At 41.3% G+C, this 288,358-nt stretch overlaps 3 protein-coding genes and 1 long non-coding RNA gene across 15 annotated transcripts; 3 read left to right on the plus strand and 1 right to left on the minus strand.

Annotated features, from left to right (window-relative positions):
- The first annotated feature begins 177 nt into the window (after positions 1-177).
- Positions 178-3,647, plus strand: LOC140705754 (uncharacterized). Of its 3 annotated transcripts, none has more exons than XR_012085245.2 (3): positions 178-312; positions 2,642-2,701; positions 3,072-3,647. It is a non-coding gene; the product is annotated as an uncharacterized LOC140705754 (long non-coding RNA). The 3 variants fall into 3 exon arrangements; XR_012085244.2 differs by lacking the exon at positions 178-312 and adding an exon at positions 374-661; XR_013543503.1 differs by lacking the exon at positions 178-312 and adding an exon at positions 689-2,525.
- A 3,862-nt stretch (positions 3,648-7,509) lies between these two features.
- VWA3B (von Willebrand factor A domain containing 3B) lies at positions 7,510-89,460 on the plus strand. Of its 5 annotated transcripts, none has more exons than XM_072994449.2 (29): positions 7,510-7,653; positions 11,623-11,697; positions 13,427-13,654; positions 13,831-13,925; positions 15,756-16,006; positions 21,661-21,820; positions 25,885-26,054; positions 28,334-28,455; positions 47,585-47,701; positions 49,651-49,847; positions 51,116-51,270; positions 53,377-53,515; positions 55,935-56,066; positions 58,459-58,557; positions 60,405-60,587; positions 62,869-62,996; positions 64,593-64,768; positions 66,440-66,532; positions 68,116-68,155; positions 68,266-68,422; positions 70,428-70,546; positions 73,885-73,935; positions 74,536-74,755; positions 79,006-79,117; positions 81,119-81,243; positions 82,749-82,886; positions 84,036-84,133; positions 84,762-85,012; positions 89,071-89,460. In XM_072994449.2, exons 1-29 carry the CDS (start codon positions 7,626-7,628, stop codon positions 89,361-89,363), a joined length of 4,152 nt encoding a protein of 1,383 aa, XP_072850550.2. In that variant the 5' UTR covers positions 7,510-7,625; the 3' UTR covers positions 89,364-89,460. The 5 variants fall into 5 exon arrangements, with proteins under 5 accessions (XP_072850550.2, XP_072850551.2, XP_072850554.2 ...); XM_072994450.2 differs by having other exon boundaries at positions 79,021-79,117; XM_072994453.2 differs by having other exon boundaries at positions 64,659-64,768.
- A 13,752-nt stretch (positions 89,461-103,212) lies between these two features.
- CNGA3 (cyclic nucleotide gated channel subunit alpha 3) lies at positions 103,213-160,958 on the plus strand. Of its 2 annotated transcripts, XM_020809552.3 has the most exons (9): positions 103,213-103,333; positions 146,969-147,100; positions 148,218-148,337; positions 149,252-149,422; positions 151,599-151,652; positions 153,223-153,384; positions 155,751-155,858; positions 156,925-157,031; positions 158,655-160,958. In XM_020809552.3, the coding sequence occupies exons 2-9, from the start codon at positions 147,000-147,002 to the stop codon at positions 160,061-160,063; spliced, it is 2,232 nt and encodes a 743-aa protein (XP_020665211.3). In that variant the 5' UTR covers positions 103,213-103,333; positions 146,969-146,999; the 3' UTR covers positions 160,064-160,958. The 2 variants fall into 2 exon arrangements, with proteins under 2 accessions (XP_020665211.3, XP_072850549.2); XM_072994448.2 differs by lacking the exon at positions 151,599-151,652.
- A 26,878-nt stretch (positions 160,959-187,836) lies between these two features.
- On the minus strand, positions 187,837-246,632 carry UBE3A (ubiquitin protein ligase E3A). Of its 5 annotated transcripts, XM_078390339.1 has the most exons (15): positions 246,494-246,632; positions 229,074-229,138; positions 224,631-224,787; positions 223,077-223,191; positions 222,453-222,518; positions 216,159-216,203; positions 212,018-212,328; positions 209,070-210,316; positions 202,615-202,759; positions 196,855-197,060; positions 194,834-194,998; positions 193,585-193,740; positions 193,419-193,492; positions 190,274-190,417; positions 187,837-189,534 (listed from the first exon to the last, which is right to left on the minus strand). In XM_078390339.1, coding segments are annotated over exons 6-15 (2,571 nt in total). In that variant the 5' UTR covers positions 216,161-216,203; positions 222,453-222,518; positions 223,077-223,191; positions 224,631-224,787; positions 229,074-229,138; positions 246,494-246,632; the 3' UTR covers positions 187,837-189,413. The 5 variants fall into 5 exon arrangements, with proteins under 5 accessions (XP_078246465.1, XP_020665220.1, XP_020665217.1 ...); XM_020809561.3 differs by lacking the exon at positions 224,631-224,787; XM_020809558.3 differs by lacking the exon at positions 222,453-222,518.
- Positions 246,633-288,358: the final 41,726 nt, after the last annotated feature.

The following is a 288,358-nucleotide window of genomic DNA, read 5'->3' on the forward strand; positions in this document are numbered from 1 at the left end:
TTTAAATTCTTTGTTTTATATGTGACTACAAAGACAGGTGAGGAGGCAATATAACAGGAAATGGCATGGATATTCAGGTTAAAATCTCTTACTCTGAATGGTTTGAAATAGAAATAATATTGACTATACATGCTTTTTATGCATTCGGAATAAGGAATGTTTGTACCTTTTGAACCGCATATTTTTTTTTATTTATTTTATTTATATCCCGCCTATCTGGTACTGCTTCTTTAAAATCTTCTGCTGAAGTTGTTCAATAGCTGCAATGAAGTGCTCTGAGGGTATTTGAGAGTAGGTGTGAACTGCTATCAGGTGAGAGGTTTTTTTTTTCTCCCGGGAAATCTGTGTTGATGGGAACAGTGAGTATGTGATGGCAAGGTTGTAATAAAGGGATCCTGTTTGGGGTTTTCTGGAAGTCTGTATTTTTATGTTTTAGATCCTTGACTAATAAGACTCATGTCTCAAGCTTTGATAAAGGAAGTGAAACCGGTTTTCATGTCATGCAAGCAGCCTGGTTAGCTGGGACTCTCTAAAATTTCAGCAAAGGAACTGAAGCCATTTTCCAAGGAAATTTTCTTACAAAAGAAAGTGTAGGACTTAAAATCTTGATTGGAATCTCTTAAAGCCTAAGAATTGGATCATACAAGCTGGACATGATAGAGTAAGATCTCTTGGCTTCCTGATGGATATGAGTGTTTGCATCTACTGTATTGACTGAAATTTTGTCAATATTTAAAGTGAATATGGTACTTTAAGTATATGTAGTGACTGTAAATAATCCACATTTAGTCAGTCTGCAGGGGTTTTTCTTTGGTTACCTGAGTAAGCACAATGTTTCTCTTGCTTTGGGTGATCACTATTAATGCCGGCAAAAGTGGGGGGAATGCAACTAGAAGGGCAGAGGTGATTCGTGCCACATGCTTCTGAAATTGTGACTTCGAGAGTCCCCGTAGTCTTCTCCTGTTTCTTTCATTCTTCAAACTGCTACTCCAAGATTATGCTCACTCACTTGACTGTGCTGTGCCCCATGATGTCAGCAAAGTTCCCACCCACCAGAGGCTATTTGCTGCTCCAGTCTGCTTGTTAGTGCTGCCTTGAGTATTTGCCAGCTCCCTGCTATGATCTGGTCTCTGTTTCCCCAGTGCTGCTGACATTTTCTGCTGGTATTCCCACAGTTCAAGGTTTGATCAATAGGCCCATTACATTCATTTCCTAATACCTAGGCACTGCTGGCTGTTTCTGTTTCGCACAATCACTGGGAAAGTGTCAGAGCACACAAGGAAATCCTTTAAAATGGATTTGCATGTTTGTAATTTTTTAAAAGGGGAAATAATGATTATATAATATTATTTAGGATGAGTACTGATGCTTTTAAAAGAGGAAAAAGATGACTGTATAGTATTAATTATGGATTTCTGGATACCTGGAAATTCCAGATTTTTAAAATTCTGATTTCTCAATCTGATGGGCTGTAATTCTGAATTCCAATTCCAAATCCTGAATCATAATTTTGGTTTTAGTACACATCCCTATTTGTAAACAACTTCTGAATATACATAGAAAACCCTGGAATGGGTCACCATAGATCAGAATCAACTTATTATTTCTCTAGCTTGTAGGTGGAATGAATGAAAATGCTCATCACAGACTTCTTGGGAAACAATATTAATGGAAATCATCATAATCAATAATAATAATAGTTTTCAGAACCAGGGTGGCATCCATGTGTCCCCTCCTTCTATCTTCACTGCCACCAACTGAGATATATTAAACTGGGGACTCATGGCTAGCCTGGATTCCCCAGTTAAGTCCATCCCCAGTTAAGTCCAGCATTCTATCCAGTATGTACTGTCAAAGACTAATTTGAAAAACATGTTCTGGGGTGGATGTGTAATAGCCAATGAAGATTTGAGCTATGGAAAAGTACTCTTCCAAGCTCCCATCCAGATGCTGCGCAACGTTTAAATAAAACCTCCAAATGCCTGTTTTTGTCTTCAACCCCCCCCCCCCCCCCAGTATTTGGAACAAAATGACAAATACAAATATTGGTGTATTTTTCCCCTCTCTAAATTATTTTTCAATGTACCTGCAATTTACACCTTGTAGTTCGGCATTTTCAAGATTATAAATAATCTCTATAATAAAATGGCCTCTCCCTCTTCCCGTATTTTGGGCTGTGTTGCAGCTAATTTTATGCCTCCAGGAGGACGCTGAACATTCAGTTCTTGCTTTTAAAATGATATAATGGGGAACTATTTCATGGCTGAGTATTAGATGCCTTTTCTTTCCCTCTAGGGAAGGCCTGTGTAATCAAGGAAGACTTATTATGTCTAGGCTAGCCTCTAAAAGCTACACCGTTTGAAAATGTATGGGAGGCGGGAAGAGTGATTAGCAATAGTTGTCAAATAAGAAAGAAGCACTGCATATATTTAAGCTCTTACAAGGAGATTTTATCCAGACTGTAGCCGTGGCACAGCAGTGGATTCTGTGGGCCATTTCTCAGGATACCTCCACAATCCCAAAAGGTTTGATGCCTCTTCTCCGTTCAGTTTAATTAATGCCGTGAATTTATGTTGTCATGATTTAGAAACAGCAGTTTGACCCTGTGGATGATTTCTGCATTTCTGTTCCCTATTGACAGAACTGGAAAGGCTGCTGCCAGCTGCTGATGACATATGCTGACAGAACTACATTTAAAACCGTATGTGGCAAGAGATGAGGCAATTCCTGCATGCTTTAATGGAAAGTGAGGGAAATGAGTATTGGATGGGAAGGGGAAGGTTATCTCTGTTATGGAATCATTCTGATCTGTGAATTTTGATGTATTTTGCAAAATTATTGTTCAAACTTTTGACTATTGGAATGTGAAGAATCTTTCCATGTTATTTTTCTATTGAAACATTTTTGAAAAATGTAGTCATCTGAAGCTTTGAATTAGAAAGCAGCTTCACTGCAAGCTATTAAAGGACCATTTGAGGTGGGAGGGAGGGGGGCTGTGGGCTGGAATGAGACTTGCATCACAAACAAGAATGAAGATGAACTTCCAATTTAATTTCTGATTTAATCCACAGGCCCTGTGTGAGCACTCATTGTTATTGCAGGTATAATACAGGGTGCAAATCAAATAGCAGCAAAGCCGAATCGTTCCAATTCCGTTCTCCAATGCAGCTGCACCCTCAGGCCAGGCCTTTGTCTATAGAAAAAGAAATGACTGTAAATTGATACTTGTGACTCCTCTGTCCTATATACCATATGCAAACTCCTTTGAGTTCAAGAGCAATGATACTTAATCCAAGTTTTGGACTATTTATTTTAACCTCAAATTGTATGTACTGTATTTTCTTTGCCTGATGGAGAACACAACAGCTTGCCTTGTTTAGGACTTTTTAATGATCCAGTCAAGATGTTAGCCAACACAGACTTTTGTTATCTTCCATTTCTATGAACTGATATCAGAATTACTATCAAATTCTATGTTATCTGTTCCTAAAAGAGGTGGGACAACTTTGAGCTGAAGGCAAGGTTGAAGCTGTATGAGGTTCAGAGTTACCTCTTTCCCATCATGGGTTTTACTGATTAATCCTTTTTGTACCTTAACTTCTACCCCAAATACAGTATACACAAGAGGTGAACTTGATGAAAACAGTTATTTACATGGACTATGTAAGGACTTAGTCCATGTAAACAAGACTTTTTCTCTCAGATACAGATTGAATGGACTAGTAAAGGCTGTGTAACTGAGCACATGAGTGCATTGCAGATCTGCTATTTGCAGATATTAATTAAGCTGCTATTTCATTTCAGCTTTTCCATAAACAATGTGCTATACTGACAGTGTTGTGGCTAGCAGGATAATGTTGTAGTGTAGTGTACACTTGGGGTGAATAGAAATATAAGAAAGATTTATCTGCTCATGTACTGAGTGGGGGGAATTTTAAATATTTGGGAATTCTCTGCTTTTTGGAACATAGGAACACATAAACATTACTGTGTATGTGTATGGTATATGTACAGAGCTGATATATACTGAATAGTTTCAGGGCAAGAGAAAAATCTGTAGAAGCCGTCTTATAAACATACAGGAGACAATCCACCCCAACAAAGCACTTTGGATCATCAGCATCTTCCAGACAGCTAGATTTCTACAGAACTCACACCTGCTCATAAAGGAGGGAGAGCTGTCATTTATGTCTCTCTCCTAAAGAGGTTCTGCAGGCTACAGTGGAAGTGCCACTCAAAATTTCCCTCCAGTAAACTTATTCTTGGGCTTGGCACGTTCTCCCAAAAGCTAGTCCTACTGGCAGGGATGGGGTGGAGTTAGGGTAGGTGAATAAAGTCACACCTTTTACCCCACAATTGCCACTCCCAACTGTTTTCTTGGATTAAAAAAAAAAAACATAAATTGAGATTGCAAGCTTTAAGAAAGTGGCAGGATCTAATGGTAGAATTGCAGTCTCTGTGAATAACAGCCTTAACAAAAATGTTGCCTCAATGCAAAGCACAGTGTTTACCATTCTTTTATGTGAAGGAGTGTGAAGGAGCAGAGAATGGCAGTGTGCCGTCCCTGACAATAGAGAACATAGGGGAAGAAAAGACAAACACAGGGGTACCAAAAATAAATGAGGTGACAGTTGACGAAAAGGCGGGAGGATTGGAAATAAAAGAAAGAGCAGGAAAGACGGAGGTTTGCTTAGCCGAAGGGTTGATAGAGGGAGACTGGGCGGAGGAAGAGGTGTCAGTGTGGGAAGAGGATATAAATGAGGAAGGGGCGAGATGGTTCAGTTCGGTTGTGGCAGAGTACAAGGAGAAACGGAAAGAAGCGCGAAGAAAGGCATTCGAGAGAATAAGAACCCAGAGCCTTATAAAGGACTTTCCTAATCTCCAAGTGGGAGGACTCTTGCCAGATCCCGGGACAGAGGAGGAAAAACCCCAACGGTACATGACCTGAGAGTGGACCATGATTGTGGCGCCGCGTGAGTTCGAGTTGCAGCGGGAGTTAAAGATCGCCCACAACCAGTTCTACAACAAACCGGGTGCAACATGCATGTTGTGGGACGATCTGTGCCTACAGAGTACTCCCTCCCAAGACCCGAATACAAGGAATGGCGTTGAGTCCCTGGGACTATGAGAAAAGTTTTTTTCCAGACAGTTGTGGCTTGTTGCCAGAGTTGAAAGGTTTTGACCCAATAAGTGATGTGCTGGTGGATGTAGGCGTGAATAAAGAAGAAAGTTTAAAAAGTTATTAAAATGACTCCATTGTCATTTCCCGCTGAGACTGAGGGGTTGCCCCAAAAGGTAGATGAACCCAATCACAAGGAGATGACATGGAAGCCTCTCATCAACCATTACTACGGGGTGGCTAAAGCCATGAGATCGTTTTTTAAAATGGCCTTATATCACCCTTAAAATGGTAAGGATAACACAGACACAAGCTTTTCTCCACATCCACCTGACTGAACGATACATACGTAGAGGTCTCTAAGGCCAGCATCCAATTATTTTTCCCATGCATGGTAACACAGTTTTAGTTCCACAGCTGTGGGCACTGTACCTATGTGTATAAACCTGTGATCTGAGTATTGTACTCCAAGGGTTTGTGTCGATTGTAACACAAAAGTTCACACTGAAAGAAATCTGTTTTAATTTTTTAAATGCCGCACTTGTTAAATTGATGGGTCAGAGACCGCAAAATAAAGATTGGTTGATTATATATGATATTAATATAAAAAACAACATATGGATAATCTATCTTGTTTACACTGTTTTAACTGTCTTGGAATGTTTAATTGTTTCCATTTATTTTAAATATTACATGTATGTATTTTAATGGGTCGGAGACTGCAAATAAAGATTGATTGAATTCTTTGCTTTGTTTCATTTGGCTCACAGAGAAACAGACAAATAAAACATTTTCCACTCTGACATTTTCCAGGCAATATTTGTGTGAATAGCTCCTAAACGTTTCATAATATATCCATTCTGGGGATGGAGGAAAGATGTGCTGACAAAATGTCCATCATTAAGCACAGAAAGGCCAGTCTTTCAGAGAAGAGTTTCCTTGTGACGCTGTCTGTGTGCAGGGCTGGCCCTACCATTAGGAAGAGGGGACCACTCAGGCAGCAGATTTAGGATGTAATGAATAGACAGCAAAATGTTTAGTTTTTTTATTGTTGCATTTTTTTTTCATACTGCAACAGGAGGGGATGTCCGGCCTCCAGAGCCGCATTAACCCATGGCTGGGACCCTAGGCTTTCAGATATTTCAGCTCCCCTCCCAAAGTGCCTTTAACCATTGGAGGGAGCCCTAGGGTGTCTCAGCAAAACCAAAACCTGACAGGTCCCTAGTTCCTGCAGGGCCCCTGGGCTTCAGCATAGTCAACTTTATGAATAACACAGCCTTGCCCACCTCCCTTGATTTGGATGGGCGGTGGGAACAGTATGTTGCTCTGCCTCAAGCAGCAAAATGTTTTGGGATGGTGGTGTGCATGGGTGCACAACTAGATAGAAACTGGGCTTTGATCAATTGCACTCTTAAGCAACAGACTATTCAAAGCTTTTCCCAACTCCTGTGCCTCCACGAATTTAATGCATTAGTGCAGGGGACAACATTTGTGAAACCTCGCAAAACCCCATGCGGAACCCCCATCTTCATTCCAATTAAGACAGCACCTTTTGGAAGTTTTCCTTTTACCACGTTGCTGTTGGCCATAAAATCCACACAGCACTAACACAGAACCCTGCTTTAGATGCTTGTGACATCTTAAAGGCTGAATATCATGGGGCTGATATTTTCTTTCTTTCCTGGTAGGGTTTCCCATTTAAGGAGAGGCAAAAATGCATCGGGTGCCATGCCACTCCCCTCTCCAGGAGCGATGGGGTGTCCTGAGGAGCGAATGAGTCACAATTAAGCGGCGCACCGCCCGAGGCGAACAGGCTCCCGGGGGTGGGGTGGGGGGGCTGGCGGACTCTCCTTGGGCTGGAGGGCCGGCAAACAGACGCGTTGAATAGCCATCGGTCGGGAGCGCTTTAGCTGTGAGAGTCCTGCATCAGCAGGGGGTTAATGACTAAATGGCTCTTGGATCCTGTTGCAAATCTACATACAAATTCTATGAGTCTAACTTTAGCATCTGGACCAAACTCAAGAGACTATCATCCCGTCTAAAAATAAAGGAGAAATCTGTTGCCAACGCTGAGTATTTTCGTAGCCCACGAAGGGATTAAATAGGGGCAATGCACTTTGCACACGATCGGTGCGTCTGTCATAACATATCCCCCCGTCCAGGGACGACTTTACCAGCCAAATGCTAAAAAAGTAAGCCCGCAGGGAAACATCATGGAAGAGAGTCTGCTCTCTCTCTCTCTCTCTCTCTCTCCCCGTCCCCTCCTCGACCCCCCCCCCCCCGCGCCCGTCTGGCTTTCCAGAAACCCTTGCTGGCCAAAACGGCTCCTCCCTTCGGGGCGGTCCTGGGCAACCTCTGCCCTCGCCGCCAGCCCAGGCTTAGCAACCGAGCCGTCTCCAGCGTCAACAAAAGCGGAGGTGGCAGGAGTTGCAGCAGCCGGAGCAGCCGCCGCGACCCGATCCGGAACAGGTCCGTCGAACTCGCTGGCCCTGCCCGTCACAATGGGATGGAAGCGGCCGGGCGGCTCCAACCAGGTGAGACGGGCAAACCTGTAGGGGGCGCACTGGAGGGCCAACAACTTGCACGGAGGATTCCCGTCCTCGCGAGAGGAAGGCGACTCGCCCTGGGCAGTTAATTCTGCGCCCCCCACCCCAACCCCCCGGGAGACTGACTTTCCCTTTACTGCTGCTGGCATCTGTGCACCGCTGCAAGCTACGTCGAAAATGAGTGAGATCCCTGTCGTACTTGCTATTATTAGTATTATTAGTGTTAGCGGTAGTAGTAACAGTTTCCCCACTAGTTATACTTCATCGCCTTTAAAAAAAAGGATATGCAGGCGCTCCGCACGCGGGGCTTTACAATCAAAGAACAAGGCCAAGGCATGGTAAAAGCAATCCATCTGCCACCCGTGCAAACGCTAGTGTGCCACAGAGAGAGAACAGGTGCGCGACCAAGCAGTTCAACAGTTAATGCCCCCCCCCTCGCCCGCCTTGGACTTAAAGTGCCAGACATGGAAGGGATCTGCAGCTTTAAGCATTGCACGAAGGGGGAAAAAAAACTTGGGGGAGCTGCGGGTTTCGTCCCGTGTAGTTCTGAGATCCCAGAACAGAGGCTTTGATAGGAAAACTTTTCCAGTTGCATAGAAATTTATGTTGTTGTTGTTGTTGTTGTTGTTGTTGTTGTTGTTGTTGTTGTTGTTGTTGTTGTTGTTGTTGTTGTTGTTATTATAATTAATTAATTAATTAATTAATTAATTAATTAATTAATTAATTAATTAATTTATATCCCGCCTATCTAGTCGTGGTGGACTACTCTTGTTTGCCTGTAGCAGGAATGGGCAACCTGTGGGGTTCTTAAGGTCTTGGCTTACAACTCCCATCATTCCCATATAGCCAGTGGTGAAATGTACTGGGAACTCCAGTCCAACATCATCTGGGGGGGGGGGGTCATAGGTCAGAGCGTTTGTGGTCCTCCCAATGTTTTTTAATGTAATCATCCTTTATCCTTGTCTCTGCATTTGCCCCCATGTCCTTGTTCTAGATGAGAAGGATTCCTGGAGAAACTTCCATGCCATGTTATTTTCAGTTTCTTAGGAAACAAATCCAGTTAAAGAGCAGGATCCTTTCAGTTTAATGCATTGTCTTGTCACATCATCACTGTGCAATTTACAAAACTGTTGCTGCTTTATGAGTTAAAGCAGCAGTCGGTGGAAAGTTTGCTACTAATGTGGGCACATCTAAGTGATTATGTGGGAATCCGTGGAATCATGACTTCCCATATAGTTCTTTCTGATGAGCAAGTAGTACCTAGGTTAAAATCCAACGTAGAACTTTTCATACATATGATCATTAATATTTCTTACATTTTTTTACAATTGCATCTATAAAATCACTCATCTAATTTCAGCCTCTTTTTCTGTGATTGTTGCTGTTCAGATCTTAAAATCTCAAAAGCATATGGTGGTCACTACAGTGGTGCCTCACTAGACAGTTACCCCGCATGACAGTTTTTTCGCTAGACGTTGACTTTTTGCGATCGCTATAGCGATTCGCAAAACAGTGATTCCTATGGGGGAATTTCGCTGGACAATGTTTGGTCCCTGCTTCGCAAACTGATTTTCACTAGACAACGATTTTGACAGCTTCCTTCGCGCTCGCAAAACAGGTGTTTTCGGGACCTAAGCTTCGCAAGACAGCGATTTAAACAGCTGATTGGCGGTTCGCAAAGTGGCTTTCCTATGGCTGATCTTCGCTAGACAACGACGATTCTTCCCCATTGGAACTCATTAAGCAGGTTTCAATGCATTCCAATGGGGAAATGCTTTTTGCTAGACAACAATTTCGCTAAACAGTGATTTCAGTGGAACGGATTATCATCGTCTAGCGAGGCACCACTGTATACAGAAATGATACTCCAAGTTATGAGTATGTTGTAGTTCTTAGGGATGCTTAGTTCAGAGTAGCCTGCACCGAAAGTGTAGTATTATATGTGTCTATTTAGAAGTGAATTCTGTGAGGCTCAACCCAGTTCTCACATTCTGAAGACCCGACATTCAGAGTATGAGGGAGAATCTGTGCACTTGTGGAACATTTTTGTTCTATTTTGGTTTTCTTCTGGCCTGTAGGTCGATTCTCTGGCTGCAAGTTGAACCTAAATTTTGCGGCCAGAGAAGTCTGTAACTCGAAAAGTCTGTAAGTCGAGCCGTCTGTAAGTCAAGGGTCCACTGTACAAAGAACATAGCCATACTTACATAGCACTTGATAGCAGTGAAAACATTTCATGCATATTATGGGAGATGCGTGGAAATTATTCTGAAGAACTAAGTTTTGTGTTGAGATTTTATAATGTTGGTTGTAACCAGGGTGGATTTGATTTAAATCAAATCAATTTAAACTTGCTTTTTATAGTTTAAATAACAAATCAATTAATTGTTTTAAAAAAAATCATTGATTTTTATCCACTCTGTTCCCAACCCGCCACTGTGCTCAGTGATTGACAATGGTTCATATTATGTGTTATCAGTATTTAGAGATAAACTTCTGTCTCCTAAGAAGCACAATACACAACTTGTTACTGTTTACTGCAGTCAAAAGGCAAGTATTTGCACAAACTCTCCAGTGTGTGCATACATTTAGATCATTTAAAAGTGTTTACAGTTGCCCAAGTAACTATTATGATAATGAATTAATGATTTACTATATAACTAAAAAGATAGGACATCAGTGGAATGTTTCTCAGGCTGAGTGAATCAGAAAAACAAAATAAAACAAAGCCAACCTAAAATTCTAAGATAAAACTGCTGAAGGGAAGGCTCTTAGTATCTGTTCTCTTGATTGTGGTCAACGTACTTCTGGAAGACTTCCCTAGACGGTGATATAGGCAGCTTGAGGCAGGACAGGTGTTGATTCCCCTTGAAATTTGGGGTTGTGGTGGGCAGGAGGTGCTTGCCACCTCAGTCCATGAGCTGGTCTGAGGTAGAGTCTGAGGTAGAGGTGGGGTAGAGTCTGTGATTCCCAAAGAAAGAATGGGGGAAATTTCGGATGTGGCTGTTTCTGTTGAGGAACAGGGGGATCTCCTCAAATCATGCAGAGCTGAAACTCTTTCCTTAAGCTAAACTCATACTACAACATTTAGTTTATCATGAGCTACATAAACAACTCTTTGGCCTCTCAGGCTGGGTATCTCTCTGTCATGAGCACGATTCTCCAAGGTAAGAGAAATACTTGATTGATTGATTTTTACCCCACCTTTCTCCTTAAAAAGACCCAAGGTGGCTTACAACAATTAAACGACAATATTTAAAAGCTAAGACAGTAAGTGTACAAATATTAAAAAGAATTAAACAAGTTTTATATTTAAAATGGTCAATAAAATCAAGAGAATAGCTTAGAAATGTATATTATGAGTCTATATTTCCTCACAAACTAACATACAGAACTCTAGCTAAGTTGAAATGCACAGGATTGGCCTGGAATGGTAGCATCTGCCTTTCTCCTGTGAAGACACCCTCCCTGCAAATCTCATTTTTTTGTACACTGCACCTATGGTACATGCCTGGAGTTTTTGTCTGCTCCTTGTTTTTTATGTCTCCTTGAGAGAAAGTTGAAGTGGGGGTTGGGGGACACAGTGTCAGACAGCAGAGAAAAAAAGGACAGAAAAGTCTGTTAATGGGTAAGAGAAAATTTTATTACTATTCACATATACTGACGCTTTACGGATAACTTTCTTTCTTCACAAGCTGAAAGTACAGGATGCACAGCATCTGCTAGAGATCCAGTAGCAATTACTACCAGCTGTTTATAGGCATAATTCTAACCCAGCTTTCTGAAGGATGGTTGTTTTTTAAAAAAGTAAGAAGCTATATGAATTTCTTTAGAGCACTAAGGTTCTAATAAAAAACATTGTTGGAGCTAATATACGTATTTGTCCTGTTTCTGAATTATAGGGTCCACCCTCATTGGATGGTAGTAATATAACAAAAATGTTTTTATTTATGTTTTAAGGGGAACACCAAAGGAAGCAAAAAGTCAGCATTAGAATGACTGGCACCATGGGTAAACGGCTTATGTGGAGTGCACGTGAGTATTTTAAGATGACATTTCTCTAAATAATTTGCAGCTGAAAGGTCTCCTGAATATATTTCAATAGAAAATTCATAATTTTGACAAGGGAGATAGTTTTGTCTGGAAAAAAATAGTTGTCTCTGGTATTTAGTGAGTACATATCTCGCATTATTCTCTGGGGTATCCAAATAAAAAGGAAGAGATAGCAGCTTTAATAAACAGCAAAAAAAATCTGTGCTTTGTGTTGGTAAGAATGAAACTGAACTGATATTAGGTATGATGCCATGGATTGTTCATGAACATTCCACTTAGTCCTTGAGTGAAGCTTGATGCAACATGATTTTTTGCAATCCAATCTATGTGAAGGAGGGGAAGATTGTCTATTCGTCTGAGATTAAAAGTTCATGTCATCCTGAAGGACAGAGTGAATTCTGTGGAGACAGGTTAAAGAAAGACAAGTCAAATAGAGGGTCCCACATGATAGGAAAGAACCAGCATGTCCAGAGATGGTATGGCTGACAGAAATGAGCAGGTAAGGTGGTATTCTAGAGCAGTGGTTCTTAACCTTTGTTACTCGGATGCTTTTGAACTGCAACTCCCAGAAACCCCAGTCAGGACAGCTGGTGGTGAAGGCTTCTGGGAGTTGCAGTCCAAAACTCCTGAGTAACCCAAGGTTAAGAGCCAGTGTTCTAGAGCCAGAAGCTAATGGAAGAGAAAACAGAAAAGGAGAATTGGATATATATGGGCAGAAGAAACAGTTGTGGGAAAGAGACAATAAAAATGTCTCCTCAAAACATCTCATCTTACTCATAGTATGGGAGATAAAGAGAGATGTTGTGAGTTAGTGTGAAAGACAAAAATACAGCAGAATTGAGGGGTTAAAAAAGTAGTACAGAATGGACAGTGGGACTAGAGGAAAGAAGGAAAGAAGGGTGGACTGTGGGCTGGAATGTGAATCACATCACATCCAGTGTGGACAGTGAAATCCCAAATCAGTCTGCAGCCCCTGTGTAAGCACTGACTGTGATTTCAAACGTAATATAGGCCACAAATCAGTGTAATCACACCCTCGCTGAACCACACTGAAATCTGCTCAAGTACATCATATGTTTATATCATTCCCATAGCTATTGCTAGGTAGAAATTACTTCTGATAGGAACATTCTCCTCAATTCATGTTAGGGCTTCAAAGAGTAATACAGCAGCCTCTATAGTTTAGTGAGCCTTTGAATCATAAGTTTTGGAGGGCATCTTGTAGGTCACCTAGTTTGCTGAACAGTTTGATTCAGGAAACCCAGAGGTTCTACAAACACACCTCAAGTAGCTGCCCAGCCTCAGTCTGAAGGCCCACCACTGAAGAACCACCAGCCCACTCCTTCAATAGAAAGTATGAAAGAAAAGGTCAATGGTTTTCTGACACTCCTGGTGTTTCTGTATTGGAAGAGGTGGATGAAAAGTTTGTGGCCTAACTCTAAACCCAGCTTTTACTTTTCCTATTTTGCCTGAGTTGCTTGTGTTGTTGTAACTTGTAAATGCCATTAAAGGTTTCAGAACAGAACCCAGCTTTCTTTTTTGAGGACACAAAAAAACACTAAATCTGCCCTCTGAAGAAATGCCCTCATTAGCATGCCTAAAAATTAGGAGTTGTAAGAACACAGTAAAATAACTTCAAAATGTAATAGTTGGGGACAGTAAGCTGAGTTAATTGCTATGAACCTAACTTATGATTTTTCCCTCTTAACAGAACTTACAAGTGAGGAAAAGCCTTCAAAAGATCATGAAAAACCCAAGTCCCTTGTTGCCTTCAGTCAAAACTTGGAAGCAAAAGAAAGGAGAGATCTTGGCATTCAGTGGGATTTAGATGTGCAGCCTCTCCTTTCTTCTGCTAAATGGCTTCAGATACATGGGCTCAAGAGAAACAACTTGACTTATTCTCAGATTTTGTCCCAGATCGGATTTCAGCAGAAAGAAGGTAATCACAAATCAAATCACAGTGGTGGACTTTTTTTTTTTGCCCAGTATGCAGCCTGATCCTTTAGGTGTGGGGTTCCTGTGTCTTGCATCATTCCTAATCTGGCAAATGGTTGTACTGGAACAGGGACTTAATGTTCCAAAACGTGATACATGTAAAACATCTTTCTGTTCTAGATTATGTGCCTGTTTTGGGGAAGTTTGTAGCTTCCAGATATGCGAATGAGTTGTATCGTCAATTCAAGACAGGACCAAATGGCAAGGTGTATAAAGTAAGTGTGACAGATTTGTATTGAGCTGGAGTAATAACTTATTTTCTTTTTGAAAAATAATATTACATTGTCAGAAAGAGATCGTTGGAGTACAAGAATTCTCTGCTGTCAGCCCTTAAAGGGGGAAAAAATGATTTTACTTGATATTCTTTGCAGCTTGAGCCACAGAATTTAGATTTGACCAGTCTGTTGATACGGGACATAGGAAGGACCTTTTGTAAACTAGGAATGGAAAGTAACAATAGATATGGATTTGGGAGAGCAGAGATACCAGGTGACAGGCACTGAAGGCATTTGACAGAAAAGCACTATCCAAGGGCTTTCTTTGCATGTGCAGTATATGCCACAGGCAAGAAGGGCAGGGCTCTGGCTCCGCCTTCCTGTTGTTGCTCTTTCCACACTAAAGCACTGTGTCTGAAGAGAAAGCACTGTTGTCGCCATGGAGGCTCCACGCACGAACAGGAATGAGGGGGAAAAAATCAGAGTTCTGGTACATGTGCAGAGCCTTGAGCAATAGAACCAGGTCTTCTTTTCAGACACAGCAGTTTTGTGTGAGGAAAGTGACAGTGGGGAAGGGGAGGACTACAGTGTCCCCCCCTCCCTTTGTATGTGAAAGATCACGCCTGTATGAGACTATGTTGTTTTCCAAATCAGGACTACCTCTTTGACTCCCACAAAATACTGATAAAGGAAAAAAAAAACATCCCCTCCCCTCACTCCCACATATCCTAACTCCAGACAGAACTTGGTAAGGCAGTGCTTGGATTTCTGTACTTCCTATATTGTTCTCTCTCTCTCTCTCTCTGATGTGCCATCAAGTTGCACCGACATACGATTAGTGCTTTTACCATTGCCACCCTCCAGTGAGTTTCTGCAGCTAAGGAGGAATGTGAATCCCGCTCTCTAGTCTATCACTGTATCCACTACACCATACTGGCTCTTGTGTGTAGTATGTAGTAGAGTGTAGTCCACACTAGTGTTGGATTACAACTTCCGGAATCCTCCAGCCAGACTACAGCTCCTGGAATTCTTTACCTAGCATGTTGAATGTTCAAATCTCTCTCTTGTTTTTACTGAATTCAGTGCAGAATAATAGCTTCTGATTTGCCCTCTGATGTAATGGAAGACAAAACCCAGCTAATTTGGACAAATGTTAACAAAATGATACATGTCTGTGTTTTACTCAGAGTGGTGAGCCCTTAGGTCAAGTGTCCCCAACCTCCAGTCTGTGGCCCAGTACTGGGCCATGGCCTTAGCAGGACCAGGCCACAGAGACAGATCTCCGGCGCCCCCGCACGCACACACCCACACCCAGGCACGTCTGGCCTCCCACATACATGGACACCCTGCCCATGGACGTACAGATACATGCACACCCTGCCCACGCATGTACGGACACAAGCACAGGCCCCCCACATGCACACACGGACACCCCACACATGCATGGACACCCCACCCCTGCATGCACGCATGGATGGCCTGCCTACGCATGCATGGATCCCCCTCATGAACTGGTCCATGGTTCGAAAAAGGTTGGGGATCACTGCCTTCGGGAACCTGTTTCTGGAATGAAATCTTCCAGGATCCCAATCTTTTGACCTTTCTAGCTAAGCTGGATGGGAGTTGTAGTTCATCAATATTTGGAAGCCCAACATGCTGCTTTTAGTAATCTGTTAAGTAGATGTGTCAGATTTTCAGAGTGGTCTGAGTGCTTTGAGGCTCCTAAAGATGGGACAGCGTCTGTACTGTCCAAAATGTTGCACAGTGTTTTAATATTTATTTCTTTGTATTTATTTAATATTTATTTCTCTCAATCTAATTTAAATATAGCTGACAGCCAATAAAGATCTGCTTTATCATTTTGTGGATTGCCTTACTGGAGCTATTGAACTATACAAACAAAGAATGGAATGGCTAACCACAGAAAGTCGGCAAATATTTGGAGTGATTCAGGAACAAAGTATCACCATAGTTCTGGATTTTGGTGCTGCTTCTCAAGCGGAGTTTGCTCTGTGCCGAGAAGCACTTTCTATGGTCTTCAAACAGCAGGTGGCCCAAATAGCCAAATTTAACCTCATTTGGTAAGTTCTTTTACACATTAATGATGAGATTTGCTTTTATTCCTGAATCTGTAACCATGGCAGCAGATAATGTGGGAATGCATTAAAAATACTTGGCTACTGAAAATAATTGTACTTTGCTTGCAGGAACTTTTATGCCATTTCTGATTTGAATCTATGCATAGGAAGTCTCCTGTTCACATCCATGTAGCAGGAATAGAGAGCTTCGAGTGGATGAAGTCTAATGGGCATAAAGGTAAAGCTTCCCCTTGACATTTTTAGTCCAGTCGTGTCCGACTCCAGGGGGGGGCGGTGCTCATCCCATTTTCAAGCCGTAGAGACAGCGCTTGTCCAAAGACAGTTTCCGTTGTCATGTGGCCAGCGTAACTAGGGAACACCGTTTTTACCTTCCCACCCAGGTGGTACCTATTTATCTACTCGTATTTGCATGCTTTTGAACTGCTAGGTTGGCGAGGACCTGGGACAAAGCGACGGGAGCTGACTCCATTGTTTGGATTTGATCTTACGACTGCGGGTCTTCTGACCCTGCAGCAAAGGCTTCTGTGGTTTAGCCTGCAGCGCCACCACGTCCCTTAAATGGACATAGACAGAGGCAAAAGTGGGTGACCACTGAGGCATTGTGTAGCTCTTTCTCTCCCTGTACTATTCCATCTTTACCTCTCATGTGCACACAAATGCACAAAGAAGAGGATTCCCAGAAGAATTAGATCACACTGAGGGCTGCGTAGATCTGCATCAAAAATTTTAGGTTCCGCACCTAAGGAGGGAAGAGTGCCGTCGGAGTTCTGTTAGTGTAGATCTACACTCTACAGTTTGTCTCAGGTTGATACCTTTTTAATTGCCGTGCCTCTTTCCTAAGGAATCCTGTAGCTTGGTGAATGTAGTTGAAATGATTTGCTGTACTTCAGAGGACTGGTCTCAGAGGTAGCACCACACTAAATTTAAAACACAGCGTTACGCAAAGTGAGGCTGTGAAAGCTACAGTGGTGTCAGGCTGCTATAACAGTGCATCATAGATACACTCCTAGCTTTTTGTCAATGGCAAAGAGTGGATTTTGCACCATTTATCTTCCCTCACTCCAAGTATTACATGCCATTTTATTTATTTATTTATCTATTTATTTATTTATTTATTTATTTATTTATTTATTTATTTATTTATTTATTTATTTATTTATTTATTTATTTATTTATTTATTAGATTTTTACCCCGCCCCCTTAGACAGCGTCTACTCGGGGCGGCTTACAAATATAAAAAAATCATAAAATATAAAAAAAAATCACAATCATCCACTGATGTTTTGCATTCAGAAATCCCTCCATCACAAATCTTGGTTGGCTAAGCGGACTCCTCCTGTTTGTTCAGAAAATCCAGGCAATACTGTGAGAATGCTTTCCCTGAGTGTAGATGATATTTTCTGTGACTAGTCTGACTTATTCCCAGTTTGGGATTTATATGCCCTGTGAGAAGTCACAGAGGAATGTTTCTTGGGCTATGCTGATGCCTAAGAACTTGGGCTAATGAACCAAAATGGTCATTAGCAGCCATGCTCAGCTCTTGCAAACTACAGGCTGTAGTTTATTTCCCTGAATCAACCCATCTCATAATATTTGGATTTCCTCTTTTCAAATTTTCCGAGCATTATTGTTTTTCTCATCTCTCATGGTGTGCCTAATGTACGGTTGCCTCTGTTGAGCCAATTTGTTTGGCTTCTAGAGGGAATCCCGACTTGATTTGCTTTAGTCTTTTGCCTAGTCACTGATTTTAGTGGGACGGGGCTGAGCAACTGAAAAGACTTGCATAGTGCCATCTGTCGTAAACAGAGTCTTAAATGGCTGGGTTTTCTATAAAACAAACTTGGCTTTCTGTCAGTTTCCATGTATGTGGCAAGAATTCATCCATTTACACGTGCACGTGTCATTTAAACATGCCTGCGCTTAACCAATTTCAAATGGCAACATCACTATATTTTACGTATCTGAATTTCAAAATGAAAGTGTGAATTTGCTCTGACTTCATATGACCAGGGGGACGTGGTGGCACTGCAGGTTAAACCGCAGAAGCCTCTGTGTTGCAAGGTCAGAAGACCAGCAGCCGTAAGATCGAATCCACGCAACGGAGTGAGCTCCCGTCGCTTGTCCCAGCTCCTGCCGACCTAGCAGTTCGAAAGAATGTAAATGCGAGTAGATAAATAGGGACCACTTCGGTGGGAAGGTAACGACATTCCGTGTCTAGTCGCGCTGGCCACGTGACCACGGAAACTGTCTATGGACAAACCCTGGCTCTATGGCTTGGAAATGGGGATGAGCACCACACCCTAGAGTCGGACACGACTGGACTAAATGTCAAGGGCAACCTTTACCTTTACCATATGACCAGAGAAATGATTGCTATATATGTTCTTCAGTGTAATAATATTTTTTAGAAAAAATGTCTCTTTATCTCCTTCTTGCTATTTGTTGTGCATTATTTCTTATTTTTTCTTCCTGAAGTATGTGCAATTGGACATATGACTTTCGTACATCTCCATTTGCATGCATTAAGTTGTACTAGACCAATGAAATTATACTGCCTGCCTAATTGTTGTCATGGAATCTATGACAATAATTAGACAATCAATATTGTTATGTAACATGACAGCTAGCATTCAGTCACTGGGACTTTTGAAGCTGTTTGTTCAAACTGATATCGTATTTTGAAGCATTAGAGGCGCAGGCCAAAGAAGGATGATGAAATTTATGTGCAATATAATGTACATGTCATAAGTTAGTTGCTTGCGAGATTGCTAGTGCTGTGGCCAAAAGGCTGTTTTGTAATTTATGCTAGCCTAAGTGGGATGTTGTCAGTGGTGTGGGAGATTATTGGTGATTTAAGAGCTCCTGCTTTGATCCTGGAGCTCACATGACTTGTGAACAATTAGTCATATTGGATGCAAGTTGGGGAAGCTCTGGGCTTGAGTCAGGACTCTTTACCTACCAACAGTGTTCCTTTGCCAGTGACATCCGAACTCTTTGGCTTGCATACAGTGGTGCCTCGATTTGCAACCGCCATGACTTGCAACCAATTTGAGTTACAGCCAGCTCCGGTTGCAACATTTTGCTTTCACTTGCAATCAGCGCTTTGAGATACAACAGGAAAAAATGCCTTTTTTCCCCATTGTTCCCTCCCTCCATCTTTTCCTGCCCTTTTTTTAACCTTAGAGGTCATCTTTGGTTAAAAAAAGTATCCCCCTAGTGGACGGATTAACCGTTTTTGCATTACAGTGGTGCCTCGACTTACAACCGTCCTGACTTGCAACCAAATCGGGTTATGACCAGCTCTGGTCACAAAATTTTGGTTTGACTTGCGACTGGAGTTTTGAGATACAATCAGAGAAAAGGTGGGGGAAAAGGCGGGGAATTTAAACTGCTAACTATTGGTTGGTGAAAAGGCTGCTTCTTTGTAGCTCCTTTGCCCCAGTGGTTAGAGAGTGTGCATTCAGAGGAGGTTTGGGACTGCCTGCTACTGCTGGAATGGGTTTGTTTGATTCTGGGGTGTGTGTGTTATGTTTCTGTGCTTTGATGGGTCTTGCAGTGTAGCATTTTTAGTCCCTGCTGGAATGGGTTTTGTTTGTTTGTTTTAGACTCCAAACTCTCCCCCCAGCATTATATTCTCTCTCTCTCTGTCTTCTCTCTTTTTGTGCCTACAAGCACAAACCTTTGTCTGAGGGGTCTGTGTACCCAAGTGATGATCTTCTTTCTTTCATTTTTTTTCCCCATTGTTCCCTCCCACCCTCCTTTCCTGCCCTTTTATTAACCTTTACAAATATCCGGAATGGATTAATCGCGTTTCATTGTATTCCTGTGGGAAATCGTGCTTTGAGTTACAACCAACTTGAGTTAGAACCATCATCCCGGAACAAATTAAGTTCACAACTCAAGGCACCACTGTAATTTACATAACCGGATTTGACCAGTAATATTTCCCTTCATCTGCCCTCTCAGTAGTTAATACAACTGTTGAACTCTGATCCAAATCAAACTAATTTTTCCTAATGCACTGAAATAGGACTCTTTTGTCCTCCAGATGCACTTTTTGTGGCAAAGTTTGCAAAGAAGTAAACCTGGAATAAAATATAGTCCTTCTAGGGTAGATCCAGGCAGCTTCACTGCACCCAGGGACCAATTTTCTATACCTGGAATGCTTCCAGATTGCACAGAGTACCGAACATGTAAAAACAAGAAAAAATGAAACTGAAACTCACCAGTAATCCACTTCGGGTTTAAAAATAATAATAGGGGTAATAGGTTGAACAATGCAAAGGTGCTATAGCATCTGTTTAAAAGGTGAATTGCTGCTCCTGGATGCTTCCGTACATTCATATCAGGCAAAAACAAAAGAAAAAAATTGAAAGGTAAAAATGTTGTGGCACCTTAAAGACTAACATATGTTTTTAATGTGAGGTTTTGTGGATCAAATTCACTTCATCAGACACAACAGTGAGATTACATGAGATCTCCACTGTTTCTGGTATGTTGTTTTTCTGGGAAAAATATTTCTGGAGGGTGGGGAGGACTAGTCTCATGGGGCTGAGCCCCCCAAAAGAACTTTGGAGGGTTATGTACAGCTATATTTTGCCCATCCATGTTCTAGGATATCACTTGGAACAGCTAAATAATAATTTGCTAAATAAGAGTCAACACTTTTGTAGCTTCCATTGATTCAATGGATCTACTCTAGCTAGAAGCTAACAATTGAATTCAGGCCAGTATCTTAGAAAAAACAAGCAAACAGATGCCTGGGGCAGAAAAATTCCCCAAACATTATAAATTTTTGCCATTATCATGTTTTTGGGACAAAACTTTTGGGGGAGAATCATGATGCAGAAAAGCTGAATGGAAGTGTGGTCGGTACAAACAGTGATGTTTCACTGGAATAGGAGACTCTTGAATATACTTGGTGAGGAAAAAACAAAACAGAACACGAAGAATAATTCTTATTTTTCACCTCATGTTTTCTGGCTTTGGGTGTACTGTGTTATAGCCAGAAATTTTCAGCAGGTAGATGAAAAATCAGTGATGTAAGGTTTTTAATGGAGTTAGATATAAAATTATTTAGTTTTCTTTATGGCAGGGTGGCTCTTCATGTCAAATCTGACCCTTTGAGGAATACATGGCCTTTGAGGGCAAAAGAAGGATGTGGAAAGTATGACATTTTGGCTAGGAGGCCACTATGTGTAGACTATGGGTCTTGGCAGTCCATCTTGGGTCCATAAGAACTCTGAGGTGACCCCATTTTGACAGCTGCCTGAGAACAAGGTCTTTAGCCCAAAGTTCTTTGATCTGCGTGGAGCCTTAAATCCCTCTTCCTTTCTCACAGACAGCTGCCAGACGGGAAAAAGGAACAGGACGTTGTCACTTACTGTGTATCAAAGTGAATTGGTGTGAGAAAGTGCACAGACATCTCCTAGACATTTGGCCTTTAGATCGTATGTCTGTCTAGATACTGGATAAGGTTCCTTTCTCCTCTGATCTTAAGAATTCCCAAAGCTGAAATTCAGATGGGGGTGGGGGCCGGAGGCTAAAAGTGCATGACTTCCTCTTAATTCACAAGTGTTGCATTGTGAGAGGATATAGCATTACCTCTGAGGATTTGAACTCCCTTTCCATTACAGGGGAGCTCAAGATCTCGTGAAGTGGCAGGAGAAAGCTGTTCCTGTGACGGAGGACTCCATAGAAGCTGCCATCGAGTGGCTGTGGGGGATGGACCATGGGTCAGCTGTTTGCCACACTGGCCCCACAGAAGCTATCTTGGAGGCCTTGTTTGATGAGACGGTAATCGCACACATATTTCCAAGAGTCTTCACTTAGTACTAAGGATATCCTTAGTCACTTGATGGATTGCCAAGTGTTACAGGGATGAATTATGAAGGGGCTAAAGGCTAATAAAAGAACATGGGAGGTCTCTGGGAGGAATTTTGTTCAAGCTGAGCTAGAGGCTGGTGCTTTCCAGTATCATATGTACACGACAGAATTGTGCTCTGAAAGCAGAAGCTTTGTTTCTGACTTCCCACAGAGCAAGAGGGAAATAAAAGGTTTCATGGCTCTGGGGAAGGCAGCATATCTTGGTTCATTAAGGAGGGATATGTGTGATCCTCTTCCCTGCAGAGGCACCTTCTTCAGGCAAACAAACAGTGAAATCAGAAAGTCATTATTAAAATCTCTTTTGCCCAGGCAAATCATGAAGCCATAATTCCCTGCTTTGGCAGCAGGGAGCGGGGCAGGATATTAAACCTAGTTTGATTTACTGGCTTTAGTATTATGGTTAATTATAGACTTCCTTGTGAGATCATTGTGTACCATGAAAGAAGAAACAAAAGGGGTTGTTTGTATAAGCCAAAGACAATGACTTCATCATCATCTTGCAACTGCAGAGCAAGAAGGGACCCTATGGATCATCGGGTCCAGCCCCTGTCAAGGAGACCCAGTGGAGGAATCAAAGTGCCAACCTCTGGCTTAGCAGCCAGAGATCTAAGCCACTGAACTATTTAGCAGTTTACTTGTGCAGACTTGACTGAATAAGCCAGGATAGGATTGTTCAAACATGGCCAGTTGGTTTGATTTCCCTCTAAAGTATATGTCTCATGTTATATATATATTGAGAAAGGAGCCTTGTACAACATGCTCAGGTACATCTGAGAAAAACCACACAAATATATAAACTATACTTTTAATGTTGCATTTGGAGGCATCAGTGCTTAGCCAGTTGGTGGTTATAAGGCGAGAGCTGTGCCAGAGCTGAAGGATACACACACAGACATGGCAGGAAGCTCTTGTTGCCCAAATAAAATCACAGGTCAGATAGAAAGGTCGTCATTGCCCTTCCGGTTTGGAAATTTCAGTGGCTAGGCTGGGCTGTCAGGGCCAGTACAGAGAACTATGAGCATTCTGTCAAGATTTTCTGAGATGAAGTTCCGTAGCTCAGCGTATGAGATGGATGTATGCAGTTCACTATTATACCCATGGAACTTCTTGCCATGGGTAACATGGCCAACCATAAAGCAAAGCTTTATGGGGATATCATGGGTTTCATATTACCTGTATAATTCCAAGTTTGAACTCAACCTGCTGAGGGGCTAAAGAGGACCATGGAACTTTCAGTCCTCTGACATCAGTTCTCAGAAACTCCCAACAATCATGGCCAGTGGTTAAGAACTATAGAAATTGAAGCCCCAAACATGTAGAGGGCTAAACTTTCCCCCTTGCTGTTACAGGAGGTGACAGGCAATTAAATGTATGGTGTAATATTAGAGGAGCTGAGTAAGGACAAAGGTTGGGATCTGTAGGGATATAAAAATGTTGGGTAGAAAATGTTCTAGCCGCCGCTGACATTAAGCCCACCAGTCTTCCAAGTGATGAATCTAAAGGCTCTTAAGCTTAGTAGCTGCATTGCGTCAGACTACAGGTAGGATGTTGCCAGACTGAATGTACCTCCCTCCATCCCAAATAATTTTCTGCATGTGGACAATGGCCAGAATCCTATTGGGATTTTACTCTGGAGTAAGAGAAATAGCACCAGTTATAGCAACAAATTGCAGCTAATTAACAAGAGGCTGGTTGCACGATTGACCATGTGACTAGCAGATACCCAACAGGCACCCAACACCTTGCTAATTAGCTGTAATTTGTTGCTGTGACTGATGGGATTTCACCTTCTCCAGAATAAAATTCCAATAGATTTTTGGCTGATAAATCACTGTGAGAACATGTAATTAAGCTGTTGTCGTCAATGGAATATTAATAACTGAATACATCTTCTACAGTTTCCATTTATTGATGGAGGGACGTCCTGACTTGAGTGAAGTGAAATTATTTCCCCATTTTTAAAAATGTTTTCTCCTCTGCCCTGCCATGTTTAATGTCCTGTTATGGGTAAGCATTGTGGTTGTGTAACGCTGAAGACTGAGTAAAAATACATGAGCTGTGCAGATGGTCAGGAATAGTAGAGAGAAATGCCTACGGAAAGTGAAATAGGCTGAGAATTGGAAAAAGGTGGAAGTGATTAGCTTTCGGATCAAACATTCCTTAGAAGATATGTGCACACGGTGCACGTCAGCTTGTGTTCTTCAGAAGATTTTGTTCCAGCTTGGAAATAGCTAGAGGTCACAGCACTAGCATATGTGATGTGAATTGCTGTTGGCACAGCACCACAAATGTCAAAGGGAATGGCGTCTTATTCATTACAAAATAGAACTAGCCATTCTTAGTTTGATAGGTACTAGGTTCTTCCCTAATGTGACACATCCAGAGACCCTTATTAAGGTGAATCCCAAAGGATGACTGGCAAGCACTGATGATACTGATACAGAGCCCCTGTTTGGGGTGGGAAGGACTGAATGTATTTGCTATAAGGGATCTGTTCCTTGCAAACCAAGCAATGTTTTCATGAGGCCTGTGCTGAATCTCCTCCTCTGCTGATGAATGGAGTGAGATCACATGGTATGGGCCACACAGGAAAGAGCAACAATGTCAGGCAGCATGGCTAACCTTGTCCTGTATTGACAATTTACTACATCCTGCAGTGCTTGAGTAAGAAGGTGAGACGAAAAGCCCCGCACCTCGTCTTGCACCCTGGTTGACACATACCCATCAAAGGGCAAAGCTGAGATCTATGTGGACTCCTCAGTTGTTGCTTCGTTGCATCTCCCATCAATCCTGCCTTATGTTGGCAATTGTGAGGGATGGAGGGAGTCCCAGTCCAACAACATATGGAGGGTCCCCATTCTTGACATAAGGGTGTTTGTCGTCGTTGTTTAGTCGTGTCCGACTCTTCGTGACCCCATGGACCAGAGCACGCCAGGCATGCCAGGCCCTCCTAACTTCCACTGCCTCCCGGAGTTGTGTCAAATTCATGTTGGTTGCTTCGCAGACACTGTCCAGCCATCTCATCCTCGGTCGTCCCCTTCTCCTCTTGCCTCCACACTTTCCCAACATCAAGGTCTTTTCCAGGGAGTCTTCTCTTCTCATGAGATGGCCAAAGTACTGGAGCCTCAGCTCCAGGATCTGTCCTTCCAGTGAACACTCAGGGTTGATTTCCTTTAGAATTGATAGGTTTGTTCTCCTTGCAGTCCAGGGGACTCTCAAGAGCCTCCTCCAGCACCACAATTCAAAGGCATCAATTCTTCGGCGGTCTGCTTTCTTTATGGTCCAGCTCTTACTTCCATACACCCAATATGGGTGTTCGCCCTCTCCCAATGATGCATCCTGCCTCTAAATCTGGAGACAGGCAGCATGTACATAACGTTTACTATTAAAATAGGTGCATTGCTTAGCGGTAGAGCAGAAGCTTTGCATACAAAAAGTCCCAGATTCAATCCCTGGCATCTTCATGAGGAGCTTCAACAAATATCTTGTACTGAAAACCTTGCCAGTCTGCATTGAGGGTCTTGGGCTAGATGACATGAGGGTGTGACAAGGAGACTTTTTATTTCTTCTCTGGCATCTTAGCAGCAGACCCAGGCAGAATGGAGCTGATATATAAATGTGTGTTTAGGATGACCTGAAGCACCACATAAAGCGATGATAGCTGGTTTGGTAGAATATGAACAGGGCTTGGGGTGTTGCTATCCCGCAGGCCAAAGTGGTGCTTTAAACTGGTACCTTTAGCTTTTGCTTAGGTGTTGTGATAGCAAGCTTGTGCATGTCTTGTCTCAGAAATTGCTGACAGAGTTTTGCCTTGTCAGCATCTTCCAACCAGCATGATTCTCTCTCTCTCTCTCTCTCTGTTTTCTGTGAGGGAAAGGGAGGTATCCCCAAATCCCTGATATGGAGCTCATTGTGTACCCTGCTGGGCTGGGGGCTTAATTCTGATTTCTCTCCTTATGATTTGTCCATTATAGACAGAAGCTGTGTACTATTTTGTTGTGGGTGACATGCCAGAATGCTTGAAGCACTTGCTCCTACAGAAGATCTCAAGAAGCCCATGCCCTGTCCACTCTGTCTCTTTTAATGCTAGGGAAGAAGAAACAATAAATTTCTTAAAGGAACTGAGCCAAGTGACCAGTGGCAGGTATGAGGTAAATGATTTCAGTACTACAAACTGATTTTGAGAATGGGTTTATCCGTCCTTGTGATGGCTTTCTTCTTTGTCCATGCTTTGTCCACATTTTGTTCATACAGATATATTTTGATAGCATTAGATCAAGGGGAAGGGTCCCTCATCCCAAACTACTGATGACAAGGAACAGCTTGGTAGAAGAGCTTGGAAACATTTCTATTTTAACCAACAACTCCCAGAATTCACCAGCCAGGGTAGCCAGTGATCCTGCTTGCTGGGGGATTCTGAAAGTTTTTGTCCCAAATGGAAATATTTCCTAGTTGTACTCAGTAGTCTTGTGTTCGTGGAAGCCATAATGGTGCTTAAAATGCTGAGGCCTCAGATTCTATTTGGCTTGCACTTAAAACAATAACCAATAACCAGAAAAAAGTATAGCCCTAAAGCACCAATTTGTGGTTGGTGTAACATCCCACCCTCCGGTGATGGTAGGGGGCACCTGTGCTCCCGACTTAGACCAATTTAGCAATTATTCCTTCTTTTTTAGTTAGCTCTTGTAACAGTTTTCCCAAATCGACTCCCTTCTGGATGTGTTAGAGTCAGACTATAACTCCCATCATTCCCAGCTGGTGGTGAAGGAAGTGGTAGCCCAACCTATGTAGAAGGCAATAGAGCAGAGAGGGCTTCATCAGAACTGTAGATTGAGAAGGTCATCCTAGAAATATCTGGAGAATTCTCAACATCTTGTTAAAAAGGACTGTTCCAATATTATAATTTGGCATATAGGAAGAGCAGATGATCCCATTATGACCTTTAAAGTATATTTTGCTATAATGCTTCCTAGGATGTCCTCCCAATATACACAAGATACAAGAAATAAAATAAAAATGCATCTTCATATGTGGCATTCTGAATGACCACTGTTTTGACATTCTTATTTTGAAAACATTGCACCCCACATTATGTCATGACTTTTATAAGGTCATAATAGGGCTTGTGTCTGAAAATCAACTGAAATGATTGGAATTATTCATTACATTTTAATCCTTCCAAGAGTATCAGCTCATAGTGGAATTAGACATGGTTCTTCTTCCCCAAGCCTGTAAGGAAGGCTCAGTCTGTAAGATGACGGGCGGAGAGTGGTTCACCCAAGGTGATTCAGAGGACTTCACTGCTAAATGGGGCTGTGAATTAGTATGGCATTTGTTTTTATCCTTTTCAGTACAGTGGTGCCTCGCACAACGAGTGCCTCACACAACGATACATTCACACAACGATGGCTTTTTCTGAAAAATTTGCCGCCTCACACAACGATGTTTCCTATGGGGAATTTTCGCACAACGATGTCTCTTTTCACTCATTTAAAAGTGCCTTAAATTGTTTGAAACCTGTTTTAAAAGCTTGGCATCGATAGTCCAGCTTGTAAAACGTAAGCAAACTTAATTTGGTGTTGTTCTGAGGCGTCGTTAATTTTTGGTGAATTTTTCTCTCTCTCATTGAGAAGCATTGGACAGACCGTTCAATGGCTTTCAATGGAGAATAAAAAAAATCACCAAAATTTAACGAAAACTCAGAACAACACCAAATTAAGTTTGCATAGGTATCAGGAGGTGGGCTAACGACTGCAAGCATTTAAAACAGGTTTCAACCAGTTTAAGACACTTTTACAGGAGCGGAAAGGGACTTCGCAAACCCATTCAAATGCATTGAGTCGGCTTCAATGCATTTCAATTGGGGAACCGCGTTTCCCTCAACGATGTTTCCTATGCCGATTTTCACTTAAGGATGGCAATCCGTTCCAATTGGAACGGATTAACCGGTTTTCAATGCATTCCTATGGGAAATGGTGTTTCACAGAACGATGTTTTCACAGAACGTTTTTTTAAAACCAATTAACATTGTTGTGCGAGGCACCACTGTATTTGTATGCTCACTGTTGTTAGCTTTAATATTGTATTTTCATGATGTAAATTGTCTTGAGTCCTTTTTGAGGAGAAAGGTGGGGTAAAAATATTTCAAACAAACAAACAAACAAACAAACAAACAAACAAACAAACAAACAAACAAAGAAAGAAAGAAAGAAAGAAAGAAAGAAAGAAAGAAAGAAAGAAAGAAAGAAAGAAAGAAAGAAAGAAAGAAAGAAAGAAAGAAAGAAAGAAAGAAAGAAAGAAAGAAAGAAAGAAAGAAAGTTGTTCTCCTTGGCTCTAGCCTTACACTCTTTAACCATGACACTGCTCTGGATACATCTTTATAACCTCAATTTACAGATTAACGTAACATTCTTTATCCTTCAGATTCCATGCGTTTGCTGAGAGAACTGACTATGTAGACATGGTGGATCCTTCAGTAACTGATGAAGAGGAGAAACATTTACCTACCCAGAACTCAAGAAAACTGAAAGGAAATCTGCCTTTAGGTAAAACACAAAAGAATGCCAGTTTTGTTTGTTCGTGTTAAAATTTTCAATACATAATTTTTACTTGAAGAGAAATTGCAAAGGGATGAGCAGATGGAATACTTCCTTAAAAAGTCAAGAGTGGATGCTAAGTTATTCTAGAAAGGTGAGCTTCCAAATAGTTGAATGCTTTTCATCGGCCTGGACATTGCAGAGCTTGAGGTCTGTTTGATGGGGGTGGGGGTGGGGGACTGAAAAACATCCTAGTTAGGTGTTGAAAGCTGGCTGGATAGCTCTGCTGGTGGCTGGCAGTTTGACTCCCCATTGTTTGTGCCTCCTTGTTTTCTTTTATATGGTGCAGAGCAACATCCCTACATGTCTGTCTTCGGAGAGCAGAAAACAGAGGAGGGATGAAAGGTGGTTAACAGAGAAACAATAGGAAAGAAGGCGAGTCTCAGGAGTCTGAGACATGGAGAAAATAAACTCTGTAGTTAAGATAGTAGCAAGTATTTGTTTGTTTGTTTGTTTAATTTAAATATTTTTACCCCATCTTTTTCCTTAAAAGGACCCAAGGTGGCTTACAACAATTAAAATACAATATTTAAAACCTAAAAACAGTGAGTATATAAATATTAAAAAGGATTAAACATGTATTAAATTTAAAAATCTTTTAGCCTTTTGTTTCTGTCCATGGATTTTTCTTGGCAAAGAAACTGGAGTGGCTTGCCAGTTCCTGCTCCAGGTGGATCGTGTTTAGTCAGAACTCTCCACTGTGAGCTGTCCATCTTGGGTGTCCTTGCACGGCATAGCCCATAGCTTATCTGAATTACTCAAGCCCCTTTGCCACGCCAAGGCAGCAATCCGTGAAGGGAATTCCATTCTGAAGGAAATCAACCCTGAGTGCTCACTGGAAGGACAGATCCTAAAGCTGAGGCTCCAATACTTTGGCCATCTCATGAGAAGAGAAGGCTCTCTGGAAAAGACCCTGATGTTGGGAAAGTGTGAAGGCAAGAGGATTAGGGAATGACAGAGGATGAGATGGTTGGACAGTGTCATTGAAGCAACCAACATGAATTTAACCAAACTCTGGGAGGCAGTGGAAGACAGGAGGGCCTGGTGTGCTAGGGTCCATGGGGTCACGAAGAGTCAAACACGACTTAACGACTAAACAACAATATATTTTAAAATGGTCAATAAAACCAATAATAAAAACACATTTAAAAACACAGTAAAAAAGAACAACCCATTTAAAAAACCCTCTCAGTCTGCCAGTCACTATGGAAAGCCGTGCCTGAAGAGAAAGGTCTTTGCCTGATACAGAAGGACAGCAAAGATGAGGCCAGCTTAGCTTCTCATGGGAGGGAGTTCCAGAGTCTGGGAGCAGCAACAGAGAAGACCCTCTCCCATGTCTCCACCAAGTACACCTGTGACGAGTGGTAGGACCGAGAAAAAGCACCCCCCCCCCCCCGTTGATCTGAATTCCTGGATAGTCTTACAGAGGGAGAGGTGCTCTTTTAGATAGCTTGGGCCCAAACCGTTTAGGGCTGCATAGTTTAAACCAGCAGTTTGAATTATGCCCAGAAATGGATCGGCAGCCAGTGGAGCTGCTGTAACAGGGGCGTTATATGTTCCCTGTTACCAACCCCCATTAGCAGTCTGGCTGCAGCATTATGGACCCACTGAAGTTCCCGAACATTTTCCAAAGGCATCCCCACATGCCGTGTGTTACAGTAATCGAGCTGAGATGTAACTAGGGCAAGTGTTACCGTGGCCAGATCAGACCTCTCAAGAAATGGGCATGCTCCCCACTGACACCCAGTGTTAAAGAAGATGCTTGCAGAGTTGTATTTCCTCCCCCCCCCCGCCTCCCCCAACAGAAGTCTCATGAAATTCTGAGGAGCATTTTGGAAAAAGGACAGATCAGTGATCCAAGGAAGGAAGAAGTAAAGCCTGTTTTTCACAAGATATGAAAAGGGAAGAATGGGGGGGAGGGACTGCTTCGTGGAAGTGGGTTTTTAGTGAATCACATGTAAGGGTGTTGTGGGGTAGAGGAGGACTAGAGTTCCTCTCATCTCTGTCCAGTTTGGAGGGATAAGATTTGTCCCCATCTCAGCAATATTGAGACTGCATGAGAAGCAATAGAATAAAGTTGGGAGAAAAAGTTACCGTACTGATGTTTCTGGAAAAGCAGATAATCATGAGTGCTGATCCTTAAAAAAAGAGAAACAGGTTACCAGGGCGGGTTTGATTTTAATCAAATTGAGTTTAATCTGACAAATTGATTTAAATCATGATTCAAACCACAATTTAAATTTTAAAAAATCTGATTTTTTTGACCGTTTAAAATAAATGAAAATAGATTTTAAAAATTTAAATCATTATTTAAATCTATTTGATTTTTTAAAAGCAAATTGGTTTTTACCCGCTCTGCAGTAAGCCTTAGTTTGCGGTTTTTGCTGTACATAGTGAAACTGTTGTGACAAACAATGCCTGCCTCAATTCTGAAATGAAATTTAGAAGTGCTCTAATTTAATCTAGAAGGCAAGCAGAGCAGAAGACAGTATACGACCAGCCTATGCAATAATAATGTGATGGAGGACAGTTGTACACGGTGTTGAACACTCTTATTTTGTAGGAGGAAAATATTACTTTGTGTTATTTCAGAACCACTTTCAGTTTATTTGCACTGGACTCTGCCCCCCATTTCCTGTATTTTAGAGAACAGTGAAACAGTGGTTTTTCTATTTGAATTTTTTTAACTAAATTTAAGTATGAGAGAAAGTGAAAGTGGTGGTGGGAGCAAACAGAGCATGTGTTTCAGAACCATGCATTTTTGTTTATTGTGGCAGGTGTGTTCTAAAGCAGCATACAAATATCTCAGAAGAGTTTGGTAGTTTACAAAGGATAATCAGACAAATTGTATATTTTAATAGAAAAAGAATGAATTGCTGAGCAGGAGGGCAGCTTGTGACTGAGAAAGGGCAATATCACCCACTGACATTGTGGAATATGGTACACAACCCCATCCGCATCCTGATTTATGCGCTGCCCTTTGTTGGGAGGAAGGAAAAGAGAATGAAACACGACTCCCTATTGCAATGTACTGTTAGTTGGCAATTTGCAAATGTTGATTACCTAGGAGCAACTCAAACAACTGATCATACATGGTCATATGTGACAGAATTTGCTCCACTGATAAAATGAGTGTATCCGTGGCCTTGCCAGGACTGTGCCGCGGAGACAACTCTCCTGCCCCCCCATGTGCAGATGCATGCACGGCCCCTCCCACGCATGCACACCCCCTCCCATGCACGCACAGGCACCCCCCCTGCGCCCGCATGCTAAACTGGTCCGTGGAGGCAAAAAGGTTGGGGACCACTGCTCGAGAGGGCTTCAACTTCTTCATGACAGGAAGATTTTATTGCGTTTTTCCTCCTGCAGATGTTCCTGTGAAGAAGGGGCATGTCTTTGGGTAGCAGTTGGGGTGTCCCACTATAAGGGAAAACAGTTGGAGCTTTGAAATCCATGTGGGTGCATAGGACACATACAACACACTGGGTTCCCCTGCTCCACAAACTTCCAAATGCTTTGACAGGAGTTCAGATGGAAAGACAGAGCGAAGGCATTCAGCCTGCAAATAGGGAGGAGGGGGAATCCCAGTGTGTGTTTCTGTGTGTTTGTGTCCCAGCTGTTTTCCTTTGCGGGACATTTTCTGACATTATTTGAAATGTGTGCACACACACACACCCCGCATTGGGATTCCCCCACCCTCATAATTCACATCATGGAATAGGTCAATAACAGGATGATCATCAGTCACTACCTCCCCTCACTTTCCCAGCTCTAGTTTTCTCACACACAACCATTAAAGGATTGTAGAGGCTGGACCAGAGGAAGGAAGGGAAGAAAAGGGTGGCGGTGGCTGTGAGTTGGAATGCTACTCCCATCACAACAAGTATGAACGGTGAACTCTCATATCAATCTGTGTGAGCCCTTATTGTGGTTTCAGATACAATACATGCTATGAATCAAATTACAGCAAAGAGGAAATGTTCCGATTGAGCTCCCCAGTGTAGTCACAGCCTGAGTTACAGAACGGAGATGCAGAAGCATGAGACTGCACCCAGTCTCATCTGATTCTGGAAGCTAAGCAGGGCAGGGCCTGGTTAGTACAGTGGCACCTTATGAACTTGGAACGGTGTTCATACATCATAAAGCTCATAAGTCGAGGCAAGATTTCCCATAGGAATGGGAATGAGAACCATTCAATCTTATAGGATGTCATGGAGAGGAAACAAAGAGAGAGCCCCCACACTTGTGGAATCCCATCTCCAAGGGAGCTCTGCTTGTTTTCTTCTGGCCTTTTATATGGGGGCTAAATAATTTCGTCAAGTTGTTTATAAAATGATTAATCTTATTGCTTTATATATGTGTGTGTGTTTTTGCCATAACTGGATGGTACTTGTTTGTTACGTATATGCAGTTGTTTTGGTTTTTAATGCTTTCATTGCTAACTTGCCTTAAAAGGCAGTGTCAAAATGTTTTGTTTTTGGACTACAGTTCTCCAAATCCTGCAACCATCATTGCCACTCACCATGCTAGCCAGGGAATTCAGGAAGCTGTAGTCACCAGAAGAACCTTTTCCAGGATCTGAATCCTAGAAAGTAGACGTACTATTTTAAAATATATAAAACATGGACATTAAAAGACGTTGCAGTATTTCCCCATTTTCTTGGAAGGATTCCTTAGTCCATTACTCAAAGGTCATTTAGAACTGCGAAATTTCTAAGAAGGATGACTTTCTGATTCCTTTTTAATTAATTCTGATTCAGCAGCTATTTCATGGTTGTGCTTGTCTTTCACATAGCCTCACTGCAAAGTTACATTGTGAGAGGGAACCTTTCTTTTCCCTCTCCGTACACATCCTGTTTATATTTCAATAGATGGACTCGGAGCTGCTGCTCTTAAAATTATGCCAATGCCTTTCTTGAAGTGATTGACCTGCAGGGTGATTTTAATCAGCCCAGGAAGTGCTATAATCTCCTAAAAATTTCTGTGTAGGCTGCATGTAATTGCTTGTTCAGAACAGCATTTGCACATTTAAATGGGAACAGAATTATTCTTGGACATTTGCCTAGTGTTATCATAGGGATTATGGCATCATACTCAGACTGTTAGAAGGCTCCAGGGTGGTTTCTGATAGAGAGAGTCGTTTTAGCAACAGAAAACATACTGGCGTAATTGATCTGCTTTGTTTATTTCTAAGTCAGTTCACAAGGACTATACATTCTATACACCCTAATCCAAAACCTGCTGGGGAAACTTAAAGCACAAGGGCAGATGTGCGGTCATACTCTCCTCTTTGACAGGTAGGGCTGCATGCACCTGGTCATGCACTGGTTGCAAAATTGGGTGCATGACCTGCTGTGCGAAGGACAGCCTGTCAGAGAGATGAAAAAGTTCCACAACTGCCCTGATGTGTGTGTTCTTTTGCAACAGGATTAGAGCCTCAGGGAATTGGAATCCAGTCTTGGTCTGCTGAGTCTTTCTGGGCTTTACTCATCATATTCATTTGAACATATATTGGGGTGATGGGGTGAGTAACTGAAGTGAAGATGCTGGAATGAAAAAGGCTGATGCCACACTGCAGCATTACTTGGAATTAAGAGAGATAGCAGGGACATGGTGGCGCTGTGGGCTAAACTGCAGAAGCCTGTGCTGCAGGGTCAGAACACCAAGCAGTCGTAAGATCGAATCCACGCGACGGAGTGAGCTCCTGTTGCTTGTCCCAGCTCTTGCCAACCTAGCGGTTCGAAAGCATGCAAATGCAAGTAGATCAATAGGGACCAGGGAAGGTAACAGGGTTCCGTGTCTAAGTCGCACTGGTCATGTGACCACGGAAGATTGTCTTCGGACAAAACGCTGGCTCTATGGCTTGGAAACGGGGATGAGCACCGCCCCCTAGAGTCGAACACGACTGGACAAAAATTGTCAAGGGGAACCTTTACCTTTACCTTAAGAGAGATAGCAGTGGAAAGAGATTTGCAAGCTGACCACTTCTTGCCTGCTTGCTTCCCTGCCTCACTCCCCCAATAATACACAGGCTGGTTCTAGAGTAAGATAGGCAACCTAGGGACCTTTAGATGTTTTGGACTGCAACTCCTGTATCATTGCCCTGTTAGCGGGGGCATATCAGAGAAACAATCCAAAGCAGTTTACGGGTACCAGGTTGACTGTCTCTCCGTTTGCATTGTTGGAATAGTGTTGTCATGGTGTTGGTCTTGGAGATGCAGGGGGCTATGCAGAGCCAATTTAAATGCAATATACAGGTGGGCAGGTTAGAGGTAGATGTGTGCAGGACAAATTTATATTGAATGCACAATCCCAGGTCATATGCAAGGCATGTAGTATTTAAATTTTTTGTGTCATGTATGTGATTTCCATTTTGTACAGGTTGAGAGTTACTCCCCCACTCCTTTAACATGAGGGTAAAGTGCTTTTCAAAAGCCTCTTCCTGATTTTATCAGCATGAAAGGAGATTGCCTCTGCCCCGTGTACATGATCCGTAATACCTCCCTCTTCCCTCCAGTAGTCACAAACCAACACCCTTTCCTTCTCACCATTCCTCCTCCCAACTGTACATCTGGAAGCTACTTTGATGCTGCGGGTTCCTTGGCAGATATATTTTGTGCCAGAACCTCATCACAGGAACCCCGTGTGAAGTGCGGGCACACACTTTGAACAGCCTTGCAGAACTAGTTGTCTGCTAAGCTGAATGCCTCTCTTTGCTGCCTGCCTGGAGTTCCTAAAACCCCCAGTAGAACTAAGTTCGGGTGTTGGAGACCTTATAAACCACAGCTGATGTTTACTGTAGTACGTCTGTATGGACGGATCTTGGGGTGGAAAGAGGGCCATTCACTCAGTAATACGTTCCTTTCAGAAGATCCCCGGTTCCATTTCTGTCATCTTTAGAGAGGCAGGAAAGTTTGCTGTCTGAAACCCATGGAGAGCTGCTACGTAGACGGGCCAGTGTTCTGACTTAGATGAGGGGAACTTGCTGGGAGACTTTTCTGACAGGAACCGTCAGCTCTGTTGTTGACCTTGCCCTGCTCACATATGTATGGCAAGGAAGCGAGGTTCTTGACAAGTGCTGGTTTTGCCTCCATTTGCTACTGCCTCAAAGTGTCCCTTCCCATCCTCTTCAGAAAGGCCTTCAAGTGTATGCTTTTCTTTCCAATCCGTTTCGGCAAAAACCAGCCCAAATGTAACTGAACTGATGTCCACCAAGGATGTGCAGTAAAATGTAAGTCTAGTGTTGCACACGGCATGTTCTGCATCGTTTGGCGATTGAGCAGTTTATTATGTCAGCAGCGGAGAGGTTAAACCATTGTTTTGTATGCACAGTTTATTTTGAGCAGTGGTTTGGTGTGCTTATTGCTGGTGGGAATTTCCAGATGTCTTCTTTTTCTCACTCTACAGGTGGTTCTGTGCTGTATTTATCACATTTATTTCCGAGTTCTGATGACATTTAGCTTAGCTCATGGTTTTCCCCATCTTTCCCTATGTTTCAGCTCCATTGCTTCTTAGGCATCTGCGGGCTGGACTTATTTGCTTTTTGTTTTACAGTTGGATGCGTCTTTGGTAATCATTCTGCCAACATATGCTTAGGCAGGTGTCCTGTGGGTGTGATTTCCCCCCTCGCTTTCCTCAGAATCTTCTCATGTATCTTGTATCAATTTCCAATTGCCTGAGCGCTCCCTCTCTGATGAAGAAATTTCAAAAGTTACCGTACATGGTAACATGAAGGAGAACAATTCTTTCTTGGTCGCTAACCTTTCAATTGTTCATCTAGCCCTATAACACCTTCCAGTGAAGGAGTATGGAGGTTGTTGTTGTTGCTGCTTACTTACAACTAATTTCACATGGAAAACTGATGCTTCTGGAGTGTGTATCCTGGAGTACTTTTAAAGCCACAGTAGGAGTTTAGAGTAGGCTTGCTGGGAGCAGTGATCTTCTAACTGCCAGTGTAACACTAGATAGTAAATGTGTAAAATAACAATTACAATCTAAGGTCTGTGCAACCCCTCATTTGGCAGAGAAGGCTTAGGACTGTGGAATGGTAAAAACTTCTTCCCCCCCCCCCACTCCTAAGACATTTTTAAATTGCAAAATGGAGCTGAGCAGAAATTAAAAGTGAATAGTCAGAGCTGGATGTTAAGAAGGGAGGAAATTTGAGTGTGGAAAAGCCAGGACAGCTGTCATCATTTATTTCTATTCTGAAGGGATTCGGTAGAATCCCTTCTATTCTGAAGGGATTCGGTAGCAGAAAAGGGACTATTGGGTTCAGACACAGTAACCATCCTAAAGTGGGAGAAGGTGATGCATTCACACATGCCAAAAGAGTGGGGGGGGAGGCTAAAACCCGCTCCTCTTATAAAACCTCTAAGTTACAAAGGTCCAAAGGAAATATGTTTTTTCCCTTTTTGTCTTTGAGCCTGATCACACAGACCATTTGAATTGTTACCTTTTCCTCCTTTTTTATATTGATATTGTGACAAACCCAGACCTACTGGGATATGTCACACAGTTACACTAAGCTGCCACCAACCATTCCCTTTAAGAAGTCACACAGACCAGGGATGGATTTTTAAACAATAAAAAGAATAAGGTTTATTTTAAATACAAACAGGGTAAATAAAACAATCAGGTGAATAAAATAAAGTAACGTGGCTTATTCTCACACACACAAGCATACAGTTTGGTTCACCTAGAACCTTTAACTTAAAGCACAGACCCTGAACCCATCAGTTCTGGCTAACCCACAGACACCTGAACTTATCAGGTTGGTACTCTGACACACAGTAGTACCCTGTCAGACACCCAGACTCCCACAACAGCTTCTTCTTCCCCAGCTGCTGCTTCGTCCCAACCCAGTGTCTCACAGTCTGTCTCAGCATCTACTCTTCACCACACAGGCATCACATATTTATACAGTACAGCCCCTCCTCCTGATGTCCCGCCTTCCACTCCCCATAGGATGGAACTTTCCCTCCAAACCCATGACAGACAGGTAACATCAGTGCTGTATGTAACACCTCCCCTCTTTAAAAGTTGTTTTGTAGGGGGAAAGCTAAAAGTGCTTTTCACCAAAAAACAACCTGTATAAAATACACAACAACAGTTATACATACCATATAATACTTACTCATACTTACATCCTAAGTTAAACATTACAATTAAGCATTTAAACATTTACCATATACCTTACATTAATTTACCTTTATTCATACAAACCAATTCAAAACCAGGTACATTTAACCTTTTTTGTTCACCATTATATACACATAGAGTCCATGTTTCTTTCGCCGTCTTCATTCTTCAGGTCTTCTCGATAAGGCGTCAGCAACACAGTTCACTGACCCTCTGACCACCTTCACTTCAAAGTCATAGTCCTGTAAGTTCAAAGCCCACCTCATAAGTTTGCTATTGTGGGTTTTCATTGTCTTTAACCATTGCAATGGTGAATGGTCAGTACACAGAATAAAATGTCTTCCCCAGATGTAAGGCTTGGCCTTCTGGATCGCGTAGACTATGGCCAAACACTCCTTCTCCACGGTTGCCAAATGTCTCTCACCTTTTTGAAGTTTCCTACTCAGGTAGGACACTGGATGCTGGTCACCATTCTCATCCTCCTGGCACAGAACTGCTCCTACCCCGCTGTTAGACGCATCAGTGTAGATGATGAACTCCCGGTCGAAGTCTGGAGCACGCAGGACTGGATAGTTGATGAGCGCCTCCTTCAACCTCTGGAACGCCGCCTCACAGTCGCTGGTCCACGGGATGCGGTCATCAGCCGTCTTCCTCATCAGATCGGTCAGCGGAGCCGCAATCTCGCTAAACCTCGGGATGAACTTTCTGTAGTAGCCCACCAACCCAAGAAATGATTTGACTTTTTTCTTGGTGTTGGGTCTGGGCCAATCACGAACAGCTTCTATTTTGGCCTCCAGGGGTTTTATCACTCCTCCCCCTACCTTGTGACCCAAGTATTTTCTTTCTGGGATACCCAGCTGCAGTTTGCTCTCTCTGCAGAGCCTAGGCCAAAGCACTTCCTCCCCTGGGTTAAAGCGCCTCTCCCTGCCTTCCTGGTCATCCCAAGCTTTCTTTCTGACCTTTTGAGCTGGCAGGGTCTCTGCTGCTAGCTCTAGGTTTCTCCTTAGGTCATTCATCAAGGTGTCTATGTAAGTCACAACGTCTTGTGGGTCACCCTGGGCGATCTGCCCCCAACCCTGCTCGATCAAATCAAGGGGCCCCTTCACCCCTTTCCCAAATAAAAGTTCAAATGGACTGAACCCGGTACTGGCTTGTGGCACTGATCGATAAGCAACCAAAAGGGATTGCAGCTTCTGGTCCCAATTGTTTGGATTCTCTGCCAAGAAAGCCCTAATCATGCGCATTAGAGTCCCATTGAACTTCTCAGTTACCCCATCACTTTCAGGATGATAGGCAGTGGCTTCCCTGAGCTTAATTCCACAGATTTGCCATAAGCGTTTCATGAGCTTTGACGTGAACGATGTGCCCAAATCTGTGATTATCTCTGAGGCAAATCCCATCCTGGACATGTACCCCACCAAAGCATCGGCCACTGTGTTAGTTTCGATGTTTGTCAAGGGTATGGCTTCAGGATACCTTGTGGCATGGTCCACAATTGTTAGAATGAACCTATTCCCCCTCTTTGTGGCCTTGGGCAAAGGTCCCACAATATCCACCCCTATGCATTTGAACGGAGTGTCAACCACAGGCAAAGGGCACAACTTTGCTTTGGTCCTGTCGCGGTTATTCCCCTGCCTTTGACACACATCACATTGTTTACAGAACTCCCTGATCTGCTTCCCTATGTCAGGCCAGTAGAAATTCTGTGTGATTCTCTGCTGTGTTTTGTTTACTCCTAAGTGTGCAGCAAACATGTCAGAGTGCCCCCTTTGTAAGATCATGGGGCGATACTTTTCAGGTACCACCAGCTGACTTCTGGTCCCATCTCCCCCTTTTGAGATATTCCTCAGGGTTTCTCTATATAAAATCCCCTTTTTCTCCAGGAATCTCACTGGGGTTTCAGGTGTTAGCTGGGCGTCAGTCACCTGTTCAAAACACTTTTGGAGAGTGGCGTCTGCCTTTTGCTCCTGTCCAAATCTGCTGTCTGTGGTTAAGGTTTCCACCACAGCTTCTGAACTCCCCTCTGCTACCGTCTCTGGCTCATCATTACCCCCCTGAACTGTCCCCGTGGTGGCTTGTGAGCGTGTAATCACTAGCACCCGTTTCACATGTTCAGCCAGGTCATTTCCCACGAGCACGGCTGCTGGCAGAGTCGATGAAATCGCTATCCGCCAATCTCCCCTCCAGCCTTGAAAGTTGACAGGTACCTCTGCTACTGGCAGAGAGATTACCTGCCCCTCAATCCCTGCCACCTTCATGCTCTCATTTGGGATTATAAACTCCCTGGGAATAACATCTGGATGGCACAGGGTTACCTGGGAACAAGTGTCCCGCAGCCCCCTATACTGACGGTCAAGTATTCCTACGTCCACCCCTGCTGTCTCAAACAACTGAGAATCTGTTTTTATCAGCAAGCAGCGCTTCACCTCCATAAGAGGACCATTTTCCTCAGCCTGATCAGCAGAGGTAGCTGTTCCAGACTGAGTAGTCATGGCAACAGGCTCCCTCTGTGACAATGAGCTTTGCTCTTTCTGGACACAGAACACAGCTTTTGGCTTGGTCCCACTAGAATTCTGAGGCACCATTCCTTTTAGCTGCTTTAATTTCTCACACTCTGAGATTAGATGACCCTTTCCCTGACAGAAATAACATTTTCTGGTGTATTTTGATTCTCTTTCATCTTGTTTTGGTTTTCCCTCCAAAATCTGAGGTCTTAGTTTCATGTCTGAGGGCTTCCCTTCACCATGGGCCCCTCCCCCTTGCTGGCTTTTCCCTTTTATTCTCAAATCCAGCTCCTTTTGCTTGGCCTCAAACTCAGCCCTGATCTGTAAAATTTCTTCCTCAGCCCTAGCTTTTATCTCTTTTACTTTTTCTTCAGTCTTATCTCTGATTTCTTTTAATTTAATGTCTTTTTGCTGAGTATATTTTTCAAGATCTTGCTCACTTTGTCTGACCTGAGCCTCATACTTTTCCTTCTTTGACATTTCTTCCCCTGATAAATTGTTAATAAACTTATTTAGGAACTTCAATTCCAATTGTACCAGTCTAATTTGGTGTTTCAGTTCCATCTCTTTTATCCTCATGGCCATTCCCCTTTTCTTGGCATCTGCCTCTGCCTGACAGATTTCAGCTCTTTCTTTTCTTCTGATTTCCATTTCCCTCACCCTCAGTTCATGCTGTTGGGCTAGGAGTATTTTTCTGAGTTCTGGGTTCTGCTCTCCTGTGCTATCACCTTGCACTGAGCCAAATTCCTCCTCAGAACCTTGGTCAATTTGGGGGTCTTTCACTTCACTCATTTCGGCCATCTGGCTTCGAGTCAAGGGCATAATCCCCCCCCTCAGAACAGGCTGCTTTAAAAAGTCAAACCTCAAAATAAAACGACCACTTTTTTCCTTCTTGCCTCAGAACCAGCTCTCCTAGAGATTGCTGCTGTTCTTCAGCACTAAATTTGCAACAGTATCGAGTCAGAGCCTACCCCCCTCTGCTGGGCCTCTCAGCTGGCAAGCTAGCTCACTGTTGCTACGCAGTTTTGCCTCAGCGTTTTCCCGCCAAAATCAGGCTGCCTCAGAGCACCTTAATCTAAGTCTCCCCAGTTGGCACGTTCTTCTACTAGTGCACCTCCCCGTGAGGTACACCTAGAAGATTACCTACGCGCCTCAGACTGTCCCTGACTAGACCCCCCTTGCTCTGGGCACACTTGCCAAGGCTTTGCTGGACCGCTGGACAACTGGACCAGTCGTATCCCACACGCTGGACACCAATCAATGTGACAAACCCAGACCTACTGGGATATGTCACACAGTTACACTAAGCTGCCACCAACCATTCCCTTTAAGAAGTCACACAGACCAGGGATGGATTTTTAAACAATAAAAAGAATAAGGTTTATTTTAAATACAAACAGGGTAAATAAAACAATCAGGTGAATAAAATAAAGTAACGTGGCTTATTCTCACACACACAAGCATACAGTTTGGTTCACCTAGAACCTTTAACTTAAAGCACAGACCCTGAACCCATCAGTTCTGGCTAACCCACAGACACCTGAACTTATCAGGTTGGTACTCTGACACACAGTAGTACCCTGTCAGACACCCAGACTCCCACAACAGCTTCTTCTTCCCCAGCTGCTGCTTCGTCCCAACCCAGTGTCTCACAGTCTGTCTCAGCATCTACTCTTCACCACACAGGCATCACATATTTATACAGTACAGCCCCTCCTCCTGATGTCCCGCCTTCCACTCCCCATAGGATGGAACTTTCCCTCCAAACCCATGACAGACAGGTAACATCAGTGCTGTATGTAACAGATATGTTTGTATATGTAGTCATATAGTATATATACTGCTGGACCTGTTCACATGGCTGTCAGTTCAGTTGGCATATTTCTTGCTATTTGTATCACTTTTGTAGGCTACACATGCCATCTCATATAGATCATTTCATTTCTTATCCTGTTTCTAGGTCCTCCCTGCCCTAAAATTTTCTTTTTTCTAATAATTTGTAAGTATATCACTATTTTCCTGTCACTTCCAGCTGTTAGGTGATGCATATCCTGGTGGTATATGTCACCTGGAGCCCTTCCTTCCTTACCTTTAAAATGTTCACTTCCCAGTTCCTTTTTCCATTTTTCTTCCCTCTTTCCTTTTCTCCTCCTCCCCCTTTCCCTTCCTTCCTTTACTCATTTTGTACCCTTTTCCTTATTTTCATGCATATCTCTTCCTCTCAGTTCTTGACTTTTATTTTTCTTTTCCTCTTTTAACAGTGTCAGGAGGAGGAAGTGGGTTTTAAATGACTTGCAAAGTATTGTGAAGAGCAGGTTTTTTTTAAAAAAAGAGAGATTAATGCAACACCCATTTTTCTCTCTCTCCAAACAATTTCAAGCAAGAAATAGCCCTTTCTTTGCTCAAGACCTCTTTCTCCTTTCCTTCCTTAAATTTGCAAGGCGGGTGGGGGAACAGGCTGTCTCCTTTTGAACAATATATCTGTGTTGCTGATGCTGCTGCAAAAACTTTCCATGGATAGTAAGTGATTTATTGATAAGGATTAATTTTTTTAAAGGGTAGAAGTGCAGTGGCCATGTAGCTGCCATGGTGTTAAAAAAACACATGTTCTCAAAGTAAATAAATCAAGAACAATGTTCACATGCATTGAAATGATAAGGATTGACGCAATACAAGGATTGGTACATTTTAAAACAACCATGCCAGTGAGGTGGGAAAAACCAATTGGCTAGCCACATGAATCGATGTTACCCATGTGTCATGTCAACTGATATTTATAAAACAATTTAAATAACAGCAGAATGAATGTAACTGGAGTTCTTTTGGCAAGTATGATGAAGCCAACTCTCTCTTTGTCCCTTCTCTCTCTCTCTCTCTCTCTCTCTCTCTCTCTCTCTCTCTCTCTCTCTCTCTCTCTCTCTCTCTCTCTCAGAGAGTTAAAGCTCTAATATACACGCTGTAGTTTTCAGAGATCCTGCAGTGGGTAGTCACAGGAAGAGCCAGTTCTGGGCATTTTAACAGCCATGGGTTGAGTTTGGTTTAGTTCAGTGTGGGAAATTAGAACTGACATTTGTGTGACTGCACCCTCAGGCAAAAATGTAGCAAGCATTCTGCTTGTAAAGCACACCCTTAAGCATCCTTCTGAGGAAATGTGCTTCTGAGAAAATACACTTGGACTGGAAAGCCCATGAGTTGGTAGGTGTTCTTCCAAAACCAGGATAACAAACATTGTGGGTTTCCACCTCTTCTTGGAAGTAAGGTGGTGGCATATGCATGTTCAGTAGTTTGATATCCAATATGTCAGAAGCTTGCTGTTTCTGCCTTGGTTCACATTGCTGGCTAGATGGCCTGGTGTGATTAAGCTTGTTGATGGATGAAGCACAATGTAAGATTATTAGTAACATTACAGCTGACTATTTTCAGTCATATTATCTGTTTCCAAATAATAAATGGCTTATTTTAAATACTTGTTGAGGGACAGCCATAATGTCCATCAATGGCATAGTCTTTATCAACTCACTTCAGCAAGTGTACACTCTTAGCCAAAAGACTGAGAAAGAATGAAGTAACTTTAGTTAGTTGTTGTGGGATTTTTGGGCTGTTTAGCTGTGTTCTGGAGGTTTATTTTCCTAACATTTCACTAGTCTCTGTGGCTGGCATCTTCAGAGAACAGGAGCTAGAACTCTATCTGTGTTCTTGTGCAGTATGTGGGATTGTTGAGTATTTGTAGCTGTGGGATCAGGTTTTTGTTCTTTTCAGGAGATTGGGTGTTTCCTGTGATCAGTGTGTTTTTGTTATGGGTGTATTGTTGTGATAAGGGGGAGAGATGACCTGTCACTGTGATTGATGGGTGTCATTAGCTAGTCTTCTGTGTGCAGTGCTCATCTGATCCCACAGCTACAAATACTCAAAAATCCCACACACTACATCAGAACACAGAGTTCTAGCTCCTGTCCTCTGAAGATGCCGACGACAGAGACACAGGTTATCTCATGCCACTAGCCATGCTGGCTACAGCTGAGAGGAATTAGAGTCCCAACAGCATTTGGTTGGGTATTAGGTTTGCAAGTGTTTAGCTGGGTAATGAGCTCATCAATCCTAAAGGAGGTAAGTGAAGTGGCTGATGATTAACCATTTCCAAAGCACTACCAGATCACATTGATCACAGGGTGGTATGTTCCAGAGAGGTATTTGATTAGTCTTCCCTTAGTAGTTTCATTGTGGAAGAAATTATGCATATTGTCTTAGACTGTTATAGGGAATGGACCCATTCCTGAAACCCCACAAAGGCAAAGAGGGCGTTTAGATTGAGGTTGTCATTGACCTACACTTGGAAATCCATGAGCAGGTGCTGTTCCCACCAGAAACTCCACTGGCTATAGATTTATACCCATAGAGCTTTCCCTTTGTATTCTGTGGGGCACTACACAAGATTTTCCTCCCTGCCCTCACATGAGAGCTCTTCTTCACTGGCTGAAGGGACTTCTGTTCCACCCTACCCTCCTTCAAACAGGCACATCTGTTTTGCTGTTGTTTTGGAGAAGTCAGAATCAGGGAGTTGTTGTCCACAACAATAACTATCCAAAATCAGATTAGAGTTGCTTCCTGTGGATGTTGCTTTGACACTGTGGAGGTGACAGATAAACTGAAGTGCTTATCTGACCCCTTCAGCAGCAGGTGTGCTGTTCATGGCTTTTACAATTCCTTGAAAAACTATTACTTTTTTATTTCTAAAACTCATTTTACTTTATACTTCCTCCAGAAGATTAAAGTGAGTATAGATCTCTCTGTCCAAAAATTATATGAAGCCAACTCCATTAGGAAATCATAATACAGAACATTTTTGCAATATATTTTTAGGGTACTACTAAAGCTCCAGTAATCCCAAAATGGTGTTATTTGGGAGCCATTTGATGAGAATTTTTTTTCTCATTCCAGAGGTGAAAGCTGAAATTATGGTGTTTAAAGCAAGTTTTTTTTTAAAGGGCAAAAATACATTACATTTTCATATACTTCAGCGTTTAAAATGCTTTACCCACAGATTCTTAATACAGTGCAGTAAATGAAATAATTACATGGGCTTAGCCGGTCAGCTCACAATGGATATCTTCTCATTTCCTCTGTTTTAGTATTTGTGGGTTAGATGTTCACTGATTCTAATTTGGAGGTTTCCTTTTATTATCACACCTCCTTTTAAACTCATGGGCTTAGCATGGCCATAAAAGGAGGGAATAAAAAACAAGACAGGTTTGCCATACCTCAGATAATTCCTTAGAAGGGAAAGTTTCAGCAGGTGGAAGCAACACCTGCTGAAATTTTTTCCTCCACACAACAGTTAAAAGATAGAGGAACCAGGATAAGCCGAGAAACTATGAGGACTTTGGTTCATTAAGACAAAAACAGAGTGTGGGTACCTGCTCCCTGGTCACCCTGGCTTATAATGGAATACATAAACAAACCAGGTTTAGTCTGCAAGTCATATCCAGCCCACCCCAACTAGTCAGAGGAATAAACCATAGAACACATCTTAGATGCTTGGCTTGGCTTGGCTTGTTAAGTTAAATAGTTACTAGCTTGCTTTTCTCCTTATATAAAAGGAAAAAAAAGTCCCAGGAGGTGGCAGTATACAATAACACATTACAATGGTACAATAACAGGACAGCCACAGAGATTGTTAAGTGGCGTCATTGTTTCTAGTAGAACTGTACTGGAGTCTATGCAAAATACTGTTGAAAAATGTGTGCAAAAATTGTTTGAGATGCATCCTTCTTTAAATTATGGTTGGAGCCCTTTCCTATCAGATTTATGGCACATGGCTCTTTTGCTGCATGGGAAAGGGGGTGGGAAGGGAATGCTTAAAAGTTGTTCACAGCAACTGTGGAGTTACTGCAGGGAGGCATGTACATGTTTTATATTCTAGAGGGGTTGCTGCACTGGTTGGTTGCTGCAGAACCTATAAGGAGCCTGGTGGCAGCACAAAGACAATCAGATTTGCTATGAAATATGGGTCTGCGGTGGATGGTTCACTCTTCATACGCTACTGACTGCAAGCCTCCTTAGGGACAGTATGTACTTCTGCCTGCTCTCTGTGTGCAGACACCGTGTGCTTCTCTGTAGAATGCCTGTTGATGAGGCCTCAGCGATCCAGTCTCTTTTCCTTGTGACAACATCTCTAGGTGCAAATAGGAATGAGTGGCAATTCTTCACTTATGTAAAAAAGAACGAAGGTACATTTAAGAGACTCATTGGAAGAAAGAGGGTCTAAGCATGTTCTTTCTTTCTGATAGTCCTAGTCCCTAAAAACAATTTGTGTTTTTAACTGGTGCACTTTTCTTACTCTACTCACAACCTTGCAAGTTAGATTGAAAAAGTAAAGTAATGAATGTCACTTACAATTCCGCAGCCCCTGATTTAGCTAGTTGCCGTTGTAGTTAATTAAAAATAAATAAATCTTGGTTTCCTGTTTCTCCAAAGCAGTTACATTTGCTTTTAGTTACTTTTCAAAAGTAACTAAAATTACTTTTGTGCTGGCAGAAATCGCCATGCTACAATTATATTCTGTGCTGGCAGAAATCGCCGTGCTACAATTATACTACAAGCTATTTTTGTGAAACAAAACACATGCCTTTCCTGTCCACTTAATTGTTGGTTCATTACTCTGAACAAGCCATGAGGTAGAAGCAGAAGGTATAGCATGAATCCAGACATTTATAATGACAACAGTAACAGAAAGCTACAATTATATGATAAAAGGATGTGGCTTCTCACTGGGTTATAGCTGTAATGTAATGTCATTCTGGAGAAGAGAAATTAACTCTAAGTAACTAGTTATGTACTACTAGTTACTCCTAGCTCTGATTTTACCTCAGCATGTCACTCTTTTAGTTTATGCTTTTTGTCAGAGCATGGTGGTCGGTGGAACATCTGTAAGTGGAAGAACTTGTTCATTCACAGAAGAGAAAGCAATACAGTGGAGGTTCCTGCCATAGGAAGCGGTGGAGGAGGTGGCATTTTTATTGCTGTTTCCCCCTTCAACCCATATCACATCTTACATTAGACGATTCCTCAGTGCCACAGAGCCTGTTTTCATGGATAAAATGGGCTGCTGGGAAAATTCATATTTTTTAAAAAACAGAAGACTTTGGGTCTGATTTGCAGAAACATGGTGTGCTAAAATCTGTTTGAAATAGCTTTATTTACCTTCGGCAGTATAAAAGTAGTTGCTTCCCCAGCAATTTAATAGCCATGTTTGTGGAATATGAAAGCATTTCATGAAGGAAAATTCTTGGAGGAAAATAAGTGTAGTGATTGCTCTTAACTACTCTGTGATTATCAAATGCAAAAGCATTCAGCGAGCATGAGTGCCCGAATACATTTTGCCAGGGTAGCAAAATCTCACCTCTAGTTGTGTACCTCTCATGTTTCTCCCAATATAGGAACAGGCGTCAGAGAAGATGTCTACCTGATTTGGAAGGAGCTAGAGGAAGCCAGGAACACATTGATACAAGTTCAGAGAATTCTGATAGAGTTTGAACAATCTGAATCTGTTCCAGGTATTTATAAACATGTATTTAATTACTCTGACATCTTTCCAGTAGCTTGCTCATATTTTTGTAGAGTTTTTGGATGTTCTGTTTCATTGGAGACTCTCCTGAATAAGGATCACCATAAGGAGGAGTTTCTAGGAAGGCAATCCATTACTTGACACTGTCAATTATGAATTTCATTTTCAGTTATCCATGTAGCACCATTTGACCCAGAAGATTTGGGTTCAAGTACAAGGTCAGTCCTTCCTGGCAGTGACAAATAAGCATGGTATTTTTGGACTACAGATCCCACAGTTCTCCTTTCTGGAAGTTCCACTTGAGAGACCCACACATTTATAGATGTCTGAATATAACTCACCTGGAGAAAAAGCCCAGCAGGGAAAGCTCTGAGGCCTAGCTTTTCCCTAGCTTCTTATGCAGAAAGGAAGCTCCCAGATAACAGTGGGGCTTCCTTTCTGCATAAGATGTTAGGGCAGAGCTAGGCCTATGCCAGGCTACAAAGCCTTCCCAGCTAGGCCTTTTTTCCAGGTGAGCCACACTTAGGTGTCTGTAGGTGTAGATCTGTTAGGTAGAATTCCCAGAGTGGAGAATTATGGAATTTGTAGTCCAAAAATTCCATAGCCAGTGATAAATTTAAAGTTAATATATTATAGCAGACTCATTTTCTGTTGGCAAAGCACTATATCACCAATTACCAGAATGTCTAAAGGCAATGTACCCTGAAAAAAGAGATTCTGGTAGCAGGACATTACATTTTTCCAAGATGGAGTTCTTCAAAGAGCTCTAGACAGTGCTGGCCTTCCCTTAGATATTTTGATTCATAGGTCTGAGGTGCTCATAAATCCACCAGGATTCCTTGAGGTCCAGTTGTCTGTAGTCCTTGGTGATTATTTGCCACTCAACAGTGCCTTCCTAATCAGTGATGTACTGTCTATAGAAGGTTAGAAATGGAATGAAGCCTTGTGTGCTGGCAGAAATCGCCGTGCAGTAGCAGGACACCTTTCAGCTAGCTGAGGGATCTGCAGTCATAACTGTTCTACTGGCTAAGGTCTGCCAGCAGAAGAGGAAGGAGCAAGGAAAAACAAGCTTATGCTAGATCCAAAACTTCTCCATACAGTCTTATGGTTACTATGTGAGCACAAAGTTAGGGTGTGATGATGGTGGTCCTACCGCGTTTCCCCGAAAATAAGACAGGATCTTATATTAAATTTTCTGTTGGCCCTCACCCACTCCAGTACCATAGCCAGGTAGCGCTCAAGGGATGGAACAGCATCCATTAAGGAGAGACAGAGCTGTGTGTCATCAGCATATTCGTGACACGCCACTCTGAATCTCCAGATGACTTCCCCTGGTGGCCTCATATAGATATTAAACAACGGGGAGATGATTGACTGCTGAGGGACTCTGCAATCGAGAGTCCAAGGGATGGAGACCATCTCCCGAATATGCACTCTCTTGGGGTGGCCCTCCAGGAAGGATTGGAGCCAGGACAAAGCCAAGCCACCTATCCCTAGTCCAGAGAGCATCCCCAGGAGGATACCATGGTCGATAGTATTGAAGGCAGCAGAGAAGTCAAGAATGACACCCAGGGACATTTTACCTGTTGGCCTTCCTCTGAAGGTCATTATGCAGGGTGACCAATGCCGTCTCCATACCATGGCATGGCCTAAACCCAGACTGGAATGGATTGAGGGCATTTTAACATGTTTCCCTGAAAATAAGACAGGGTCTCATATTAATTTTTGCTCCAAAAAACCCATAAGGGCTTATTTTCAGGAGATGTTTTACTTTTTCCATGTACAACAATCTACATTTATTCAAATACATGTCATATCATCTTCTGGCGGCTGCACAATGGCGGAGGGTGGAGTTTCACTTAACTAGGGCTTATTTTTTGGGTAGGGCTTATATTACAAGCATCCTGAAAAATCATATTGTTTACATTTTTGCATCAGCCACCAAAACCAACTATTCGGGATGTGTGGCAAATACAAAGGATTATGTGAATTCCAAGGAATGGCTGCAGAAGAACGGATTAAAAGCACAGAAGCTGACCATCTCTAAAGCATTTGGTGATTGCTCGTTTCGTCACGCAGATGGGATTGTGGATATAAAAACCAAGCCACAGGATGAATCTTTCCAAACTGATGCTGTAGGTAACTCGCGCATTGTATTGTCTGTGTATTTTCTTTTATCCACAGTTTTAGACAGGTGCTGATCATGCACTAAATTACACATCAGTTTTACGTGTGTATGAATGAGTGAATGTTGTAGTGTGATTGGCCTCTGACCTCTTGCTAGATTTGTTTGTTTTGTTTGTTTATTATAATGGGCAAAGTATTCTATAGCACTCAGCTGAGCTTAGGCAAGGTAATACAACCCAACCCCCAAACCCTAAAGCTTTCTGAGTGGATCAGGAAATACTGTTTGAATATCTCTGAGGAAATATCGTCTCCCCAAAAGAAGGCATTGAATTGTATCCAGACAGAAGTTAGTTGAACTGAATTCATATTTAAATCAATGGCATTTAAGTCATGATTCACTTGTCCTATCGATTCAGCTGGTTCCACTTAGTCTGGACCCAGCCCATTTTGTTGGCATCCCTTGGGGGATCGGTATGGACTTAATAGATCTTCCTTCAGGTTGAGGGTTTCTTGTCATTGTGTTATGCATTCGAGGATGCATCCTCTTTTGGTCTGGTTTTGTTGAATATAGGCAACTCCGTCTTGGATTTGCCCTGCCTCCTTTAGATCTTATGCTCAAAAGGTATCAAATTTATAAGAATAAAAGGTTAATTACACTCTTCAGGAAGAGTCTTTTGGGTCAGAATGTGAGACTGAATGCAAGGAGCAAATAGCTCATTCCAGGTTCCAGCAGGAGGAATACAAAGAACATGGCTCATTCAGTGACCTACGTTGTGACTCTCTTCTCTTCAGCAATGCCTCTTGTTGTTTTTCCATATTACTCAATTGAGTTTATGGAAGAGGTGATATATCCTTCAAATTTAGGATGATTGGGAAGCAGTGGCCCAAACAGGATGGCAGGCCAAAAGCATTGTGAAGACTTTCCCTGGAGGCATAAGATCAGAGCTTGGAAATGTTACTGGCCATGCTGCCTGAGAGGTTCTGGGATGTCTGAGCTCAAAAACTATTTTCTCCAAGATCAGAATAAGAAGTTTCATAGGTTCTCACCCTACTAGGTCCAACTGGGAAAGCTTGGGTATTGAACGGAACACAAGTCCCTCTGTTGTGTGTGTTCGTTTCTAACCATGCGAGACCCTAGAAAAGTATGAAAATGTCATTCTCCAGACAGCTAATAGACTGGATAAACAGAATGTCCAAACATTATTTCTACACTGGTTCCTCCATATAAATTCAGTTTAATGTGTGAATTCTTCATGACAATTTTTTGATCTTTTAGGAATCCAACAAGAAGATAATCCATGCTAAATACTGTGACAGATTTTTACATACAGTTTTGGAAGATGGGTCTATAATCCACATATATTTGGAAGATGGTAGATGCAAGCAGTATGAAGAGCGAATGAAGAGTGCTCTTGACCAAATGGAAAGAAGGTTAACTTTCTTGATAATGAAATATTTTTTTGAAATCCAGTCCCTTGTAATCAGAAAAAAATATCCTGTGTATTAATGTGTAACAGGCATTGCTTAGGGGTTCAAATATTGTCCAAAATCTTGTTGCATCGTTATCCTGGTGGAAATGGTGTAACTTGTAGAGGCAAATTGCAGGGGGCCACTGCTGGCATCCAGAGCTGCCCATCTGCCCTCACCCCACAGTCCTTTGGGAGACCAAGAAGGATGACCGCTTCCAGGCACCTGGAAGGCATTGGGGAGGGAAGACATGGGTTTGCTGAGGAGCTTGGTAATGGGATATTCCCTGGGGAAGATGAAGGAGAAGCTGCCAGAGGGAATAAAGGAGGAAGGAGGGAAGGAGAAAAGGGAAGAGAAAGAAGAAAATTTGACATCCTCTGGAGTGCTCAGGACCTGTGAGTAAACATCATCAGTGATTTGGAGGGAAGCAGTGAAAGATTTTATGCCTCTGTCTTGAGAGGTGAAGTTCAGCTGGAAGGAAGACCTTTGGCAAGAAGCCCAAAAGGGAGTCCCAGTAATTAAGGAAAGGGACCATGGGAGAGGGCCCCATCTTTGTCCTGCTGGGGAGAGACTAGTGGTGCCCATGTTGACCAACTGAGGCAGTCGTGGTGCCAATGGTACACATGCCAGGGTGAGAGGCAGCAAAGGCTCTGGGAAGAGCAAAGGAGCTCACCCAGATTCATCTCACCCAGCTATACAGGCCATCCCTAAAGGGTCTGTGACCAGCCCCTGGACGGATGGATACTCCCAACCTGTTTCTCCATGCTGGGACTGCAGAGGTCCCCAGAGAGTGTAATTGGGGTCCAGACTGAAAAGACAGTACCTGTGCGGCTAGCGCAGAGTCTGTGGGTGATAGCAGTGTTGGTTAAAGCAATACAACCTGTTTCTAGTTATACCTGCAGTCTGGAGCCAAAAGAATTCCTGGGGACACTGCAGCGGCCATTATGGGGGGGGGGAGCACTCAGATTAATGAGCACTGGCTTAGATTTCTCTTTGTGCGCCAGTCAGATGGTATGGTGTGTGACCAGGAATCTGCCTGAAGACTCATTCCTTAGTAGCAGTTTGCCACTTAAAGTTATGCCCTTATCCTTTTGCCATTGGATTGTAGCCATTGTCGTACACAAATCGTTTGATTAGTACCAGAGAAAATGTTATAGAAATAATGGTAAATGCAGCATTAAACTGGGTGTTCTAGTTGAGATGTTGACCAGCTATACTTATTCCTTCATAAAGAGCATAAAATTTCATTTAAATTCACGTGAAGTTCATATAAGTGATCTTTAAATATGTGCCTTAAAATTATCACTGAACCCACTGTGCATTCATAACTGGATCCAAGTGTATATAGATCCCACCTTCCATTTGAGCTGCTCCAGACTGTCTTGGATCTTTAACAGACTGTGCCTGCAAGCTGGCCAAGATGTTGGTGTTAACAACCTGTGTGTTGTGACAAGTCTCATTTTAATACAATTGGCATGGTCCAGGGCTGCTGGAATGATGCACGCCAGAGGAACTGGACAGGGAGAAAATCCCCTCAGCTGCTGTCCATGGGCTCTAAAACCTGCCCATTTTGGGAGGTGCAGAGGGTTCCCCAAACCTATGTCATTCATATGATATATGATATATTTTTTGACATAAATAAGGCTGAGAAATTGTAACCAGCTCACACTGAATCAGTGAGTTTAATGCCTGTGTGAAAATTTAGCATGTCTTGTGTGTCCCCAGTCCAAGTCCAGTACTCAAATCAATGTGCCACATTGATTCTACTATTACAGTGGGAGGAAGGCAACAGACACCCTACAATTCTGATATGGGACGGAGGTCATAAGCCCCATCATGTTGGAGTTTTTACTTCCAGTACTCCCAAACAACAACCTTTTGTATTTAAAGGTGGTTTTTCATAGTAGCCCGTTGTTCTCAAACTGTGACTTAACTATTGCCTACTTGCTTGCTGTAGTAGACGAGTGAAGTTCTTTCTACAAGCCCAGGGGAGTGAAGAAACAGCTGAGTGAACATTTCACACAGTTCTTTTTGTGCCTTTCATTTCATGTTAGAAGTGTTTTTGTGTAGACTTCAGGAACTGAAGAAAGGCAGCCGAGCGCTCTTTGGGGAAATCACAGAAGACTGTATCTATATTCTCATTGATACCTCTCAGTCTATGAAAGACAAACTGCCTGTGGTAAAACAGAAAATACTTCAGCTCTTGCGAGTGAGTGATATTTATGATTCCTGACAGAAACAGTTGTGACCCAAGAGAAACACACAGACTGATATTATGTGTTTTCCCTGCTCGAAACAGAGCGTATGGCCTCAAACCAAGGCCAAGCTAGGGTTCTTATACCTGGGCACTGCCCGCAGTGATTGGCAGCAGGTTTCAAGAGTTTAAGAGTGGTGTTTCAACTCACCTGGAAGTGCCAGGGGTGCAAAGCGTGTGCTCTACTGATCCCTTGCTACCATTGAGCCACACCCCGCCCCCGCCCCAAATACAGATGCTTTCTCCAAGTTTTGGGGTGGTGGCTGTATTATGAAGTGGATAATATATCTAGTAATTTATACAGGGGCATGAGGCAGAACGATGGTCTCCACAATTAAACACTTCAAACACTTCAGCCTCCTTATTATGACCGTAGCTTAGCTGTGCAGTCCCCACAATCTGGTTCTTCCTGTGACCTCTGGAACCAGGGGTGGGGAAATTTTCCACACACCACATTTAATATATATATTTGTTTGGCTTTCACAGTCCCTTTTGTGCCCTCTAGATGGGTATGGGAGGCATGTTTACCGTAGCTGGCCCCTAACACCTCTGTCTCACAAATACTGTGAATTTTTAAAAATTGGGCATCAGGGGGCTCTTTTAAAAACACTTTTCAAAATAAAAATATCTCAGGGTGGGCAGGATGTGGAAGTAAGAATGGCCCTCCAAAGTGTAAGGAGAGACGTGTGTGACCCTTGGATCTCTGGAAATTTCTGATGGAGAAACTTTGGCCCTCCAGATTTTTTTGTCTACCATCTCCACCAGCTGACAGTGAGTTTAGGTGGGAGTTGTGGTGCCAAAAATCCAGAGGCCAAAGATTCTCCACTGGTATTTTAGAAGAAATGGAATGTATTCCTGTAGTGACTGCTTTTGAAAGAGAGATATACAGTGGTGCCTCGCATTGCGATGTTAATTCGTTCCAGCGAAATCGCTGCTAAACGAAAACGTCGCAATGCGAAAATAAGAAGCCCATAGAAACGCATTAAAACGCGATTAATGCATTCCTATGGGCTTGAAACTCACCGTTCAGCAAAGATCCTCCATAGCGCGGCCATTTTCGCTGCCTGTTAAGCAAGGAATCCGTCCCAGAAAACAGCAGGTGGCCATTTTGAAACCGCCGATCAGCTGTTAAAAAAGCATTGCTTCGCGATGATCGGTTCCCCAAGCAGGGAACTGATCATGGCAAAGCACCGCCAGCCAGCCAGCCAGCCCCGGACGACGCCTGGCCTCCTTGGCAGGGGTGTCCTGGGGCGCAGACGGGAGGGCCGGAGGGTCTTTCTCCAGCGAGCGAGGGCTTGCAGGCAGCTGCCCGGGGAGGGAAGAGGCGCGCCACCCACCCACCGACCGCCAGCCAGCCATCCTGGGAGACACCCGGCCTCCTTGGACGGCAAGCGGCGGGAGGAGGGCGCGGAGGCAGGCAGCTGCCCAGGGTGGCAAGGGACGCGTCACCCACCCACGGACCGCCAGCCAGCCAGCCTGGGAGACGCCCGGCCTCCTTGGACGGCAAGCGGCGGGAGGAGGGCTCGGAGGCAGGCAGCCGCCCGAGGCGGCAAGGGGCGCGTCACCCACCCACCCACCGCCAGCCAGCCAGCCAGCCTGGGAGACGCCCGGCCTCCTTGGATGGCAAGCGGCGGGAGGAGGGCTCGGAGGCAGGCAGCCGCCCGGGGCGGCAAGGGGCGCGTCACCCACCCACCTACCGCCAGCCAGCCAGCCAGCCTGGGAGACGCCCCGCCTCCTTGGACGGCAAGCGGCAGGAGGAGGGTGCGGAGGCAGGCAGCCGCCTGGGGTGGCAAGGGGTGCGCCACCCACCGCCAGCCAGCCAACCCCAGACGCCCGGTCTCCTTGGCGGGGCGCAGACGGGGCGAGGAGGGGATCTCTGGCACACCGCCCCCCCGGTCCAGCCGCTGCCACCCTGATCCCGGTCCCGGGCGAGCGCCTTCTCCTTTGCAGCGCCTCCCGCCACAATGGCTCTCTGGCTCGGCACCCCAGGGGTGCACGCGGGGATCGCGGCCAGGCCCTTCACCCCTCCTTCCCTCCCTCCTCCTGAGGTACCAATCTGGAGCGCCCCCGCTCCCCCCTCCCGCTGTCCCCTATTTATGCAGGAGCTCTGGGGGGGTAGCGTGTGGCGCCGATCAGCTGTTTAAAAAGCATTGCTTTGCCATGATTGGTTCCCCAAGCAGGGAACTGATCATCGCAAAGTGAAATTCCCCCATAGGGAACATCGCAAAGCGATCGCAGAATCTTCATCGCAAAGCGATTTCATCATTAAACGGGGCGCCCGTTAAGCAAGGCACCACTGTATATACATTTATATATATAAATGAAAAAAAGTGGAACATTACAGGAATTCAGTGGAACATTTTTTTTTTTGCAGGAACAACTACAGCATAAGGCCAAATTTAATCTTGTCAGATTTGACGGTGAGGTGGTATCTTGGAAAGAGAAACTTGCTAAAGTTAATGAATGTAATTTGGAGGACGCCTTAATTTGGGTAAATGAACTGGAGGTAAGTATAGAAAAGAACTTAAAGGTAGCTTTGCTCGATTGTTTCTGGAACTCCTGTGTAATGATTTGTTATACCAGAGCACTGTATTACAGGTGTCCTTGAAAGTAATGAGAGGCAGTTTAGAGTTTTTGCATATATATCAGTATTTGCATATTCTGTGATTGTTATTGGAATGTAGTACTCATGCTTGCTAGTATGCATGACTGAATCTCTTCAAGTTTCTAGCCCATAGTCACATTCACGTGCACATGCAAGTTACCTGGGAAAGGAGTGTTTTGGATGACACATTCCTATTCCAACAAATGGTAGTCTTCTAGACATTCTGTCTCCTTCAGCATGCATTCTCATTGCCTCTTGTGAGTGCCACATTACAAGGCTCATGGGTTGCTGCTGTTAATTGCATTTTAATTCTGCCCTTCTTCCAAGGAGTTCAGGATGGTGTGCATGGGATCTCTCCATTTTATCTTTCCCATATTGAGGTGAAGTAGATTATAGGGCTTGACTGCTTGGCTCAATTGGAATGGGCTGGAGTGGGCTAAACAGGGTTGCTTAAGTTTGCAGAGAGGTCCAGTGTGATCTTTGCATCTACATGGCATATGCAGCTCAAATAACCCTATTTGGCCCACTGCCCTTAAGAAAACAATGAAAAGAAACCTCCCTTCTCTTTCCTCATTCTAGGAGGAAGCTTTCAGTTTTTTTTTCTTCTGAAAGGTATGGCACATCAGTGCTGTCCTAGTAGTTTCATTTTTTAAACTTTTTCTTCCTCTCCTTTGCCCCTCTATGGAGAAACAGATGAACTCTTTAATTTCCCAACATCGTGAAGTGGCTAAGCTGTCTTCTTAAGCCACTTCATGATATTGGGAAATTGAAAGTAGAAGGGAAATTTAAAGCAGCAAGCTCCAATTTAGTTCAGTCCTATTGGTTGCATGTGTAGGAAACAAATCAAATTAGAGCGATTATATCTGCACCTAAAACACAGTCCCTGAATGGCACTTACATCATCTGGTCTCTGGCAAAAGGAATGGACCAACCTGTCTCTACAGTGGGACGAATGCCCATGTATTCATCCCCATAGTGGAAGACAGAGACTGGTCCAAGATCATCTAGGGGCCTTTGTGGCTGAACCCAAGGTCCCCCAAACCCTGCACAGGCACTGCAGCCATGGTACCATGGCTGGATCACCTGTCTCTTTTCCTCACAAGTCCAATTTAACATAAAACTTCTTAGATAGTGGAAACTAGAGGTGTGAAGATTTCTGTTTTTGAACTACACCTTCCAGACTTCTCCTGGGACCATCATGTGGAAATTGTAATCTAAAACCAGAAATCTCTCAAATCAGAATAAAGTTTCTTGGAATCAGGAAACTAGTTGGAGTGCAAACTGTGTTCTGATCCTGGTTAGTAGAACAGTCAAATCACAATTACTAATTCATGTGTAATAGAAAACTGTGGCTTAAATAAGCTAAAATGTCTTGTATTAATTCAGCTTCATGGAGCGAGGACTGTCATGCCTTGTTGGACCAAGAATGTGGAGGCTGAATTGGACTTCTGAGCCACTGAAACCTTGTAGTGTTTTGTGTGAAAATGCTTTTAGCTTTAGCCAAAGTATGGAAAAGTTCCTTTTTGGACTACCAGAATCCCCTAATGAACACAACCATTGACCATATTGATTAGGGGACTTGGGCTTGTTGTAAAAAAAAAAAAGGTAACTTCTGCAAGCTTTGCTTTAGCCTGTTTCCTAAGGCTTAAAACAGGGGTCTATTAGAAACACTGGAACCTTTCTGGGAATGTCTTTGAATCAAGAATGCACCTTTTCCTTTAGCATTCCATGGGAGAGGCCTGTGGATGTCACCCTGCCAGGCATTGTAGTGGAGAAATACTGCAGGCCAGAGTAAATAGTATTTAGTGGTGAGAGAAGCTATGAGCTGGGAGAATCTGGAAGTCTGGACTGAGAGGCCTGGCGTTTGGAGTTTGTCTCATGGGGTATATGTTCTCAAGTCCTGTTGTAGAAGAAAAGGAGGTACTTAGGAGTATATTTAGCCAGTTCCTCTGTGGCAAAGTGGCATTTGTACCTGGTGCCAATGGAGTTCTATGCCAATGTGCTCCACTTTAATCCAAACAACTAGCAGCCTTCCTTTAAAACTCATCTAGATGAATCTTAGTTTTAATTAAAGAATCACTGAATCCTAAACTCCGGTTAACTTCTGTTTCACCTCTGTTCATCTTGTGATTTAGACTAAACAAAGTCTGGACTAGCCATTATGTGGAATAAGTTGCTTGGTTCTTCGCACCAGTATACTTGACAAATAAATTTGACAACCCATTCTGTAAATTTAGCAGCACTAACGTTTCAATTTCCCCCCCCCCCTATTGCTTTCCCACCGACTGATTAGGTTGGAAGTTCCACAGACACTCTGAAAGCACTTCAGATTGCCTTTTCTGATACTGAGACTCAAGCCATTTACCTTCTTACTGATGGGAGGCCTGATCAGGTATCTATGGAATAAGTAAAGCATGTCAGGGTGGCATGATGATGTAACACTGGCCATATGACAAAGCAGAGCCTTGAGACAAGAGGCTCCAGCAGGGATGACCCAACTCAGCTGACAGTTCAAGGAAGTCACACGGAAGTGCCTTTGTCTCCTCCCCATCTTTTGTTCCAGTCACACACAGGGACCATGAGAGATTGGGAGGAGGACAGGGTGGTGGTGGAGTAACAGAAGGAAGCATGGTCTTTCCAACCCCGAAGTAGGAATTTCCGAATACTGGTGGGTGGGGCATGGGAGAAGTATGGCTGTGGGCAAATAGTGGACAAATATTATCTTGGACAAATAGTGATGAGTGATCACAATAGTAGGGTGGTGGTAACGAATATGGGTCAGAAACCACAATGGATTTTGGTTGGTTAAGGGTGGGAGTGGGAAGCCTCAAAGATTAAGTTCCTGGAGGAGATTTAGAGAGGAAGAAGCAGGGGCAGCTTTGTGGTAGGTGCTGGAGGAGAAATAGCCAGGAGAGCTTAAATGGAGGTCACTTGGGCAGTGTGAAGAAGATGCAATACAGAAATAGCACTGGGGAATACATGGAAGGGAGAGGGTAGCTCCTCCTAACCAGTATTACCTGAGGGCTTGTCTAAATGGTGGTTTGCTAATCTCTTTGTTTAGCACCTTGTGGTACACAACCAATTGTTCAGGTAATTAACTGTCCTGGAGTCAGAGGGGAATATTTTCCTCTGGGAAACCACCGTAAATGGGTGTGGAAAACCAACCATCATACTGTTAGCCAGACAGACCAGACAGGACCAGGTCAGTCTGAAGTGTCTTGGATGCCTGGGCTATTGGCAAGGGTATCGAAATAGGAATGAGACCCTTTGATGCCTGGAATTGTATTGCTAAATGTCTGCAAAAGGAAATTCAGCTCCTTCTATTTTTAAGTGGGCTTCAGCAGTCCCAGGCATTAATGGGTAACAACAGTCATTACTAGATGTTTTTATGCCTCTTGAGTTCTGTGTGACATTAGATAATATAGTTTGAAGGCACAGGGAAGCATGCCTTAGTTACATCCTATTTAGATTATTGTTAACATTATACATGAGACTTGCCTTTGGAAAATTTTGCAGAACATCAGCAGGTCCTAGATGCTGTGGCCAGATCTGGTCTCAGGGATGACCAAGATTCCTTTGCATGACCACTTCATTGCCTACCAGCCTGTTTCCAGATACTAATCAAAGTGCTGTTTTTGACCTATAAAGCCCAGCACAACTTGAGTCTAGGCTTTGTGAGGAATTGCATCTCCTCAAATGAGCCTTCTTGGATTGTGAGGTCTTTGCAGGAAGCTGTTCTCTTTGTCCAGTCATCTGCATGGTAGGAACTGGTGATGATGACATAAGAGAGGACTTTTTCAATAGCTGCTCCCAGGTGATGGCATTTCCTTCCAAGGGAGGCCAGATTGGACGTGTTTCTATTGTCCTTCCACCAGCAGGCAAAGGTCTTTTTTGGGGGAGGGCAGGTTTTCCAAAACCAATTGGCTGCCAGAGAAGGAGCATTAATAGATAGGGCTATACTTCTGCATCTTTTTCTGATGTGCTCTTAAAAACCTTTACATTCTTTATGTTTTTAATTCAGGGGAAGTTTTAATATGAGAATATATTTAATTGTTTTTTTAATATGGTAATTTATTGGATTTTTAGCTGCATTTGTCAGCCATAAAAGCCCCTTTATTGGAGGAAAAATAAATTAAAACTTAATAAATGATTGAAAGTAATCAATATTTTCTGCAGTATTTAGTTGCTAACTATCTTTATATTAACACACTTTGTTTTCTCTTTTCTGTGTCTTTGCAGCCCCCCAATAGAATTTTAGCCCAGCTTGATTTTCAGCAGAATATTCCAATTCACACTATTTCCTTTAACTGTGATGATACCGGAGCGAATAAATTCTTACATGAGCTGGCCAGTAAGACAGGTGGACGGTTTCATTACTACCACATTTGTCTGAGAGAGCCTGATGCTCCAAAACCTTTTGAGGCAAGTCTTTAAAAGTTATTCTCAAAATATTAAGTGTGTTCCTCGTTTACACCAAGAGGTCTTAGAATCTAACATCAGATGAAGGCAGTCCATGCACAATATTCTTTAGAAGGTGTAAATTGAGGGCTCAAAACCATTCCTGCATGCAAAGCAAAATGGACACCAGTTAGAACAGTGATCCCAAACCTTGAGCCGCCAGATGTTCCTGGACTACAACTCCCAGAAGCCTTCACCACCACCTCTGCTGGCCAGGATTTCTGGGAGTTGAAGTCCAAGTACATCTGCTTGGGGAACACTGTGTTAGAGCAGTGGTTCTTAACCTTGGGTTACTCAGGTGTTTTTGAACTGCAACTCCCAGAAACCCGAGCCAGCACAGCTGGTGGTGAAGGCTTCTGGGAGTTGCAGTCCAAAAACTCCTGAGTAACCCAAGGTTAAGAACCACTGTGTTAGATGGTGAGATGGAAGATGAACTGACTGAGTACTTCTGCCATGTTTTAGACACTGTGGGATAACCTTTTAAGTCCTCATTACTAACATCTGGATGTCAGGGTAAGAACTTCCTTTTTTAGGAGATTTTGACTTCTTAATTTTTATTTTTGCCCTTACTCTTACTGTTTAAGCTTTGTTATTGCCTCCTAACATTCTAATGTTTGACATGATTTCAGCTGATTTATTTGTTTGGTTATTGAAAGGAAACCTTGCAATTTGTGTTGTTTTAGTTTCATGCACTTGTAAACTGCCCTAGGACATTTACTAGTTGTGTTGTACATAATAGACAAGTAAATCAGTCTTCCTTTGTGTACAGTAGTGTGATGTAGTGTTGGTTCCAGATTTTGAGCAGAATGCTTTTGGTGGGGTTGCTGTCTCCGTTTTGGCCCAGCCAGCACCCCTGTTGAGGAGAGGTATGGGTGAAAGTGAGTGGAGGTTGCTGCTGTTCTTTTCCTTGCTTTTGTCACACAACTCACATGCTTGCAGAGGGAAGATGGAAGGGGTAGAAGGAGCAGGGGAAGAGGTCCGAGGGGCTTTAAAGCCAACAATGATCTCCTTTTTGTGGTGTGAATCTTGGAAAGCCCCTAACAATGCCAACTCTTCATGATCCTGTGTAATATCTAGCCAGTGTATACCAAATGGTGAAAGGAGAAGCAGCTTTGCATTAATTAAGTAGCCTTGATATATTATGGGTTTGCATATGTTTTTGTCCTGCTAGACAAATTGACCCTAGCTAGCAATGAAAAGCAGCGCACCTCTTGTATCTTTTGCTCTCTGTGGATATTTCTCATGGGAGACACTGATGTTTGTACCTTCATAACATTTACAAGGCAGATAACAGTGCAGTAAAAGCCTCATTTGCAAGTGCTGTGCACATACATACGTACAGATTTTAATAACTGTGTGTTCTGATTTCAATCTGCAAAGAGAATACTTGCTTGTGAAGCAAATGAACTTATATCCAAATCAAATTTGCAAAACTGATGAGCTTTATTTAAACTCTTGAGTCAAGTTTGATTGCTTAGTGTGACATTTAAAAGGACATTTTCCATATTTCATTTCACCTCTCTTAGTATTATGAATAATGAACCGTGCTGCAGTAACAGATTTATGTTTTTCCCTTTAAATTCTTTGGCCTATGACTAACGTGGTCCAACTGGAAGGGGGTGCCTCATTTCACCGTCATGCCCTCTTGGCCAAACCGTGGATTGCTGGTGTTTCTTGAAGACTATTAGCCATAGAAAATGGAGGGACTGTGTGTCAGAAATAGGTGCATTCTCATAGAAAGCTTTGAACTATGTATTAGTAAAAGAAAGAGGCATAAAGAATAGTGAATAATGAATAAGCAGACATCAATGCTATCACTGCCAAATTTAGCAGAAAATGTAGTTCCAAGATTTGTCACCGCATTGGGTTGTTAAATCAGTTGTTTCATTAACAGTTAAAAGTCATCCATTTTCAACTAAGGACTTTCCAATTTGGCATGTTTGTTTCAGTGAACTCTTAAGTTGATCCAAACTGCATTTGGATGAGGTGCTTCAGTGTTGATACCAAGATGCAGAATTAGATGTAAAAATTTAATGAACAGCAAAAAATAGCTTAAGATGAAATAAACACCAAAAATACAAAAATAAGATTTAGGAAGCACTTCAACGAACCAAGGTTTGACACGCTCTGAAAATAAACCCCTTTCTTTCAAAAATATTAGCTCAAGTTTATTATCTGGTTTACAACCGGTTTATTTCAGTTGTAAAATTTTATTTAAGTGACCGATTATTTTTCATTTTGACAGTGTGAGGATATATATCTGCTTAGAAAAGAGATTGAAAAAGGAGAAAGGGAGCTGAAGAAAATACAGACATTTCGCACTGACAATGTATTGACGGACTTGTTTGATGGAGCAAAAGAACTTCACGATAAGTATGTATACAGACAGGCTTCCCTTTTTACATCACACTTTGCCTATTACATGTTTTGTCTTGAGTGAACGTGAGGATGAAAACGTCTGACATACGAACAGAGGTGTTTTATTTTGAATGGAAAAGGTTTGGGGAAAATATTAATGCTACTGAAATACAATTCCTCCTTTTTTATTAAGGGGAATAAAATCAGAAAGACTGTTGCTTCTGTCCCTGTTATCATCTGTTACTTATTCAGTATCCAAAAGGGACGTGGTGGCGTTGCGGGTTAAACCGCAGAAGCCTCTGTGCTGCAAGGTCAGAAGACCAGCAGTCGTAAGATCGAATCCATGCATCGGAGTGAGCTCCCGTCGCTTGTCCCAGGTCCCGCCAACCTAACGGTTCAAAAGCATGCAAAATGCGAGTAGATAAATAGCTACCACCACAGTGGGAAGGTAACAGTGTTCCGTGTCTAGTCGTGGTGGCCACATAACCATGGAAGATTGTCTTCGGACAAAACACTAGCTCTGTGGGTTGGAAACGGAGATGAGCACCCCCTAGAGTCAGACACGACTGGACAAATTGTCAAGGGGAAACTTTACCTTTATTCAGTATCCACATTGTAAAACAGTAAAGAATAAAAAAGTCGTGTAGCAAAATACGAAGAAGTCTTCAATTTAGAGCTCAATTTGATGTTCCTGTCTATAAATACATTATTGTTAAGTTCATATTCTTATTCCCTCCAGTTTTCTACGTTTTTCCCCCCTTGATGTATTCTGTGAGACCGTCTGCTACTTGGTTAATTTTTCACGGGCTGCTATTTTCCAGGGCACCACATATATTAATATGTAGCTTGAGGAGTGGTACAAAAAGGTTTTCTTGTTCAACCAGTCAAAGGATTCTGCTGCCAAAAAGCAGAAAGCCCCATGTCCAAATAATAAAAATGTGCATGTGTATCTGCCCTCAGTTGTCCTGTTCACTGAGGCATTTTGGTTCATGTGCACATGTGCGCATGTACCCCACTGTTTTGTTAACGTTTGGTGTGTTCCAAGTTGGAACTGCCTCAAGACTGATGGCCAAAGCACACATTCAGAGAAATCTGTTTCTGGGAATGTTTCCTAAGGAAGCAAAAGAGGCATAATTGTGAAAACACATTGAAAGGAGTAGCACATGTGTCATTGGGATTATACCTGGAATGTAAACAACAACTTTTTCATGTATAACAAAGCAAATCAAATTGCTTAAGAGAGAACCATGTGAGAACAGGAAAAATGCATTTCTCTGACCATATATTTGACCCTGAAATACATGGAAAGACAATGCCAGGAAGGATGCTCCCACCAGAACATAGTAAAGTCAGATTCCTTGGGCTCCAAAGGGGTTTATTTGTGTTCACTTATTATGTGCTTTCTCTGAAGCCGATAATTCTTCTTGTGATGTTAATTCACATAGATTTTTTCGCCTTTTTCTGAGCATCATGTACATTTTCCCACCAAAATCATACCAAATACAAACATGAGCTGTGTGTGTTGGGATTTCACACTTCTCAGAATATTTTCTCCCCGATGTGGGTGGGTGCACTTTTGCACAGATGGTGACTTGTCTGTTTCTTAAACAGACATCGCAGACAGGCTTTCATTGTAGTCCCACAAGTTGAGGGGCTGAATCCCCCATCTCCCGATAGGCCATACTGTGCCTCTGAAGAACCTGCATCAGCTTCACCACAGCTTGGTATGGATGGATGTCAGGCACGATCTGAAAGCCCAACCAGAAAGAAGACAGTTTTATATGCAGGTAAAAGTGATTATGAAAACTACTGAGTAAAAATGTCCCATTTCTAATACGTACTGGACCCAAGTTGCTTCCTATATCACTATATTTAACACCAATGATGCACTAGATTTAAGTCCTGTGAATTTCAGTCTACCATGGCAAGAGAAGAAAAACAGAGGGGGGGATTTTGTTTAAAAGGCCTGGATCAATGTAACTTAATCATGGCTAAACAGTTTCTCATGTTCCTCTGATTATTGTGGTGGTTCCTTTTCCTTAATGAGTATAATTCTGCTTAAAATGCTTGATCCTTCCTCCCTCAAATTAAGCTGCTACCTGGAGAATGTTATATACACTTTGCTTTCTCTTAGCTGGGACTTTTATGCTTGCTTGGACTAAACTATAAAAGAGGTCTTTCTTAGCTGGAAATTTCCTGTTGATGGACACTTGGAAGTAGATCCCACTGAATTCAATGGGGCTTATTCCTAGATAAATCTTTGTTAAGAGTTCACCTGAAATCCAGACTTTCTGATTTTTAACAATTGATTCAAAATAAATGTATATAAAATTTGTGGGGTACAGCCAGAGCCCTATCCAGACAGTGATTGGACTACCTGAATTCAATATGCCAAGTGGGGATGTTCATCATACTTCGTCCATTATTGTTTTCCTCAAGGCGATGAGTCTGAAGAGTAATGGTCCCTCTTCCTGTGGAGTATCTCCACATGAGCAAATAATCTTTGGACACAAGGTCTTCCTTGTGGGGAGAGCCTTCATGTGAACAGGGACCTCTTTTCTTTAGAAGTATCATTTTCTATATAGGAAAGGCAAGGCAAGGAAAAAGGGCTGTGAAGAGAACGGAGCTGATCACTTTCCACGCTTCATGTTGAATCTAACTATATAAGTAATGTAGGAACAGCTCTCAGATGAGATTGCTATCGTGCCATTGGCAATTGCTTTGCCAAAATAATGTAGAAAAAAAATTTCCTTTCTGTTTTCATTGGTAACCTTCCTGCTATTTCTTCCACCATTTTATTTCCGCAAAAATGGCATTGGGGAAGTAATAATGGAAACCCTGCGCAATGCCTTGTGAAAGCGAGTGGTGGGGGTCATCCCTTCCGAAGATCCCTTTCACTTTGTGTCTCAAGATCAGTCGTCCTTTTGTCATATGATTCAGTTCCAAAAAGCTAGAGTTCTCTTATCCTGGAGCGCAAATGTTGTAACAAACAGTTTGAGGTACAAATTCAAAGCTTTTGAGTGCTATCCCTGCTCTACTCTGAAACTTGTAACATCTTTAACTGAGAATTATAATATATAGCTAACGTGCTTGAAAAATATATAAAGCCCAAAGGAAAATACTAATCCAGAACTGCTAGCTGCAACTAGAAAATACCCATCGCATCAGTTGCTCAGTGCTATGTCAAAGGATAGAATAAACCCCATTGGTTCAGTGGATCTACTCCAGTTGGGACTAGGAGCTGGATTTAAGCCAGTGCATTTGGAAGACTATAGAAACTGAATTCTGGAAACTGTATGTTTTCCCATGGAATCAGACTGAGGTCCCTTTCTGCTTAGAAGGCTGTAAGTATTAAAAGCAACTTGACATCTTGAAAATCTGAGCATTTTTTTCAATTTACCACCATTCATTTGGATTTCACTCACTCTCTCTCTCTGTGTGTGAAAATCTTTCTACAGAACAAACAAAGAGTAGCATGCTTAGAACTTTACGGTATGCAGCAAAACCTTCTGAACAAAGTCAAAATGGAAGAGGTTCACCTGAAAGAAAAGGTAAGCTGTGTAGGGAGGATAATAATTTTTTTCTATACTCTTGCATTTTAAACTACTTTTTACTGACTCTTAGGCTATCATTCTCCTTTGCACACATGATCCTCTCTGTTCTCAAAGAACATGAGAGACATTGCAGACTAAAACGACCGGAAAAATTGGCAGTAGCTGAACATACCCTAAAACAAACTGGACATGAAATTCTATTTCAAAACACAGAAGTACTGGACAATACCAGCAATCATTATGTTAGACTGCACAGGGAAGCCATTGAAATCCACAAAAAACAGCATAGCTTCAACAAAAGAGAAGAAAATCAAAAACTCAACAAAGCCTGGCTCCCAGCACTGAAAAATACAGCCTGCAAAAGATCAACGAACTCTACTCAACCACAAGGACCAGTGATCACTGCTCATAAAAGACCAGCTAACGACACCCATCAATCACAGTGACAGATCATCTCTCCCCCCTTATCACAACAATACACCCACAACAAAAACACTCTGGTCACCATAATCACCCGGTCTCCTGAAAAGGACAAAAGGTGATCCCACAGCTATAAATACTCAACTATTCAACAAACTGCAACAGAGTACAGACAGAGTTCTGACTCCTGTCCTCTGAAGATGCTGGCCACAGAGACTGGTGAAAAAAAACCTTAAGAACACATCCAAAAAAGCCTGGAAAACCCACAACAACCATTGGATCTTTACTGTGAAAGCCTTCGAGAAAACAAATTAACAACAACATTATACATTATATAAGCTTCGTGGCGCAGTGGTTAAACCGCTGTACTGCAGCCAAAACTGTGCTCATGACCTGGGGTTCAATCCCAGGTAGTTGGCTCAAGGTTGACTCAGCCTTCTATCCTTCCGAGATTGGTAAAATAAGTACCCAGCTCATTGGGGGGGGCAATGTGTAGTGTGCATAATTAACTTGTAAACCGCCCAGAGAGTGCTTGAAGCACTATGGGGCGGTATATAAGCAGCACACTTTGCTTTGCTTTTGCTTTATATTATTATTATTATTATTATTATTATTATTATTATTATTATTATTATTATTATTATTATTATTATTATTATTATTATTATTATTATTATTATTATTATTCCCACAATCCATCACTATTATGCTAGATGGAATAAAACATTTTTTCTCATTGACACAGTTGCCCTTCCCTGGTTTACAGTATATGGCCATGCCAAAATCTCTCTTTCTGTCTCTTCCTCTCTCTCCCTTTCTGCTCATTTATATTCTGTTGCCCTTTGTCAGGAGTTACTCAATATAGCAAAGAGATAAGGCTGAACAAGGTGTGTAATATCCTCCCAAGGTTCCAATATAGTCTCCCCAACCCAGCAGCCCACTTGTTCTGCCTCTCATGGTTTTGGCCTTGTCGTCTCAGGCTGTCCACATGCCTTCCTGTCTGCTTATTTTCAGTTTTTGACTAATTTTTATGCTGGTTCTCTTTCTGGTTCCATTCTGCTGAGATATGCCCGCAGTACGATGTGTTCTGAGTGCTGTCTTTCACTACTGCCATGTGCAAAACTCTATAATAACCTTGTTTCTTTTAATTTCCCTCACAGAGCAGAAGACACAAAAAGATGACAAAAAGATCGATAAATGGTAAGTATATATAAGATGAGAGACACCCTGGTTGATATAAATATATATACACATGCATAATTGAGTTGATCAATGTGTCTCATTGTCTTACCCTCTTTCTTTTAAAAAAGCCTTTTAGATATCTCTTCAGCTCATTGGCTAAAGACTTATGGATTAGTTGCTAGGCGACTCACTATAATGGATGCCTTAGCTCCAACAGCTGTTCCGCGCACAACGAAATACATTCCAATTCTAGACAAGCATGTTGTCTCAAAAGTATTTGATGATGTAAGTCTCTTTTATACTGTTTCTGGGCAAACTCTGGCTTTACAACTGTTCCTGGATTCAAGTGTTTCAACTAATTGTATTCTCAATTGTTCCAGTCATAATACACACTTAGAGCTCTATTGAATAACTCCTTGATTTTGGGGTCAAAAGCAACCACGGGAGGTTCTAAACAAAAATTATTCATGAGAATATTCTTCCAAACATATCATATCAGGTTGCCACTATTTTCGCCATCTGCTTTTGCTTTGTTGTGATTTGTTTTCTCAACTGTCTGTAACCTCAGACAGTTAAGGATCACATAATGTTGTTGTTCCTTGTTGTTTCAACTTATATACCGCCCCATAGTCCTAGAGCACTCTCTGGTGGTTTACAACATAATTCTGCAAACAACAACTCCCCCCCCCCCCAGCAACCTGGGTATTCATTTTACCAGACTTGGAAGGATGGAAGACTGATTCAGCCTTGAGGCAGCTACCTGAACCTGTCAAGATCGAATTCAGGTGATGAATAGAGTCTTGACTGCAGTACTGCAATTTAACCACTGTGCCACGGGGCTTATAGTGAATAAGATGATGCCAAGATGCTACATAGCCAGTGATATTTGACTATATGATGAGGGCTGATAAAAGACAGTGGGGAGAGTACATGGACCTTTCTAACTTAACATTTTCATTTTTGAAAATTTCTCTAAATGTTGTGTGTGTGTATGTGTTTCGATGCTGCCAAAATTAAACATTTAATAGGAGTTTCAGTTTAATTATACAGAACATATGGCAGTCCTGATACTGTCATTATTCTCTGAAAAATCAAGTACTTGTAGCTGCTTGAAGGACTGATAAAATAAATTCTGGGCTGATATTTTCCTCCATTGCATAGCCCCATCTGCAGGTAAACAGTTGAGAGCATGGTGTATAGGCAGACATACTAAATCTTCTTCTGATTTATCTGTGCTGGTAGATGCCATTTTGCTTTCCTTGGAATAACACAATGTCAGTCCAAGGGGACATTTTGGCTATGAGAGAGAATATAATGTCACTGCCTTGAAAATGCTTAAGAAAGAAGACTGTTTTTTCTTACCTCAGGTTTTTATAGTAAGGATTGGGAACAATTGCAGTCACTCAGGAGGCAAATAAATAAATGTGTGATGTTTACTTGACTTTAGAACCTCAGTGTATTAATTAAATTTAATTAATTATTATTAGCTAAATATCAAGCATACAGACCACACAGAAATAATTCTAATTTAATTACAAATATCATGCAGCTGTGGATTAGAAGGTGGCAATCACTTTCATAGTTCTGGAAGCTGGTTTTGCTGTCCTCTGTTGCCAAATCTCAATTAAACCTTACTGGCTAAAGCCTATTTTTCCTTGTCTCGTCCGCTTTCTGTTCACCACTCTGCTACTTTCCTCAATGTTCCTTCTCAGAACAATGTTAGAATACAACAGAGCTGTTATCTACTGCCCACGGTTTTTACACAAATCAAAGCTATATCTGGCAACATTCTAAGACATGGTGGTACTTTAAGTTATTCAGTGGAGGGACTTCTGTAGGTACTCCAATCTTTTGCAGTTTGGCAGGTGGCTACCAAGGCCTTGGTGGTGGTGATTACCAAAGTTTACTTTCCCAGAGAGGCTCAAATGGTGACCACTTTATAGTCATGTTAGCGTTAGGTAATTATTTTTATTTTCTGATTTTTTAAGATCTTCTAGGACATTGTTATTGTTTTGTGGTGCTTGGTTTTATTGTCTTTAATGTACAATTATTTCTAGTTACATGGCGTTTTTTACTGATTTTTTTGAAGTTGAAAACCATTCTATGAATTTTATGAAAGGACAGCATATACTGTACTACATTTATGCTACATTTGTGTGTGTGTGTGAGTTGTGATGGTAGTGAAGGTTATAATGTTTTGCTATTTTATTGCTCAGCCTACTTTGATTCTGTCACTGTATGTATTTGGAATATTATGTTTTGAATATTTCCTTCTTTTCTTATGCTGCAGGTTCTCCCTTTTGCTCATGTGAGCAATGATAAGAAATTTGTCACGCTGATTAATCCTCAGGCAGTGGATCTCGATGCCTATAAGAAGAAGCTGAAAGAAGCAATAAAAATATATGAAAGGCAAGTCTGGTCAGCGGGGAAAAAAACACCCACCCCCATTTAGAGAGGCAGCCCTGCTCTGTGCCAAAGAAAACACCTCGACATCACACCTTATGTCAGGGCAAGTTTTGGTTGTTCAGTCTGCCCACTGACACTGGGCTGTTCAAGAGGAAGGAACAGATGCAAGAAACAGAACTAGAAAAATCCAGGGAAAGAGAAGTAGGTGGAATTGAGTTGAGACTCTAGTAATGTCATGTGGATGTGCTGAACTGATCTCAATCAATGGGCAACAGAATCCCCTCTTAAGCAAAAACAAATGGTATGTGTGAACAGGCCCAAAGAGTGATGGGATGAATTATTTGTGGGAAAACTCCATCGTCCATAGGAAATAGTATGGCAGGACACACTGAGAGGAGAGTGGAGGGAGAAAAAGGGGAGGGGAGGAGTAATTGAACAGCCAGTATCTCCCAGCTGTGGTCCCATTTCATGGAATAAGCCAATCAGAATACAGTGGTGCCTCGCTTAGCGATCGCTCCGCATAGTGAAGAAATTGCTTAGCGAAGGGATTTAAGCGATTGCAAAAGCGATGGTCCCTATGGGGAAAATTCGCTTTGCGATGATCGCAGGGAATCGATCATCGCAAAGCCCCCATTTTCGGCCAGCTGATCGGCAGTTTCAAAATGGCTGCTGGAAAAACAAAATGGCCGCCCGCTGTGCTGCCTCACTTTAGAGGCACCGAAAATGGCCGCCCCTATGGAGAATTTTCGCTTAGGGTTAGTTTTTAAGCCCATAGGAATGCATTAATGGTGTTTTAATGCGTTTCTATGGGCTTTTTAAAATCCGTTTAGCGATGAAATCACTTAGCAACGTTTTTTCCTGCATGGATTCATGGCGCTAAGTGAGGCACCACTGTATATTTTTTTCAGTGACAGTGCTCTCATTGAACTTGGCTAAAACCAGAATGTGATATAAGCATGCAAGTGAAATGCTTTGTTAAAAGGCATTTGCAAGGTCAGGACATTAATAGACATTGTATGAGATTAATTTACTGTTTATAAATAGTAATACCTATTCATTATTCATATATGACTTCCTCCCTTAGTTTTGAAATCTCAGTTTCACAGTGAGAAATGTTTTTTCTTTCATTGCAAAGTCTGCATCTCACAATAATAAGGTCAAATAGATTTCTATTAACTGAACAGAGCCAGTATCCCTTTTAGGAGATTATTCAAATTACCTTGTGGGGTAGTTTTATAGATTAGCTCATCTTCCTGCCCTAAAATTGCATATTTTTGAAACAGTTGCAATTTTCCCTACTGAGATCTCAAGATGATGAAATATGAAGACGCCAAGTCTCAGTATGGAGTAGTTTATGAATGACCAAGCAATAACTCTGAATTTCAATGCTACATTTGTTCAGACTTGTCTGCTATGCCATGTTTGGTGTGTTCTATTTCTGGGAATCAAATTTACACGGGTAGCAGCACAAGTTTCTGAAGTGGGATTGGTTAAAAACCCATTTGGCACCTGCTAAATTGTGCAATTTTTATTTACCCACAAAAGCTTTATAACACACACACACATACACACACAGTGCATGACATAAACTTCTGCTTTCCTGATTGATAATCTAAATGGTGTTAGCATAAAACGCAGCAGAAGCAAAATACAGTGATCACAATGATTTCTAAAAGGAAAATAAGTTTCTGTTGGGTGATAAATGACCCCTCCCCACAAAAAAAGAGATCTTGAAACTGGAAATAATTATTATGTGGAGTAATTACAGGCATAGGAATACGAGGAGGTGCTTAACCGACAGTCTGTGCCTATCAGAAACAAAGAACCCAGCATTCTCAAATTTTTATGCTTGTGAATAAATTAAGGGTTTTGAGTATGTGAGACACAAATTATCCTGAAGTGTTTATGCCCCTGAATGCATAAGAGCCTCTGGCATGTTTTGGTAACTCTAGCTGCGCCCTGCCAAAGGGGCACATCTGTGGTTCAAAGAGAGATGGGTTTAGTCCAGAGCTTCTGCCAAATTCCATCAGGGGAAGTGTTACTGCATCTGTGGGCTTTGGCACCTAACCAGAATTTCTGTGCAGAAACAAACCACCAGAAAGCTTTTATTCTGCAGGTTGTGATTCTTCATATCCCTTCCTTGGAATTCCTATTGAATGACTAGAACTTGCTAATTAACCTGTTGCATGGCTGTATTTGCTCAGCAGCTGTTAAAGTTAAGGCAATCTCTGTTAGTAGACACCAATTTGCTGTCAGCAAGATGGATTCGGAGGAGGAAGGCTGGAGGCAGAATATGTGTCTTCTGTGCAAGGGGTCCCAATTTCCATTCTGGTGTATCTGGCTGAGTATTCAGCAGGCAATTCAAAAATCTCTCCCTGCAGGATTGGAGAGCAGGAACTTTGCCACTCAGAATGGATAATATTAGGACTCAAGAATCGTAGCCTTCCTCAGTATAAGGCAGCCTCAAAAGTTAATTCCGTTAAGTATTCTGCATGTTAGCATGTCTTGTTTATTTGGAAGGTATTCTGGGTGCCATAGCCAGGATCCTATCTGGAACAAACCACTCACACAGTGTAGGTTTGACCTTTAGAGAGGTTCAATAATTTGTGTGTGGTATCACACACAACCCTCATGGAGAGGAAAGAACTTGAATAGGAGTGCCCGTGCTGCTTGATCCATTTATTTCCATGTGAGCCTTTATATAACATGAAATGAGTTATTGATGTATTTTAGTGGCTATAGCTACAAAATGCTATGTTTCAAATGTCTTTGTCAGCCTTATCCAATCTGGTATCTTCCAGAAATGCTAGGCTAGTACTCCCATGTCTTCCAGTTGCGTTGACTTGGGATAATGGGAGTAGAAGCCCAATCCATTCAGAGGGCACCAAGTTGGATGAGATTTTTAGGAACTACTGGCTGCAATTCAAGGACCTTCCTAGGCAAGTGGGAGACTCATCTGTTGTTGTTTTGCAGAGGCGGAGTGGTTGATGGCCCCACTTCCAGTTGAAACACTGGTGTAAAGCATGAATGGATCCTCTAGAACAGTGTATAAATCAGATGGGGAATCAGTTCCCTCTGCTTGCTCATTTTTCATGCCTTATCAAGCTTCAGTGTTTCAGAAATTAATATGCTGTTACTTTGGAAGATGAGTGACCTTTGTTTTCAGGAAGTAGCTTTGTACTTCATGGTGGGCAGACAAAGACAGCTTCACACTTGTATCCTCTCAGAATGTCAATTGTTTCAGTTTCCTTTTAGTTCAGGGCCTCTCATTTTATTCAGTATCATGTTAATATGATGGGCGCTGACTTCACTCTTGGAAATGTTTGTGCTTCCATTTACAGGCGCCTGGATCAAATTATTTGGAGAGCATTACCTGAAGAGGATAAAGAGAAGTAAGAGGTGGCCTTCTTAGCTTTCCAACTCAAGGTTTTCACTTTATAAAAATGCTGACAGAAAGAGAGCCATAATGCTGAACTCCTTGGGAAATACTGTATTTTCTGTGTATAAGACGCCCCCATGTATAAGATGCCTCCCACTTTTCTAACCCAAAATTAAAAAATCTGGAACATGTTGGCATAATTGGTATTCAGTGGTATATCAGTTCTGAATGGGCAGGTTCTGTTGTGGCTAATTCGGTGACTTCCATTAATCAGTCTAATCTGTTTTAAAGATGCTGTGAAGTTTGGGATATATATATATATTGCATCACAGGACCTTTTTTGGACTACAGCTCCCAGAATCCCAATGCCAGAACAGCACTGGCTCTCCCAGCTGTAGGATTCTAGTAGCTGCAGTCCAAAAGAGCTGTGTCTTCCACCGATTGCTGTTTAAAGGAGGCTGCTTTTTGCTTTTCCAGTGGCCCCAAAATTGCAGTGATGTAGGTGCCCTATACTTACTGCAAACCTTTTTGAGTGCTGGATCTGGGAGCCCATAGCGCATGTAGTTGACATGATATGGGGATCAGAAGCCAAATGCAATAACTTTGTTCTTAGATTTGGACAGGATCAGCCAGTATCATATGTGGAACATAAGGAATCTTTGCTAGAAGTTTTAGAAAATGCAGGTTGGCCCGTTGCCTACGAGGATGTGATGTTATTGGAAGATGAGATTTTGATGGGACTAACATACCTACAACAAGCCATTGAACTTCAGCAAGCCTCTAGAGAGGAACCCCAGAGAATCTGCCCACTTCGGATCAGTCCCCCTAAAGAGGTAGGTGCTGATAACCACCGCCACCGCCTATGAAACTGGTGACCTCTGTATATATTGGACTGCATGATTGATTGGGGGCTTAGTTGTAGCCCAACGTATCTGAAGGTCCCCAAGTTGTGGAAGGGCATCCTGAGACTATGCTGGGATTTTATAATAAAAACAGGTTGCGAGAAAGTTTAAACTCCATCCTGGTGAGTGATGGCCCTGGTCCAGATAACAGTGAGGGTTTATATGTATGTTTTAAAAAAGAAAGGGATTTCAAAATGTATTTAACAGATTGTAACTTAAAATCAGCCAGCAATTGGATTGACTTTAAATGCCATTCAATCAAAGGAAATGGGCACCTTTTATTTTGAGAGGAAATGATGCTGTGTGCATTGATTGACTGATGTAATCTGTAATTGAAATGGACAGTTGATAAATGAAAACTTCTGCCAAGTAGGATTATGCTAAATCAACCATTCAGTCAGAGAAACAAAAAATTATTGAGAAGAGTATTATTAAAATGCTAATAGGGTTTCTCCTCCTCCTTTTCCTCCTCCTCCTCCTTTTTTGTTTAATGAGGTGTTTGGCAAGTAGGCAAAGCTGGCTGGATGGTTCAGTGGTTTAGGAATCTGAGTACTCTCTACCTGGAAAACCCTGGAAAAGGGTTGCCATAAGTCAAAATGGACTAGATGGCATGCAATTATTACTATTGGGAAGTAGAATATTGGCATATTTCAGTGATGTTGGACAGGATGCCTGTCATCCGTGTGATTTCTAACAAGGTATGTCTTCAGATATCTCACACACACACACACACACACACACACACACACACACACACACACACACACACACACACACACACACACACACACACACACACACACACACACACACACACACACACACACACACACACACACACACACACACAAAATAAAGCTCTTGTTTTTGCTACTCTTGAACAGGGAATTGTTTATATTCAAATGGGAAAGGCTTTAAACACACGTACTATCCTGAACACATTTACTTAGTTGTGGAATTTACTCCAAAATTCTGCACACATTTAATTGAATGGAATTTATTTCCCAGTAAGCATTCAATGTATTACCTAGGAATTATCATTGAAAGTGTGAAGAAATGTATGAATAGGACACAAGAGCTTAACTGATTGAGTTCATTTGAGCAAAATTCTGCCTGTCAGGTTAAAAGGAATCAGCCATCTTCCTCCATTTCTCCCTCCTCCAGATGTGTTGGCTTAAAACTTCCTTAGGGATTATGGGGGGACATACTGTATCTGAAAGGCACTAAACTGTGGAAGGTTGGTGTCTTATTCATAAAGGCATGGGACTGCTGAGTCTGCCTGTGATCCTCCTGAAAGCACTCTTGCTCTTCTGAATAGTAGGGTCAGATTTGAATAGGGAGCTCCCCTTCTCCCACAATGTAGGTCGACATAATCACTACCTGTGTGTTGCTTCAGAGAACAAGGATTTCACACTGGAACTGATCACTCCAGACATTAAGTCTCACAAACTCTGGAGCTCAAGGGTCCTGAAAATGTCATCTCTCTTCAGTTCTGTTACCTGAAAAATGCCAATTTTACATTAGTGTCTGTCTTCAGAAATAGTCCTTATGAGCTCTATATGCTAATTCATATACTGTATAGTGAATGAGGACCTAACAGGTACAGTACATTTCTTCTTCGACAGAATTAAATGAAAAAGGCTGCTGAGAACAACTGTCTTCCTCTGACATTAGTTTGTACTTTCTCTGAGTAGCAGCCGAAATACTGGCATGTTTACTGGCTCCTTCCGGGTATCTTCCTCCCCGCCCTGTTGTCCTGACATACCAACATATGCTAGGCACCATGATGTGATTAACACTGTGCAATCACTTATCCTGAGACAACCTGCTTTAGCAGTCTAATCAGAGCACCATCTTCAGTAATTGCTAATCTGCAGCTGTAAAGATTTATGAGCAAGTGGCAGCAATGCAGGCAGTGTTCAAAACTGTGTTGGACCCCATGTAGAAATAAAATGTTTCAAAACAGGAATAGCGCTCCTCAATAAATGGGCAGATAACATGTCTTTTCCTTGACATCTTAATGCGAAGAAAAGGAGTTGTTTAAACAGATGATTAGTATTATTAATAATCATATGCCATCAAGTCAACTCTGACTTTTGGCAATCCTTTTCAGGGATTTCCAGATACAAAATACTCAGAAGTGGTTTTCTATTCCCTTCTTCTGGAGGGGCCCTGGGACTGTGCAGCTTGCCCAAGGCCACATCGGTTGGCTGTACTTGCAGGAGGCACAATGGGGGAATCAAACTCCCAACCTCCAGCTCCACAGCTAAATACTAACCCACTGAGCTTTGTCCAGTCAGCTAAACAGATCATTAGAAGTCAGTAATTTCTTTTGCATTATAGGGGATGGATATGATATATTCTTGATAGTAATATATTTTTAAGAAAAGCAATTTCTAAAAAAACTGGTCATTTTTTACCCCTTCAATGGAAACATTAGTCCTTATTTTTTTATTGATATTTTGTTGTTCAAATCTGATGACAAATTAATGAAGATAGCAAATATTTCTAGGAGCAGCTTTATTGGGTCTGTTCATTCTGTGTACAAATAGCTGTGAACATCTAGTACGCATTTACAAAGCGCTCTGGAGGCTTTAAAATATTCTTTTCAGGCTGCCCAGTGTGGTGTAGTCAGTGGATAGAGTGATGGACTAGGATTTAGGAGGCCTGGGTTCTAATCCCCACCCAGATATGTAAAACAACTCCAATATCACCTTGAAATCCTATTAGAGTCACTATAAGTCTGTTCTGATTTGATGGCACAGAACACCAGCAAGTACAGTGGACCCTCTACTTAAGGAATTAATCCGTATTGGAATGGTGGCTGCAAGTCGAAAAGTCTGTAAGTCGAATCTCCATTGACCTACAATGCACTGAAAACCGTTTAATCCCATAACCAGTGGTTTTTATTCTATTTTTATTCCATTTTGGTTTTTTTCTGGTCTGTAAGTCGATTCTCTGGCTGCAAGTCGAATCTAAATTTTGCAGCCAGAGAAGTCTGTAACTCGAAAAGTCTGTAAGTCGAGCCGTCTGTAAGTCGAGGGTCCACTGTAAACAGAAAGGTATAGGGCCATTACTGATATGAAGAAAACGAAAAGTACAGCTCATGTTTTAGACAACGGAAATTGTCTAATATGTGTTTGCTTTTACTTGGAAAATGAAATATTTTCATAACTATAAAATTCTAGGAACTGTAGGAAGAAAAATAATGAGCATATACAGATCATGTTTTTGAGCATCCAATGCAGTTTACCTATATTGGCTGAAATCCTGTTGCTTAGTGTAGTAAGTCACAACAGGAGTAGGCCCATTGCATCAATGGAACTTATGGAGGAGCTGACTCACCAAATCCCTGCTGATTCAGTGGGGCTGTGCTAGCTGTGATTTACTACACAGCTCAGTGGCTGAGGTCTCTGGGTGTGGAGCCAGAGGTTGGGAGTTCCATTCCCCATTGTGCCTCCTCGAGAGGGGCTAGACTCAATTATCCATAGGGTCCCTTCCAGCTCTGCAGTTCAAAGGTTATTATTGTTACATTAAGCAACAGGATTCCAGGCATTATCTCAGAGATGAGCAGGCTGCACTGATAAGAAAGCTGCATAGGTTGCAGGCTCTTGTTCCAGTACTGTATCTGATAATCTTGAATGAGGATCCAAGTATTTCCTGCTTCTCTGCAAGGATCAATGTCCTGTTTAAGCTACATAAGCCTGCTCATGCCCAGAGTGGAAAATACTTGAAAGTGTGATTCAGAGTGTATGAAGGTAGGAAACCACTACCCAACCCTTAGCAAAATTCCTTGATGCCTCCACTTATGGTCCTTCTCAGATCTTTGTGAGCAATTTGTTATTAAAGATGATGGAGATTTGCCACTGAAAAATCTACACATACCTATTCAGATATATCTTCCATTGAGTTGGTGACGTTTGCTCCCAGGGAAGTGGACATAGGATTGTAGTATGAGCCAGGTGTTTCATACATGCAAAGCACCACTGAGAAGAATTCATGTTTAAGGCTGGAATTTATTTTTTTTTTGTTATCTAGGAGCAAAAATCTCCTTAAGTACTTGGTTTCATACATATTGCCCTGCGGTTGGTCCTTTGTTTTTTTCCTGATACTTCCATCAATGATAGCTATCTCAACATATGGCTAAAATAAAACCTACTTTTTGTGTGTGTATAACCTAGAAATGTCCATCGAAGTTGCAGGCAAAGAAACAGCAGAAAGGAAAAACATTTGATGCTCTCAAAGGCCGAAAGGTCATTGCAAGATCGGAAAGCACTGGATTTTACTACCCAGGTAAATACCTGCATGGTGGTTGTTTTGTAGTTCTGCATGGATTCTTTTTGTCTAAAGTTCTAGTAGAGAATGATAAATCGCTTAAGAAGCCCATTTTCAAAGATCTTATGTGTGCCTGTTTGATTAGGAGGAACCAAACAGAGGCCAGCCCCATCACCAAATATAAAATGTAACCAGATTTCTGAAAATTCACATACTGTACACATTTACATTGAGACTAGATGCGACACCCAGGCTCCTTTCCAAATATTAGAACTGTTGGTACATTTTCAAGTTTTTCTCTTCAGGTAACAGCTGAAGTCTTATAGGTTATGGTAGATTTACCTTGCTCTACCATCATCTGCCCCCACAAAGTAGAGAAAACAGTTCACTTTTAGATTAAGTCTTAATATGCTTCTTTCATACTGCTGTCAGAAGAAGAATAAATAATCACGGGATTCTGTACAGTGTTCCTTTCCAAAATTTCTTGTTCCCCACCACTAATATAAAAATATGGGACAATCTTAATAACTATAGGTCCTTACTGAATTAATCGGAACATAGATTAATGGGGGTGTTCAGGAGAACACATTGATTGATTGATTGATTGATTGATTGATTGATTGATTGATTGATTGATTGATTGATTGATTGATTGATTGATTGATTGATTGATAGCCCACCCTATACAGTGGTGCCTCGCTTAACGGGCGCCCCATTTTACGAAGAAATTGCATAGCGATGAAGATTTTGCGATCGCAAAAGCGATAGTATTGCAATGTTTTAAATGGGGAAAAATCACTTTGCGATGATCGGTACCCTGTTTCGCTTACCGATCATCGCAAAGCGATGATTTTTTAAAGCTGATTGGTGGTTCCGCCGGGTAAAAAATGGCCGCCGGGTAAAAAAAAAAGATCGCCCGCTGTTTTCTGGGACGGATTCCTCACTTACCAAGCAGCGAAAATGGCCGCTGTATGGAGGATTTTCATTTAAAGGTGAGTCTGAAGCCCATAGGAACGCATTGAAGGGGTTTCAATGCATTCCTATGGGCTTTTTAATATCGCATAGCGACGAAATAGCTTTGCAGCGATTTTTGCTGCACCGATTATCATCGCTATGCGAGGCACCACTGTATTGCAGGACCTCAAGATGGGTTACAAAGCTGTATAAAATAATTTAAAAACCTAACATATTTAAAACAATTTAAAATCAAACAACACAATATCAAAATATTCAAACATTAAAACAATTGCACTAAAAACTGCATAGGCCACAATCCTTAACCCCAAACGTGCCAATAAATAAGTATCTCTTGATTTGGTGCTGAAATGATTCCAGTATTGGTGCCAATTGAGTCTTCAAGAGGAGGGGGCTACATCAGGAAGTAAACCCTCCCCTCTGTGTCCACGTAAAGTGTTCTCAATGGTGAGGCACAGACGAGGGCCTCCCCAGCACATCTTCGCGATCAGGTCTCAAGCTGTTCAATCACCACTGGCTGCAGTCCTAGTTCCTGTGCACATGGTGAGCATGAGGAACGGTTTTTGGTGCATTCCAGTGTATGGAGCAATGAGCTGTTCCCACTTTGCTGTCTGCAATGGTGTTTTCTATATGCACATTGGTATGTGTGCAGGGCCCATTTTCATACTGGCCATACATGTAGCTTTCCACCACTCCCTCAGAAATTGGCATGTGAAAGGACCTTCAAGTTGTGATCAATGATAAGGCCCAAAATAATGAATGCATGACTCTTTCACTGAGTCAGGCCATTTGCCCATGTACCCCAGTATAGTCCACTTTTGAGGGACAGCAGTTTTCTGGCACATTTGTCTGATGTATAGGCCTTTTTCAGTTCCAATTTGTAAAGTAGAGATGTTGATAACTTTATTCATAGCATGTGCTTTCCCATAGAATCTCCTTACCAACTGCATGTTAAAGGACATAGGGATTCCCTCCTCCCCCCCGTGAACTGTATAATAATCTGGATCATGGAATTTCTCTCTCCATCTAATGTCTTTGTTTTAGGAACAGTAATAAGAAGCATCACTCCTTTTTATGCCCTTGTGGATTTTGTAAATGGACACTCGGAAATTGTACCCTTGAAGTTCCTTATGCCTGTGGGGGGTGCAATGCCTTGTCCGTCTTTGCAGGTAATTAATTCACTGTTTCTTAAGATCGTTTCCATTCTCTTTGACATCTAGTCAGGTATCTGTAAGGTGTTTCTTAATGGGACATATTCCTTATTTTGGCACATCTGATGTGTTTGGTGCATTTGGATGTAAAAAGGACCGCAGCTGGCTAACATTGAGGTCCTGTGTTGGTGCATATATTTCCTGTTGAGTATCTAATGGTGAAAGTGAATGTGTGACATCCTGTAGAATCTAGCTGTAAGATTCTGCCATGGTGGATGCATATCACTGTGGATTGTAGCCATGATTTTTTTCCAGGAATTTTTTTCCCTGTGAAGTAGAGAGGGGCTGAGGTCCTTGCATTCTTGAGGTCCCTGCTGTTTGTCCTGGAAGGAAGCACTGCTGTATTTGTTATTCCAGTATGTACTCAGAGAGACTGAACTTGCAAAGTAGTGTGAGATGGGGATGTTGTATATACTCAGAGGTGCCTTTCAATTATGACATAATGGCTGAAATCCTGTTATTAATATAGTAAGTCACACTAGGCCCGCTGAATCAGTGAGGATTTGGTGAGACAAATCTATTGTAAGTTTCCATTAATTTAAATGAACCTATTGTGGTTGCAACTTACTACATTAAAGTAGATCTGCTAAGTGACAGGATTCCAGCCTATTTCGAGAACCCATATCTTTACAAACAGCCTGTTTAATGAAGGGGAAGACATGTTAAGGTCCAAATTAATTGCTACATGAAGTTATATTTGAGTGCAATTTACAAATCTGTTTTATTTTAGCTGAAATAGCAACCATGGAAAAGTGGTTGATCAGGGTTTGGTCCATAGTGCCCAATGAGAAAAGATTTAGAACTGCAGGCACTACCCACAATCCCCCCCCCCCAAAGTGAGCCTGTGTGGATGTTAATGCCAGCGTTCTTCCCAGGGCCAGTAGTAGCAGGGACGGAGGTAGAGAACTTCACATTGAACATGGTGGAGAGAGAGAGAGGGAGAGGGAGAGAGAATGAGGCATAACCTCTCTTTGTTGCATGATGTAGTTCCAGAGCTGATCCCCTCTCCTCACATTCCTGCAGCCGCTACTGCAACAAACAAGGACAGCAACTGTGTTTTTGCATTTTGAATTTCATCTAGTTTGGCCCTAAATGACAATTTCTGAAAATATAGACAGCCTGTTGCTTCTAAATACAAGGATACTCAATTTTAAACAAATTTTGGGATTGGCAGTCACCTGGTTCAGTCCATAAACCACCCACGATTAAGGGAAGCAGGGAGCAGGCTGAAAGACCAAGCATCTTTGCAAATGATTTCATTTTCCATCATCCACCATTGGCCTCACTGCATTGTTTTTGGGAAACATTTTTGCATTTATGGCAGTGAAGCAGTGAAATGCATTTATGAGATCAAATGGTAAAATTTACATTGTCCTCTCTATTTCTTTTAAGATGGCAAGACCTTGTGAAAGTTAAATTTGAAATGGATGCTCTCAACCAAACTTCTTTTTCTGCTTCTGCAGGTTGGAGACTATGTATTTGTCAGAATTAGGAAACAGTTTGGGGAAGAATATTATGTGCCTGGTATTGTCGTAGCAACACCACATAAAACTGATTTAGATGATAAACTCTACACCATTTTGAAATACAACAACAAAAAGGTAGGCGGACATTCAGTAGATTAGCCTGTAAAACAGCCACACGTTTTTCACACTTCATACCAGTAACTTTTTGGGGGAGAGGAAGAGAACAGCTAGAAAGGGACATTTTGTCCCTATTCTGGTCTATGTAACAGGGAAAAAAACCTAACAGTCTAAAAACATATATGATTAATCATATGAAGTAATTGCTGTCATTTATGGGCCCTGCAAAAGTTTTGTCACTACTGAGGACTAGACACTGTCACTAATGCTTCTCAGCATCTGGAAAATAGCATGAGATATTTTTACTCCCAGTACCTTAAAAGAAGGCTGACCTCCAAAGAATTGATGCTTTTGAATTGCGTTGCTAGAGAAGACTCTTGAGAGTCTCCTGGATTGCAAGGAGAACAAACCTATCCATTCTGAAGGAAATCAACCCTGAGTGCTCCCTGGAAGGACAGATCCTGAAGCTGAGGCTCCAATACTTTGGCCATCTCATGAGAAGACTCCCTGGAAAAGATGCTGATGTTGGGAAAGTGTGAAGGCAGGAGGAGAAGGGGACGACAGAGGATGAGATGGTTGGACAGTGTCACCGAAGCGACCAACATGAATTTGACCAAATGCCGAGAGGCAGTGGAAGACAGGAGGGCCTGGCATGGTCTGGTCCATGGGGTCACGAAGAGTCGGGCACAACTTAACAACTAAACAACAACAACAGCCTTAAATCGGCTGTTTCTTTTAAAAGGATCCAAATGACAAAAACCAGTAAGATTTTTGGGATAATTCTAGTCCTAGACAGGTTGTTATCTGTTAAAAAGAAATCACTCATGTTGTACATGGACAGTGGCTGAAACACAGGGACATCTCATACATTCCAGTGACAATGTAATAGAATGCCTTACAAAGTAAATTTAATTCTGTCTAGATCTGGCAATACAGTATGACTTGTAGAAGGCTAAAATGTCCTGTCCTGGTTGATGAGAGTTAAGCTTTACCCTTCACAAACTATCAATCTACATTCCTTTGAGCTGTTTCTTCAAAATATTCTGCTATATACTGTATTCTGCTTTTCTCCATTGTGCCTAATTTTTTACAGCATTACAATTCATTTGAACAGTTGGTTTTATTATTTAGAAGTTCAAGGTGTCCGGGGTCATTTTGTTATTGCAGGAACACTGTGTACGAAATGGGCTTATTAAAATCAGTCATAGAAGGTATACGTGTTCTTGTTGCTACATAAACATGACGCGGATGATGGAATACCTCATGTGAGTACAACATAATCCTTTTATTTTATAAATATATAAATAGCCCCCAAGCTGCTATTTGCACTGGAAGGGAAGCACTCATTGTTATTTCTACTGCAAACAGCAGGCAAGGGAATATTTTCATTGGGACCAAAATGGGGGGGGGGGGAAGGGTTAAGTTTTTTTCCCTTCTTCCGTGTGGCCCCACTGCTTTCTGAGCACCACCTGCAGTGAAATGCGGTCCACCTGTATTTACACAGAAAAGTAAAAGTTGTCTTTGTGTTCCCATAAAATTATGAGTTAGGTGTCAAACTCTTTGCAGTTAACACCTGCCACAAAACACAGAAATTGACCACAGTGTAAAGGGCAGGATCCAGCAGTGTGTGTGCAGAAGAGATCCTGGCAGAGGATCTGCCAGGATCTCTTCTGGTCTGTGAATAATTGTGCAAGAACAACCATAGTGTAACATCTTGTGCCAGCATGTCTTTTTATATGTTGACAAATCTAAAATCTTTGCAAGGTGGTATTACAAGAAAATATGTCTTTGGTGACCACGGGTCTCTTGCTTGTTAGCTTGTGCTAAAGATTCTGGAATGGTAGGTCCATCACATCTACCTACTCTGAATTAAACTCCTGCTTTTAATCCTAGACCAAATGTAAAGGTTGTGAAGCACTTCCACAAAGCACTCCCTGCCAATGAGAAAGAGAGAAAAACTATTGCTGTGGGAGGGGACTGGAAGAAAAGGAACAGAAAAAGAAGCTTGAGGAGCAAGAAAGAGCTTCCTTACAAAGCATGGGAGTCATCTGATTCTGAGGAGGTGCTGTTTGTCCCTAGAAGGACAATGAAACGGAGAGAAAATAGTTCATCGCCACCCCCTCGTTCTAAAGAAGGCACCGAAGGTACCATCAGTAAGCTTGAGAAAGAGTGTGGTGAGGTGGTAAAATCAGATACATCTGGTACACAGCACTCAAATTAGATCTATTGATGCCCCATTCTGTATTTACTGCAGCTCTGACTGGATAATGTATTTAGGATTCTGTCAGTTCACTTGGTGAACTGTTTTGCAGCCCAGAAAGTCTGATTATCCAGATCTTTTTTTAAAAATATATGCAATCTGGCCATACAGTTGTTTTTTTAAAAAACATCTGGGGTCATATTCCCCTTCTGTCTTGTTCGTTTTGATAAAGCCAAGCATTTTCTTAAGGCCGCAATTATTATCCCCAATAATTTCTGATGACCTGTGATCTATTTCCCAGTTTCTTCTTCTTTTCCTCCTCCTAAATTTGAAAGTAACCATGAGAATGTCTCTGATTTGGTGGACAAAGCAGAACTGGAGGAAAGGAGTATTTTACTCCTATTTTATGCTGTTTGCTTGATCTAAATCCTCTCCCACTGAAAATACTGTGAGCCACACAATGTTTGATATATCCTGGGTACTTTACCCCTGCCAGTCATCACTTGACAGGACACTCATATGTTGTCTCCTCTATGCTGCCAGTGAAATGCATTTATTTTTGCAAAATTTGGGTGGAGAACGGGCTCCTATATTTGTTCAGTCAATGGCCCTTCTCTTGCTTCGTTGTATTTTATTTTGTATCCATAGTGTTAGAACCTGATTGGAACTGTGATTATGTGGTCTACTGTGTTTTATGTAAACTGTTAGCTGTATGTATGTAGTAGCTGTCCAGGGTCTTTGTGAGAAAGAACAGATATACAGTAAATGCACAACTACAGTACATACAGTGTGAACATAGAATGTGTAGCTGTTTTCCTCTTGTGTGGGAATAGCCCTCAGAAGTTTTATTGAATCTGTTGATGAGAAAGATGAATCACAGTTTGGGTGCTAAGTGTTTTTTTGTTTTGTTTTGTTTAATTTTTGTTTTTGTTTCTGCAAATCTTTTGCTGGTAATCAGGTGACATAATTGCCAGAGTGAACCGGCTTACCCCCCAGAGCATTCCTACTCACACCTTTCTAGCTCCCTGTCAGGGGCTACTGTTTTCTAGATGTGGGTAGGATTGCTCTGTTTTGGTTTAGTTCTAGTATATATGATTGCTGGGATGAAACCAAAGTGGCTGGCTGGCTGTTCCTCTAGAGAAGCCACTTAACTGGAAACTTCTGAGCTCTCCTTTGGAGGGGAAAAGTGATGTTCTGGATTTCTTTTTAATTGTTGCTAAGTTAGCAGTGGTTTTTTTAAAAATACTAATGAAGAATCACTGATCTAATCACTATATTAGTTAACAACCATTAAAAGTAAATGGTAAGCTTGTTTTCTTTTCTTTTGGTCTCCATTCCCTTCCAAAGGCAAGGAAGATTTAAAGAAAAAGCTTCCCATTTCTTAATTGAATGGGAAGCTTTCCCTTTGAATCTTCACCTTTCCTTTAAAGTGAAAGAATATCTTGATTGTGGTAAATAGGTTCCTGATCTGAAACCACTTGATCCTTGTACAAGGCTCCTTTGTTTGACCTTAACCAACCTGAAGTGACCTATTTAGCTTGCTTCTGCCTGCTCCAGTTTGGCCATCTAGCCAAGCCAAACCATTTTGGCAATTTTCGTCTCCACTAGGAGGAGGTCCTTTGTGAAGCAAACAGTCTTTCTCATATTCCTCATCATGGTTTGTGATAAGAACCTTTTTACTCATCAAAGAGTTATGTTGATACCTTGAAAATACTTCATTGGACAGGCAGGTGCATAAAAGCAGCAGATATCAGAGCTTGGGAAAGGCACTCTTGTATTTTTAGACTAAAATTTGTGGAATCCTCTAGCTGACATGGCCACTGGCTGAGTATCTGACAATGCACTGATGCCTGTTACTGTAATTTGCTTGTAATAATCCATACTGTGGTGTGATAAAGTGACTATGTGTAACTCAAACGACATGTACTTGATGGTTGGTCTCCCAAATTCACCCAGTGTGCCTTTATATGGAATAAACTTTGTATAAATAATTTTAAAAGTACCACTTCTAAATATTTTGTGGATGTACTGATCAGTCTAGATACTCCAAAATACAGTGGACTCTTGTTTAAAGCAGGCATCTTGATTACATATATACAGCTGAATGATTTCTCATCTTTCTAAAAGTAATGTTTAGCAAATTTTAGTTGGAATTGTTTTCCTTGCATTGTTCCATCTCCCTTCTATTTGCTGCTTCTAGGATTCCCCTGTTCCTCTACCATGCTTACAGTTGTTGGTATAACTTTTGCCTAGTAGCATATGTATACATTGTGAAGCATAATTTCAATAAAAAGATGAGTAAACATTACATTAAATATCCATTGGCATGATTACTTTTCAGCAAATTTTGTGTGCAAGTGTGTGTGGCTCTGCTTAATAGAATTCCAAATGCCTTGACTTCCCTTTCCTCTGATGTTCAGCTATTAACTTCTCCTTGAAGTATCGACTTGTAATATATATTTTTTAGCATTTTTATTATTGAAAGCCAGTGAAACTTCCAGTCACGGACACTAAAAGGAGAAAAAGATGCATGTTCTGGAAATAAAAGATAGGGGGAAATATTCTACAGCTAACATCTGAGACTGTTGTTTAAAGTCAGGTTTAGCAAAGTCATGTTAGCCTGTGACCCCCCCACCCCCACATCCCCCGAAAGAATGGTTAGAGCCTTCCTGTAGACACATGGACACATATGGGAAACAATTCAATTGCTGTTCCTGTTAATTTGGTAGAGAACCATTGTTTGCAAAGAAAAAGAGCTGTTGAATAAACCCATCCCAGTTCTTAGGGGCCAGTCTCATTTCTTGCCAGAGATTCTGTGTAGCTGTTGGATGAGTTGATAACACACTGATCACATTGATAATCGGGCATTCCTATCTGCGGGTCATGGCTTGTTAAATGGCCAGATGCTTCAGGTTCATTTAGGCATGCCATTTGTAGCAGCTGCAATGCAGTTAAAGCCCTGGTGTTTTATTTAGAGCATAAAACAGGATCTGGCTTGTCCAGATACATATGCCTCCCCTCCTTGGCAGCCTGTCTCTGCATTCCCAGAAATTTTGAAAAACAATATTATGATTTTTTTTAAGTGGATGCAGGTCTGTAACGAGAGGATTGCATGGATAATTGCAAGTAATGCTATTTTGGGTTGGCACAGTTTCTATCTGTGCCTGTAGTGTATAGAAGCACAGTAATTCTCAGAAAGATGGTATGTACTCATGTTGTTGTCTTGTAACATAAGTCATTGCAGAAAGGCACACAGATTTCTGTTTGTAGAATCATACATTTTATGCTATTCTTTAGCACTATCTTAATATTATGACTTTTCTCTTTTGCATGGTATACTTTATAACTATAAAGTAATAATAGTTATTATTTATGTGCCATTGATTATAAAGTAGCCTCTATTAAAACTAATGATATTTTATACATGGAGGTTTTCAGAGATTTTTAAACTATGTTGTCATATGCTGTTTCTTGTGCTCTCCTTGTGCATTTACACATAAATGTGCTCTCCTTATAAAAATAGAAACAGTGCAATTACAGTTTGAAGAATTTTTAAAAGGCACTACTCATATATAAGACTAGCTTTTAATAGAGGCTATTTTGTAGCAGTGAATTTGCATAAAGCTCTTCAGAATTCATTGTGAAGCTATTTTTTTTTGACAACGGAGTTCAATTTTTGCATCAGTTCATGGTAGATTTTAATAGTGGGGCAGTTCTACCAGTTGAAGAGATGTCTCTTTCACATCTGGGCTCACAGACCCCCTGTGCAATCTTGTGTGTGTTTGTGTGTGTACTGAGACGCAAGACCCACTGAGTTCAGTGCGGCTTACTCCCAGTTGAATGTATAAAGAGTTGCAACTTCTATGTGACTTAAAAATACATTTATTTATTTTTTATTGCTGCTAATGTACTCTGCTGCTTTTGTATGCCTAATAGTATATGATCTGCCTCATTTCATCTCATGAAAACCTTCATCTTGTCTCCTAACCTCTTGCTTGCTAGTGCCTGCTTACTGTGGTCCTCCATGCCGAAGTTCTTCTAGAGGTAGAAAGCAGCGGCTTTCTTCACATGGTTCTGAGCACAGGCTACCTAAGAATCAGCGTGGCTCTCGCGGCCTTTCTGCACGCCAAAACAGTGTCTCTCAACCGGTTAGCCACACTTTCAGCAGCAGTAGCAGCAGCAGCAGCCACAGCAACAGCTCCCTTTCAAGCATTGAGAAGGTGGAAGAGCTGGCTAGACGGCTCCAGCGGTACCACATAGCGCAAAGGAAAGCTCGCCCTTCCAGCTGCAAATAAAGAACACTGCAAGTTGTACATAAGGAGTGGAGAGTGGTCACCCCTTACAAAACTGTATTATATCAATGCTAAATAAACAATTTAATTTGATACTAAATTTTTAATGTTAAAATTGTACAGCATTACAAGATCTTTGTAAGAGGATCATTTAAAATCCGTCTGTGTTGTAAAAACGTGCCTTGTCTACAAGACGCCCTTGTTAGCACATGCCTAAAAGCTACGTGGATTGTCTCAATCTATCTGTCATCAGGCTAGATTATGAGAATATTATGGTCCTATTCGGGCTTTTAAAAACACATGTTGTCCACACTCAAGGAGCGTATTCTAACCCTGCCCTTCCATCATGATGTTGCTCATACAAAAGCAACTCTCTGAAGAAGACAGCCTGCCGTAGTTTCTGACATGTCAGCTGAAATGTGAGAAGCGCTGGGCTAGCATATGTGAAGGAGTGCTCATATTTCTTAAATGCCTGAATAGGGCTTATTGTTCCCTTTGTTTCCAGTGTTCAGGCATGAGGGCCTTAATTTATGTAGCCAGAACAGTACTAGCTATGCATAGCAGAGAGTGATGAGCAGGATTGAGGAAACCCAAGTTTTGCAGATGTACACAGTATCCTTTTTATTTTATTTTGTAAAAGTGCCTGGGGATAGGACTCAAAACAGTTTGATGTGGGGATAACTGAATGGAGCATTGAGAAGCAAGCATGCACTGTGAACGGTTTTTACAAGTTCCATTTATTATTTGGTTTTCCACATGCTCCTCCTTAAATAGCCAAGATAGCACCACCTATGTCCAAGATGGAAGGTATATGAAAAAGCAGGCGTGAGTCAAGTAGCATATTGTACAAGAAAGCATGGGGAGCCACTGGACCACTGGATAGGAGCACTCCACATTGCAAAGTATTGTCACAGACTCTCATTTGGGCCCACCATTGTGTCATATTTGTGCATCTCTTAAGTCTCCTGAACAGTTTGTCTTTTCTACTCATAGCAATGGAAGTAAAATAAAAAGACAAAGGAAGCACAGCCTTCTAGCAAATATGTGGAGTAGAGAAAAAGTTCCTTTTAAATAAGGGGCTTGGGGAGTTGTGGTCCAAAAAAGGGGAATGTTTCTCAGTTCTTCAAACAAAGATGAAGAAAGGCACATAAACACACAAGCTGCTCTGCATTAGCAGCATATGTCATTTGTAAAAGCATAGGAGCCCTGTCATGGCTGGGGGTGGGAGATGGAGGACGCAAGGTTCAAGAGGAAAAGGAAGTGGCCCACTCTCAGCTGAGAGGAAGAAAAGGAAGCTGGGGCTTGCATTCACCCAGACATTTCATGGCCACCTTTCAGCACATATTCTTGCTATTTCGTGTCTGTTCCAGCTATTGCCATGTGTTGTTGCTGTATTGGCAATAGAGCAATGGGAGTTCACACAGGCGGTCATGTGCCTTTCCAAGGAGATGTTTAATGCTTAGGCAAATTCTTGGGGGATGAGTAGAATCCTTATTGCTTTCCTGAATGTTCCTCTTGATGTCCTTCTACTCTTTGCTATTTCCTTCATCCCATGCATCTATCCACCCTGCCGCACAGCGTGCTGTTTCTCTCTCATCAGCAAACAAATCTTAGGAACCAAACAAGGCATAGAAACACAAGCTCAGCATATAATACAGAAGGTTTGTCATCTGAGCTCAAAACAGTAATCCTTAGGTCAGACACTCCTCTCCAACCTCCAGTTTTGGTCAATAGTCATTATGGAATGTTTCAAGGGCAATATATGATTTTTTAAAAAGCAAGTTCATTCAGTATTAAGGGTAATATAGACGATTCTCAGTGACAGTAACTTTTGGTTTTTCCATTTAGACATTCCAACTTCTCTAGGTATTAATGTGTGATGTCCATCCAAGATTACTCAGCATAGATTCTCTATTTGCTCAAGTGTACACCTGTGATATTCAGTGTGTTTAGCAGTATTTTTTTAATGCACTGACTTGGTCTTACTGGGCAATCTGGCCCTGGGACCTATGCACATCTCTACAACTCTCTTAATGGCTGGACCTTTTTGGGATTCCCAATTAGTGTGATCAGAGAATAATAAAATGGTAGATTCCCCTATACTCTTTTGATTCTTCTTTAAAGGTGAAAACTTTACCTTCTGTGATGGGAGCAACCCCACCAGGAGGCTCTAGACCTTCTTAGGCTTATGTTTGCTCAAAGAACAATCTCACCTGTGAACTGGTAAGACTTGATTGCATATATTCTTCCATGTAATATGTACAAGTGTACATCCTACAAGCAGCTGTTGATTATGACAACTTCCCTCTGAAAAATACCTGCCATCTCCAAGTGGCCCAAGTGTTTCAAAATGATGCAGCTACTAACGTGGAATCAGGAGCTGGAAATGTTAGAGTTTCTGGAATCCAAAACCCATCATTCCTTGACTAGCATGGCCAGAGGAGAATTCTGGGAACTGTAGTCTAAAAAGTAAGATTTCTGAGTTCTGATTCCACATGAGTTGTTATGTCATTGTAAAATAGCACTCTTAATTAGCTGCTTGATTACTTGAATCTGGAAAGTTTCGAGGATGCTGTGGACTTCATGATTCCTTGCATGCAGAAGTGTTGTGTGGGTTAAATAACAGGTGAGGGACAAATTGAAGACTTCTGATTTCCTTCTGATCACTACTACAGTGTCCATTTGACTTCCACATGGAGCTGGAAATCACCATTTTCACCTTACTGTTCTGAGCTCCACTACAAAGTTTTCAGCTTTCAGCTTTGTTGACTAGCTAAAAGTGTCCCCCCCCCCGCAGGATCATGGATATGTAAAGTACAGCACTAGATTGGCAAAGTTCCTCTTTCTAGAGGCAATGATACTGCAGTCTCCCTATTGACTGCCTAAGAGGCATCAAAAGATTAGTACTCATCTCTTGTCAAAGTCCTGCTAATCTTCAGTTCTATGGCATAAATAAAAAGGAAGTAGGCTAATGTTGTCCATGCATTTAAATAGGATAATAAAGGCTCAATGAGGAAAATGGGAATAAATTACATTCACACAAGGAGCGAAGGGACGCATCAAGAACTTAATAGTTATTGTATCATCTAAAACAGTCTTTATTCATTCACTGATTCATTCATTTTAAGACTTCATAAGCTGCAGTTCTATCCAAAAAGATAGGTGTATATTTGATCTGAAATCTCAAACACTAAATAAAAGTAGAATAAAATTGGGAGTGATAAAACAATTTAATCACATAGACCACAGTATTTTTAAAATATCTGGGCAAAAAATATGTGGTTATGTGGTGTTAGCAAAAATACAGTGTCAGTGCCAGTCATACTTTCCTTGAGAAAATAAGGACCCCTCCATATAACATTTTAAAATGATTTTTTAAAATGGATGACTGCTCATCCAAACAGTAGTGTGCAAAGAGAGGCCTTCTCTAGTGATCTTAACTCAAGGTAAGTTTTATATAGGAGGAGGAGCTCCTACAGTTTAGGCCCCAGGTTACCTTATATATGATTTCAGAGCTTTTGAACTGGTCTTGGCAGCAAATAGTAACCTTCAGAACTGATATAACCTATGTCCATCTGATCAGAGATGGACATTTGGACCCTCTGGATGTTTTTGACTTCCAGTGTCCATGGAAGCACCACAGTTAGGCTACCTCTATCTATGAAAAAATGTTGCTGATGAAGAAAACAGAGATAATAAATTGTGCTCAGAGCTTTTAATGGTTCTTCTGAGTTGAACTCTTCCCCAGTTGAATACCTGCTGCTTCAGAACCATGGCCTCACATAGAACAAATAATACTCCAGCTTCCTAGATTGGAAATAACCAACCTGCAGTATTTTGTCAACTAATGTCTTATTTGGTTTATTGATCCTGTATGTTACTTATTCCATTAATTCCACAGCCTCACCCAGTTCTGATAACAAAGAGAAATAGTGCATACTCCAAATCCCTGGATGACTTCACACAGCAGCTTCATAAAGATGTTCAAAAGTTCTAGTGACTCCTGTGGGACCACACAGCTCAAATGCTCCCTTGTGCTAATTTCTGGAGAGGAGCCTTCAGGTAAAAACCTGAACGGTATCACTTTGACTCCCACCTCCAATTCACAAGGCTGCCCTAGGAAGATACCATGGGCAGCAGTAGTGCAAATAAAATAAAGGCGAATCAAGAAAACTAATTGTCAGAACAGCCAAGATTGTTTTAGTTTATCATCATCAAACACAGACTCCTATAATCAGCATGCAAACATTGCCTAGTGAGGAAGATGGAGTCCTTATGGATGAAAAATAACAGTACATTCTTGGTTCTCTCATGTGGTTTCTGCAGGGCTGTTTGTTAATGAGCCTGATGAAACAGCCAAGGACAAATACTGGAGTCTTGACCAGGGGTTGAGGTGCTCACACAATTTGCTTACTTGTGTATACCACTTTCAAACAGCCCCCCCCCCAAATCCCTGCACTAAGTTTGGGGTTACCAAGGAAACTTATGAGCACAGATTTTTTTCTCTCTCAGATACTCCCAGACAGATAGGCAACATTAACGTTGCTGCTGTAATTTTGTGACAGCTAAGCATTGATGTCATGCTGGCCTTAAACCCCACCCCCCCGGCCAAAAACAGCCTTGTTTATTTTAGTACAGTATATCAACCATATGACATAGCAGTGACTCAGTCTATAAAAAGATAAGCAGGGTTTGTAAATTTTTATTTTTTTAACCAGAAAGGAATAAAATGTTCAATGAACAGGTAAAGATAAAATGTGAAAACTGTTTCAACTATAGCTTTTTTGGTATATATATATCAGAAGGCTTTGCTGTTCTTTATAGAATTCAGAAACTTTCACTGTTATTTCCTCTCTGTATAATCCTTCCATTTGATGCTGAACGTAGTGTGGACACGCAACTGGCATAGCTCAGTGCAGCCCAGAACTCCTGAGTTCAAGTGATCTGCCAGCATCAGCCTCCCAAGTAACTAGATTACAGGTTTGTGCCACTGCACCTGGCTATTCCCTGGAGGCGGATCCCCAGCTGATTTATTCCTTGAATAAAATTGAATTGTATCTCAGATGGCTCATCCGTATCTGGTCTCCTGTCAGGGTTTGAACCCGGGACTTAGGGGAACTGTTCTCAAACTTTGGGTAACACTTTGGCATAAATTCTAAGAAGTCCACATTTTGTTCATGACATCATCACAAACAGACCACATTCATCCTTCCTCCCAAACTCAACTTATAGTTCTAACTTAACTCCCAACTCTGACTAACATTGTACACAAGCATATAAAACAAAACCTCTCCAGCTAGAAACAATACAGACCTATTAGCTTACGGTACCATTTGCTAACATTCTTTCATACTTTTCCTCTGACCTCCTATTGGGACACAGACAAGGTCTACAGAAAACTGTGAAGCTCAGTTTCTCAGCACCGAACTCAACCATCTGAATTGGGCCCTACAGGCGAATGGATATTCCAAGAATGAAATCAAAAGAAAACAACACCAAACTGAAGAGGAAAAACAGCCACCCACAAATAAAGTATTTCTGCCATACATCAAAGGAGTCACGGACCGCATGGGGAAACTTTTGAAAAAATACAGCCTACAAACAGTATTCAGACCCACCACAAAAATACAACAAATGTTATAGTCAGCAAAGGACAAAAGGGACCCCCTTACCACTACAGGAGTATACCGGATACCTTGCAGTTGTGGACAGGTATATATTGGAACCACAAAACGCAGCATTCACACCAGAATCAAAGAAACAACAGGAAAAATCAGGAAACAACAGGAAAAATCAGCAGTAGCTGAACATGCCCTAAAACAGGCTGGACATGAAATTTATTTATTTATTTATTAAATTTATACCCCGCCCCTCTAGACCATGTCTACTGAAGTACTGGACCACACCAGCAACCACTATGTTAGACTGCACAGGGAAGCCATTGAAATCCATAAACATCAACAGAATTTCAACAAAAAGAAAGAAGGCCTAAAACTAAACGCAGCCTGGCTCCCGATATTGAAAAATACATCCTGTAAAAGGTCAATGAACTCTACCCAGCCACAAGGGCCAGGGATCATTGCACAAAAAAGACCAGCTAACGACACCCATCAATCACAGTAACGGATAATCTCCCCCTCCTTATCACATCAAAAAACATGCACAGAATATTTCCCTTAGAAGCCTTCTCACATTTCAAAATACCATTGCATATATGCTGATGCAAGGCATTTTGCCATTATTCATCCAGTCTTCAGAAGAACAACGTTCTGTTTTATAATAACTTGGTTCCTCGGCCTGTTTGGTGCACTAAACTGCCATGACTGTGGTTAGAATGTTTCATTTCCTAACTCTGAGGTGGATTGAGTCTGAATATCTATCTATTCACGAACTATTTTTATGTTAATCTGCTTGTCAGCTACATTCATCAGCCCATAAGCAATTTTTCCTTATCTGTAGAGGTGCCTGCATTTAGCTTGTCGAGGGCCTCTTTTTTATGTTTTGGGAGGAAGGAAGGGAAGGTGGATTGTATTAAGTCAGAGAGATGGTTAACTCTTGCCACTGTGATCGGTACAATATTTTTTTCCTGCTTTTTGTTTTCTCTGCTGGCTCCCCTGCTATTGTATCCAGGGTTTATTGTAACCATGGAACAACATTTACCTTCAGGGCAGCTTGTTATCTGAAAATTAACAGTTTTGTAGAGCAACAGTGCGTATAGCTACTCACCAATTGTTCTGCAAATCATTTTTTAAAAAATGTTTGCCATTTCCATTATCATGATGGCTTATAAACTAGAGAGAGGCATCAGCTGTTTTACCTGTTTGATACCTCAATAGACTTTGTGTCAGAGCTAGAGGTGGGCGCTTCATCTTGATTCGTGGGTCGCTTCATCTTGATTCGTGGGTCGTCAAATCTGATGACCCAGGAACCACAAACTGCCCCCCCCCCCCGTGACATATTCATCATTTGTTTGGTCTTTTTTCCCCTCCTTTTTCTCCTCTTGCTATGCCCTGGGGCATAGCAAAAAGAGGGAAAGCAAGGATCAAAGCGATTGTGCAGCTGCAGCTGCAGGATTACTTTGATTCCTTTCCCCCTCCTCTTGCTAAGCCCCCCCAAGGGAAAACCCTTCTCTGCTTATGCCTCCGAGAAACAGCTGATCCAGGGGGGCATAAGCAGATAGGGAACGGAGGGATGAATATAAAAGGGCTATATTTGTTGCTTCCTATTCGTTGGGATCTCTAGACCCCAAGAATATGAAGCAACAAATATCTGATGAATCAGGGATATTTAACTGATCTTGTGATTCATTTTTATATTCGTCCCCATGTCTAGTCAGAGCCTAAACAGGTCTCTTTCTGATGCATGATGATGCTGCCTGTGGGATTTAGATAGTGTCAGAGCATGCCCCTGCCCCCCCAAAAAAACATTCCCAGGCTCCAAAGAATATTGCCCTGCACTCTATGCATCACCCTGTCTCAGTTAGATATCCACTTTTGATCATTCCTTTTATTGTAAAAAGTAATACTTAATTTCTCCACTCATTGAGCTTTTAAAAAGTGCAATGGGAGGGTAGTCTGGCACAAGTTTACTCAGATATTAATGCCAGAGGGACTTAACCTCAGGGTAGGTATATATCAGATCACAACACATTACCTGCCTTTTTTCTGGGAACTGTAGCTGCGGTTGTTCCACGTCTTTCAAAGTGTTGCCATGCTGAGCAGACAATGCCGGGCATAGCAGTCCATAAAAGTAGCTTTTCCAAGCTGTGCTCTAATGATAACATTAAAAATGAGCTCTGTAGGGACAGGAGATCATGCAGGGCAGGAGAAACCGCAGAAGAAAGCTGGCACTTGCTCTAGTATTGACTCAACACTGTGGGTTCCCCTCCCTCTCTTCCCCATCTTTTCTTTTCGTATTATCTGGGAACACTTACAATGGTGCTTCGCTACACAGTTACCCCGCATGACAGTTTTTTCGCTAGACATTGACTTTTTGCGATCACTATAGTGGTTCGCAAAACAGTGATTCCTAGGGGGGAATTTCACTGGACAATGTTTGGTCCCTGCTTTGCAAACCGATTTTTGCTAGAGGACAATTTTGACAGCTTCCTCCGTGCTTCCAAAACAGGTGTTTTCGGGACCTAAGCTTTGCAGGACAGCGATTTAAACAGCTGGTCGGTGGTTCACAAAGCGGCTTTCCTATGGCCGATCTTCGCTAGACAACAACGATTCTTCCCCATTGGAATGCATTAAACAGGCTTCAATGCATTCCAATGGGGAAATGCTTTTTGCTAGACAATGATTTCACTAAACAGCAATTTCAGTAGAATGGATTATCATTATCTAGCGAGGCACCACTACTTTGAAGATTTTTGATGCCTATGGCATTTTGATTAGCACATTGAAACAAAAGTGACTTCTGAAAGTCAGGATGCTAAGAAAAAAATTTACTCATCTTAATTGTATCTCATTATAATTTAACTTTTTCTCACATCTAGTTATGATCAATGAGCAAGCTACAGTAAATAACTCCCCAAAACATGTGCTATAATTTTTTCCAATGGTAAATTGAATTTCTCACGTAACACAATTAGAACTGTTATGGTCTATTTTGATCTAGAAAGGGATGACCTTCATGGCTTCAGAAAGAATCAGATCATTGAACCTCATTGATTGTTACATGCATATTAACTTTCAAGGTTCTGGCAGAGGGTAGTTTTATTTAGCACAGAGTGTAACTTGGTGGAGCCAACCCAAATTCATTGATATCAGGGACTGAGAATCTATGGCTTTAGATTAACTACAATTTCTATCATCCCTATCCAGTATGGCCAATGACCAGGGATGATGGTGATTGATTGTTGTCCAACATCTCTGATTTCAACGATCCATGCACATAGCTTACAACACAATCTTATGAATGTTTAATTGGGAGTATACCCTATTATGTTCATAATGGCTTAATATGTTGTTATGTGCTGTGAATTCAGAACCAACGTATAATAATAGGGGTTTCAAGGTAAGTGAGATAGTTAAAGTTTTACCAGTTCCACTTCCCCAGTGAGCTTCCATGGCTAAATGAGGATTTGAACCCAGGCCTTCTGAGTCCTAATTTGTCACTCTATCCACTACACCACACTGAGTAGCCTCATTATGACATTACATACAAAATGTGGCAAAATACTAGAAGTTAACTGTAGCCAAGTGGACTCCACTGAAGACTGTGTGATTAGAGAGGGGAAAAGTGGTGGAGAAAGTTAGCTTGGATCACCGAAAGGGTTCTCAGTTTTTGTTCCTCTGATTTATCTCTTCTTTGTTTACAGCTGATATTCTCAATGTGACTTCACTTCCTCTTTCCCTCAGTCTGCTCACTTTATAATTCCATAGATATATAGCTAAATGTAGTGGCTTCTCTTTATCTCTGTATCTCCAGATGCAATTCCTCTGATAAATAGTATTTCATGTAAAGTGGTCTTTGCCACATATTCCAGACACCAGCTTCTGAGCATATCCAAAGCAAACTACCTGGAATGTGGAATCTCCTTTGTGTTTTTCACTAGAACCCTAAGATCCCCTAAGTGATACCTCGTAGGAAAACCATGCAAATGGAATTAAATAATTTGTAATCCAAGGATGTGATTTTTGCTCACAAGAACTAAACTCACAGTTGTTCTTTTTTTTAAAATCCATTCCTAATATTCCTAATCTTCCTTCATTTTTTCACTATAATATTTGGGAGTCTGGAGTAATTTTGTTGATGGTATTGTTGAAGTATGGATATTTCAAATCTTTGCTGATCTACTGCAAATAACCCAGAAATCCACCTATAGATCCAGATCTGTCTTCTGCCCGTATCCATTCCTGATGTATCATGCTGGATTCCAGATGCACAACTAAGAAGTTCCAAACTTAAGACAGGTAAAATGTGTTCTATCATTGTTTGAATTATCTTGTCTGTCATGGCATTTCCCAAACATGGCTAAAGGTAAAGGAAAAGAAAAAAGGTTACCAAAATTTTATTTTCTCTTTATCATTAGCTGCATTAGTATGTAAAATTGGTACTTTTGCCACGTTAATTAGACACTGTGTGCTTCTATGAAGGAAAGATGCACAACATCAACTTCTAACTGTCAATTAGTCCTTCTGGAAGTGCTGACAACAACCAGGACTGATGGTTCTTTTCTCTAAAAGTAATTACTGATGCAAATTAATATACCTACCACAAACTGTGGAAGCTTTGTTAAAATGAGCAGTTCTGATAAAGAACTGGCAGGTTGCTTGACTATGAGGGAAAAAACATGATTCAGTTATTTAGTTTTTCTCATGATTATTTTCCTCGTGTCAAGATGTCAGTTATGAAGCCTGAGTTCAAAAAGAGCCTAAGAGCACAATTTAACAACACCTCCCTTGCAGTGAACTGTTGAAGGAATAAATGGTGCAGCAATCAAGAAGAGAGAGCTAATTAAGAAAAATAATAATCATCCCCACCCAAAACTCCTTATAGATAGTGTGAATTCTTCTTATTATTTAATGCCATCAGCAGATTTTATAGATAAGGTGTTTTGGGAACAGTAATTCAGGAAAGTAAATTTTCCATGCAAATTTTTTTATCACATTGCAATGTTAAGCACAGTTACACACATTTACCTAGTACTAAGCCCCACTGAATTTGACTTACTTCTGAGTAGACATGAATAGAATTGCAATGTAGTTTCACTTTTAAATGACTGAATATCAAATGTCATTTTCAGAGATACAACACTCCTCTTACGACAATTTCATTCACTCTTGGATATGAATTAGATTTAGTTTGTGTATAAAGGCATGAATCATCTCTTGAAAATCCAGAACTGATTTTCAAGTAGTGTCCACCACAGGCCTGAGGTCAATGAATCTGTCACAGCACATTTGAGTGAAGTACGTGATGAAGATTACGAAATCTCCTTCCTTATTATTGCTAGCTATCTAGCAATAGTTCTTCAACTGGAATCTAACAAACACCAGAATTATAGAAGAACCTAATCCATGGTTGGTTCCATTACATATTTCAAAACAAAGTTTAGAACAAGCTTCTGTTTTGTTTACAAAAGTAGAAATCCAAGATTTCTCATGTGCCTTCAATTGCTGTATTATGTGATGGAGACAACTATTTGCATTCCATATCAGGGCCAGCTGTTCAATTTGGCATAATAATGTGGCCAATTCAGGAAGCAAGTTTGGAGATGAGTGGATCATGAAAGGGCAGCAAATTGTTCATCACTACATTTATTATGATTATAATTTTTGACACTTTTGAGGGTTTAAAAAAAATTGAGCTCTGGAATAATTTGATTGGGTTAGGGTATCACACTTTGGGCTTGTGAAGTGGGGAGACTGCTTTTTCTTTGCCTCACGCAGCAAAATGTCTTGAGCTAGCCTTCCTTACTACACATAGCAGAAAAATACTGCAGGGAACCATCATTAACAACATGGAGAGGGGGGATTTGCTGCTTGGGTAACAGCCTATCCTCCATACTATTTTACCCAGGCTTCATGCTCTGGAGAGGACACTTCTTGATACAGAGCATGTTACCATAGTCTCTTGAGACTGAAGGATGCCTATGGATATGTTAACAAGCTAAGACAGAGCTGTAGGTGAGGTGAACAGGCACCAAGGAGAGGGCCTTTCTAGTGGTGGCATGCCAGTGGTGGAATACACTCTCTGAAGAGCTTGCCTGTTACCTACATTGCAGTCTTTTCAGCACAGGTGAAGCCACTTTTATTTTCCCAGCCTTGTTAATTACAGTGCTTTTGAAATTCCTTACACTACCATTCTTTTCTGTCACTGGTTTTATTTTGTTTCTATTCTGCTGTATATATTTTAACATTTTATGATATGGTTTTTTTAAATACTCTTTTAATACTTCATGTTTTTCATTTTTATCTTTCAGGTACCCAAAGAATGCTTTGTGTTGCTGAGTCATGTAGAAATAAACCTGTAAGTAAGTAAAGGAGAAAAGCTGAGTCCAGTGGCTGAATCTGTCTCTTGATGCTGGGTATGATTTGTATGATTATAAAATAATTGCTAAGCTGGTGATTGCTGCCTTAAATATTCAGATCTTGAACCAGAAGGATTTGGTTTCAGATCAGGCCAAGTCTGAATCCATTATTCTAGCTGTCACTTTCAGTCGTGGGACCAAGTATCTGTCTAGCTGTGCTGGAAATTACTATGCATGGAATCTGAGAACCTTTGATTCTTTGCAGGAGTTTTTTATCTAGTTTTTATTGCCTCAGAAAGAGAAGCCAAGATAGTTGGATCTTTGTTGGCTTTTGTGAGGTAGAATAACATGAATCTAAAGGATGGGTGACAGACTTGTAGCTCTCTAGATATTTCTGGACATTGACTCTCATTAGGCCTAGCTAGTGTACCAAATGATCAGGCGTGAGTACCTATTGTACAGAGATTAGTTACACAGAATATTAGAGATTATAGAAAAGAAAGCTGAGTGTCATGTAAAAGTGAAGCGGTTATGGCTTCTTGATGGCTGAAGTGCAAAGAACAGGAAAGAATAGAAAATCATCTGACTGTTTCACAGCTGAGATCCTGCTGCCTAAATGTAGTAGGTTACAACTAGATTAGGCCTATTGAATAAGTGGGGATTTGGTGACTCAATTCCTTTGTAAGTTCCACTGATTGAGTGGGCCTACTCTGGTTGCAACTTACTATGCTAAGCAACTGGATTTTATCCATAGGGTCTGAGGAAGAACTTGTTGAGACATTCTGAAAACTGAATTCCAGATACATTCCTTTCCCCCACATTATCCAACTTAAGTTTATCACCAGAATTATGAATGTAGGTCATAAGCTTAGTCGAAGTACTGTATGGTGTTACTCAAAATAGTTGTTCTTCTGAAAGATCTCCCAGAAGTTTTGCAGGTGAGTATATGAAAAGTATGAATGCCAGAAAAAGATGAAAAAACAAAACATTACACATTTGCAAATGTGGCTGAGGTAAGTCCTCTCACCTAAGAACCATACTTGGGAACAACTACCCATTCAGTGCAGTTGGGTGGCTCATTGATGAATTAGCTTGTCCATACTGAATGAAACAATGGTCAACAGCACCTTAACCAAACCTACAAACTGGTTTAAGGGCGCTTGTCGGCCATTCCCTCTGCAGTGGCTTGGAGAAGGCACGGCCTTTTTTGTGTGTGGCAAACCCTGACCTCCTCGTCACTGCATCCGTTCTCTAAGTAAGTGTGGAGGCTGCCACCCTGACCTCAGAAGGGTGGCCTGGGGAGTGTGTGCGCGCGCTGAGGGGCGGGAGACGAGGGGACAGCGGAGGTTTGCTCGCTGACTGCGGGAGCCAGCGCTCCGAGTGCAGGACGGCGGCAGCCTTGAGGAGCGGGCAGCTTGTCCTGCGCTCTCGGTTCCTCCTGAGGCAGATTAAGGCGCAAGAGAGGGAGGAGGAGGAGGGGGGGAAAGGCGCGCTCGGTGTCAAGAGAGGAGAAGAGAGGAGCGGCGACACGGGGACGGAGGAGCGGAGGCTGCCGCCGTTCTAAATCCGGTTTCCCCGTCGGTGCCTCCCGCTCGGAGCTGCCCACGACCGCTGGTGCTGAACCGGGCGCAACTCTTCAGAGGCACCCGCAACCTTTCGCCCTTCTCTTCCAGAGAACGAGGGAAGCCGCCCAGAGCCGAAGGGCACCGGAGAGCCCGGCTCCCCGAAGGAAGAGGCGCGTTTCTCTTGTGAGGGACTCAGGGGAAGGGGGCTCTCGCGTAGCTGCTTCCAGGGGACCGGCAAAGATTGCGAGCGCGGGAAGTATCCTGGTCCTCGGGATGTATCCGGCGGGACTCGCGGCCACAGGGCGCCTCTGAAGGGTTCCGCCTGGCGCCTTCTCTCTTGGCGGAAAGCGGGGTTTCTCCTCCGGCCATCGATCCTTCCCAGAGGCCATGGTTACGCTATCCCGCGATCTCCGCGCACCGAAGAGGAGCAGGTAGGAAACTTGCCGCCAACTCTCTCTCTCCGAAGTGAAAAGGTTTCTCAGCGCAGGCCAGAGAGAGAGATTGGACGCTGGGGCAGGCAGAGATTTTGAAGAGGGAAAACAGCGGGGAGATAGGACGAGCGCTTTTTCTTAAATAATAGGGTGATTCACATGGTAGAAGTATTAGACGAACACCGGGAACCCCCATGATGCCGAGTTTCGGGGTTATGGCTAGGACTTGGAACGTCTGGCACAACAAAACAGAAATCTTTTGTCTCTGAACATGTGCAGACTTTGCCTTTCTCTCATCTATAGATCAACGGCACCTGCGCCTGTAGGAATAGTGTAAAAGCCTAGCGTAGGCATGACTCCCTCCCAAGCGGCTTGTGCCTCCATCCTTCTTTTATTTTATGAACCCAAACGTTGGTTGATAAGCCTCTCAATATGCAGCCCCCTTCCTGAGACAGCCAGAACATCTCGGTCCTTTGCTTGGGTGTGTCCAGAAATGTGCCCAGAGCAAGCCAATTGCTTCACATTTTGATCCTTGTAAAGTCTTTAACAGGATAGCAAAAGCCTAGAGCTGCTTTTCCTTTTAGCCGGCCTTACTCTTGAGTTCTCTCTGTAATCTTAATGCGACAGGCACTGGGGCTGCCACGCAGTGCCTCCTCCCAGGGACGGGGGGGGCTCCCTTGCAGGCCCCTCCCTCCTGCTGGTCCTTAGCCAGGAAGGGGACTTGCTTATGGCCCTTCTTTCTGTGTCAGTTATTAGTTTCGACAAATAATTCAGACTATTAGCCCCTCTAGCAATTGGACACCCTCTTTGGAATCTGATCTTTTGGAAGGTCGTTTCTCTCATATTAGATGGCTGAATATCTCAGCAAGTTTAGGTGGGAGTTCAATTCCCCACAGTGCCTCCTACAAGCAGAGGCAGCCTATATAGCTTTGGGCAAGTTGGGCAGTCCCATAGCAACCCCAGGGAAAAGAGAATCATAAACTGCTTCTAAGTATTCCATGCCTAGAGAACTTTGAAAAGGGTCACCATAAGTCAGAATTAACTCGATGGCAGGCAATTATTATTATCGCTACTATTTTTCTTATGTTATTTTTACCAACATTATTCTTTTGTCCCCTAAAATGTTTCACTTTAATTTTTTTTTAAAAAATAACGTTATTAATTACTTAAAGAACTTAGCAGCTGAAATGGGCATTCAGTAAGCTTGGAAACAAGCAAAGTTTTACTTGCAGGTGTATCATTCTCTGAGAAATTATCCATGACTTTAGGGTTAAACATTTAAGGTTCTGATGTCTGTTACTTAAATTCAAGTAGGGGAACAGACAGAAAACAACAGCAGAAGCTACAGGCTTTCTTAAGACACATGTCTGGTACACAGAAGAAGCAGAACTACTTGAAAAAGGTCAAATGTTTCTATGACTGGCAATGTTGACGTTTCCTAGACTCATGGTTGCTTAGGTTTTTGTACACTTCCCTTATCATAGCTTACACACACACAATGTAGAATTGTAAAGAAAAGTAATGTTACAGTGGATCTCAGGAACTTGGACAATAACTTTATTTATGTGCATAGTATTTAGAAGCATAATCAAAGATTGAAGGCAAAAAGTACACTATGACTATGTAAAAAATAAAGACCCAGGTAAGTTTATGCAGATGACTAAATGGAACCACAGAGATCTCGACTGATCCCTTCCCAATAACTTCAATTGGATGAACAGAACAAAAGAAAGAAGCTGCAATTCTGGGATGTTGCTGAAGGAAAGCCCAGTAGGGCCTCCTGAGCACCATGCACTGCTTCCATTAATCCCAGCAATATAAGAAGCATTTGTGCTGCCTGTTGAAATGACAAGTATACCATCAGTGTATAGAGAGAGGGCCAGGAGGTCTCAGTCAGCAGCAGGGATATACACAAAATCAGGAGACAGGCATGGGAGAGCCTTACTCCATTCAACTCTTCCACCCAGCAAGGTGGCTGTGAAAGGGATGCTGTGGGTAAAGATTATGGCATGGGGAGATAAAGGGACTGTACTGTGTTGGCACTGCCAGAATGGTCTTTATCCCATGGTAATGGCTTGGTGGGGGTGGATTCTTCTTCATGGTCTCTGTGAATGCACACTAATGGGTTAGCTCCATGCCTGCGCAGAGATTTCCGGAATATTCTAGAACTTTATGCTAATCTGAATAGGACCTCCCTTCTCCCATCCTTCCAGGCACCTCAGTTCTTTTTTTTACCGCCGCTGCATGAGGTCTCCTCCTTAGAGCTGCTCCTCTAATTTTCCTGCATCTCTCTGTTCCAGTTTTCTTCACTAAAGTCATTTTTAAATTAACAGTTTGCTGGAGAGAGAGAGAGGGAGAGAGAGAACCTGGCAAAATGCATCTTCCGCCACTCCAGCTTGTAACCAATCACTGAATGCCCTGCTGCTAACACCAGCAACTTCTGGTTGCTAATCATGCCATCCTGCTCTCCATCTGTTTTGGAGCAGAGGTTGTTGCCAGCTACAGAAGCAACTGAACAGTAGAGTTTTGCTTCCAAACCAATGTCAGGAGGGTGGACTTCACACCTTCCCTTTCTTCTCTCTAATGTCTGACTGAGAGTGAAGGTAGGTCAGTGGAATGTAGATGTCAGTTTGATCTTCCAGTAAGGAGAATTCTAGAGAAAAGGAGGAATGAATGTCTGTCACTGACAAATCCACGCTTTGGCCTTGTAGATAAGTGCCACCAGTGAGTGTTAGGGGATGCAACAGTGAAAAATCTTACCTCATAAAATTCAGATTTTAGAAGGAGGGGGTTGGGGAACATCTGGAGAAAATGGTCCTCAGATGTTTTCTAGCTTGAATTCCTGACAGTTCTAGTCAGTGTGACCAGTGAGAGTAGCAAATAAGATGAACAAGAGGACACCTGGTTCTTCGGAAAGCAAATAGGCAGCCTTCCTTCTTTCCTTTTTGCCTGTCTAGACAGTTGGAAGCTACAGACCCACGGCTGTCCTCAGAACAGTTCAAGAGGCTCTCCCAAAGAGCTTGACAATTTGTATTCACGAAGGCTTTCACGGCTGGGATCTAATGGTTGTTGTTGGTTTTTTGGGCTCTTGGGCCATGTTCTCAAGGTTGTTCTTTCTGACGTTTCGCCAGTCTCTGTGGTTGGCATCTTCAGAGGACTGGAGTAGGAGCTCTGTCCATGCTCTGTTGCTGTTTGCTGGATAGCTGAGTATTTATGAGTACAGGGGTGCCTCGCAAGACGAGCGCCCCGTTTAAGGATGAAATCACATTATGACAAACTTTTTGCGATCGCAAATGGCTCCCCGCTCTTTTCTGGGACGGATTCCTCACTGCACGGGCAGCGAAAATGGACACGCTATGGAGGATCTTCGCTGGATGGTGAGTTTCAAGCCCATAGGAACATATTAATTGGGTTTTAATGCGTTTCTATGGGCTTTTTAATTTCGCATTACAATGTTTTCGTTCTACAGTGATTTCGCTGGAACGAATTAATGTCGTAATGCGAGACACCACTGTATTGGCGATAAATTGTGTCCTTTTCCTTTCCACTCTCAGCCAATGATTTCTAACTTTGGATCTTGAGATATTGTTTGACAACCTGCTCCAAAATAGCTCTGCAGTTCAAAAATTACTTCTACTACCACTACTCACCATTGGCCATACTGGCTGAGGTTTCTGAGTGATGAACCCCTACATCACCTGTGACTCAGGTTTTAGAAGTTCTGGTGCAGGGCTCGGTAACCATGGGCAATGTGTACCTCTGAGGCCACATATTGCCCCCAGTCCTCCTTGCCCTCTTTTTATTTCCAACAAAAAAGAAGCTTCTGGGAGTAGCAGTTCACTTTTGAAATTGATCACAGCACTACAGTATTTAAAAAGTGCACATGCAAACACCAATCTTTCAAACTTGGAAATGAGACAAATATTATTGAATGGAATGTGAGTAGCATGGAAGTGTGCAATCAGGTATGTGATCAAGCGCATGATTGATATGCCACAACTTCCATGATTGTATGTATGTATGTACGTGTAAATATCCAGTAGGATTCTGGCCATAGATTTACAGCTGCTGTTTTTTGTTTTACTTCTTGTTGTTGGGTGGTTTTGTTTGTTTGTTTGTTTGCATTTGCAGTGGTCTGGAGGATACAGGAGAGAAAATTGACCCCGGGATGTGCCAAATTTGAATGGCCCTCCTCAAGCCTTTTGGGTGTGGTTTAAAAACATTTTAACTATGGACAATTGTGCCTGCCATTAGTTAGCCAATTGAAAGAAGGAAGTTTTTGTTGAATTAGTCATGTGGCTGTTGTACTTGCACATTTGGTATCTAGACTGAAATATGTCCAGTGATAAATAAGTGAACAGGATTTACAAAGGAAGATGGCTATGCACAGAACATACGCCTAAAGATCATGCCATCTGACCTAGAAGCCCTTGCTTCTAATTTTAAGTACACAGAGGATAGCTGTAGATATTCAGTGGACTGGCTCAAAATGTATATATGTACTACTAAGCTAGTGGAAGTTCAGTTTTTCCCCACCACATCCTCTTCACAGCAGACCCTGCAGTTCTTCTCCTGATTGAGACACGTTGTTGTGCATTGGGGCCAGAAAAGAAAGATCTGTAGAAATTGGTCAGATACACTTTCTATGCATGGAACTATTTTTTCCATGGAACACAAACCCTAAATCCAACCCAGAGTGAAGGAAGATAATATGTGCATGCTTGAAATTGCTCTTTATTATTTCTCTCAGAGCCAGCTCTGCTATTAGGCAGAGTGAAGGTGTTGCCCTAAGCAGAAGATGTAGGGTGTCTTGGAAAGGCGAAACATCTTGGTTACTTTTTTTTGGGGGGGGGGGATTGCTGTGTTTTTGCTGCTTGTGGGATTTTATCCGCTCAAGTGCCAAAATAAGGGGGCTAGTTTTGGATAGCATAAACCTTGATTTGAGGGAGGTGAAGATGACAATTGCTTCTCTGCTTCAGCCAGCAAAATATTTGGGGCTGGACCTGAATTCTTCATAGAGATCAAGGAGATTACTGGAATTAAAAAGAGGCTCCTGTGTTAATCCTAGGTCAGATTAAGGCACCCATGCTTTAGCTGCTCACACACTTGTAACAAAACTCATCCATTCAGACTCAAAGCTCAGTGTGAGATTTACACGTTGAAAGCTTAGCAATAAATGAAATGGTGCCAGTGAAGTATTCTTTTATATAAATAAATAAATAAATAAATAAATAAATAAATAAATAAATAAATAAATAAATAAATAAACAAACAAACAAACAAACAAACAAACAAACAAATAAATAAATAAATAAATAAATAAATAAATAAATAAATAAATAAATAAATAAATAAATAAATAAATAAATAAATAAATAAATAAATAAATAAATAAATAAATAAATAAAGTGTAATCAGGATCATACTATGCTTGGCCTTGAGTTTTGAAAATATGAAAAATGCTTCATCTGGGATTGCCCAAAGATCTTCTCACACTTAATTTTTTTTTTAAAAAAAGATCTCACAAAGTCAGCACACCTGTTCATTCACATCTTGTTGATTCCTGTAAAGTTGCTGACAGTGTCCAAATGTGAACGTTTCCACATCCATAGAAATAACATATATAACACAGAGGATAGTCCACATGGTATGGTTCTCTGTTGTTGTTAAGTAATGTCAAGTCACTTTTAATTTATGGAGATCCTACTGTATGAGTTTGTGATTTTCAAAATGTGCTATCATTAATAGCCTTGCTCAGCTCTTGCAAACATAAGGATGTTTGCATTTAATATATGAAGTCCTCTTCTTTTCCTGATGCCTTTCATTCTTCCTAACATTATTGTCTTTTCCAGTGAATGTTCTCTTCATCTGATGTTCCCCAAATATGATAGCCTCATTTTAATTATTTTTGCTTCCAGAGAGAGTTCAGGCTTAATTTGGCAAAACACCCAATTATCTGGTCCATGATGTCTATAAAACTGTCTTCTAACATCACATTTCAAATGAGTCTTTTTTTTCTCTTGTCAGCTTTTGTCATTGTCCAGTTTTCATGTCTATGGATATAAATCAACAATATCGCAGTATGGATGATTTTGCCCTCCAGTGATTCTAGATTCTTACTCTTGAAGATCTTTTCTATCTTCTAGCTTCCCAACCTTCAGTCTTTTTGATGGTCTACCAAAACAGGGTCCCCAACCCCTAGTCCGTGGCCCGGTGCTGGTCGGTGGGCTTCCTGGAACTGGGCCGCGGAGACAGCTCTCTGCCCCCCATGCACGGATGGTGGGTATATTGCACTCATGGGTGTGTGTGTTGTGCTCATGGGTGGACGTGTCGTGCTCGTGGAGGGGCATGTTGGCCCACATGCAAGTGCAACACGCCCACCTGCAAGCATGACACGCCCCTCCGCGAGCTCAATACGCTTGCTTGCGAGCGCAACACACCGACCCACAAGCATGAGGGTGCCCCTGCTCCCTGTACACGGAGCCCGCACCCTTCAACCGGGCCACGGTCCCAAAAAGGTTGGGGACTGCTGTACTGAAATATGTTCACACTGCATATTAATGGTTGGTTGGTTGGTTGGTTGGTTGGTTGGTTGGTTGGTTGGTTGGTTGGTTGGTTGGTTGGTTGGTTGGTTGGTTGGTTGGTTGGTTGGTTGGTTGGTTGGTTGGTTGGTTGGTTGGTTGGTTGACTGGCTGGCTGGCTGGCTGGCTGGCTGGCTGGCTGGCTGGCTGGCTGGCTGGCTGGCTGGCTGGCTGGCTGGCTGGCTGGCTGGCTGGCTGGCTTTCCAAGAATCCTTAAAGTTCTTTGAAAAACTTGCTGTAGAAGTTTAACTCACAAATGCAACAACATTTTTTGTACTGGGGGCTACATTTTATTGGGGAAAAACACAAGAGAGTCTTGTGGTGTCTTAACGACGGGTTTTAGGTGACATGAGTCTTTAAAGTCCCACTTTTTTCAGAAGCCCTTCAGATGTATCTGAAGAGGTAGGCTATAGTCCACAGGTGTGTGGCAACTGAAAGACTTAATATTTAAAATGCCACAAGACTGCTTGCTGGTGCGTCTGCAACAAACAAACACAGCTATCATGGTGAACATTTTTTGGGCTGCATACTGAGGGTGGGGCCAATGCTAGTGGCAGAAGGGATGAAAACAAAACACAGATGAACCTCCCCCCCCCTTTGGCTTTCTTTGCCATCCCTTTCTCAGTCTCCTTCTTTCTCCCCACCAGTGTGGTTGGTAAGGAAGGGGTAGATCACTTCGGCAGCAGCCTGATCAGCTGCACTCGAAACCAGGCACATGGCCTTAGGTGATCATCCTGAGAGCAAAATTTTGATCTAAGGCTGAAATGCACAGCTTTGGTGGGTCTGGGGCTCAATTTTCTGCTCCTGGGATTCTGTGGGGAAACAGGCACTGCCGAAAGAAAGAAAGAAAGAAAGAAAGAAAGAAAGAAAGAAAGAAAGAAAGAAAGAAAGAAAGAAAGAAAGAAAGAAATTGAAAGTGACCTGTTCCTCTTCCAGCTTTGAAAAAAAAAGGTATTTCGGAGTGTTAGATAGTGTAATGAACCCCTGTGCCCTATAGAAGAAGTAAATTGCCACTTCTAGATTCTTCCAAAACTTGCAATTTACCTGGGGTTTTTTGAAGAAAAAGAGCAAGGTGGAGAAGAATTGGGGCCCACAAAAACAGACGGAGCTGAAGACAGTCCTGGGCCACATATAGGCACTTCTACCTTATGACCAGAAGTAATTCTCTGCTGTGTTTCCCTTACTGAATTTAGCACTGGGTCAGTGTGGTAGTGGTGGCCAAATGAATGACATTTCCAGGTTAACATAGGACAGGTAATTTTTTTTTCCTTTTAAGCATGAGGCATGCTCCCTGTTCACCCTGCTTTGATCACAACTGCAGATGGTAAGCACCATCAGAAAAGGGACTTTTCTCCCTTTCTTTCAGACACAGATGGGAACACCTTTTCTCACTCGATGCCTGCTGTGCATGTTTTCATATTACCTAAAAGCAAAGGGTGAATTCTTTTGCTTAAGAAATACTGATTATAGCAATATGCAGATGTATGCAAATTGACTTGATAGGTGAAAAGACTAAAACTGAAATGATTATATGTTTAAAGGTTGCTTTAATCTCATTGCAGCCCTGATATGTGTAAATCCCATACATATTCCAGTGCATTCAGAAGCTTTACTTCTCATTCTGTTTTCCTGCTTTAATTTCTGTGAATTCATGATGGAATGGAGCTTCCTTAGTTTTGATCTCTCCTTATGAAGCATCCTTTCTAGAGAAATGCCTGCTAGCCTTTTTTCTCTCTCTCTCATCCTCCCTGTATTATCACTGAAAGTGGTTTTGTTTTCTGTGTGGCACTTGCTATGGGGAAAACTGATTGCTGTTCTGTAATGTGCTTTTATGCCTAGCTATCTTTCCATCTTACTTTTTTTCTAGAAATCTGCAACCAAAGAATTTTCAACTTTAATCAACCTAATGTACTCCAGATGTGATCACAACTCTCCCAATCCCTAGTAGTTCCTCAATTGTTTATGCAGTTGGAGTCTTGCACATCTAGAGGGCATCAACTGGGCGATTATTGCAGGTTATCATAAATCTGAGATAAAGTTCCTCCAGCCTCAACTAGTCATTGACTGCATTTGCCTTTTTTGGGATGGTAGATCACAGTGCTTCTTCATGGATTGCTGCCTTGTCGTGGCGAAGGGGCTTGAGTAACTCAGAGAAACTATGGGCTATGCCGTGCAGGGACACCCAAGACGGACAGGACATAGTGGAGAGTTCCGACTAAACGCAATCCACCTGGAGTAGGAAATGGCAAGCCACTCCAGTATCTTTGCCAAGAACGCCCCATGATCAGAAACAAAAGGCTAAAAGATATGACGCTGGAAGATGGGCCCCTCAGGTCGGAAGGCGTCCAACATGCTACTGAGGAAGAGCGGAGGACAAGTACAAGTAGCTCCAGAGCTAATGAAGTGGTTGGGCCAAAGCCGAAAGGACGCTCAGCTGTGGACGTGCCTGGAAGTGAAAGGAAAATCCAATGCTGCAAAGAAAAATACTGCATAGGAACCTGGAATGTAAGATCTATGAACATTGGGAAGCTGGAGGTGGTCAAACAGGAGATGGCAAGAATAAACATCGACATCCTGGGCATCAGTGAACTAAAATGGACAGGAATGGGCGAATTCAGCTCAGATGATTATCATATCTACTATTGTGGACAAGAATCCCGTAGAAGGAATGGAGTAGCCCTCATAGTCAACAAAAGAGTGGGAAAAGCTGTAATGGGATACAATCTCAAAAATGATAGAATGATGTCAATACGAATCCAAGGCAGACCATTCAACATCACAATAATCCAAGTTTATGCACCAACCAGCATTGCTGAGGAGACTGAAATTGAACAATTCTATGAAGATTTACAACACCTTCTAGAACTGACACCAAAGAAAGATGTTCTTCTCATTCTAGGGGACTGGAATGCTAAAGTAGGGAGCCAAGAGATAAAAGGAACAACAGGGAAGTTTGGCCTTGGAGTTCAGAACGAAGCAGGACAAAGGCTAATAGAGTTTTGTCAAGAGAATAAGCTGGTCATCACAAACACTCTTTTCCAACAACACAAGAGGCGACTCTATACATGGAAATCACCAGATGGGCAATATCGAAATCAGATTGATTATATTCTCTGCAGCCAAAGATGGAGAAGCTCTATACAGTCAGCAAAAACAAGACCTGGAGCTGACTGCGGTTCTGATCATCAGCTTCTCATAGCAAAATTCAAGCTTAGACTGAAGAGATTAGGAAAAACCACTGGGCCACTCAGGTATAATCTAAACCAAATCCCTTATGAATACACAGTGGAAGTAAAGAACAGATTTAAGGAACTAGATTTGGTGGACAGAGTGCCTGAAGAACTCTGGATAGAGGCTCGTAACATTGTCCAGGAGGCAGCAACGAAAACCATCCCAAAGAAAAGGAAATGCAAGAAAGCAAAGTGGCTGTCCAACGAGGCCTTAGAAATAGCAGAGAGGAGAAGGGAAGCAAAATGCAAGGGAGATAGGGAAAGTTACAGAAACTTGAATTCAGACTTCCAAAGAATAGCAAGGAGAGACAAGAGGGCCTTCTTAAATGAACAATGCAAAGAAATAGAGGAAGATAACAGAAAAGGAAAGACCAGAGATCTGTTCAGGAAAATTGGCCATACTAGAGGAACATTTTGCGCAAAGATGAACATGATAAAAGACAAAAATGGGAGGGACCTAACAGAAGCAGAAGACGTCAAGAAGAGGTGGCAAGAATACACAGAGGAATTATATCAGAAAGATTTGGATATCCCAGACAACCCAGACAATGTAGTTGCTGACCTTGAGCCAGACATCCTGGAGAGCGAAGTCAAGTGGGCCTTAGAAAGCCTGGCTAACAACAAGGCCAGTGGAGGTGATGGCATTCCAGTTGAACTATTTAAAATCTTGAAAGATGATGCTGTTAAGGTGCTACATTCAATATGCCAGCAAGTTTGGAAAACTCAACAGTGGCCAGAGGATTGGAAAAGATCAGTCTACATCCCAATCCCAAAGAAAGGCAGTGCCAAAGAATGCTCCAACTACCGTACAATTGCACTCATTTCGCACGCTAGCAAGGTTATGCTCAAAATCCTACAAGGTAGGCTTCAGCAGTATGTGGACCGAGAACTCCCAGAAGTACAAGCTGGATTCCGAAGAGGCAGAGGAACTCGAGACCAAATTGCTAACTTGCGCTGGATTATGGAGAAAGCCAGAGAGTTCCAGAAAAATATCTACTTCTGCTTCATTGACTATGCGAAAGCCTTTGACTGTGTGGACCACAGCAAACTATGGCAAGTTCTCAAAGAAATGGGAGTGCCTGACCACTTTATCTGTCTCCTGAGAAACCTATATGTGGGACAGGAAGCAACAGTTAGAACTGGTCATGGAACAACTGAGTGGTTCAAAATTGGGAAAGGAGTACGGCAAGGCTGTATATTGTCCCCCAGCTTATTTAACTTATATGCAGAATACATCATGCGGAAGGCTGGACTGGAAGAAACCCAAGCCGGAATTAAGTTTGCCGGAAGAAATATCAACAACCTCCGATATGCAGATGATACCACTCTGATGGCAGAAAGTGAGGAGGAATTAAAGAACCTTGTAATGAGAGTGAAAGAGGAGAGTGCAAAAAACGGTCTGAAACTCAACATCAAAAAAACTAAGATCATGGCCACTGGTCCCATCACCTCCTGGGAAATAGAAGGGGAAGATATGGAGGCAGTGTCAAATTTTATCTTCCTGGGCTCCATGATCACTGCAGATGGAGACAGCAGCCCTGAAATTAAAAGGCGCCTTCTTCTTGGGAGGAAAGCGATGACAAATCTGGACAGCATCTTGAAAAGCAGAGACATCACCTTGCCAACAAAAGTCCGAATAGTCAAAGCTATGGTTTTTCCTGTCGTGATGTATGGAAGTGAGAGCTGGACCATAAAGAAAGCAGACCGCCGAAGAATTGATGCCTTTGAATTGTGGTGCTGGAGGAGGCTCTTGAGAATCCCCTGGACTGCAAGGAGAACAAACCTATCAGTTCTAAAGGAAATCAACCCTGAGTGCTCACTGGAAGGACAGATCCTGAAGCTGAGGCTCCAGTACTTTGGCCATCTAATGAGAAGAAAAGACTCCCTGGAAAAGACCCTGATGTTGGGAAAGTGTGATGGCAAGAGGAGAAGGGGACGACCAAGGATGAGATGGCTGGACAGTGTCTGCGAAGCAACCAACATGAACCTGACACAACTCCGGGAGGCAGTAGAAGACAGGAGGGCCTGGCGTGCTCTGGTCCATGGGGTCACGAAGAGTCGGACACGACTAAACGACTAAACACACAGATCACAGTGCTGAGCTTCAGTCATGTCTGAAGAAATGGACTTGTCCACAAAAGCTCATATTTATAGCAGTTAGTCTTTAAATTGCCACAATGTTTTTGTCTTTTTAAATTTTTTACTTTTAAAAACAACAACAATAAACAACAACAACAGCAGCACCAACAGCTTGTGTCCGTTATATAATACCAGTCAATGTTTTAATAATTTTGAGGGTGCCTGGAGTTTTTGAACAACAACAACAACAATAAATGAAAAAGTAAAAGCCAGACTATGCAAAATATATGACCTAGAAAGGAAAATGATTGTTGAAACTATGAAAGAATGAAACTATGGAAGAGTGAAACCATGGAAGAACTAAAACAGTGGGTAACAGCGACAGCAAAGAAAATCAAAAGTTATGATGGACACTTGAAACAATATAGAGAAAACATGCAATTTTGAAATAACCAATGAACTAGGAGAAAATGTAGAGCAAAAGAAATTGGGCCCATGTAAAGATGATGTTCTAAAATTTTGAAAAAAAAATGTGGGAAAACCCAGCTGGACATAATCCTTGTGGATTAAAGACATTTGTAAAGAAACTCAAGGAAAACAAATGGATGTTATTATAATAACAACTGAAATGATTAAGAGGCAAGTAAAAGATGTGAAAAAATGTGGTCCAGATGAGCTGCACGGATTTTGGTTAAAGCCTCTTACAAGTCTCCATCAATGTATAGCAGTGCAATTTAACCACTTATTTCAAAATTCTACAACTGAAGACTGGATGACAACAGGCCACACATTTCTTATACAGTAATAAAAGATCATCAAAAGGGCAATGAAGTCAGTAATTATTGACCAATTGCATGCATTTCAACAATGTTCAAGCTCCTCACAGGAGAGGTTGGAGAGGTTAACATCAAAAGAGGAATATTTCAGGAGGATTCTTTGTCACCACTGCTGTTTAACATCTCACTAAACCCCATGAAAAGGACATGCAAGAAAGCAAAATGGCTGTCCAATGAGGCCTTATAAATAGCAGAGAAGAGAAGAGAAACAAAATGCAAGGGAGATAAGGAAAGTTACAGAAAACTGAATGCAGACTTTGAAAGGATAGCAAGGAGAGACAAGAGGGCGTTCTTAAATGAACAGTGAAAAGATATAGAGGAAAATAATAGAAAGGGAAAAACCAGAGATCTGTTCAAGAAAATTGGAGATATTAAAGGAACACTTTGTGCAAAGATGGACAAGACAAAGGACAAAAATGGTAGCAGAAGACATCAAGAAGAGCTGGCAAGAATACACAGAGGAATTATACCAGAAAGATCTGGATGTGCCGGACAACCCAGATAGTGTGGTTGCTGACCTTGAGCCAGACATCCTGGAGAGCGAAGTCAAGTGGGCCTTAGAAAGCATGGCTAACAACTAGGCCAGTGGAGGCGATGGCATTCCAGTTGAACTATTTAAAATCGTAAAAGATGACACTGTTAAGGTGCTACACTCAATATGCCAGGAAGTTTGGAAAACTCAACAGTGACCAGAGGACTGGAAAAGATCAGTCTACATCCCAGTACCAAAGAAGGGCAGTGCCAAAGAATACTCCAACTATCATACAATTGCACTATTTTCACACGCTATGAAGGTTATGCTCAAAATCCTCCAAGGTAGGCTTCAGCAGTATGTGGACTGAGAAATCCCAAAAGTACAAGCTGGATTTCGAAGGGACAGAGGAACTAGAGACCACATTGCTAACATGTGCTGGATTATGGAGAAAGCTAGAGAGTTCCAGAAAAACATCTACTTCTGCTTCATTGACTACGCAAAAGCCTTTGACTGTGTGGATCACAGCAAACTGTGGCAAGTTCTTAAAGAAATGGGAGTGCTTGACCACCTTATCTACCTCCTGAGAAATCTATATCTGGTTATTTAACTTATATGCAGAATACATCATGTGAAAGCCAGGACTGGATGAATCCCAAGCCGGAATTAAGACTGCTGGAAGAAATATTAATAACCTCAGATATGCAGATGAGACCACTTGTGATGGCAGAAAGTGAGGAGGAATTAAAGAACCTCTTAATGAGGGTGGAAGAGGAGAGTGCAAAAAATTGTCTGAAGCTCAACATAAAAAAAAGATCATGGCCACTGGCCCCATCACCTCCTGGCAAATAGAAGGGGAAGATGTGGAGGCAGTGACAGATTTTACTTTCTTGGGATCCATGATCACTGGAGATGGTGACAGCAGCCACAAAATTAAAAGACATCTGCTTCTTGGGAGGAAAGCAATGACAAACCTAGACAGCATCTTCAAAAGCAGAGACATCACCTTGCCAACAAAGGTCCACATAGTCAAAGCTATGGTTTTTCCAGTAGTGATGTATGGAAGTGAGAGCTGGACCATAAAGAAAGCTGACCGCCAAAGAACTGATGCTTTTCAGTTGTGCTGCTGGAGGAGAGTCTTGAGAGTTCCCTGAACTGCAAGGAGAACAAACCTATCCATTCAGAAGGAAATGAACCCTGAATGCTCACTGGAAGGACAGATCCTGAAGCTGAGACTCCAATACTTTGGCCATCTCATGAGAAGAGAAGACTCCCTGGAAAAGACCCTGATGTTGGGAAAGTGTGAAGGCAAGAGGAGAAGGGGACGACAGAGGACGAGATGGTTGGACAGTGTCATTGAAGCTACCAACATGACTTTGACCAAACTCTGGGAGGCAGTGGAAGACAGGAGGGCCTGGCGCGGTCTGGTCCTTGGGGTCACAAAGAGTCGGACACGACTTAATGACTAAACAACAAAACCCTATGTCATTAAATTTAAATAGAACTGGACTGGGCTACCATATTTCACAACAAGCTGGAAAAATCAATCATCTCTTATATATGGATGACCTAAAACTACATGCAAAAAGTTCCACAGAGACAGATTCACTGCTGAACACGGTGCAAATATTTAGCAAAGATATCCAAATGAAATTTGGAATTGAGAAATGTGCAACTCTGTCTATACACCGTGGCAAGATCCAAAAACTAGATGGAATAGAGTTAAAAATGGCAGTATTATAAAATCACTCTGATGAAAATTATAAATACCTTGGAATACTAGAATCAGACAACATCATGCACAGAAAAGTTAAAGAACTGACAGAAAAAGAATATATCAAAAGACTGCAGAAAATCTTAAAATCAAAATTAAATGGGGGAAATACAATCAAAGCCATAAACACATGGGCTGTTCCAGTAATTAGATACCCAGCTGGAATAATAGATTGGACTCAAAATGAACTAGAAGAATTGGATCAAAAACACAGAAACTAATGAACATGCATCACACACTACATCCAAAAAGCAATGTGGACAGATTACGTATCACAAAAAACCAGAGGCCATGGATTACTGCAAATACAGCAGATAGTAGAGGAAGAAGAAAGAAGCCTAAATGATTATATCAGTACAAGCAGAGAGAAATTACTGAAAGCAGTGAAAATGGGGAATATTTTGAAAACATCAGAAACAAAAGCTCAACATAAGAAATAACAGTTTGAAAAGAAATTAAACATCTTGAAAAATAAACCACTACATAGACAACACCTGAGAAGTATTGATGGAAAACATGATCATAATTCAACATCAGCATGGCTAAAACTGGGAACCCTAAAGAAAGAAACTGAAGGCTTGATTTTTGCTGCACAACAAGCACTCTAAACCAATGTTATGAAAGCTAAGATTGAAGATATTCGTGCTAACAGCAAATGTCGACTATGACAAGAAAAAGATGAAACTGTGTCACACGTCATCTATGAATGTCCAAAGATTGCACAAGCAGATTACAAAGTTAGACACGATAGAGTCGCAAAGTTAGTGCACTGGCCATTATGCAAAAATTATAACTTGCCAGCCTCCAAAAACCCATGGGAACATGAGTAGAGAAGGTGTCAGAAAATGAGGAAGTCAAGATCTTGTAGGTATTGAACATAACACACCAAACATAATAGTAATAGAACAAAGAAATGTCCGGATCATTGACGTTGCAATTCCATGGGATGACAGAGTTGAAAATAAAGAATGGGAAAAACTAACAAAGTATGGAGACCTGGCAATCAAAACATCTAGACTCTGGAAGAAGCACACTTCAGTGTCCCCATAGTCATTGGAGCTTTGGGAACAATATCAAGAAATTTCACACAGTACTATAAGCAGTTGGAGATCTTAAAAATCACACCATCAGAGCTACAAAAATGGCAATATTAAGAACAGCGTACTTACAGCGTTGATATTTAACAGATACTTAGGGTTTTTTTTGTTAAAACTTGTATCTGTTATATAATACCAGTCAATGTTTGTATAATTTTGACTGTGCCTGGAGTTTTTAACAACAACAACAACAACAACAACAACAACAACAACAACAACAACAACAACAACAACAACAACAACAAAATAATAATAATAATAATGGTGTGCTTTCAAGTTGATCCCAATTTATGACAACCCTTTCCAGTGTTTTCTGGGTAGAGAATACTCAGGTTTTCCAGTCCCTTCTGGGGGCACTCTGGAACTGTGAAGCTGGCCCAAGGCCACACAAGCTGGCTGTTCTGGGATGCACAGTGGGGAATCGAACTTCAAACCTCTGACTCTGCAGCCAGATGGTTAAACCACTGAGCTATCCAGCTGCATTCTATGCCATAAATCCAACTAACAAACACTCAGCTTTCTGTGGTCACTAAATCTGATTGATTTGTTTTTTCATTTCCTTAGGTTTCTCCTGTAATCAATCAATCAATCAATCAATCAATCAATCAATCAATCAATCAATCAGTCAATCAGTCAATCAGTCAATCAGTCAATCTTCTTTCTTTCTTTCTTTCTTTCTTTCTTTCTTTCTTTCTTTCTTTCTTTCTTTCTTTCTTTCTTTCCTTCCTCCCCCCCAATACACACTTGCATACACTGTTCTTTTTTTCTTCCTTCCTTCCACTTGTCTTTTTTGGGAGTTCAGCAAGATTCCCTTTAAAAAATACTTTATATCAGTGATTCCCAATCTTGGGTAAACCAAATGTTTTTAGATTGCAGTTCCCAGAAGCTTTCACCACTAGGTGTGCTGGCCAGAATATCTTGAGTTGTAGTCCAAAAAGAGGACCCAAGGTTGGGAACCACTGGTTTATATTGAATGCGTTTTAAAGTTTATAACAACTTTCACAATATTTAATAAAATTAATGCAATAATACCCACATAGAAAGGGGACATGGGGGAGGGAAAGAGGAGGAGACAGTACTGGCTACGGCTACATTTAAAGGAAATTGTATAAACAAAATTGCATCATACTATCAATTTCAACGTATCACATATACAGCAGAGCACAGTATACAGGTGAGTTTATGCATAAGATGAATACAATTCAGATCCCTTGGCCTAAATCTTAGGCAAATATCTCTACTTAACAGACCATATTTTGAGAAAAGTCTCTGTCATTAAGAACTTTGCTTACACACTGAAAAGTAGTCAGCATTTCCATCTGTTGCTGCAGAGAGTGTGTGTGTTGGCCTTCCTGATCATGGAATCATAGAACTGCAGAGGTAGAAGGGATTCCAAAGGTCATTGAGTCCAACCCTTGCCCCCCCCTCGGGTCGAAGCAGGATATTCACAACTAAAGCACCCCTCACAGGTGGCCGTGAAACCTCTGTTTAAAAACTTCCACGGCAAAAGACTGCACTAGCTTCTGAAGCAGTTTGTTCCACTGTTGAACCCTTCTTACTGTCAAGAAGTTCTTTCGAATACTTACGCAAAATCTAATTTCTTGTAATTTAATCACTCTGGTTCCCTCCTCTGTAACTATAGAAAAGAAGCTTACTCCATCTTCCATGCAACAGCCCTTCAAATATTTGAAGACTGTTATCATAGCATGTTTCAATCTTATCTTCCTACAGACTAAACACACCCAGCTCTCTCAGCCGTTCCTTGTAGCCCTTGATTTCCAAAACTTTTACTATCCTAATCACTCTCCTCTGAACCCATTCTAGCTGTTCTTAAACTGTGCTGTCCGGAACTGGACACAGTATTCTAGGTGAAGTCTGACCAAAGCAAGTAGAGTAGTGCTATAACTTCCCTTGATCTGGACATCATGTTGGACACTGTACTGATGTTGTTAACAGAAATCTTTTAGCCAACAAGAACATATGAATGAGACATTTCCAGCAGCTATCTGACAACTTTCCTAGTTGAGATTATAATTAAATAACACATGTACATCATTCAACTTAAAGAATGTTTCTAAAGCCAGATGAAGCCTGACATAAAATATGGATTAAAAAGAGCCATATGAGAACAGCCCAATACTGAATGGATCAAGGAGATATCCTCATTTTTGTAGTGCCAAATCAGGATGTGATTGCACAGTGAGAAAAAAAAATGTGAATGAATCTGTTATGCAGTCACAGCCAGGAAGTTGGGTTTGCCCAGGTTAATTTGTGTCAGCCAACCACACAGGAGTCAACAGAAAGAGGGAAGGAAATTGGCCTTGTTTGCAGCTTGTTAACCTTTTGAATCCTCTCCTCTCTATCCCTGGTGCCTGGGATATAACAGGGATAGTTATATCCCAGGCACCATTGATAGAACTATACCTGGGATAGTTCTTTTCTCTGCCTTTGGGGCTTGTGTGTGTGTGTATATACATACACACATACACACACACACACCTATCTATCTATCTATCTATCGATCTATCGATCTATCGATCTATCGATCGATCGATCCATCCATCCATCCATCCATCCATCCGTACGTACGTACGTACGTACGTACATACATACATACATACATACATACATACATACATACATACATACATACATACATACATACATTGGTGCCTCGCATAGCGAGGTTAATCCGTTCCGGATTAACCTTCGCTATAGCGAAACATCGCTAAACGGAATTTAAAAAGCCATAGAAATGCATTGAACTTTGTTCAATGCGTTCCTATGGCTTTAAAACTCACCGTTAAGCGATGTTCTTCCATAGCGCCGCCATTTTCGTGCCCTTGGTAAGCGAGGGCAGGGCGCGAAAATGTGGCGCAGACCTTCCGGCGGCCATTTTGGAACCGCCGATCAGCTGTTCTCCCCTGCTTCGTTATGCGATATTGGCTAAGCGAATCGCTTAGCGAATATCGCAAAGCGAAAAAACGCCATAGGGGCCATCGCTGAGCGAATGCTCCAGCGATGGCCCAGAGCCCCTCGTTAAGCGATTTCATCGCTCAGCGAGGCGCTCGTTAAGCGAGGCACCACTGTACATACATACATACATTATTTGTTAGTGTGGTGACACCATAAGTGAGGGTTGAACTAGATGAGGTGGCAGACTTGTAGCTGAAAGTGGAACCGCCTTAAGAAGTAAAGGATGGTTGATACCCACTGATGAGGTTTCATGGTTCTTCACATTGCAAATTTGCTTGCTTTTATTTGGTAGTTGGTCATCAGGTGGTAAACAACAGTTTTTGCTTGTATGTTGATTGTGAAAACACGGTATCTGGATAAATGATGTTTTGTTATATCCTAATTGCAAAAGTTATTTCTCCCCTCTTTCAGCCTCAAGTTATTAGAAAGGTTTCCAGGTATAACTGATAGGGTGTCCGAGAGATACAAAATCATTTTAAAAAATAATATCAGTCTTAGCTTCAAAATTGTTAAATTGCTAAAAATGACATGCCTACAAACACTGGTCCACAGGTGTCTTCTCACCTGACATTCCAGCTTTCTGTTCCAGTATTTCTGACATAGCCTTGGAGCCCTTTATACATTACTTCTCAAAAGGGACGTGGTGGCGCTGCGGGTTAAACCGTAGAAGCCTCTGTGCTGTAAGGTGTGTAGATCTTCAGCTGTAAGACCGAATCCACATGACGGAGTGAGCGCCCGTCGCTTGTCCCAGCTCCCACCAACCTAGCGGTTCGAAAGCATGCAAATGCGAGTAGATAAATAGGGACCACCTCGGTGGGAAGGTAACAGCGTTCTGTGTCTAAGTCGCACTGGCCATGTGACCATGGAAGATTGTCTTCGGACAAAACGCTGGCTCTATGGCTTGGAAACGGGGATGAGCACCTCCCCCTAGAGTCGAACACGACTGGACAAAAATTGTCAAGGGGAGCCTTTACTTTTACCTGTCAAAAACTGAGGTCCATGCCAGATCATCATTTTAAAGAGTTTGGAAGTAGTGAAAGCTGTTGTTTCAAAATGGGCTTACAAAGGTGTATTTTAACTGTAAATATGCAAATATGCTTTGAACAAATCTGTAACATTTAACATCTTTGATGGAGAATTATATTCTTTTCCTTGAAAAACTGGGAGAAGTGGTAGCTCACAGGAAATTCCTGAGTACTGTACCTTGTTTATATGGGTCTAGTTGGAAGCAACGGTGACTGCAGATAAGCTTCTCACTGCATAGGTTAATCAAGGTAGCACATTAATTTAATGGGATTAACCTTTCCCTGTAGGTGCAATGTGAGGCAAGCCCATTTTTCCATGTTTGTTTCCCATGCCTGGTGTGTGTGTTTGTGTTTGTGTGTTTGTAAGGGGCAACAAGTTTTTTTCCCTCTGCCATTTTCCTCTATCCTTACTCACTACGCACCATTTCTTCAGACTTTCTTGTTGTTTACTCCATACTTCTTCATAATTCTTTCTTCTGGGCATCTTTTTCCTTAGATTTCTTGTACTGTATCCCAGTTTTTCTTCCCAATCCTTAATCTATGCGAAACCTTACTTCTAGGCAAACTGACAAGTTTCTTACATATCTTACAGAAACTGTTTCCATGCCAATGGTACATTCTCTGCCAGCTTACTAGTTCAGTCAAGTGGTGTTAGAGTTCCCACCAGGACAAGCACTACACAGTCTAACTGTTCTTTGCTTTACCAACAGGTACTATATACTAATTATCCTTATTTTGAATTATTTTTGAGCAGAAATATGGGCACATAAATTGTGTCAAAAAACAAATCAGTGTAGGGGAGAGGAAATGGACGTCTCAGTCATACAAATCCCTTCAGTTCTGAAGTCAATAGGGACAATAATATCACCACCAGTATCATCTTAGAACTGCAGAGATGGAAGGGATCCTGTGGTTCATTGAGCCAACCCCTGTCAAGGAGGCACAGTGGGGAATGCAACTCCCAACCTCTGGCTCTGTAGTCAAATACCTAAACCACTGAGCTATTCAGCAGTTCTAAGAAGGAATTTTTTTAAAAGAAATGAATGAGGTTAATATTTATGTCAAATAGACAAGAACTAGGGGGGAAACATTAGCACAGTGGGGAATGTGGGTTAGGCGTCCCCCCTTGCAGGAAGGCTTCCGTCTTCTGCTTTATTCTATGAGGTGCTATCTCACACTTACCTTTCTCTGGATAGTGGTTGTGATGATCCTTCTGAAAGAGGATTTAGAATTGGTAGGGCTCAGTACTTGCCATCTCAATGTTAGTAATAAGGAGCCATCATCCTGGTGGGACCTGCTCCTTACACTGTATTGGATTCCTTGATGCACACATGCATTTTCTACTCCATTCTTTTGAGCAACACCAGACAACTGAATCTACCTGCTATTTTAATATCCCACAGTGCCTCTGATGTTGTGTCGCTCTGGAGCACTGTAAGATATCAAAATGGTTGCATTTATTCACCAGATGCTGATGCTGCTAACCAGTACCGTTGCCAGAGAAGCCTTCCAGGGGCCTGTAATAGAAGAATAGATCCATCAAAGTGCACTTGGCCCAGTGCCCTGAAAGCTAGCACTGCCAGCTACTAAAATATGGATATGCTAGATCAAGAATGGATGTCAGAAAGAAGGCACATTCGCTGTGCTATGTGCAATAGTCTGGAAGCTATAGTCCATGCAAGTAGTTCTCCCAGGTTCTCTTGAATTCCCATGGATACTGAGGATCTCAGTAAGACAAAATATATTATAACTGCTGTTACTTCGCACTATTAGAGAGCAGCCCGGGTAGGTGGGGCTTGTCAGCCTTGGAAGGCAGCCCATCTAGAAGAAGGAAAACTCCGATTTCATACCTGCACTGCCTTGTGGCTATATTCACTGATGAAAAAAGCTTCAGGAGGCAAAATATGGAGCTACAGTCCCAGAGGTAGTTCGCGCCATTTTGGCAACTCCTGCGACGTTGCTGGAACCAGTTGTATTGGCTCTTGCCTTTCCATTGGACTATTTCAGTGACATGGAGAGGGGGGATTTGCTGCTTGGGTAACAGCCTATCCTCCGTATTATTTTACCCAGGCTCCATGCTCTGGAGAAGACATTCCAGCTTCACATACAAAATAACACAAGAAGTAGCAGGTACTGGTTATAAGTCTTTACTTGACTGGCATAGAGCATGATGCCAGGGGCTACATCTGATGGTGGGAGAGGGCACTGCAACTCACTAGGTAGCTACTGCCTGCCTTAAGCTGGGCTGTCCCCAGCCAGTAAGGTGCTACCTTGCCATGGTCTGTTAACTTCACGGGGTGTGTGGGGTTTAGGGTGAAAGCCGACAAGCAGATCGATAACCTTGCAGCATGCAACAATCATAAGAAAACTTCTACCCTAAAGTTGGGCACCTGGAATGTTTGGACAATGACGCTTGGCTTTTCTGACGGCCTGCAGAAAATAGATGACGCACGCAAGACAGCTATCATCAACATGGAACTGAGTAGGCTGCACCTACTGTGGGGAGTGAAAGAATCCTGTCTCTATGTATTTGCGAAGGCTTTCATGGCCGGGAACTAATGGTTGTTGTTTTTCGGGCTCTTTGGCTGTCAGAACACAGCCAAAGAGCACAAAAAACCCACAACAACCAATTCTGTCTCTTCATCCCCACTCATCAGCAGGACTGATCACCCTCATTAGTGCATATGCACCAACACTGTTGTCTACAACAGAAGTTAAAGACAAATTCTACAACAATCTGTTGAGTTTCAGGAAAAATGTCCTAACTGTTGAAACAGTACAACATTGGAACCAATTACCTCAAGAGGTGGTGAGTGCTCCAACACTGGAGGCGTTCAAGAGAAACTTAGACAACCACCTGGGAGATATCCTTTGATTTGAATTCCTGCATCGAGCATGAGTTTGGACTTGATGGCCTTATAGGCCCCTTCCTACTACACTATTCTATGATTCTATGAGACACCACTGCATCCCAAATGGTAGGTAGTCTATTGCACCTGCTTCTAACAAGAACAAAGCAATGGTTCAGATTGCTAAATTTGCACACAGAACATGCGGAGACTGTTGTTGTTGTTTTTTGTGCACCACAGTACGTGCGCCTTTTTGAGTCCTTGAAGAGGTAAGAAAAAAACCTTCAACCATTGCATGTTTTCACATTTAATTCTTTTTCTCTTTAGGTAGAATCTACCAAGTTGATTCATGCAAAATATAAGAATATCCAATATAATAAGAGCATTAAAACATTGTAGCAAACAGAGACCAACAATTAAAAACAACTGGGGGGAAACATAAAAGACCATAATCTCAGGATGTTAAAGCTATTCATATTTTATTCATTATATTTACATCATCATCATCATCATCATCATCATCATCATCATCATCATCATCATCATCATCATCATCATCATCATCATTATTATTATTATTATTATTATTATTATTATTATTATTATTATTATTATTATTATTATTATTATTATTATTATTATTTTATTTATTTATGTATTTATGTATTTATTTATTTATTTATTTATTTATTTATTTATTTATTTATTTATTTATTTATTTACTGGCCAGGTATGTAAACCATACCCGGAATTTAATATGGCTACCGGCCACACTTAAAAACAACACACACACACACACACACACACACACACACCATAAACAGAAAAATTCACAAGACAATTAAAAACAAATTCTACATTCTGTACTCCCAAGAGGTTCTCAAAATGGATTATAGAAGATCTTAAAAATAAAATCACAATTGGCTGTGGAGCAGTAACAGAAACTGCATGTGTCCATGTGGGACCAGGTTCATCCAGGAAGCATTTCCTGCCATCAGCCTTGATCTTCCCTCATGTTCATAGGCAACTGCTCCCACACAGGAGCTCTGAAAACAGGGTGTGGGGCTGACCAGCAGCAACAGTGTCAGTTTTTGTTGGAATCAGGCGGAAATCCTGTGAAATCTAAAGCTCCTTGCTTAGTGTCGTAGAGATGGCAGCATAGGCAAAAGCAACCTTCCCTGGAAAGATCAGTCGACAACCTGGGGGTGGGGGTGGGGCAACCAAGAAGGATCTTTCTCCAATTATCATGCATCACGTACCTGACATTCAGTGGGGGTGTCCAGTGAAGAACTCTTGGCAGTTAACCCAGGAGATGAACAGGCCGATACAGGACTAAGTGGTCATTTACCTGCTCAGGTGGGGCTTGAGCCATAAATGACTTCAACAATCAGTTTCAGTTTCTCTAACCTAGAAACAACCCATCAGCTGATAAGAACTGGTGAGATGGTACTTAGAACAAGTGGTCCCAGCAGCTGGAGAGTCGTATACAGAACTAACTCTAGTTTCCAGGTAGTCTTCAGTGGCCACATTATAGTGTAACCCATTGTGAAAGCATAACTTCAGGGTTATTAACGACAACTAAATTCTCTTCAACGAAGAGCAGGAATGGCTGGGTGAACCTACTGTGGACCTCTAGTGACAATGCTGAATAATGAACACATCTAAATGCAACCTTTACTGTTAAAGTGGAAGTGGAACTCCATCTATGCCCTCTCTTATGTTTTATTATTAGGAGATAAGCACAGGTTTCATCTGCAAGTATGATTGCTTAGTAATTCAGGTCTTCCCAAAGCACATCTCTAGAATATTAACAGATTCCAGCTTCTAATGACAGGCTGTCTGTAACATGTAGTTTGGCCCTTGGCCATAATCAAGTCCATTGTTGAACCTAGATACTGTCTTAGTGCATTCACAGCCTCACTTGTATCACATATAAAGGAGAAAGGAAGCTGGATGTCATCTGTAAATTTATGGCGCCTCCCTCCAAATCACCTGATGATTTCAGTCACTCAATTCATGTAGATTTTAGAAAGCTTGGGGAAAGAAGGCAGTAGCTTGCAAAACAGTTCAGTGAAACTGAGCAGTAGTCCAAAACTAATTTCAGAGAACAGTCATCCAGACAGAAAGAAAGCCACCGCTTGCGCAGCCACCATCCCTACCGTTAGGGAGACTGGGGCGATTGCCTTAGATAGTAATTTAGGAGATCAAGAAAGGATAGGTAATGGTTAGTAGTGCAATGTTAATATGCCTGTATTTTAACTATCAAGAAAGGAGATGCTGCTTCTGAGATTTTTCTACTTCAGGTGCTAAAAATGTTTACTGGCTTAGAGTATACAGTAGGTGAGCATTATGCATCCTGACTTGTAAAATTATGTATCCTGACTGTAAAATATCTGAAAATTTCTGTTCTTTTTCTGGGGGGAAAAACAAGGGAAAAACTTCTTTTTCTGAAAATTTCCAAAACATTTTCTGGAGAGGGGAAAAAAGCCTTCCCCCCCTTTTTTCCCCTGGGGGGAATGGAAATTTCTAGAAACCCCCCCCCCCGGGGAAATGTTCTTTTTTTCCTGGAAAAAATGGAATTCTTTTTGGAAATTTTACATCTCTGATCTTGACTGCCACTCTGCCTCAAGCAGAGACATTTATGAAAATTTTTTGGAACTTCTAAATCTAGAAGTGTGGCAATTATAACTTCTAGAAATTGTGAATTCAAAGTGGAAAAGGTAATAAAAGATTGTAATTGTAGATATATAATAATACAAGGTAAAATGGGGTTGGAAGAATACACTTTGGTTAATGTCTATACACCTAAGAATAAACAGGGAGAATTTTATGATATGGTTTTTAAAGAATTGGGAAAGGTAAAGAAAGGTTATGTTATTATGGCAGGAGATTCTTATATGGTTATGGATAAGATAAAAGATAAAACTTTTAATGGTTGGAATGATATTTATCAAAGAAATACAATATTAAGCAAAAAGGTAAAAAATAACCATCTGAAAGATATTTGGAGAGAATTGAAAGGTGATGAAAAAAGATATACTTATTTTTCAGTGGTACATAACACTTACTCTAGAATAGACTATATATTTACATCTCAAGATCTAATTTCTAAGATAGTTAATATGGAAATTAATGCTATTAAAATAACAGATCATGCATTGATGTTAATAGAGACTGAAATTAAAAAAAAGATTATAAAGATTCTAAAAGGTAGAGAATGGATAATAATATTTTACAGCACCCTGAGCTGCCTCTGACAGGAAAGATGAATCACACACACACACACACACACACACACACACACACACACACACACTCCTTCCCTGGTTTCTCTTTCTCCTAGCCACCCCTTTGTAATTTGTTGCATAATTATAATTTTTACATTTTAAACCCCAGAAGTGGCAGATTTAATGCAAGGGATCTATGGGGGTTTGTTCTGTCCTCCCCATGAGCACTTATGGACTCTTTGCTCCATCCCATGATTATCCTGGAACTACAAAAAGTTCAGTCCACCCATTTGTCTGAACAGAGTGCACATCCCCAATGAAAATGTGTAATCAGCTACAAGCACACAGTGGCTGGAGCCACTGTATCATAACAATTTGAACCTTTCTAATAAGGTTTCACCCACAGTGCCAGAGACTTGAGCCAGTTCCATAAGAGCCAGCATGTCTATCCAATGTGCTCTGAATGAAGCACAGAATAGCTTTCTGCACACCCTTTTCAATTGGCATTGGGTCGTCTCAGAGAAAGGCAGTCAGAGGATGGTGGACAACAACTGGGATGTTTGTCCGGCATATAAGATGGTGGGGGAAAATCACCTTGTAGACAGCCAATTTTTCCTTTGAAAAATGTATAGGTACTTTTACTATATCTGGCATGCCCTTGATGAGAAGATCAAAAGTTTCAAGCCAGATGATGCCACAGCAAGGATAACTGAATGCAGGTCAAATGGCAAAGTATAAAGGAATTACTGCAGAGATTTAATAGCCCAGAGTGGCAACTGGTGCCAGCAGATTGTGGCTGAGGACTGGGCAGATACTGTTGACATCTTAGCCAAAGATCCTCATTGCTCAATGCAGAATGTAATTGGTTCAGGGAACAAATATTCTTCATTCTATGTTGTTCATTTATCTGATTTTTAAGCAACCTCTTCTGTTGCCTAAGAGACAGGAAGTGTAAATGGTATATAATAGTACAGTTCTTACTGTGAATGTTCAGTTGCAGATGTGCCCTTGTGCTTTCTTTTCAAAAAGCACAATTTCCATGTGAATTTCTCATCATGTACATAACAAATATGACAGCTTTTGAAGGTTGACATTGTTATGCAGGGAGATGACTCTCCAGCCTTCCGCTGGTTGACTTCCGATCAAGAGACCCAACAGCGGAGGGCTGCCACAGATCCGTTGTTATTTGTGACTCCTTATATTATGCAAAGACTTTTTAAAATTACTGTCATAGGAGGAAAGCATTTCACATGTTTTCTCACTAAGTGCACATTGTTTTAGAATCATAACTGACCTTTGAGATCACTGAGTCAACCCACCCCCTTCCATTCAGGATCTGCAATGCAGGACGCAATTACAGCATCACACTTGATCATTTTAAAAAAGTAATCAGTTACCGCTATATTTCAGTGGTCTTAAAGTAGTTACTGAACATTACGGTTAACTTTTTAACAGTAATGCTTTATTCCCATTTACTGAAAGTAAATAAACTGGTTATTATCTTTTTTATGTGCTATCAAGTTCCTTCCAACTTATGGTGACCCTAGTAGGTTTTTAAGTATATGAGTTGTTCAAGGAATGTTTGATCATTTAAAGTGTCCATGCCTAAGTGGGGATTTTCAAGTCAGATCTCCTTGGCCATAGTACCATTCTGGCTCTCACATACATTCTGCCTCTCAGTTACTTTCAGTAACTGGTAAACCAGTAAACATCTAAATGCTACAAACTGCTGACCCATAGTACAAAACACATTCTCTTACCATCCATCTCGCTTTCTCCTAAACACTCACAACAGTACAGAATGCAGCCCAAGTCAGTACTTGAACAATTTCTTAGCCCTCTTTTACCATTTAATGAGGCTACACTTCCATACCGATAGAAATAACTAAGGGTTATGGTGACATGACAAATTATTGACATTCTCTCTTGCTAAGTCCTAATCATAATGTAGTTATACATTAATTAAGTAACTATTTATTTGTAACTGGTTGCATCCACATTCTGTGGCTGAACTGAGCACCTCCAAGGAAGGAGAATCTACCACTCCCTGAAGTGGGCTGTTCTTACTGGCGAGCAGTTGCAGTATGAAGTTTCTCCTATTTTTGGCCAAAGTTGCTTGCTTGTAATTTCCACTCAATGACCCTACTTCTGCCCTCAGGAGCATCAGGGAAAACAGCTCCATCTCCTGCATTGCCAAATGGCTCATTTTTCCTCCTGAAATTTAGGTAGTGGGGGATCATTCTAAGTGAGAGCCTTTCTCAATTATAAAAAATATATAACTGGACACTAAGGGGATCTATTCACATTTCTGAAAGTTTTCAGAACCATCTCATCCTGGCAGGGATGTTGGCAAATTTGGGGGTCTAAGTCCCAAGTTCAAGTTTGGGTCTTTGGTACCAAGTCCTGAGTGCCAAGCCCCAAGTCTGAGTCCCTATTAAAAACAAGCATTTTCCCCCAGAAAAAAGAGAGGGATGGGTCAGTTTCAAGCCACAGGTCCAGTCCAAGTCACTGAAAGCAAAACCCCTGAGTCCAGTCCAAACTGAGTCTCTGGTGCGACTTAAGTCTGACTTGACAGCGATTCCCCGGACTTGAGTCCCCATCCCTGCACCCTGGTGACAATTTATCACAGTATGCAGGCCTCAACTAAACAATATACAGTGGTGCCTCGCTTAACGAGCGCACCGTTTAACAACAAATCCACATAGCGACACGTTTTTTTTGATTGCTAATGCAATCGCATTGCGATGTTTTAGATAGGGAAAACATCGCATTGCGATGATCGGTAAGCATTTTCCTTACCGATCTTTGCATTGTGATGTTTTACAAACAGCTGATCGGCGGTTCCAAAATGGCCGCTGGGTCAACAGCGTTTTCGCGCCCTGCCCTCGCTTACCGGGCGGTGAAAATGGCGGCCGGATGGAGGATTCCCCACATAGCGGTGAGTTTTTCCCCAATAGGAACGCATTAAACGGAGTTTAATGCGTTCCTATGGGTCCCCCCCCCCGGCATAGCGATGAATCTGAATCTGGATAGCAACGTTAATCCCGGAACGGATTAACGTGCTGGGCACCACTGTATATATGAAACATAAGACTGCCCCATAATAAGCCTAATTCTGAATAATTTTGCTCCTCACAGGAGTAGCTATGCCAATTTGTTGCAGCAAAACCAACAAAGAGTACTGTCACACCTTAAAGTCTAACATGTTTTACTTGTAAGCATAACAGATTGTAGGCCCACCTACAATTGTGTGCAATATTACTCAAGCTTCTACGTCAGGGGTGGGCAATTAATTTCTACAGGGGGGGGGCACATGAAAAATCTGAACTGTGTTCGGGGGCCAAACCAACTTGACTTAAAAATAACATGAAACAGTGATGTTATGATTGTTTTTATTTTAAATTTGTTAATCTTCACAAATGCTAAAGGGTTTTTTTTTGCAGTATGTTAAAGATAAGCAACTGATCAACTTTAGACAGAAAGCTATAAATGGTTTTGATGTTCAAAACTGTCTGTGGGCTGGAGGAGCGGCTCGCAGGCCGTATGTGGCCCTCGGGCTGCACTTTGCCCAGGTCTGTTCTATGTGCCTTTAATCTTCAGATGAATTCTGTGGATGGGGGTTATGATCAAAAAGTCCCAAAAAGATAGAAATGAAAAAAAACTACATACTTAGGTTGAAATCTTGTAGCTTCACAGCTGGAATAGGCCCGCTGAATCAGTGGGGATTTAGTGAGTGAGCTCGTCAATAGGTTCCAGTGATTCAATGGGCCCACTCTAGTTGCAAGTTGCTATGCTAAACAGAGGGATTTTAGCCAATCAAAACTGCCTTACCAATTGTATGTAAGCAAAGAAAAATTGTATGGTGATGCAATGGCTGGATGAACAGACAGAAACTTGCATTGAAATAAAAAGCCTTTTGTCCCTCTTTTAAGCTACGAGCTTAGAATAAACCTCTTCATTTGTTTTTGCAACTGTGTCCTGCTATAATTTGTCCTGGAAGTTCTTTTGCTCTGAAATGACCACCATCAGGCCAGAGATGTAATGTCTTGTGAGGCTGATATGTTTCCCTGGTGTTTTTTCTTTTGCATATAGCATTGCCTGCTCATCCTATCTAAAATACAGTAGGATGTTGCTGGCAGATGATGCCATATCTGCCCGTGGAAAATGAGCAGATGAACAGCCCCCTAAGTGATCTAACCATGTTCCTGAATATATACAGGGGAAGAGTTGGCACTTGGTTCTGCCACAGGCTGTTTTTTTCCTGAGTCTGTATCTCTCTTGTACGTTTTGTAATTGCTGGTTCATAAAAATTTTGAGGTGGGCAATGGTTTGTTAGCAAGCATTGGCCTACCACCTGACGCCTCCAAGAGAGAAGTATAATTGTTCTGGATTGGTGGTAGATCACTAATAATATATTTGAGAAATGTTTGTTGTGGGGTGAGGATAAAAAGTGATACTGTACTTTCATTTCTATTCTGAGTTTGCTTGTAGATTTTTCCTCCTGGGTATCAGTTGAGCCCTGTTGATTTGTTTTTCACGTCATTGGATGAAAGTATAGAACTTTGATTGGAAATAAGTAAAAAAGAAACATGTTAACACTTTAAAAAACCATATGTCAGAATTACAGTATGCCATTTTATAGATATTGCATTTCCCCCCCTCATTATCACTTTTTTTCTTTGGGCAAATCAAGGTACTCAGAAATGTATATAAAGAACTTAGTATTTTTTCTGTCAACAATTGTGTGAAATACTGCTATACCAAATTCCTTGAGATAAATAAGTCTACACATTAGATCTAACATTAATCTTCACATATTAGGAGTTCTGGTGCTTAGTGAAAACAAAATCAAATTATAGTATTAACAGAATCCTGTTGTGCACTTCCACCTCCAGAATGGAAGTGATGTCAGCATTAGTGGCAGATAGCTGATGGTAAAAGATTTCTGTTTTCAATTTTGAAGTGCACATAGTTTGCATAAAGTAAGATGAGGTCACATGCACCCTGAAGTTGAAAAGGGAAGGCTTTAATAAGCAACAATCTGCCACTGATGGTGATGTCACTCCCACTGCACAGATAGTATCTGCCCCAACAGGATTCCAGCCACTATAATCTCTGTAAACAACTTCCCTTATTTTATCATTACAGAGGGGTGTTGTACGTAGCCCTATTTAATTTTTTTAAAATTGGAATTTGTAGAAAGTGCATGTGATAAACATGCTCACACTGCTCCCTCCAATACTGATTTTATCATGGAAAACATCTTTCTGAAGAAATTGTTATTACATGAGCCAGAACAGAAATGAAAATCAGGGTTATGGCTCATGTAGGGAGCCTAGATGGGTAGGGTAATATTTTCCTCTTCAGACAATATCTTTCCATGAGGCCAACAGTGACAGAGAAGGGAAAGTGTAGGGCACTCCCTCTCCGCTTGTGTGCTCTCCATATACTGTAGTAACAACTGAATGAGGCTCATATGTTGTTGTATAGGTGGGCTTGGCTCACCAGACACATACACACACCACTGGATAAACCAAAACTTTCAGGGGAAAAGATTTTTCAATAGAAAAACAACATAAAGATAAGTCTTAAACAGTCAGGACTTGCTATGTAGTGAGGCTGAATCTCTACCCCTTCCCTCATCCAAAGATGGGAAAAGAAAGGTCGGGAAGAAAAAAATTATTGTGAAGTCTTCCAGACAGGGCATCAGTACATCCTCGATTCAAGTCTGCAAGCTCCATCCCTCCCCGCAATATGGGAACAATGGAAACAGGGCAGGTTAAGTTTAATACGTACTTTGTCATCATAACTCATTCAGTGGGTCTAGTATTGGAATTTAGCAACCTTTGTATGCTGCTTTTAAGAGGATTTGGCTGGGATGGACCTTTCTGGGCTGGGATAAGTGTCAATAATTCCAGTAGCAACCAGTTGTTCCCACTCTGCTACGCATTTCTCCTTAAGAATCCTTTTCCTACTGTTTTTAAAGTTTGGGTCATTTTTCAGTATGTCTGTGGTCAGTAGGTCAGTATGTAGTCAGTATTTAGTTAGCTATGCAGTCAGAATGCATCTGTCAATCTGTGAAACTGTGTTCATTGTTTCTCTTACCAATGTTTCTGAGTGAGTTATTGAAACAGTAAGTGCCAGTTGAAGAGAACAAAATAATAACATCTGGTCTACGCTGGTGATCGCAGTGTAGTGTAGGATTCTGGAGAACAAGATTTGAATCCCCGCTTAGGTATAGAAACTGACTGATGAAGTGGAACTGGTAAAAAAGGTCCCCCTTGACATTTTTCAGTCAGTCGTGTTCGATTCTAGGGGGCGGTGCTCATCCCCATTTCCAAACCGTAGAGCCAGCGTTTGTCTGAAGACAGTTTCCGTTGTCACGTGGCCAGTGTGACTTAGACCTGGAACGCTGTTACCTTCCCACCATGGTGGTACCTTTTTATCTACTCGCATTTACATGCTTTCAAACTGCTAGGTTGGCGGGAGCTGGGACAAGCGACGGGAGCTCACTCTGTCACGTGGATTCGATCTTATGACTGCTGGTCTTCTGACCCTGCAGCACACAAAGGCTTCTGCGCCACCACGTCCCTCAGCGCCATCACATCCCTGCAACTGTTAACCCCCCCCCTTAAATACAGTATCTCACTTACCTTGAAAACTCTATTAGGGTCGTTATAAATCAGTTCTGATTTGATAGCATGTAACAACAACTCTGGAAAGGCTGGGTGCTAATTCTGCTCTGAAGGTCCCTGAACTTTTATCTGCTGTGTAGTTAGATGTTTTTAAGGCATTATTTTTCAGGCTCTGCCAAAATCTGGAGTAGTGATTCCCAATCTTGGATAACCCGGGTGTTCTTGGACCGCAACATTGAGAAGCCCTGATCAGCACAGCTACTGGTGAAGGCCTCTGGGAGTTGCAGTCCAAAAGCACCTGATTTACCCAAGGTTGGGAACCACTGGTCTTGAGACAGTGTAGGCTTGGGTGGTAGCAGGAATATTGAAAGCACAGGAAGCTGGGGAAGCAAAAAACACCAAGGGGAAACACTGGCACCTTTGCTCCACCTTTGCTTTCTTTGTTTCTTCCTTTCCCACATTTTCATAGAGAGGAACGCTATCGTCCCTTCATGTGTAGGCAGGATAATAGGAGGATCCAAAGGGGCTTGGGAAGACGCAGAAGAAATCCCTGTACATACCAAGTTAAGAGGAGCATCATCTGAATGTTGGGGCAATTCCCATTAAGGCTAATGAAGATTTTAAAGACACAAATGCCCTCTCTGGAAGAGTCCTGTGTTTTCTCTTTAGGATTCTTTTTTAGCACTCTTCCACCTACGTATACCTTTTCTGGGAGTTCTGGGGCACACATGGAATCCCCTCTACTTGCACTGGCGGTTCTCTGTTTATTCCAGATGTTGCTTTTAGATCAGGTTGTCCCATAAGAAGAAGAGACAGACTTTATGTGTTAAAAACGAGATCAAATAATCAATCTACCAATGATGTATCCCAGGGACAGGCTGCATATCGACAGCAAAATGTGGGACAGTGGCCCAAGGTGTCAAAATGCGCCTCCTATGGTTAGGGATAAATTCCAATAAGTTGATGAGTGGCTTAGGAGGTGTAAAACAGTTTCTGATTTACACACATACACACGAGTCTCTCCGTGACTTAGAGCAGTGGTCCCCAACCTTGGGCCTCCATATGTTCTTAGACTTCAACTCCCAGAAATCCTGGCCAGCAGAGGTGGTGGTGAAGGCTTCTGGGAGTTGCAGTCCAAGAACATCTGGAGGCCCAAGGTTGGGGACCAATGACTTAGAGGGAACCCCATGAGTTGCTTAGCTCAGCTCCCTGACTTAGAAAAAATATATCAGCTAGAATAGCAATCAGATATACCCTGTTCCCCCTAAAATAAGACCTAACCTGAAAACCTAGTATGATTTTTCAAGATGCTCGTAATATAAGTCCTACTCCAAAATAAGCTCTAGTTAAATGAAAACCCGCCCTCCATCCTTGTGCAGCAACCAGAAGATGACATGACTGTATTTGAATGAAGGTAGATGGTTGTACATGACAAAATTAAAACATCCCCTGAAAATAAGCCCTAATGCCTTTTTTTGGAGCAAAAATTAATATAAGACCCTGTCTTATTTTCAGGGAAACAGGGTATAATGTGTTGGTTCCATCATCTTCATTTTGTTATTTATTTACTTGCTGGGGAAAGTTTGGAGTGATTTTTTTAAAAAAAATGATTCCTCATTGATTATTTTCCCTTTAGTTTTTTAAAATGTATTGTTAACTAGAGATGGGCAACTTACTGTGGTTCGGTGGATCTGGCCCACAGGTGTTGATCATGGAACCCTGAATTCCACACCCACCGCCTCCTGCGGGCACCCACTCAGAGGAGCAGGTGCAGGTAGGGGGATGAATCCAGGATGCTTGTGCAACACCTGAGGGGCCAATCCACTAAACCACACTATACTGCTGGAATGTGGTAAATGCCCATCTCTGCTGTTAACCCATTCACATGACTTTTGAATTTAATCCATTGGCTTAAATCCAGTAGTGTAACTTTTGCTCCATAAGGTTGATGATGTCATCAACTGCAGCGGTTTTTCAGAAATGAAATGTTTCTGCTCACTACAAAGGTATCAAGGCTGTCTTCGGATCCCCTTAGTCATGGGGAAGACATTGCGGGTGGGGGAGTCTCTAATTGCTGGAATCACTGTTGCAGGCAATATCCTGGTGGTTTTCAAAAATTAAGGACACCCCCCATCCTGTTGCTCCCAGTGGCTTTCCAAAAACAAAGGGAATGCCAGGAAATATTTGGGAGATCAGAAATTTTAATTTTTTAGTTCCTGAAAAGCCAATGTGGCTGAGGACATCTCTAGGTTATTGCAGCATAAATTAAAACACCAGGATTTCAACCATTATGTAGCATGTTACTTTTAAGGTACTTTTAAAACCCTTTAACAATTAAACATGGCCCATAATCAAAATACCTAGAAATGCTCCCCTTGCCAATATTTTAAAGTAATAGGAGTAAACATTCCTTTTTGATTAAAAAAATTGCGGGTTGTGCCTTACTTGTGAAATGTAATATCTTTAGATCCTCATTACAAAGCAAAGGGGACATATTACAGGCAATGTTGCTTATAATGCATTATGTGCAAGCTGTGCTGAAGGCTGGCTATTCTATAATGGTGTCGGAAAAGTCAGGGAAGGTCTTAGCCAGTTTGACAAAATTAGGAGGGAGGACTGTATCACTTTTGCCGTCTCCCACATTCAAACTTTTTAAAATAACAAGATCTTTTGTTTTTGTTTACGATGGAACTTGTTGATTATAGGAAGTTCTCATTTTTAGAAAATGAACCAAATTGGAAAGCATCACCTGCCCCTCGTTAAGACACACAGATTTTACCTTACTAACTGATCTCAACCGTATCTTCTCATAACCTGTACACATTTTCTTAACAGCCTTTTAAGCAAGAGGCCTTCACAAATTTTGTAGCTGTTCTTTGCATTCTTATAAGCTGCCCACTGAACTGTTCCATGCATTGAATAGTTAGCAGAACACTGAATTTTTTGAGACAGAGGCTGATAGTGGCAGCGGGAGCAACATCAGCAGTGTATTTCATGTGAATAATGAGAAAAGATTGTGAGAAAGTAGAGTTGTTTGGCCTTCATATAAAATGGGGGCGGACAACTTCAAGCCATCTGGGGGTTATCCACATCCATCCTTGGGTGCTGGAGAATGCAGCTCCTCCCCACCCCCAATTTCCCCTCTTTTGTGTGTGTGTGTGTGTGTGTGTGTGTGTGACAGAGAGAGAGAGAGAGAGAGAGAGAGAGAGAGAGAGAGAGAGAGAGAGAGAGAGAGAGAGAAGCCCATTTTTGTCCTCTAGGGGTTGCAGGAATGAATTATGTCATTCTTGGTGCTTTTGAGTTGTTTGAAGTGACTTCCAGCTTTGAGGAAACGAGGGACTGGCCTCCTAGTCTAAACCAGCTGCGGGGAGCAAAGCCTTGTGTTGAATTACTTCCTGCCCACTAGAGGGAACAAGAGCTGATTTTAAATGTAAAATCTCTATGCAAATTTTTCATTTTTGAGATATGAGGAGGACCTACCCTTCCTGTAGAACCATGTACATGGCTGAAAAATATACAGTGGGCTCTTGACTTAAGAACGGCTCGAGTTAAGAACATTTTGACTTAAGAACCGCTCTCATAGGAAAATATTGACTTGACTTACATACTTAGATTTGAGTTAAGAACTGGAAAAAAACCACGTGGGAGGCAGGGAAAGTGCAAAATGTGAACTTTCAGTTAACTGTTGGCCAGTGAAAAGGGTGCCTGTCTGCTTCCTCACTCCTCCCAGCGTTTAGAGAGTGGATTGGGAGACAGTCTTCGGACTGCCTGGTACTGTACTGCCTGGACTGTATTTTCCCTGCCTTCCCTGAACCTTTCTTGACCTAAGAGAAAAAGAAGCAAAATATCCCCCTCTAGTGGTCGAAGGCAGAATAGCAGCTTCCCATTAGTTTCTATGGACGGAAAAGAGCAGATACGGATCAAATGGTTTTCAATGCATTCCTATGGGAAATGCAGATTTGACCTGAGAACTTTTTGACTTGAGAACCGCCTTCCAATACGGATTAAGTTCTCAAGTCAAGACCCCACTGTACACATAGGACACAAAGATTAACTGGGGTTTTAAAACTTTGGGGCAGAAGAAATTTGAGAACTCCTGCGCAGAGCACAGGCTTTATAGGGCTACTGTCTTCAGTTCCCGCCAGCTCTTGAGAGAAGAGAGCTATCTCTGATACCCTGGTGAAACACTGAAGAAGCACTCTATAGTTGCATGGACCACTGCTTTGATGCACTAGAAGGTAGTTCCTCATAAATGTCATTCCTCAACTGACTTCTGTGAAACTGCATCAATATAAATACAGTAAGAGTAGGACCCCCATATCCGCTGGGGATTGGTTCCATGGCCTCCTGTGGATAATGAAAACCACATATAAGATAAGGCTTTTTCAGTGGCTCCTCCTAGGCTAAGAAACTAATCCCCATGGGAAACTAAGTTGGTCTCCTCTGTCCTGTCCTTCTGTCAGCAGGCAAAAGCTTTCTCTTCAGGAAGGCCTTTGAGATTGGGAAGGAGGTTTTAATGGGTGCCACTGTACTGACTGTTTTTACTGTCTTTGATATGTGTCTAAAATGTTTTAAATGGTTTTTAAGCTAGTGGCTTTCCAATATTCTAATATGTTTGAAGACACTTCAACATTATAAAGTACTCAGTTTTTAGTTGTCGTTGTTTTTAATTATTTCGTTACCTGCAGAGCAGAATAAAAAATGAAATGAAATTTTAAAAAAGTAGTTAAAAGGGTAAGGTTGCTGGACTAAGAAGTGGTACGGATGGAATTTCAAAATTCAGTTGCAAATTTGTTCCCTGCTTCTTAACAGTTGGGTGGCCATGCGTTATGCTGCAGTGTCACTAGGGTGAACCAGATCTGAGCCGGTCTTACAACTAGAAGGTTGTCCTACAACCAGCTTGGAAGTGACCAGGTGAGAGCGGCTGAGAGAAGTGTGGTGGCAGCTTTGTTTTGCTTTTCTGGTGACTCTGAGGTAGCAGAAGGGTAGAAGTGCTGTGCATGCACATTCCTGCTGCTGAAGCCATGATGCTTGTTGACTCTAAGCCCAGCCAGGATGCAGATTTATGTTCACAGTAGTGGGCTGTAGATCTATGAAAAATCTCTCCCCCGCAAGTGAAATAATAATACAGTAAGTAGTTTGGAGCAAGTGTCCCTTCTCAGGTAGCAAGGACTGCTGGGAAATGTAGTTTGTTGTTAGGCTCATGTCTGGACTTGTATTTAGACAGCAGCACCGGCACTAGCTGTACCCTTGGTGTCTCTCGGTTTTACCAGCCTAAATGGTTGTCACAAGACATTGTTTTTTCACTACTCTGAAACAAACATAATTGGTCCTTCTCTGAGAGCTATTATTAAATATTAAAGCTGTATATTAGATGTTTTAGGTTAATAGTTAAATACTGAAAATATAATTGCATTTATTTAGAAATATGTTAATTGAATCTCAAATATTCAGGCCAGAATCCTGTTGGGAGGAACTGTGTGGAGAAGGGGAATCATGCAAATGGCTTCTTCCTTTGGGGAGGTGTCCCTCATGCAGTCAGTCACCCAACTGGTTACATAACCAATGCCAGCTGGATCTCAGGGAGCTCGCTGTGCATCTGCGGAGCCAGGGACTGATTTGATTTCCCACTGCGCCTTCTACAAGAAGAACCAGCCTGTGTAGCCTTGGGGAAGTCACAGAGTCCCAGGTCACCACCAGAAGAAAGGAATGGTAAACCAACTCTGAGCATTCTCTACGTAGAAAACCCTTGGCAAGACTTGATGGCACAATTCTTAATTGGTGAAATCACACTACACAGACATCCTTCCAAAGGGGCGGAGCCACTTATGCAATTATCTTTCCACTCAGGCTCCCCCAACAGGATTCAGGCCTAAACCTCTACTTTTATTTCATTATATATAAGTGAATACATACTGACGTTTGTTAAATTTACAGAGATATCCTAAGTGTACGATTTTAAATTCACATCTACGACTGTTATGCAAATGTTTGGCCTCCTCTCTAGAACGCTTGTCCTCTTTTTGATGGGAGTTACCCTGACTGTGACTGAGGGCATGGCACAATGGCAGATGTAGGCACAAGGCAAGTATGCTATATTTTAGGCACTAACCTTCAGGACCTTATATTATCAGGAGCCAGTGAACTTTTTTACCTTTTACCCCTCCCCCCCAAAAAATTTATATAAGCCAACATTACCCCCTTGATTTGAAAGGAAGGAAATGATGCAGTGTTTGATGAATCCTTTCCCTCGCCTTAATTCAAGCCTTGCCTGTTCTTTTTTCATAGTTTTGAGTCAGTCTTTCTCTCTCTCTCTCTCTCTCACACACACACACACACACACAAACACACCACCCTCCCTCCCTCCCTCCACCCTTTTTTCCTGCCTTAATTCAAGCCTTGCCTGTTCCTTTTTTCATAGTTTTGAGTCAGTCTCTCTCTCTCTCTCTCTCTCTCTCTCTCTCTCTCTCTGTCTCTCTCTCACACACACACACACACACACACACACACACACACACACACACACACACACACACACACACACACACACACACACACACACACACACACACATCCATCCTCCCTCCCTCCCTCCCTCCATACATTTAAATAAGCTTGATGAAGCCCAGGGTCTCTTGCACCTTCCTTCCCCTTGATCCTTTCCCGCCTCCTGCTTGCTTGCATTCATTTCCGGAGGAAGCAGTCATTCAAAGCCCTGGATTGATTGATTGATTGATTGGGGCTATTCCACAGCTGTAGCCAATTAAGCAGGCTTATCTCTGATCTCTGAACAAATGGAGGATTTACAAGTGCCTATTGCAACCAGGAAGTAACAGGGAGAGGTAGCTTACAATTTGAGGTTTGGCTGCAGGGGTGGGGGTGGGTGGGAGGGAGGGGGTAGCACTCTGCTCATTACCCCCAGGATTTTCACTTTTACCCCATTTGGGGTAATTTACTCCTGTTCCCCGACCACTGTTATATTATGAAGGGCCTCTAAATGTGAAATTCATAAATTTCAAGGTATACATCATAGTTAGCATAATGTACTTTCAGTGGCAATAATCCCTCTTAAACTTAAGTATCCTAGGACCTTGGCATGTCTCTCTTTGGTCCTTTCATTATGAAGCAGAGGTTATGTGGATAAATGCAAGTAGGGTAAGGATCTGTCGATTGTAAATACAAATGCTAATAATAATGATAATATATCCAAGAAGATGGAAACGGTAATTGTTTCTATTAGCAAATCCAATTTGTGCTTTTAACACATAAAAAAACAGAGCAGCAGTGCAAGCTCATGTCCTAGCAGGAACTTTCATCATGTGCCTTCCTAACCTTCCTACTAATGTAAATGTCCATGTTACAAAATATAGAAGAGCTTTGAGCAATTTATCTGCTAAAGCTAGGTAATTCTCAGCTATAATACCTATGGTATCATTCATGGAATATCTTCTCTGTCTGAGGTGTACACAAGATTGGCTGTAGTCTTGAACATATAGGTTATTTATAGCAGCATATCCTTCAATTATAACCTGTGCATGGTGGCTAAATCCAATTTAATTCCAGCTGGACTCATTAAATCAATGAGACATGGGACTCAAAAATACATAATTCAGGGCAACAAAGACAATTGTGAATGTTACTGTGCTTCTTAAATGTAGGTTTACACAACCATCTATATCTTTGTAATCAGAGTAAATGCTACCACCTTGCTTGTGGAGAGCTTATCAGGAACTGGGAAGATCATAGTTAGGCTTGCACTTAGCATTTCATATTTTGATGTTTTAGAGCAGGGGTGTGGAAGGTATGGTCCTTCAGGTGTTGGTGGACTACAGCTCCCATCTTGATCTGCTGTGATGGCAAGGCCTGTGGGAGCTGCAGTACATTAACGTTTGTTGTGCTACTACTGACCCAGCACCAGATTTCTTCCTAATTGAAAAGAAAACATGGAAAAGAAAATATGCAGGACCCCCCCCCCCCCAAATGAGACAATTACATTTTATGAATCTAAGAGACTGGCTTTTATTCAGAAAACTTTACTAAAGGATATAAACTGAGGATAAAAACTAAGCAAGGTTTCATTCAGGCAACTTCATTTAAAGATAAAATCTAAGTAAAGGTTAAAGATACATCATAAGATGCCAAAGATCACAGGAGTTAAAAGCTGGAAGGCGGATGATGGGAGACAATTTTGATATCAGCTATAGTTGTGATTTGCTTTTGTGCTCTTTGTGCCCCAGGACCTTCACAGGTGTGCTGGCACCCTCACTAGGGTGTCAAGGCATACTATATAACCCTTTACAAAAGGCATATGTGCAGGCCCCACTAGTAATAAAGGGAGTACCTTCTCTCAGTCCGATCACAAGCACTGGTGAGGACTCAAAAGAGGGCTTTTTCTGTGGCTGCTCCAGAGGATAGAACTCCCTTCATCAGGAGGGGCATTTAGCCCCTTCCCTCCTTTTCTTCTGCCAGCATCTGAGAACATATGCCTTTAGAGAGGCATTTGGGAGATCAGCAGGCAGTTGAGAGGGGAAGGTGTTTTTTTTAAAAAAAAAATCAATTCACAATTTAAAAAGAATGTTTTCAAATATTTGTATATATAGTTTTAGATTTAAATTGGTATTTTTTAAATCGTGGATTTTAAATATTGTTGGCCACCCCCTTGGGTTCCCACTAGGGGAGAAAGGTGGGATAATTAATTCCTGGGATTTTGATTGCCAGTATTGTTTTGAATATTGCTTCTTGAGACTGTTTTCATTCTGTTGTTGGCTGATAGTTAATGTATTGTTGGTTTAAAACTGCACTTCGATGGGACTAAAGGGTGACCAAATAGGTCTGGGCCCAACCTGGTGAGTTTGAGTCCAGAACCCTCAATTCCAGATTCCTATCAAGCCTTGCTCATCTTCATTGACCTATAATCAGCTGCAGATTATCTCAAACCAAAATCGTGTAGGTAACAGATTGATGTCATGTCACCAATGTAACAACTGAATACAGTCATAACTCATATCTTGTAACACACCACCAGATTATGGGATTTCAGAGAATTCTCACAGTGTAATGTTGAATTTGCCTTCACAACTGAGTATATGTTTGGAAGTAAAATAGCATGCAGAGAATTTACCGAGACATTGCCAGAAAATTGTGTGTAAGATGACAGAGCTATTAAACTCACTGAGAGACTTGCCATTAATTTCAAAAGGATATGGACTATTGTGCCTATACAATACAGTTGTTTGCAGGTTTGCACAGTAGTAAATACTTTTGATTTCAACAGACTTGTTCCCAATACATGTATAAACTGATTCCATGCTACGTTTTTTGTTCCTTGGGTTCCAGTCTTTGTCCTGTTTCAGCCTATTAGTGAGTGGCTCTTGATTTGAATGAAATCAGTGTCACACCCTTTTATGAAAATGAAATTATATATGTATCCCTACATTGTGAAAAATTTGGACAGCAGTGTGACTGACAAAAATTTTTTGCAACAAAAATGCTTTAATGATGAAAGGAAAGGCACTCTACCTATATAATTCTGATTATGAGTATTTTTTCCTTATTTATATAAAATTGTATGAAACTCAGAAATACACATGGAAGAACTATCTCTGATTTCCTATTAACCAATTCTGTCAAAAGGTGAAATTCTGTTTGGATTAGATCCCATTTTACCTCAATGTCTTTTTGTGGGGTTGTTGAATTTTATGGTTCAGTTACTAGACTTTCTATGCCAACAGATCACTGTTTTGAAGAGGCTGTGTTGCTCAGCTTCACAATAAGATGAGTTCTATCAAGCCATTGTTGATGAAACATGTACAGTTTGGTGCACTGTAAGAGCATAAACAAGCAACCAAGTATCAGATTCAGGGTCCCAGTACATTTCTCTGGCTGTGCAGAAACGTATTTAGTCCTAGAGCTAATGGGCTGGAGCACTTAACAGGGCTCAAAGTTCAGACCACCGTTGTGCCTTCTGGGAGAGGGGCTAGCCAAAACCACTTGGAGCATGTCAGGCTAAGTGCTGTCACATGGGTGGTCTTTGGCAAATTGCATGTTCCCAGGGTACCAACAACAACAACAACAAAAAAACCCGGGAGGGTCACTTAAAGTCATAACAGACTTGACAGCACATTTTAATTTTTAATATTTTTCTGCTTGTGTTGTTTTGTTATAAATAAGGGAAAAGCAATTTCTAAGTCTCCATATGTTATGGGATTCTAATTCCCATCACCCCTAGCTACCCTGGCCAATGGCCAATGATTGATGAAAGATGTACTCCAATAACATCTGGAGGACTACAGGTTCTCTTCTATCATAAAAGATGACAGTAAAGTTGCATGCCTGAAGAGGCAATTCTAAATAAAGGGTAGCAAGACATCAATGTTGGACAAAATGTTGCTTGGGATCTCCCATGGTCCCCAGTGTGCTCCCCCCCAGCATCCCCAGCCCCCTTTTTCTCTACATAAAATGCCTTCTACACACTCTGAGAAGATGTGATGGACAATTTCACCAATTCTGTCCCAAGATTTTACATGTTGTATAAGATTTTTTTGTTAGTTTTGGGGAATGCAGGGGTCTTGGTTGGGAATCCGCCACTGTCTTTGGGGACATATGCCCTGGACCTATTGAAATTACCTGTCTCTAGTAGAAGTATTTATCTATGAATAAGCCTCATTGAATTTGTCAACACTTATTTCTAAATAGGCATCTAGAAGACAGCGCTATAAGCAGCTTTAAATAAATTGCATTGCAAACTTTCATAGTCTTCGTAAAGATTTCTCTCTCTCTCTGTCTCAAACATCTTTAAGGTTATTTCCTTATAATTCAGAATCTGCAATACTGTATATTCTTCCCATATTCCAGGTATCGTTGGGTGGCTGACATGTGAAGCAAAATGGCTAAAGTTGACACCTATCACTCTTGCCCAGCTGCCCATGGATTGTCTTTGAAAACTGTTGATGATGACCCTAACAATTTGGAAAATGGATTTATCAGGTAATGCAGCAAAATGAAACTCAAGCATTATGGGAGTATACTTTATAGTCTGATCAAAGTTAAGCATATCTAAAACCTTACATGTAAAATGCCATTTTACATATGTTTGTAATAGGTATGTTTGGTTACCTTGTTCCCAGCTTCACCTACTGTAACATGGACATACTAGTGGGTCTGTCCCTCACTGGGTTACTGTGAGAACATAACAATGTGAAGAATATAAAGCACTTTCCACATTGAGAGTGCCATTTTTTTTAAAAAAAATAATAAATATTTTATTGCATTTTTTCTACTTTTCTATCTGTTGCAACCAGAGTGATTTATTACAATATATTCCATTCATTTCCTCTTGTCTTATAGTCTCTAACATAATATTAATCTAATCTATTCTACTTAAATCGGTGTAGATTTCATCCAGGTATAAAGAGGTTCCCATTTATTATTATCCGATCTATCATCCATTTCTGCTAGTTCCAAAATCTTCTCAATAAATTCCTTCTTTGTTGGCACCTTTGTAGTCTTCTGCTTATACAATTCAAGCTGCAGTTATCAGGTGTAAGGTCAAGTAAGAGAGTGCCAGATGAGATCAGATGTAGAAATGTCACTCTAAACCATAATATCTTAATGCTGAAATATATTCAGAGAAACCTGTTTCTGGAAGAAGAAACCATCTAAAGTAAGCGAAGGGATATGACTGTGAAAACACATTAAAAGGAGAACCTTGCCTGTCATCCTGATTATCTTTGGACTGTGAACAGCAGCCTCCTTTATGAGTCTAATTCTGGAGTTATACACAATAAAGCAGATCACTGTGCTGGCGGGGAAAGCTGCATTTCCCTGTATGTATGTTTTGATCCTCAGTCTCATCTCAAGGTAGATTTTAGCAACATTGAGTTTCTTAGCTCAGAACCCAGGCAGAAGATGATTAATGGACTGTCCCCCCACCACCGATGTCACTCATGACAGTAACAGCATTTGTGATTGAGCAAGGCATGTATGTTCCTCCACGGTTGCCTAACTGGAAAGGCTCAAGGAATGGCAAATGCACATTGAAGGGAGACTAAAACAAGTTCCTTTTGTTGTTGTTTTTATTTTTTTTCACTATTCAATTTGGAAGGACTCACTCACTGGGTGAGGAAGACACATCTTCAGAACTGCAGAGGGTCATTTCCATGGAGACAGGTGGCATGTCTGAATCTCGAAGGAGCTCATTCACAGGCAGTGGAGCAATGGCTAGGTAAGCTTCATTTCCACCACATCAGGACAGTGAGTGTGACCTTGTGGGATCTTGCATTGGAAACATGGAGTGGGGTGAGAATGATCAGCAGTGTTGTCTATGATATATGTTCAGTTCCTTGTCAAGCTGTTAGAAAATAAATGAAACGAAAGGGTCAGTTGGTTTTGATCCTTTGGTCTATCCAGGTTTTGGGATGTGTTGCATTGGGTAATCATGGTGAGCTATGAAACCACAGCTTTTTTTAACTCAAGAAGAGCATATGCAAAGAAGTGGTGAACTATGATCTTGCCATGTATCAAAGCATGATGGAGCTTCTTTCATCATCATCATCTCTAAATGTGGCTGGTCGGTATATCACTCTGCCCATATAAACCTATTTTATTCGCCTCAGCGTTGTCTGTTGTGTGTAAACTTCAAATATATGTGGGAATTAATGCTTGATGGAAGCTTTCCACTGGTGTACTTTTGATTTTCTTGAAGTACACCAGCAGTCATAAGGTTAATTTTTTATCATGGTAAGTGTGGGACTATCATGCACCTGCTTCCTTCTTAGATCATATATGTCTTTTTGCACCTACATGTAGACTTTCTTCCCATTTTTGAAGGGTAAAGACAGTGCATGCTAGGTTATGCACATTTGCCCCATCAAATGGAAAGAGTGAAGTGGATCGGACAGTTGGTTCAGTCTCCAGCATGTTCAACCTATACAGTTTGTGGAAGCTGTAAATAGTTTGACTCTGAGATACCTATAATGATACCTGTTGAAATATTGCATGCCAGCTTTGTGAATTGTCTTGAACTATGTGGTTGTTGGTCCATGGGGTCACGAAGAGTCAGACACAACTAAATGACTAAACAACAACATGTGGTTGTTGATTGAATCCCCTGTCTGTTGGTCCCCCCTTTCCTTTCAGATTATCATGGTTCATCTTATCCCTGAGGTCTTGGACTAGGAGGCACCTGCATCATGAAGACCAGAGGCCAGATTCTTTTCTTGAGCGCATCCGAGGGCCAGAGCTTAGAGATTTCTCAAGTACAGACAGCACCCCCGAATTAAACTATGAAGAAGCAAATGGCTTGAAAAAGTAAGCGGGTAACACTGATTAAATAGAAGAATCTTTCTTGTGGCTGTTAGATTTAGAAAGAAAGAAGAAAATGATTTCTTTCAAGACTATATCGAGGTGAGGGTCAGCTAAGGGCTCTCCTCTCAGACAGATCAAATAAAATGGGAATGTTGTCATTGGCCTCAATGCAATGTGGACCACACTGTAATATTTAAATGGCTTCAAGTCTATGTCAGTATTCTACTAATGTGCATACTTATTTCATACTCCTGATCCTATGGTTGATTGGAGTTCTTTAATGAGACAGTGTTCAAGAAAGTCAGGCAGATAGTGTTCAAGAAAGTCAGGCAATGAAAACAGGCAGTTTCCAATGAAACTTAGATAATATGTGATATGGATGGCTATGTTTATTCTTTGACAAAAAACAAACCCATCACATTTTACTCCAAAGGAAACCAACATTCTGGAAACAGGAATAACAATGTACATAAAATAAATCCAGTTGTTTAAAAAGTTGACCGTGTTTTTGGCAAGGTGGATAAATCAAGATAAAAGGGCAGGGCGTAGAAGCCCACAGAATGGAAGTGGCAGAAAACTGAATGTAATGAAGAAAGATTGGAGACTGGGCACAGGCTTAAAGCCCGAAAGACTCAGAATTTTCTCAAAATATTGCTCAATGGATTCCCACGCGCTCCTCTGGATAGCCACCTGGATTATTTTTTAAAAGTACATTCAGAATACTGAATTGTGTAGCAAATATCAGATCCTAGTTCTGCAGAATGTTAATCTGATAGGATGTTTGTGCAAAGCCTACTCACTCAGTTAGACATGTATATGTGTGTGTGTGTCTGTGTACATACACAGCTTGTTTCTAAGGTGCTATCCTTCTGAAGCATGACTGAAAAAACAGAGTTTCTTCTGATTTTTCTGTGGCTGGGATCGTTAATATTAAGGAACTCAGTCATTCCTCAGTTAGATGATTCCTTCAGCCAGGGCATTTCCATACTCTTGTACTCAAGTGAATGGCTGCTATGAAAGATAGCTTCAGATTTTAGGATGATGGATGTTACAATATAACCTCTGTGATCTGCCTTTTACATTGGTGCCATCTCTTGGGCATAGCTTGGTTGTATGGCATTTGCATAAAACTGCAAATCAGTCAGTCTAAGGCATTGTGCTAAATTTAAAATGTTGACTGATAGCTCCTCACACTTGAGGTCTTAGCAGGTATCTTAGTGTTCCAGAAGTTGATCATAGACCACAACACCCACATCTACACCTGATTTGTTGTAACAAAACTAATTTGTGGGTTTTGTTAGAGTAGCTGAACCATCTCTTGCCCTAAATATACTGTACCATAGAACACAGATTTCTTTCTTTTTTTAAAGATGTAGAACCTTCCTTTTAAAGATTATTGTTCTGTTGACACTGCTCATTACTTTGTTCATCATGGCTCACAATATTTCTAAGGTTGATCTGAATAGTCAGTCATTTCAGGACAGATGTTTTATGTTAAGGCAATTGTGATGTGCGGCTTGTGAGACTCCTTCTTTTCCAGCAGATGCAGCCTATCAAGTGTACTTATCACTTATGATTCTGTGAACACCTGAAACAAAGACTATTCAAAATAGGTTCTAAACTACTCACCATATTCTCCCTTCCCCCACATTATTATTGTTACAGAGTTGCAACATGCCTCTGATCTGTTGTGCTGTTTGCAGCAATAGGAAATATTTCTGCTTACTGTCCAGCAATCTTGGCAATGCTCCTAGGAGGATCATGGGAGAAGCCTGGGGAACATTTCAGAATTGCAGCCAGGTTATAAATAGCCAGATCCTCAACGGTCAAGCATTAATACACCCAAGAGCTGGCTAAAGGGCTTCAGACACCAGGCATGACCACAAACGTGTATGAACTGCACGTGAATGAGGACAGGAGCGGTTGCCCTGAATAGTTATGCAAAGGGGCTTAGTGCTGCGGTCAAAGTTGACCTCTCTAATCTTTTCAACATATGGGAGACGGACTAAAAGTTCAATCAATGATTGATGTGTTAGTGACATGTATGCATATACCGGCCAAGATTTCTTGTTTGTGTTGTCTTTCATACTCTCTTTCTGTTTGTTTGTTTGTTTGTTTGTTTGCTTGTTTATTCATCCTTTCATTTCTGTATTTATTCATTCACTTCAACTCATTGTAGTCAATGGGCTCTGGCCAGATTTAACATCAACTACTCCAACAACACCAATGAAGAGTAAGTACACTTTGTGCCTAGTCTCTCCTAACAATCCCTTTCTCAAAACACACTGCTGACAACTAGGTCAGCTTTCCTGGTCATTTCCTCTTAAGCACACTTTCTGCAATAAATGAGTGCTTTAGGAGAATGAAGTGCTCTCCCCTGTAGACAGCAAACTATCCCCTTTCTTCTTCACAGCTTACTGGTGATGCTGTCTAAGAATTTCAGAGTGCTGGGGGAAAAAGCAAGCAAATCCAAATTTGCAATTTCTTACTTCAAGTTTGCAGGTTGGATACCATCATGACTATCTCAAAACAAGAATAGCCATGATGATGTCTAAAACCTGATAGGAGAGGAATGGGAAGGCAAAGAGGAAGAGGAGGAGGATGTCTTTGACCAAACTCCTGTTGGATTTTACCACACCTGAGAAGGCACCTGGGCAAGCAGTTTTTGTTTTTTTATGAGTGCCTCAACATATAATGGACAACCTGCAAAATTGTATCTACTATTCCAAGCTCAGAACAGGATTCTGGCCTTTGAGCCTTGGCCTTTCTAAATTAACCTCACTGGTTTTTTTTTTTTTGAGTTTGTTCCTGATTTGTTACATGCATAGTTTACAGATACAGGTCTTTCTCTAATATGCAACACACTCAAAATCTCTCCCATGTTTTAAAATCTTGCAGTGTGTTTTCCCCAAATTTCAAGGATTTCAGCAGGGCACTGTAGGTGCCACAATTGATAAGCTCCGGTCCTCTTATTTCTTATGAGATTTTGGCTCATCTGGACAGGCTCCAGCAGGGATCTGGTGCAGCAAATGGAGGTGAAATACCAGTTGTACAATGCAATCCTATGGACATTTTCTTGCAAATAAATGACACTGAATTGAATGTGGCACTTGCTTCCAAGTAAGTATCTATAGGATTGTTTAAGGCTGCAGCCTTAATAACTTAAATTCTTAGGGTTCTGAAATAGCCGGAATTAATCTTACTGATGTTGGAATTAACTTCAAACTATTAACATAAGCAAGCTGGAGAAGTATATTTTTCTTTTTTAAAAAAATTAAACTCCTGTATGATATCACTAGTGGGTTTCTGGCATTAGCAATTGTGCAGTAGTGGTTTCTTGCATCAGTAAGGGGTTGGATTAGATTATTTTTGTGGTCTAATCCATTGGTTCTTAACCTTGGGTTACTCAGGAGTTTTGGACTGCAACTCCCAGAAGCCTTCACAACCAACTGTGCTGGCTGGGGTTTCTGGGAGTTGCTGTTCAAAAACATCTGAGTAACAAAGGTTAAGAACCACTGGTCTAATCCAACCTTCTGGTCCTAAATAGGATTTTTGTTGTTGTTGCCATTTCTTAAAGAATGGACAACACACTTGGAAAAACAGTGGGCTGTTTTCATTGTCTTGCAGCACCCCAAACACTTCTGATCTATGTAATGCCAACTGTTCTGTGTTAGAGGTGTGAATGGCCCTTCTATGGATTTAGTCTCACCTCTTCTAGACTACTTAAATATGTTCCCAGTGTAAGAGTTCCACCTGTGGGTAAACAATGAACGATGCTAAGTTTATTACACTGTATTACACAGAAAAAAGGAAGAAAAGAAAGAGATTAAGGAGGAAAAAAAGGAGGAGGAAAAGAAAGAGGAGAAAAAAGAGGAAAAGAAAGAGGAAAAAAAGGAGGAAAAGAAAGAGGAAAAGAAAGAGGAGAAAAAAGATGACAAAAAAGATGATAAAAAGAAGGAAGAAGAGTAAGTATACCAGAATAACTGTATCTCTGCAACACACTTGATGCTCAGTAAGGCGTTGAACAGGGCATAATCAATTAATTGTTACTCAATTATCTCTGGAACGGCCATAATGTCAAAATTTGTGATCAGTTTTCATTCTACAATTGTACATTCTAGAGTTGTTTTGGAAACCTACTAATTATGGAAAATTGGGACTTTCACACAGTCTTTTGCAAATCTGCATGTAGGATGTATTGTAGCATGCCTAAACATGACGACCATGCTGCTGAGTCATTATAGCAGTACTGTGCATGCTACTTCCTTATTATGCCACTATAAAGATTTGTAGCCAGACAAATTGTGTAGGGTTTCTCTTCTCACATGAAAAACTCCTGCACTACTTTTGACACTAAAAAGACAGAACTTTATTAATAGCCCTAAAGAAATGACAGATCTGTGTTGGAATGCAAACAAGCCAGTGTGCCTTCAGCTGGAAGTAAATGCCACAGAGTTCAGTGGGATTAACTTGAAGCAAGTGTGTATAAAAACAAAAACAATGTGCTATCAAGTTGATTCCAATTTATATTGACTCTTTCCGAAGTTTTCTAGGTGCAGAGGACTCAGAAGTGGTTTACCAGAGACCTCCTCTGAGGGCACTCTGGAGCTATGGAGCCTGCCCAAGGCTACACAAGCTAGCAGTTCCCCTGCATGGAATGATGGGAGAATTGAATTCACAACCCCTGGCTACATAGTCAAGTGCCCCAGCTCAGTTAACAGTTTAGCCAGCTGAGTGGGTCTATGGTTTCAGGAGCTCAAAGCTAAGCATGTTTATTCAGATGTTCTTTTGTGGACTTGACTTCTTCCTAAGTATCCTTAAGGTTCCAGTCCTAGTTGTGGATTCTTCAGTGTGTCCCCATTTGAAAGGATTGCCATCCATGCAGCATAATGGAAAGAAGGCATACACATAGAAGCAAAGTAAACTTTGATTGCAAGAAGTCTGTTGCAAAGATTACATCCCAAGTGTGTGTAGTGTACCAGAGATAAATGATTAAATAATAGAGATAGTAGTATATTTTGTATATTGGTAGTAAACTTGTAGTAATGCTGTTTAGAAGCTAGTACAATATCACTAAAGCTTGTTAAGAATGTCATGTCTTGTTTTTGTTCTGTCCTGCTTTTATTAGCAAGAGTGTAAAAAGCACCTTCTGTTTGTGGTGGAAAAAAAACCCAAAAGAAAGCAAGAGGGGGTTCCTATCGTGCTGCTCATGAGGATCTCTTTTTGCCACCTTTACTCTCTCTTTTCCCTTTAGGTGTGTGATATTTAATACTGCTGTAGTCTTACAGAGCCCCCTTGAGGTAGTCTGACTGCAAATCTGTTAGCATAAGAAGAGGCTTCGACAGGCAACCTGGAGAGCAATTTACTCGATTTTCTGATCCGTTTCGGCCTCCAGGTACTATGGAGTGCCTGTCAGAGTTCCTCTCCCCAACGTCATCTATCCAACCCAGGCCATGCTCCTCCAGGTAGCCACCCCAAGGGAGACTCATAAGTCATCTACAAGAGGTTGGGCCTTCTTTGTGGTGGCACCGACTTTGAATAACTAACTCTCAGTGGAGCTATGCTTGACCACTTCCCAGTTAATGTTTAAAAGGCAACTTAAAACAGGGTGGAGGCTTTAAATAAGTAAATAATAAATAAATAATTGGATTAAAGCATATGGTTAAATTATGTGGTTTTGCTGTTAGATTAAAGCTGGTTTGCTAGGTCAGATGAGATAAAAAACCTGACAGTTTCAGTTTATGAATGTTTATTATTTATTATTTATTTATTTTATTTATATCCCACCTATCTAGTCAGTTAAGACCACTCTAGGCGGTTTACATGTTCATGCAGGCGTTGTGTTGGGCCAGTTGAAAGGAATTTATGCCATTCATTAACATACTCATTTACCGCTGTGGTCATTCACCTTTCATACCTCATAGTCCACCAATCATTGGATCAAGTCCGTACATGGTCCTCCTTTTGCTGGACATCTGGCAACCCTAAGTAAATCCCACAGATTGAGTGGACCTATTCTGGTTGGGCCTCCCAACTGTCTTGAGTGTCCAAAGTTACTGTTATCATGACAAAAGATCACAGATGAATAATCCATGTAAATCAGGCTGTTGGGGAAGAGATGAGGGTTGATCGAAAATTAGTTTTTAATAATTATTATGAAAACTCTGTGTCTTACCTAAACAATTTCTATTTCCTGAGAATGATGGCCTTGGTGAACTGCAGCCATTATAGCTTGCTTGTGGTAGGGGATTCCCTCTGAATGCAGAATTTCTGCTTCCTGTGATTGGGCATGTGTGCACGTACCTTCTCATCTATAAGTTTCTACTTTCAGGAAGAAAAAAGAAGTCTTTGTGATGGACCCTTCGACCAACATGTACTATAGGTGGTTGTCTATCATTGCAGCACCCGTGTTCTATAACTGGTGTATGTTAATATGTAGGTAAGGATTGTTCTTTCATGGGGGCTTTTGTTTGTGTTGCTGCTGATTTTGGATTTAGCCCTCTCTCCCCGTTTCCCACAATAAATGATATACTGGTGTTCTTCACAACACCAGTACAGTATATCATTTATTGAAAATTAGACCCTCTGACTTTCTGTATGGTACCACAGCATTTCTGTACTCCTGCTTGATTAATGTCGGCCTCTCAGAGAGATAGTGGCATACATGCAGAAGGAAAAATAACATAATAACTTTTCTGTGCTACCCATCCTCTGCAGAATTTATGTGCCATGTTGCTGGGCTTACTCTGACCCCATTTCCTTAGTTAATGCATGGTGCTGACAGACTTAGTCATAGTTATTAAGTAAATGGGATTTCAACTAGTCACAACCAATTAAACTCCCACTGATTTCAGTGGGAATTCCTTAAATATGACTAACTCTGGACCCATCACTTTAAAATTTTGTTTTAAAGCCCTATACACTTAAAAGTGTATAGAGAGGCAGTGGAAGACAGGAGGGCCTGGCGTGCTCTGGTCCATGGGGTCACGAAGAGTCAGACACAACGACTAAACAACACTTAAAAATGACTAAGAAACAAAAATATTTAAGCAAAATACTTCAGCTTCCATTCTTCTTCAGCTGCTCTGGTAAAAGTAAGCTTACTTACATACAAGTTGTATTAGTCCATGCCCTGCTCCTTCTGAAACAGGAATTCTGTTTTTTCCCCCATCTCAGATTTGTAGCATTTGTTGTGTTTACAGTGGCCTCCAGGCGCCACCTGGTGGATTGAGAAAACCCATAATCTGCAGGTTTTTTAATAGCCTGAAGCTGCATCCTCAAAGCACTCCCCACCCTGGTTACCAGATTAATCACACAGTGCAATTAAGCAAAATCCATCTCTGAATTTGTGACCATAATCCAGTGTTAAGCACTGCTAAACCATCTTATTTTTTTTCAGTGGATAGATTGGCATGTGTTTAAGTCTTTCCCCTGTTAGGGATAGCCTTGGACCAGTTGTTTGCTCTATTCAAATCTTCTTTCTCTTCTCTTCTGTTCTTGTTTAGAGCCTGTTTTGATGAGCTCCAAATGAAGCACCTTACACTCTGGCTAATTTTGGATTATACCTCTGATGCCATCTATGTCATGGACACGTTTGTCAGATTCAGGACAGGTGAGTTCTTTGAGCCATTTTCTGTGAATAATTTGGGAGGGGGGCAAATAGTAATTGAGGTCATCTAGTGCCGGAATGGGGTGGGGATAACGTTTGGCACCCCAGGTGTTTTGTCGGACAACTCCCACACTATTTTAGGATTGCCTAGGTTGTGTGGGGCTGAAGGGACTTGTAGGGCAGACTCAAGGTCTGGCTTGGGAACATTGAGGATGATGACAAGGTTGCCGCTGCCACTCACAATCTGTCTCCTGGCCATTTTCTTCCACCGCTGTGATGTTTTCTTCCCTTAAAAGACAGCCTGGCCAGTTCCGTATCACAGTGATTTCTTAAGTCAGGCTCTTGGCATCATCCTTGACTTGGGAGGTCCTTGGGGCCAAGGCCTTGTGAGAAGATGACACAGGCAATTTTTCTGCCCATTCCTCCCACACATAGGGGGCCTCTCAAAGTAGGCACAATCCCAAGAGCCAGTTGACAAGGAGCCATGATAGGGAGGTGATTCTAGGAATCACATTTCTTCTCTCTCCCCTCTCCCTCTGTAGATGTTGCCACACAGGGAGGGCAGGGAGCAGGAGTGATTTTCCTCCCTCCTCAGATGGAGGAAGAGCTTGTGTCTGGACTGTCCTAACCAAAGACAGGCTTTCCTACTGTCATTCAGACACAATTCAGGGCATGTTATCCATGGTCTCACTCTCCACCCCAGGTTAGCAACGTGAAGTGCTCGCTCTGGGGTTGATTGACTGATTAATTGCATCTCATCTTTCTAAATTCCTTACGGCCTTTTTCGTTCTTAGTTCCACCCTTTTAGGCTGAACCAATATTTCATAGGGGTTACAGTAGGACTGGAAAACCTACTAAGAATTTGCCATAGTCTGTTTAATAGTAAATTAAATGTACAGTAATGTTTACCTTAAACTTCAATGTCTATGTTTCACCTGGCATGGACGAGAATTCGAGTCGCTGTCAAGTTGGACTTTAAGTCACATCACTGACTTGACTCAGGTTTTTTCCCCCTCCAATGACTGGGATTCGACTCATGACTTGGAACCAACCCACCTCTCCCTTCTTTTCTGGGGAAACATGTTTGTTTTTAATAGGGACTTGAACTTGGGACTTGAGACTCAGGGCATGGTACAAAAGACTTGCCAACATTGCTGTCCCCTGGTATCCAAAAGATCACAATGTAAGCACAGTATGAAAGGCATTTTTTATTTTTATTCCATGATACAGAAAGAGAGTAGTGTAGACAGCCATTATTGAAACAGCTCTCTCTTATGAGCCACCTGTTTCACCACTGGAGTTTGGAAATCATATTTTTATTATTATTACAGCATCAAAATCCTCCAGCTAGAATGTCCATTGGCCATGCTGGCTAGGGGAATCTTGGGACTATAGGCCAAAATATAACTTTCCCAAGCTTTCAAAAAATTTTTTAGCATAGGAACCAGGAGAACATATGGCCCATAAGGGTCTTGCAACATTTTACAGGAGTATAGTAGTGTAAAATGAGACAATGAGGGTGACTACAGCAGCATCTTTTCATCTAAACATATATGAGAACATGATATAGACATTTTTGTTTAAGAAATCTCTTGCTTTTATTTGTTGTTTCTCTTGTGTGTTAAGGTTTCCTTGAGCAAGGACTGCTTGTTCGAGATGCAAAGAAATTGAGAGACAATTACAAAGCCACACAACAGTTCAAGCTGGACCTGCTGTCTCTTTTCCCGACGGATCTGGGTTATTTGAAGTTTGGATTGAACTATCCCGAACTACGATTTAATCGATTGTTCAGGTTTGCCAGGCTATTTGAGTTTTTTGACCGTACAGAAACAAGAACAAACTACCCAAATATGTTCCGTATTGGGAACCTTGTCTTGTACATTCTCATCATTATCCACTGGAATGCGTGCATATTTTTTGCCATTTCAAAGCAAATTGGATTTGGAACAGATACCTGGGTCTATCCCAACATATCCCACCCAGAGTATGGTCGTCTGTCCAGAAAATATATTTACAGTTTGTATTGGTCGACCTTGACCCTAACAACCATTGGTGAAACTCCACCTCCAGTGAAAGATATAGAGTATCTATTTGTGGTCATAGACTTTCTGGTAGGTGTACTTATCTTTGCTACCATTGTTGGTAATGTGGGCTCTATGATTTCTAACATGAATGCCTCCAGGGCAGAGTTCCAAGCTAAGGTTGATTCTATCAAACAGTACTTGCATTTCCGAAAGGTCACAAAAGACTTGGAAGCTAGGGTCATTAAGTGGTTTGATTACCTGTGGACCAACAAGAAAACTGTGGAAGAGAAGGAAGTTCTCAAGTACCTTCCTGATAAACTGAAGGCTGAAATTGCCATAAATGTACACTTGGACACTCTAAGGAAAGTCCGTATCTTCCAAGATTGTGAAGCTGGGCTACTTATTGAGCTGGTGTTGAAGCTAAGACCAACCGTCTTCAGTCCTGGTGATTATATCTGCAAGAAAGGCGATATTGGAAGGGAAATGTATATTATAAAAGAAGGGAAATTAGCTGTGGTGGCAGATGATGGTGTGACACAGTTTGTGGTCCTAAGTGATGGCAGTTACTTTGGTGAAATCAGCATCTTAAACATCAAAGGCAGCAAATCCGGTAACAGAAGGACAGCCAACATCAGAAGCATAGGTTATTCTGATCTGTTTTGTTTGTCTAAGGATGACCTAATGGAAGCGCTCACAGAGTACCCTGATGCCAAAAAGGCACTGGAAGAAAAAGGACGGCAGATTTTACTGAAAGACAATTTAATTGATGAAGAGGCAGCAAAAGCAGGAGCTGACCCCAAAGACTTGGAAGAAAAAATAGAGAAACTCGAATCGTCCCTGGACATTCTCCAGACCAGATTTGCTAGACTCCTGGCAGAATACACATCATCCCAGTCCAAAGTCAAGCAGAGACTTGTAAAAGTGGAGACCAAAGTGAAAAAATATGGAAGTGGTACTTTGTCAGATGCAGGGGACGAAGCTGAGAAACCAGCAGAAGAGAAAAAGAACTGAGTGTACATTTTTACTTCTGTTCAGCACAGAATATTGCATTGTAAAAGACAAATGCACATGCAAATATGTGAAGACTGTTCTTTTTATACGGACTAACAGCAACGAGTTTGTAGAGTTTTTAATTGAAACAATTGTCTTGTAAACAAGAAATTATTATATTTTATGATATTCCTAGAAACAGATAATCACTCCTGCATTTTCTTTGGTTCTTTTTGTACCGATTATAGGTTTCTTACAAGCCATGACTTAGTAGCAATTTGTGCAGGTCAGACCACATTTGTTAATGTCCCACTTTATTCGATGCTGGATGGTGTCTTATGTAAACCAGGAGTGAGTGAACTAATTCCAACAGATGCACACATGAAAATATACAGCCTGTATATTTTCTTACATTGAAATTGAAGCAGTGTCATGATAACTATAACCTGTCCATTTTCACAGTACATTCATTTTGCTCACGTGGAAATGATCAAACTTAAAACATAAGCAAATACATCGACATAATACAGGCAGGCTTGCTACACTGTGAATGAACTATTCTTATATTTACCTGCTTCAAAGCTCTGAGATCTTGCTATTCCGCTATTCTCTGGTCATTTGATAGATCTGAAGGAATGCTATGTTTCTTTCCTAAGGAATTACATGCGTATACCTAAATAGCCTAGTCAGGGTGCTGTAGAAGTCCTATCACTGAGTTTTGTCCAGATGAACATTCTCCTTGTTCCAATATTGAGCTCAAGAGAAACTGGTTCTACAGTCTGCAGCAGCTGGCTATGGACATTGCTACTTGGTCAGTGCTTATGACATTATGAGCTTACTTCCCCCTTCACTTTGGGGCACTGTGTCAATGTTTAAAAACATGATGGTTACTTTACCAAAAAAGAAAAGAAAACAATTGAAGGTGTCAAATAAACTCAGTTGCACAAAACAGTGCACTGAACAGTAATAAGGCAGATAGCTATCCTTGAACCATGTGGGGAGGTGGACTAAGAAATCAATGTTTAAACTAGTTGCAGCCATATTTAATACTTGTAGCATGAAGGCATGGGTAGTTTGGGCTTACCATTAGAGATTGGAGGGGAGTGAACAAGAGATATGGAGTTAAGAAGAAAGCTTATCTTGGTTTTAGATATATGCATCCACAGTGTTATCACATGAGAGAAAATGACCTGTATCCTCTAGGCTTTGGTGCTCTTACCTGCTTCCTTTAAAGCCTATGGCACCATATATATGTGGTGGTTTTTTAGCGTCAAGGCAATAAAAATATAAACAAAGGTCTCTGTTTTTTTAAAAAAATTGCAGCCTTCCTATAAAACAGATGTTGTCAAAGGCAACAGTTGGATCACCACCTTATGAGATTTCCAAGACCACCCGTTGGCTTCACATCTCCATGCCTAGGAGTAGTTAAGTCCTATCCATTATGGTGACTCCTACCATGCTTGTCCTCCAGGCCACCGAATCATTCTGTTGTCTGAATTTAGCTTCAGTCAGTTTACCTAATTTGCTCCCCACTACATCAAGTCTCACATCAGATGAGAATGAGAGGTTGAGTTGAGCAACAATAGCATTTCTTGCCAGAACATTATTAAATTTGTCCAATAACCTCCTATATAGCCACTTCAAGTATAGTGGCCATACTTAATATGCTATGGCCAATTAATGCTCAAAACCTTGCTGCATATCAGGGACAGAGCTAAGAGTGAGTATTCAAGTGAGATAGTTCTTTGCATGCATTCTTAAGGGGTATGGTCAAGTTAAGAGACAATAGCACATTTTAATCAATGGGGTTGTGGGCTGGATAAAGCCAAGTGGGATCCTGTAGACTGATACAGAATCCTCGTCTATCAACCATTACTTGAGGCCTTCCTCAAATGGAGGAACCACTTGGCATGATGCTTTGCTGCCATAGTTGTGTGCCATATCTTTATCTCTTCAGGTGTTCATTGCCCATATATTTAATATTCACTTTGATTTTAACAGAAGCGGTGGGTGGACTTCCCTCTGTTTCTGACAGTGAAGGAAATATAATTCCTTTTACTCCTTTATAAGTTTAGGGCTGGCCCTGCCAATGTTTACTCAGCACCAATAGCTCTTTCAATACAAGTTTTAATTTTATTTTATAACCCATATTACCAATACAATCAGTACAAATAATACAATCCATTCCTATAATCCCATAATGCATTCATTCTATAAAGCTTAAAAGACAACAGACCAATATTTCAGCCAACTTCTTAAAATATCATCCTCTCTGTTTAATTCTAAACTAAAAACTAACAAACGGTGCCAAATTTTAATGAAATTATCTTCTTTTATTTCTCCTTTAAGCAGTCTAAGATGAGTACTGTAGTCAATTTTTCCATTAGTCCTATTGTCTATATTCAATCCAAATATCATTGTAAGGAAAGTCCTTGAGCATTTTTCCATGATTGGGCAATTTCAGTTCTTGCAGCCCTTATGAAAATCACCACCAACTCTTTATCAACTAATTTTCATTATCTCCGGTAAATAATGAGAACAACAGTAAAGTTTCATTAGAGACTATCTATTACTGTGTCAACCTGCCGAGTCATTCTGTTACATCCTGCCAGAATGCTTTGACCTTCAGGTCAGAGCCGATAGCATGATGGGAAGGACTTCCAGAAAAGTTGTGTGAGAAACCAATGATTTCTCTGGGCATCCGTCCCATTTTGCCTTGGCACTGAGAATGCACCCGCGCCCCCTTAGCGGCAGGCATAAAAGAAAAGAAAGCAAGCTGCTGGATTGTTTGCTTTTACCTCCTGCAGCAGGAGGGACACACAGAACTATGGATGGAGCTACTGCTTCAGTTATGGGCTCCACATGGGGTAGCAGGGGAGTTAGCTCTCTCATAGGCCAGCAGTGTTGGTGGCCACAGTGGCAGCAACATGGGTGGAGAGCAGGTCTTTGTTTCCTGCATGAAGTGGCAAGAGAACTTGGGACACCCATCTACATTCTAATACATACATACTTTATTATGGCCAGAGACCAGCACTACATGCTAATATGAAGCCCCTGCTTTCTAGCCATCAACATGCAGGATGGTTTCATCAAGTTTCTTGTTCACTTTTTCAACAGGCATAGCATAGAGGTACTTTCACTTTCTTCAAGCCTGCATAACCCCCCCACCACACACACACCTCTTCTGCTTGAGCGGAAGGCAGAAAGAGTACTGTGATGTGTAACTGATCAACAATTGTTTAGCAACAACAAAATACCCACTGGTATGTTACTTAGGCTGCTGGAAGAAAATTGGTGGGTATTATAGATGGAAACATGTGGTTAGGAAAGTCTAATTTAACAACAACAACAATAAGTTAAGGTGACCCAAATTACAGAAAACACCCAGATTGGGTGTTCACAAGCCAAAATCTCTGAAGTGGTCACGGGATCAGATCAAAGATGTATCTGGTCCAGCATTTTGTTTTTCACAGTGAACTGCTGTTGGCTTTATACAGCCACTATTCATTTTAGCTAATTAATGGGTTGGCAATTATTATCTTGAACAGGTTAAATCCTAAGGTGTTATCCAACAGATGCAGCAATATAGTGACTAAAGCTGGGTGAGGAACATGTAACCTTCCCGATGTTGTTGAGCCGCAGCTTCTATCATCTTTCACCTTTGGTTATTGCTGGCTGGAGTAGCAATTCAGCAACTTTTGAAGGACCACACAGATAAAGAGAAAAAGCAATCAGTCAAGATATTTCTGATTTGAATTTCAGCTTTGCCATGAATTCATGAGCTTGCTGGAAATAAGCTCTACTTCTCTCGTTCCCTTTCCCTTTTTCTGTGTGTCTTGCAGCCTCAATCCCCTTCTCCCAATATGGTGAAATAATGATGATGATGATGATGATGATGATGATGATGATGATGATGATGATGATGACTAACCTTACAAGGTTCTTGTAAGGACTACGTCACAGCACATGATGGAAAACCCTTTGAGTACTGTATTTGGAAGTGCTATAGGCATGTTAAGTACCATGCGTATGTAACCTACAGGAAAATTTGCTTCTGTTCTGTTTTTTATTAATGTGTTTGTCACTGCATGTAATAATGTTACATATGTCTTTTTTATTCAAATTGCCAATTCAAACTAAAGTTAAGGTAGAAAACTTGTTATATTAATGACTGTATATCTAATCATTCTCTGCAGAAGAAACACAGATCGTGATTCAGACACTTTGATGATGATTTCAATAAATACGAGGAAAGAACCTTCCTCTTTCTCTCTCAGGAAATGAATGAATCTTCATAGTGTAGAACCCTGGCTGGCTCATGGTGTCCAAAGAATTTTGAATTTCATGCAGATTCAGCCCCATTCAAATTGCAGAACTACAGTTTTGTGGATTCAGAATGTAAATATATTTATCACAGAGCACATGCAGCATCACATATAAGCAGATGAATCTCTATAGAGCATATTAACTTTTTTTTAAAAGGTTGTATGGAAACTTTCACTGGAGGACAGTGAGAAGACTTTGATTTCCCAGTTTATGATGTAGAGCAGCCTTCAGATGATGTTGAACTAGCAATTCCCACCATACCCTGCTGGCAGTGGGGGTGGGGATGAAGTTAATTGTAGTTCGACACATCTGGAAGGCACAAGTTTCACGAAAGCTACCTGGCACAGCTGCCTTATTCATACAATACTATCAGTTAATTCTGACCATATCCTTATCATAAAGCTTTCTTCTTAGTGAAAAAAAATAGCAGCTGTTTTTGACAAGCAACAAAGGTGTGCAATTTTTTTAACAACATAAGAAGCTAGTGATTAATTTCAAATCACTATTGCTTTCTTTTCAAATAAGTTATAAGTTCATTATTTTGACACAGGTATAAAGATGTTGTAGAAGCACTATGTTAAGACTGGTTTATATAAAACAACCACCACATGGAGTGTGGGGACTGCAAATAATAACTGTATTCATCTGTCATTGTCCAGCACGCCAATTCATAAGTTATATAAGAGTGGCTGACCACAATCTTTCACCACATGGTGAGTCTTCACCAGCTGCGGTTAGTAGGATCTGGCAATGAAAGTGTGATTCAGAATGTGAGTTCAATGATTTAACTGTTACACACCACCACACATTGCAACAGGGTGAGGGAGCCTTCAGCCCTTCAGATATTTGGTGCATCAACTTCCTGGACGGCCAGCAAGAATGAGTTAGGGGAGTTTTTCATCCAAAATTTCTGGAGAGTCATTTTATCACAAAAATACTATTACAAATCTCCCTTCCTGTTGTCATTGTAACACATCTTGCCCAGTTACAAGAAGTCATCAGTGAAGAATATTATGGAAAACTTGTCACATAAATGTGCCACTGTCTCCTGTTTTTAATTCCATTTCATGGTTTGAGATATTTCATTCTACTGTCATTTAATGCTACAAATTCTTCTGTAGGACACTGGCAAATAAATAATCAGTTCCAAACCAAATGTGTCTAGCTTCCTTAATGGGCTCTTTAGATTTGATGCAGGATGGTCAGAAAATCTAATCCTTCATGCTCCTGAAATATGAGAAAGAGAGCTAAAATATAGCCTTGAGAACAGTCAATATTGAGTGGTGGATTCTATCCACAATGAAGGACTGCTGCTGTGTATAGCTCTGGTGCCTACATCTCAAAGAGGATATGTAGGGCATGAGAAGGACCCGGGGGAGGGGAACACCCACAATTGTAGTGATGAAACAACTCACTTGACATTTGGCACTTATAAGGTTTTTCCTTCCTTCCTTCCTTCCTTCCTTCCTTCCTTCCTTCCTTCCTTCCTTCCTTCCTTCCTTCCTTCCTTCCTTCCTTCCTTCCTTCCTTCCTTCCAATAAGTCAGGTGATGGCGGAGAATATGATGAACTAAATATCAGCTCCAGTGTTCCATTCAAGATGTATTTGTGGGCCCCATCTCCTTTTTAAATGGACCACTTCCTCACCATGATCATTTACAGAAATTTGCTTGCATAGTGGCAGCTGATCAGTTTGGGCAAATGAGGTACTACCACATCTGAGGCTTAGCTACCCTGCTTTTATTGGTCGGTTCCTTGCCAGTGTTGGAAGGTCGTGACCTCACCTATGCCCTCCTTTGACTGAACTCCTCCTGGCCTTGTCACACAGTGTGAGTTACTGGGGAAGAAGGGAGGGAGAAGAGGAAAGCAGCTTGTTGCTTTTGGCCTAAAATCAATTTTGCAGGAGATCCTGCTCCAATCATATCCTGCCATGGATCAGCTAGTCACCCCTGATTCCACCCACCTCCGGCTGATGCAGCTCCATCAACCACCGTGGGCACTGGGATGGGCTGTAGGAAGTGCCCTACAGTGCTAACTCTCAGTGCTGGCTCTGTGTGGTTTGGAGTTCTACAGTTATCCATGCCAGGCATGGAGGGAGAGTTCTCCCTCTTTCATTATGGCAGAACCTGGGATTATCCCATTACTTCTTCCCCCAACAAGTAATTAACCTGTGGAAGTTGCTACAGGAAGTAGGAATTGATGATTAAAAGAGGTCTCAATCAAGGAGAATATGGGTATCAGTATCTACTAGAGCTGACATGGTTGACGCTATGGGTTAAACTGCAGACGCCTCTACTGCGAGGTCAGAAGACCAGCAGTCATAAGATTGAGCTCCCGTTGCTTGTCCCAGCTCCTGCCAAACTAGCAGTTCGAAAGCATGTAAAAATGCAAGTAAATAGCTACCATCTCGGTGGGAAGGTAACGGCGTTCTGTGTCTAGTGCTGGCCACGGGACCACGGAAACGGTCTTCGGACAAATGCTGGCTCCATGGCTTGGAAACGGGGATGAGCACTGTGCCCTAGATTTGGACATGGCTGGATTATTTATTTTATTTTATTTATTTATTAGACTTCTATCCTGCCCTTTTAGACAAAGTCTACTCCGGGTGGGTTCCATTAAACATTGTAAACTAAAACAGTTAAAAATGTCAAGGGGAAGGGGAAAAACTAAATGTCAAGGGGAACCTTTACCATCTACTAGAATTCTATACAATGCAGGTGATGGCTCTATACAACACCATGTCTAGGTTGTGGATGTCCTTTGAACAAAGTATCCCTTCGGGAGTGAGCCTATCACCTTCCTTCCTTGCTTACTTAGCAGCTGTTGTTAAGAGTACTGCTTGTCATCATCATTGCTATTGCTTGCCTGTCAAATGTAGTGTCAATGAGCAAACTACCAGACCAGGGGTCAGGGAACTTTTTTACCTTTTACCCCCCCAAAATTTATATACGCCAACATTACCCCCTTGATTCAAAAGGAAGGAAATCATATATTATTTGAATTAAAAATATTATTGAATCTACACAGGCTGTGTACCAAACTAGCAGGATGCACCAAATTTGATAAAGATGTGCACTATTTTTGCTGGAACACATTGCACTCCAGCCTTGGTATGGTATACAGAGTAGTAAGGTGTCCAACGTGCCTAGCAAGTTGCATTAAATTTTTGCTAGCTTGCAGAGGATTTAATCATCATCAGTGGCTGCCAGAGTGGTGCTAGCAATGACATGCTTGCGAGAGACAGCCAATGCAGAATTGGGGGGGGGCTTTCCCTACCACTTTAATCATTCTATGTGTGGTGTGCAAAAAGGAACAAACCAGGATAAAGGCCATGTCACCCACCCTGTTGCCACAGCCCAGTATCAAAGGACCAGTGTGCTTTTTTTATCATCATCAATGGAAAACTCAACAGTGGCCAGAGGATTGGAAAAGGTCAGTCTACATCCCAATCCCAAAGAAGGGCAGTGCCAGAGAATGCTCCAACTACCATACAACTGCACTCATTTCACACACTAGCAAGGTTATGCTCAAAATCCTACAAGTTGGGCTTCAGCAGTATGTGGACCGAGAACTTCCAGAAGTACAAGCTGGATTTTGAAGGGGCAGAGGAACTAGAGACCAAATTGCGCTGGATTATGGAGAAAGCCAGAGAGTTCAATAAAAACATCTACTTCTGCTTCACTGACTATGCAAAAGCATGGCAGAAAGTGAGGAGGAATTAAAGAACCTCTTGGAAGGAAAGCAATGATAAACTTAGACAGCACCTTAAAAAGCCACCCTCCCCCGCCTTAATTCAAGGTTTCTCTTTTTCTTGTCTGTTCTTTTTCATAGTTTTGAGTCAGTCTCTCTCACTCTCTCTGTCACTCTCTCTCTCTCACACACACACACACACACATTCATCCACCCACCCTCCCTCCATTTCCTCCCTCCCTCCATTTTCTACATACAATTAAATAAGCTTGATGAAGTCCTCGATCTCTCACACCTTTCTTCCCTTCTTCCCTTGCTTGCTCCTTGATCCTTTCCCTCCTGCTTGCTTGCAGTCATTTCTGGAGGAAGCAGTCATTCAGAATCCCCGGATTGATTGATTGATTGCCTGTGGCTAATCCACAGCTGTAACCAATCAAGCAGGCTTATCTTCAATCTCTGAACAAACAGAGGATTTACAAGTGCCCTGCTGCAATCAAGGAAGTAACAGGGACAGTGCGAGGTCAAAACCTTCCTGTTCCAGAAGGCCTTTAATAGAAATAACATCAACTGTGGGTCCTGATGGCAATTTTAATTGTATTTTAATCATTTTATCTTTTATTGTATTTTAATTGAATTTTAATTGTTGTAAGCCACCCAGAGACCTTTGGGTAGAGTGGGCGGCATATAAGTTAAATAAATAAATAAATAAATAAATAAATAAATAAATAAATAAATAAATAAATAAATAAATAAATAAATAAATACATTTGAGGTTTGGCTGCAGAGGGTGGGGGTGGGTGGGAGGGAGGGGGGTAGCACTCTGCTCATTACTCTCAGGATTTTCACTTTTACCCCATTTGGGGTAATTTACCCCTGTCCTCCAACCTATGTACTAGACCACAATGAGAGAAGGAAGAATAAGGAAGGGGAGGAAGCTCCTGGAGGTTCTTACCAGTGGGTCTCCTGCTGGAGTGCACCTCTTTCCATAACAATGCTTGGCACTATTCCCAGCTATATATTGCTCTCATGGCCAGATGCAGCATGGCTCTGAATGCCACAGGCTGGGAAACCGTGCAGGGAGAGGACCGTTCCCAGGACATCTGGCTTGCCACAGATGCTGATGAGATAGGGTGTCAGTCGGATCCAGCAGGGCTACTGTGTTCTTTGGACTTTCTTAGATCTAAAGACTTCCTTTGTGAGAAAGTCCTGGTAAGCTGCCTATCAATTGTCAAATGTGACACTTGCAATAAACGTATGAGTGGATATGTGCCAGGGGCGGGCAGATTTCTATTTTTGGATGGGCATGCACGTTCATTTTTGCCTGGATTCTAAATCCCAGAATTCTCCACTCTAGAAATTCCACTTCTTGTACAGAACACCTAAATTGGGCTCACCTGGAGGAAGGCTGGGCTGGAAGATCTCATAGGTCCAGTGTCCATTACATGTTTGAGGGAGTCCTCATGTCATTATGAGGAAATGGGACTGCACAACTGGCCCTGTACCTAAGATCTTACAGCTTCCAACAGTTCTTCCTCTATTAGTGTGCATGCTACTCATTAACATAAGCAGAAAGAAACACCAGTGGTGTAGTGGATCCAGGGCTCACACATTTGAAGCCCTGGAACTTTCTAAGTTATTATGTTGTCTACTATGTTCTCAAGTTTTTCTGATTCCTTGAACCTTAGCTGTACGGCTCACAGTAGCTGCAACAGAAATGGGTATTTCTAAGAACAGAATATTATTGCAAGCTATGCCTATTACATGTATAATGCAAAGATATTTGGAGGTGGGGTGGGTTCCTCACGAATGAGCCATCAAGAGCCATTAACTGCACAAAAGACCTGCTCCTCATTATCACAGAAGGGCCAATCCAGGTGCCTATATTTGTGGACTCTCCTAATGAGAAGGGACATGGCTATAAGGAATGTTAAGTTGAGTACCTATACGCCCAGGCCATTACATCACTCGGAAACACATACACAGACTTGCACTGAAGTTGGAACCTTGGTGATACAAGGTTCTAAGTCTCAAAGAAGGCTATGCCTTTAGAAAGCTACTCCAGAAAAGTCCATGCCAGGCCTGAAGAGGTCACATGGTCTGGAGAAGTCAATAAGTTCATAAGTACTCAATGTGGTTCAATCTATGGCTACCATGTAGCAGCCACTTCAAATATCTTACAAAGATGTTTCTATGGATGAACATTACATATTCAGTTTGCTGAGCTACCCACAAGGATCCAGAAACTAAAGGAAGGGGTAGGAAGAATAGATGCGATTTTAGAATATTTTTAATTTGGCAATTGGCAGCAGCCAAACATGTGAAGTCAGAAATTTGATGAAATCCTCTCCTTGGCCCCATGTTCTCTTGCAAAGACATTTGTAGATGCAGAAGTCACATGACAAGTTACACCATTTACCTTGTAATAAAGGCCAGGTTGCTGGCACAGAGCAAGCAAGTCGCAGATGTGCCAAAAAAGTGCTTTAGCCCCACCCTGTCTTTTCACTCTGTCTATTTTCTCCTAAGCACAGAGAACAAATCGGAAGAGGAAAGCTTTCACTGACTGTTGTGGGGGGGGGAGCCACTGTGGCCCACAGAGTGTCTCATTACTTACTGCCTGTAGGAAAGTGAGAACGCTGTCTCTAAGGCAAGGATGGGCAGCACCAGGGAGAAGGTGAGCCTATCTTAGGCTGATTTAGCTGCTCTGCCCATTTCATTCTGGGTAACCCTGATACATGTCCAGACTCTTGCCAAAATCTGGTACCTTGAGAGCATTGCTCTCGGGTTTCCTGGCACACTCAAACCCACTCCCCACATTAAGGTGGGCATCCAGATTAAGATAGGGGGAGGGAAGAGATGCTAGAGATCAAATTGCAAGTACTGTACACATTGGCTGCTGGAACATACCAAATTTTTTTTTTCAAAAGGAGATAAGTTTATAATACTAATTTTAGACTGGGCTGTGAAGAATCGAACTTCCAACTTAAACTACTGAGATACCCAGCAAAACCTTTGATTGAGTAAATCACAAAAACCTATGGATCATTCCAGGAAGAAATGGAACATTCAATCATCCCAACATAGAATTGGGCATTGGGTCCAGATTGGGGATGGGCTAGTTCATTTTTAATTCCAGTGAGCACAAGATGTTATGTGCCATCATGAGCCAGCCTGCCTCCGAGTGGTCAATCCTTACACGTGGATGCAAGAATGGCCCCAAGTGACATGCAGCACCTCAAAGTGATCCTATGTAGCAATATCTAGATCAATCAAAGATGGGATAATTGGACTATTGGACTATCTAGTCACATCCTTATACTCCGGACAAGAAGCTCCTGATAGGGCTGATTATAGAGAAACTGGATAGTTTATAATTGACAAATGTATCAGACCAGGGTGTATTGCATCTACCTATCTTTCTGATTTAATGTGCAGAGAGTACGATACTAAAAGCTAGCTTAACTTCAGATGGGAACCAACAGAGGAAGAAACATCAACAAATTTAAATTATGCAGATAACACCATATTGATGGAAAATTGCAATGGCTTGAAATGACTACTGATGAAGAAAATGCAAAAGTAGGATTATACTTCAACATTAGGAAGACAAACGCCATGACTATAGAATAAAATCTCTTTAATGTTGATGAAGAAGTTAGAATTGTTAAAAATGATCTGTGCCACAATTCATTTATCAGTCCAGAAGGAGACTGCACAAAAGAAATCATCTTAAAACAGAGACTTGGAAGGAAAGCTATGAAGGAACTAAACGTATTTCCAGGTGAAACCATCTGTCAAGGTCATGATCACTCACACTATAGTACTATATTTGGAGATGAAAACTGGACAGTGAAGAAAGCTGACAGGAGTAAAAAATATAGATTCCATTCAATATGTGAAGTCAGAGGAAAGCTTTATAGATACTATGGCCCATCAGAAAGACAAATAAGTGGGTACTAAATCAAATCATGCCTGGATCCCCCCCAAACGCCCCCCCAAATGACTGAACCGAAACTATTTTGGACATATGATAAGACGACAAGGCTAACTGAGAAAGACAACCATGCTGGAAACACACAAAGGTTGCAGCAAAAGAGAAGAACCTAACATGAGATTGATTGAGTCTGGACAATAAGGAGAGTCACACAGCCTTTAGTTTGCAAGACCAGAGCAAGGCAATCCAGGATTGGCCCTTTCGAAGGTTGTTCATTTCTGTTGTCACCGTCGGTCAGAAACAAGTGGCCCGCTGAGAGCAACACCAGGGAGTAGACAGCCTCACTCCTGGGGGAACATGTTCCGTCCTCCACTCAGCTATAAGGGTAATTGGGTGGCCTTGGGCCAGGCATAATCTCTCATCTTAAACCATGTCACATGGTTCTTATGAGAGTGATATGAAGGGGGCAAGAACTACACGTGCCGCCCTGAGCTCCTTCTAGGAAGGGCTGAATAGCAGTATAAAAAGTACCTGTGCAAACTAAGCGAAAAGAAAGGTTACTTACCTGTAACCATGGTTCTTCGAGTGGACCTCTGTGAATTCACACATATGGGTTTAGTCTGCGCCTGCGCTGACATTCTCGGAGCATTCCAGAGCTAAAAGTAACAATTTTATGGTATGATCCCCCATGAGGCACAAGATCCTCCCACCCAAGATTCCCCTCAGTTCCTGCAATTTGTCCGCCGGGCACGAGAGTTATACAACAATAAGATACCCGTGACGGACAGAGGGGAGGATGGGCGGGTAGTGTGAATTCACAGAGGTCCACTCGAAGAACCATGGTTACAGGTAAGTAACCTTTCTTTCTTCTTCGTGGCCTCTGTGAATACACACATATGGGTGACTGGCAAGCTTACTTATTGGCAGGTGGGACGTCACGGTAGGAAGGATGCCAACACATTTCTGCCAAATCCAGTGTTACTGCGTGTACCTACATGTAGCCAGTAGTGCCCCACAAAGGTAGATGGCATGGATCATATTGCTGCACGGTAATGTCAAGAATCTCGATTCTACTCTGGATGCAGCCAAGGTAGACAGCACTCCATGGAGCGAGGCTAAAGCTGATTAGACGGTGACTCGTCTGACCACTGGTAAGCCATAGATAGTGTGGACCATCGATCTAGAGATGGATAGGATGAAACTGGACTTTCGAAATTAAAAGAATGAAAGCATAAAAAGAGCCTGTCATCTGTTTAGAAGCTCTGGCAGTGTCCAGACAAAATGCTGGTGAGCGTCTTACATAATTATTGTGGAGCATGTGCTCTAGAGGAGATGATGGTGATCTGAAGAATGATGGTAAGATGAAGCACAGATAAACATGAAAACTAGTCGAATAGGTCAAAAATGAGACATTAAGGTAGGAAGTCACTTTATCAGGAAAATTGAATAAAAGGTGGATCGAATCACAATCCAGCTATTTCCCATGTTCCCTTGGCAGATATGACAGCCACTAGGAAGGCTGTTCAAAGTAAGTAATTTCGCATTTGAAGAGAAAATGGGCTCGAATGGCGGGCACATGAGTGAATTTAGAATGATCTATAGACCATTGAGGAACAATGCGTTTACATGGAGGACAGGTGGTACTGAGTCCTGTGAAAAGATGTTTGACCCTAGAATGAGACACAAGTCCTACGTACCAGAATCATCTGGTTAATGGGCAGCAGTAGCAGATATACAACATTTTAAAGCATAAATAGAAAGCCAAGTAGGCAACAGTTTCAAAGAAAGTTGGTAAGGTAGTTCTTTGTTTCATTATATTTAATAAAGATTTCATTTATTTACAAATCGACATCGAGTTTATGGTTTTCGAGCTCGATCGAGCACTGATGCCAAAGTGGGAGTATTTTCCAGGTTGGCAAGTTCATGGCCAATAGATGCGGATGGTAGACCATCCTTCCCTCCAAAGATAGGAGGTAAGTCACCAGAGGGAACTCACATGTGCCTGTCTATATCGATCTGAGACAGGCGAACTAGAACTACCTTGGTCATCAAAGAGGTATTTGGATCATGTTTGATTAGGAATTATGGTGATGGAAAATCCATAGAATAAAAGGTACCGGAGGGAAGAGTTATAGCAGATTCCCTGTCCATTGCCATATGAAAATGTCCCCGACAGTGTTTCCATCCGCACCTGCACAGGAGCAATAAAACCTGTAGTCGGCATACGGACCCCAGTGAATACATTGAAGGTCGGTACTTCCCAACGGTGACAGAACCGAACTTGCAGTTACTTGGATTAGGGATCCTCTACTTGGTCAAACAGCAAAAGATACCACTATTGGAGTGGTTCGAGGCTGAGTCTGTATTGCTTTAGCACTGAAGCCGTGGAGGTCATAAATCTGGGGAGATGTTTGTTAGTATTTTTTTTTAAAAAAGAAAAATATATACCATAGTACCAGTACAGGTAGATGTCCATATTTTGCAGGGGGAGGTTATTATCAAACTGATGCCCTGTACCATCTGAAAGACCTTGCAGATGTTGAAAAATCAAATGGTAGTGAAACCTTAGGAATTACTGATTAGATAATAGTGTTGAGGGTGGAATCTGAAACCTACGGTAGAATACACATGAAAAGATTTCTGAGACCAAGGACGGGACGGATGCCTCTGTCCTTTCTATGTATATAATAGCACAGAAGTAGAAGCCATTGCATAAGCCAGATGTAGGAACTTGGAATATGGCATGTTTGTTCAGGAGGCAGAGGTCTCTTCCTGGAGGATATAGACAAAAGAGTAAGTCTAACGTTACTCAAAGAGGAACAAAGACAATTATATAATGTAACCTTGAAAGATGTGGTGACATTTTTTATGAACTGAAATGTCTGGGAGGCTGAAACTCCAGATATAGTTGAATGGACTATGGGTAGAACCGAAAGAAGGACGAAAGGGCTGTTGGCCCGTATATAATTTAGCTGTTTTCCTATTCTGTGTAAAAAAAAATTTCTAGTGTCACCAGTCTAAGACTCAAGAGACTGGTACCATGTAATGGAAGACATTCAATTCTGTCCTTTGCCTTCTTGATGAGCCAGTGGATCCTGACTAGGTGAGCCTTCTATAGATACTAAGGATGCGACAGCAGCTGAAGCTCTTTGCATGTCTAGCAGCAATCCTGTGTTGCTTTGCTAGAGTCATGGTCTCAGAGTGAGAATTTCTAAGCTGTTTTAATGGATTCCAAGTGAGGTAGAATCTTAGACCATAATTGCTCTAGGTAGGCGCCTATCGTGATTGATAGTTGGCCACATGGAGCAGAAGTGACTGAAGTGTAAGTGCTCAGCTAAGTGATGGCCGGGTCTGGAAAAGGCGGTTCCTACATTCCCAATCGACGGGATGCGGTGAACCGAGAAGTGACCTGTGCAAATGAAAAGAAGCACACTGAAGGTGACAGAGGATGATAATGGATCACATCATATTGGATGGAGATTTGTTCAAGGAGTGAGATCCGAGCTTATGCCCAGAATTGGCAGATAGTCAATTCGAAGCCGGGACCGGTCGTGCTTGATCATAATGGGCCTCGACACGAGATGGATTGGAATTTGGAAAGCATCTTTTCCTGCCGAAGTGTAGATATGGTAGAAAAAAAACAAGAACAAAAATCTTCTCCATGTTGAGGTCGATCCTAATGGATTCAACATAAATCGAAGATCATGGCAAAGCTGGTAGCTATAATAGAAATGAGTCAAACAGATTGATTAGTCAACAACAGAGAAGTAAAAAGACCGCTCAATTTTGCAGTCCTATCTGCAGTTCTGCCGGTCAAGGCACTGCCTCCCACATGTCTAGGGGCGGCGGCTGGTAACTTTGGGGTTGAGGCTTTTAATGTTCCTGGAATGCTGTAGGCGGATGGGAACATCTTCAGGCTCTTGCAGATGTTACAGCGCAATGACTGTGTCGCCTTCTAGAGCCTGAGCAGGTTATAAAGAATAACAACTTTTTTTTCTGGCTAAAAAGCCATACACCAACAAATGGCAGGTCCTAACCTGTCAGTTGCTTAGACACTGGTTTTCAGGCATATTGAGCAGCAGTGCACTCGTGATGCACCTGCAACAGTGCCTCCTAGTGATGTGGGAGGCCTGAATTGTAAGGGTGCACAGGAGCTACCCACAGGGTTGGCACCACCAAACTCCATATGTGGTGATGATAATCCCTCATGGCAGAGGAGTAAATGGCTACATGGCACCCCAAAACAAGTAACAACGCCAATTAAAGAACTCCTCATCTGTTAACAGTAAAAGAGTGCGACCATCTGCGACAACCAAGAGGGGTATAGGAAGATTGGTTGGAAACTCTTCCACCCCCCCCCCCGTGACTCATGTAAGTCCCAATCCTGAATAAGGAAAACCCTCCTGATGAACAGGGGAGAAGACTGACCTAGCACGAGCCTGACCAAGCACAGGCTCAACAGTCATAGAACAGAGAAGGCCGAATGGATTAACAGCAGGTTCGGTCAAAGCTGCAAACATTGTGCTACCGAGTTCGAGGGAGCACTACACCTGTGAAGCCTAAGTGGAGGCATAAAGCACTCCATAGCCCATGGGTCAGAATGATGCCAGGTAGAGCGGGATGGTGATGGTGGCCAAGAGCTCATAGCTCCTATCCCAAACAAAAGGGACTGGTCCTACGCAACCTTGTCAGCGTGACAGGACCTACCTGAGGAAAATTCTCCAGACTTACCTGACAGCGGCAGGGTTCTCGGGTGGACCCTTGTGAGTCCTTTCCCTATGAGCCTATGCGTCCAATTTAGAGGGAATTGATCAATAAGCTAAGGGGAAAAACCCCTGTGGAAATAGCTCTATGCTCTGTAGAACTTTACAGCACGGCGGAAAAAAGGAAATGAGGGGAATCTTGGGTGGGAGGAGCTTGTGCCTCATGGGGGATCATACCATAAAATTGTTACTTTTAGCTCTGGAATGCTCCGAGAATGTCAGCGCAGGCGCAGACTAAACCCATATGTGTGTACTCACAGAGGCCACGAAGAAGTATTAATAAAATAGTTTTGGCAGCCTTACACCAAAGAGTACTGACAAATGGCATTCGTTGTTCTAGATATGTAAGTACAGAAACAACAACACCTTGAACTTCTGGTCTGAAAGGATTGATTCATTTCTCTCTGGGACAAAAGTAAATTCAGTCTGCAGAAATCAGTGGATAACTCAATGATTGTAGCCTATAGATATTGGGTAGCTGGTCCCCTTGAATCCACCCAAAAAGCTAGTAGCAAATACAAGCGTCCTTCCTCTTTAAATCTTGAGTCTCATTTGCGAAGGTTTGAAAAAAATTCTTTCACTATTTAAATACATAACTCGTAGGCATCCAAGTCAGGGGAGGACAATATTTCTTCGTGCAACAGATATTTAGATTTGGGCGGCAGAGAAATCTCTGGGTGTTAAGATCATGGAGAGAGGGCTTTCTCTTAGTCCCACAGGTGCATCTGATGGGGACACAGGAGAGAGCCTTCTCTGTTGCTGCACCTAGACTTTGGAAATCCCTCCCACAGGACACCAGACTGGCCCCATCTTTGCTGTCCTTCCCAAAGCAGGCAAATACTTTTCTCTTCTGGCAAGCATTCCCTCAGTAACCAGTGACTTATGTGTGCTTTTTAGATAGATTGTTATGCATTACTGCTTTGACTGGATTGTTAGTACTACTTGTGTTTTCTTTTTTTGTGTGTGTGTTCTCCATTTCTCAGAGTGATATTTTTAAAATTTTTGCATATTTATTCATCATTGCCTTAATATTGCCTGTTAATGAAGTAAGATGTCTCATTATTCATTGTTGGTAATTTTAAATATTGTATTTTAATGATGTTAACCATTGTTGTATACTCATTGTTTTCAACTTTAAATATTGTCTTTCATTCTTGTAAGCCACCTTGGGTACTTTTCAAGGAGAAAGGTGGGATAAAAATATTTTAAATAAACAAAAATAAAATAAAATAAGGAGACTGACTGTGAAGGAGGTCCGAAGGAGTGTGCCATCTCACGAGACAGAAGGGAGAGTAGGAGAATTGGAACAGGAGAACCTGAGTGTAAAATTAGACTTAAAGGAGAACGTGACTAAGGAGGGAGAGAGAGGGGGAGCTGAAAGAAAGGGGAAGGTGGAAATATGTCTAGTAGAGGAGAGTGGGAACCAGAAGGGTTCAGCAAGAACTGACCGTTTGGGAAGAGAGTATAAGTAGTCAAGATGAGCGGTGGTTAGAGGAAGAATTAGACAAGTGGAAATGTAAAAGAGAACAGGAGAGACTGTGGGAGTAGGAGAGAGTGAAAACCCAGGAGTTATTGAGAGATTTTCCAAATCTGAAATTAGGGGGATTGCCACCGGATTCCCCCACTTAAAGAGGCAAAAGAAGAGAGATATGAAACTTTAGAGTGGTTGGTGATTGTATTCCCAAAGGGGAAGGGAAGACGATGGCAGGTGATAAGACTTGATTCAAGATTTAATACTCCTCCATCAGAGGGGGAGGGACGTGGTGGCACTGAGGGTTAAACTGCAGAAGCCTCTGAGCTGTAGGGTCAGAAGACCAGCAATCGTAAGATCGAATCCACGCGACGGAGTGAGCTCCCGTCGCTTGTCCCAGCTCCTGCCAACCTAGGGGTTCGAAAGCATGCAAATACGAGTAGATAAATAGGTACCACCTCAGTGGGAAGGTAACGGTGTTCCGTGTATAGTCACACTGGCCACGTGACCACAGAAACTGTCTTCGGACAAATGCTGGCTCTATGGCTTGGAAACGGGGATGAGCACCTCGCCCTAGAGTCGGACACGACTGGACTAAATGTCAAGGGGAACCTTTACCTTTGCCATCTGAGGTGGATTGGGCCCAGCATCCATGTTGCAGCACCATTTGCGCAGTGAGGAGTGCACCCCTCCGGCAACCCACCTACACCAAGAAGTTTGGCCCAGCACCCCTGTAAGTTTGACAGACTTTGGGCAGGAGTTTGCATTTGACAGTTATGGCTTGTTGCCGGAGTTAAGCTGTTTTGATCCAATTATGAATAGTGTTGATCCTTGTGTAAGCAATAAAGACAAAGATGTTAAAGTTAAGAAGGCATCTCCTGTGATATTTCCCGTGCAAAACGAGTTGTCAAAATTTGAAACGGAACCCGATCACACTGATCTTCACTGCAAACTATTTTATCCATGGGACTTGGGGCTAACAATCGGTATTGGCTTCAGATCTACAATATTAAGAGCTTTCCATGTTGCAAAGCTGTTATTAGCAACTGTTAGTGTTGTGGTTGTTGTTATATGATAAAAAAGCAAGAAGAACTGGTTACATTCAATAGATCTGATTACGAAAGAGAGGCATGAGTCTCGGAATGTATTTTAAAATGTAGCTTTATTTTCACTTAAAAATCTGCCCAACATGTTTCAGACCAAACAGTTTGTGGGCTTCTTCAGGGGCCCTCAGAAGAAAATACTGTAAAGGAATTGTTGTTAGTACAGTGGTGCCTCGCTAGACAGTTACCCCGCATGACAGTTTTTTTGCTAGACATCGACTTTTTGCGATTACTATAGCGATTTGCAAAACAGTGATTCCTATGGGGGAATTTCACTGGACAATGTTTGGTCCCTGCTTCGCAAACTAATTTTCGCTAGACAACGATTTTGACAGCTCCCTCCGTGCTTGCAAATTGGGTGTTTTCGGGACCTGAGCTTCACAAGACAGCTATTTAAACAGCTGATCGGCGGTTCGCAAAGCGGCTTTCCTATGGCTGATCTTCGCTAGACGACGACGATTCTTCCCCATTGGAACACATTAAACAGGTTTCAATGCATTCCAATGGGGAAATGCTTTTCGCTACATGATTTCGCTAAACAGCGATTTCAGTGGAACGGATTATCATTGTCTAGCGAGGCACCACTGTATGTGATAAGTTGCACCTGATTAGTGCAACTCGGGGGGGGGGGTTCTAAGGTATGTGGGATCTCTAAGGAATGGTTTTACCAGTGCCAATCTCCTGTAAGTTTCCATGGCTGGGCAGGGATTTGAAGCCATGTTGCCCAAGTCCTAATGTGAGTTCATCCACTACACTACACTAGCTCTCCAGCTCTTAGTACAGCACTATAGTACAGGGATACAATACTAGTGAACTACATTGTTGTTGGATGCTACTCACAGCCTATCCCACCACCACCCCTCCAATAGTGGCCTCCTGCAATAATGGTCTAATTCCATGGGAAAACTTTACAAGGTTTTCATATCTCATGTTTTACCTCATCTGGACCTTTCATTTTTCAATATTTTTAGAATGAGCTACACTGTAGGACTTTTATAAAGCACGTTTCCCCACACTGCAATCTAGTGAATACAGACTTCCTCTGCACTGGAATCTGTATTGAGAGGACAATTGTTTTAATAATGAGGCTATCAAAATAATCAAAACTTACAGTGAAATTAGATCTGAAATAGAAAATTCAGTAAGTTTTAAACTGATTTGAATTTTTTATTGTTGGTTTTGCAGTGCAAATTTAATTGTTATAGTCTTTAACCTGGCTTTTCACAGTGACCATTTTAAAAGTGGAAGGGTGGGATATAAATACAATAAATATATAAGTTAATAAACAAACAAGTCCTGCTGCTACCTTTGGCTCAGGGATAAATATGCTGGTACCCAGCAAAAACTCTTCTTATAACTATGTACAGTTTTTACTTGACTCAGGGATATTTTGCCTCAAAAGTCTGAATTGTAGCTTAAGACTTAAAAAACTAGTGGATATGTGTCAGTATGAGTTTTTGTGGATTATAACCCATTGCCTCACACTGAAACAAATATTTTTGTTGCTAATGATTAGGGGGATGATTTCTGTGACGTGTCATATTTTTTCTGCAGCCTAACTTTAAATTTATAAGTGGGTTTGGACAGGTTAATAAGCAATCTGGTGAGAAAGGCCAGGTTACTCATAAACATGTTTAAATTTGCATGTGGGTTCAAGTACAGGTTGCAGAGAAAGTGTGACACATCAAAGAAATCTTCCCCCTACACAACACCCAGCTCTATTGACCCAAAATAGATGTGAGATGGACCCTTCCAGCTCAGCCTTCTTCCAAGTGAGTGCAGTTTAAGTGTCTGTCTGACAGGTGGAATTCCAAGAATGGAGAATTCTTGGATTTAGAGTCCAAACCAAAATGAATGCGCATGCCAGTTTTTTGGCTACATTTCCCAGAATTCCCCAGGTACCATGGACATTAACTATGGAGCATTCTGGGAATCATAGTCCAAAACATCTAGTATGTGTGCATGCATACACACTAACAAATCTGACAGATAGTATATACAACTGTATTATAAAAGCTACAACGAGCAATAATGTCAGAGGGCAAGGTTACTACAAATTGTGACACCCTGGAGAGAATGTATGCTTGGGGAAAGATCATGGTCCTCTAATTGTAGCAAGATTAAGCTTCATTTCCTTGCTCTCTGTCTTGGTAAGGGATGCTTCTTCATTGTCCATAAAGCCAGAACGTATTCTACTTGAAAGGCTACATCATCTGTTGGAGCTACATATGCCATCTTTTCTAATTTTGTTAGAAATCCAAATATTAATATCCACAATAACAAACATGCAACTGATAATCACAGGGGGAAAAATGCACTGAGTGGCAAGAATGGTTCCACCCACCCACCTGCGGCACTAGCCTGTCTGTACTGGCATGTTGTGCAGCAATACAGCAATTTGTGTGCTCTTTTTAAACAATCAAACCCTCCCAATACAAAGCCAACCATAGCTCCTTCAGCATCCCCGCACAGATGTACTGAACTGCCATCTCCTCCTCCATTCAAATGGATGAGAAGAAGCTGCCACAAGCTCTAGGAGAATGACAGAAGGAGAAACCAGTGGGAACGAGAGGGAATGACAAGTGGCGGCAGTAGGTGGTGAAAACAAATAGCACTGCCAGAGGAAATGGGAGGCTGTAGACCCGTGCTGAATGTCCTTCTGCAAGAGGATGGCTTTCTATATAAGAACAAGATGACATCAAGTCAGTTCCAGGGTCTTCTAGGTACACAGTACAGTGGGGTCTCGACTTAAGAACTTAATCCGTATTGGAAGGTGGTTCTCAAGTCGAAAAGTTCTTAAGTCGAATCTGCATTTCCCATAGGAATGCATTGAAAACCATTTAATCCGTATCTGCTCTTTTCTGTCCATAGAAACTAATGGGAAGCTGCTATTCTGCCTTCTGCCACTAGAGGGGGATATTTTCTTTCTTTTTCCCCCTTAGGTTCAGGGAAGGCAGGGAACACTAAAGGCAGCACTTTAGAACTCTTTTTTTTTTTTAAATGAAGCCAATTTTAAATAATGTTTTAAAGCATGTTGTGCTGATTTTTTCAGCACAAAGGCACTCAGGCAGGCTTTTTAGGTGCTGAGCAAGCCTCCCGAAGCCTGCTCAGAGCCAGCCGATCAGCTGTTAGGCGGGGAGAGGAGTGGGGAAAACCACAAAATGGCTGCCAGGCTCTTTCTGGGTGTCGGCTTTTAGCTCTTTCCTGCTCTTTTTCCTGTGGTTTGGGGGCTACCAAGGCCTGGTAAGTGACTTTATTTAACAGTACAGTATTTATTTTTAAGTTTCTGACCCTTTCCCCCCCTCCAGAAGCCTCTAAGGGGAGGGAGGGGGGACTTTTTTCCTTGTTCGTAACTCGAGGGAAGTTCGCATGTCGAGTCCTTACTTTCCCTATAGGGCAGGTTCGTAACTCGAATTGTTCGCAAGTCGGGTCGTTCGTAAGTCGAGACCCCACTGTACTCAGACATGGTTTACCATTTCCTTCTTCCGGAGGTAGCCTGGGACTGTGAAACTTGCTCAAGGCTACACAGGCTGGCTCTTCTTCTCAAAGGAGGCAGAGTGAGGAATTGAAGTCCCAGTATCTGACCCTGCAGCCAGAGACCTACCTCACTGAGCTATTCAGCCATCCAGTTTTATTTACAGCAAGTTATTTCTTCTCTTTATTCCTGACTCTGAGGACTCCACAGCGGCAACTCTCCACACGAGCCATGCCCTCCTTTCCCCCTGGAGGTCAGTTTACCATGTCTGCATTCAACCGCTTGAGACTGCTGCCTCATGCCACTGACAGCCCTGTTGATTTGCAAATAATAAATGAGCTGTCTGGCGAACTGATATTCCCATCCATTAACTAGTTTTCTATCTGCCAATGGGCTTCCTCAGTGTGCTTCAGCAAGCAGTATCACAAACTAAGCCCATGTTTATATCCTAGCAACCAATCACAAATCAAACCATATTGAATGTAGCAAAGGTGAGGAAAATCACATACTATGAGACACAGACCTCTTCCACTACTTTTAGAGAGCACCACTTCTAATCACTTGCTAAATATATGTATAGGGCGACCCCATGTCTGATTGCTGAGGAAATCCCATGATAGGAGGAGAATTTGGTTAATTAAAGAAATATGCATTGCCCTTAGTTTGTAATTTAACTTAGAGGATAGTTTTTACATGCCTGTGACTTCAGATGATTGTAAATTAGATCTCCTTGACTTCATAGGTCTATTCCAAATGTGACCACACCACAGGTGCCTAAAATGTGTCCATCTATATCATATATATCTAAAGCACCATATACTGTACGTAGCACGGGCAACACCATGAGAAGCACCATGGCTACCTTGACTAACATATGCTGTGTAATATGCTCTACTAATTTCAACTTGTTTAATTAAATGATTCCTGTCCACAAGACATTTGACTTGCTTTTGACACAGAGGTTCTTTAGAAATCTAGTGTTTACACAACTGCACCATTCTCTGCAAAACATATTTATTCAGATTATGGTGCCCATTCACAGCAAGAATCGAAATAATAGAATAATTGTTGAAGGTTATTCCCACTTTTTGAATAGGAGGGGTATATTTTTGCTTAACAACGCTGATGGAGAAACTCAACCTCATCAACAAACTCTTGATTATTGATATAGCTTTCCAAGCTTCTTGCAATTTACAAACATCCCTAGAGTGAAGCCAAAGGACTTTTCAATCACTCCAGCAACAGATTAGCACTGAAAGCTAAATACTACCCACTCTGAAAAAAAGCAGCATAAGCATTTGCTTGGCTTCAGCTTTTAACATTCCAACCGTCAATTTCTCAATGGGTGAGAGAACTCAGTTCAAAGATAAACACACATCTGGGCTGGGCCTGTCTTGCAATGTGAAAGAAGAGATCTTGTTAAACAAGAAGCTTAGAATCCTGGAATCCATGAAACGGCAGGCAGAAAACTCCCACACACTTGATCAAAGGATCCTGTACAACAGATTCACCACGAAGCTCAGAAGGTCAGAAATGGCACACGCCAAGCTGCTTGGCGATCAAGACCTTGTCAAGCGGCTTTCCCAGAACCATTTCCCATGCTTTCACACCGTGGTGAGTGACGGTAGCAAGAAAGCTGTGAGTATTATATTACAGAAGGCAGAAGCTTCACGCGCTGTTTCAGCTCCATGTAGAATCCGGATTCATCTGGCTCCAGTCTCACCTCTTAAGAATCCAAATCCCGCCAATTTGCAAGGTAAGGAAGCTGAGACAGACGATCAACAGAACCCCCTTGGAATCAGAGCAAAAAATAGTGCACAAGGAGGGGATCAGAAGGGGAATACTTCAAATGAAAGGCAAACTGTTTCCAGATACAAAAGGCCACATACCACAAACAATCAGAAAACTGACAGACTGTGTGATACGAAGGTCAGATGGCGAGAAATCTTTACAGAATTTCCTCCACTGCCACAGCCACCAGCACCTCAGGCTATAGAACTGAGTACGTCTTTGTCCCCCAAAGAACCAGTAAATGAAATACTGGTAAAAGACCTTCTGGAGCCAGAATGTAGGAATTTAAAGAGCAGAAGCCACAAATTGAGATCAGTCTCTAGAAATCTTTTCTTGGGATTGGATGACATGCCATTGGACATAAGCTCTAGCATGAACAATCACAGAACTGCAAATAATCGTGGACTTTTAAATAATAAAGTCAAGCTTTTTATCCAGAAAACCACAGCTTTAAAACAGGGACAAAGCTCTCTTTCACAGGATTATTATTCTGATAGACTACTGGAAAAGCTAGGAAGGAAATGCCCAGATCAGGATTTTCTGTATGATACCGAAGAGGAACAGAGAAAATGGAACCCAATAGGTCCAGAATCCAATCACCGAAGCATCACTATACAAAAACTGGACAGGAACACTATGAAAAAAGACAGTTCTTTGGAGGTACTGATCCGGGAATGTTACAATAAGATACTTACTGAAGAGAATCTAATCAAAAGAAATTGGCAAAACAACAAGCCTTATTAAATGATCCCAAACTAGAGTTGGCAGAGTTTTGTTTCTACAATTATGAGTTGGGCAAGAGGTTAATGCTGCAGGGATTTTTCTTCCTTTTTTGTGCAGGACCCATCATGTGACCTAGGGTCACCATTTAGTAAGTTTTCCTTCCCCCTACCTTGGTGGCTGCCAATAGCAAGGGCAAGAAACCCACTCACTTAAATTGTATGGTGAATTCTTCTAAACAGTACACCACAGGAGACACAAAGGTGCCAACACTCAAACATTAGTGTTATCCAGCTCAGCTCCAAGATGCGGCACATTTCTAAAACCTTAACGTATTGCTTTGTTGTCCTTTAGAAGTTCTTTGTAATTGCTCTGGGCATTTTTGCTTCCACGGGAGGTCACACAGATTAAATTATGTAGAATTCAAATTGACTAGGATCATCTCCCTCCCCAGTCCATGTGTAATCTCCAGTTTCAAAGAAATGTGTTTGTTGATTGCTAGAACTTGAGAATTTATGAGTGGGGCACTATTTACTCAAAACAATGCGACATAGTAAACACTTGTGTGATTAAATTTTCTCTTTCAATCTCAGCTCTTTCCATGAGTATACCAAGGGGAGACACATTTCAAAACTAATGTAACGTTTGTAAAAATAATTTTACTATGCATATGCAGAACTGCTCACTTAAACACAATGAGCTGCAATTGCAGTTGTTTTTTTGTTAGGATTTTGGACACAGAAGCAACCTGAACATGTATAGTCAATATTGTATTCACTAATAATCAAAATCCCTAATACCAACAAATATGATTAGTGATATTGTGATTTGGGTAGATAATTTTGAGATAAGGACTTTGATTCATAAATCGTTTGATGCACAGGGCTTTCTCACTTGCTATTAAGTACACTGGAATTGTGCCTTGTTTATCCTTTCAATACATTTCCCACTCTTCTGTCAAACTTCTTGCTTAAACTTTTCCAGTGGTTTTGTGTTGTTATAGGGTACTGTAGCCTGGTTCAGCTTGATTATCTGATTCAATAAGCTAGAATATGTATCTTGTGAAGTTGGCAGCAGATAGCCTGATTCTATCCTGCCACTTACATTGGATCTGGAAAGCATGGGTTTCACCTCCTCTAGAAGTTGCTGCTGTTTGTTGTAGCTGCACTTATTAGCTTCAGTATTTTTTGCTTTTGTTAATGCACAGATGCCAAACAAGGGAGGGGGGTCTGCTCCTCCTTCTGGTCTTTACTTATGCCAGTAGAAGTGTCTTAGGACTCTGGTTCTCTCAATAATTGGAAGAATCTGCTGTTTGAGCACTGCTTTTCTGCACCCTAAGGGCAGCTTATGCTACAACAATGTGTTACAATATGTAACAGTTTTTTGCTGATAAAAATTACACCTGTCAAGGGTTTGCACCAGAACAAGTTTCTAATTCATGAATAAAATGCCTAATTATTTGATATAGGGGACTAACTTATCCTATATGCTACCCCTAGAATGGGAAGTTGTCCCCTGCAAAAGGATCTTCTGAATTCTGCACATTATGTAGACCAAAATGATTTGTACTGTATAACTTTTCAATTTTGATTCTGTAAAATTTCTATTAAAAATGCCAGTCCTACACAGAGATATCAATACTAGCAGCTGTTCTGGCACACTGCAAGTATGAATAAGTGCAAGTAAGCTGCCAGATTTGCAAAAGAAATTAGCATTATTCTGTTACTAAAATAGTGTATATTGTTGTACACTAAACTTTAAGTATCCCATCAGATTTCTTACCAATGTGCTGGTATTGTAAAGAACAATATTCTTTGACAGAAGCTAGCTGGCGTAATGTATATGATTTGTGGCATTAGCTAGGTAACTGTTACTGAACAAGATGCTGTAATAGTGCTAAAAGAAAAAAAAACTTTTCTTTTAGCAGGGGTATTCCTGCTCAGAGATTTATGGTACAAGAAAAATGCCCAAGACAAGGACTTGAAGTTGAAAAGGTAATTTTGGCTTCGGTCTTCAACATGCTTACTAGGGAGGGAATGCCATTAATAAAATTCTCATAGGACTAACTTCTAAAGAGAAACTAGAGTGATGTGATGTACCTCCTTATGACTATAAGACGCAGTTGCCTTATTGGAAGCATTCACTGCTTTACCACACAAAAAGCACAATTAAGTATTAACTGTACTCTTTAACAGGAAGCTGTTTGAGCAATGTAAAGTTGGGTTGTAGTTTCATCTATTCAAGCCACTTTACACTGTATGCCTCAGTATTATTGGCATATCCACACAAAAATAAAACACTTAGCTTTTCCCTGCTCTTCTCTCTAAGTTCCACTAATTTCAAAGAAATGACTGAACTGTAAAGGCCATGATTTCTTCTCAGATCACGTTAGAGGAAGGCTTTATACTAATATTAAGAGTCATCATGCAATGTCGTTTCCACAAAGTTCCTCACCAAGAAATTCTAATGATACCAAAGGTTCACATTCAACTAAGAAAATCATGTTTGTTCTTCGTCACTGGACCTTGGTGAAAAACATCACTGTTTTATTTAGAAGTATAGTTACATAACAGTTGCCTGTTTCTATTACTAAAAAGAATTCAATAAAATAATCCTGAAAGACATATTTTTTCTCCCTTCAATGATTTAAAAGTGTTGCCTTTTAAATTAATACTGATTTTGCACATATCAAACCAATCTGCTGTGTAGACATAGCAATCACCAAGGCACAAGCTCAGTTCTGCACTCCAGTTGTTGTCACTTGCAGTTAAGAGGTATGCCAATTATATGGCCATCATTAAAAATGTACAGTCCCTTAATTTTATGTTGTAACAGCAGCAATCATCAGCATGCAGGGACAACCTGTAGGAAGTTGAAGGCTCCCCTGATGTGGGGTGAATATTGACATTCCAAACCTATCTTAAGCCATGTAAGAGATGGAAGTGACATTAGGATTTATTTTCAATGCAATGGGAGTAATACAATGCAATTGTCCTTAACTTGTTCAATTATTTACTCCTTTTGCTGGGTGAGGAGGGGGAAAGGCATCACTCTGTTGCAGTGCTGATCATATGCCTTGATAAAGAAACAACAATTTGTTAAGGTAGCTTGCAGGGAAGACTGGATTGTCTATTTAAAATATGAACATAATATAGGCAATTAAAATTTCATGTTAAGTGCACTTCACATGCTTTTGTTTGTAGACCCAGTGTTCAGATTTCTCCCACAATACATTTCATCCTACTCTAATGCTGTTTGGCTGAAAATGCACTTACCCCAGTGAACTCCTTTTTAAAGAAAAAAGTAAAGAAAAAGCCCAACTATGTTTTCTGCTTCCACACAGCTAGAAACCTTGCTAATTAAAACCACAGTATGCTACAAGACAAGACATGTGAAAGACAACATATACAGTGAAATGAGGTTTCTTTTTTTAATTGTTGTGCTGTGACTGAAGTAAAGTTCTCAAGGCTGCAGTTTAACATTCCAGGTTCTCCCTTCCATCTTTATTGATTCTAAAGATTTTTTTTCCACAAATTTCTTTGGGGGCTAGAACAGCAGTCATTGCATCACACTGTTTTTTTTTTGTTTTGTTTTCTAAGACTTTCAAGTTTCCAAAAGCAAAACTGTTCAAAAAAAGTACAGTTCCTGATTTTTGATTCAATAACTGGGACAGAAATGTAGCACAGACTTAGAAGATTACACAATCTACAAATGATGGCGATATTTTCCTTGGGAGAGTACAGTTTCATTTTCTTGTAAATACTCAAAAAAAGGCTCAACTTCAAGCAGTAATAAACACAAGCAAAAGTGATTTAACCCTTTAAAATAAATATTCAGGAAAACCTCTCTGTACATACAAGTGAAAGAATATGTAACACTTTCACGCGAAAAGAAAATAAATTTGTTCATCGAAGCAGCTGAAATCTGCTGTTCCAGCCCAATGTCCCCAAGTGAGGAAGGGAGGCACAAACACAGGTGACTACTGTAGCTTGCTATTCTTTTCTGGCCTTTTGTGGGGGCTTCATTTTTTTTATTTTATTTTTGGACAGGGACACCACCACCACCAATCTCTTTTATCCCTTTTGTTATTTTATTTATCTCATTACAGCATGCCAAATCCTTTGGCATATGTGATGGCCTTCAACAATCTCTCCTTGAGTTTTTCTTTACTGGAGTATTCCGGAAGCAGGAGGACGTTAAAGCATGTATGAGATGTGGGTAACCTGCAAGGAAGAGAGAGAGAAAAAAATTAAGTCCCTAAGTCAAGAGAATGGAATTGACAAACATAACTTTGATAATGAAAACTATCCTGGCATTTCAGCAATTTAAACACTGGTGCTTTGAAGCAAAACTCTGAGCTTTGGATTTTCCTTTTCACCGTTAGACAACAATCTGTGTCTGACAGGCTGCAAGATATGCTGGATTTTGCAGCAAAACTGGGGTGATCCAACTCTGGATGTCCTTACTGGCCTCTGGGGAGACATCCAAAGTCCTTGGGGCTGTGGTATTGGTCCAGGGGCTGCACAAAATGCAATCCACTAGGGCAGGGGTTGTCAAACCATGGTCCGCGGCCCGGTGCCGGTCCATGGGCTTGCCGGAACTGGGCTGCAGATACGGATCTGCGACCCCAGCATGCACGGTGGGCATGTCGCACCCATGGGAGGCGTGCATGTGAGCGCGAAGGCGCAACACACACTCCTGAGAGTGCGACACGCCCATCGCGCAAGCATGACGTGCCCCCGCCCCCCCATGCATGGAGCTCACTCCCCCCAGCCAGTCCGCGGCCCCAAAAAGGTTGGGGACTGCTGCACTAGGGGACTGGGGAAGCTTTGGATCCAACTCTTTCCTCCTTCCCAGGCACACTCCAACAGTGAGGAGGGTGATGTTTGCCTTCCTTATAAGAAGCAACGTTATTTAAGAAGAGAACCACTCGTTCAGAAAGAGGCTGAAACCACGATTTACCTTTCTGTGTCAGGGCCGTTTTTGGCTATGATCATCTTTAATTTTCCAAGCCCTCCTACTGGTGCTCTGTCTGTGCCTGTTGTAAACTGAAGGAATAGCCTTTTTTGCTCATCTGTAAATGAATGCACGATTTCCCAAAATTCTCTGTTGAAGAGAAATTCAACAACATTAAAAACAATACAGTGCAGAGCAAGAACAGTGAAAGAGTACTGGCAGAAGTGACATCTCATACTGCCTACAGATACTTTGTATACAATTGTGCTTTTTATCATTTATTTCAGTACTAGCAAACAGAGATGGGCACAAACCATCGATTCATGCCAGTTTGTTTTTCACCCAAAGAGCTATTTGGCGCTTCCCAGCCCCACCTCCTCCAGTGGGCGCCCACTCAGAGGCAGCACGTGGAATAGTTAGGGCACGTAAGCTGGGCACTGCCTCTGAGTGGGAACTTGCTGGAGGAGGTGGGGCTGGGAAGCGCCAAACACCTCTTTGGCTGAAAAACAAACCACTGGTTTGTGCCCATCTCTGCTGTAGCTAACAGAAGTATGTTGTACCAAAACACTATTTTCTGTCTCTTCAAAAGCAGAAATAATAGAACACCCAAAATAAAGGGCTACAGGTATGGATGCACCTGTATTCCTAGCTAGATAAAAAAAATGTGAATACCATCGCCAATACTTATAAAGTGTACTCCTACAATGTCCCGGTTTCAGTAACACTGGCAATCTTGGCTACCCTTCATGATCAAGGTATCTCCCCTGCCCCTGTTAGGTTGCCCTAACAATTAAAATACCATGATCAGTTTTTATGTGAGTCTGGCATAATGCACCACTATTTGCTGAGAGACCCAGATGCCTTATGCAGTATATACTACTGTCTACTCATAGATATGGTGTGAATGTTTTCATACAAGCATACTAAGCAAAACCACTTGGCTACAGGCTTGGACTTCAATCTGTGCATCCTTATTTGGAAACAAGAATAATGAATAACGCAGGACTCCCTTCTTAACTTCAATAGGGCTACTCCAATTAGGATTAATGCTACATTTTGTGCACCTTGCTAAACATCACATGTGAACTATGTTGCTGTGTAAACAGTTCAAATAACTGGCCATAAAACAGAAATGCAAGGTGATATGGGCTCAGAGTGTATTGGTAAAAGACAGATGGCATTGCCTGGGTTACAGTGCTTCAGAGGATGTGCTAGTTTCTGAGCCCCAATATGAAACCATAATATAAGTACATGACATATATTATATCAGGGTGGGCAAAGTGCAGCCCAACAGATGTTGGACTGCAACTCCTATCAGCTTTCGTTAGCAAGCACCGGCAATACTGAGAGCTCAGTCCAACAATATACATAGGGCCCCAATTTTTACAGCCCCGTATTATGTTCTTCAATGACTGAAAAAGGTTCTCTTAGTGCCTTTTTTAAAGGCAATTAATTGTCTTTATGTACTCAGACTTAAAGCATATCAGGCATTTAAAAGGAATACAGTGGTGCCCCGCATAGCGACGATAATCCATGCAGCAAAAATCGTCGTTATACGGATTTGTCGCTATGTGGAAATAAAAAGCCCATAGGAATGCATTAAAACCCGTTTAATGCGTTCCTATGGGCAAAAAACTCACCTTAATGTGAAAATCCTCCATACGGTCGCCATTTTCGCTGTCCGGTAAGCGAGGAATCCGGGCAAAAACACAGTGGGCGGCCATTTTATTTACCCGGCAGCCATTTTGGAACTGCCAATCAGCTGTTCTAAAAACATCGCTATGCGAAAATTGGTAAGCGAAACAGCTTACCGATCATCGCAAAGCGATATCTTACCATTTAAAACATTGCAATGCGATCGCAAAAAATCATCGCTATGTGGATTCGTCGTTAACCGAAGCGCTCGTTAAGCGAGGCACCACTGTATATAAATGGTCAAGTTTGCAATTTCCTACTTCTAGTGCAATGTCAGCTGTGATGATTCACCTATAGAAGGATTTACAAGGCTCCAAATCAGTGGTTCCCAACCTTGGGTCCCCAGATGTTCTTGGACTGCAACTCTCAGAAATCCTGGCCTGGCGGTGAAGGAGTTTTTCTGGGAGTTTTAGTGCAGGAACAACTGGGGACCCAAGGTTGGGAACTACTATTTTAGTTGATGACTATTTGTAGAAGATTTCTGGATCACTAAGAGTTCTTAGGTCTCCAAGTCCATCTTCACCAGTTAGTACACTTCTTTGATTAACAGCCAAAGTGGTAACTGCTCTACTCCAGAGAAAATGAAAGGGAAAATGACAAGACTGCTGGAGCCCTTGCAATTCAGTAAAGGCAGCATTTGCTGAATGCTGGACTATTTACTATTTCAGGCCTTTGATTGGGGAGGAAACTGGGTGGTACACACCCTTTTGCTCTTCTCACTCAAGCAGGTCACTGCAGTCCCTTCTCCCTAGACCTGTCCTGGTTGTGTTAAAGAGCTAACATGTGTGGACTAGCACTTGAGATAAAACATATGTAGGAATGGAAGTCTGTCTGCTTCTCCACTCTTTATGGCAAGACTTGAAGGGCCTTTGCACTGATATGCCCAACCTCCCTAGACAGTCTTGCTGGTTACTGTGTAAATATTGCCACCACAAGACAAGAGAGGACTCCAACAAACTGATTTGGGAAAGAGCAAGGGGTGGAGAGGACCATTATTAGGGGGAGCAAAGATTAAATCTCTGTGTTAAAGGACATTTATACAATGAGAGCTGGAGGGCACAAATATTAGGGTGGAATAATCACTATCCATTGCTACCTTTGGAGTCTTGTCTGTACATCAATTTCATCACTCATATCCATCACAATAGATTTCCTCTTTTAACCACGGGGTGTATAAAATAACTAGATACATATATAGATATGGATCTAGACTACTCATATATAGTAAACTTTTCAAAATAAAGCTAACTTCATTGATTTCAACAGCTCTGTTCTAGATACTGAAAAGTTTGGATCTAACCAACAGCACATTTTGAAGCTGAAACTTTGATGTTCTCCCTCTTTGAAAACAATGATACACCTGGTGTATCTGCATATTCTACAGCTTGTCAAATCATTTGTTTGAGGCACACAGGGTTTTTTTTGGATACACCCACAAAAAGCTGAGATCCCATACCTAATAATTAGAGAGTCTCTGGTATAGCCGCCATCATACTCTGTAGTTTCTTCTAGGGCTTGAAAGTCTAGATTCTGTAAACAGAATACATCCCGTCACCATTCCACACTTCAGGATCAAGTAACAAGAGCAATTTATAGTCTTTTCTGCATTTAGGCTGCCTTACCCTACTTCCGCAAATAAGCAATTCAATCTCCTCAGGTCTAAATAAATATTTTAGGGGAGACTCGTTGGTTACCATGTGGAATCCTCTTCGAAAGGCCTTAAACTGCTTCTCCACTGATTTGTTGAGAATGTAGTCAGAATACAGATTGACAAATTCCTGTTCAATAAAAAACAAATACCAAATTCCTTAGTAGTAAAGTATAAAGTTTTCTTTCAATTAGCAAATGGCTGAAGATGTTAATGGGAAACCCTTCTCTATGATCCAGATACGTTTACCTCTTTAACATACAGTGATCTCAAAGCAAGTAAACTTTTATACAGAATTAGTTGACTTGTGTTTAAATAATTCAGGACAATAATTTTGAAAACCCAAATAATCCCAGTTTTTCACTCTCCATAAAATCAAATACTTGACTGAACAAAAACCAGAATATTTTTAATTCATTACCCACTTCTATAAAAATTTAGAAAAATTAAAATCTAACAAAATTACAATTACTTTCAGAATCACTAGCCGCTTTTCTCGAGTGATCCTAGATTTTCAACATCTTTCCAAGGGAAGTCAATCTATCCATATCTGATGAACCTCTGCCTGCAGACAGGTAGAAATCTTTACTAAGAAAGGATCTGGATTTCATAAAAGGGATCTAGGGCTATATGTTTGTTGGACTTGGCTTAACATGTGGCTGTTTTAAACTGTTTTATCAACATGTTTTACTGATTTTTAAAAAGTTTTTGATCTGTTGTTTTGCACCTTCCTTTGCATTTTTTTTATTCTAGCTGCCACGAGCACCATTCAGCTGAAAGGCAAAACAATGAAACACAGCTCTCCTCACTTTAATAGTACAGGAGACCCGCATCAGGCCTCCAAACAGGACGAATAATGACACATAAGTCTTCGCATTTCTTCTTAATACTAACACACGTTGTGTGCATGCCGTAATTCCTCAGCAGTGAGGAAAACAACAACAAATGACAAATCAGCTTCAGCTGCAGCTCCATTTTGAAGAACATTTCTAGCACTTATGGTTTTAAAGATGGACTTCAAAAAGCTGGCAGTGCACGGTATGGTCTCAGAAGACAGATGGGAATAAGATTTCCAGCCTCCTGTGGTAATATTTCAGTGGGGAGATCATGCAAATGAATTTAATTTGAATAGTGATACAGACTGCAGAACTGGTATGCTGAATATGCCATTTTAGAAACTGCTTAAATCATTGCATAATTGGAGGTGTGCCTTCTCAAATTACCTTTCTATTTTCATTTGTAATTGGGATTTTATCTCCATTTTCCTTTAAATCATGCATCATTGGATTGCCAAAGAGATCTGTATGAGATATCTGGAAGGTTATCATCATATCATCTTCCACACTCCCCTCATACTGCAGCAAGTCCCTCAAGCTCTGATAGAGAACCTAAAATGGCAGAGATAATTTTATACAGCTTTAAAAGACAGCAAAACTGGTATTTACACACTGTGCACAAACATCACGAGTCAAAAAATTCTGTTAACAGCCTGACATTGCAAATACAGTATGAAAAGCAGCTAATGAAGGCCATGCAATTGTTCAGATGAACACAAATGGGGAATGTTTCCTTTCTTCAAAAGTTGCCACCTGATCAGTTATTCTTCATAAGCCGCTTTTCCACATGCAGTGAAAAGATGTATATTCTTCCTTGTAGGGGGAAAAGAAATATAGGCATGGCAACCTGAGCTGAAAAAAATCCTGTTAGGAAAGGTTAAAGCACCGATTGTCATTCCTCTGATCAAACTCACAGCCTCTCAGAGATGTCTTTCATTCTAAAAATGCACACATGTTGGGAAACCATTAAATGCAACTACAGTGGTGCCTTGCATAACGAGCGCACCGTTTAATGATGAATCCACATAGCGATCTATTTTTTGGGATCGCTAATGCGATCGCATTGCGATGTTTGCAGAACAGCTGATTGGTGGTTCCAAAATGGCCGGCGGGTGCCCAAAATGGCCGCCACAACCATTTTCACGCGATTTCCTCGCTTACCGAGGCGGCGAAAATGGAGGATCTTCGCATAACGGTGAGTTTTCGCCCCATAGGAACGCATTCAATGAAGTTTAATGCGTTTCTATAGGGTTCCCCCCCACATTGCAATGTTTCCGGATAGCGACGATTAATCCAGAACGGATTAACGTTGCTATGCGGGGCACCACTGTACATGTTTCACACTTGTTCAGCTCTGACGGCCCAAAGGAAAAATCTTATCATGTTGATTTATGTACGACAGAGCTAACAGACACTAGAAGCACCATCTGACAACAGTTAAGAAATATCTCCTCTTGAAAATACACAAGACAAGATGCTTTCCATCTGTATCAATTCTATGCAATACATTTTCAATAACATTTAAGGTAACTTTTGAATAGTTGTGAGCTTCTCTATTCTAGTAACATTTTACTGAGGACCTTATTACCATTAATCTCTTTCAAGATGCACTGCTGCTTTCAAGAGCCCCCCTCCCACATACATTGCTCTTTTTCTATGATCTTCTCTTATTGATCTCAGCAATAAAGACAGTTTATAACAACCCATATTTTAAAATGTGGGCAAAGTGGGTTCTTCCAAAGGACACTGGACTGTAACTCCAAGCATCCCTCACCCCCAGCTGCACTAGCTAGGGACTTGCAGATGGGACAAAGATCTTACAGTTCAACAACAATTGGACAGTGGACTTTGTCTGTCTCATGTCTACCTACAACACAAGCAGATTAAGTCATTCTGCTTTCTTATTTCCACACACTGTTCTTCGGAACAGACAATGTTAAGGCTTCAAGGCCTTTGGCAGGTACAGGACACAAACAACAAAGAGTCTTAACAATACCTGAAAAGATTAACCAAGCACTGTAGTCTACTTAAGTCTTATTCAATGCCTGGCAAGTGTTGTGCACTATGTTTGTAGCAACTGTCTATATGGGCAATCCTAAAATCCACAGTAAACGAATTTTCACATGATTTGGAGCTTGTGCAGCTGTATCAGCAAACAGCATGAGCTGTGAAATCACCAGTTCACTTCTTGCTGAAGCCATGGCTTTTGGGGCAAGAGTCTCCCTCAGATTTCTGAGCCCCATTACAAACTTTTGAGAAAAATAGTACTGATTGTTTTTTTACAGAACTCTTGATAACATACTGTATAACTGAACTTTCAGATTCCATATGATCAACAAGCAAAATCAAATCAAAAATTAAGGAAAAGTTTTCAAACTATACATAAATTGGGGGAAAATCGAACTTACAGGGTGAGAGTCTGCAAGATCACGGAAAGTTCCTTTTTTGCCCATTAGTTTCCTATAGACCACCATTGGAAAATGGACATCCAGAATGCAATTATTGTAAATGGCCAGGCCTAGTACAATTCCAATGAGTGTAAACTGTCCCTCAGTTTCAAAAGAGGATGGGTTGAACCAAAATAATTTTGTAGACTCATCGTAAGTGAACATTCCTATAAAAATAATTTAATATGATTATTGATGAAATAAAACCAACAAAATACAACACATTGTCTACTTTATGGCATTTATTTAAAATGCAATTCATTGAAAAACACAGAATATTCAATAGCATCATCCACAGGTCATACAGAACACCAGTTTATAAAGGCACCCTCTTCAAATAATCTTGTCCACATGTGCGCACGCATAAATTAACTCCTAAAAGTTGAGAATTCACATCAACTCTACCACACATTCAGAAAAGTCACCCAGTGTAACTCTTCTGGAACTTGTTTACCACTCCAGAAAACAAATCAGAAGTGTGCATGAATTAACCTGGCTCACTTAAATATCCAACCAGAGATGGGCACAAACAGCTGGTTCATCCATTGGTCCAACAAGTGTTCGGCAGTTCTGAGCCCCGCCTCTTCCAGCAGATGCTCATTCAGAGGTGTTGCTTGGAGAAAGTGAGGCAGGGAAGCCAGGGTTCTGTCTCTGAGTGAGTGCCTGCTCTAGAAGGCAGAATTCAGAACCACAGAGCAGCAGTGGGACTGATGAACAAACTCTCACAAACTGCTGAACTGGCGATTTGCACCCATCTCTATAACCAACCTTTTTTTTTAAAAAAAAAATTCTCTGCAACAAAAACCAGAAGTTCAGTGAGATACCTTCAATAGTATTTTTTTAAAATAGAGGAAATATTCAAAATGAAACCTTGCCTGGATAGTAAAGTGTAACTAAGTCCGGGAAGGGCTATTTTTGTATGATTTTGCTGAACTATCATGAGATAGCTATAGGCTAGATTGCTCAAATGGTAACAAGAAGAAAAAAACTTCGACTGCAGGCTGCCTTCAGGGAGTTAAAGCCAATTTTATGTGACTTTACACCCCAAAACACACAACAGGTGAAAGTAGTAGTAGTTATAAATGTACTTCAAGCATTGAAAAATGGGCATTTGGGCTGTTATATAGTGCACCCTCAACCTATTTAAAATATGAACCAGCACCCATGAAAATGACAGGCTACTCACCTGTAATTGTAGTTCTTCGAGTGGACGTCTGTGATTCACACCGTGGGTGATCCACGCCTGCATGGAGCCTCGTTGGAAGATTCTAGTGCTTCTGCGGTATCAAAAAAAACAAACACATTAGAAGAGACCCCTCCCCCTCCATATAAGTACCTTGATGCCAAGACTCTCCCTTCAGTTATGTCAATCGCCGCAAGAAAGAAGATCTACAGGCGTGACAGTGGGGAGGTCGGGTGGGATGTGTGAATCACAGAGGTCCACTTGAAGAACTACAATTACAGGTGAATAACCTGTTGTTCTTCTTCGTGGCCTCTGTGAATCACACCATGGGTGACTAACAAGCTGTCTTACCCAGGGGCAGGGTGTCACGCCAAGGTAGAAGCCAAAACAGCACGTCCAAATGCCGCGTCAGACTTCTGTCAAACATCCAGTCTACAGTGCCAGATAAAAGTAGATGGTAGCCAAGGCACAGACATTGGGAAGAGGTACACAATGAAGAAAAGTTGTAGAAGTTGCTAACGCCCTAGTAGAATGAGGGCGAATCACCTGGGGGATTGGTTGTTGAGCAAGTTGGTATGCAAGGTGAATAGCAGAAGCAGCCCAGTGAGAAATTGTTTGTGAAGTCACTTGCAAGCCCTTAGTAGGAGGCTGATGACTGACAAAAAGGCACAGGGAATGCCGAAAAGGCTGTGTGTGCAATAAATAAAAGGCAAGGGCCCTCTTGACGTCCAGACTGTGGAGGAGCCTTTCTTGAGTTGAAGACAGTGATGGAAAAAAGGAAGGGAGGACCAATGGTTGAGAAAAATGAAACTGAGAGACAACCTTGGGGAGAAAGGAGATGTCCACAAATAGTTTGACCTTGTCAGGAAATAATTGTATATAAGGGTAATCATGGCGCAAAGCCACTAAATCACTTGCTCGATGAGCTAATGTGATTGCTACAAGGAAGACTGTTTTAAAGGTAAGCAGGCGAAGGTCTGTTGAAGCTAATGGTTCAAAGGGAGGTTTAGTAAGTTGCCGCAAGACAAGGGTTGAAGACCATTGCGGGGAAGGTGGATGGACATCTTTAGAAAATGCTTCAACGTGGGATGCCTGAAAAAATGAGCTGCTGGTGGTTGGTGGTTGGTAAGAAACGATTGCTGAGAGGTAAACTCTAAGAGAGGAAAAAGAGAGGCCGGTAGATTTAAGATGTAGGAGAAATCTGAGGACAGTGGAGACACACGGGTTGATAGCAGGCAAGGAAGCAGCTGTAGTGAAGGATTGAAATTTTTTCCATTTATATAGGTAGGCCTTTCTGGTTGAAGGCTTCTTTGCTTGACAGAGGGCTTCCATCAAGAAGGCAGAATCCTCCACGCTGCAGGTGCAGAGCAGGTAAGTCTGGATGAAGTATCTGGGAGTTGTTCTATGTGAGGAGGTGCAGTAGACGGGGGAGGTGATAGACGTCTGATGATAGGTTGTGTAGGACTGGAAATCAAGGCTGTCTCGGCCACCAAGGGGCTATGATGATGGCGTTGGGTTTGTCCTCTTGTGTCTACTTTGTGGAGGAGTGGAAACGGTGAGAAAAGGTATGTGAGGGTCTTGGGCCAATAGCCTATGAATGCGTCCCCTTGGGAGTGTCTGCTGACTCTGACACGGGAGCAATAGCACTTGCACTTCCAATTCTGTTGTGAGGCAAAGAGGTCCTGAGTTGGTTTGCCTCACTTTTTGCAATGGCGGAGGAAAATCATCTGGTTCAATTCCCACTCATGAGGTTGTGAGCTTGTACGGCTGAGAAGGTCTGCCAGGTCATTATCCTGGCCTGCAATGTGTAAAGCTGTGAGGCAGATTTGGTGCAAAAGACACCATTCCCATAAGTTGACCGCTAAATAGAGGAGACCCGGGGAGTGGGTGCCTCCTTGTTTGAGGATGTAGTATATGGCTGTGGTGTTGTTGGTGGCAATTTGTACCATTTTGCCACTCAGTACATTTCTGAAGGCTTTGCATATCTTTATCACTGCCAGTACTTCCAACTCATTTATGTGGAGGGAGCATTCTCTGCGGGACCAGCTGGTGTGGATCTTGAGAGAGCCACAATGTGCTCCCCAGCCGGTAAGGCTAGCTTGGTTGTGACACGTATTTGAGGACGTGATTGTCAGAAAGAATGGGATGAAACACCACCATTGGAGTTGGGAGGTGAGTTCGAGGGTAACTCTCATCAGGGTATGAGGAGGGTCAGTTAGGGGGTTGAAGAGAGTGAGGAATCAATTGTAAGGACCGCATTTTCAGACGTACGTGTTGTACGACCAAGGTCATGGAAGCCATGGTGCCTAACACGTGTTGCACCAGAATGGTAGGTGCCAGGGCATGGGTAGTGAAGCCTTGTAGCAAGGGGATTAGGTTCTGTTGTTTGTCTGGGGGGAAGGAATGCGCAGGCTCGGATAGAGTTTATGGGAGCTGCGATAAAATGGATGACCCTTGCAGGGCTCATTTTGGACTTTTGCATGTTGACCGTGAGACCAAGATTGTGAAGGAGGGATAAGGTAAAATGGGTGTCCCTGCGAGCCTTGTGATGGGAACGAGCCACCAGGAGCCAATTGTCTATGTATGGGAAAATGAGCATCCCTTAAAGCCTGAGGAAAGCAGCCACAGGAGCCATACACTTGGTGAAGACTCTGGGAGCTGTTGCAAGTCCGAACGGAAGTCTCTTGAATTGACAGGCTTGGGATCTGACCTGGAATCGAAGAAACTGTCTGTGGGAGGGGTAGATGGAGATGTGGAAATATGTGTCTCATAGATCTATGACTGTGAACCAGTTGTTTTTTCCAAGGAGAGGCAGAATGGATTTCACCATGCGGAATTTGGTGGTGGTGACATATTGGTTGAGCTCCCTGAGATCTAGAATGGGCCGAAGACCGCCGTCCATTTTGGGGACGGTGAAATAACGAGAGAAAAAAAACGCTGTTGTTTTGGTGTATCGTTTCTATGGCATCTTTGAGAAGCAAATTCTGTATTTCTTCTTGCAGGGTTTGGGATGGTGATGTAACAATGTGATGTGGCGGAAGGAGCTGATGGAAATGGAGGTATCTATTTTGGATGATGGACAGAACCTATGCATCAGTGGTGATGGACTCCCAGGCAGGTAAGTGCGTCCACGGAAAGGGGGGTTGGCTTGTGATCTCGGTCGGGAAAACGCCAAACATGATGTTTGGGTTTTCGATCATTGTGCCTCTGGATACGTGGTTGGCAGGGTTTAGGTTTATATTGTTGTTTGAAATAAGGTGTGTAGGATACTTGATGTTGGGATTCATGTTGGAACCTTTAGGAGGAATTGCAAGATCACTTCCATTGGTTACGTTCGGGGCGTTGTTGGTAAGTAGGATAGACCTGTTGGAGACCTGTTGTGGAGCGATTACAGGAGATTTTGTCTTAGTTTGTTTAGATCTTTTGGACTGAGGAGAATGTGTAACCAAAGAGGTCTTGGGAAACAGTTTTCGCTTCCTGGAGGACTTCGATATCGAGGTTTTCGATGTCGAGTGCTTGGGTCTGCGTCCCTTAGAAGTTTTTGATGAAGACGAAGGGGCATCAGAGTGCAATGGTGTAGCCAAAGGGCACTATTTAGATGATTATGAGATGGCTTTTTCCATGGCTTTAGTTTGTGAAGTAGTTTTACACGGATGTTGAGCCATGGGTTTTACAGGTTGTAAAGACTGCTCCCAGAAATGAAGTCTAAAATGGCGAGAATGGACGACTCCTCAAATTCTTACAATGAGTACATGAGGTTTGGTGTGCCTTGCCGAGACAAAAAAAGGCACTTTGTGTGGCCATCTGACAGTGGAATTTTATTGTTACAAACCACGCAGTGTTTAAACGGACCCAGAGTGGCCATGAACGGTAAAATAAAGAAGAACTGGTGTGTCTGTGTGTGCAGTGGGCCGGAGGCCAAGGCACTAGGAAAAAAACCCTAAAGAACAGTTCGTATTATTAGGAATTTTGTTATTTAGAAATAAAAACAAAAGAAAAAATATTAGAAGTCAAGAGTAAGAACTCTTTTTCACCTTTAACTCACAGAAACTAGAAGTACGAGGCTCTTCAACATGGCAGTTGAAAGAAACTGAAGGGAGAGTCTTCGCGCCAAGGTACTGTACTTATATGGAGGGGGAGGGGGTCTAGTTTAATGTGTTTTTTTTTTTGCTACCACAGAAGCTCTAGAATCTTCTGACGAGGCTCTGTGCAGGCGCAGATCACCCAAGGTGTGATTCAGAGAGGCTACAAAGAAGAACGTGCAGGAACAGTTTACTTTTTCTTGCCAGGAAAAGACAGGTGGGGACTATGCAAATAGGCAGTGGGAGCCACATATGAACAGAATTAAAGCAGAAATTTTCCTTAGGTATGAAAATGAGTGGTTTTAATCATGCATGGCAACCCTCACATAAAAGACACAGTCTGGGACCAAAAAAGGTGGATTATTTTCATTGGAGGATAGAACACTTAAAAGGAAATGTACCTGGAATGAATTAGGATTGACACGATGCACATAGTCAACAGAAATGTAAACATACCAATATCTGGATTGAAGATTTCTTCTACAACTAGCTGGAAAAACTCCTTGGAAACTCCTCCTTCATCAACCCCCTGTTCGCCTTCAAACTCCACATACAACTGCTTTTTCAAATCTGCTGGATTTTCCATGGCAATCATTTCTAACTAATGAAAGGAAAGGAATTATTCCTTTAGCAGATCTTCTTTACAGAGAGCACCATAAAGTGACTATACATTGCTTCCAGAAAGAAAGAAAAGCCAAACAAAGCAAAAGCAAAAACAAAACAAAACACCAGCAAACATGAAAGCACCCATTTTATCATAGAAATATCTATTAACAGACATACTGAGAGCACTCAGATTCTGGAAATCAAATATTTTATTACTACTGATTCAGTGGAACAGCCACAAGGAGTACCTATCAGAAATATTTATGACATTAGAGAGAACAGCAGGGGCCATAACAAGGTTCACAGAGAGGGGGTAGGCATGTTGACCCACTTTGGGCTCATTGTCCGAATTGTGGTGACTAAGACAAAAGGAAGGGCTCCAGCTGCAGGGCATGGGAAGCGTGCTACTGCCTCCTGCAACAGTGACCCAGTCCCTGCAAACCCCTCCACCTCCTCCCCACTCACCCAGCTGGCTCACAGCATGGCACACAGCAATTATGTATGAAGAAGTTCCATTAAAAAAATTAACCCACACCTTGCAAGATAATCTTTTGCATCAGTCTTAGCAGAGAATTTGAAGACAGACACAGAATCATCACAGATCATCAAAAGGCATGGCCTATATACAAAGTAATTACTTAAAACTTGATACAACTTTTGAATGCAACTGTAAACCAGGCATGTTGCTGGCTCATTTGTTGGCCACTCCGTTGCACAATGTCCGGTTATGTTGCGACCGAAGACACTGCACAAATGTAATGTCCTCTGTTTTCTTCACAGTTGTGGGACTGCTCAATTTTTGGAAAAGGAGCAGCCTCAGTTATGCACAGTGACACTCTCTTCATATGTCTCCCCTTTGGAAGAAAGGGTAATTATGGATATATGCTGCAAGAAAATCATGAACCAAATGAATCCCAACATTCTGATAAATATGATCACTAAATATAGTCACTAAGGAGAGTATCAAAAGGTACAACTGTAGTTTTCTGCTAGGACCACAACTAGTCTTGATTTGAATACAGGTATAAGTGTTTAGTATAATTTTGGACATAAGAATGGAATGGCTGGCCCTGTCAGGTTTTTAGGCAAACTTTGAAACTACTCTCTGGAAAAACACTGGCATTATAATAAAAGGAGTTAATGAGTGTTAACAATACTGTTCTTCTGTTTCTAAGGATATTTTCAAAGGAATTCAGATAAGTTTTTATTTTATCTTCTGCTCAATATGTATATGAGCAAGAGGTAATCTAGCACTAGGTGCTTTTAATACACTGACATCCAGGTTTTCAATCAAGTCTAGTACCTCAGAATTCCTGGATATGAACTGATATACAGTGGTGCCTCGCTTAACGAGAGCTTCGTTTAGCGACGAATTCACTTAGCGATGGCTTTTTCGGAGCGATCTTGCACTCCGTTTAACGATGATCCCTATGGGCGATTTTCACATAGCGATGTTTGGGACCATGCTTCGCATAGCGATGACAGTTTGGGCCCCCCTGTTTTACTTAATGGTTTTGACAGCCTCATGTTGGCTGTTTTTTATGTTTAAAGATGTTTAAAAATGTTTAGAATGCTTGAAATCATAAGTGCACTTAATAAATCCTTTGTTAAACTAATTTGACTTTGTTCCGACTATTTTTAAATTTGGTGTAATTTCCCCCCCCCCAATTGAGATGCATTGAATAGGTTTCAATGCATTTCTATGGGAAACCACGTTTAACTTAGCGATGTTTTCCCATAGCGATGATTTTTTTTGAACCAATTAAAATCGTTAAGCGAGGCACCACTGTTTTTGATATATATGTATCAAATTCCTATTTAGCCTTTTAGAGTTAGAAATGTTAGAATATATATGCAACAAAAACAGATTTCTGAATGCAAAGTTACATCATTTACCTTTATAGCATTCCAAAACAGGTGGTTCAAAGCATGTAAACTATCATATTCTAGGGAGCCATGTTAGTCTGTACCAGCATGTCAAGCAAAACAAAAATAAAAATAAAAAATAAATAAAGCGGACAAATCCACTTTCTCAGTCTACGAATACTCACATTAAAATATGGCAGTTAGTCTTTAAGGTGCCACAGTGTTTTTGTCTTTAATTTTCTTCTTCTTTTTGTTTTGCCTAATATAGTACTCTACTATAAGTGAACGCAAAGAAGTAACCACTGCCAGTTAATTTTGACTGTAGGAAGCTTTTACTCTATACTTCCTACAGAACATTTACAACCCAGATACAACAAAGCAGTACTACTATAAAGCACAATCAAGGAGACGTTCCCTTGATACTAGCATTGTTTGTTAACATCATTTTTTTGCTCCCCCTTGGAGCAGGAAACCGGTGATTTATGTCCTGAACCTCAAGGACAAAATTAATACAGTACAATAACCAGGTTAAGGAAAATCTTATAGTGAACCATGAAATTCAACTGGAGTCAACACATACACCATGAGGCTCACAATTACATCCCGGGGCACCTGAGTTGGTCAATGGATAGTCCAATCCTAAATCCTTGCATGCCATTACAATACTGAGCAGTCTGGTCATCAGACCAGACAAGCACTGCATCACCTGACAAACACCAGAGACAGAGGCTTGATGCCCAAAGTCGTTTAATGGTCATACCCAGGCAGGCACATAATTTAAAACTCTGTATTGGCTCAGAAGATTTAAGATGTATGGCAAGAATGACATTGAAAGAATGTAAAAAGGATTCAATCTGAGGAAAAATATCTTTTTTTAAAAACAACAACATTTTCTTCTTTTTTAATGAGTAAGAAAAACAGCTTGAAGATCACACACTCCCTACACACACAATGAAAATGTCAGAAAACTTCAACGGGCCCAAAATGCAGCAGCTAGATTGTTAACAGGGACTGGTCACAGCGATCATGTAACCCTGTTATAGCAGCTCCACTGGCTGCCGATCCATTTCCGGGTACTGTACAATTCAAAGTGCTGGTTCTCACCTATAAAGCCCTAAATAGCTTGGGCTCAAGCTAAATTAAATACTGCATTTCGCTTGATGAGCCCGCTTGAGTGTTAAGATCATCAAGAGACGTTTTTCTCTTAATTTTGCCACCTTCACAGCTGCATTTAGTGGCTACACAGGAGAGGGCCATCTCTATTGCTCCTCCTAGACTTTGGAACTCCCTCCCACTAGAGGCCATCTTTACTATCCTTCCACAATCAGGTCTTTCTCTTCAGGCAATATTTTATTTCACTCACTCAGACTGGAGGCACAGACGAGCTGGTACCCATCCACTTGTCAGGGAATGGCAAGGTCAGAGCACATGACAACATCAATTTCCTGGCATGTGGTGCCCTGTAATGATAAGCCCTACCTCCCACAGCGTACTTTCCTTGGCCCAACACCACCTGGATGGCACAACTGTCCATTCAGACAAGACTTCCTCCCACACTGACCCAAACTTACAAGCAAGCTTTCCTTCAGTGACTGGCTACCTGAGAGTGATTTTTAAAATCCATTTTTGTATTAGTATACTCACTGTTTTTAGCTTACATGACACAATGCTGCCTTGAGCCCTTTTTAAAGAGAAAGGTGAGGTAAAAATAATTTAAATAAATAAATGATGCATTCTGAGGTAAAGGTTTTTTATTTTTGAGATTACTATTAAAAGACATTTACAGTACTGACACTCTGGAGAAAGGTTCCTATTATGTTGTTTAGGTAGTGGCAATATAAAAAAAAACTGAGGAGGAAACCTCGTCCCAGTTATAAGCAATATCAGGTTGTGGGCTTCCCTACTGATGGACAGGGACTGCAGAGACTTTGACACTCTGAACATTTTCAAAAGTATTGCTCTACCCATGCACAAATACCATGTGTGCCTGCATAGAGACTGTGAAGAACAATACTAATTTTCTTGGCTTTCCCCTATGAAGGGATCTTTACAAGCATTACTAAACCTGGGACTAAGTTTTAACTTTCATCGTATAGGATGATAGCATTGAATGTAGGCCCTGTGAACAAATTCACAAAAGTTTAGAATCTGCTTTACAATTAGTAGTCGATTTCACTGAAAAGAGACATGTAGAAGAATGGTATGGAATGCTGCTGTATTTAAACAAGCAGTTAAACAACACAATCACAATACAAAGTATAATCCATATGCTTTAAGTGAACGTACATTTTCCCACTCCCTCGTGTACACTGTATCTTACTGACCTGCCCTATCTATAAAATTACTTTTGAATGAAGTTACAAGGTAATAGCCTTGTAGAATACAATTTGTTATTTCTTAAGGAAACATGAAACCAAAAGTGATTGATTCTGTTTAGTTCAGCCAGACCATAAATGCAAAAGCATTAAAATATATAAGGATTCTTTGTCTATATTTAGCGTAATAAAGCAGTTGCATAACTGGAAAAGTTAACATATATATTTGATGTAGTAATGTACAAATACATAAATGAACATTTTACTATGGTACTCACTCCCTCTTTAAAAGGGATACATAGAAAAGAAGAACCTAAGAAATGTCTGCCTTTCTAAATTAACCAGAAATACAATTTCTTATAATGTATCTCCAACTTTATCACTGATCACTGAGAACAGAAAACCAGGCATCTGGCATACAGAACAGAGGCGAAGTTGCCTTGAACAATCCGAAAGTTGATTTGTACAAATATGGTAATACTAGTAGTAATCATCATCTTAGAACTGCAGATCTGGAAAAAACCCTATGGATCACCAAGTCCAGCCCCTTTCAGGGAAGCACAGTGGTGAAGTGAACGCCCAACGTTTGACTCTGCAACCAGATACCTAAACAACAGAGTTATCCAACACAATGTTTCACTTGAACTGCAAAGACTGCCAAAATTTTGGTGTACAGTGGTGCCTGGCATTATGAGCGCTCTGTTTTACGACGAAATCGCTTTATGTTGAAGCTTTTGCGATCGCAAAAGCGATCACAAAATGATGTTTCCTATGGGGAAATTTCGCTTTGCGATGATTGGTTCCCTGCTTCGGGAACCGATTCTTGCAAAGCGATGATTTTCGGCCAGCTGATTGGTGGTTTCAAAATGGCCACCGTGTAAAAAACATGGCTCCCCGCTCTTTTCTGGGACGGATTTCTCACTGCACAGGCAGCGAAAATGGCTGCGCTATGGAGGATCTTCGCTGGATGGTGAGTTTCAAGCCCCTAGGAACGCATTCATTGGCTTTTAATGTGTTTCTATGGGCTTTTTAATTTTGCATCACGACGTTTTCATTCTACAGTGATTTCGCTGGAACGAATTAACGTCGTAATGTGAGGCACCACTGTGTAATTATGGTGGTGGAAGGGCAATGGGGTAACTCAGCAACTTTGACTAATTAACAAATCCACATATGGGTTTCTCACTGCAAACCAGGCAAACCGCTTGCTGAGTGACCAGGAATCCAACTGGGGATTCATTCATTAGCAGCAACTTGATGCTACAAGTCGCACCATTGCCCTTCTACCAGAGTAACTATGCAACAGGATTTTAGCCACTATAAGCAAACTCAAGTGAAAATGCTATCTTAAGATCAGGGAAATATATGGACTGAAAGGTAGGTTCTCCAAGAGTTAAGCATTAGCGGTGTTCCCGTCATATGGCTTTCATCCTACTAGAGAAGAGGATGTGCTTGCAAAGTTGTGAAAAAGGAGCCATGGCTCACCACGACCTGACATTTCTTATGTTAAGGCTTTCAAGCACTGATAGGGTCATTATGTAGCATTTCTTACCAACATTTCTGGAATTCAAAGATGAAAGGAGAGCCAGTGTTGACCTCTAATGATGGAACATATAGCCTAGCCTGGTGGTATCCAGGTGCATTGAACTAGAACTCCCAAATCTCAAAGCCAATTTTGGATTATTTAATGATATGATCAAGTTGACATGTCTAAGATAACGACTGTCTTCGCTTTCATAATACAGTAATAGGAAACTGTCTCTAAAATACTTAACTTAGTTATGGACTAGTTTACATAATGTCAGGTCATATAACTACAATTATAGGAAATGCATATGGTTTATGTACATTTAAATTCTATTTTCATAAAAGTAAACACAGAAATCATATACACTGCAGAGCATTTACTGTGGTACAGTGCCAGTTCTTCAAATGTTAGAGCATCACAACAGAGCAGTGACCTCAACTAGTATTCACAACAGTTGTAAAAGATACAAATCATTTTGAATAAGCCCAGATTTGTATAGTAATATAGCAAGATACTGTCTCCTAGCTGTTATATTTTCTGCAATGGATACTCAAGTGTTTTTTGTGCTTTTTTTGCTAAGCAATTATGTTACTTACCCGGACAAGTGCATCATCTATGATGTGATCCCGTCTCACTTTCAGTCGCAAATATGGATTTAACTGCTGTCCTTGAACTAAACTGTAGAGTACAGTAATACGTCGTTCACTGTACATACGGATTCTGTTGTCATAATACAATCCCAGGTTCTTGGTAACTGCATTCAATATAAACGGGCATGTCATAAAGGAGAATTTGTTTTCTGTTTCTACCTTGAAGAACGTATAATCTTTGTCCATTTCTAGAACATCATTCAGTGGTTCATTGATAAACTCTTCAAAGGGGATAAGTGGTTTTCGGCAATCTATAGTTTTTACACCAAGTTCAGTCTCCAGTGGGTCTACCCGAGGCCCTTTTTTATTCCTTCTTTCCTCACCCAGCAGTTCTTGAAGAGTGAGCTCACTGGATTCTGGGATGGGCTCTTCATCTTCCTCTTCATTGTGATCTGTGTCCACATCTCCTCCTACTACATTTGCATAGTAAACCATTTTTAAGCACTTTGAAGCAGCAACAATGGCATCATCATCATTCACTAAATTACGACTGTTGAATTCATTGCTTATAACTTTGTAGGTAATAAGCTGCTGAAATGTTTCCATCATTCGTCGAATCTGGTCTGCACTGTACCTTGACCACAATCTGACCAGTTTTGCTTGGGCTGGGAGGGGTAGTTTACTCATAGCTTTGCAAAACAATGGCAGTGCCATTTCCAGGTACTCAGGGCTATGAAGATTCCCATTTTCCATAACAATAATAAACAAGTTGAGATAATTAGGATCTCGAGAGTACACATTATGGTAAGTCAAGTCACATTCCACATTGGGTGACAAGTACACAAGTGCATTTAAAAAGGCAGTTTCTATTTTTTCATTAGAAAGCAATCTATTGTAGACCCGTCTGACTGCATCAATGTCCACAGACACTTCATCTGGGCCTAGTTTTTGTACGTTGTTATCCCCCTGTGTGTTTTCACCCATTCTTGATGATGATGGTGCTACTGAGTCTTCTTCCATGGCAGAAGAACATGCAGCCTTTTCTTTTTCATCTTCATCCTTATCTTCATCTTTAGCTTGAAGAGACTTCAGTTCTTCCTTAGTATGCTGCTTGGCTTTTCGAAAACTCTGTACCAATGCCTCGGCACTCGAAAATACTCTCCCAATGACACGAATTAATGGAGAATAGTCCTCTTTTTCTCTACATAGTTCAAGTATTTCATACACCTTTTCTTCTGTTAAGAAAGTCACATCTAGAAATGGGAAAACACAGTGAGAAAGCCCTTCCTGAACTTAGGCGAATTACATTTACTCAGAAGAACATATTAAAAGAATCGTCAGTTACCAACTTTAGTTGGCATATAACAACTCTGAACATCATCTTGAAAGAAATGGTGAAATGTAATGCTCTGCTGTCAGAATTCTGCTCAGTCTTTACTCCACAAGTGGAGGTGGTGGAAAGTGCACAACAACACTAATCGGGCTTCTGCATGCATAAGGAGACACAGTTTAGACAATTTTCTAAATTGCCTGTGCAATGAACCACCGCATGCGTTGAAACACTATTCTGCCAATGGATTCAGGAGCAGAAGCAACAAACAGAAGCTGTGGAGACCAGACTCTAATTCTTTAGACAGAGAAACGTGGCCAGTTGCTATCACTGATATTAACCTAGGTAACTTCTTTCTCTGCCAATAACAGAAAGACATCAAGGATACAATAGAAAGGAAAGGCAGGCAGGGAAATGGGTGGAGTCCCCAGTAATGCAGGAGTCCTGATAAACTAGCAGGGCTTCATGATGGACTGCTAGGTAAACCAGGCTGCTTTTGATACAAGCCGGGGTATTATTCACCTTTCTCTCTTACTGCAGATATGAAATAGCAACAGTCCTTTTTAGTAATCCAAGAAAAAAGTGGAATAACATGGCAGCTACATGCATCATCTTAAATCATCAAATCTAGACCTGACATTACTTGCATGATACAAAAATGCATGCAGTGACTCTATCGAACTAAATCCTGACTGGAACTATAGTGGGAGAGAAGACCTAATTAACCTTTTCCCCATGCTTTTCCCCAAGCTGTCCTATCCTCAACAGCCATACTGTTTTTTGCAAAAATTAAAAATTAAACAAAATAAAGGCAAATAGGGATGAAGGCTTATTTTTTGATATGAAAAGACCACTGTGGAGGTGAGCTCAGTCTGTTCGTCACTCTGTAGACTGACACTGTGTGGCTGCTGCTTTCTTTAAATTGAGAGATGTGGATAGGATAAACTTGAAGTAGTCTTTAATTTGACCCTTATAAGACTATATATACGGGTTGGAGCTGTTCAAGTTAGTGTGTGGGCATTTTAAAAAAAAATGTCTGAGCAACTATATTCTAATTAAAAGGCTTTGTGAAGTGCTTAACTGCACTGTTTAAAAAGACAAGGGCAAAAAGCTTAGCCTACCATATTACTGCTGCCTGCCACAATTCCAAATACAAATGCTGAATGGAGGTGCAAAAGTACCTAGTACCTGATCCTGCCTGTCAACTAAGGTCTTGAATTCTTTTAAACTTTACCAATCAAGTAGTCTAAGCTGCAGCAAGATCTTTAAAATACATTTCAAAATACAACAATGATTTCTACTATTCTGTTCCCCACAGTTACAAACATAAGAGGGTAACTTAATATATACAGTATTCTTATAACTGTCAGGAAAAGTTGAAGGTAGCAGGAAAAGAGGAAGAGTAGCTTCCTCTGTTGAGGATAGGACATTCTGGAGGTTAACAAGGTCACCATAAGTCAGAGGCAACTTGATGGCACGTAACAACACCATTGCTTATAATAACGAGCAAGTAGAGCCATTATAAAATAAATGTCGTATTATAAAATAAATTATAAAATAAACCTCTATAGATTTCTAGGTACAGTAATGTTCCACTGCTGCTGCAAGTCTTTTAAGGCCTTACCTTTGAAGTCATCTCTTGGGCCTTGCATTTCCTTCTTGTTCATTTTTCTGTCAGTGCAAGAGTTGTTGTGTGCACCTTTGGAATTGTTTTCTAGGTAAGCCGAGCTTGTTCCTTTCTTGGAGGGATGAGGATCACAGAGTTTTGCATTAATCTTATAAAGCTCGAGGGCTTTAATGGCTGCTGCATTGTTATCCATACGAAGAAAAGTTGGACAGGAAGCACAAAATTCATTCGTGCAGGCTTCATTTCCACAGCCCTCAGTTAACTGATGGTAGTAGCGTTCTATTAGATGCTTTGCAGCTGCTCGCTTCCTGTACCAGACATTCAAACAGTAAGCACAAGGATTAGTATGGCTTTCATATACACACTCATTCAAATGACCAGCAAAGCACAGATTAGTGAAGAGTAATCTCTTTCAATTTAAGAGATATTACGTATCAGGAGGTCCTGAAATGCAAGGTGCACCTGTAAAATATATATTAAAAATCCAATGCACAGTATACTTTGTGAATGTGTAAGCTGATCTGACACCAGCTTTGTATGTATAAAACTGAAGAAATCATTATCAGAGTTTTTGTCCAAACTAAGTATTTAAGTTGCATTCATTTCACCCAGGCAATTTTGAATAAAAGAGCTTTAAAAAAACTTCATTAAAGGTCATGGCCAACACTTTTAGTAGTGTGTGCGTGTGTGACTTATATCATTGAACGATCAGGCATATGTAGCACGTCTTGTCAAGTTCTTTTAGGATATGTTAACCTCAATCTAGGAATGTAGAAGTAGAATGCTCTGAATTGAACATGTCTGTGAGCAGAAGGCAGAGAGCCATTTTCTTCCTATTCATCCTCTCCTCTGTGGTGTGTTTGAGAGCTTTTTTCTCTCTTTAACTTGACAAGTTTACTATTAAAAGATTCATTGCCAAATTTCTATTATCTTACATTTGATGTTTCAGCTTAATTAGACAGGAGACAGGACAGAAAATTTCAATGCAGCTCCAAGTGCAATTACAGTAAACTTTCACACAATCAAGAAGACATTATTAGGCTTGTTCCAATTCAATGCCCAAGTCCAGACTACAATGTTTGTAGTTGTCTTGTACAGGACAGCTCCAAGTTAATTATTTAATAAAAACTGGTCTCAAAGCTTACTATGCTCAGAAAGTGAATGAATAAGAAAAAACATTCTCTTTGTCCAAAAAACCCTCTGAGACTTACACAATGGTCAGACATGCAAGGGACAATGCAAGATGGAAAAACATTCTTTGGTATCAGTCATGCTGTAAGTATGTACTGTGTAAAAACAAAGACAACCTTTAAGTGCTAACATGTATAACAGAATTTCTAAAAACTCCCATAACTCCTGAGAAACAGAGGCTCTTGTTGCTCTTTTTCTTCTTTTAATGAATGGCAGCCATAAACATATATTTTAAAATAATCATAGAACTTGCTAAGCAAAACAGAATGTTAGTAATTTATTTAATTAAGACTATTTATTATCTATTTGAATTTATTAGTTTGTTTTATTTTTATGCTGCCTTACTCTTGGTGAAGGGACCCTCTATTATAAATCCACTTTATTGCTCTTAATAAAAAGAAAAAAGAAAAGGAAGACAAAGTACTGTGGCATTTTTGAGAGTAACAATTTATTTTAGTGTGAGCATCTGTGCATTGTATCTGAAAAAGTGGACTTGTCCATGAAAGCTCCCATTAAAATATAGCAGTTAGTTTTTAAGGTGCCATAATGTTTTTGCCTTCTTTATTTTTTGGTTTGTTTCTGCACCAAGTAACTGGGTTACTTCTGAGATAAATGTGTCAGTCTCAAAGGTGCTACAGTACTTTGACTCTTGTAGAAGCAGACTAACATGGCTATCTCTCACAAGACCATACTCCTGGCAATTAATTAGCACTGAGCATTAATGATGTCATGGGCACCTGTTCATTTCTGTGCAGAGTTCAAAGGACTAGTTATGCCATGCAATACATCAATGGTGTATCTTTAACACTGCCTGTTCTCAAATCAGCTTCTGCTGAGTCTTTCTTTCAAGTGTCCCCACCTTCAAAGACACAGGGTGGGTGGCTATCTTAGGACAGGACTTTTCCTGTCCCAAGCCCAAGGCTTTAGAATATTACCCTTAGCTATATTTGTCCACCATCAAATTTGTTAATTTTAGGCTCCAAGCAAAAACATATCTAGTTTGCCCAAGATTTTGGTGAAACCAGCCTGGTACTTCGCAGTTCTGTTAGATACTTCTTGTTTAAAACAAATAACTGCAATTTAGCGTACCTGGCTGTGAAGCCAAGTTGCAGGGCTTCAATTCCCCACTGTGCCTCCTAGGGGAAGTTGCACACTCCTAGAGCACCACCAGAAAGAAGAAGCGGACCCAAGAGGACCTGGGTCCAAATCCTCTTTAGCCACGGAAACTTACTGTGGGTTGGTAACTGCAAACCACTTGAGTATTTCATATACAATGAAAATCCTTATAGGGTTGCCATAAATCAGAAGGCACTAATAAGAACAATTTTATAACTTATATATGGTTGCTAGCCACCTCTAAACTGGTAGCAAAGTGGATTGCATCTGGCCTTATAAGTGATTTCATAGATCTACAATTAGTTAATAATAAAGAAATTTCAATACAGTGTATTTTGGAAGAAGCAATTTCTGAAGAATGTGACCCTTCAAGCCCCAAAGCAGGCTGGTTAAAAAAAGAAGAGAAGACATACATGGCCAATGTAAGGTGGGATGAAGTTATACAATTGCATGAGTGTTTTTACTTGATGAACTGCAAATACTGTACACATTATTTCATGATCATTTTTGAAATGTCGAATTAGGGGTCCCTACAATCTAATGGCTGAAATCCATCTATTTCACCAAATTTCGACTGATTCAACAAGCCTACTCTAGCTGTGACTTGCTACACTAAGCAACCGGATTTCAGTGAATATATCAATGTCAGACACAACTGAGTGACATAATCAAGTGCTTTGTCATTAGCTGTTCATCTCAGATTTCTATTTATTATTTTAAAGGTAAAGGTTTACAGAGGAAAACAGTTTGAAATCTGCCAAACTTTTATTTTCTTCAGTCTTCGTTGCACCTTTGAATCAGGTGCACATGAATAATGCTGTCAATTTCTACCATCTTATTAAACCTGATTTAAAAAAATCCCCACAAGTACTTTAAGCTCTTTCTAAGACAGAGGTTCTCAATCTTAGGTCTACAGGTGTTGCCTGATCACAACTCAATGATTCCTTACCACTAGCCAGGCCTGCTGAGGGTTTCTGAGGCTCAATTACAACTGGAAGCTATGTTTAAGAACCACTGCTCTAGTAGACCATCAACTCTTTCCCAGTTGCAAACAAGTTAAATATATGTTATTGACAGTTAATGTAATTAGAGCTTTGGTAAATAAAAACAATTTGAGTTATTCAGACTTAATAAGACAGACTTACTAAGCTGCACCATAGCTTCAAAAATTAGACAATTTCTGAGTTACAATCATAAATATGGAGCATAAGCATACTGGAGCAAACATTTACAGTTGTTCCACCCATGGCATAGGTAATATTTACTTTATCACTAAAAAGCTGGCTTAATTTTACTTGTACATAACGAGTTGTAGAAGACCCTGGCTGTGATCCACAGAAAGGATTTATATGTCACTTAAATGGGGTGTATGGTTTATTTCATTACAATGATTCCCTTTGGCAGGGCAGCAAACTGCAATAAAATTTCAGAAGGAGCTTCCCTTATTAGTAAAGGGAGCTGCAACAACAAAATACAGAAAATATCAATGGTAGTACACATGTGCAACCTTTTAAATGAACATAATCTGCTGATTTTGACAACTGGCAACAGGATTTAACAAGACAGCATACTGTCCTAAAAATTGCTGGAATTTTTAAATAAATTTTCTTTAAAAAACAACAACCAATTACTTAAGACTTTGTATCAGATTAAAATTCTTATCACACCCAATTCTAGACAAACAACTATATAGCTTGAATTCTCAATAATTTTTCTCAAGCACAACTTAAAGGTAGCTGTTAAAGAATTCCAGTAACACAACCCTGATGTTGCACCTGCTTTAACACACAAACGACCAAATGCAATCTTTTGAGATGCAACTTATACTTACATTCGGCTAGCTTCAATGTTTTCAGAGTGAGGTTCTCCTGGTGATCTGAAAGGTTTAAATAAAAGCTTCAGAATGCACCTAAGATGAAAGTGTTATAACAGTGTATTAAATGGGATTATAATGTGCCATTAATACACTTCCCAATGAATTATTTGCCACCATGACTGTTTGTAACTAAAGAAGCACAAAAAGTTACTTATCATGTCAGTCACAATTATTTGCTTTCGCACTTGCCTTTAAGAATCAAGCAACCTTGTCAAACAAATGGCTTTTAGTCAGAACTCAAAATATGAAGAGCAAAATTTAGAGGATATAAAAAAAGCCTCCAAATTATCTTGAATTTTATGCAGTTAATTTATAACTGAAGGGCTAAAAGATACTTGAAATAAAGCAAGCCCAACAAATAAAGAACTGTGAGCTAGACAGTGCAATGTCATTTCATACACAAGAAGGCTTGATCAAACTGATCAACGTAGAATATGGTCAACATCTGAGAGAGAAGACATTGTGTAAATTTAAAGAGGTTTTACTTAAAACCACTGTGCTCCATTATGCATTTGTTGTCCACAAAGAAGTGAACATTGGCTATGTATGTAGATTCATTACATAATCTACATATTCTAGTAGCATTTGAAGCAAACATCACCATAGTTGTTTAGAAAGAGTGTTCCAACAGAACAGAGGTTATATCCCATCTTTATTCTTTTTTTAACTGATACCAAAGAGGTGCTTGGGTGACATTTATGCACAAATGCAAAGAGGACAAGTACCGTATTTGCCGGTGTATAAGGCGACTGGGCGTATAAGATGACCCCCCCCAACATTTCCACTCAAAATGTAGAGTTTGTTATATACCTGCTATATAAGACTACCCCCTCTTCCGCATGCGTGATTCTGGTTCCTTTTGCTGGGAGAGAGCGAGGGTTTCCAGGAAGAAGGACAGCATCAGCGCCGAACAGCAGACTGTCGGAAAGCAGCAGAGAGGCGGCAGCCATTTTGGAGAGGCGGCAGCCATTTTGAGAGGCAGCAGCCATGTGGTCGCATCTCAAAATGGCTGCCTCCTCTCTGCTGTTCCCGACAGTCAGCTGCTCGGCGGTAGAGTCAGGCTGTTCCCAGGCTAGGAGCAGGGCTCTACTCAGTCTTACTACCAGGTAAGTGACTTCGCTGGGAGAGAGGGAGGGTTTGCTGGACATGCACCCGGCGTACAAGACGACCCCCCCACTTGGAGGCATGTTTTTCAGGGCCAAAAAGTCGTCTTGTACGCCGGCAAATACGGTACCAGTTTCTTGGAGAAGACGCCATCCAAAAGACAGGCTAAGGATTTGCTTACAGATTTATTCAAGTGCTAGATATCACAATTTAATTACAGTTAATATCTTACACATAATAAACATTTCTTTGTATATCACAGAGAAAAAAAGCTGTTTCTGCAAGCGCAGCCACTTTGGAAAAATTTTAACGTAAACTAATGTACAAAAAAAAAAAGAGAGATCAGCATGAATCTTCTTAATACAATGTAAAATGTCCACTTTTCAGACCTACTGCGAAGCATGGAATGGAAGATGCCAATCAACTTTCAGATTAGATGAATCCCAAGGTTCTTTCAATTATATGACTCCACAGTGTTTTAATTTTTTAATGAACACTAAGTTGATTCAGATGTACCTCAAAGCTGCAATTCAGTGCTACATGTACAAGCACACTTCCTTCTCCTCACCTTCTCCAGCACTGAAAAGAAGCATCCACTGCCATTTTCAGTCAGTCACATTTTGCTCAAGCCAGAAAGTGTAGGACAGAGTTTGATAAGTTATGACTTAGCTAAAAAAGCTAGGACTGAAAACCAGAGTTTAATTTCAGCACATTCAGGCAAAGTATTCAAACTAGCCACAAATTTATTCTGGTCCAGACAAAATAACAAACAGTAAATAGTTGTTGTGGGTTTTTCGGGTTCTTTGGCCATGTTCTGAAGGTTGTTCTTCCTAACGTTTTGCCAGTCTCTGTGGCCAGCATCTTCAGAGGACAGCACTCTGTACTCTGAAGTGCTGTTCTCTGAAGATGCCAGCCACAGAGACTGGCGAAACGTTAGGAAGAACAAACTTCAGAACACGGCCAAAGAGCCTGAAAAACCCACAACAACCATTAGATCCCGACCGTGAAAGCCTTTGCGGATACATTAAACAGTAGATAACTAAAAGCAGAAGTAGATGCTTCAAATCTTCTCACAACTACCTTATTCATATAGCACTGAAACAGTTTACTACTACCACTTTCAAGAACCAACACACATACAGTGGTGCCTCGCTTAACGAGCGCACCGTACAACGACGAAATCACATAGCGATCCCTTTTTTGGGATCGCTAATGTGATCGCTCAACGTTGTTTAGATAGGGCAAAACTCGCTTTGCGAAGATCGGCAAGCGTTTCGCTTACTGATCTTCGCAAAACGAAGCCCGACGATCAGCTGTTCGGCGGACAAAATGGCCGCCAGAAGCCCCAAAATGGCTGCGTGCAGCGTTTTTGCGCCCTCGTTAAGCGAGGGGAGGGCGCGAAAATGGCTGCCGGCCATCCCGGAACATCGCTGAACGGTGAGTTTTCGGCCCATTTGGAACACATTAAACGATGTTTAATGCGTTCCAATGGTTTTTTTTTATCCGTTCAGCGATGTTTCGCTATAGCGAAGGTTAATCCGGAACGGATTAACCCCGCTATGCGAGGCACCACTGTATATAATACTTCTCCTCCATCATGGTTTGGAAGATGAGGCTCATGTTTCCATACTTTCTCTCATAACTTCAGAAGCAGAAACTCTTAAAAACAGAACCACACAGATCCAATATCTATTATACTTTTGCTGCTATGCCACATACCATTCTTCAGACATGCCTAATAAATGCTAACCAATTTCTAAAGCACTCTGAATTTGAGCATATGCTTTCCCATGAGACATACCTTTAGCAGGCACCAAGTGGGCAAGAGTCCTCATTCCATATAAAGGATGACTCTGGATATTTGTAAATGTCTTTGCTTTTTACTTCTACATAGCTTTTGGAAATCAACATGCCAAACAGTGAAAAGAGAATGGGGCTCGTACACTTTCTAATGGTTATAGGTCGATAAGTCAATAAGGATTACCTGAAAATGGGTTAGCTTTGGTAATTTTGTTACCAAAGTTCAGTCTAAAACAAGGCCCTATTCTTTAGCCTAAAGAATCTGAAGTAAAGAACTGAAGTAGCAACAGCATGTTTAAGTAATTATATATGGTTCTGTTCCAAAAGTTTGCCCTGCACTGATTCAAAAAGGCGCTTCTGACCACTGTTTGCCAAATGCAGAACTCATTGCCAAAAGCAGACACTCTGAATCATCAGTTTGTCTAAGTCAGTGGTTCCCAACCTTGGCTCCCCAGATGTTCTTGGACTAAAACAAGAAGCCTTCAACAATAGTTCTGCTGGCCAGAAATTCTGAGTCCAAAAATATATCTGGGGACCCAAGTTGGGAAACATTGGTCTAAATATCATTGAGAAATATAGCAAAACAAACTGCTTGAACAGAGCTTATGGATCAAGGCAAAGATATCACAGGATGTGGATTTTCAATGATACTATATTTTTATTTTGCTGAGTTGCTTTTGTTGTCTGTTCCAAGTTTGAGAGACAGAGCAGCTTATAAATCTAAATGAATTTTTTTTAAAAAAAAATGGGTTGTATGCCCATATAGTCCAACTGTCTGAATTCTAAATTAGTTATATATAATCTTAATAGGGGATATAATGTTTGTTGGAGGATGAATTATAAACATACAGCTCTTTGTATTGAGTAAGGGATACGACAACAAATACTCTCAAACACTCCTGTCACCATATTCACTTAGGCCTGTTTGTATGTCCAAAATAAATGTAGTAAAGTGATGGCAGCAATTCTGAATGAGGTGCCACTGTGAAATACGACTAATCAATTCTTGCATGTTCAAAGGCATTTGAACACTGAACATTATACCTAAGTAACAGACGATCACACATCAATCCCTATATCAGCAACAGAACTGAAAGATGGAATGTAAGTATCTCTTCTGCTTAATAGGCCTAAAGCACATATGAAAGAAGTCTAAAGTGTAAATGCTGCACACATCTTTTCAAAGTACATAGCATTTGATTTGGTTTCTTTAAATTACGGGGATGAATAACTGAATTTGAATAAAATCAGACAAACTGAATGCAGTTTGGCTACAGAGAACTACAGTATATAAAGTACCAGAGGTGTCATGAGCATTTGAAGATTTGTTTGATACACTCAGATGCTTTTTACTTTATGGATTATTTGTAAATATATTACCAGGATACCTCTCTTCTTAAGCATATGCCATAGGTAATATTGCACTATCACAGTATGATACATGAGCAAGTCTTGGGTTTCTGCACTTTCCCTCCCCCCACCATGTAATGCAGGAGTCATCAACCCCCGGTCCACGGCCCGGTGCCAGTCTGTGGGCTTGCCAGAACTGGGCCATGGATACAGATCTCCGCCCCTGTGCCTGCACACGCAGGGTTCGTGTTGTGCCTGCAGGGGCATGTCACGCTCCGGGTCATCTTGTGCTCGCACGTCCTCCCCACGAGCTGACATGCCCACCGCGCTTGTGCACCTCCCCCGCACATGGAGCTCACTCCCCACAAGCGTGACACGCCCACCCCGCTTGTACGCCTCACCCGCACTTGGAGCTCGCTCCCCGCAGCCGGTCCACGGCCCCAAAAAGTTTGGGGGCTGCTGATATAATGGAAGAACATCTGATCCTGGCTCAAAAGTGCAAATCATAGCTAACCAAACTATGGTTTGACATAAATCAGTAAGGAAATTGCATAAGGGAGGAAAAAGTGTACAAGCCTGGCATTTTCCCTCAGTATGAAAACATGATATAATGTTCTGTCTGGAATCAGTGAACTGATATAGACATACATCACATTTCTTGGACATATTGTCACATACACAAGTATTTGGTAGACTACACATTTTATACCTAAAATGTGTAGTGACACATTTATACATAAAAAGTGAAGTTTTTTTATTAACCTATTAAAATGTCAACCTTTACAATGGATATTTTATTAGGCTAAGCTAAGTGTCACAAAGTAGTGAGAGTTCTTTGGAACCCTTCACCAACTAAAAATTATTCCCAGCTTTTAAAATGGCATATAAGGAAGCCTAATTTAGTGTGTACAACCTCATTTTACATCCCACCATGAAACTGAGTAAATGCAGATTCCATGGCTATATCACAAGTCAGATTTGTCCTTCCCCTGCATTCTGCTTTGTTAAACATTCAGCCTTGTGAAGAACTCTGGAAAACTCAAGAACTTTCTCACTACTTGATGACGTTTTGATTGACCTATCAAAGATATTTCTGTACTGCAGTTTTATAAGAGGTAGTTGTGTTAGTCTGTGCTACATTGTCGGGCAAAAAAAGGAGAAAGAAAAAAACGTCGTGGCACCTTAAAGACTAACCACTAAAATTTAATGTGAGCTTTTGTGAACAAATCCACTTCTTCATACCACTTACTTCTTCTTGTCTGAGGAAGTGGACTTGTCCATTAAGCTCACATTAAAATATAGCAGTTAGTCTTTAAGGTGCCACAGCATTTTTATCTTCTTCAGTTTCTTATTTTTGTTTCCTTTTACTTTCTCTATTGCAGAGTCCAGAATTTTTCTTTTATAAACTATCTTACAGTCAAATCTCAAACATTTTAAAAACCATTGTCTTTAGTATACGGTCACCTTCATCTGATACAACATTCTGCCCTTTCTTTTTTCTTGGCAATTACCAAGTGCCAAACCCAATTACGTACTGTACAATTAATTCCCATAATGAAGGACAATGAAGTGACTCCATTGTATGTTTCTAGAATCTAAGGATCCCAAGTTCATATACTTTCAGACATTCAGCTGATTAAGTTGATAACTGTTATAAAATTGTTCAAATACAGTATTTCTGTACATATTAAAACTTTATTCTACAGTAGCATCAGCAGGCTTCAGAGTGGCACAGCTATATTTGTTATTTGAACAGAAGCTTCTCAAGATTCGATATTGCATCAGAATTAAGCACCACAGAAATTGCAGAACTAAAATACAATAAAGCATTCAGGATAAAACTCAAACACACAAAGATGTATGTGTTCATTTAAGATTATTTCATCACAAATGCTTACTCTTCAGTCATAAATTGCACTGCAGAAAATATGGTCAAAACACACACACTAATCTGAACACTGCAGCATGAACTAGCAATTTGAAATGATGGCTCACTTCCAACAACCCTTCAAGCAACTTGTCCATTCTGCAAGCCACTCCTTTTATCTCCTCTGTAACATCCTAGGAAAGAAAAAGCAAAAGTATGCAAGTCTGCTGCACTGAGCAACATTACAGAGCACAGCTATTTCTTTTGCAAACTATGAACCCACAGGAAGTAAAACCAGATAAAGTTTTTTTCCATTATTCGCAAGCTATGTTAAACACCATAGTGGGGTCTGTTTGAGATCTTCTGGACTATGTGATGGTAAAATTTCAAGGAAAATTAACAGAGCATTCATAGGTGTACAGAAAGGATAATCATATCCAGGGTGGATTTGATTTAAATCTAATTGATTTAAAATCACAATTTATTTATTTCTTAAAAATCTGATTTATTATTCAAAATTTAAAAACCAATTTCTAAAATTTAAACTGTAATTTAAATTGCGATTCAAATTTATTTTAATTAAAAAATCATTTATTTTTATCCACCCTGGTCACATCCGACATACATCCACTTAACAATGTGCTATGCAGGGTTACCAAGTAATTCAGCCATTATGAAGCAAAAATAAACAAAAAAAGCATTACAGTATTCACATCAGAAATATTTATTGTTTAAAAGATCACAATTATTACCTTTTACAAGCTGTGGCCATTCGGTGACATTGGGGTGATCACTATTTTGTATTGTTGATTAAAAATGGGTTCTCGCCAGTCGTCTTGTGCTGGGCCAAGCATAGGCTTAAAAGTGCTAAATAAATAAATATAGGCTATTAAATACCTATAAGCTTCTATTTTAAGCAAAACAGTTGATCAAACAATTGTGATTAATTGGTGCATTCATTTTGTATCCAATCAATTTTCTTGCTAACATTCGATTTTTACAACAAGGACAGTTTTAACGTTAAGCCATATTACGCTGAAGTTACTCACAGTTAGAGTAGGTCCACAGGGTCAAAGGAACTCATGGAGGACTTGACTCACCAAATCCCCATTGATTCAATGGACCTACAGTATATCAGTGCAATTTACTACACCAAGCAATAGCATTTTGGTCTTTAAGTAAGTTGGCCTTTCGTGGCTCAAGACAGAGTGGTAGAAAGATGAACTTTAATATTTGTAAGGCCTATTTTTAACATTACCTACTCAATACTCATTACCTACTCAATACTATGAGACGGGATTGTTACAATGTATTGCTTGTAATACATAAATTGTTTTTTGTTTTAAAAAATCCTACATAAACATAAAAAACATTCTACTTAATTAAAGTAGAATTAAGAATTTTCCAACAAAACATATCCTTACTTGATTTTGCTTTCAACAGATATAAACCCTAACAATGTCCATGGAAATGTATAGTATATTACATACAGTACGTTAAGCCAAAATACATTTTATGCACAAGTCATAATCAGTTAAGGGAGATGCAAGAACTTATTCTCTTTACTTATTTTGAAGGTATTATAGTGACCAAGTTGACAAGATGCTGATGTGTGAACTAAATGATATATACAAATACAGTGGTGCCTCACAAGACAATTGCCTTGTGGGACGAAAAACCCACAAGATAATTGTTTTTTTGCGATCGCTATGGTGCTTCGCAAGACAGTTTCTTCTATGACCATGCTTCACAATGTTTTTTTCCCCTGAGACCGATGCCTCGCAAGACGATAAATTTCATTTGTCTTGCGAGATTCCCATAGGGAACCACACAAGACTTTTTTTTGCAAGATAACGATTCTGGCGGAACGAATTACAATCGTCTTGTGAGGCACCACTGTATATGCCTTCTTGTTCTCATTGTCAAGGGATTATGAATGTGCAACTGCTAATGTTTACAATGGGGTTTTGAGCCCAGGTTGTTTCTTCTTGTAACAAACACCTGCCACTCCACATGTTCAAATTTACACTCAACATATGCCAGAAGTATGAATTCAGCAAACATGTACATACTTAGAAATATGAGCCCCAGAGAAGTGTAACCAGAAACATTAGAGTTTGCCGACCTTGAAAATGCATAGTGCTTAGATCCTTCACAATTATCATTTAGCTCTCTGACTGGGCTTGAGAGTTGCTATACTAAACATCCCCACAACTAAATTGATGAATATAATACAGTTTTCAAGGCTTGGACCCATCCATTCAACAATTCTATCTGTAATGGATATTTCCATTTCAAAAATTTACCTGTCAACTGTTGCCTCTGATCTGGCTTCACTGGTTTAAGGCTGATCTTCTACTCTGTCATGTTGTTGCCAGCCTGTGATTATTCAGCAACACTGGTACCCACAGCACCCTGAGGCCACCCACTGGCTTTTTGCTCTCCAGCTGAAGACTTCCATTGCTGAAACGGAACCAGTTAATGTCTTACCTACTTCTATTATCTGATCTCATCTATATTTAAGTAGAAAACTCTAAATCTTCCATCTTTAAAGAAACACCACCTTCAACTTGTGTTTCTTTCAAAACAGAATCTAAACATTCTGCAAATTCAAAAATTCTTAACTAAAAATATGAACTAGAAAAAAAACATGTGAGAAGACCTAAATTCAGGACGGTTATACATGCACACGTCACATGCTCTCATTTACAGAATGAAGCAGCTGTGCAGGAACATTTACCTGTGATGGGGGTCATATAAAAACATTCCTATCAATCCGATGCTTGACAATGTACTTATATTATCTTTATTTTTGATGCGTACATGGATGAGACCATGTATGCACATAAATACCAACAGCTGGGTTCACTTCGCTTTTAAATATTGTAATATGAGCTGCTGTTAATGAAAGTGATATTATAGAATGATTGCATTTTGTAAGAAGAGACAATTCTCACAAGTTGAGAAACACAACAGAAAGTCAAATGTGCTCTGCTGCAATAAGTAAAATAAATGATTTTAAATTTAAGTTAAGATTTAATGTAGACACCCTGATTACACATCTTTTAAATTTCAATGTGCTATTTGTTTCACATTTAGCACAGGCAAGGAACACCAGATTTTATAGAATAGCACAATGTGAAGAACAAAAGCAGATGAGCAGAGATTGAAGAAAAAGGACAGGTCATCTGCTACATGAATACCACCTATTCTTGACAACTGGAAACTCCAGTGAACCACATATTATTTTGTACATCGTGGGAACTGTTCATAGATGTTAGACTTTTGTTGTTGTGAAAATGATCACTATTTAGCATGCCTGCAATTCTGTCACAATGTGAAAAACAAGAGGCCAGATTCTGAGGATTTTATAATAGTTATGTCCTGTATCAAAAGCAGATTTTCTGCTATGTGTGATATAAATCACAGCCATGAAGATTAAAGAAAAGTCTGTTTGTAAAAACACGCAGGAGTCCAGAATTTTTAATTCTATATCAGAACTAAGCCATAATGCCTGTAGGAAAAAAACCACTCCATTTTTCCTCAAGCTATTCTATTTTAGCAGCCCAATTTAACTTTAATAAGTCCCCTTAATGTCGCTGTTTTTTAAAGGGATTAGATATTTCTTCCCAATCTACACAGCTTGCCCAAAAATAAAAAAATAGATCCTTAAAACATCTTGGCCGTCCTTTGTTTTATCAACATCAATCAACAAGGAGTGACTGATTGATGTTGATAAGTGTAGAGCACTCTACAAATAAGTACCTTCTTCTGAGATAGCATTGCTTTATAAGTTACAGGGGATTGCATAGTAAATTAAGTATCTTTGCCTATTCTCCATTTTTAGCACTGAAGGTCAATGGAGACTGATCAAATATATTATTAATTATTATAAATAATAATCTATTATTATCTAATAATAATAGATTATTTATTATTCCTTTCACTATCTCAAAGGAACAGTCCAATCTCTTTCATATATAGCCATTACCAACTTACAATCTTTGTACAGGCTGTTCTCTAGGTGTAAAATGTGATGCCTTTAAAGCACCATGAAATCTACTAATCAATCAATCCAACCTTTATTGGCATACACAAAACACTTAATCAAAATTACATTCAGTAAAACTTGTTTGCAGCTTTCTGGCACAATATCAAAGTTTGTTCAGATTCAATGTAGTTTTACTATTTATGCCACGAGACACACTCACTCTCTACCCTATCCTATGTACCTTGTAATAATTAAAAACTGTTATTGTTGTGATTAGCCTAGTCATTACATCAGAGGATCCATAAAGCTGGCTCAAGCAGGGAGTGCTGGTTCAAAATGTGCTATTTTTGTTCACTATGTATGCTAAGAAGCATGCTACTTTCTCCACCCTGTCTTTTAACAGAGAACGCATTCTATTGATATCTGACCACCCTCTTAACTTGAGCAATATTGAGCCCAGATTTTGAGCGTGGGGTTCTGAATAGCAAGGGCAATATAAACACATAAATACCAGCAACTCAATTCCTCCCAGTTCACAAGATCAGTTCATTGTTTCTTGGCCTTTCGGATAAGATAAAGTGAAATATACTAATAAAATTTAAATCGTTCAGAGTTCCTCAGCTAAAAGTCAGACTTCATCTTCATCTTTTATTTTGTACTAGCAACAAGCACATTTTCCACAAGAATTTATGCTTAAAAACACAGCCTCACATTACTTACTTACTATTTTATCACTTACTGTTGACTCAGTTAGGAAAATAACAACTACAAAACAAAAACAGAAGTATTGTGGCAGCTTTAATGACTACCAAATTTAGTTCAGTGGGAGCCTTCCTAGATCACCACCCACTTTTCAGAAATATCATGTGTCTGAAAAAAAATGGATGGCAATCCACGAACATTTTGTACTGAAATACATTTCTTAGACTTAAAGGTCTACATTTGCTCTTGTTTTGCAGTAGCTGTTGCTGAAATACACTAACAAAGTTGGCTCAGCAATTATATGAGTTTAAATTCTTCAGTAAAATTGTACGTGAGGTTCATCAGAGATGTCACCCTATTATTTTGATTATCTAAGAAGTATAACATCTTTACACCTTCAAATTCAGAAACTAAGTGTTCAAATGGAAACTGGCAAAGTGACAACTGCATGGGTGACATCCATCATCTTCATCTGTCTTAAGGCTGAGAGCAACTTTCTGTACAGCAAAGCAGGTGGGATGGCCCAGAGATACTGTGAGTGCAAGAGAAGCTGAACAATCATTGGCTGCCACCTGTGGTTCAGAAGTCTTCCAAGAACTGACAGATTATGTGAAATCAGCATACCTGATACAGAATAAGTTAGGGGTAAATTCAGCAAGAACTCTGCTTTCATTATAGACTTCACTTTAACATAATTTTCTTTTAAAAATACATCTGATTTCAAGCAAAAAAATATTTTCACTGTAGATATAAGTGTCCAAAAATCATTCTCCTTCCACTAGATGTAGTGATACCTTCCAAATCGGACACCTTTAAAAGAAATTCAGGCAAATTTATAGAAAAGTATTCTCTCAGTGGCCATTAATCACGATTGGCATATTATGCCTAGTATAGGAGACAAGAGACTACTGAAGAGCAGGAGAAAGCTATTGCCCTCACACAATCTGGCTAGTCACTCAGGTCCTTGACAGGTCTTTGGCAATTCTTACACTCACTCTGTTAGCTGGACATGCAAAGGCTGCCTACTGATTTCAGTGGGAATGGCAGGAAGTAGCACTGGCATGCTTACAAGTTTTCAGTATAGTGAGTAAAGCTTAGGTCTCTAGTTTGCAGCATTTTAAATAAGGGAGGAAAACCTACATTGTTCCTGACTTGAGTACCTCCTTTCACTTTTCTTATCCTTAAACAGGTGTGCAAAGGAAACGAAGGGGTAGAGATTCTGGATACTGTGGGGACTCATTAAGAACTAAATTCAATAGTTATCTCCAACTAGAATAGATCTGTTGGCTCAATGAGATGGTAAGTTAACACTTGTGCATGTTTCATGGCTTCAAGTTTGGATTCACACTGGATTTAATCCATTTGCAATGTAGAATATCCATAACGCACCCAAATAAATACTGCTGCATATTTATAAACCTCAGCAGTACAAGCAGTAAGTTTGAGTTCCAGAACCTATTTTACTATACATTAAAGGATAAGAAAAAGATTTTGCAGTTTAAACCTAGCTTGTTTTACTGCTTTTCTTTCTGCTGCTTCTCCACAGGAATTCAGATAAGCACTTAAGAGAGCTTTAAAAGCAGCCCTATAAGATGTGCCAGAAATCTAGTAGCAACTTGCATTTTTTAAACATTATTTCACCAATTGACAAAAATATGATATTGGATCAGAACATACATTAGATGGACTGTAAAGATACACTAAAGGCAGCAAGCCTCTAGACACAAGGAAAGTTCATTGAACAGTCAAGATAAAACAAAAGCTGCTGACTCAATTTGTATTCTATCCACAAACAACTAGCATGCAGTTGTCAGGTTATTCTGGGCTGTTGGAGGAACCTGCAAGCCATATCATTCATTTATTGAGCATGTTAATTACCAACAGTTGCACATTTTCAACAGACTTTGGAATATCATGATAATTTTCTTGAGTGTCTAGAACTTCCTAAATCTTGCATACACACTGCTAACTTCAACTTTGCATAAGACAGTTTCTTTAAGACTAACAATTTTAGCTGCTAGGCATACTATATACAAGGTAAGACTATTCTACATACCATGTTCTGCTAGCACTTCAGCGGGTTGCTCTTGTACGTTGCCAAAAGGCCTTTGACTGGCCGACCTAGGATACAATAGGGAACACCAGTTTTTTTAAAAGGCAGTGTAAGTTATTAAGATAATAATATGAAATTACATGACATTCTTTTAACAGGTTGTTTTGGACAACAGTTCTGAGATCAAGCATGAATGCTTGAATACATCTGCATGAATACATTTGTAAAAATCCTAATTAAAAATCAAAGGGACATTCGGTGGTTGTTGTGGGTTTTCCGGGTTGCCCCTATATAAAAGTACATTCACTGACTCATTCATTCTACATGTCTCGTCACCTTTTCTTCCATACAGGGTCCAAGATGGTTCATAATCAATTACAACAAAATAACACAGACAACTAAGAACATAGTTAGGTATAATACTGAAAAATGTAAACAATTAAGAATATTAAGAACCACCATTTTAAAAACACACCAATTCAATTCAGTACATATGACATTCCATAATGGTCGATCCTTATCCCATTTACTTAAAAGCCTGTCTAAAAAGGGAGGCCTTTGCCAGCAGGTGGTAGGAGAGGAAGAAGGATACCAACCTAGATTCCTAAGAGAATGCATACCACAGGCTGGGAGCAGGCAGTGAAAAGGCCCTCTCTCATGTCTTCACCAAATGTTTTTTTAGGGTGGTTGGACCAAGAGAAGGACCTCCCCAGGAGATATAGGTAATACTCTCCTTCAGATAGTCTGGATACAAGTCATGTAGGGCTTTCTGATGACAAGCAATTTGAATTGGGCTCAGAAATGGCCCAGCAGCCAGTGAATCTGTTGCTTTCTGTAACTAGAGCCAGTCAGCAGTCGGGCTGCAGCATTCTTAATCACATAAATTCTCCCAATACTGGAGAGGGAAGTTTAAACTTTCCAGCCTGCTGCATCATTGATAAAAAAAGGATCCCCCCACAGTTCAGGTCTGCTAAAGCCAGGCCCTGAACTTTCTTCCCATTAGGATTATTGAGAGTTTAAAAATTGACTTTATAGGGTGCAGAGGTGTTGCCCTAAAACTGAAAAAAAATGCCTCAGTGAAGTGATGTAAAAGTGAAAGTACAGCTGGGGCAATTTGTTTATCTTGCAGCCAGTTTGGTTTGGAACACTGATAAGAAAAAAAGGCAGAAGTAGCTCATGGAGTTTCATGCCAATTTTCATAATGAAAAAAGTAAACAATACAATGCTTATGTTATGTGAACAGAAACAACAACAAAAAATGGAAATGCAGATTGAATTGCTACTTGTATTGTGTTTATCTACAAGTTAATAAATATCACAAAATAGACTTGAAGACCTGCATTAAACAAACGAGAATAACAATGTGTTGAAAAATAGAAGTGTTTACAAAATAGTGTAAAGAGAAAAAGATGAATGTTGTTTTAAACAGTTTGTTTAATAATAAGCTTGTAGAGAAGAAAACAAAGGTGCCATCTGGTTTATAAGGCTTTCGAATCATGATAATAACTGAATTTTGAAATCATATACACTGTAATATTCTGTAGTATTAACTAGCGAAATATGTAAATATATTGTATTATCCCTGATGTATTATATTGTCAGTGTATTATGTCAGTCTAGCCAAAGGAGGAGGAATTTTACTCTGATATTGAAGGCCAGGCATTGGGCTCTCAAGGAGCAAGCCAGGCCAGGATCTTGCCAAGCCAAGCTTTTGAGATGCAGGAAACTGGGAGGAGAGAGACTTGAGATAAGAAGACTCAAGACCTTAAACATGTAGGTTTCCTAATGGTTGAAAATTATGAACTCTGAACAAGTTATTTTAATTAATTATGTTTCATAAACTGTGGGCTCTCAAGCACAGGCTATAAACTGTGAGCTCTCAAGCACAGATACAAGATCGAGATGCATTCTGTCTAAAAGGAGTGGAAGACGCAGACAATCTAAGAGTGGTCAGGAGATAACCATGGGAATAACTGCTTGATAAGCAGTTTTTGTGTGTGAACAACACACTTTGTGCTAAATAATGCTTTTTACCTTGAATATTTTTACTTTTAAAGCTAAAAATCTTTTCATGCCTTTCTCTGAGTTATTTATTTATTTATTTATTTATTTATTTATTTATTTATTTATTTATTTATTTATTTATTTATACATACCCGCCTATCTGGTCATAAGGCTTTTTGCTTGTTTTGATTTTATTTTTAAGAACCCTGAAGTGTTCTAGAGAGAAATTCTGTCTTTATAGACTATGATTGCCTGTATTTTAATGCTTTTGTATTTTTGATTCAAACATGACTAAAGTTCCTATCTGGACTTTGCACAGATATAAACTTACAACAGAAATGTACTTTCTGACAACTATTTGTTCAAAGCTTAAGTTCAAATTTTATGGATTTTAAACATATGTGCCTATTTTTTTCCTCACAACTGTAAGAATGTCATTGATATTTTTGGATTTGCTAGTTTAAGTATGGAACCTAAAATGTAAATGAATAGAACTTGTACAGAATTAACAAGTTCTGAAGTTGTCTAGAATTATTGCAACCCTGAAGACACTTATAATGAGATACCCGAATTAGTTTGCAGATGCTTATAGCTGATTATTGGTTTAATTCTGGTATTAACACTTTACTGGAATAGAGCCAGCTGTGAGAAATCATAGAATCTGTTCTCTTTGCCTGGGAAGCCTATAAAATCTTTATGGGACTCCTGGGGGAGTTACGTAGTTATCCTAATCAGGTTCTAACAGGGTATGCTGGTGGGAATGAAGAATGGTATCTCTCCACCCTGCACTGAGGATCAGAGAACTTCCAGTCTTCAATGCTGGCAGCATGTCAGGATGAGTATGAAAGAAGGATCTCTTTTCAGCTTACTTCTGCTGATAATGGGTCCCATATTGTTCTTTATCATCACTCTGGGGAGTCCAATATGAAAGTTTTCATCTTCAAATATATCATGAAGAAGTTAAACACATCTATCATAGCTAGTCCATATGGACCAGCTGCAGTAGAAGGATGTAATAGGTATGCATCTCAGGACAGTGCTATGGGGAAGAAATAAGAATGTGTAAGAGAGAGGGGGTGTTTGTGGGACAAGAGCATGTAACAGAGAGAATAAATGTGGAGGTAAGAGAGAAAATGAAAAGAATAAGAGTAATATAAGCATGATGGTATGTCTGCACTGGGACAGTCTTGTGAATGGGACAAGAAAGAAAGAAAGAATATGAGGGAAAATGGGAAATGGTCTGTATGACTGTGTGAATGAATCTGCCTAAAAAGGGATGAACATTTGCCCAGGATGTTGGGAGAGAGAGGGTGTTTCTATATGTGTTGTCAAGTTGAAACCGACCTATAGCAAACCTAACAGAATGTTCGAGGTATGTGATATTTTTAAGGAGTGGTTTTGCCAGTTCCACACCCCCAGGCCTCTGAAGTCCATCACTCTACCCACTACACCTAGACAACTACAAATGTTAACAAAACAAAGCAAGTTATTTACTAAACGAACATTTAATTTGGCACATTAATTGATGAAAGAAATGAAAGCAAGCTATCTCCTGTATAACAGAAAGTCTCTGCTTCCTAGTTAGTTTCATGTTACTTCCCTGCTTCAGCCAGTGGAAGAAGCCACCAGAAGCCAGAAGCCTGAACATAATTTTTTCAAATAAGCCATACATTATTTTTACAGGCTTGAAACTATGATCCAGGGCTGCAAAAGTCACCACAATGACAAGACTGAGGATTTTGGTATAAATACGTAAGTACTATCTTAGTAGATCATCCACTGTGTCAACTTCACTGATTTTGTATAGTTCTATTCTATGTTGTTTCATAAGTTCTGCAATGCCTTTATAATCACTAAAAAAAATCATACAATCTACAATCTCTTATGGATCAGGACCATATACCTGTGTGAAAAACTTAATATTAAAACATTTATTTAAAGGGGTTGGATCTAAATCGATCCAATCCACCTGCATTACAATTCTAACATCTCATGTCAGAAATTTCTAATGCCAGAAATCAATTGAAAAATTGGTGACATGTTCATTAACTTTGTACATACTTTATTCATACTACTCTCATGTAAGCAGATATATCATAATCTAAGACTACGGAACTTCAAAGAATTTGAAAGTCAGTGAAATGTATGGAGTGCTGGACTTTGACACAAGATGCCTAAACCAGCAATATATTCCCCTAGTACTATTTTTTAGTCTTATTATGGCCTGCCAACATTTTAAGATACCGAATCTGTACAGATTCCTGTACAGGTTCCTAATAGTTTTAAACAAAAGGTGGATGATGGCTATTTGAAAAAAAAGATAACTGCTGACTGCTCTGAATCTGCTCAGCTGGTGAAGAGTATTACAATCTGTGAATGTTCTCTTCTGCAATATAAACATAAGATAAATGTAGATGCTCATTGTTGCTTTACTGCAATTGTTCCCCCTCCCCCAGAATAGACAGGGAATACCTAGAAAGCATAATTTCTAATCCAGAGTGTAATTAAAATCTTGGAAAAGAGATGGGCAGATCCTGGATAGGCAGGACTACTTGGTCTGATCCTGTAGCATACTAACTAAATCAAGATATAAAACTGAACCTCAGACATGAAGACATAAATGAAAACTTAACATTTAGCCCAGGAATTTATGAGTGAAATGAGAATCAAACTGACATATCCTTTAACATGAACACCCACTTGTGTTTCCCTCTCCTCACCCCAAAATCTTCTTTGACACTAACTAGGATGAAGAAAAGACCCTTTTAAAAAGAAAAATCAGATTTTAAAATTTAAATATTTATTAAATTGTGTACGTATTTTAATCCCATAATGAGATCTTTGAGCTGTAACACATTTTAAATTTTAATATTGATTCTAAATGTCACCACATAGAGTTTTAAAAATAAAAAGCATTTTAATAATACAGATTTAAACATCTACTTTAAATGCTTTTTATTTTTAAAACTCTTTATGTGGTGACATTTAAAATCAATATAAAAATTTAAAATGTGTTACAGCTCAAAGATCTCATTATGGGATTAAAATACGTACACATTTTAGCTGTATATTATGAGAAAATGAATTGCAAAAATTGTTTACTGCTTATTTGCTTTTTTTTTAATGTTAAATGGTACATGGTGGTATTTATGTGTTGTAAAAGTGCCCAGAGTGGCCTTGGCCAGATGACAGGCATAATAAGCAAACAAAGAAACAATCAATCAAATAAAGTTCATTCCTTATAATCTTTTCTAAAAAGTTTAATATGGATGAAGGGTTCAACAGTTCTTCAACTGTAGCCTCAGTTTTATTAGATTCCATAGGTTTCTGCACAGAGTTAGGGTATTTAGATTATCTGTCTTCTGTAGTATTTAGTCTAGTAAATACCATCAGAAAGATTTACAATTCTCAAGCTGGATTTATCCCTCTAGAGAATAACAGCAGTATATGTAGGTGTGAAATAACACATCTGACCAGTTTTATTTTCTAACTCCAACTAAAATTATTTTTGGAGCTTCCTCCCCCCCAAAACCTGGAAATTCTTGAATTCCTAGCAAAACACAGTAGACAATTTTTTTTTTAAATGAATTGTTTGCTTTGCATTGGATTTTTTGAATTTAAACCAGAATTTGTTTGCTAAAATGCTTTCTGAGGAAAATCCATCTAATGATTTTCTATTTAAGGCATTTTATATGTTCTTCATCATGAAATAAAGATTAGTTTGCAATTATGTAGAATGAAATTGTATATTGTTTAAATATACAGTTTAAAACATTTTGTAGATGGATTCTATTAAACAATTCTTCAAAACAACTATCACCACCACAACTGGTGGGATATTGTGCTTTTCTTTGAATTATTCAAAACACATGGTCCAATACTGCCAGCATAATATTACCGTATTTTTTGCTCCATAAGACGCACCTCTCCATAAGACGCACCAAATTTTTAGGAGAAGAAAACAGGAAAAAAATAATCTGTTTTCTTCTCCTAAAAATTGGTGAGCCTTATGGAGAGGTCCATCTTATGAAACACACCCTAGGACCCTTTGGAGGCTCACCCTGCCCCCCCGGGGGTCAGAGGGAGCGAAATTGCCACCTTCTGGGACTCTTCTGAAGCTTCCCAAGCCTCAAAAGAGTCCCAGAAGGTGGCAATTTCGCCCCCTCTGGCCCGGCGGGGGGGGGAAGGGTGAGCCTCCAAAGGATCCTAGGGTGTGTTCCAGGACCCTTTAGAGACTCACCCTGCCCCCCCCAGGGGTCAGAGGGGGCAAAACTGTGAGCTTCTGGGACTCTTCTGAGGCTTCCCAAGCCTCAAAAGACTCCCAGAAACTGGCGATTTCGCCGGAGCTGGATCCGTGCAGGGGTGAGGGTAGCGTGGCAAGGGTCCTGGAAGGCTCCCTCGGACCCTTGCAAGGCTCCCCCCACCCCCACGGGGCCAGCGGAGGCAAAATCGCCAGCTTCTAGGACTTTTTCTGAGGCTTCAAAGGCTCAGAAAAGGTCCTAGAAGCTGGCGATTTCGCCCATGCTGGACCCGTGGGTGGGTGGGGGCAGCCTCGGAAGGGTCCTGGAAGGCTCCCCCCACCCCCACAGGGCGGGTGTGTGTGAAATCGCCAGCTTCTAGGACCTTTTCTGAGGCTTAAAAGGCTCAGAAAAGGTCCTAGAAGTTGGTGATTTCGCCATTGCTGGACCCGTGGGGGGGTGGGGGAGCCACGCATGGTTCCTGGAAGGCTCCCTCGGACCCTTGCAAGGCTCCCCCCACCCCTCCATGGGGCCAGCGGGGGTGAAATTGCCAGTTTCTGGGAGTCTTTTCAGGCTTCCCAAGCCTCAAAAGACTCCCAGAAACTGGCGATTTTGCCGGCGCTGGATCCGTGCGGGGGTGGGAGGAGCGTCGCAAGGGTCTGAGTGAGCCTTCCAGGACCCTTGCGACGCTCCCCCCACCTGGAAGCTGGCAATTTCACCCGTGCTGGCCCCGTGGGGGGTGGGAGGAGCGTCGCAAGGGTCCTGGAAGGCTCACCCGGACCCTTGCGACGCTCCCCCCCACGGGGCCAGCGGGGACAATATTGCTGCCTTTGCTCCATAAGATGCATGGATTTTCCCACCCACATTTTTTTGGGGGGGAGTGCATCTTATGAAGCAAAAAATACGGTACGCCTGTGTGGCCAGCAGGAAAAAGGATGCCAAACTTTACACAGCAAAGGGCAGTCTGAATCTTGACAACACCAATGTCAGTCAAGATGGTCTAAAAGATACAGTTTTGTGCTCACAACCATTCACAAATTGAAAAAAGCATGGACAAATCCTAGAAGCTGACTTTTTCCCCATCAGTTAACCACTGAGGAGCTGGAAGTTAGCAAAGATTGTTACTTGAAACCAAGGTCAAAATCATACTATGTAAAAGATGGGCAGTGAAGTAAAACGGGGTAAGATCAACACATTTGAAATGTGGTGTTGGAGGTGAGCCTTACAGATACCACAGACCACTAGAAAGGCATATGAGTGGATGTTCAGTTGAGTCAACTCTAGATAAGTCAATTAAGGTTATCCCACCTTGCACATACGAGAATGCAAAACTGAAAAGAAAAGACAAAATTGCTGAGCAAAGTGGTGGTGAGGGGCAATAGGAAAAGAGAAAGATTTATCATGAGATGATTTGACTCAATAAAGAATTCCACAGTTGTCAGTTTGAATGACCCGAGCAAAACTTACTGGAAAAGACAATACTGATAGGAAGGGGGGGGGGCAATAGAGAGAACAACCTAACATTAAATGCTGTTGGTTTGCAAGATCTGAGCAGAGCTGTTAATGATATGATATTCTGGAGATCATTAACTGATATAATCACCCCACTTCAAAAGTGTCTTGATGGCACATAACATCTTTGGAGGTTTTTTAAATTGTCAGACAATTGAATAGTGACAAGACAGGTGGATTGGTTGAGATTATCATAGGCTATAGGAACCAAAGCTCTGCTAACATTGAGCAAGACCATCCCCAGCCACAAGAACATCACTTAATCCACCAGGGATTAGATAATTTTCTACCTTATCTATATTAGCAATTAATTCAACAACTTCCTATGATAAGAACAAATTGTTTTATTCTCCTGTGCATTATGGATCAACACTCCCCAAACATATATTTACATGTAACAGCAAAAAATAATTTTGTATTATGTGAATGAGCCTTGATAAACTCAAACATACATTTGGGTTGCACAATTCCCACTCCCTTTCCTCCTCCAGTTCAAATAGTTTTTGGAAGGTTTTGCCAAGTTTAGTTTCACTAAACATTGTGTTTGGTTCTGTGGTTTAAACATTTGTCATCTCCCAGAGAAGCCAACTTTGAATCATGGATTTCAAAAGGACCATTAGATTTTAATCTGTCATTATACACAAATTAGCCATTGTATTACAGTATATCTCCTTCACAGATTGCTGCCTTGTCGTGGCAAAGGGACTTGAATAGCTCAGGGAAGCTATGGGCTATGCCGTGCAGGGCCACCCAAGACGGACAGCTCATAGTGGAGAATTCTGACTAAACGCAATCCACCTGGAGTAGGAACTGGCAATGTCACTCCGGTATCTTTGCCAAGAAAACCCCATGAACAGAAACAAAGGGTTAAAAGATATGACGCTGGAAGATGGGACCCTCAGGTCGGAAGACGTCCAACATGTTACTGAGGAAGAGCGGAGGACAAGTACAAGTAGCTCCACAGCTAATGAAGTGGCTGGGCCAAAGCCGAAACGACGCTCAGCGGTGGATGCGCCTGGAAGTGAAAGGAAAGTCTGATGCTGTAAAGAAAAATACTGCATAGGAACCTGGAATGTAAGATCTATGAACCTTGGGAAGCTGGATGTGGTCAAACAGGAGATGGCAAGAATAAACATTGACATCCTGGGCATCAGTGAACTAAAATGGACAGGAATGGGTGAATTCAATTCAGATGATTATCATATCTACTATTGTGGGCAAGAATCCCGCAGAAGGAATGGAGTAGCCCTCATAGTCAACAAAAGAGTGGGAAAAGCTGTAATGGGATATAATCTCAAAAATGATAGAATGATGTCAATACGAATCCAAGGCAGACCTTTCAACTTCACAGTAATCCAAGTTTATGCACCAACCACAAATGCTGAGGAGACTGAAATTGACGAATTTTATGAAGACTTACAACACCTTCTAGAAATGACACCAAAGAAAGATGTTCTTCTCATTCTAGGGGATTGGAATGCTAAAGTAAGGAGTCAAGAGATAAAAGATACAATAGGAAAGTTTGGCCTTGGAGCTCAGAATGAAGCAGGGCAAAGGCTAATAGAGTTTTGTCAAGAGAACAAGCTGGTCATCACAAACACTCTTTTCCAACAACACAAGAGGCGACTCTACACATGGAAATCACCAGATGGGCAATACCGAAATCAGATTGATTATATTCTCTGCAGCCAAAGATGGAGAAGCTCAATACAGTCAGCAAAAACAAGACCTGGAGCTGATTGTGGCTCTGATCATCAGCTTCTCATAGCAAAATTCAAGCTTAAACTGAAGAGAGTAGGAAAAACCACTGGGCTAGTCAGGTATGATCTAAACCACATCCTTTATGAATACAAAGTGGAATAGAGGCTCATAACATTGTACAGGAGGCAGCAACAAAAACTATCCCAAAGAAAAGGAAATGCAAGAAAGCAAAGTGGCTGTCCAATGAGGCCTTAGAAATAGCAGAGAGGAGAAGGGAAACAAAATGCAAGGGAGATAGGGAAAGTTACAGAAAACTGAATGCAGACTTCCAAAGAATAGCAAGGAGAGACAAGAGGGCCTTCTTAAATGAACAATGTAAAGAAATACTGTAGAGGAAAATAATAGAAAAGGAAAAACCAGAGATCTGTTCAGGAAAATTGGAGATATTAGAGGAACATTTTGTGCAAAGATGGATATGATAAAGGACAAAAATGGTGGGGACCTAACAGAAGCAGACGACATCAAGAAGAGGTGGCCAAGAATACAAAGAGGAATTATACCAGAAAGATTTGGATATCCCAGACAACCCAGATAATGTGGTTGCTGACCTAGCGCCAGACATCCTGGAGAGTGAAGTCAAGTGGGCCTTAGAAAGCTTGTCTAACAACAAGGCCAGTGGAGGTGATAGCATTCCAGTTGAACTATTTAAAATCTTAAAAGATGACACTGTTAAGGTGCTACATTCAATATGCCATCAAATTTGGAAAACTCAACAGTGGCCAGAGGACTGGAAAAGATCAGTCTACATCCCAGGCAGTTCCAAAGAATGCAGTTCCAAAGAATGCTCCAACTACAATTGAACTCATTTCCCACGGTAGGAAGGTTATGCTTAAAATCCTCCAAGGTAGGCTTCAGCAATAGGTGGACCGAAAACTCCCAGAAATACAAGCTGGACAGGAAGCAACAGTTAGAACTGGATATGGAACAACTGATTGGTTCAAAATTGGGAAAGGAGTACGACAAGGCTGTATATTGTCCCCCTGCTTATTCAACTTATATGCAGAATACATCATGCGAAAGGCTGGACTGGAGGAATTCGAAGCCGGAATCAAGATTGCCGGAAGAAATATCAACAACCTCCGATATGCAGATGATACCACTCTGATGGCAGAATGTGAGGAGGAATTAAGGAACCTTGTAATGAGGGTGAAAGAGGAGAGTGCAAAAAATGGTCTGAATTCAACATCAAAAAAACTAAGATCATGGCCACTGGGCCCATCACCTCCTGGCAAATAGGAGAAGATATGGAGGCAGTAACAGATTTTACTTTCTTGGGCTCCATGATCACTGCAGATGGAGACAGCAGTCACGAAATTAAAAGACGCCTGCTTCTTGGGAGGAAAGTGATGACAATCCTTGACAGCATCCTAAAAAGCAGAGACATCACCATGCCAACAAAAGTCCGCATAGTCAAAGCTATGGTTTTTCCTGTAGTAACTTATGGAAGCGAGAGCTGGACCATAAAGAAAGCTGACCGCTGAAGAATTGATGCTTTTGAATTGTGGTGCTGGAGAAGACTCTTGAGAGTCCCCTGGACTGCAAGGAGAACAAACCTATCAATTCTAAAGGAAATCAACCCTGAGTGCTGCCTGGAAGGACAGATTCTGAAGCTGAGGCTCCAATACTTTGGCCATCTCATGAGAAGAGAAGACTCCCTGGAAACGACCCTGATGTTGGGAAAGTGTGAAGGCAAGAGGAGAAGGGGAGACAGAGGACGAGATGGTTGGACAGGGTCACCGAAGTGACCAACATGAATTTGACCAAACTCCGGGAGGCAGTGGAAGATAGGAGGGCCTGGTGCGCTCTGGTCCATGGGGTCACGAAGAGTCGGACACGACTTAACGACTAAACAACGACAATTACCGTATATCAGCACTTTTTAAATTAAAGAATAAATACACCTTTTAAACCACACCGTCACTAAATGCATAACCTATAGTGGCACATAAAATAATACAGATCAAAACACTCCCAGAGAGCTTATGATCCAATTTAGGTATTATATTTCTGAGGGTTTACACTATGCCTGACCTTCTACCTTATATCCCCTGCAAATCATTTCTAGGTTTCTTCTAGTCATATTTTGCCAAAGAACTCAAGTGATAACATCCAAGGTATACATTGAAACCTGGTTTATAGATTAGCACTAACCACTGGTTGTTCAGTTTGGAAATCACGACAAACTATCATAAGAGGAAGCCTAGAATCAGAAAATATACATATTCTTGAGTCTGTGAACAAAATCATGCCGAATTAAAGAGCTAACAATCTCATCAATTTACATTCTTTTAAAAAGCTGGATGCTGTATTCCACTACTAGAGATGGGTAGGTGTGTGGGGGGGAATTGAAAAATTTGGGGGGGAAATCAATTTCCCCCATTTTTGCCCCCCCAATTGAAAAAAAAGAGGAGTGTGGAATACATTCTTGTACAATGATAAATACTGTATCTATGTTGTGGTATTCAAACTTTATAACATGAATACCTTAATGAAAGACTTTTTAGACATTATATATTTAATCCAAAACTCCATGATAAAATACTGTTATTATAATGTGTCATGTATATTCCTGTATATTGTCACCAGTGTACACCAAAGGCATTGGAAAAAACAGATGACAAGCGCACTGATTCATTTGCATCTTGTTGTCCTGCAGATGAAAATGGCCAAAAATCATGTTCTGATTATTTTCATTTCATTTAAAATTTAGTTAGTAACTAATAAATACTGTTTTGGTTGTTTGTGTAATTTAATAATTAATAAGTGCTATCAAGTTATTTTTGATATCAGGTTTTTCTAAGAATGGAATATTCACAAATAGTTTACACGTCCTTCCTTCCAGCAGCACTAAAAACTCACTATACCAACTCCCACATGTGATTTAGCTCATATTCATAAATGAGTGATGTAGCAGCAACTTGACACAAACAATCAGTTTTATGCGCTGTTTCCTAAATGAATATCCAGTTTTTACAAATACAAAGAGTATGCTCTTTTTAATTATATACAATGTTCTACTGAGAATAAGCTGACCTGTTTTAGTAACCAATTCTTCTAAAAAGTGATGATCAGGGGCCAACTGGATTTAAATCAATAATGGAAAATGGTGTTTTCTCTTGAGCCAGGATCCAACTGTGTACTTGTATTGATGGACGAGGTCCCATCAGATGACTCAAGGAGATTCTATTTCCCTCCTCAAGCACCATATTTGAGATTCCTTCACTCCCTTCATGCCCCCTCAAACTCAGCTTTGGAGGATTTTCTAACCCTCAGTATTAAATACTGGGCACATACGGAGACCTTGTGAGAGGGAACATCAGATCTACCTTTCATGAGAAAATATACCCAACTGGATCTTCCCCTGGCTGATCTGAATCAATGCTTACATCGATGGTGCAAAACTACCCAGAAAGGGCTTTAGGTTGATAGCCCTTGAACTATACACTAGCTATTTTGGCTGGTGGCATCAAAATTATGTTTTCAATCTGGCACACAATCAGCATTTTTAACAGTGAAAATGTTCATGTTTTAAGAAGATGTAAGAAGCAAATATTTTCCCTCTACAGCAACATATTAGTAGCATATCTAAAACAATACACTAAAATCACAAATGTGTGAATATCAAACTGGTTTATAACAAATGTGAAACCAGGGATTTATGTTACAACAACAAGCTGAAGTGACTGTCAAGGTTGCATGCTTTGCCTGTCAGCACAGATAGCTCTGATGACTGGATGCTTCTATTGACCATAGCTTAGCATGTCACCTGAATGGGACCAGAATATACATCTGGATCCACATAACACAAATCTCTGTTGTAGGGCCAGACTGCTTTTAAGTTGGAAAATATTTTACATGCTGCCTATTCTGAGAACTCAAATGGATTACAGTTCTGATCTACATACTTAAAAGCAAGTAAATAAAACATCGTAGTCTTTGCATAGTTACTTGTAGTGCTATTACTTTGTTAAAACAACTAGTCCAGAATCCTACAGGTTAATCATGCTCCAATAAATATAGTTATGGAACCTGTAGCACTGAGTTGTTGCTGGTTAACATGTTGCACTTGTATCCCTTATCACATGCCAGTTGCTTGAGTTGATGTGCTCTAGTCTAAGGGATACAAGAGGCAAATTTCGAAGAGTACTTAATTCACTTCTATTTTATCTACTTTATTTATTTATTTATTTATTTATTTATTTATTTATTTATTTATTTATTTATTTATTTATTTATTTATTTGATTTATACCCCACCCATCTGGTATGTTCTACCACCATACTGAATAAGTGCAGTAAATTCTATGATTTACTGCATTTATGCCAGCATAACTAATCAGGAGCATTCTGACTAGCACACCAATAGTCTAGAACAGAGACTACCTGCTATCTCTGCAGAAGACATTCAGAGCTTTTTAAAGAATAGGATATACATGTCAACGTTTTTAGAATGTTATGGCAGTCGCCATTACTCCAATTTTATGGCTGGACAAGGAGACACAAGATAGCATGATAGCTATTCATGATCACTCAACAGGTACTGGTATTTAAAACCATACCTTGGTTCCTTATTTGCTTTCATGATGACTTCCTGATTTACAACCATACTTATCAGTTACAAACTGCTAACAATTCAGTTCTATCTCTGTTCTTCTTCAAAACTCTCTCCATCAGAGTTCCTTAAGGTGGGAAAAAGACTCTTTTGAGGTAGCTTAGAGCAACCAATCATTTAGAGCATCAAATGATAGAACACACTCTGTTCTTACCAAAGAATATGTGGTGGGGTGGTGGTGCAAGAAACTCATTCTTTTTCACAATCATTCAACAAACAAAAGATTCTTACTACCCTCAAGCCACCAGGACTTTCCAGTGGCAGAAATGAATGCATGCACACACATTCAGAGACAGCTAAAGAAAGAAGCAGCAAGGTACTGTCCATTAGACCACTGGTTCTTAACCTTGGGTTACTCAGGAGTTTTGGACTGCAACTCCCAGAAGCCTTCACCACCAACTGTGCTGGCTGGGGTTTCTGGGAGTTGCAGTTCAAAAACATCCAAGTAACAAAGGTTAAGAACCACTGCATTAGACCACCATGAAAGAAGAGAGCTTTCCTACTTGCCACATAATCTAAAGCCATACAGTGTTTCTCTCTCCATCTATCAACACTAGAAATTGACAGTTGGTCCTGTCTCCCTCTGAAACTCTTCAAATGGCTATGCTGAGCCACTGGTAACAAAAAAACAAAACAAAACACACACACACACAAACAAAACAAAAACAAAAAAAACACTGAAGAAGGGATATGAGGCTCCTACTGTATTAAGCCTTAAACAAAGTGATTGTGGGTGGATTAGGCTGCAACAGGATGTTTTTTATGTTGCTATTTCCTTCTGCAAACCAATGGTCCTGGATTCTAGGTTTGCAATCATTTATGTTTGTAAATAAATCTGTCACATACATTTGTTTTCTCACCATCTGGTAAGCACTGCCACTAAAACTTATGTCTGTAACATCATCATAAAAGAAAAACAGTCAACAAATTTTGTTGTTGTTCTTTTACTTAACCTTTCAGACTTCATTAAAACCAACTCAAGTTCACTTCTTTTGTTTCCTTCATTCACAAAAGGGGCTGTTCTGATTTCATTGTCAACAAATCATTTTTTCTAGCTATTTAGTCAGTAAGTTCTAAGCTCTGTTCAAGCCATCAAGCTTCATGTGTTCCCTACTCCTTGAGGGACAGAGCAAAGATGAACTGTTAACACCACCTCCTGTTCCATTACTAATGGAATCTTGACAACTTTCATGTACTGAGATGAATGACAGGATGTTTTATGCATGATTGTGTATAAACTACAAGTATAAACATGTAGTTCATAATTCTACCCAATTTACTTTCTAAATCATGCAGGAAACTTGCACACATAGAAAATGTTTCATATTTCAAGTTTAGCCACAAGAACAGCCATGTTGGCAGGCCCTGGCTACCCTAAGTACAGTGAAGGGGACCTGTATCCCTGCTCTCCACCCTGATTTTAAAGTGCTGACATGACATTTAACTAATGTGGCATCATTTTTCTTAATGAGAATATTTATTTCAAGAAATAATCATTCTGACTATTATGTTTAGCAGATGGAATGGGGAATAAAAGAAAGCAAGACTTTATTACATTTGTGACCCAGAAATGAGTATAAGAGCACCAACAGTGTGAACTACAGTACTTACATTAGCTAGAACAGAGATGACCTGAGCTAAGAAAATCTTGTTCCCTATCTGGGAAAAGTTCAGAAATATGAGAAGTATGGCCACTGCAACATGTACCCTGTTTCCCCGAAAATAAGAGCTAACCTGAGAATAAACCCTAGTAAGATTTTTCAGGATGCTCGTAATATAAGCCCTACATCAAAAATAAGCCCTAGTTAAGTGAAACTCTTCCACAAATGTAGATGGTTGTACATGAGAAAATAAAACATCTCCTGAAAAGAAGCTGTGCTGCATTTTTGGAGCAAAAATTAATATAAGACCCTGTCTTATTTTCGGGGAAACACGGTAGTCAAAATGCAACATCCCTGTCAAAAGATTAAGGGTCCTCAAACTGTAAACCATCTAATAGTCTGAACCTTTTAAAAAAAATACTATTTGGTTGTACATTAATGTATTTATTTATTTATTTAATTTATACCCTGCCTATCTGTTCATTGCGAACACTCTAGGCGGCTTACAACATAACATATAAAACAAGCATATATATATAATATAATTAACATAATTAGAAAAAGAAAGATAAATTTGGTATCTTTTGGTTAACTAATTTTTATAGTGACATTCACGACAACCGGAAAACATTGGTCAAATACATACTTAAGTGTCAGTATCGCACATATATTATAACAAAACCTTTTTAATTATGCAATAAATTAGTTTACAGAAGGATTTAAATTAAACTAGGAACTATAAATGTATTTCCTAGTCACCTGATAAAAGCAACAACAGCTGATAATTTGGAGCATACATATTTCAAGTTTCTACTTTTCAATCAAAATTGTGATCCATGAGTTTAGTGCAAACTTAAAGCTAATGCCTCAAATAAACTAAAGGAACATACTATTTATGTGTGGAACCGAAACTTTTCTAGTTTTCCTCATTTCAGAGGCAATTATATGAAGTACTTGCTGAAAGTTCCTTACATGAACATAAGCCGCCTAGAGTGGTCTTAATTGACTAGATAGGCGGGATATAAATAAAATAAATAATAATAATAATAATGAGAAGGAGCAAAGATAAGGAGCCAAGACTTGAAAAGGAATTGAGACTTGATGAACAATTTGTATAGGTCAAGTATAAACAAATACCTCCATGAGCTGCTGGAAAACAAAAGGGAAGGTTCTTAATAGTTGATTCTCTGGTGCAATTTTCCCATCCCTACAGCACAATGCAGGACATACTTATTCCCAAAGTAACTTCCACTGTGATCAAGTGTCCTTATTCACTAAATAAATGTTTAGAACGGTAGCTTTAGAACGCACTCATGCACAACCTCCTTTTCCACTTCACATTTGCTTCTCTTTCCCAGGCAGTCACTATCCTCGACCGCGATTCCAATCAACGATCAGCCTCCCAAGTGACAGGTGGCTTTTCCACCCATTTCTCCTGGTCCACCATGGGACTCTAGGACGGGTCTGAGAGCAAGAGATGGGCCCTCTCCTCTTCCACGGCCTCCTCCTTTCTCTCTCTCTCTCTCTCTCTCTCTCTCACACACACACACACACACACACACACACACACCCTTCTCAAGGTGGAGGGGCACAGGAAAGGGAGGCCATCCATTTGGGGCTGTAGGCTGGGGCAGGATCATTCCCTCCTCCGAGCCCTCACAGAAAGCGGGAAAGGCTACGAGGGCCTCCTATTTACCTGCTGCAGTCGCTGTCGCTTCCCGCCCTGGGCCTCCTGCAAGGCCAAGCTCCCCTGAACGGTGGGGAGAAAGGGACGGTGGGGAGGGGGCCCCTGCTCCCTCTCCTTTCTCTGGCCGCTGCCGAGCGGAGGGTAAGGGCGCCGGTGCAGGCGGGTCGCGGAGGGCGCCGGGGTCGCGGCGGCAACGACAGCAGCAAAGGGAGCAGCCAGCAGCGGCGGCGGAGACTAAGGCGGGGACGGCGCTAGGCCCGGCCAGGCTAGGCTAGGCCTGGGAAAAGGGACGACGACGACGCTCTAGGCGTGCGCGTGGCTGTCGAGATGGGAGCAATGGCTGAGGAGGGAAGGGCCCCGCGCGCGCTGCGCCTCCGCCTTTTCCTGCGGGATCACCCAGAACCCAACTCCGCCATGTTGGAGGGGCGGAGAAGGGAGGGAAAGAACAAGGGAGGGAAAAAAAGAGGGGGGGCTGGAGAGAGAGAGAAACGAGCGATACGGATGTCAGCGCGGCGCAACCTCGGAGGACTCAGGAGGAGGAGGAGGAGAAGGGAGAGATGGCCCAGTATGCACCGCGCGACAAGAGTCGGGAGGGGGCAGAGCGTGGCGGCGGCGCGCGCCCTTCCTCGTGCTGGGCCGCTCTGCCGAGGCCGGGAAGACCATAGAATCCAGGAGGCCGCGAGAGGCGTGGCTTGGGAGGACTTTCCCCCCCCTCCCCCCGTGTCAGATGAGGTTTCCGGCGTTGGCCCTCGTCCTCTGTCCTTGCCGTAGCCTCGTTTGCCTGGGGAGTTTTTCGTAGGCTGCTGCGAGAGCGAGGACAGCATCTTGCGGGCGGGAGAGATTAGAAAGCGGGGAGCGAGGGTGGGGGAGGAGGAGGAAGAAGGAGAAGAGAGGCAGCACAAGTGCTGAGAGGGGTTGCACGGAGGCTGCCGGAGATCTAGAGGCTGCAAGGGAGCAAGTGGGAGGAAGTAGATCGCTTAGGAAGAGGGGCAGAAGTCCAGTAAATAAAGTCAGAGTGGATCACGAATAATGGACATATATGCCAGCCCTGACAAGCGACTGCCGATCAGCCTGCTGCCACGAATTCATTGATGTGTATTTAGGCAAACACACAGACCTGGACGCAATGAAAAGTCAACTCTTGATAGGTATCTGTGGGTTAGCCATACCTTTGTTAGAATCAATCAAACTTTACGAAAGAGTCGCATCGATAAAGGTTTTGCCCAGCGGTACATTTGGTTTTTATGTATGGCCCGACAATATTTTATGTCTTTCCAGACAGCTCTTGTCATCATTTGCTTTTTTATTCATGCATATCTGTGGGTTGTTGGGTTTTTTTAAATTTTACACATAAATGTGCACTCTGACAAGTGTGTTAAAAGCATTGTCACATTTCTCAAGTTCTTTGTCTTCTTGCCATGTCTGGGATATTAATGATAACATAAGTTCCATGGAGAAAAGCACAGGGTAGTTAATACTGTTTCCAGCTTGGATGCAGCATTGCCTTTTATTTTTGGAAGCTGCGTCCTGCACTCTTTGATGAGGGTTGGCACATTTGAGTGACATGCAGAAAGGAGATGTCTTTATGAGAAACATTGTGTGAAAAGACAGTGTCGCTCTGATACATCAAGAAGGAGAAGCATACCAAGAACACAACTAGGGTTCCTGGAAAACTTCACGATACAAATAATTTATAAGAACATGTGGTAACAGCAGGTAGTGATTAAGAAAGTCTTGTTAGGACTGCCTCAAGGGACAGGCAGCTAAATGGGCTACTCCTCTACTCCTTGCTCCTATTAACCAATTCGTTTCGTTTAGTCGTTCAGTCGTGTCCGACTCTTCGTGATCACATGGACCAGAGCACGCCAGGCCCTCCTATCTTCCCTTGCCTCCCGGAGTTGTGTCAAATTCATATAGGTTGCTTTGATGACACTGTCCAACCATCTCATCCTCTGTCGTCCCCTTCTCCTCTTGCCTTCACATTTTACTAACATCAAAGTCTTTTCCAAGGATTTTTCTCTTCTCATGAGATGGCCATCAGAGTGGTATCATCTGCATAGAGGAGGTTGTTGATATCTCTTCCAGCAAAATTCTGGCTTGGGATTCCTCCAGTCCAACCTTCCACATGATGTATTCTGCATATAAGTTAAATAAGCAGGGAGACAATATACAGCCTTGTCATGCTCCTTTCCCAATTTTGAACAAATCACTTGTTCCATATCCAGTTCTAACTGTTGCTTCCTGTCCCACATAGAGATTTCTCAGGAGATAGATAAGGTGGTCAGGCACTCCCATTTCTTTAAGGACTTGCCATAGTTTGCTGTGGTCCACACAGTCAAAGGCTTCTGCATAGTCAATGAAGCAGAAGTAGATGTTTGTCTGGAACCCTCTGGCTTTCTGCGTAATCCAGTGTATGTTAGCAATTTGGTCTCTAGTTCCTCTGTTCCTTCGGAATCCAGCTTGTACTTCTCGGAGTTCTCGGTCCACCTACTGCTGAAGGCTACAGTGGACCCTCTACTTAAGGAATTAATCCGTATTGGAATGGTGGCTGCAAGTCGAAAAGTCTGTAAGTCGAATCTCCATTGACCTACAATGCACTGAAAACCGATTAATCCCACAACCAGTGGTTTTTATTCTATTTTTATTCCATTTTGGGTTTTTTCTGGTCCGTAAGTTGATTCTCTGGCTGCAAGTCAAATCTAAATTTTGCAGCCAGAGAAGTCTGTAACTCGAAAAGTCTGTAAGTCGAGCCGTCTGTAAGTCGCGGGTCCACTGTATCTTGTGGGATTTTGAGCATAACCTTGCTAGCGTGTGAAATGACTGCAATTGTCCGGTAGTTGGAGCATTCTTTGGCACTGCCCTTCTTTGGTATTGGGATGTAGACTGATCTTTTCCAGTCCTCTGGCCACTGTTGAGTTTTCCAAACTTGCTGGCATATTGAATGTAGCACCTTAACAGCATCATCTTTTAAGATTTTAAATAGTTCAACTGGAATGCAGTCACCTCCACTGGCCTTGTTGTTAGCCAAGCTTTCTAAGGCTCACTTGACTTCACTCTCCAGGATGTCTGGCTCTAGGTCAGCAACCACATTATCTGGGTTATCCGGGATATCCAAATCTTTCTGGTATAATTCCTCTGTGTATTCTTGCCACCTCATCTTGATGACTTCTGCTTCTGTTAGGTCTCTACCAAAATGTTCCTTCTGCTCCAGTTTTCCTGAACAGATCTCTGGTTTTTCCTTTTCTATTATTTTCCTCTATTTCTTTGCATTGTTCATTTAAGAAGGCCCTCTTGTCTCTCCTTGCTATTCTTTGGAAGTCTGCATTCAGTTTTCTGTAACTTTCCCTATCTCCCTTGCATTTTGTTTCCCTTCTCCTCTCTGCTATTTCTAAGGCCTCATTGGACAACCACTTCGCTTTCTTGCATTTGCTTTTCTTTGGGATGTTTTTTTTGCTGCCTCCTGTACATTGTTACAAGCCTCTATCCAAAGTTCGTCAGGCACTCTGTCCACCAAATCTAGTTCCTTAAATCTGTTCTTCACTTCCACTGTGTATACATAAGGGATTTGGTTTAGATTATACCTGACTAGCCCAGTGATTTTTCCTACTCTCTTCAGTTTAAGCTTGAATTTTGCTATGAGACACTGATGATTAGAGCCACAATCAGCTCCAGGTCTTGTTTTTGCTGACTGTATAGAGCTTCTCCATCTTTGGCTGCAGAGAATATAATTAATCTGATTTTGGTATTGCCCATCTGGTGATTTCCATGTGGCCTCTTGTGTTGTTGGAAAAGAGTGTTTGTGATGACCAGCTTGTTCTCTTCACAAAACTCTATTAGCCTTTGCCCTGCTTCATTTTGAACTCCAAGGCCAAACTTTCCTATTGTTCCTTTTATCTCTTTACTCCCGACTTTAGCATTCCAATCCCCTAGAATGAGAAGAATATCTTTCTTTGGTGTCACTTCTAGAAGGTGTTGTAAATCTTCATAAAACTGGTCAATTTCAGTCTCCTCAGCATTGGTGGTTAGAGCATAAACTTGGATTACTGTGATGTTGAAAGGTCTGCCTTGGATTCGTATTGACATCATTCTATCATTTTTGAGATTATATCCCATTACAGCTTTTCCCACTCTTTTGTTGACTATGAGGGCTACTCCATTCCTTCTGCGGGATTCTTGCCCACAATAGTAGATATGATAATCATCTGAATTGAATTCACCCATTCCTGTCCATTTTAGTTCACTGACACCCAGGATATCAATGTTTATTCTTGCCATCTCCTGTTTGACGACATCCAGCTTCCCAAGGTTCATAGATCTTATATTCCAGGTTCCTATGCAGTATTTTTCTTTGCAGCATCAGACTTTCCTTTCACTTCCAGGCATGTCCACCACTGAGCGTCGTTTCGGCTTTGGCCCAGCCACTTCATTAGCTGTGGAGCTACTTGTACTTGTCCTCCGCTCTTCCTCAGTAACATGTTGGACGCCTTCCGACCTGAGGGGCTCATCTTCTAGCATCATACTGTATCTTTTAGCCTTTTGTTTCTGATCATGGGGCATTCTTGGCAAAGATACTGGAGTGGCTTGCCAATTCCTACTCCAGGTGGATTTGCGTTTGTGAGGAGGAAGTAGCAGGAACATCAAAGAGTGAGCCGTCCCCTCAACCTCCCAAGATAGAACAAGAGATAAAGCCTGAAAGAGAGTTAGGAGCAAGACCGAAGGAAATGCAAATGACAGATGCGCGCGCGAAGGAGGAAAGAAAGATCCGCGAGGCTGAGATAGGAGAGGGAGAAGGCGGGGAAAAGCGCGAGGAGGAGAAACAGAAGAAACGGGCAGAAACGTCAGTTGAGAGTGAGGGAGAGGAGTGGAACCGTGACAGGGAGAGGATAGACGTGTTCTTGACGACTGAAGAAGGGAATATATCAAAGGAGACACAAAAAGTAACCGTGATAGAGGAGAAAGTGACTGAAGAACCAGACAAAGAAGTGAGGGTGTTCTCAGTCCCACAGAAGAGACTAGCCGAGGGCAACATAGATGAAGAATACAAAGATTCAGCGAAAGGAAAGTTCAAACCTATAATACCTGGTCTTAGCCCTGAAGAATGGACAGTTCTGGTATATCACAGGGCTCAAGGTCCAGAGAAAATGGTACATCAATTAGATCCGGAAGTAGAGAAAGAGCTGTCGAAAGAGGGAGATTGGGCCCGTCATCCCTGTTGCGGGACCCTCTGTGTGGTCCGCAACAGGTTTCTGAGAATGCCAACCGAGAGAGAGAAAAGTGCGAAAACCTACTATTAAAAGAGTTACCTGTTGATAAATCGTTAGCGTGGTTTTGGGATGATTCCCCACCTCATTTGATGTTACAAAAACCAGTTACTGTTGAAGAAAGAGTTGATCCAAGATATGTTAATAAAAATTCTTTATTTCTTAATTCTGAAGCCTCTTTCGTCCTTCCTGATGCAGAATTACATAAGGATGTAGATGAACCCCCCCACAGCGTTTAGTCAGAACTCTCCACTATGACCTGTCTATCTTGGGTGTCCCTGCACGGCATAGCCCATAGTTTCCCTGAGTTACTCAAGCCCCTTCACCATGACAAGGCAGCAATCCATGAAGGGGTGTTAACCAATTACCAGGGCTTTTTGGACCATATTTCAGCAGCTTTTGCTAATCCCTGCCTACTGCCAGTAGGAAGGTCCGAGCCATGAAACAGGGTAAGGGTACAGTTTCCCAGTTCAGACTCTTGCCTCAAGACTTGCTCGGGAACGAGGCAGCTCTCATGGACCAACATATGGAGGGGTTGGCTGATGGGATCCTAGATGAGCTGGCATGTGCAGATTGAGCCAATATGCTGCAATAATTAATCACTCTATGCCTTCAAATTGATGGCCGCCTGGAGAGCTGATGCCTAGCGCAGGGAGGTTCCTGTTCCTCGCAGTCACCCCCGATGCTCACCAACACTAGACAAGAGGATTCTGAGCCCATGCAGTTAGGGGCTGCTCGGCCATGCCTCACCCCTGAGGAAAAAACATGACACTGCTGCCAGAGTCTCTACCTGTACTGTGGGGGAGCAGGACACTTCACTTCCAGCTGCTTGGTTAAGTGGCGTAACCCTGGCTCCATGCTACCACCGTCAGTAAAAGATTTGCCCCACGTCTGAGTAGACGCCCAGACGTGGGGCACTTAGCTGGGTCCCCTGAACCCTATGTTAACATCCTGGGTCCATTCCTCTTACCAGTGAAACTTTGCCTGCAGGATGGACACTGGCTGTGTTGTTTACGCCATGGTCGATTCTGGAGCAGACCGCTATTTCATTGACATAGCCTTTGTGAAACAGCACCGGATCCCTGTACGGAATAAAGAGACCCTGACCCTAGTTGAGTCCATAGACGGGTGTCTCCTCCGTTCCGGCCCAGTAACCAAGGAAACCCATCCAATCATTCTCCAGGTCCAACACCGTCATAAGCAACTACAATCCAACACTGCACGTGTGCCCTGTTTCCCACTCATTCTGGGACTTTCCTGGCTCCGAACACATAACCCCCTAATGGACTGGGCACAAGGGGAGTTGCGTTTCAGGGACCCGTGTCCGCATCTGGGTCCACCGGCTACCTTGGCTGCAGCAGGTTCAACAGATAGTCCCATGATACCCTTGGAATACAAGGACTTTGCTGATGTCTTTGGGGAGAAGGGGGCTGACCAGCTACCCCCGCACCGACCCTACGATTGTGCTATAAATTTGGTGCCTGGGAACCTGCTAGTAACTTACACAGCCCCGACCTTGTACAGCAGTTCCATGACACCTATCCTGATCGGCCCGGCCCATCTGAAGGAGGGAGCCCTGTGAAGGGGGATAGTGTCATGAGTTCAGCCGAAGATCCGGAACCTGAGGGGTTAACTACAGCTGAGGAGAATGCTGAGCGATTAGAAGTACAGACAGCTGAATTGCCACCAGATTCTCCTCCTCCAGTAGCCAGGGTGAGGGCTAGACTTCAGCAAAGACTTAATGACGCAAAGGTCAGAGGATTGCCTGAATGCTGCCCGCAGAAACATTAGGTCAGCTAGTCCTGAGTTTTGACAGGATGAAAGGCTTCCAGGAGTACAATGACTGTTTGGCTATATAATCAGCTCCCAGATGGCTGGGAAGCTCATGGAAGCAACAAGTCAAATCTCTGGCTTGCATCCACGCTCCTGACTACCTTGAGCTTTGTTATTTGGACCCTAGGCTTTGGACTCTGACCCCAGACTACGTTGTGTGATTTGGCTTTGGATCCTGACCTTGGATTATGGTTTGTGATTTGGCTTTGGCATTTTGGTATCAGCTCTACATCCTCTGAACTTCTGATATTGGACTGGCTTATCGGACTTTGCTGTTGAAATTCCCGGGAACGTGACAAGCACCCAGGACTTTTGGTGCTATTGCGCTTGTTGTTATTACTGACGGGGGTGAAAGATCCAGCCTACCTGTGGCTCCCATACTTTTTTGCCCTGGTTGGGTCTCAACTTGGGACAGAATGGACTGGCCCCACAGGGTCTCCCGGGATTCGCCATACTTTGACTGTGTTCTCTCCATTGTGACTCCTGCTGCTGACAGGCTTTGAATTGCTTTCTTTGTTCTCTCTCCTAAGGTGGCTTCCTGTACATCTGTCTTTTCCACTACTTTTCATCATATTCTTGGGGGAACCTTAAATTCTACCCATTCCCTTGTACAGGGGTCTTCTTGCACTAATTCTACTAGGTCTTCTCTTTCGTCTACTTTCTCCATCCATCAGGCTTCCTCCGCTTCCACTTCCACTAATTTCTCCCCCTCTTTTTCCTTTCCTTTTATCCCTCTCCCTTTTCCCGCCAAAATAGCGCCCTCTATCATTTCTTTCCCTACACATAGTCCTTGTAAGTCATCATCTATGCCCAACAAATGTCCCCTGGTGTTTCCTCCTGAAGAGACCTTGTGAAGTATCTTTGGAGGTCCTCCCAGCCTTACATGTAATACTTTTTAAAAATATAGAATAGAATTACATTTTTTAAAAAATATATATTTAAGGCCCAGTGCCCCTTTGCATTGAACATTTGAGAGGGCTAGCCCTTTTTAAGATGTCACCTGACCTGTGAGTTCCATTCAGTTATGACAAACAGAAAAAATGTTCAGAAGCACAGCAGATAAAATCAATAATTTTTTAAAAAAATCTATTTAAATCATGATTTAAAGATCATTCTAAAATTTTAATTTATCAAAAAATGCAGTTTTTAAAAAATTTAAATTGTGATTAAGATCAATTTGGTTTAAATAAAATCCAACTTGTTCAGAGGTCATCAGTGGGAGGCAAAAATGCACAGGTTTTGGAATAGAGGTTTGCATTAAGACCCTGAGTTGAACCTGGTGGACTCCAAATCAGTCTGAGTTGAGTGAAATACATAGTGTGCTCTGAATCATCAAACTGGAGGCTGAACTGAATCTTTTGATCAGTGAAAATCTCTGATTTTTGGTTGTTCCTTCTGGAACAACTCTTAATGAAGTCTCCATTTTATATACCTTACCCCTGTGAAATGCATATGATGTATAATAGCCTTGGGGGGGGGGAATGAAATTATGCTTAAGACAAACCTCATTATGATTGTTAAAAATACAAACTTGCCATCTACTGGGCAAATGTGAATACATTTTGTCTTGCTTATAAGCTAAATTTATGATATATGAAAGTTTATTTCCATGCTCAAAGGCAGAACTAATAGCTGTCTAGCTAGTTAATGTAAACAAATGTAAACATTTGCTTTTAAGCAACAGTCAGTGCTCATGTAGCAAGTTAGATAAACAATAAAGTTGGGCTATAAATAACCAGGAAACTTCTCATCCTAGTGAATGAGAGAAACATGATAAGAGAGAACACTTATTGTAAATAACAGAATTCTATGAAGGGATAAGTGAATTATTTTTCATAATGCTAGATTGCTATTCCTGTGTTAACCATATTGTGCTTTTTCTTGTTTCTGAAAATTATATTGTATTTTAATATTTTTCTGAAACATAGCTTCATGTGACATAGAAAGTTAAGGCAATTTTTCCATACACTGTTTTGTAACAAAAATTTACTGGCAGAGATATCTTAGTAATTCTCTGATGCATTATATTTACTTAATATTCATTTTGTATTTTGAGAAGTCATTTAAAAATGATTTAGACATATTTTAGACAAGTATCATCAGGATCTACTAATTATAAGCTGTTTCTCTGCTTCAGGAAGTTATAATTTGTGCCCTATATATTTTGTATAAGATATATTCCATATGTTCCTTTTCAAGATATTCACCATATTCACTCTGTTGATTTTTGCTCATGAGATTTATTTTGTAATTTTGCATAAGTTCATATTCCTTGCCTGCCTGCTTGAATATAACAAATAAGGAAGACATTGTTTGACTAATTATTTCGCAATATCAGGTGCATGTGCAATGAAATTTTAAGGTATCTGTGAATAAGGCCTTATACAACTGAATTAAGGAGTACATAAATCCCTTGCTACAAAATAGCGCTGGAATACTTTTGTCAACTGCAAACAAATACAGTGGTGCTTCGCTTAGCGACGTTAATCCGTTCCAGGAAAAATGTTGCTAAGCAATTTCATCGCTAAACGAAATAAAAAAGCCCATAGAAACGCATTAAAATGTGTTTAATGCGTTCCTATGGACTTCAAAACTGACCTTATGTGAAGATCCTCCATAGGGGCGGCCATTTTCGGTGCCTCTAAAGCAAGGCAAAACAGCGGGCAGCCATTTTGTTTTTCTGGCGGCCATTTTTGATCCGCCGATCAGCTGGCTGAAAATGGGGGCTTTGCGATGATTGCTTCCCCATGATCATCGCAAATCGATTTTTCCCCATAGGGGCCATCGCTAAACGATAGCTCTGGTGATGGCCAAAACCCCATCGCTAAGCAATTTCATTGCTCAACGGAGCGATCGCTAAGTGAGGCACCATTGTATAGGTTCCTGTGATTTGCCCTGCAGGACTGCATTTAACTTCGCATAAGGGAAACCATACAGAACACCTCCCAGTGACATCTTGCAAACACCACCTCAAGCCTTCTGATGCTATAGTCCTATTTTCACATGGCTGGTGTGAATAAAGGATATATTTTGAAAGGGGCAGCACATGTAGTCCAGTCTCTGAAATGGAGCCACTCCATTTAATGCCACCATCACGGTTGCCATTCTCTCCATCACTCGATGGGGTGGTGGTGGTGATGAATGGCTGGACGTGGAGAGGGCAAATGGAAAGGTGTAGGTTTGGAGACTGGACTAAATATACAGCTCCAAATGATCTTTTTCATCCTGGATACTCTAGATCAGTAACACATTAATATGAATTATGACTCAAGTTTTGGTTTTTTTAATCAGGAGAAGAGGCAGCCTGTGGAGCTTTGGGCAAACTGCAGAGTCTTAAAGTGTCACCAGAAGAAGGGAATGGTAAATCACTTCTGAATACTTTGTTCTTGTTTTAATGTCCCATCAAGTTGTCTCTGACTTACGCTGACGCTCTGAATGAGTGGCCTCCAAAATGGCCTATCATTAATAGGATGGCACAACTGAGTACTTTATACTTAGGAAACCCTGGCAAGGATCATAAGACAGAATCAAATTGAGGGCATATTAACGTTGATAGTATTAATGGAGGCCCAAGAGAAGTTTATTTGTACCTCAGGTTTTCTGTTGCCTTTCTCTTCTCCTTCTGAAATTTGTTTTCTAACGATTTTATAGTACATCTCTGGGTAACAGCTTAATCCTAGCTATATTTATGTGGGAGCAAATCCCACAGAATTCAGTGATTCTTCCTCCCCACTAAGTATAGATAGGATTACAGCCTTAGATTACTTGGCAATTATTATTTTCTTATGTTCTGTCAGTCTAAATATGGGTTCTGGTGCCAGCATAATACATACTGAAAAGATTGCCCTGCGTGAGGTAACCTTTGAAAACAAACCAGAGGAAAACGCATAAGCTTGTGTCCTCATATGACCGAGGGAGTGACCTGCACTGCCTAAATTTTACAGGATGTTCAAAGAACTGCTGTTTATCACAGCTAATACTTACGTGAAGGGGACAGGGCGCAGGAACTAATTAGTGTGTTTGGTATTGATGATTGCTGTGATGAGTCCTTGGATTAATATAAATACCTAAAAAGAAAAGTAATTTATAGGAATTCAGATTGCATCTGGGAAAAAAGTAGACAATCCTATAAATGCATGATGTCAGTAGGATTATCCTTTTCTGCTGAGTATTTATGTAGAACTCTACTTACATTTCAATTATGCCACTCCCCCTGCCACTAGTTGTGATTATAGCTGAAGCAAACGTGTGTGGTTTCTCCAGTCAATAGGCTTGAAAGGCTTGTAGGACGTTGCGACAGGGTATCATTATGGGGTCCTTTTCAGCCCTAGAAGCATCGTATGGGCCTGTGCTGTGAACGTAAGCAAGTGGACATCTAGCTGGCACAAGGGTATTTGTTCGGATTTGGCACTGCCCTTTGGACCTTAAAATGCAGTTCAGAGTGTTGGTGGTGCAAATGACCTGTGAGAGTAAGACATTGCTAGTCCTATTGAAGTAATTGGAATGGGAGTTTCCGGAAGATGTTCTAATGTGTCCCAGCCTACTATCCTGTCTCCACGAGTCAGCACTCCTAATTTTGCCTACTCTTCATACAGGACAAAAGACATCAAAGCATATTCAAAAACATAAGTGACACTTGTAACGCCCATTTCACTCACTTGACTGAACCACTCAAGGCTTAGACAATATATTATTTTCTAGGCAAAACCTGGTATATTAAATAATAATGTATATTAAATGCACCTTACAGTATGGTGAGATTTCTAATGTGGGATTTAGGAAAGGATGTAAGCGAGCAAATAAATGTAGTGTTTTGTCCGATAATAATAATATTATTATCATAAAGATCTTAGAACTACAGAACTGGAAGAAACCCTATGGATAATTGAGTCCAATCCCTGTCAATGAGGCTCCATGAGGAATCAAACTCCCCAATCTCTGGCTCCATAGCTAAATGCCTCAACCACTGAGCTATTCAGAAGTTCTATACTAGAAAAGGTATTGGCTTCTCAACTCTAGATTGTCTTGGATTATACAGATTTCCTGACCTGGTTTCAGTCTGACTTTTGGTCTCATTCTAGGATGAAAAGAATATTGGCAAATGACTTGGTGAATGGAGGCATTAGCAATCAGACCTCACTCAGAAAGATGAAGAGTAAATTTTGGGGATCTATTTTCCAATACTTTCCTTTGACAGAGTCCTTCACCAATGGTGAATCTGTTTCTTTCTTTCTTATGTCAGTTGTTAGAAGAAACCTCCCTTAGCCTCAGAGGCTGAGCTGGCCAAGATTTTCCCCCCAATGTCCAGGAGTTAATGCTTTCACGTCTCGGCTAGCTGACTACACTGTTTCCCTGAAAATAAGACCTAACCTGAAAATAAGCCCTAGTTTGATTTTTCAGGCTGCTCGTAATATAAGCCCAACCCCCAAAATAAGTCCTAGTTAAGTTAAACCCTGCTCCCCACCATTGTGTAGCAACCAGAAAAAGATGACATGAGTGTAAAATAAAACATCCCCTGAAAATAAGCCCCAATGCATTTTTGAGCAAAAATTAATATAAGACCCTGTCTTATTTTCGGGGAAACACGGTAGTGTCAGGATCAGAAAAGTAATGTAGTTTATCTACTGTAAGCAGCAGATACACAAACACACGAGTACCTTTGTAGAGGCAATGTAGGCTATTTGAACAGGTCTCTGACTACAAGGGAGTAACAGACAGTATGGAAAACAATAGGAGGGTGGATGGAGAAGGAATTGGAAGAGAATCATGTAAAATAGTGCCACTACATGTGCTTAAAGCTCAGATTGAAGAATGAAGGAACAAGTTATATGGCATGCGTAACCCCTTCTCATTCCTATCTTGCCAGGGATGCTGGAGCAGTAGATTTTCTATATTACTAAGTGGCTGGACTGGATTACTAATGTATACACACACATATGCACACATTTTCAAAGGAAGTTGCTAAATGCCCTATTGTTCACCAGCTAATAATGAGTTTGGGGGGAAGTAAACTCTTTTGCATAGTGTTAGTTTTGTGGTAATCTCCCATGTGGCTCCCATCACTATAAGTAGATCTTGCAAACAAATCAGTTATTAGACCAATTTTCTCAAGCAATATTTCCTTCCAGTAATTCTTTGTACTGCGCTGTCTACAGATTTTAACACCATCTGTGAAATAGCCACTGAATTTCAGCTGGGCATGCATGTGGTGAGTCCATCACAACCTTTCATTCAAGCTTTCAATCTGGTCCTGAGAATCAACTTCAGAATTTGTTAGTACCTTACATAATCCTGGAATATATGCAAACAACTAGGGTAGAATTGAAACTAAGAGTCTTTGCTCCCCCACCATTGCTTTTTAGATTTTCGGGAATGTGCACAGAATCAAGTTTGCCAACAAAACTCTGTGATTCCAGATGGATTACAAACCCTGCCCCAATCAACTTGTTTACTTTCATAACTGGAACCCCAAGCTAGCCCTTATAATAACACAAATGAAACAGTGGACGTATTTTTGGATGCACTTACAAAAGTAAAATAATATAATAATCTTCAAACTGCAAGGCGGGAAAGGGACCCTATGGATCCTAGGGTCCAGCCCCTGTCAAGGGAGCACGGTGAGGAATTGAACTCCAGATGTCTAAACCACCGAGCCATCCAACAATTCAATAAAAATGTGACTCTAGGTCACTTTTCGCCCTCTCAGTGAAAGGGCAGTTGCTGCAGAGTCATGCCATTAGTTACAGAAAAACATTGCTGAGTTTGCAATTATGAAACTCAGAACAGTGTTATTCTGTGCCCTTGGGATTATATTGTCTTGCGTGTTGAAAGGGTTTTATTGACATTGTTTCTGGAAAAAGGTGTCAGGCAGTTGCTTGCTGCTCTGCAAAAGAGTGGAGACAGCTCAGTGGTTGAGGTCTCTGTCAGCAGAGCCATCGGTTGGGAGTTCAATTCCCTCACTGTGCCTCCTTGAGAGGTGTTGGACTTGACTATCCATAGGGTCCCCTCCAGCCCTGCAGTTCTAAGACTCTTAGATTTAGCCAGCCATTCAGATCATAAAAGCTACCACTCTTTTCAGAAAACTAAAGGTGTATCACACAGCTAGACAGGCTATGTGACAGACCTTCAATGACACCAGAAGGGGTCACTTCAATGGGAGCCATCTCTTTTCCATCTACTGGGAAATCACTCCAACTCATCCTCCAAAATCAGTAGCCTGACTTGTATGATTGCCAGGAAACAGATCGCTCTACAAGCAGTCCAAATTGCAGTCCATTTCCCTGTGTGAGCACACCCTGAGGTGCCATTTATATTACTGCATGTATGTCATATAAACACTCTATTCCAACAACACAAGAGGAAACTCTACACATGGACATCACCAGATGGGCAATACCGAAATCAGATTGATTACAGTGGTGCCTCGCTTAATGGGCGCTCCGTTTGACGATGAAATCACTAGATGTTGATGTTTTTGCGATCGCAAAAGCGATCGCAAAACAATGTTTCCTATGGGGGAATTTCACTTTGCGATGATCAGTTCCCTGCTTCGGGAACCGATTCTCGCAAAGCGATGATTTTCGGCCAGCTGATTGGCGGTTTCAAAATGGCCGCCGGGTAAACAAAATGGCCACCCTCTCTTTTCTGGCACGAATTCCTCGCTGCACAGGCAGCGCTATGGAGGATCTTTGCTGGACGGTGAGATTCAAGCCCCTAGGAACGCATTAATTGGGTTTTAATGCGTTTCTATGGGCTTTTTAAAATCACATTATGACGTTTTCGTTTTACAGCGATTTTGCTGGAACAAATTAACGTCGTAATGCGAGGCACCACTGCATATTCTTTGCAGTCAATGATGGAGAAGCTCAATACAGTCAGCAAAAACAAGACCTGGAACTCATTGTGGCTCTGATCATCAGCTTCTTATAGCAAAACTCAAGCTTAAACTGAAGAAAGTAGGAAACACCACTGGGCTAGTCAGGTATAATCTAAACCAAATCCTTTACGAATACACAGTGGAAGTAAAGAACAGATTTAAGGAAGTCGATTTGTTGGACAGAGTGCCTGAAGAACTATGGATGGAGGTTCGTAACATTGTATAGGAGGCAGCAACAAAAACCATCCCAAAGAAAAGGAAATGCAAGAAAGCAAAGTGGCTGTCCAATGAGGCCTTAGAAATAGCAGAGAGGAGAAACAAAATGCAAGGAGATAGGGAAAATTACAGAAAATTACAGAAAATTGAATGCTGACTTCCAAAGAATAGCAAGGAGAGACAAGAGGGCCTTCTTAAATGAAGAGTGCAAAGATATAGAGGAAAATAATAGAAAGGGAAAAACCAGAGATCTGTTCGAGAAAACTGGAGCTATTAAAGGAACATTTTGTGCAAAGATGGACATGATAAAGGACAAAAATGGTAGGGACCAAACAGAAGCAGAAGACATCAAGAAGAGGTGGCAAGAATACACAGAGGAATTATACCAGAAAGATCTGGATGTGCTGGACAACCCAGATAGTGTGGTTGCTGACCTTGAGCCAGATATCCTGGAGAGAGAAGTCAAGTGGGCCTTAGAAAGCATGGCTAACAACAAGGCCAGTGGAGGTGATGGCATTCCAGTTGAACTATTTAAAATCTTAAAAGATGATGCTGTTAAGGTGCTACACTCAATATGCCGGCAAGTTTGGAAAACTCAGCAATGGCCAGAGGATTGGAAAAGATGAGTCTACATCCCAATCCCAAAGAAGGGCAGTGCCAAAGAATGCTCCAACCACCGTACAATTGTACTCATTTCCCATGCTAGCAAGGTTATGCTCAAAATCCTCCAAGGTAGGCTTCAGCAGTAGGTGGACCGAGAACTCCCAGAAGTATAAGCTGGATTTCGAAGGGACAGAGGAACTAGAGACCAAATTGCTAACATGCGCTGGATTATGGAGAAAGCCAGAGGGTTCCAGAAAAACATCTACTTCTGCTTCATTGACTATGCAAAAGCTTTTGAATGTGTGGACCACAGCAAACTATGGCAAGTCCTTAAAGAAATGGGACTGCCTGACCACCTTATCTATCTCCTGAAAAATCTCTATGTGGGACAGGAAGCAACAGTTAGAACTGGATATGGAACAACTGATTTGTTCAAAATTGGGAAAGGAGTACGACAAGGTTGTATATTGTCTCCTGCTTATTTAACTTATATGCAGAATACATCATGTGGAAGGTTGGACTGGAGGAATCCCAAGCCAGAATTTTGATTGCCGGAAGAGATATCAACAACCTCCTATATGCAGATGATACCACTCTGATGGCAGAAAGTGAGGAGGACTTAAATAACCTCTTAATGAGGGTGAAAGAGGAGAGCCCCAAAAATGGTCTGAATTCAACATCAAAATAACTAAGATCATGGCCGCTGGTCCCATCAGCTCCTGCCCCATAGAAGGGGAAGATTTGAAGGCAGTGACAGATTTTACTTTCTTGGGTCCCCTGATCACTGCAGAATGTGGCAGCAGCCATGAAATTAAAAGACGCCTGCTTCTTGGGAGGAAAGCGATGACAAACCTAGACAGCATCTTAAAAAACAGAGACATCACCTTGCCAACAAAGGTCCGCATAGTCAAAGCTATGGTTTTTCCAGTAGCAATGTATGGAAGTGAGAGCTGGACCATAAAGAAGGCTGACCGCTGATGCTTTTGAATTGTGGTGCTGGGGTAGACTCTTGAGAGTCCCCTGGACTGCAAGGAGATCAAACCTATCAATTCTGAAGGAAATCAACCCTGAGTGCTCACTAGAAGGACAGATCCTGAAGCTGAGGCTCCAATACTTTGGCCATCTCATGAGAAGGGAAGACTCCCTGGAAAAGACCCTAATGTTGGGAAAGTGTGAAGGCAAGAGGAGAAGGGGACGACAGAGGACGAAATGGATGTACAGTGTCATTGAAGCTACCGACAACAATGTGACCAAACTCTGGGAGGCAGTGGAAGACAGGAGAGCCTGGCGTGCTCTGGTCCATGAGGTCACAAATAGTCGGATGTGACTTAATGACTAAACAACAACAACATGTAAGTTATAATTTTTGAAGGAAGTTTATACTGTGGGAACATTTTCAAGACATCATTTCTGAACATGTATTAATGATATTCAAATTCCCAAACTCTCCTTTAGAAGGCAGGGGAATGCAAAATGAAATATATATTGTGAAGTTATAATTTTATGTCAGAAATGAAACTGATGTATATTTTCATGACACAATTGCATTTTTTTTTCAAATTAGAGCCCCAGCACAATCCCTGCAGGTGCTTTCAGATGGAGCTAGGAATCATGTCAACTCATTGTTGTGAAACTCCTCCCATGAGCCCAACAAAGAAACTTGATTTGCAGTGTTCATAAACTCCCCTTTGAGGAGGGCAGGGACACAGATGCCCCTGTTGGCAAATCACCACACAGGTTTTCCCACACAGAAACCCAAGGAGGGGAGCACTGGCATGTGCTACTCCCAAGAGAGCAGACCCAAACAGAAGCATACAGCACAGGAGATTGGAGGTTGCCCAGTTAGAGAGAAGTGGCAGTGCTCTACCCCGGCAGATGACAGACTTAAAGGAGGCCCTGCTGCCTGGTGGGGTGGGGGAGGAACAATGGGAGATCTTGAAGGGATTGGAAGTGGAGTGTCAGCCAGAAGCCAAGAAAGAGAGGGAACTGAAGAGGGAGAAATAAAAGCCCCTCCGGAGAGCTGGAGGGAAAAGGTCTAGTGACTAGAGTTAGAGATGGCGAACAAGAGGTTTCCAGAGAGCAGTAAGAACCAAAGGAGGACACTGAGGAAATGGCTAGGGGAAGGAGATGTCAGGGATTTGGCGACAGGAAAAATACGCAGAGTTATTGAAGACACTTACAAGTTCTTCTTTTGCAAGACGGTTGTATTTACAGTATTTACAGGTATTTACAGGCAGGCATCACATCAGCATGGCAGGAACTCTTTACACAAACGGACATAGTGGCTAGCAGCAAATGGTGGAGAAGGAAGAGTATGATACACAGGCACTGTCCATTTATATACATATACATGGCATCTCTAGTCCAATCAGAAGACACATGACTTCATCCTTTGCACCTGGTGTCTTCTTATTTCCAGACATTGCATCATCTTCAGAGTGACTCAGTATGCTCACATCTGTGCACAATGGCAGCTCGTCAATGATACATTTATTCAGGTTCAGGCCTACAAAATTTCTATATTCTGACAGGAGATGCCTTGGAAGGATGGGCAGAGGATTTCCCAGAAGGAGGGGCAGAATCCTTAGGAGAGTGGGATTATATTTATAAGGAAGAGTCCTGGTGAGGGGTTTTAGTGCATCTGTGGGTCCCCAGAGGAGACGGGGTCCCCAAAACCTCTTACTACCCATCCTACTGAGGGAATGTGAGCAGAAGGCAGCTGGAAACCAACACTCAATCAATACTGATGAAGGAGGAGGAAGCGGGAACGTCAGCGCTAGGAGAAGATGAAGGAAGAAAATGCAGGGAGCCAGGACCAGAATGATTACTATAGGTTTTCCCCTCAGCTGCACTCACTGTGCATTTATCAACTGTCACTGTTAGGAGCAATCAGGAGACCCAGATGTCCTGTTCATGAGACTTTACAGACTTAAGAAATGAGGAACTCAGTGGTGAGAACTGGGTGCATCTTTACCTTCTTTGTTAAATGGAGCCAGAGGGACAGAGACTTTGCAAACCGACCTTGGGCCAATGGTGTCAACTAGGCCCAAAGAAGCAGGACTGAACTCAGAATTGCTTGTTCAATAAACCCTGTTGTGTTTCCAATCACCAGTCTAGCATGTATGGATTTAAGAATGGAAGAGGGATACCCCACTGACCCAGATGGGGCTGGCGAGGCTGACATCCCCGTGGACATCATCAGCTCTTGGTTATTTATTATGAGGGAAGCCGTCTCAAACACTGGCCAAAACCCTGTTGTCTACCTAAATAGCCATTAACAAACACACTGTCCCCTGCTCACATTCCAGTTGGGTGGCTTTTCACATGACCAGAATCTACGTGGGGACTCCTCAATTGACAGCAGTTTGCCAATGCACATTATGCCACCTCTCTTCCACTGTTGTAAATGCACAAAAGGGTTACTATTGTTGTGTTATATTAGCTCAGCCATGGAACATAATTTCATATGATTCTGAAATTACCACTTTACTACATTACCACATGTTGTTCCTCTGTTGCTTCCTTTAATCATGTTGCTGTTCACAGAACCAGACTTCAAAAGAACTGAAGACCAAATACGGGTCGTGAATCATTACAAGGTGTGACATGCAACCAAATACCGCTGTCCCTTTATCTTAGAGCCTGGAATGAATGTTTTATCATGTAGTCTCTGTATTGGAATTCACATGTCCAACAAAGTAGACAATATTCCACGAAAGCTTATGTTAAAATAAAGCAGTTAGTCTTTAAAATAACACAACTTTTTTGCTTTTGTTTTGTGTTTGTTGAAATTCATATTATAAGCATTTTTATCTAGAAATATTGACCACCTTTTGCATGTAAAAAAAAAAAGATACCAACATACATTGATAAATAAAAGAAACTGGGCAGCAGCCCATGACTAAATTTCACAATGAGGAGGATGCACATATATTTTTGTGAAAATGTCACACAGTTAAGTATCTGAATTGGATAAGGGCTTGTTCCCAGCTTGATCTCCCAGAAGCTTCAGTTTAGTATTATCTGCTAAGCTTCTTATCATACCAAAAATGGGCTGTGAGATTGAATTCCACTGCTTGTGAAATACTTCCTAGGGTGTATGCTGAATGCCCGTGACTTGTGTACCTCAGCCAGGATGACTTCTCTGGAAAAAATATCAGTGCATATCTTCAAGAAGGTGAGAAACTAAGGTGTGGGTGGAGAAAGTGGAGGTTAATCCAACTTGATGTAACCACGCTGGCTGGAGTTGAGCCAAGAACAATGCAATTGTGCTGCTTACGTGCATGTTCCACCGTGTGAGTACAAACAACTTGTAAAGTGTGCCCAGAAATGTCCATGCTCAACTGCAAAGTCTGAGATTTGGATTTAGGATCATAAGTAAAAAAAACCTCCCCGATCTGACCCAACGATTATTCAGTCCTGTATTCTGCTCATACACTGACCCATCAGATGCCTGGGAGAAGCTTGTAAGAAGTGTCCACTCATCAGAAGAAAGGCGGCCTACAAATCACACAAAATAAATGAATAAATAAATAAACCAACCCTCTCATGAATGAGCAACTTGATGCTTGAACTTTGAAAACATTTTTAAATTCCTGCCTGAAATTCTGTTGCTAAGCATAAGAAAATCTGTCACCTTCAATCTGGTCCTAATCCTAATCAGGAAATGAAAAGTCCCCACTGAGATTTTTGCAAGGGGGAGCACACATATACACTAAGTCAGTGTGTGTCTCTTCCCCCCCCCCCCGGAGAATGGCAGCAAGGCTTTTATTTGCTGGCTAGGAACAGTTGGAAAGTTATGATTTTCAGGCTTTGAATTCAATTCTCTTTCTTTAGTCTGTTGGTGGCAGTTGTTTTATTCGCTGTAGATATGTTTAATGAGTTTCTAAGTATGTACACAGTAAAAAAAAACAGCAAATACAAGTCTGTAATTTCAAGCAACTGTAAGTAAAGATGTTTTTTTATTCTTTCCCCTGCAGTTGTCTCAAAATGAGTTGCTGAGTCAATGAGAAAGGGGTCACCCTGGGGAATTAGTAGCTATTCTCCTCTGTGAGCCTCTATACTTCTACTGCATATAAAAAATGGAATTTTACCAGAAATTCAAAACTCTGCAGCAACAAGCACACTCCCTTCTTAATGATTTAACTCACTAGGCTAATCCTGGTTGTTACACTGGCTCTGGTTGAGTTGAAACGATCCCTTCACTTTTTTTCCTAGGCAATCAGGGCTCTCAGTTAGCAGCATTGCAATGAACTTGGATTCAGCTCTCATTGAGTCTTACTGAATGCACTGTGACTCTGATCACCACCAACATCCAGCCTGCTTGTACCTCAAGGTCGCCATCTGTCCCTGAGACTCAGTGCCCACTGCCTTTCTTGATGACCCTTAGTGTTGCAAAGCTGCAGAATTTCTGGCTGTGCTCTAGCCCGTGAGCCACAAACATAAGCTAGGCTGTACAGAGACTGGAAGATTTACATGTCTGGAGACTTCATATGCATAGACAATGGTTAGGTCAACGTACTGGGGATATCATCCCAATTCACACACAAAAAGTGGAACTTAAGATCCCAGTGTTTAGGAAGCATCCCTTGCCCTCTTTGTCAAAGCAGAACGTGGCTGAGGATGTAATTTGGTTGCCCCCTTTTGTTTAGGACAGGGTATGTTCCTAGCTGGCAACGTTAGGTGAGAAAAACAATTTACAATTGGCATGCTGTTTTATGAGCATCCTGAAATTGCTAGGGCTAGGGGTGATTGAACAACCAACTGCTTGACAAATTTTCGCTGTGCTGTAAATAAAAAATGAAGTGCAAAATCTTTGTGTGCCCCAGGTTTGCTACCATTTATGTGTTTTTTAAAATCGTGTGCAAGCTTAATTTGGGGTGCAAAGTGGAACTGTTTTCCAATTCCGTCTCCCTGTTTTGGGGGCAGGCAAATAGCATCATGCTGTATTAAGTCCAACACCACGTGGTTGGTAGCAAGAAAGCATTGCTCTACAGTAAGATGAACTACATAGCAGGAACAGAAGTACCTTTTTGTTTGCTTAGGTTCAGGAAGGTAGAATCCCTTAGAGCTGGTGAAATTGTAATAGCTTGGACAATTATCACTTTGTAGGGACAGATTTAGAGTATTTTTGGAGCTGGATTGCAGTGGGTGGCTTTGGAGGTGTTAGAGAACAGAAATCTGAATGGCTTGTAGCACTTCTTATTGTTCTCCTATGTTTTCATCTGAAGAAGAGTGGTAAGCGTCTTCAGGATTTGAATTAGTTATGTGTAGATTTGTGCTCTTGGACTACAACACCCAGAATTCTAAAAAATGCAAAAATTACACACCTCTAAATTGGAGATAGAACAGGAGTGGGGTATATTTACCCCTTCAGATGCTTTTGGACTACAGTCTCCACAGTTCTTTATCATTGGTTAAATTGGGCAGGCCTGATGGGAGTTGCAGGAGAACCATCTGGAGGAAAAAAAATATTCTGGTCTAGAACAAACTTCGGAAATGTGCAAACAATACACATTTTGGCAGTTCATTTCATCAGACACTGTGATGGACTAGCCATTCAGCTGCACTGCTGTGTATAACCAGTATTGTTCTAATATTTACTTTTTAAAAAAATGTGGGATGTTGTACACCAGCAGCCACTAAACAAGCAGCGCTCATGTGTACTGTTGATCTAATCCATCTGTGGAAATAGATGATCTTATACGAGAGAGATAATACTTTCAAATTGTACATCCAAGTCTTGAAAAGGGCTATACTTTTTGTTTTGTATTTATAAGCCCAGGAACCCACCACTAGATCCATCTTGCCCACAAACCTTAAGAGTATAGGAGCATCAAGAGGTGTATCTTGGTACCTAATCTGGAGTTGAACAGGTTTGAAAGGAGTTTGAAAACCTCTGCAATGAAGGCTGAAGACGCATGCGTGCACACACAGGTGTGGTTTGGCAACGTAAGTGCAGTGCTGTTCCTGTTTGGGTCTCAGAAGTGAAACTAGAGCCAAGACAGCCTAAGTCTGAGCATTCTGGCCATACCTGCTCACCCACCCCCCTAACTCAAGATAGCGCTTTAATCTGGGTGGGGCTGAGATCAAGGGAGAGGAATGTCAATGTATTCGCGAAGGCTTTCACGGCTGGGATCTGATGGTTGTTGTGGGTTTTTCGGGCTCTTAGGCCGTGTTCTGAAGGTTGTTCTTCCTCACGTTTCGCCAGTCTCTGTGGCCGGCATCTTCAGAGGACAGCACTGTGTGCTCTGGTGAATGAGAGGAATGTCACCTTGCCATTTCAGCGTGGACCCGATGGAGTGCCCCAGGAGCTGGCTGGGCCTTGGCTTAGAGGTTAGGCAACTGTGCAGTCTGCCATGGATGAGGCATCTTCAGCCCCATGACATAATGTCTTTTGAATTAACCTTTACCTCTGGCAACTAGCTGAGTCCCAGTGAAAGCACTGGCCAGTGTGGAAGAAGGAGAGAAACAGCTGCACCTGCACATGAAGAATCCCTGAAGAATGACAGCTAGTTAGGGTGCCCGTTTACACACCACTAGAAGGAGGATGTGTGTGTAACCCGAAAGAAAGAGAGAGAGAGGCAAGCCTGTGTATGTGTGTGTGTGTGTGTGTGTGTGTGTGTGTGTGTGAAAGCAGGAACCTTTTTGCTCCAGTCAGCACTCAGGGTTGATTTCCTTCCGAATTGATAGGTTTGTTCTCTTTGCAATCCAGGTGACTCTCAAGAGTCTCCCCCAGCACCACAATTCGAAAGGATCAATTCTTTGGCGATCAGCTTTCTTTATGGTCCAGCTCTCACTTCCATATATCACTACTGGAAAAACCATAGCTTTGACTATGCAGACCTTTGATGGCAAGGTGATGTCTCTGGTTTTTAAGATGTTCTCTAGATTTGTCATCGCTTTCCTCTCAAGAAGCAGGCGTCTTTTAATTTTGTGGCTGCTGTCACCATCTGCAGTGATCATGGAGCCCAAGAAAGTAAAATCTGTCACTGCCTCCATATCTTCCCCTTCTATTTGCCAGGAGGTGATGGGAACAGTGGCCATGATCTTATTTTTTTTGATGTTGAGCTTCAGACAATTTTTTGCACTTCCCTCTGTGGCTCAGCACCTTTCAGTGAAACCTTCATCAGGAGCAAGCTTCTTTATATTCTCTGTACCTTTCTTTGGTCTGTATCTGCTCCAAAACTAATTAGACTGCACAGGGAAGCCATTGAAATCCATAAACATAAACAAAACTTCAACAGGAAAGAAGAAGGCCTGAAACTAAACACAGCCTGGCATCCCATTCTGAAAAATACAACCTGCAAAAGGTCAATGAACTCTTACCCAGCCACAAGGGCCAGAGATCATTTCACAAAAAAAGACCAGCTAAAGACACCCATCAGTCACAGTGACAGATAATATCTCCCTCTCCTCCCATCACAACAAAAACATGCTGATCACAGAGACTGGTGAAACATCAGGAAGAATAACCTTCAGAAGATGGCGAAAGAGCCCGATAAACCCACAACAAACACTAATTGAAATTGTTTCTACTTTCTACATCCTGAAACTTTGTCTCTCATTTCTAATCAAGGTATAGGAAGCCAGATTTCAACTGAATATCAGGAAAAAATACCCTAACTGTTAGAGTACTACAACAACGGAACCAATTACTTTGGGAGATAATTAGCACTCCAGTTCTGGAGGCATTCAAGAGAAAAATGGACAACCATCTGTCAAATCTGCTTTGATTTGGATCCCTGCATTGAGCAGGACGTTGGATACAATGGCCTCATGGGCCCCTTCCAACTCCAGTATTCGTGATTCTGAGATGTATGAATGTGATTTTTTCCAAAGGGGAAGTGTGTTCTGCTAACTGTTCCAGTGTTTAGGGGTTGGATCTGTAATTTAACTTAACTTTTGCTTGGTGCTGCTTGCTCCTCTGACAAATGACACACTGAAACACAGACAAATTTGCTTGTGGCAAATCAAGAAATGTCTTCTAGAAATGTTCCTTCTCAAATATGTTTGACTTTTGCAAAGTCATGTGGATAAGTAAACTGCTCTTTTATTTAAAAAAAATCCAAGGAAGTTGTCCTATTTATACTTTAATTATTTTGTAAGGGACTTTGCTTGTCATCACCAAATTAGTTTCCTTCTTGATTTGTTTTGTTTATTTTAATATCCCACCAGTAAGCTACCCTGGCCTATCCTACAGAATAGTGATATTATGACCTATGAACCACACATTCATGTCCATGCACCAGTGTCTCAAAAGATGAAGCAATAAATTTGATGAATAGCTTTGAGGAATTTTTTGTAAGCCAAATGCTAATTCAAGTGGCAAGACTTTTCTTTCTTCTCAGTAACCAACCTCTCGAGTGCTCATTAGCAGTTCTATCTATAAATTGGAATCTGAGAGTTAAAAGTCATGGTTATGATCACAGCAGATATGGTTTCATTAATAGTTTTAGTACTTGCAAGGACCAAATAGACAAAGGCCGAATAGAAAGTAGATTCTGACTTAAAAAATAGAAAACAAACTCAAATGAGAAACTCAGGAGTTCAATGGAGGCTAATGACTCTGATTCTTCAACAATACATTGTGAAAGACCAAACAGTAAGGCAGGAAACTGAAAAAATATGGAAACAAGATTCTTCTTCCTGTACTAATTTCATCAATTTAAGTAATTAAAAATCATTGGTTTACCAATTTAAAACAATCACCAAGAGGTTAACTTGCTCTCTGAAGTTCAGAAACCAGAGATTTGGGGGGGGGGGAGACATCATCTCACTTGCAAATTTTTAGAAATTGAGTTCTAATGTTTAGGCTTGACCCTTTCTTTAGTCCCAACTCATGCACCAACAATGTTGAGAAATAAGAGGTATAATAAAAAATATTCTGGGCTGTCAAGTTGATTCCTTGGTGACTTTTTCTAGGGTTTTCTAGGAATAGTGTACAGTGGGGTCTTGACTTGAGAACTTAATCCATATTGGAAGGCGGTTCTCAAGTCAAAAAGTTCTCAGGTCAAATCTGCATTTCCCTTAGGAATGCATTGAAAACCATTTGATCCGTATCTGCTCTTTTCCGTCCATAGAAACTAATGGGAAGCTGCTATTCTGCCTTCGACCACTAGAGGGGGATATTTTGTTTCTTTTTTTCTTAGGTCAAGAAAGGTTCAGGGAAGGCAGGGAAAATACAGTCCAGGCAGTACCGTACCACGCAGTCCGAAGACTGTCTCCCAATCCACTCTCTAAACGCTGGGAGGAAGCAGATAGCCACCCTTTTCACTGGCCAACAGTTAACTGAAAGTTCAAATTTTGCACTTTCCCTGCCTCCTACGTGGTTTTTTTTAGTTTTTAACTCAAATCTAAGTATGTAAGTCAAGTCAATATTTTCCTATGAGAGCGGTTCTTAAGTCAAAATGTTCTTAACTCGAGCCGTTCTTAAGTCAAGACCCCACTGTATCCATTCTGGGTTTTAGTTTGAACTTTCTAAGAGTTATCCAAATGCTGAATCTGTTTTAGGGGTCCCTTACAGGTTTACACAGGGATTTAGCTAAGTTCATGGTGGCAGGGATCGTGGCCTGAGGACTGCAGGGAGGGGAATCTATGGTATGAGATAAACTAGATGGTATGCAAATAATAACAATTAATAATTCATCATAGGAACATTTTATTTAAAATGCACATATACAAAGGATTAAACTTTTAAATAGGTACACTGAGCAGGAACCCTAGTCAAGACAGTGCAGATACCTTAATAAACCTGGCAAAGTCCTCCTAAGCTGACTTTACATATTCTCCAAGCCAAGTTGCTGGGGAGCAAGTTGGTGTTTCCATAGTTATGTTGCAAACCGCCCAGCAAGTGATTTAGGCTCTATGAGGTGGTATATAAGCAGCAGCGCAAACAAAGTCTTACCCTCTCAGATGAGATGTGTCATCATTCTGTTTAAATTATAAAAAACATGTCCAATGTTGCATCTGCATGTAGAAATTAGCATATGGTATTTTATGCAATTCAGTCCCCTCTTTTGTCCTTGGTAACGAGTAGTAATAATCCGAGCACTAATTGAACATCTCAGAGTTGAACCTCATGGTTGGTACTGGGAATGAGGCCATCAGCAAGGATTCATTCCCCAGTCATTGTGTAGAGACCTTTACCCCACATGGATAACCTGCAGTTCAATGGGGGAGGTTAAAGAATTCTTTACATAGTGAGGACATAACTTTTGCTGTATCTACCAGTTTCTTTTAGAAAGCTTTCTCTCTTTTTCTGTAGTAAGAGAGAAACAAGTTAATTACTTGATCATCATTAGGTTTGATGATTATTAAGGGCTTGTCTTCTCTTTGGGCGATACAGTAATTGCTCTCTTGAGGACAAGAGGAACTTTTCATTTCATCTGAGGAAAGAGAGACTTCTAAAATGTATAGCATTTGACTTTGATCAATCAGTAAACCTTAAGAGGCAAATATTTCTATATATTTGTACCCTGAAAATGAAAAACATTTGCTTGTGCTACATCTAGGCGGCCATTTTGTACTTAATTATCTGATGTGTTTTTTTTATTAAACAGAGAGAAGGAAGAGATAGTATGGGAACAGCTTTACGTAGAAATGGTACCTATGCTGTTTACATGTTGGTTCAATAAGCGTTGAAATCACCCTTGCTTGGTCTAAAAAAGGAAGTGCTTTTGGACCCAATTATCAATATGGTAATTAGAAACATAGTAATTCTTGGTACCCTAAAGTTTTAGCCATGTCATCTTACATATATTGATCTTTATCAAGCAGAGTGGTGGTCCCTTTTCCTTCGCTGCTTTACTCTCTCTGGTGGGGAAGCCATGTTTTGTCTATTGTCACAAAAAGTACACAAAGTTTTGTAACATTTCAAAGATTATCAAACACCTTTTAGAATAATCTTTGGTGACCCACAGACCACTTCTTCCAATATGTGGAGTGTCACCTCACTTGGCTGGATGTGCAAGTGCCATCAGCAGGCTGAACCAGAATTAATGGAGAGGCTCAACCCTGTCTCTTCTGTTCACGTGGTGCTAGGATGGCCATGTACACATCACCAAGGACAAAAAAGGATACCAATTGCATAAATAGGGACAATGGCTTTTAATTCCTTTACATGTGTTAATCTGCTCTTCAATGTAGGAACGTCTGTCCAATCACTGCTTACTGATAGCCACTGTTAAAGTAATGATCACTGTTTGTGCTTTTCTGCACCCACCTAAGTTTGTGTATAATAATGCAGACGCTGCACAAGTTGGACATAGCAAGTGTTGCACTTGTTCCTTGTCTGTTTAACTGGGAACAGTAGCAACTGAGGTGACACACCATGCACCTCACAAAGTGTTGAAGTCCACAACAGCTTAGGCTATGTATTTTTGGTTTTTGTTTTTGTTTTTAAGGAACCACAAGCCTTTTTGTTATTCTGTCTTACAAGTGTTACAAACTTTCTTTGGGTGATTCCTACTTCTTCATTCTTCCACACAAATGTTTCTCAGAGTACTTAGCCATGTGGACATAGAATTGTGTGAACGAGAGACTTTCTACATGGGAAGCTGGTAGCCACCTTGTAATTCTGGTGATACAGTACTGTACCTTTTTAACTTGTAGTAAGGGAAGCCAGCTCCCTGAGTGCAGAAACAGAAAGATAATATTTCTCCATATATTCCTCACATAATTACATGACTTTACGGTGGGACCTGGCAGTGTAAAACAACCTTAGATGATAGCTTGGTTCATCAGGTGAATGAAATAGATCAATATTCACCCAGTGTGGTACCAGCTTGTTGTTTTGAACTGTAGCTCCCAGCAATTTTGGCCGTTGGACATGATGGCTGGAGTCAATTGGGATTGAAGTCCAAAACATCTAGAAGACACCAGGCCATAGAAAAACTGAAGCTGATTGAGGAAGTGGTATGTGTGTTTCTGCTTCCCCCCCCCCCCTCTTTCTGTCACTTCTCAGATAACTTCACCAATACATTCTGGTTACTAGGATATGAGCACATTCTGCGACCTGAACATCTCCTGTGGAGTTAAATTGTTAATCCAGGACATTTGCTTTCCCAGAAATAAGATAGCAGAATAAAATCCTTCTGTTTAACAGACATAGTGACTATGTCTTGTTAAACAGAAGGATTTATTCTCTGTTCTGACCAGCCTGCTTCTCTCAGTCTTATACACATACACTTTGTAGAAAGGATGACTTTGCAGTGGTGTCGAAGTTTTGAAGATAAATTTGTTCCCCCTGAAAGATCGTGAAGTTGTTGATGTAAAAGTCTTTGTCTTTGTTGAGAGGGGAAAAAATGAAATATTAGTGAGTCATTTTTGAAATTTTACCAGCAGATGTCACTGTTTACATGATAAACAAAAACCCAGTGCCAGTTGCCAAGGAAATGCAACCCTATGGATATTATTCTTTCCAACTAATGCTCCCAATTTGATCAGTGCCTTTGCTGCCAGCAGGGTACATTGATCTGCATTATTTTGGAGTATATATTCTGGAAGTGCGCGTAAATGATGCAGGTGTGGGTTGGGACTGAACCCAGACTCCAAGTTAGGTTGACTCGATAAAAAAGAGAACAAGGTTTCTGTACCTTTAATCACTGCACAGAACATGACATTTCAGCAGTTATAACTTGTGTTTAAAACAGCACCACTTTTAATGCATTATTAAAACTATTGAAAAATTATCACAAGAAATCCAGACACAGAATAGGACCAGGATTCGAGGTAGGGGCAGGGACATGATTGCCACATGAAATGTATAGAATGTATCCTTTAAACGGTTTAGGGGATAGAAATGCAGTATTGTGCTGCAAGTGATTACTGCAGCTAAAAGAAGAGTTATGGTCTACATTTAGTGTAACATTAGCAGAGATATAGATATGCAGCATCAGTGTTTTATAGGTACAGGTGCACAGTCTCCATTGTGAATGTATTCGATAGGTCCTTGGATGGGTGCCAAAGACGCATAACCATTTGCACAATGGGCATTTCCCAGGGTTAATGCCATGTCCAGATATATACCTATGTTGATAGGATGAAAATGCAAGAGGCCCAAGGAACCATCCATATATCATTAAGATGTTCAAAATTTCAGTCGCTAGTATTGAATTTAAACAAGAAGCACAATTTAAAAAAAGCACCCCTGCTGTGATTTCATCTCTGTTGTGCTCATATTCTGTGAAGCTGCTGTCGTCACTCAACGGCTACAAGGGCATGGGTCAGTGGTTACCCCTGGAGGGTGAGTGAGCAACAATCCATCTTTGTAAGCATGTCACATGTTCTTGGGAGGTACTCAAGGGAAGCGACCATGGGACCTGCTAACAACAAATAATTGACGTTTCAGACTGTCTTCGGCAATGGCTGCAGTTATGTGAAAAAGTCATTCATGTGAATGCTCCTGGACTTATCTGTTGGTGAAAGATAACGGAACTGGGAAAAGCTAGTACAGTAGTCGTAAATATTTTAGGTGAGCTGATAATGCAGATCTGATTTCCAGATCCGCCTGTCCACGTTACTTCATTTCTTTAACGTGGTTGTTCTACCTGTGCATTGATTTTTTTTCTGTCAATGGCGATAAGCTTGGGATTCAGCCTAAAGTTTGTATAATAATTGTACCAAGCACTCAAAAATCTGAGTGGTTTCATAATGAGTTGTTATTCCTTTTGTGAAACACATCCTGCCCATGCACTGTAATGAGCTTCGTGCTTGAAATAATTAACAAGTCAAAGCACACCTAATATACAGAATCATTTTCTTTTCATTGCTTCTGTAATTTGCTCAAAAAAATAACACATGTGGCTTTCATGTCCCTTGAATAAGGGTCATACCATATGATAAACGTCCACTTCTTTCAGATCCACCAAAGGTCATTATATACTTTCCACACTTTGCAGAATCCATTGCTGTCACACCCAAGGGAATATTTGTGCTCTAAAGGTTTAAGTGCACCTGGAATATATGACACTGAATAAATTAAACTCATGGGAGACTGATGCTTGAGAGTTAGACTTCTCAGTGTTTAGACCTAAACTTGGTCACAGGCAGGTCTGGAACTGGTGGAGACATTATTCTTATTCTATTCAGGCTTTAATCCTATGCAGACATCTTAGAAAGATTACCTGACTGAATGAACGTCTTGAGAAGAACACCGGACTTGATTGAATTACATCAGAATAAACATGCCTATAATCAGACCGTGCGCCTATGTGAGTAGTGCAAACAAGGCATCAGGGCTGGCCTTAGGAAAACTCAAACCCCGGGCACAAAGTTTCTTCAAAACACTTGCCTGGTCCACCTTGGTGGTGAGTTTGCTCTGCCACCCAGAGGGTTTATGGGCCCTGAGATAGGTGTGATGTTGGGGGCCTTGTTGTGCCCCTGAACAAGATCCCATGCATGTGTGTACGAAAGTGGAGGCAACATGTAAGAATTACTGTATGATTTAAATCATTGTGTTTTACTGTCATGCATTTTACATTTCTTTGTTATATTTTACTTTTATTTAAGATACCTTAAATGATATTTTTGGGGGAAAAAACGTTGCATTCACTGGGCGCATGTGGATATGCTTATGTCTAACTCCTTTTTTTGCCCTGGGACCAAGTAGACTGATAAAGGTGCTTTTAAATTTATTTTTCCCATACATGGGGATAAGGAGGTGGGGAGTGGGTTGTGTTTCTCCTGAGTCCCTCCCCCATATTCCAAACGCTTTGTGGCAGATCATCTTTTCTGCCTTCTGGAGGCAAACATCTCTACTTCAGAAATGAATGGTTTGCTGATTCTCTCATAGGAGTTTTTGTTTGTCCCAGTTTAATTTTAAATTCTCTCTCCCCCACCCCACCCCCGATTCCCTCATGACTGTTGCCAGATACGTGATGTAAAGGGATGAAGGGGGGCAACCAGCTCTTGCTTCCAGTGAGGGAATAACCTCAGTAAAGTTCTCCAATCATGGGGCTTGGGGAGTGGAATTTTTACATTATATCAGAAGCTGTTTCAGGGGTTTCCCTCACTGAGTCAGCCCCTCTCATACTTTCCTACTGCCTCCAGCTTTTCCTAGCCATGTCTTTCCCAGTGAGACTTGTCTTCTCACAAAGTGCCTGAAATACATCAGCTTCAGTTTAGCCACCTGAGCTTCTAGTGAGAATCCTCTCTTGATTGGAACTTGAACCCATGTATTCATCTTTTTGGTGCTAATCTATTATTATAAAACAAACACTCACCCACCTACCCAAATCTAGTGCTGTAAATCCCTATAAGCGAGTGCATTTGGGGAAGCGGGAAATAAGAGGAAGGGCAGCTGTGGAGCAGCCGAGTGAAAAGTTGAGAACCTGCATCTTTGCCTGTTTGGAGTCATTCAGCTCCACCTTCCCCCACCCCATTTCCCCCTCCTCCTTCCACACACATATATATATATTTCTCCCTCTGCTACCAAGGATTTAGTAGTGCAAATATGCTCTATAACTTTGGGGGTTTTGCAGTCTGTAGAGTCCCAGCTTTCAGTATAGCACCAATCTACTGAAGCAGCAATGCGAATAAGTTGAGACACTGCCTGCTTTTCCTTCTCTGAGTGACTTTCATAAACATCAGCTTTCCTTTCCCCATCTCTCTCCCATTCTTACTCCTGCCGCTGCTGCTCCTACTCTCCCCCCCCCTTTCCCTCTCTTTCTCCCTGAGGCCCTGGTTACATGAGGGAAATGTTCTCTAGTTATCCCCCCGGTTAGTTTGTTGCTTTTTCTGCTTCCTTCCAAGTTTTCCAGCATTGAGACAAGATCAAGACATTTTCCTGGCCAGCAGTGTAACTGCAGAACTGCAGGAGGGTTGTGTTATTTTGTACCTTTGTTGTACTGGTGCACTCCTTACTAGGATTGTCTGTGGACACAACCTGCCCTTCTCAGAATCGAAGCTTCTTCTCAGAATCGAAGCCAAGAAAGTGGCCACCTATACTGCTGTGTGCACATTATTATTATTTTTTTAAATTTGTGCCCGATACATTGATATGTTGGTAAAGTATGTTACTGGGCAGCTGCTGCCATTACATAACTGGCAAATAATATTTTTTTTATTTCTATGGGAAGATACCCTGAAACGTTGATATGCCAATGCCACTGGGAGGTGTGATGATCACCAGTACTGCCATGCGAATAACCCAAGTCCACCGTGTGCCATACATTTGTGCAGGAGCAGCCAGTGCAACAGAGGGATACTTTCCTAAACAGAAACCCCTTCCCAATGGATGTTCTCTCTCATTCCCCCCCATGTGCAAGTTGCCCCCCTGCATGTGGTTTGATTTGATCTAGGTTTGATCTAGGTTTCTAGGATGGATTCCTCGCTAGACAGGCACCGAAAATGGCCGCCGTATGGAGGATCTTTGCTCGACGGTGAGTTTTTAGCCCATTGGAACACATTAACCGGGGTTTAATGTGTTTCAATGGGTTTTTTAATTTTCGCTTTATGATGTTTTCGCTCTACAGCGATTTCGCTGGAATGAATTAACATCGTTAAGTGAGGCACCACTGTATGCTCAGTCTGGATGAACCCAGACAATCACTTGCTGCTTCCTTAAAAACGTGATCGTAAACCCATCTCCCTACATGGCCTTCACCTGATTTTAGAATCTGGAAGAGGTACACTTAAAATTACATTAATTTATTTCATACATTCACCACAACAGAGGAAAAAAGGACTTGTGAGAGCTTTAATTGGCACATGTAAAATTGGCCCTAGTTGAAGTGTTTGGAGAATTGCATGACTATAAGCAGCCGCAGCCACTCAGTATACCAAACTGAAATCTTTTTCCAAGGTGCCTGGGCATCAGGCTAAATCTTGGGCAACTCAATTAGTAAAAGCAACAATATTTTTTAAAAAACAAAAATTATCTTGATGCAAAAGTGTTACCCAGGCTTTTGCACCTGCAGCTAGAAGCAGCTGTATCCCAGCAGCAGAATGGTAATTAAGCAAACAAAACTCTAATGGAGCAGCTGCATGTTAAGCTCCCTTCCAACCCCCAAACTGAGGTCTGGAAGGAAAAGCAAATTTGTATTTATTTGAAAATTAGCGAGTCTTAGCACCATCTCTCAGATCAAGTACTATTTTGGGCAAATCTCTGTTATTCTTTTTGGACAATGGTCATGACTCAAGGCAAAATGGAAGCAACAGCCAAGAAACCTTCACCCTGTTGCTCAGGAGGAGATATAGAATAGGAGAAAGATATGGAACAGAGGAGACTTACTATTCAACCCTTACTTTCTCAAGTTGATTTATACTGTCACTACGGAGCCAGTCTACCCACGGCCTAAATTAAGAGTACAATTTTTTCTTCAGTTCAGAGTGGCTGGATAGTCACAAGACATCAGCTAATGGAACAGTCATAACTCCTGGATCAGCTGCCTGGAAGAAATCAGGATGGAATGGGGCTGCCCCTCTGTCAAAGGGGAAGATCTCTGCCAGCAGGAAGGGGAGAGGAAGGACCTGGAAGCACCAACTTTACAGGTGTAAAAAGAATGTCTGTGCATCACAGGTATCCTGGTGGCATCTGAACAGCAATGTCTCCCCCTATAAAATTGCGGGATTTGTAGCCTGGTCTGGAATGAACAACTCTCTGGTACGTTTCAGGAGGTTGCTCTACTAGACTAGAGCCATCAAGCAGAGAATTCTGTGTCCCTCAGCAAACTGTAAAAGCAAATAAATAAATAAATAAATAAATAAATAAATAAATAAATAAATAAATAAATAAATAAATAAATAAATAAATAAAGTGTGCTGCTTCTATACCGCCCCATAGACCTTCAAGCACTCTCTGGGTGGTTTACAAGTTAATTATGCAGGCTACACATTGCCGCCTCCATTTTACTGACTTCAGAAGGATAGAAGGCTGAGTCAACTTTGAGCCAGCTACCTGGGATTGAACCTCAGGTCTACAGTTTTGGCTGCGGTACAGGAGTTTAACCACCGTGCCACAAAGCTCTTAGATTTCAGGATTCTATAATACTCATACTGTAATAATTTGCCATTGAGTCAATTCTGACTTATGGCAATCCTTTTCAGAGTTTTCCAGGTAGAGAATACACAGAAATGGCTTACCCTTCCCTTCTTCTGGGGGGGGGGGATGCCCCAGGATTCTGAAGCTTGCCCAAGGCCAAACAGGCTGGCTCTGTTCACAGGAGGCACAATGGGGGATTGAACTCCCAACCTCTGGCTCTGCAGCCAAATACCTAAACCACTGAGTTTATCCAGCCAGGATTCTATAGGAGGCAGCTACGTCACTTAAAGGTGATATTAAACTGCTATAACTATGTAGTACAGATGCACTCTATAACTATTGGGGTTTTGCAGACTGGAAGGCCTCAAATGGGCCTTCTAGTGAGCATGTGGGCAGCATCTTAAACAGATGAACTCTTTCAAGATTTATGTTTTTCAATATGAGGAATTAGCAACCAGACCCTCCAGGCACATCTGCTTTGAGCTCTCCATTAATCCATTCTGCATCCAACCATAATTTCCCCCACTTCCTCCTTTCTGAGCAATTATTCTGCCCATTAATAGAGCAAAGCTCATAAAAGGAGTAAAGCGTAAGCAATGTTCCCAAAGCACAGCTAAATAGGACTGAGTGCGGTGTCCCCATGCCTTTGGAGTTTGTCAACTACTTACTATCAGGCCAAATGAACAAGAATTTCATCAGCTTTTTTGCACATGCACAAACAGGCCAACTGTACCATAGAAACGATTAAAACGCCCCGTTGTCAGCCACCGTGGTGAACTGGCAAATACCATATAATGAGTGTGTATAGTATAGCAGCCCTACAGCTACTAACTGTTTTGTCCGTCCTTCCATGAGTACACTTTCCTCACGGTTGGCAGGAGCTATTGACTGGACCTGACCACTTCCTCGTAATTCAGGAGGCAGAGTAGTTCTCCTTGCTTCCCACCTGATTAGGAACAAGTCAGATGAAACTTGTGGTCTCCCTGTCAGTTTAGAAATATGGGATACTGGTAGGGAGGAAAAGATGCTGGTGATTGGAGCAAGGAAGGAGCAGTGAAGAAAAAGTGGCCGTGGAGTATGGGTCCTACAGGACAAGCATGGTTTCCTTGCTCTGTTCGTACAGCAGTCTGGCATCTCTTGAGAAGAAAGAACAGCAGGACATTTCACACTGGATACCATCGCAGTAGCCCAGACTCTTTTTGGTCTGCTAGAAATTCAATCTTGTACCATTGGCATTTCTGTCAGTAATATTCAGTGTAAATTTGGGAGTGGAAACGTCCGTTGCAGAGAGCTGGTAACCATTGCAAGTGTTTGAATTTTGAAAAAAAAATTGCAAAATAACGAAGCAGAACTTTATCTCCTATATTTAGGTTGGGCAAACATAGTTCACCACCATACATGTGCTAATCTGCTTAGCTATGCAATCATGCCCTTGTCAGCTGTTCACAAAGACCACTGATAGTTGATCAGCAGTGTGGTGTAATGGGTGCAGTCAAACTAGGACTCAGTAGACCTGGGTTCAAATCTCTGCTCAGCCATGGATTTTCTAAGATGAGATTTATGTGAGATGCTCAAGAAGTGGTTTATCATTGTCCCTGGGAACAACAACAACAACAACAACAACAACAACAACAACAACAACCCCTGCTCTCTGTACAATGGCAATGCTTGTGCATTTGATGATCCTATGATACTCCTCCAGCAAGACTTCACCCTCTTGCTGAGCTCAATAGGATATTGGCCGTTGCCTCTCATAGAAATGGCTATGCTCCACAAAAGCTTATGCTAAATAAAACCTGTTAGGTCTGGAGGTGCCAAATAGACTCTTCTGTGCAGTTTCTGCTGCAGCAGATTAACACGGCTGCGCCTCAGGAACATTTAGTGCATCTATGAGAAAAGCAAATGCTGCACTCTGAGCCACAGGCCAATTTCTGAAACAGCACTGAAAAATATGACCAAGAGCTATAAGGCAGGTAATAGTCCATAGGTGATCATGACAGATAATAAAAACACTAGAACAAGGTTGCAGCTGGGGTAGAGAAGAAAACATTTTAAATCAAAGGAGGAAAAAGGAGTAAATATGGTAGTTTGAAAAACCATGGATATAGCATCCAAGTCTGGAAAGAAGCAAGGTAAAAGTTAGAAATGGTAGAAACATAAATAAGGAGGAATGAGATTAATGAATATGAATGAAAATACTGTGAAGGGGAAAAAGTACTGATAGCGGTGCCTACACTAGAGAAAAAAAAAAAAGTAAGCAATTTTGAAAGAGAAGAAAAAATACAGCAAAGGGGGTGGGAAGCATAATGGATATTGAATGTTCACATACCTCTTCTAAAGAAAGCTAGACAGACTGGCACATACACATGGGGAAACAAGGTTTTACCTGAATTCTCAAATCAGGCATAATAGTGTTAGGTAGCATCAAGTCATTTCTCATTCAAAGCAACACTAACTGCAATTTCCAAGTATATAAGATGTTCAAGGAATCGTTTGCCATTACCACTCCCTCTAGGATTTTCCATGCCCATGCCTGGATTTAAACCTAATTCTCCCTAAGTTCTTGTCTGATGTTTTGTTTGCTAAACCACTGGGTCTCATCAGGCATAATAGGGAGACTAATAAACCCTGAGTGTTCACTGGAAGGACAGATCCTGAAGCTGAGGCTCCAATACTTTGGCCATCTCATGAGAGGAGAAGACTCCCTGGAAAAGACCCTGATGTTGGGAAAGTGTGAGGGCAAGAGGAGAAGGGGACGACCGAGGATGAGATGGTTGGACAGTGGTGTCATTGAAGTGACCAACATGAATTTGACCCAACTCCGGGAGGCAGTGGAAGACAGGAGGGCCTGGTGTGCTCTGGTCCATGGGGTCACGAAGAGTCGGACACGACTTAATGACTAATCAACAGCAACAACAATAAAGATGGACTGCTAGAAAGACAAACAAGTGGGTCCTAGATCAAATCAAACCTGAACTATCTCTGGAGGCAAAAATGTTGAAGCTGAGACTGTTTTACTTTGGGCATGTCATGAGAAGGCAGAATTTTCTGGAAAAGACAACAATGCTGGGAAAGTTGGAAGGAAGCAGAAAAAGGGGAAGACCAAATACGAAATGCCCCAACTCCCTAAAAGAATCCACAGGCTTGAGTCTGCAAGAGGTGAGCAGGGCAGCTGAGGAGAGGACATTTTGGAGATCAATTTCTTTCGTGAGGTTACCATAAGCCAGAGGTTCCATGATGTCACATGACAACAATAAAGATGGACACAAAGTGTCTGGAGCCAAGACATTTGTGGAAAAATATGTCTGAACATTCCTAAAGTATATTCTTAACAGAAAAGAAAAGAAAAGGATAAATAACATCACAGGAAGTTGACAGAGTATAGAGAAAATTAAAAAGGAGGGAAGTTTGTACAAAGAGTCCATCGAAGAATGAGGTACACCTGTGAATAAAGCAGAGGCTTGACTGTTCTCACTGCCAAAGAAAGGTAAGAAGACAGGGAGAAGGCAATGAAAGGGAGAGGATCCGGTCTTCATTATAAGGCATAAATCATCCTCCACAACTGTCATGAAGGTGTGCAGAAGGAAACAATAGAAGTTATGTGCGCATGTGTGGGACAGAATGTGTCTAGTTTAGATTAATCAAAAACCCCACTGAGCTGTCATTCAGACAATAAAAATAGCCGTACAGAAACGTTGAACAAGAGGCTGGAGATAGCTGAGGGAGTTAAGGTGGCTTAAATTAAGAAAGCAGAACTATAAAAAGCCAAGAAAATGCCAAAGGCAAGAAAGATGTCAATGCTCACTGCATACAGACCTAATGCATGCATACATTAACCAGAGGAGAGTTGGGAAGCCTTGGGAACAATTTACTCCAGAAAAGGAAATAAGAAATTTGAAGGAAGGAAGGAAGGAAGGAAGGAAGGAAGGAAGGAAGGAAGGAAGGAAGGAAGATTGATTGGTTTTTGGGTAGATATAAGAAACAAAACCATGTAGAACATATCAATGACAAGTTATGCTTGTATGTATTAAAACAAATCTACCCTGAGTCGTTTAGAGTAAAAACATGTCATTAATTTTGATATAGAGAATGTGATATTTTTCTTTCAGTGTCACTCTGACAAACATTTCAGAAGTGCAAAATGCGATGCTAATGGCATAATGTGCGTAATGGTGGAAAAGTAATTGCTGACTTGGTGGAGTGTCTAAGACTTTTACAAGGATTATTATCATGGATTAATTAATTAATTAATTGTGCCCTTCCTTTCCTATGTGTGAGTGCTTTGAAGTTTTTTCTAGCAAAACAAAGAGAGGAGGCTTTGATTCTAAGGACCTATGTAACCAATGAAAGTAGCAAATGAGCAACGAAACAAACAGTTATATAGAACTATCTGTGGTGGTTTGGGAGTAATTATATTCTCTGGATAAATCAGAAGGAAATTGTTATGATGCAAATAGCATGAGTGAGGGGGAGTGGCATGCAGGGGACAAACAGCCCACACCCCTTAGGAATGAGGAAAATTAGCCACTACTCTGTTGGTTGCAGCTGAAAAGCCTTGGCATATCATGAGGAAGAGATCCAGGCATCAGGTGACCCATCTGACACTCAGTGAACCAACTAAGCTTCCTTGAAGACTGGATGCCTGCCTTGATCGGAAAGCTTTACTGTTCTCCCAGATGGACAGGAAGTGAAACTTTGTCAAGGAAAATTGCAGGCCTGAGCAGAATGGAGTGTATTAATGAGGATCCATAATGATCAGGTGTGTTAAAACTGAGTCAGGATGACTCAGCAGAGCTGATGCAACTCATGGATGATGCAACTCAGGGATGATGCAATGTGTGATCTGATTGGTCCTGTATATGTATATATATGTGTGAATTGCACAGTCAGTTGTATCTTCTTCCTGCTTGAAGATCACTTCTACATGTTATGCTGCCAGACTGCTGTAAATACTGCTGTAAATACACGTTGCTGAAGGAAATGCTGCTGGACTGTGTGTGAGTTATTTCTGGACTGCCTGGACTGTGAATCACTCTGCTAAAACCGCGATTTGAGTTAAGAAACGCTGACAAACTTGGCTTCCTTCAGCCCACTCTGGAAACACCACCTCAAAGGACTGTTCCTAATTAGTTAGGGGAGGGAAAGCCTTGTAGGAAACTGCACAACTCCTGAGACTTTGAAAAAGGAAGATGATGGCCTGGACACAGCTCCCTCATGCTGCTGCTCACAAAAGGGACTGCTGGTAAATCAGAGCCCCTTGCATCTGAATGCAATAAACAGAGTGAAATCAAATGGAGTATTCTTATAAACGTAATTTTGCTGGTACAAGGAACAATTCTTTACATAGAAATGTATGCAAGACTTGAAGGAATGTCTCTTAACTGGAAAAAATAAATTATACAAAAAAGAGAGGAAAACACCTGAAGAATACGCTCAAAGATGTTAAGAGTGAAATTAATGGAGACAAAAGGAATGATGACTCTCCACACTAACAAGAAATTGTTGCAAGATGATGTGTCATGAGCAGTATGAGCTCTACCAGCCCAGCAGCTTCCGCAGGGTTCCCACCTTTCATCCCTTTCCGTACAATGGATCAAACATTTCGGACCATTTGTAGTGTGGTCCGGCGCAAGCCATTTCCCAGCAATCAACAACATATGGGGAACAGCACTCCAGCGGGACCACAATCCATGCCCAAGCAGGACCTTTTTGGTGCAGCAACATAGCTACTACCTTTTAGGGCTGGACTGGAGCGATTCCTCAAGAGGCAGAAGGGTCCCTTTAAGGGACATCGTTCCAGTGAAAGTGACAATTACTGGTGTGATCAGACATGTACCTTTCCTGTGATTTGATTGCTCTCCAAGGTGACACGCACCAGAATGTCCACATTTGGAAAACCTAAGCTTTTAATTAATTTTTTATGCAATTCAAAATAGTAAAAAAATTATAACAATTGTTGCCTTGGAGCACCTGTTCTAAGCCAACTGGAGACTATGGTACAGGTGTTCATGCAAGAATACAGAAAATGTTGTTTATACCAATATTAGAACATTACCAACTATCCATTTGTTAGAGTGGCTGACTGGTTGGTTGGCTGGAACAGATAACGTTCTTTCTGCCCATTTTTCTCAAAATGTCCTCAGTCCCCCAATTTTGATAGCATCTACTCGTGAAGAAGGGCCCAGGATGTGTGTGACTAGAATGTGCTCCTATTTGTGAATTTTTAGTGATTCAGTCATGCTATTAGCTAGCCCAGAGTTTTGACCTCAAAATCTGGAAGCCTTGATCTTCACACAGTTCTCTTGTTCTCCTCCTATTCCTGTTTGTGTGCTAAGCAGGGTTGGGGCTTGTGTGGGTCCTTGGAAAATAACTTATGCCTCTTCAGTGCACAACCAGTGCATTCTTCCCACCAAGCCTTTTGCCTCCAGTTTGGCCATCAGCTGAGTTTACCCAGCGTAGACACAGCTGAGAACTGAACATCTATTCCAAATGCCAATAGGCAGTGGTCACAAGAAAGGTCTCAAAAAACTGATGCCATGGCTCAGGCAAGGGAGACGTGTGGCCTTCCGGATGGCTTAATTTTGTTTGGCTTTATTTTCAGCGCTGGAACATAGACATTCAAATCAAGAAATCTAGTGACAATTTGCATGAAGGAGAGGCCTCGGCAGAGACTGAACGCAGGGAGGCTTTTAAGAAGTGAAAGCATCATTTTAATCATCCGGGAAAATGCTAGTCAGACCCAGTTTATGTCACCTTCTATTTTTAAACCTCTTCACTAGTGCATACTGCATTATGTCTCATTAATTTACTTGCATATTCAGATTCTGGTTGCAGAAGGCAAAGTGTGCCTGTAAAACAGTAAAACAGCAGTAGACTTGAGACTAATGCATATTGTTTTAATGCTGAGAAGCTGAATGTCTCTATATATTTCACTCTGCACCCCTCCACCCCTCTCTCTAGGGATTGTACACAGATGTTTCCTCAAAACATATAATTTTAATTGCCAAACCAAAAAAATCTGAAAGTCAAAAGATGATAACATTAACTGCAGATATTTTGTTCCCTCCCCATTATTGGCTATATTTAATTTTCTGTATTTCAAC

The sequence above is a fragment of the Pogona vitticeps genome, chromosome 3, assembly GCF_051106095.1.
Source record: "Pogona vitticeps strain Pit_001003342236 chromosome 3, PviZW2.1, whole genome shotgun sequence".
NCBI lineage: Eukaryota > Metazoa > Chordata > Lepidosauria > Squamata > Agamidae > Pogona > Pogona vitticeps.

Coding starts and splice junctions, on each gene's coding strand:
- CNGA3 (XM_020809552.3), top strand. CDS start 147,000: ATGGCTAAAGTTGACACCTATCACTCTTGCCCAGCTGCCCATGGATTG. Junction 153,385..155,750: donor GATAAAAAGAAGGAAGAAGA/GTAAGTATACCA, acceptor TTCTACTTTCAG/GAAGAAAAAAGAAGTCTTTG. Junction 155,859..156,924: donor TGGTGTATGTTAATATGTAG/GTAAGGATTGTT, acceptor GTTCTTGTTTAG/AGCCTGTTTTGATGAGCTCC.
- UBE3A (XM_020809557.3), bottom strand. CDS start 223,096: ATGGCCACAGCTTGTAAAAG. Junction 190,418..193,418: donor AGAGACTCTCTAATTATTAG/GTATGGGATCTC, acceptor TCTCTTCAACAG/AGAATTTTGGGAAATCGTGC. Junction 189,535..190,273: donor AACGGCCCTGACACAGAAAG/GTAAATCGTGGT, acceptor TCTTCCTTGCAG/GTTACCCACATCTCATACAT.
- VWA3B (XM_072994449.2), top strand. CDS start 7,626: ATGGAAGCGGCCGGGCGGCTCCAACCAG. Junction 28,456..47,584: donor GAAAGGAAATCTGCCTTTAG/GTAAAACACAAA, acceptor CTCCCAATATAG/GAACAGGCGTCAGAGAAGAT. Junction 81,244..82,748: donor TGCCTTGTCCGTCTTTGCAG/GTAATTAATTCA, acceptor CTGCTTCTGCAG/GTTGGAGACTATGTATTTGT.